The 288,358-nt window shown below is 34.7% G+C and overlaps 12 protein-coding genes and 3 long non-coding RNA genes across 18 annotated transcripts; 4 read left to right on the forward strand and 11 right to left on the reverse strand.

Moving 5' to 3' along the window:
• Positions 1 to 1,641: 1,641 nt before the first annotated feature.
• Positions 1,642 to 5,485, reverse strand: LOC125677433 (tripartite motif-containing protein 2-like). The gene is made up of 2 exons (XM_048915495.2): positions 5,404 to 5,485; positions 1,642 to 3,462 (listed from the first exon to the last, which is right to left on the reverse strand). The coding sequence occupies exon 2, from the start codon at positions 3,430 to 3,432 to the stop codon at positions 1,768 to 1,770; it is 1,665 nt and encodes a 554-aa protein (XP_048771452.2). The 5' UTR covers positions 3,433 to 3,462; positions 5,404 to 5,485; the 3' UTR covers positions 1,642 to 1,767.
• A 14,458-nt stretch (positions 5,486 to 19,943) lies between these two features.
• Positions 19,944 to 27,241, reverse strand: LOC125677351 (ras-related and estrogen-regulated growth inhibitor-like). Its single transcript, XM_048915359.2, has 4 exons — positions 26,599 to 27,241; positions 22,904 to 22,960; positions 22,019 to 22,092; positions 19,944 to 20,698 (listed from the first exon to the last, which is right to left on the reverse strand). Exons 1-4 carry the CDS (start codon positions 26,696 to 26,698, stop codon positions 20,213 to 20,215), a joined length of 717 nt encoding a protein of 238 aa, XP_048771316.2. The 5' UTR covers positions 26,699 to 27,241; the 3' UTR covers positions 19,944 to 20,212.
• A 24,172-nt stretch (positions 27,242 to 51,413) lies between these two features.
• Positions 51,414 to 65,898, reverse strand: LOC125676882 (ras-related and estrogen-regulated growth inhibitor-like). The gene is made up of 6 exons (XM_048914758.2): positions 65,366 to 65,898; positions 65,002 to 65,158; positions 59,333 to 59,389; positions 53,755 to 53,828; positions 52,375 to 52,582; positions 51,414 to 51,705 (listed from the first exon to the last, which is right to left on the reverse strand). Exons 2-6 carry the CDS (start codon positions 65,132 to 65,134, stop codon positions 51,524 to 51,526), a joined length of 654 nt encoding a protein of 217 aa, XP_048770715.1. The 5' UTR covers positions 65,135 to 65,158; positions 65,366 to 65,898; the 3' UTR covers positions 51,414 to 51,523.
• Positions 65,899 to 74,523: 8,625 nt separating this feature from the next.
• LOC130052547 (uncharacterized) lies at positions 74,524 to 140,084 on the forward strand. Its single transcript, XR_008800887.1, has 2 exons — positions 74,524 to 74,728; positions 139,222 to 140,084. It is a non-coding gene; the product is annotated as an uncharacterized LOC130052547 (long non-coding RNA).
• Positions 80,833 to 90,772, reverse strand: LOC125675988 (glutathione S-transferase 3-like). 4 transcript variants are annotated; one of them, XM_048913859.2, is made up of 7 exons: positions 90,754 to 90,772; positions 88,009 to 88,120; positions 87,451 to 87,502; positions 86,266 to 86,398; positions 84,971 to 85,106; positions 82,743 to 82,877; positions 80,833 to 81,528 (listed from the first exon to the last, which is right to left on the reverse strand). In XM_048913859.2, the coding sequence occupies exons 2-7, from the start codon at positions 88,084 to 88,086 to the stop codon at positions 81,406 to 81,408; spliced, it is 657 nt and encodes a 218-aa protein (XP_048769816.1). In that variant the 5' UTR covers positions 88,087 to 88,120; positions 90,754 to 90,772; the 3' UTR covers positions 80,833 to 81,405. The 4 variants fall into 4 exon arrangements, with proteins under 4 accessions (XP_048769816.1, XP_048778040.1, XP_048769812.1 ...); XM_048922083.2 differs by lacking the exon at positions 90,754 to 90,772 and adding an exon at positions 89,581 to 89,597; XM_048913855.2 differs by lacking the exon at positions 90,754 to 90,772 and adding an exon at positions 89,419 to 89,437.
• LOC125675273 (uncharacterized) lies at positions 93,920 to 98,094 on the reverse strand. The gene is made up of 4 exons (XM_048912796.2): positions 97,950 to 98,094; positions 96,346 to 96,426; positions 95,930 to 96,031; positions 93,920 to 94,110 (listed from the first exon to the last, which is right to left on the reverse strand). Exons 1-4 carry the CDS (start codon positions 97,989 to 97,991, stop codon positions 93,985 to 93,987), a joined length of 351 nt encoding a protein of 116 aa, XP_048768753.1. The 5' UTR covers positions 97,992 to 98,094; the 3' UTR covers positions 93,920 to 93,984.
• LOC125677131 (uncharacterized) lies at positions 102,922 to 123,582 on the reverse strand. Its single transcript, XM_048915104.2, has 5 exons — positions 123,066 to 123,582; positions 121,311 to 121,429; positions 118,610 to 118,720; positions 116,178 to 116,234; positions 102,922 to 103,274 (listed from the first exon to the last, which is right to left on the reverse strand). Exons 1-5 carry the CDS (start codon positions 123,145 to 123,147, stop codon positions 103,212 to 103,214), a joined length of 432 nt encoding a protein of 143 aa, XP_048771061.1. The 5' UTR covers positions 123,148 to 123,582; the 3' UTR covers positions 102,922 to 103,211.
• On the forward strand, positions 137,805 to 140,084 carry LOC125677679 (pyroglutamylated RF-amide peptide receptor-like). The gene has a single exon (XM_048915797.2). The coding sequence runs from the start codon at positions 138,067 to 138,069 to the stop codon at positions 139,039 to 139,041; it is 975 nt and encodes a 324-aa protein (XP_048771754.2). The 5' UTR covers positions 137,805 to 138,066; the 3' UTR covers positions 139,042 to 140,084.
• An 11,868-nt stretch (positions 140,085 to 151,952) lies between these two features.
• On the forward strand, positions 151,953 to 158,213 carry LOC125676648 (uncharacterized). Its single transcript, XM_048914479.2, has 5 exons — positions 151,953 to 152,595; positions 153,917 to 153,988; positions 154,304 to 154,324; positions 155,578 to 155,678; positions 157,495 to 158,213. The coding sequence occupies exons 1-5, from the start codon at positions 152,486 to 152,488 to the stop codon at positions 158,211 to 158,213; spliced, it is 1,023 nt and encodes a 340-aa protein (XP_048770436.2). The 5' UTR covers positions 151,953 to 152,485.
• Positions 158,214 to 163,491: 5,278 nt separating this feature from the next.
• Positions 163,492 to 175,569, reverse strand: LOC125681839 (uncharacterized). Its single transcript, XM_048922091.2, has 3 exons — positions 174,587 to 175,569; positions 165,208 to 165,378; positions 163,492 to 164,562 (listed from the first exon to the last, which is right to left on the reverse strand). The coding sequence occupies exons 1-3, from the start codon at positions 174,641 to 174,643 to the stop codon at positions 164,377 to 164,379; spliced, it is 414 nt and encodes a 137-aa protein (XP_048778048.1). The 5' UTR covers positions 174,644 to 175,569; the 3' UTR covers positions 163,492 to 164,376.
• Positions 175,570 to 180,270: 4,701 nt separating this feature from the next.
• On the forward strand, positions 180,271 to 180,991 carry LOC130052548 (uncharacterized). Its single transcript, XR_008800888.1, has 2 exons — positions 180,271 to 180,651; positions 180,939 to 180,991. It is a non-coding gene; the product is annotated as an uncharacterized LOC130052548 (long non-coding RNA).
• Positions 180,992 to 189,707: 8,716 nt separating this feature from the next.
• On the reverse strand, positions 189,708 to 190,740 carry LOC125676646 (interleukin 17-like protein). The gene is made up of 2 exons (XM_056160797.1): positions 190,726 to 190,740; positions 189,708 to 190,259 (listed from the first exon to the last, which is right to left on the reverse strand). The coding sequence occupies exons 1-2, from the start codon at positions 190,738 to 190,740 to the stop codon at positions 189,708 to 189,710; spliced, it is 567 nt and encodes a 188-aa protein (XP_056016772.1).
• Positions 190,741 to 246,158: 55,418 nt separating this feature from the next.
• Positions 246,159 to 250,561, reverse strand: LOC125681827 (toll-like receptor 4). The gene has a single exon (XM_056157730.1). The coding sequence runs from the start codon at positions 248,903 to 248,905 to the stop codon at positions 246,299 to 246,301; it is 2,607 nt and encodes an 868-aa protein (XP_056013705.1). The 5' UTR covers positions 248,906 to 250,561; the 3' UTR covers positions 246,159 to 246,298.
• A 691-nt stretch (positions 250,562 to 251,252) lies between these two features.
• LOC125673942 (uncharacterized) lies at positions 251,253 to 254,238 on the reverse strand. Its single transcript, XR_007369850.2, has 2 exons — positions 253,571 to 254,238; positions 251,253 to 252,873 (listed from the first exon to the last, which is right to left on the reverse strand). It is a non-coding gene; the product is annotated as an uncharacterized LOC125673942 (long non-coding RNA).
• A 28,796-nt stretch (positions 254,239 to 283,034) lies between these two features.
• LOC130052549 (toll-like receptor 4) lies at positions 283,035 to 285,933 on the reverse strand. Its single transcript, XM_056157731.1, has one exon. The coding sequence runs from the start codon at positions 285,370 to 285,372 to the stop codon at positions 283,252 to 283,254; it is 2,121 nt and encodes a 706-aa protein (XP_056013706.1). The 5' UTR covers positions 285,373 to 285,933; the 3' UTR covers positions 283,035 to 283,251.
• Positions 285,934 to 288,358: the final 2,425 nt, after the last annotated feature.

A 288,358-nucleotide genomic window follows, 5' to 3' on the forward strand; every position in this document is an offset into this window, starting at 1 on the left:
GAACTGTAATTAACATATCTGTAATTAACACAGAACTGTAATTAACATATCTGTAATTAACACAGAACTGTAATTAACACAGAACTGTAATTAACACAGAACTGTAATTAACACATCTGTAATTAACACAGAACTGTAATTAACACAGAACTGTAATTAACACATCTGTAATTAACACAGAACTGTAATTAACACATCTGTAATTAACACAGAACTGTAATTAACATATCTGTAATTAACACAGAACTGTAATTAACACAGAGCTGTAATTAACATATTTGTAATTAACACAGAACTGTAATTAACATATCTGTAATTAACACAGAACTGTAATTAACACATCTGTAATTAACACAGAACAGTAATTAACACATCTGTAATTAACACAGAACTGTAATTAACATATCTGTAATTAACACAGAACTGTAATTAACATATCTGTAATTAACACAGAACTGTAATTAACACGGAACTGTAATTAACACACATTTATTGTATCTGTAATTAACACACAGTTATTGTATCTGTAATTAACACACAGTTATTGTAATTAACATAGTTATTGTATCTGTAATTAACATACAGTTATTGTATCTGTAATTAACATACAGTTATTGTATCTGTAATTAACACACAGTTATTGTAATTAACATACAGTTATTGTATCTGTAATTAACATACAGTTATTGTATCTGTAATTAACATATAGTTATTGTATCTGTAATTAACACACAGTTATTGTATCTGTAATTAACATACAGTTATTGTATCTGTAATTAACACACAGTTATTGTGTCTGTAATTAACATACAGTTATTGTATCTGTAATTAACATACAGTTATTGTAATTAACATACAGTTATTGTATCTGTAATTAACACACAGTTATTGTGTCTGTAATTAACATACAGTTATTGTGTCTGTAATTAACATACAGTTATTGTAATTAACATACAGTTATTGTATCTGTAATTAACATACAGTTATTGTATCTGTAATTAACATACAGTTATTGTATCTGTAATTAACACACAGTTATTGTAATTAACATACAGTTATTGTGTCTGTAATTAACATACAGTTATTGTATCTGTAATTAACACACAGTTATTGTATCTGTAATTAACATACAGTTATTGTATCTGTAATTAACACACAGTTATTGTAATTAACATACAGTTATTGTATCTGTAATTAACACACAGTTATTGTGTCTGTAATTAACATACAGTTATTGTATCTGTAATTAACACACAGTTATTGTAACTGTAATTAACATACAGTTATTGTAACTGTAATTAACATACAGTTATTGTATCTGTAATTAACATACAGTTATTGTAACTGTAATTAACATACAGTTATTGTAACTGTAATTAACATACATTTATTGTAACTGTAATTAACATACAGTTATTGTATCTGTAATTAACATACAGTTATTGTATCTGTAATTAACACACAGTTATTGTATCTGTAATTAACACACAGTTATTGTGTCTGTAATTAACATACAGTTATTGTGTCTGTAATTAACATACAGTTATTGTAACTGTACTTAACACGGAACTGTAATTAACATATCTGTAATTAACACACAGTTATTGTATCTGATATCCAAACATAGACACTCAATCACAGTTGTCAAGGTAACGGGAAATTGTCCGTTTAGTGTTTATATCAGTAATGAACAAGGTGTTTAAAGTGGTAATCAACAGTGTTGATAGATGTAAGTAACACAGTGTTGGGATTTAGTTGGCATTCTGTTCATAGATATTGAATTTTCTTTACTTTAGCGGTGTTCCACTCAGCCACAAAGAGGTTGTCTCTGGTGTCCACACATAAACCGTATGGACGGCGTAAACCACAGTCCTGAAGGTAACGGAGGAACTGTCCGTCCTTATCTAGGATGTGTATACGATGGTTTCTATAGTCTACTGTCAGGATGTGACTCTGGCTGTCTGTAGTAATGCCGACTGGATCAAATGATTTCTTGGTATTTGAAGGATGACCAGTGTATCTAAATCGGAGTTTTCCTGACTGATTGACCACCACTACTGTTTTACCTTCATAGTCAGCGACACAGATATCCAGGTTCCTGTTCTCGCTGATGTATTTAATGTCACCAGATGAATAGAGAGGTCTACCGTGACCATCAAATTGAATGCTTTGTGTCTCTGTGGAGCCAGAGTAACGCGCAACTTTGGATTGTTTGTAATCATCACTGATCATGGTAACCAGGAGATCACCATAGGAGGAACTGCAGATATAAAGTGGTAACCACCCCCGTAGTCTGATCACGGTCTGAATCTGTGTATTCTTCACTAGATTTACAGTTCTTTTATCAGGATCAGTATAAACAAGATCTCTTTCCCGTGTCACCGTTATATCCCGTGGCTCGTTTCCTGACTTGGTTTTTATGGATGTCAGTAGTTGACTCTGGAGGTTGAGGAGCTTCATGATTTTCTTATCCCCACGTGTCCAGACGTATTCGTCACTGAGACAGCTAACACTGGATAGATATTCATACCCAGTGTCTATGGTGGCGGCGAGTCGCGGTTCATCAAGCAGTGCTTTGGCGGAAGCAGACGATACAGCTTCTGGTGTCTTCTTTGTGTACCCTTGTTCTTCTGTCTTAATGGATAATGATGGCAGAGAACCAAACATCTCACGGAGCTTTTCTTTGTTTAATTTTTGAGGAGGAATACTTGGTGATGTAACTTTTATTTTAGGAGGTAATCTTTTAAACTCGGCATTTTTACATTTGTACGTATACATTAGGGAGACATCATTGGAGTCCAGTATTTTCCTCAGGTCCTGAATCATCTGTCTGAGTTCGGTAATTCTGAGTGTGATTTCATCTTGGTTTTTATCTAAGACAGCCATATGTTTGTTTTTCATCTCCGTAATGACAGATTTCCGTTGGTTAACGATGGTGGCGATCTCCCGTTGCAAGACTTCTCCTTGTTGTTCGGCAGCTATTATCAGTTTACCGCAATTCGTCTCTAACTCCGCTTTCTCAGTTTGGACATCGGAGGCCATTTCTTCATGTCGGGGATAAAGTCTGGTCTCCAGTTCCTCTAAATCGTATTGTAAACTTTCTGTTTTGGTGCTGAGTTTTTCCAGAACATCTGATATATCGTGACCTTTGTGTTTACCTGAGGTGACGCAGGTAGAACAGACTGGAATGTCACATTTCTCACAGAAAATTTCACAGTGTTTTTCGGCGTGGTCTGAACATTTTGGGTAGTTAGGGGTAGACTTCCTGTGTTTAAAGGATACGATGTTGTGTGTAGTGGACGAATCGGAGAGGTGTTTTCCTACACAGTTAGTACATAGGTTTATATGACAAAGTTCACAATGACTCTGTAGGGGGACAGTTACACAGAGGTCACACAGTAGGACTTCTTGGGCACTACGCCGTGGGTGCATTTTGGGTGTCAGCTTCACACGAGTTATTCACTGTCAATAAAAGAAATAAGCGTTATTTTATTTTTTTGGACTTGAAATAATCTTTTTAAATGCATCACATAATGTGAATTCCTATGCATGTTACGAGTAATTGGTTACAACAATCTACAAGCATGACAAAACCACGATGTAGAACCAGGGTAATTATTGATTGATTGTATATTGTTTAACGTCCCTTTCGAGAATTTTTCACTCATGATGTCACCTTTGCCGGTGCATGGTTGCACAATTTAGGCCTATGCTCGACGCTTACTGCCTTTGAGTAGGGAGGGATCTTTATCGTGCCACATCTGCTGCGACACGGGGCCTCGGTTTTTGCGGATTTATCCGAAGGACCGACCCATTTAGTCGCCTCTTACGACAAGCAAGGGGTACCGAGGACCTATTCTAAACCGGATCACCACGGGAATCAGGATAATTCAAATGAATGATTATGAATGTGTAATATATAAGTGGTACTATATAAATTGCACGCACATACAAACCACTCGTACAGATGCATACATTCGCACTAAACATTAATTTCTACGATCACTTTAAGTACCTCAAATAAATATTACATACATGTACCCTCTACCCTCACACCCCCCCCCCCCTCTCCATTCATTCGCAATTATTTGAAATCCTGTATTAGATAATCTTCAACAATGATTTTGGTTCAATTATATTTTGACGAATTTGGTGACACGGCAATGTGCATATAATTTTGTCTCACCTCTAAAAGTCGAAGATGGCTTCCGTGTTAATTCTTTCTACCTTCAGTCTAGTCATGTGTTTTAAATACCTGTACCAGGTGAGATCTACCCCGTGTACACTATCTAAACGTATTCTCTTTAACCAAGTTCATAATATTGCTGCAGCATTCCAAGGAAAAGCTGTTTCGTATTTTATAACATCCCTGTATAAAAATATTGTAACTGTTACGATCTACCTCCCCATGTTTTTGTTGTTTTTTTTTAAATTAGGTGATTTATGAAATTTAATCTATAGGCGATGCATTTCGTGCTATTTATTTTATGATGACAAGCGCACACCACGCACTCAGGAGGAATAACACACCTGAAAAAATTGATATAGATGAAAAGTGGAGGATATTATTTTGAAATTAAAACTTTCAATTACTTTATTTAGTTAAAAGATGCACTTTTTAGCAGAATTAGAATTGAAAATCCCTTTTGGAATCGACTCGTAAACTAACTGAGGTGCCCAGCTAAGCAATCAAATCTTAAAAGGAAAAGATAAGGAACAGTGATTAATCTCATAACTCCTATAAAGAATACAAAATTAAGAGTAGACAAACATGGACTCCTGGATATACCAGGGGTGCTACCCTAACCAACAAAATTAAGAGTAGACAAACATGGACTCCTGGATATACCAGGGGTGCTACCCTAACCATGGGAGCAAGTGCTTCAGAGGAATAAGCATCCTGAAGACCGGTAAAACCCGCCGTGAGCCCTATATCTTGATCAGGTCAACGGAGATATCCGTAGTCAAAATCAGTGTGCCAAGAACGGCCTGAGAATCGGTATGAAACACGTCAGACAGCATTTGAGTCAATGATAGGTTGTGTTGGCAAGCTAGATCGATATAATGACCATAGATTTTGCGAAATACTGACTTTAAACTCTACGAGACTGTTGAAAATCATGCAACATCAACTTGTTTATCAGAAGTCTGCCTCTATTCAAAACTTATCATCCCCAGAACATGTTCATGCTTACCGAATCAATTGAGAGGCATAGAAACCATATACTATACAAATATTTAAAGAGGAAGTCAGCAATTATGACGATTATTAGTTAAATCCTTAAAGCAGATTTATTTCAGTAATCATTTTAATCATCCAAAGAAATCTTTTTAATACAATTAAATCAATTTTGTGGCTCTACAATGTATATACATGTATATATATATACAATTTTGTCTCACCTTTAAGAATCCAACATGGTCTCCGTGTTCTTTCGACCTTCAGTATAGTCCTATGATTTGATTACCTGTACTTGGTGCGTGCGTGAGATCTACCGCATGTGCACTACCTAAATATATGTTATCGCTTTAACCGAGATCAATAAATCACTACATGCAACTTTTGATATAAGGATCGATATGTCCTCATTTGATTTAAATTCAGGCTATTTTATAAAACACTATTTATACATGTCAGACACTTACAAGGAGAATTTAAAATCATGTGCATGGGAGGGGTTGTTGTAAAGAAATGCAGCTAAAAAAACGCAACGTAATTTCTGAGGAGAGGGGGCCCCATCCGGAGAGAAAGTTGATTTCGCACTTGTTATAATCTTTATAAGAGCCAATGATTTAAGTGCCTATATCTCAACTACCGTTCACCGCTTCTATAAGGAAGGGTAACCAGTCAACGAATCGAAATTGCATGTAAAATAATAACGGGAAAAGTGGAGAGGGGTAGGTCCCCAGAATTTGTTGCTACCTGCTTGCATCCACCACAACTGCAACTTTAAAAATGTCTGTTGTTTAATGTTTTCACAGCACGGACACGCCCACGAATTTGAAATTTTCCTGACGGACAGCTGAAACTGGAGTACATTACAGACAAAGCATTTGAGGTCTCAAACAGCCAAAACTGGACAACTCTTCTGCAAAATAAAGAAACTGATGAACACACAACAGAATAAGTTTTTCAAACTCGAAATGAATAAACTTGTAGATAACATTAATGTCCCACAATTATAAAACTGAATTGAAAAAAAAATGAAGAAAAAGAATCAAACAATGCTTGGGTAGTAGAATGGATCAACTTTTCTTCTAAACATCCCACTTCAGACACCATTTTGTCTCAAAATGACCTAGTGTTTAAGATTTATAGTTATCCAAACTCCATTACCCGGTACTTTACATTTAAATAGAAAATATATATGTATATCAATAAAATTGGTTTTCCGTGTAGACGTACCACGTCAGTGCCATTTTCCTTAGAATGCCCTTAACGTTTCTGAATTACTAGTAGTACTATCGTTTCAAACTGCTGTGGAGACTTACTCCCTTTTTCCAGTGACGTAATCACTCTAGACTGCTGTGTGGAATCAGTCCCTCTCTCCAGTGACGTCATCACTCTAGACTGCTGTGGGGATTCAGTCCCTCTCTCCAGTGACGTCATCACTCTAGACTGCTGTGGGGATTCAGTCCCTCTTCCCAGTGATGCCATCACTCTAGACTGTTGTGGAGACTTATTCCCTCTCTCCAGTGATGCCATCACTCTAGACTGCTGTGGGGACTCAGTCCCTCTTTCCGCTGACGTCATCACTCTAGACTGCTGTGGAGACTCTATTTCCACTGACGTCATCACTCTAGACTGCTGTGGAGATTTAGTACCTCTCTCCAGTGACGTCATCACTCTAGACTGCTGTGGAGACTTAGTCCCTCTCTCCAGTGACGTCATCACTCTAGACTGCTGTGGAGACTTAGTCTCTCTCTCCAGTGATGCCATCACTCTAGACTGCTGTGGAGACTTAGTCCCTCTCTCCAGTGACGTCATCACTCTAGACTGCTGTGGAGACTTAGTCCCTCTCTCCAGTGACGTCATCACTCTAGACTGCTGTGGAGACTTAGTACCTCTCTCCAGTGACGTCATCACTCTAGGCTGCTGTGGAGACTTAGTACCTCTCTCCAGTGACGAGGAGGTTCACTCGTCTTGTGCTCAAGACTACACCTACAAGTGGATATGTAACCGGTATCCTGCGCCGTAACATCCACACTAACTACAGGATGAAGACGTCAAAAACGTAGGAAAATACAAATATACTTATGCAAATGCTAGGTTGAGATCCCCTCACTGGTGTGCCATGACTACTGGGACCAAAATCAGAGAAATTTGAAGATGTCCTTCTCCTTGGACTGTCGTGTCCAAACTGAAACACGGACTGAGCTATATTCCAAAGGTCCTGTGACTTGAGGCATATAAAAAGGGTTTATATGTACCAGGCGAAAAACGGATGATCACCACAGGTGAATACAAATTGCAGACTTGTTATTAGAAATATTTATAGCGATGTAGAATTTTAATGTGACACGATAATATTTAGTACAGAAGATGAACCCTCCAACAGACTGAACATATTCTCTTCCCACAATATATGGACCCATTATTTTCAGTGTTACTGTTAACAAATCGGAATGTGTTGATGTCCCGTTATTTCCAGTGTCACTGTTAACAAATCGGAATGTGTTATTTCCAGTGTCACTGTAAACAAATCGTTTTTATATTCCTATGAAGGAGAATTTATTCAAAAACTTTTACATGAGAAGAAAAAATCTCTTGCTGTAACCTTCAATTCTACATTTAGATATTTCGACAATGTATCCTCTATTAACAATAATAATTTTCATTCATATGTCGATTCAATATATCACCGGCAGTGGTGACGTCTCCATATGAGTGAAATATTCAATATACAATAAACAATATTCAATCAATCAATCAGTCGATTCAATGTATCACAGTAAACTCGAAATAAAAGACACCACAGAGTCGTCCACTTCTGCTTTATAGATATATTATTGAAAGTAGATATTAACGTCAAACTAAGAACTAAACTTTATGACAAACGGGATGATTTCAATTTCTCCATCGTCAACAACCCATATTTATGTACCGGTAGCAATATTCCAATATCACCTGCATATGGTGTTTACATCTCTCAACTGATTCGATATGCAAGAGCTTGTTCTGTGTATGATTAGTTTTTGAATCGAAGCAGGCTACTGACATACAAGTTGATGGTGCAGAGGTTCCTACAATCTCGTTTAAAATCAGGATTTTGCCAATTCTATCGTCGTTATAACAATTTACTTTTCCAATACAACCTATCATTGGGAAAAATGCTGTCTGACGTGTTTCATGCGGATTGCTAGACCGTTCTTGGCACACTGATTTGGACTACGGATAACTCCGTTTACCTGATCAGGATATAGGACTCACGGCGGGTGTAACCAGTCGACAGGGGATGCCTACTCCTCCTAGGCACGTGATCCCACCTCTGGTATATCCAGGGGTCCTTATTTCCCCAACTCTCTATTTTGCATTGCTTATAGTAGTTATGAGATTGATCACTGTTCGTTATCTTCACCTTTCATTTGACATGCACCGATAAGTGATCATCTTATACAGATGTGCTGGGTACCATCTTTGATCTTGAACTTTATGCTCACACAACTTTTGAACCTTTTTGGGTGAATTCCCCAAGCCAATATGTCGTGTTCCTAGTTTGTGACGTTGAAATGCCATAGATATTTAGTTAAGTATAATATACTTATACATGTGCATTTTGTTTTACCATACTTTAAGATTCAGAATAAGCTTAAGACACTGCTGTACGTATATACCCCCACCCCCAACCCCACCCAGGTTGAAATTTGTGGACGAGTCGACTCAGAGGCCCATAAGGCCTTTTATTCCTAATGATTCGTGTCGTTTTCTCTTAAGATATAATTAAACTGAGCGTTGTTTCTTACAAAAACCCAATCTCATTAAAATCATAACAATAACGGAGCAGATCAAAGATCTGGTTTTGATCAGATTGACGTCAACCGCAATTATCGTCATGACGTTGACATTTATGAACGTCTTGGATAGCAAGAACACTACTTCAAATGCTTTATAGCTCAGGGGTCTAATGTCTTTTACCATCTCAGTTAAATGGGTCAGGGTATATCCGATCCTAATCGGAATAGACAAAAAATCTATAAACGAAAGGAACATGTTGTGCAGTTTTAAACGGGAAATTAAGAATTAAACCACAATTTGTTAAACACAAAGAAAATGAGTCAATCATTTGTGCATTTAATACAGCTGGGACTATCATTTATTTCATTTAATATTTTGCTTTAAAAGAAATTTCATTCAACAAGTCAACTTCTCCAGCTGCCCCCACCCCATTTAAAAAACAACTCAAAATACTTATGTTGTACGGAGTTCAATGAGTACGGAAACAGTTTAGCGTTCCATTATTTCTAGCGAAGTTTTCAGTTATTGAAAATCTTATGATCGATTTTAGTTCTTTGTGATTATATTCACCATACCACTTTGTAGCATATGATTATACATATAATTTCCTGATGTATATATATTGTGACATGTAAACATTCATTTTCAAATACTTTTTTGTTTTCAAAACAGACGATAATACTCATTATTTCAGGGTAAAGTTTCAAACCATTCTAAATTTTATTTCTCTTACTTTGATAAAAGGTATTCAGGAATAAAATATTATATCTCAATAATTTACATCAATCTTGAAATATTTTCATAAAGTCAGTAAAACTATCTACATGTGCGATTAGCCATGATTTATTTGTAATACCTCGGTACGCAATATTGCCAAAAATGTGCGAATTGTGGCACAATCTATGCGCGAAGAAAATGAATGTGAGCTCTTACCTACACATATCTCAGCAATAGTTTTTCATTTAATGTTTCATCAATTCTTTATTTACAAAATCCGCTTGATGTACATTGCACAGATCTTGCATATTTGATCGATATTTACAAATCATGTCGTACACTTTCACTCATGTGAAAACACACATTAAAAGGAATGTGAGTGAAATTGATATAGTGTCTCTTTCCCTTAAATGTCGTTTTTATATTTAAAAAACTTGAAATTTTAGGAATATAAAGTTGAAAGAAAGAGTAATTCCCCTTTGCCAGGCGGCGGATTCTTTTCTGCACTTTTAGTTTTGTACCCCTGATTAAGAAATTGTATATAATTTGTCGAAATAACCAAGTGTATACAAAGGAACTATTTGACGATGGTAGCTGAGGCTACTTCCTGATGTGCACTCAGGCTGTTTTCATTCATGTGAAAAACGTGTTTAAAAGAAAATATCGTGAAGGATTTTGAGACAGGTATCATAGAACATTTCCGACTGTGCTATTTAGCAAACTGATTTTTAATTATTCTTATGCCTACATAGTAGGCCTAATATATAGTGGGGGGAAATGATTTACTATTAATGGGTCAGTTTTTAATCAACATTAGTGGGTCGATTTTCAAAATTAGAAATGATAAACAATGTAAGACTGATTTCTTTAAAAAAGAAATTGGCCACAGCAGCGGGCCAGAACGAAACATGCATGAATTATTTCTTTTGAAGATAGTTTATCTCTAGTTTAATCCTTTATGTGGTCTTATCGGATTTTCTCCTGAAAGATGGAAAAAGTGAAGAAAATCACTCATATTCCGGATTCCGGAAAGGTTTGAAGACTACACACCATAATTATATGTAAGAAACCTAGATCCGCCGATATGCTTGCATATTTCATCAACTTCATGTATATCCATGATTTTTATTGATAACCATTCTTCATTTTTTAAGTGTTTTACAGGACCTAGTTATGATAACAAACGCGCCTAGCTCTGTCATCATCTTTCATCTTCCTCATACTTATATAACGTTCACTTCATGCAGTTTATTCTGGATATCAGTTTCAGGACTGAAATATTACAGACTTGGATTTGTCAAAAAAAATCTCAAATTTAAGTTTCAGTTTTCTTTTATTTGAGCAGTCAAAATTTGAATAAAACCTCAGATTTTTGACCAAATTTTAACTTGTTTTTGCCCGACAAATTCAGGCCTGATATGAGTTACATTTTATATACATGTAATGGTATTCAATGTTAGTATCTTTCAAAAATATAAAGAGGTAAATAAAAAACAATACAAACAAAGGAAATAGAAGGAAGAGAACTAAGGAAAATCGGTTTGTGAAAATTTTGCCTAACATGAGTGAAATCGTCAACCATTCATAAAAATTCACGTGCACTCGTGCCGCCTAATGCTTACATATGTAATGTTTACACTTCCAATGTGTTTACCTTCGATAGCATGGTACATGTGTAGCATTTTCCTTATGAATGTGAACAATGTGCGAATGAATCTTGCAAAATATAATTGCGACTATTTGAACGGCTGGGGATATTCCGGCAGAAATGAAAGTAAAATGTAAATATAAAAAAAAAATCATTTTTGACAATACCAGAGAGTATGAACAGCAACGTTAAACGCGCTTCATGAAGTAGGCTGGCGTAAAACATCGCCTTTCATACATACCCTCATATATTTACAAAAATGAAATCTATTTCTAAATTATATTCCTATTAAATGTATCTTATTTAGCGTTTCACGGATTACTAAGTGAATAATTTGAAACTGAAATACACACATGAAGGTAATAAGTACAACAGAGCATTGTTGTATAAGAAATGTCCCCTCATCAGCTGAAATAATTATGACGTATTACCGACAGAGAGATTTCTGTGTACACAAAATGTAATTATTCGCACTCCTGCTCTGATCCATTCCTAAACTATGTAAGAAATGATGGCAAGAAAACTATGACAGCCATTCTACAGCAATTAGAAATGTACAACTATTCCGGAAATTGATGTTTCGAAATGTCAGCCAGCTGTGTGTTTTTGCAACATACGAGTCACACAAACAATCCCTCGTGCTAGCCGTCTGTATAACTGTTTTGTGTCGGTAAAGTCAATTACTTGTTTGACATCGTATTCTCTGAATGAAATAAACAAATTTTGAAAAGTTAAACAAGCTTAAAGTGTATGTACAATATGCAGTCCTCGTGCGCGGATGAAAGTCAATATCCTTCATGGAAAGGCATGTTGAGGACAGAATCAATGTCTGCCGTGATCATCATACAATGTACACGTACAATATGTATTCAGAAGATGCATTACAAACCAAAATGAATTCTGCATTACGCTATCTGTTAGATTACATTTTTAAATCATTCGATAGTCCTGCTCCGTCCAAGTTTTATCCCAATTTAAAAAGAAAGAAAGAAAATTTAGCTCTGGAAAAAACCTGCTGTGAAGTGTATGTTAATTTTACGACATCGTGGGAAAATTCGGACTTAAAAGGGGGTTGGTTATTCAGGGTAGGATCGCCACAAAGACCATACCGTCTAAATGATCAGATAATTCACCCCTTATGCAATGCTTTTGGGAAGATAATTGAATAAAGATTTTAAGTAAATAGCTAAGAGATGTCTACCAGGTGCTAAATCGCTTCACAATGATCAATATTGAGATTTATGTAAAATCCTCAAATATCCGCGAGATGTACAAAGCGCTGTATAAGAGACATGCACGTATTCTTATAAAATCAAGGTCACTCCAGGTTTTGTATAAGTAATTTACTTTTAAACCATGAAGATTTACTGAAAATAACTATTAATTGCTGAGAATTCGCGGTTTTATCTTCATGGTCTATTGAACCCCTTCGGTTGGGTAATTAATTACACATATGATGAAGTGTCTGAATTAAAATGAGAAGTCAAAGATAAACATGTAGGTATTCTCAATTAAAGTTCTGAAGCCAATTCTGATAACTTTGTATGGACATTAAAATGACTTGCTTCCGAACCAGTCTCCATGGTAACTTATAAACAGAACATTAGTATACGTAAATGTTATGTACATTCCTTTGAACTCACTAGTTGTTGATCAAAAACAGACAATACGTTAAGAAGCTTGACCTATCTCTTAATTATTCATCTAACATGTCGTCATACCCTCATGTTTAGAAGAAACAGCTGCACATGTAAGTGCTTAAGACTTCAATGACAAGCATTTTAGGCCACCTGCTTGGTCTGACCAGAAGCAATTATGGAATAAAGAATTTCACAGTACAGCTACTTACATTGACCAAATGTACGATATTTTTTTCAAATCCATACGTGATTAAGCCGCAAGACTAAGGTACCCTGTCTTATAAATGTTTAATGAGTTTGACACATCGTACATTGTCTTTTTAGTAAACAAATCGAACTCGGCTATGGTAAAAATAGCAACATTACAAACTGAATTAAGTTAAGTTGATAAAATCATTTGTTTTCAGAGCTTTCCTGTATATGAACCACCCTGTAATCGCTTGACCTCTTTCCACATATTGATTTTAAAAAAAACGATCTAGGTGTATCATATCAATAAATACTCTACAGTAAGGACACTTTCAAACACGGCCGAATTTTGTCCCCAAAATTTTTAAAAATTTGAACTCTTCAAAAGGAGATAGGAAATGTGTGTGTAGAAATGATTTTAAGCATGTTTACCAAATGAACTAATTCCTCAAGAGATGTTCACCTCTGAACGTCCGACTTCTGAGGAACGTGCAAAAATGACAGATCAATAAAATGCAAACAAACAAAGACATCTCAATAAACACGTCAGGTGCGTACTCAAACAAATAAATCCGTTGTCAAACACGTCGTGTTGTATGCCAGAAGTCAACGACAGTTGAACATAGTGGCAATCTGTAGTCTAATGGCGGATCCAGATCTCCACCCTTAAGACTTTCATAACATAATATTAGGAAAAATTCACTGTTAAATTTCAGAATACACTGACATGATATGCACTCCATTGAATAAAAGAAAATGTTAGACCCGCCTACAATCAAAGCCACGAAGTCGCTTACCGAAATTCATTATAAGGTATGAACTGCGATGCTTCCTGTTGCCATCCTTCATAAACTGAAGATTATAACCTCTCATATATTTAGAATAGAAGTCCATTCCTTATACTTTTATTTCTATAAAAACTCCTAGCCAGTAAAGCTTGAAACACTGTAACTCTGACGGTAAGGTGTGCATCATTACAATTGGTAAGGTGTCAAAGGCAAAGACAATGGAAATGTAATTAATTATAATGTCCGGTAATTACAATATAAAACAAAACAATCATTTCCCAGTATTCAGAAACCCAACATACAATGGTATTGTTGATAAAAGTCACGATATTTGATTTTTAAAAAATACAATTAGCAATGAGACTGCGTATACATGTTTTAATGTTGTAATTATTATCCATAAAATATAAATGCAAGCAATTATAATTAGCTCTACATGATAATATTAAACGTGCACGTTCTGTAGAACTTCTGCATACGGTGTCTATGTTCTGTTGTTTTGGGGGCGGACATAAGTCGCCCAGTCACTGAACTCCCTCACAGAAAAATTGGTCACATTATCACCATTTACCGCCACAAACAAGATAAACGATCAGTAATTCTCCTTGTTAATTTGCAGGTGCAATATCCAGCCAATTTTCAATTCACCATAGATGGCGCTGTTTCATTATCTATGTATTTCCGGTGCATGTTACATATATTTATCTCCCGTTATATACACGCAACATCACCATCCGTACCTCGGCAAGTTTCTCATCCTATTGGGGGTGGCTTTAATTGTCAACAAATTCGATGGGGGGGGGGTGTAATTAAAATATGTTGATTATCAGGTGTATATACGCAGTAAAAAGTATATTTAAAAATATCAAATATAAATTTTCATCATTTCTTGTTTTTGTCGATTATCATATAAGACATTTAAGCCCCTGTCTGATGTGTACATGTCTGTAAAGCCATGCGAAGCTTCGCCTTAACTTTCGTCATCTTCTTGCCACATTTCATGACCTCATGCGGATCCAACAGTTTCTAATCTTGTTAAAATGGATTTGTTTGTGTTATGTCCCGTCGAAAAATTTTCACTCATATTGAGACTACACCTTTTCAAACTTACAGCTTCACCGAGGTACATTTGGTACATAGCTTTTATTACTTTTTCTGAAAAATCCACTGAATAGTACAATTTGTAGTTTGATTTTTTTTTTGCATTTGTTTTACAACCTTGCCATTTAGTGATTAATTAAATGTTATGGACTCGTGAATTTCAGAAGCTTAAGAGAATTTTATTTCATGGGAACGAATTTCATTACGCGGAAACGAATGGCTGTGTTCTTTGTTGATTTTTTTTTCTTCTCTGCATTGATGACAACGCAATTCTACACTGTACCACAGTCAGCAGACGATATATAAAGATTGCTTTATGCATCCCCCCTCCTCCCTCATTTTCAATACTGCAAACAGTTTATACATCGAAAACAAAATATTTCAATTTCCTCTCTAAGGGGCACATGTTAAAAAGAACATACCGATATGAATTAGGACAAACTTGAGTTGCAATATATATATATATATATATATATATATATATATATATATACGTGACATTTTAATTGAATTCTCTTGGATTATCGTACCGGTGTCTAAGTTTGGGTGAAATAAATTAATTAATGACTTCAACCTCTAGTACCGGTTTCTGAGTTGAGGTGAAATAGATTAATTAATGACTTCAACCTCTAGTGCCGGTGTTTGAGTGAAATAAATGAATTAATGATGGCGGTAAGCAGGGGGTGGCGTTTTCATAGGATTTTACATAAAAAGGAAAAACGGGACTTTGAAAAGTCTGACCATATGCAGGGGTGTTATCATAACGAGAGAGGGTGATATAGTGGGGGTGGTTGGGGTGGTTACTATATTTAAACCATATCATTTTTTTTTATCTCTGTATCCGAGATGGCACTTTGATCAATCACTTTTAAAAAAGGACTAGACACGATGACGATCATTATCGACCTTGAAATTTACACATTCTTCGTTTTCTCGGAAATTTGAGATATAAATATTGAAATACCCGGTACTCTGTAACTCTATCACTATTGACATTTTCGGTGAATATGTAGCATATCTCTATGAAGCGCCAAATTAACATAAACTCAAATAATTGAAGATCTCTTCAATTATTTGAAGATATTATCAATTCATTTGATGCGCGTAACAATTTAATTAAAGATCTCTTCAAATAATTAATGATATCTTCAATTCTGAAGTATTGAGCGCATTAATTGAATTGATGAGAGCATTAATTCTTCAGCTGATTTGATGCGCGCTTTAATTGAATTAATGATCTCTTCAAATGAATTAATGATATCAACAATTGAATTGATGCGCGCTACAATTCAATTGAAGAGAGCAATAATTGATATAATGCGCGCATTAAATCAATTGATGAGGGCAATAATTGAATTGATGCGCGCATTAATTCATTTGATGAGAGCAATAATTGATTTAATGCTCGCATTAATTCAATTATTGCTCTCTTCAATTGAATTAATGATATATTTAATTCATTTGAAGAGAGCAATAATTCTTTTAGAGAGAGCAACTATGTAATTAAAGATAACTTCAATTCAACATATCCACAATTGAATAAATGATATCTTTAATTGAATTGTTGCTCTCTTTAAAAGAATTGATGCGCGCATTAATTCCTTATATAAAAGCATTGTAAATGATTTAAAGATATCTTCAATTGAATTAAAGAGATCATCAAATTCTTTATACCGAGCTCTAAATTAATTATTGCGAGCAATATTTCTACTAAATTGATGCTCTCATCAAATGAATTGAAGAGAGCAATAATTGAATTAATGCGCGCATCAAATCTATTATTGCTCTCATTAATTGAATTAATGCGCGTATCAATTGAATTGAAGAGAGCAATAATTGAATTAATGCGCGCATTAAATCAATTATTGCTCTCATTAATTCAATTGATGCGCGCATTAACTCAATTGATGAGAGCAATAATTGAATTGAAGCGCGCATTAATTCATTTGATGAGAGCAATAACTGATTTAATGCGCGCATTAATTCAATTAAAGAGAGCAATAATTGAATTGATGATATCTTCAAATAATTGAAGACATCTTCAATTATTTGAGTTTATGTTAATTTGGCGCTCCATATATCTCAGGTAGTCAATATATAGCATATCTCAGGTAAGAATATATAACATTCCTCAGGTGGTGAATATATATGTATAGCATATCTCAGGTAGTGAATATATAGCATTTCTCAGGTAGTGAATATATGGCATATCTCAGGTAGTGAATATATAACATTCCACAGGTAGTGAATATATACAATGTAACATTTTTCAGATAGTGAATATATAACATTTCTCAGGTAATGAATATATATAGTATTCCTCAGGTAGTGAATATATAGTATTTCTCGGGTAGTCAATATGTAGTATTTCTCGGGTAGTCAATATCTAGTATTGCTCAGGTAGTCAATATGTAGTATTTCTCGGGTAGTCAATATCTAGTATTTCCCGGGTAGTCAATATGTAGTATTTCTCGGGTAGTCAATATGAAGTATTTCTCAGGTAGTCAATATGTAGTATTTCTCGGGTAGCTAAAGCATCGTAATCAACTCTTACAGCCAGCTTATGTGAGTATTATGCTCGATGTGTTCGATAGATATTAACGGCAAACTAACAACTCAACTTTATGACAAACGGGATGATTTCAGCTTCTCCATCGTCAACTTCCCATATTTATGTGACAATATTCCATTATCACCTGCAAATGGTGTTTATACCTCAACTTATTTGATACGCAAGAGCTTGTTCAGCGTTTGATCAGTTTTTAAATCTAAGCAGGTTACTGACAAAGAAATCGATGTTACAGGGGTTTCAATAGTCTCATTTAAAGTCAACATTTCGCAAATTTTATGGTCGTTATAACGATCTAAATTGCCAATGCATCCTGTCTTTGAGTCAAATGCTGTCTGACGCGTTTCATTCCAATTGTTACCGGTCGCGGTTCAGTGGTAAAGCGTTCACTTTGTAACCGGGAGGATGTGAGTTTGAGCCCCGCTCAAACCTAAGACGTAAATATAGGTAGTGATTGTTCCTTCGCCAAACGCTCGGCATTTAGAAGTGAGAATCAAGGGTCTTAAGGACATGACCTTAAAATTGTAGGTCCGGTGTCACGGCAGGCGTTGTCATGATAAAGAGACCCTGAGCGCTAATTTGCGGTAGCTCACCTACAGATGATGATGTCTCAATATGAATGGAGAATTCTCTGCTAGACGTAACAAACAACCACAGTATAATTATTTGTCCAGCTGAATGAAAATAGTTAGAAATTCACGTATTTGTAACGATTCATTGCACTGAAATTATATTCATCTAACTCACCAACTTCTAGGAAAATGAATTCATGCAATTCAAAATGACAGCCAGAATAGGGTCTGTAAATTAACTTAGTTCTTTGATAAACAAATTGACTCGTTTTTTGTGCTTGTCGCAAGACTTCCGCTGCATCCTTCCATCTAAGCATTGGCCACAAGAAACAGATATCACTGTGATTAAGGGGATGTTTATTTGTAACTTTTCCTTTTCAATATCCGATCCCCATTCATTGCAAGTAGACAAATGCCAGAACATGAATGAGCAGACGTACGGATGTCGTCATAAAAAATTCACGTCTGCTTGGCAGTCAGAACAATAATCCTTCTCTGTCATTTTATTAATAGATCATACAATAAACCTTACTGTGTGCAGCTGGGAGAGCTGATGCATCCACGGGTATATTAGTTATAAAAAGATCTGCAATGTATAATTTTTTATGCACATCTGATATCTTAACTTAAACATGTCTATTTCACAGCTACAGACAAGTTTAGTGCAATGTACCAACATTTAATGCTGTCATGTTTTTGCCTAATGGTTTTTCTGCACATCAAGATTTATCATTTACCCAACGCCATGAAACGTTCTTCCCCTACGTTTTAACATTCTCTTCAAGCATGTTCTAATCAGTATTAGATAATGGTTATATTCATTTGTGTCAGAGTTGTAGCAGAATCTATGCTAATTCATCATATTGTCTGCCTCACTGAGATGTACCGTGCTGACAGTCATCATAAGTACAAGTTACTTATATTATGGAAGGTTGCCCTGTCATATTTATCTTAATATTCTTTGGGTGTGAATCTGGGAACGACGCGAACGTGGCCAACACGACCATTAGTGCACCATCGACAGAGCTTCTCTCCTTCAGCGAAGTGGCTTACTAATCTCTAATTGAAGGTCTCACCTCAATACCAAACGCTCGGTCAGGTGGTCAGAATAACAGCAATATTTGAACTAGTTCTTGTATAATATTTGGCGTTGAGAATTAATCATCAAACAAATGACTAATGCTAGTCGTAGGTGAGAGGATAATGCTTTTTATAAATGTTACAGTCGTATGGACAGTTAGACGATATTTAGTAAACTAGTGATTGTTGATAGCAGTTCCTACAAAAACGACCCTGTACATTTTTATTGCTGTGCATTTGTTTGTTATTTCATACTGTACGTCAAACTTAAGCACTGTATCGTTCATGGAAATAAACAATGCAATATTGATTGGGCAATCCTTCCAAAAATGTTCTATTTTACCCACTAACCCGATGCACATTTGGTAACATCTGTCAGGAGTTTTACACATGTATGTTGCCCCCCCCCCCCATATTTGATTCTTGCTTTAGTAAATATAACTTTATACTGCTTTTTGAAGCGTTTCTTTTATGTTGGCTTCCATCCGTGCACGCACTTTGACACCCCTCATCCAGTCACCTTAACATTTTGTACGTGTTTATCATATTATCATTTTGGGCAGGTTTTGAAAGTTTCAACATTTATTTCTATTTCTGATACCTTATCTCTCTTGCAAGGCATCTTTTAACATTCAACGTATAATAGATATGATAAATATCCGAGAGCGAAGAGAGAATGGAAATCTGTTTTCACGATTTAATATGTGGAACATCCTCAATAACATTGAAAGTAAAACAAACAACAGAAATGTACCAATGAACAAGTAGTCACGTATTGCTTCTTTCGTTTGGAATACATAAAACCACCTGCATAAAATAAATTTCCTAACATTAATTATTAGTTATGAAATATCACAGATACGCTTTTTATTACGCGGTTCATCATAGACGTCTTGCAAACACTTCATGCACCCATCAGTGCGTGTTACACATACTATCAGAATGGTCGTAATTAGCTCACAGTAAAGATAGCTTTTCGTCGTCTGTTCAAAGAAGACGGGTCAAAAGTCTCTTCCGGTTTATCTTCGTTTATAAAGGCTGGTAACGACAACTGTTTGCAGAGCTGTTGACGACATTTGCGCGGTTTCCGGCACATGAGATAAATGTCTTCGAATATATTGGAAACGGAGTCCACGTTTTCCCTGACAGAAATTTCATAGAAAGATAAACAGCCAAGCTCTAGAGATCGTTGAAATCCTTCATCCTGTGTCACCATCCTGTCATGAATTCTGTCAATCTGATTGGCCACTAGAACCACTGGTGTTGACATCATAACAGAATCTGGTGACGTAACACTTTTGCGTTGTTTCTTGCTATAGGAATTGATGAGGAATTTCAGCCTACTCACTTCACTAAAGCTACACCGGTCCGTCACAGAATACATAAGGATATAAGCCTCCGCCCATTTGATATGATCTTCTAAACGACATTTCTCCTCCTAAAACATGAGATAATAATTATGTATATATTAGTTTTCTACCGTATAGTATCTATGATTACCATATTGGATTCCCTTCCTTTGATTGTGGGATTTTTTAAAAATTGATTTTTGTAATTTGAATTGCAAATTCGCTCGCATAAAAATAATTTATCAGGGCATGTTGGCATGCATCGTAGCGTGTTGTATAGTCTTGGAATACGACATGGACCAAACCGAGATTTTTTGCGTCACTATGTATATTATTTCACTCATCCAAATCATGCTTACTTGCACGTAGCAGTTGCTGAATAAAAATGATTTTAGGCTCATTAATCTGATTTTTAAATGAGTGGATCCAGGCAATGTTCAATGGGAATGGTTGTAACCCAAGACCGCCTCCCCCTTTCCTTTGGATCCGCCCATGATCAAAGAAGTTTCTTTCCTCTAATCAAACAACAATAGTAAATGATACTGAGCTATGCTGCAAAAGCTACTTAGGATGATTATTATTTCTTTACATTTATTGTTGCATAAAATCATGTTTCTGACAAATTTGCTTTCCGTGGGGATCCGGGTTAGAATAGGTTTCCAGTACCCCTTGCTTGTCGTAAGAGGCGACTAAATGGGGCGGTCCTCCGGACGAGACCGCAGAAACCGAGGTCTCGTGTCACAGCAGGTGTGGCACGATAAAGATCCCTCCCTGCTCAATGGGCATAAGCGCCGAGCATAGGCCTATTGCAGCCCTTCACCGGCAATGGTGACGTCTCCATATTCATGAGTGAAATATTTCTCTCGAGGGATGTTAAACAATATTCAATTAATCAATCAATCAATCCGGATTTTATGTAACATCACAGAACGACGTGAGCTTGGGTGTACACGAGAAATGGAGAATTACATGTCCTTGCGGTTGCATTCGAATCTACACCATTTTAACCAAAACTTTCAAGTTCGATAGGTATGGTTTAATTTTTTTTTTTTTATCAACGTTCGATGGTTTCCTTTTAAACATGTATATACGTGTTAATGTACCTGTTGGGAGAGTTCCGCTATTCATAATAATTACTTCAGCAGTGTCAGTTAAACTTTTCCTAGTATTTTCCTTGTACTTGATATTGTACATTGTATTTGAAGGTAGTTACATGTATATAACCGTGATTTGTTATTCAAAGATTGTTTTGAAAGTTATTAAAAGTTTAAGCTTTATTTTACGACGATTACAAGACGGTTTTACAACGTATTGGTGCGGTGTCATTGATATATCCATTAATAGTTTTATAGATAATTAAGTCACACGGATAATGGAAAAAAGTACATTCCTAGACGTGACCTATTTACCTGTGCGGCAGTATCCAATAGTTCGAGAGTCACAGTGTCACCATCTATGCATCGTGAACAGGCGTAAACTTTTTCTGCAAAGAAAAGATTAATTCACCGTAAAACATGATTACCCAGTCTTTTCAAATCATAGCGAACCTCGGCGTTTATTTTATTAATCAAAGTATCGCGCATGTTTGTGTTTGAGAGATAAGCGGATGAATACCCAGATGGCTGCTTCGACTCTTTTTCATTCTGTTACCAGGTGAATAATTTCGTCATTTTATCGTAGACTAAAAGACTATACCGAGAATCATATTCCATTGTTCTAGAAAGTTTCAGTACAATAGACAAAAGGTCAGAGAACTCGGAAAATCTTTATAAATTGGCAAAATATTTACAATATCATGGCGAATGTTTTATGAATATGGGCATTTGAGAGTTAGGATTTTTCAAGCATTTAATGGCGCGACATATTGTCTGAGCTTCACAATTAAACTTGAAAGGCGAAATTGGACACATGAACTGAAGACCCTTGTATAATTTCATAACTTTGAAATGTGGGTAAAAATTTTATTCCCCCACTGTAAAATTTATAACGTCGTTTCTTGAGAGCATGTATTTACATAAAGTACAGTTGGCGATTCTCACTTATTGTTAGAAACAAATTCATCAGACTATTTAATGTCCTCTGATATATATTTATTAGTATCTTATACAGAAATTTTCGGTTTATGGCGCAACTTCTTCTGTCCATGAACCAGGCGCTGTATCTCCGTGTTCTTACACCGTTGCGTCATTTGATAAAAAATTTAAACTGTTAATCAAAAGGAAAAACTTCCAATGGCCTTGATTCTGCAGTCCCCCTTAAAAAAAACCAAAACTAGCGTGCATGCCTTCACCTACCTAAATCTGGATCGTATTCCCCTATGAACCGCCGGGTGATGAAACGCACTGTAAGGGCTGCAACAGAATGATACAAAATTAATCAAGCATCAAGGCTTCAAAATATGAGTACATTTTCATTTTTTTTTGGGGGGGGGGGGGTATCATCTATCTGAGAACACAGCTGCATATTCCATGACTTCTCTGTATTCATGTACATGTAAAATGTAACTCCATTGATGAAACCTCTTGAGTCATTTCTCAGAAGGACTTTTATTTTTACTCTTATCTAAGGAAAACAAATGGAAGGGTGAATTTTGGGTTATATATCATTTTCACCTCGGTAAAGAAAAGATAAAACCTGGTTTCAGTCAGCGTGACCTTGTAAATATGGTTTCAGTCAGTGACATGACCTTGTGAATAGGGTTTCAGCCAGCGACATGACCTTGTAAATATGGTTTTAGTTAGCTACAACACCTCGTAAATATGGTTTCGGTCAGTGACATAACATTGTAAATATGGTTTCAGTCAGCGTGGCCTTGTAAATATGGTTTCAGTCAGCGACATGACCTTGTAAATATGGTTTCAGTCAGTAACGTGACCTGGTCAACATGGTATCAGTCAGCGTCGTGACCTTGTGAATGTGATTGCAGCCAGAGTGACCTTATAAATATGACTTCAGTAAGCTTGGCCTTGCAAATATGCAAACACGATATTTTCCGTAAAAATGATTTTACTGAGTGGAGCGCAACACACTCCCATCACCCATTTCAGTGAATAGATAGCGGTGTATAATTGTAGGATGGACGTTTTTAACATTGATAATCTCATTATCTACAGGGACTTGAACAGTACAACTGAAATGTACTTTTAGTAGGCCCTAACAGAAGCTGTCAGACGGACGATAGGAACCAGTGGTTGATGCAGGTTTAGCGACTCAACCTCTTGAAGACGCTCCCTTTCAATAGGAGCCTTATCAAAACGTAGCCATCTTTCTTATCTACGGTCTATAATGTAATTTATTTATTCCATCAGAATTTACGAGAACCTATCCGACATGATAAGTATTTAAGCAGTGAAAGCTATACAGAATCCTTAAACAAAATAGGTTATTTCTATTGTTGAAAGAACCCTTGCTGTTTCATTTTGTGTGTGGGCTGTTATTTTAACGCTGAGCGATTCCGTTATCGCTTTCTGTTCGTATCAATAACAAAACTCTCCCTATATCATACAAATTTGCCAACATCTTACAAATCCAAAAGCAAATACTCTTTCTTCTACTACAAGTGTAGCGATTGTTTTATTTCAGATGTTCGATTCGGCGTGTCCCTTTTATTCGTATGAACGATTCTGCTTCGTGTAAATAGAGTCTTTATGAGAAAACGGACTTGCTGTTTAGATCTTTGTAGGAAAAAAATCAACTTTTCAAACAGCCATTTAAGGCTTGAAATAAGTTAATGATGTCAGCAATTTTTGGAATTGCCTGGTATAGTATCTTGTGACTTTTGTATACATTGTAATGATCGCTATGTATGAAATGCTCCGTGTGGAACATAAACGAAGTGAATTGTGTAGATGATATTAATGCCACTGGTTGTATAAACTTGACCATGCATAATGTGTGTAATAATTTTAGCATAAACATGTGTGCAAGACAAGCAAAAGGCAAAAATGAAATATCTTAGAAAAAATTTATATGCTCAACGTCCATGACAAATAAGCACCTATTTTCAATCCTTCCTTTTAAAAAAAAAAAAACGAAGACATTTCGGTATGCGGTTTTTTTTGTTTGTTTTTTTTTTCCAAATTCCGCCGCTTATAAATAAAATCAAGTGCAAAAAGTAAAGATTTGATAATGAGATTAAAACACCTTATACAGAATTTGCTTACTACAAACAGGATTATGGGAGATTAGCACGATTAATTAGTCTTAATAGGGACCGCTTTTGTGTCTCCTCGGCTCTTTAACTTGACCGAGATTATCATCCATGTACACAAAATTTACATAACGCAACATTTGGTCCCGATTACACACGGATTGCTGTTGTATATAACCTAAAACGTGTTTTGCTCGCAAAGTAAATAATCAAATAGCATGTTCTTTGCTTCATTGCTTTTAACCACATGTGTTAAGCCATTTAAAAAAGCATTACAGTGTAAATACCTTTATTCTGTTGGAAATTTGGTTATATAAGAAATTAATCTGGAAATGACTCGTAATGATAGAATTTTCCTTGTGTTTACTCCTAACATTTCTTTAAAATGATTCAAAACAGGTCTGTATGCACAGGATGATGACGAAATCGTTGCTGTTTAGAGGAAGAGAGGGGAAAAAAGACACGATTCTCTGGTATTAATTTCACGTACTTTTCACTTGTTCTAATTTATTCCATGGGTGGAAAATTACAAGCTTTTAAGGTTGTGAAATAAATGAAAAAGGAATCATAGTTGTAAAATAAACATTTTAAATGTAGTGCACTTCTTCGCTAAACGAGTCGGGTCATTGCAATATTTTACACAAACACGTCCACGGACAGAGAAACATTTTCATTCCATAATATAATGGCTTTTCGTATGACTTCTCCCTCAATTAAATACGTCGTCATTGCTTTCATAGATATAGGTTTTACCTGTCATGTACGTCACACAAACGCGCCATAAACCAAATTACAACACACATCATTTCTTTGTTTTGATCTTTCAGTTTGTTTGTTTATTTACATTTTATGATCATGAACAATATTCATAAAAAAAAGTATATTACAAGAAGAAAAAACAAATGTTTCAGTATAGATTAAGTATACTTATCGGAAACCTGCATTGCTAAAGAAATTGATGCACGCACAATTTTTCAGGTAGTTTTAACTTTAGTGAAGATAACGATAACAGACTGCAATGTATTCACCAAACACTGTTACTTTCTCCAATGAAGTGTAAAGACATATTTCGTGCAATTCATTTGTATTGGAATTTCAAACATCCGTGTAGGAAGAGACGGTATATTAACACGCTAAAATAAAACGAATGTTAGCTTAAACTTAATCAAAACTATCTTTTGATCGGAATGAGAACATGGCCATTCAATATTATTTTTGTTGATGAAAACAAAACAGAAAGTAATTTGTTTTTACTGTTTTACGACAACCGACCACGCTCGTCTGTATTCGCATGTTCCCGACTGATGTCAATTTCTCATTATATTTACAAACAATGCTTAAGTGTTTGTTGATTGCATATTTCTAAAGATATTCATATCTGAAATGCTATCATATGACACTGGTGATATTGTTAACAGATGAATCGATTTAACAGCAAAAAGAAGAAAAAATCTGTGGTTGATATCTTTTTAAAAAGGGTCTTTGAAGTGTAAATCAATAATCTTGTGTAATCTGTAACTCCGAATAAACAGTATTGCTTTGTAAAAGATAGTCCTGATTACTACATGTAAATATCAATCACACAATGTGATAATGTCGTATGAAATGTCTGCGTTGGTAACATGCAAGCCAAAAGTTCGTGAATATAGATTTATTTATTTATTTCGTTCACTGCTAATCTAAGAACATCGTTAAAGTTAATGAAATGCATTTAACAAATTGAGTTTAAAGTTTGGCTACCCACCGAAGCATAATCATCAAGATGAAAGTGCAACCTTTAAATATTATATTCGAAAATATATTGCAAAAACTTTTGAAAAGTGTAAACCCTGGACTTACCCGATTTCCCGACCCCATTTTGACCAAGGATAGCAATCCGCAATGGTTTCTGTTTCGAAGACACTGATATTTTTCGTCGAGGTACCGACATAGTTCTCATATTTTACCAAATATCCTTTCCACAAATCAAAAACACCATATAAGTCTCAATAGTCCAATACCCAATTCCGATTAATGTACTGGCACACAAAAAAGTCGAGGTTTCAACAGTCTTTAGTATACCGGTCTATTGACGGAGAAATCACTTCGCTTTAGATGGGTCAAACTGCACTGCTCCTATTGGTCAGCTGAAAATTAAAAGTCCCTGCCTCCGCAAATTAATTTTTATAGCTATGGACTTTGCATAAGAGAAAAATACTTGGTCAATAAACTACACGTAGGTCACTTATAAGCACCATTTATAAGTAGTTTGTAAACAAACTTTGTGCCACCGAATCCTCACCGTGGTTCACACTATCATAGCGCTCTTAGCGAACTGTTTGCGCTGGTATTCTCGCGGTCGCATTAATAGAGAATGACAACGCACCGAGCGTCTAGAGCAGCGTGAAATCGTGCTCCCGTGAATTACACGTAGTAAGTAGAAATTGATGCGTTTCATGGAAAATTATCTGTTATCTCAAAATTCATTGAGCATCTCTTTTCAACGTAATCCCACAAGGAGATTAGACCTAGCATGTCAATTAAAAAGATGTATTAAAACTTATTGACTTACTTACAAATGTACTACGATCTACTACAGTCTGGGGGAAATCCGCTTAGATGAACCCGATCCCGAGCTTAATCTATTTTTCTTTTTCAGTGTGTTTATTATCATATGTTTAATTACTCAATGACCTAGACCATAACCCCACTTTGAGTACATTGTAACCATTTAAAATGCGTCAACAAATCCTATTACGATATGATGGTCACTACAGATAGTTTTATTTGAACTCCCACAAAGGTCGTGTCCATACTCATCTCTGGTCGGTGCAAGAAGTGACCAAATGCGAATACTAGTAGTATTCAATAAGTTTACGAAGTTTAGACCTCATGAACTTTAAAGCGAATGCATTGTATGTCATATTCTCATCTACTGAAATTTTCATTACGGTAGCTTTTAGGGTAATTGTAACTAGGGGGGGGGGGGGAAACGTAATTTAGGTTTTCTGCAGCTTTTAGAGTAAGTGTAACTGCATGGAAAAAGCGGGATTTAGGACCGACATTGCTGAGTGATCATTTTCTAAGAATAGTTGGAAAGAGCTCTACGGGATGAAAATTCTTGGAAGCCATTTTACTGGCAATTTAACACAATACATGTAAGAACGAATTTCATTTCATCGTATTCAAAACTTATTTCATTCTTAAAAACAAATAATTTACAGACGCCTGCACAACTGTTGATAATTAATGAAAATAACGAAAACATTATAGGTATATTAAATGAGACAATACGCGGAAGTTCGTTGACTCGTCATCAAACGTAATTCGCAGGTAGTTGTATCATCTGTGCGGGTCATCAACACATTACACACGCGGTAACGTATATTCATCAATGAAACATTTCTGAGCTCCTGGGGAGTTACACAGATTTCAATATAGGTTAATACAAATGATGATATAATTAATGTAGGTCACGAGTGAACACAATAACTGTTAGCAGATGACTGGCACGGGCTACAACAGCGTGGCGGGAAACTGACAGGAAGTGAGAACGAGGAAACGGCTCTGTAGATTAACCTAAGGGTGATACTAGAAGTCATTTGAGGAGATGTCGTAGATTGTGAAAATGCTGGTTATAGACGAATTAAGTTAGAAAAGATTTACCGTCCATTTGTAAACACGTGCGAATTTAATTTTGAAAAATACTGCGACGCATCACACCGGGATACGTCATGAAAGCGTAGCTAGCGTTGCGGTTCATAACCTCATGTATTTTCAGCACATTCATGAGGAAACGGCCATCATTACAATTTGTAAAGATATCAAAGGCAAAAACATAAATTGGAAATTCAAATATATACAGATATTGCACCATGCTTCCGCCCTCTGCGTGTGATTTCGTCTGCGAATGCTTGATGATACACGATGAAGTCGGTACAAATTATGTGAAATATTATTTGAAATTTTACGGATACGGATTTGATGTCAAACTGTGCTTATAGAATAATGATGTAAATAAATCACCTATTCAGATCTGAAATAGATTGTCGTGAAATAATGCCTTTCCAAATGTTTTATCATTGAATCCTAGCACAGCTTGATTAGGAAAATTTGCGAACTCTAAAATGATAAAACTATGATTTGTAGCAATGTAATAGGACACCATATTCAACACTAATAAATAAATCGAGAGATAAAACAGACGAAGCAATCTGTGGTGCAGCAGCACGTGGTGAAATGTAAACAAAAGCACGCGTGGAAAAAGGATCGTGGAAGATATGATACACATGTTGCCTACGGTATTTTAGGAGAAATATACCTTTAAGAGAATAAAAGGAAAAGTACATTGTGATTTGTGAAGCTAAACATTTAAGTCATAAAACATTTAGCATGTTTTAATCATATGAAGATAGGGAATTATATTTTATTTTCGGATTGGGTACACATACATGGACTTGAATGTATTTAAGTCTCGACTTATGGTGCCAAAAATCAGAACAAAAAAATAAGATAAAATAAAAAGTCGACACCACCAACTCGGCTAGGCTACAGCACATCTCTGGAATGACCTTCCAGATGACATCAAAAAGTCTTAAAACTCATTTTTATAAATTAGCTTTATAGATTCTAACATGTATAAAACTGTGACTGTTTTAATTATCAAACACCAAACAAAAATGAATAAATAAATGAATTAAAAAACAAAACAAAAACCTTTAGCTATCGATCTTAATCATATAGTGTTTTATTTTGATAATTTTACAGATATACATGAAAGATCTTATGTCATACTGTCATTTAATTTCATTTAATTGTTATATTGTTGCATTCCTCTTCTTACCCTTGTAGAGTGAATTTTTTTTTTTATATAAGGTGCTATATGAATTTCATTATCATCAATTAAAGTTCTCTACAAACTGCAATTCAATTTTGCTATTCTAGCATACAAAACCGTGTACGACTTACGCGTTCTTAATGATTAAAGAATTATTTCTGAATATTCACATTTCGAATGTTTTTGCCTTTGATATCTTTACAAATTGTAATGATATCCGGTAAATATCGTGCATCTACTTTAACGGTTGGAAGATCAGACAAATATAAGAAATAAACTTCAGTTTTGAAAATACATGAGGGTATGAACGGCAACGCTTCACGTCGGCGTACTTTGGCGTTTTCATAAAAGTAGACCGACGTGAAGTGTCACAGTCCATACCCTCATGTATTTTCAAAACTGAAATTTACTTGTTAATACGTCTGTCTCACGTGCATCTACAACAACAACACTGCTTGGTAGGTCATCTGAGGTACATGTACCCACAAACGGATCCTTGAAACAGATATAGCCGACCACGTTTTCACTTCCTTGTGAGTTAAAACACTAAAACAAAGGAATCGTACAACTCTGATTTAAAATGAGGTGTTTTAGGTATAATGCAATCAATCAATACGTAATCAATCACTATGCACTTTTGAAAAGCTTCAGACATCTCATCTCGTCCCTATTTCTAGTATAATTCAGACAAAATTAGATGATAAAAAATTTAAATATGTTTTCTACTTGATCCAGAACATCTTTATTCGTTATAGAATCTTTGAACAAGTACCAGCGAATGTCATAATGGCGCATTTCACTCAGCATTTTCTGTCTCTGGTAGCATCTCTTTACACGTGCATGAGATTATTGTCAGACGGATGAGATTAATCGAGCGATAAATCGGAACTTTTTCATGTGTTATTATTATCAGGCAAGATTAAGAAGCATGGACTATTAGTTGGACTCGACTCTTACGTGAAATTAACTCAGGGGCGGACCTGGAGAAAGTATTCAGGGGGTGGGGGTGTTGCGAACCAAGTTTGTAACTGTTCTGCCCAAAGGGATGGGCGGGTTTGAATACCCCAAAATTGCAAAAATGACTTTTTGAGGGGGTGTAACCTCCTATCCTCCCTATAGATTCGCCACTGCAATTTATTGCAATTATCTGCGAGTGTACATCAACTATATTGTTTTAAAATTTTCTGAAGCTTAAATTTTCACCTGTTTCCACTTTGCAGCTTTGAAGAAACCCTAGAAAGCATAGGGTGCCACACCGTGGCGAGTGAATTCAGTGACTTCACGTGAAACGGAGAGGAAAATGGTCAAAGGTCGTCACACACGTGCAAGATATAATTGTGATATACTGGTCCGAGAATGGACTCATATAAAAGTAAAAAATTGCTGCTATTAAATCAATGGACATAACCTTTTCCCTATACATGTATATCTCTATATTTTTCTCTTAATTTTTCATTTACCAATAAATTTTTTTTTGCGGGAACACGTGAGAGCGGATATCGACAAAATGATTTGGAAACGTGACGGACGCGGTCTGATTATGTTGTCGGTATTGGTTTAATTAGTAAACACGATTATCAGTTCTAATGCTAATATTTTGTACAGGAAGATTGAAGAACTACCGATATCTTCTGCAGTTGCTATTCAAATTTCTAAAGATAATGCGCCAGATACGCACACTCGGCAACGTTTGGTTGTTAAGGTAAACAAAGAAGCGCAGATGGACGGCTCTCAAAACTTATGTAACTTTTAATCGTAGTGATAAAGAGAGATATATGAATACGAATGAAATTAGAGTGTGTAAGCTTATCCATGCAGTATACGAATTTCATGGCATCAGTAATATACACTTCGATATCACGAAACCTTAGATAAAGTAGTATTGGACACGCGAGGGGTGGGGCTCTTTACTAAGAGAAAATGAAATTCATGTTGTAAACTGTCGAAAATGCGAAATTGTACAAAACATCTACACTGGCTATTCAAAGTGCAACTGCAGCTATATGTTCTTTCACGAAGAATTTTTAAGTGTAATTTTACAAATCTGCATCACATTACCACATTAGCCAGTTATTACACGGAACCTGGTTCTACAGAGTCTTCAAAGAAAATGTGTTAACAAAGCATAGGGGGATCGTAGTATGCCTCCGTTTTATTTGGTTGTAGTGCTATAATTTACAGCTAGAGATCGAGGTCACTAATTGACGAAATTGGTGCCATTGCTCGGAAGTTAAGCGGGCTTTCTGACATACATAGATGCGTTTATTGATGTAATGATTCAGGTGGATCAACTAATAAACAAAATGTCGGCAGGGCATTAAACGATAAGTAGCTCTCTAGTCTGTCATTGACTTGTAGTGTAACGTATCACAGAGACCTGTCGTTTTACCCCCATTCGAATTCAGTATCACGTGATACAAAGTCATGTACATGTAATAAATTGCCCCAGCTTTATTTCAATGGTGTTTCGGTTCGTTTCGTTTTATATCGGGATGAAAAGAAACCACGATAGAACGACAATTTACCTCTCTCAAACCCAAAATAACGAAGAGACGACTTGGCTATCTGGCGTCGTTTTGTTAGTCTGCCGTTTCTCCTGATTTTGAGATTTTTTTTAAATTTTCATCCTTGTGATTTTTGACATCTTCATCATTTTGTCTTTCCATCCACGGAATAAAACTACAAGACACATATAGGACAGCTGCAGAAATGTGGATCTTTGAGATTTTTTTTATATGCCGGAGAGCTACAGATCCACCCTTACTTGTATAAAACCTTTGATGTACGGCGCAGTTTTTCCTGTGCATGGATGAAATCATATATATATATATATATATATATATATATATATATATATATCGTGGTATATTTGCATCACCATCTCAAAATTTTAATTTAAAAAAATCTAACATATTTTCTTACAACACTTATGTCAAAACGTGCCTTTAAACATTCATTTAAGCCGCATGCCAACCGAAAACTCGCAGCTTCAAATACCTTCATTTGTTAGCAATGCTAGATTGCCAGCCAAATCAAATCCACTCATACGATTTAAAAAAAAAATTGTCTGTATATACTTAGTATTAGAAGTAAAACATTTTTTTTTTAAAAACCCAATAATTTGCAGAATAAAAATCAATACATTACACTTATGTTTTGTGGGGAATGGTACTCTAATTTTCCATGCAATAGTAACTGTTTTGACCATAGTTTATTGAATAAATCCAAAGGATTGCGAACGAGTTTTAACAGCTTACTAGCTCCTCTCGTAATAATATACAAAAGCGTCACGGCATATCAAATAGTGCAATGTGAAAGAAATAGGTGATATGTATAATAATGGGTGTAGTGTAAAACTTATACGGTACCAATTTTGATGCACCAGATGCGAATTTCGACAAATAATGTCTCTTCAGTGATGCTCAACCGAAATGTTTGAAATCCGAAATAACTATGAAGTTTTAGAGCTAAATATAGCCAAAAACAGCGTACCAAAAAAGCTAATTCAATCCACAAGTTTCGTCTATAAATGTGTGAACAGCAGCAATAACATTTATACCAGGTTTGTGTCAATATTGACCAAATAAAGCACGAGAAGGCGATTAAAAAGACTGTGTCTAGCTGGAGTGTAATTTTACAAGCAAAAAAGAAAAAGGTGTGCATCGTCGTGGTAGTTTGTCACCCACATAAAGAAGAAGAAAATTTATAATATTGCGTTTATGTAGATCAAAGTTAAGCAAACAGTAAAGAGGTCCTGGACAAAGAACAAATTCTTAATTCAATACTGAAGGTTTTTTTGTTTATTTTACGTCTAACTACTGAACGTAAGACCATTCAGTCGATATATCGGGTACTACAGGCATCTAACGCATTCAGAATGGAATGCACGTGCTGCATTTTGTATCTTAACGGTCAGAAACTCTCTACAATATAGGGAAAAGAAACTTTCATAACAATTAGATACGTGATTTAAAAAGAAAAGAACAAACATTTGATAAAGAACCCACACTGCTATTGTAGGAGCAAATTAAAGTGAATCGCCGAATACATGTAGGAAAAACTATTGGTATAGCTGGCAGCGTAAAGTGCAAACCGGCGAACTCAAAATCTCTACCTGATTAAAGATTGGGTAATCTAATTGATTTAGGAAGATGCATCTTTGAGTGCAATTTACTTCTTGAAGTTCATTTTTGTTGATAACACTTAAGGCGAGCGCTGTGATAATGAAGTTTATGAAGTCATCTGAGAGGCTGTCGTCGTGAAAGCGCTTTCCGGATTTTTGTAACCTTTCCTTTATTCATTCATTTATATATTTTTAGATAATGATTATTAAGGGCAATTCGCTTTTGGATCGCTAATCATAACTTTGTCTATCTTTATAAATCTTCGTTTCTTCGTTTTTGTTTCGTTTTGTTTCATTGTTTTGCGCCCATGAGATAATTTTTTCACATAGTGACGTCAAAAGCTGTAGGAGAGGCGCCAGGAATTTATAAATTAATGGCGGTTACCAATAAGATACGGGGAGACTACTGTAGGTGGTGACCACCAGGTATTAAGTGGTGCCGCAAGTTCAAGTGGCGACCGCCAATTAAATCCGTATCATTTATAAAGAAGGTGTTGCACAGAAGCGGTAACTCTTCCTGATCGGAGCTTTGTGCTTATGCCTGTGTCACATTACTAGCGGGTACCGGGCGAGGTATAGGTATCGGTGGGGGACCTGTCAAGATCTAACACCGTAGGGACACATTTCCAAGTCTGCCGGGTGATTAGCTCTCCTCATATACCGCCCGCACCTCGGGCGGGACAAGGAAGGCAGCCGTATGTTTACCGGGCGGGGAGCGTATGGAATGATGGTGTTGGTGGCCGCCCGATATCCGTAAGGTTATCGGTAGGTAACCGGGAGGGGTACGTCCGGTACCCATACGGACATCGTACGGACTAGGTACCCCCGTGCGGTCACCGCTCGGACACCTGAGGGGTATCGGATGAAGCCCGGACGATGTCCGTTCTGAGAACATCCAGGTATCGTTCGGTGACCTTTGCCTTTTCATGCGTGTTAAGTGCAATTAAGGCAATTGCAAACTGGTGTATATATACCTATCGTCATCGTCATCATCTCCAACATCATCATCGACGCTGTTGCCATCAACATCGACATGGCCAATCCTCCGAGGCATCTGAGACTGCCGTTCCTACGTCTACAACTCGCTGAAGCACGTGAGCGTTATCTTACGATGGGGTTGACATCGCCAGGATTTAACTCCGCGCTAAAAGCTGCCGGTGGGGTATACGGGCCCTGAATGGCGTGTTCTCACCGCATGGTCCCCGGCCGGACACTTTTCAGATTTTGGCATTCTCAGGCCGCTCAGAACCCGCTACCTAGTCGGATACCTAATCGCAGTGTAATGTGACACAGGTATTAGTATTTAAACACCAGTGACGTAGAACTTACCTTCATTCCTATTTAAACTCTTATTACGTATTTGCCATTTACACACCTGTGGGATTCCCCAGTACTAAGGGCACGCCTAAAATATTTTATGTGTCCGTACATAGTTTAAACATAATTTTGGAAATCGTGATAATTAAATTCTTTTAATTTTTGTGAGTATTAAACGCACTGTATAGGGTTACGAGTGTATCAAATATTTAATATTCTATAATACTACAGTTTAAAAGCTCTTATACACGTATACATTATTTTCTACAACCATCTGTACAAATATGGGAAGTTTCATACGCATTAATAAAGTTTAACAAAGTTCCAAGCACATGCACCTGAAAACATTGATTACCATAGCAATTTTCTACTGGAATACATAGTGTCTTATCCAGTCAAACTGCTTAACAGTTATTTACCTGGTTTGACATTTTTCTTTCAAAGCTTTTAAAAAACCTAAGAATTTTCGTTAACGGCCTTGACTTTTAAAACACAGATATCACATGCTGTGTTCGGCGTGTTTGTTGCGACTCCCATTCACAAACTAAACAGTGTCTAGGTTGGAATTTTATTCCAAACTCGGCACATTGTAAGTGTGTTTCAATTAAGAAAAAAACTTAGATGGAAAATATAATATTAAACAAAATGTGTTTTTGAAACACAAATGCCCCCGATAATGGCCAATTCCGAAGATAACCAAGGTCACAAGGACAAATATCTTGGTACCAGTAGAAAGATCTTGTCACAAGAGATGCTCATGTACAATATGAAAGCTCTAATATTTACCATTTAGAAGTTAGGACCAATTTAAAAAAAGAATTGAAAGTAGGTCAAATGTCAAGGTCAAAAGGTTTAGTACCAACGGAAAGGTCTTGTCACAAGGAATACTCATATGAAATATCAAAGCTCTATCTCTTACTGTTCAAAAGTTATTAGCAAGGTTAAAGTTTCAGACAGAATGACAGACAGGACAAAAACAATATGCCTCCCGATCTTCGATCTCGGGGGCATAAAAAAATATTGTGTCCGTGAGGGATTCGAACCTGGTCGTTAAAAATGTGATTGTCTTTACATCTTAAAGTCTACGACCTTTTTTTTCTCTTTTATTAAGTTTACGACCTTATTCACTGAACCAAGCAGAAGAACTTGAGTAGAAATGGAAAATTAACGTACAAGTGAAGTATAATATCAGTGAAATCGTTTGGATTTTTTTGTTTTAATTTACAAGAAAATGCCCTCGTGAAACAGAATTTCAAAGCGACAGTATTTTAGTGGAAAACCCGAAGAACATGTTCATGCTAAATTCATTTTGTTTCACAGAGGCAGTTTTTCTGCAATTCGGGGATTCACCTCTATTTTAACGCTAAAAATCATAGAAATCGCTTATTGCTTGATTTAAACTCAAATTTTTTTTTTGGCTAATTCTTGTTCATACACGTCTTTTAAACTTATTTTAAAAATGTTTGAATCAAGACATAAGTTCCAATAGATTTTATCATATATACTACTCAAAATGTGATAAGGATCATAGATATTTTTCTGTTTAAAAAATTAATAAATGCAATAACTGGCAATATTGTGTCCAAGTGAAATCAAAAACGTCTTCAACAAACTTGCACGTGCATTTCATGCCATGGGAAATGCGTTTCTCATCAAAGTTTATGCTTTTGCTACCATTGCACGATTTTCACTCAGGCATCGGTGTCTGATTCTTTCTAAAATTTCAAACTCACTTGAGTGTTTACACTACGTTTATCAACACAATGCCCCCTCAACATGTAAGGCGTCGCCTGACGACAGAACAACTGGACAGATGTATTGGAATGCTTGACGCTGGCTATTCACAACGTAACGTTGCAAATGCACTAAACGTCAGCCAGAGCGTTGTAAACAGGGCCTGGAACCGACAGCAAACTTTTGGTACAGCAGCACACCGACATCAGGGTGGTGGTCAGAGGTCGACAACCCAACGCCAAGACCATTTTGTGGCTCTTCAGGCACGACGCCATCCCTTCTGGACAGCAACCAGCCTACGTAACGACCTCCTGAACACCTCGGGGGTGAATGTGTCCACTCAGACGATACGAAATCGGCTTCACAATGCAGGTCTCAACTCGAGAAGGGCATGTGTTCGAGTCCCTCTGACTGTTCGACACCGGCGGGAGCGATTGGACTGGGCTGAAGATCATGTCACTTGGACACAGAACGATTGGGTTCAAGTTCTGTTCACCGATGAGTCCAGGTATTGTTTGGACTTTACAGACAGGAGGCACCGAGTGTGGCGACGACAACGTGAACGTTTCCATGATGTCAACATCAGTGAACATGACCGTTATGGTGGTGGTTCCATTATGGTCTGGGGTGGATTCAGCAGGGATGGAAGAACAGATCTTCATGTCCTGGAAAGAGGAGCAATGGCGGGGGTGCGGTACCGGGATGAGATCCTCGATGTTTACGTCAGATCCTACGCTGGTGCTGTTGGCCCCGAGTTCATCCTGATGGATGATAACGCCTGTCCTCATCGCGCCAGGGTGGTGGAGCAGTACCTTTAGCAGGGGACGGACTGGCCAGCGCGCTCACCGGACTTGAACCCGATTGAGCATGTATGGAACATGCTGCAGGTTGCCCTTTCACGCCGTAGAGCACAACCCACGACTTTGGCAGAGCTCAGAAACGCCCTCGTGGAAGAGTGGAACAACTTTCCCATTGGAAACATCCGGGTGCTTATTGACAGCATGGCTCGACGTTGTCAAGCCGTCATTGATGCAAGGGGAGGCCATACCTGGTATTGACACTTCATCGACTAAGTGTAATGATGGACTATCCCCAAAAACAGTGTAATTCTTTTTCTGGTTTGCTCTCAACTTTTTGTAATGAAATGCCTTTTGGTGTTGTTATCAGATTTCAAGCATTCCGTATTGATAAAAGTTCATGCCGTTCATGAATTTTCATTCATAACCTGAGAAAACACGTTTCTGAGTCAAGTTTATGTCTTTTGTTATGTTAGTGGTAAATTACACACATATAACCTAGTGATCCTTACCACATTTTGAGTAGTATATATTTGAACATCTTTATTTCATCGATATTTCACGCTACACTTTTAGGGAAATTAACATGAGACGTGCAACACCTTCTTTACCATGACACATACCGGCTCTGTAGAGACATGCATACATTCAAAATATCAAAGGTAAAAAAAAATCGTTAAAGATATTCATCAAATTATCATATCTACAATTCCAATGTTTTTGCCTTTGATATCTCAGCAAATTGTAGTGATAGCCATTTCCTTATGAATACACTGCGATTGTGAACAATGCATGCATGGATCTTGATGAGTGTAACTTATGACTATTTTAGCGCCTGGAATTTCAAAAGAGATGAAAGTAGAATGCAAAGATAAAAATGAATTTCGTTCTTATGTCATGGCGCTGTCCGTGTATCCAATCTGATTAAAATCAGACCCTTGATCCGCTCCCTTTTCTTCATCTTTTTTTTTTTTCTTGGCGACAAGATGAAGAAAGAGGAGCGGATCGAGGATCTGATTTTAATCCCTGTATCTGCCCGTCATTGTGTCCGTGCCACAACGTTTTCGGATTCTTTTCGTAATGAGTGTATGTACGGTGTTGAAATTAGGTCACAATTTCTTTCTCAAGAATTGTAAGAGTGAGTTTGCATTTTAGCTGGATTAGTGCACCGTGACCCAATTTAAGGTTAAAAGTAGATCAAACACTTCCGTTACGGATACAGATATTGCCCTGATTAGTCTCAAGCTTTCTCTCGGAGGAATACAAGTTCAGTTTGCATTTCAGCTGGAATGGTGCACCGTAACCTACTTTAGAGCTAGAAGTAGGTCAAATAGTTTCCTGGACTTTTTCTCATTATGTATACAGATATTGCACTGAAACTTATCTCATCACTGCCCGACGGGCGCATGAAAAACCGTTTGCCATGCTTTTGTTGAAAACATATAAACGCTTCACGCCGGCCGGTGTAACATTAAATAGTGACCCCATTGATAAACGATCCCAGGGGTCATTTCTTAACAATAAAAGTTAACCCCGATCAAAATTTAACGTTAAATTTTAAATATGTTACATACGTAATGTAAATTTTTAAAATGGATTGTCAGAGAGAGAGAGAGAATTATGTCCCAGTCAAATAAAAGGACAAGACGCATTAATGGCCAAAATTTGCCTAATGTCGAAGCACTTTATTTTACCATCATTCTGATCAACTGCGATTAGTGTCACTAATTTCAGCCATATTTAGATTGATTTTCATATGTTCTCTGAATTTTGGGGCAAAATATTAAAAAACAACAAACAAACAAATCACAGACTTCCGGAAACAATGAATAACTTTTGAATTAAACAAGAAATAACAAAACAAACAATTCCATATTTTAGAATTCATTATATAAGATTACACTGAACATTTATGACCAAATAACCATGTTTAAAATCCTCATTTAGGGGGAAAACGACTGATTTTTGCACCAAAAACCCCCACAGATTTCTGACAACAATGAATAACTTGTATTAAAAAAGAAATGACAAAACAAAGAATTGCATATTTTATAATTCATTACACATGATTACACCGAAAAAAAACTTCACTGAAAAAAATACCTAGTTAATTTAACTAGGATGCCTCGTAAAGACTTGCTCATGACTAGTAAGTAATGTATTTACTAAGCAAGATAGTGATGTAACTAGAAATATGACGTCGTAAGCATCGTGACCCGTGTTGCCCGCGAAAACTGCAGCAAGGTCTACTCTGCGAGACGCCATTTTTATTGGGATGCTGGATAGGGAACATTGACTTAAAAGGTTTGTCATTGAACTTATGACTGTTTTTTTTTTTTTTTATTCTTGATGTTTATTTATTAGAAATCCTAAACACAGCTTGATATTTTTTAATATGCAACTTAATACATTTAAACACACTGTTCTGTTTTTGTTTATTTAGATGCTGATGACTGTTTGGCAATCCTGTGTAAAGAAAAGTTTGAGAAATCCTGATTACAGGTTCAAGAAATTCCACAGAAGATACATCCCCCATCGTAATCAAGATTGACCAGAAGATCATGTCGACTTTTAACTTCAGATTAAATTTCTTGATGTTATCTTCTGTATTCAATTTTTTGAAGGATTAACGGCGATTTTACTTGTCCTATCAGTTAAATTACTAGAATGCTAGTAATTTTGGCAATGCAATACATTAATGGAAAATTAGTAAATCTACTGAATGCATACTAATATTTACTATTGACTGAAGTAATATTTTACTGTCTGATTAGTTAAATTACTAGTTAACAAATAGTAAACTTACTTAACACCTAGTAAAAACTACTTTTAAAGTAGTGATTGTATGGACAGTAGTTTTACTAGTTTGCTTAGTGTATTTTACTAGTTATTTTTTTCAGTGTTATGACCAATGAATATATGTTAGAATTCCCCATGTTGGGGAAAAAACAACTGATTTTAACACAAAAATCACATATTTCTTGGCAATGTTTGGTTTCTTTGATGGAAAAATAATGATGTTATTATTTACACAACATTGGTTGAAAATAACGAAAGTATCCGATGATGCAAGAGTAACGTCTTCTTTAATGCTAATGATATGAAATTGAATGGAACAGGAAACCCTTTGCCGAAATTGTAAAAATCATGACCCCAGGGTATCGTTTTAGTTCCAGGGTGGGGCCAAAATGGCCATAGTGATTAAATGTCTCTATCATTTGAAGGGCTCCTTTAATTTTGTTGATAAAAGCTAAATGTATATATACATGTATATGGGATAACAAATGGATATACCAAAATGTTGAACCCCAGAGTTCTGACTCTAGGACAAGTCCTAAATAATATAACATACAAGTGTATTGTATTTTGCATCACCGGATACCTTCGTTATTTCCAACCAATGAAAATTGTCCTTACTTTAATAGAAGAAACATTTTACTTATTTGAGGTAATTTTTCAATGTTGCAATATGACGCCACCACTTGTCCGAGATGTGAACTGTACAGAAAACATTTTGTATATACATTGAGGTGTTTTTTATCAATGTTGAAGTTTGACCCCACCAGAATTGATCTTTTGAAGATAACATGTCTAAGGGCCATTTTTAACAAGGGTAAACATTTCACGCTGGGGGGGGGGGGGGGGGGGGTTAATTAACGATCTGGGTCAATTTTCAACGTTTTTACAGTATATCGACTAGCATGTCGGCGGTGCGAAGCGTTGCAGCTCATACCGTTATGAATTTTCAAAAATGAAATTTATATCTGTAACACACCACAACAGACAGAGAGAGAGAGAGAGAGAGAGAGAGAGAGAGAGAGAGAGAGATTTACGACATACAGATCACTGAAGTATGATTTCGTGTCCAGTGTACTGCACGTGATAATTTTTTGTACAGTGCAGTCATAATGTGATAGGGGTCTACCATGCGTGTCCGTTATGGTGTTATTTGTATCTATGTGAAGCAAACACCGGTATGTTACGGTTAGTAGCAATAATTCGAACATCGACCACCACAATATAAGTAATATATCTATATGTACGGCGTGATATAAACAACATTAATCGTTATCATTTCAGTAGCTACAAAGGCAATGCTAATGTTTTTAAATATGTTCAGGAATTTATGCATTTTGAGAACTAAAAGATTTTGAAGCATACAATTTTTCGTTTTATTTTATTTGGTCATTATTTGTTTGTTTGTTTGTTTGTTTTTCATTTCTTTTGTTTCTCTTTTCTTAGTCCACATTACCTCTTCCTCCTTTATTTATTGCATTTAATAATATAACATCTTTTCCATCATTTTGTAAAATCGAACATGTACATGTATCTAATTACATGGTGGTCATAATTTGAAATAATCTTTCTTTGTTTTATATTTTAGATTTTGAATACAGGATTATATTGTTTGGAGAGCGTTTTCAAGAAAAAAACATTATTTCAAATAAAACGAGGATGTGAAAGGGTCTACACCAAAGACCTTATCTTTACAATGTATCCATACGCACAGGGCGTGTTAGCCTAAGGAACTTAAAACAAAGTTCAGCTCTTAAAATTGAAGTATTGTGCGTGTTTGATATATTTGTCGAGCATGATGAGAATTATGACTGCAAGATATATTGATGAAGTCTTCCCCATATCGCTCCGGGGGGGGGGGGGGGGGGGGGGGGGGGGGGGGGAATCAGAACATGACGCTCCTAAAAATTCCATATGAAACAGGAAATGGGAACTTCAAAATTGTTCCAATTACTTTTCGCCAAGTTTGTAACACAAGATTAAAAAGTTATGATTAAAAGGATACAAATCAAGTAGATGATATCAATTTAAGAAATAAATTTCATTTTTGAAAATAGATAAAGGCATGGACTACGGCGCTTCACGCCAGCACGATGCGCGCTTCATGAAAAGTAGGCTGGCGTGAAGAGTTGTCGTTCGTATCCTCATGTATTTTCAAAAATGAAATCATTTCTTTTTTTATTAATTATTTGTTGGGTTTTTTGTTGTTGTTTTTTGTTTTTGTTTGTTTGTTTGTTGTTTGTTTGTTTGTTTTTGTTTGTTTGGTGTTTTTGTTTTTTGGTTTGTTTTTTTTTTGTATTTACATTTTACTTTCCTTTCTTCCGGAATATCCCCTGTCGTTAAAATAGTGTTGCTATAATTATCAAGATGCATACGCACATTGTTCATGTTCACGTGGAAATGACTATCATTTCAACTGGTAAAGATACACTGGAAATGTACATAATACGAATGGATAACTGTTTACGTATGTCCAATGTTTTACACAAACAGGTGTAGAATAATTATCTTTACTTCAGGTGCAACGTCCTATAGGCGGTGATCAATACTCCGTCAACATTGGTTGAGTACACCCACATGCACGTGTAGCAATATATAACTGATTAATAAAGAGCTTGGGAGGAAAGTGTCATCGCCATCTTTACAGTTCATGGCCGATTATTGAAGGAAAGTCCATTAGTCACTGATCAGAAATCCTTCCCCCCGATTCTTCATGTATTTTCTGTAGTGTCCGCATGTTACACCATGTTTGTCTGTAGCCATATACTACCGTGTAAATTTTTTGGAATTCCCTGTGCAAGTTTGATACAAATTGATATTGAATCATTTCTGAATCACGCTTGTTGAACTCTGTTCTCGCTAGAAACGAAAGAATGTTGGTTTCATAGGAGTCGCTGTTTATTATGGGATTAAAATTTAACATTATAACGCACATACGTGTACTTTATGTAACACAGTAGGATTAAAATCAAACAAATGTGCATGTCAATACAATTGCTATTGTGGTGGCTTAGAATTTTTTTTCACTGGCATGAATTTATGAAGGAAAGTTATCTCTATCAAAACGCTTTTTATTTAGCGTTTCAAAAATTATTATTTTCATTCTTAAATCACATCGAAAAATTCTTTACATGTTTAGTAGAGATTTCCATGAATTTTTCTCCCTCGATATTTAACATACTTTCTCTTAATAATGTGATAATTATATGCTGTAATCACGAGATCTTTCCTCTGAGATAATGTTCCCACTATTAAGTGATAAAAAACGGGAAATATTTTATTACATGTATGTATATAAACCCTGAAATGAGGAATATAGAGCTTTATTGTATTGAGAACCATTTCTGCGCATGAAAGAATTTTTGATCCATAATGAAATCACAGCAACCTGCAGTAGATCTCTAAACGTTATAAAATCCCCGGACTTAAAGCAATTATGTTGACAGCCACGTCAACAAGTGAAAAAAGGTCTGAAATTATATCTTCAAATAAGTAATATATACCTTCATTTGCCTCGTTTATCAGACAGCATTTTCAGATTGATGAGACACTCTCGATAATTTAAAATGTATGCGATCCCCGGCACGAAGTTTGCACTTAAATTGATGCAGCGGTTTCGCACGTTGACGGTGAAGAATGAGTTACAGAGAGTTACTGTGTCGCGGGGGGTGATTACAGCTGTGGAATTTTAAAAATTGAAACTTAAATGTCCACATTTTTGTTTTTTCTAAAAATCAGTTTTCCATGTCTTCTTTTTTTATTGCTGAAGTAACATAAGAAATTATCAGTTTGATTTGGGAAACTGATAACGACCGTGTAAATGAACAAGGCGACGTGTATTTGTTACACGCCGCGTTCACCTCTTACGTCATTCAGTCTTCCGAAATACGAATCATTCAAATTTTAATCTCGGAGTTAACAAACACCGCGGGGTTGTTTTCACTGGCCTCTAACATCTTTTCTTTTACTTTCCATCGACCTTGAGAGCTGATGTTGGAAATATCTATTCGACGTGGATATTGCAACAAGTTGGTGATAGTTTATCATGAAATGATGATGCAAATAGATATGAATAACGACTAGTCCCATTCAATATAGGATTAAACATTCTTTTTGAAGAATTTATCGATATGTAAACTCCGGACATTTTACTCACAAACTGAATAAAAGTGCAAAGCACTTTTATGTTTAAGTTTGTGAGTAAAATGTCCGGAGTTTACACATCGATAAATTCTTCAAAAGAATGTTTGATTCTTATAATTCCAATTTATTCACCTTATTAACAATTGGAAAAATTTGAATAGTTTCCCCGCACTATGTTATTTGTTTTCAGGCGTGTATGAATACATCGCATTCTCGGATTTGTTGATGTGTAAACTCTTGTTCAGCTTTATTTTTGTCCAATCGAAACAATTGTAATAAATAACATTGGAATTATCATTCTGTAAAACACGTCATTTTTAGAAATAAATTTCAGTTTTGAAAATAAATGATGGTATGAACTGTAATGCTTCTTGAAAAGTATGCTGACGTGTAGTGTTGTACTTCATACTCTCACGTATTTTTAGAAGTGAAGTTTTAATTTTAATACTTATATTTTAATCTCTTTTATGTCGGATATCCCAAGTAAAAAGACGAACTAGACTATAATATTTATTAAGCTCCAATGGCTATCATTACAATGAGTAGAAATATCAAAGGCGAAAACATTGAAAATGTAAAGCACAGGAAATGGGTTATTAAAGAGGTTGTACATAGCTAGATTTCATTTCAAAGTTTATAAAACCTTTATTTAAAAAGTTATTCATATGAACGCCGTTTTGTATGGACCGCAATAATTTGTAACAATTCTAGTTTCAGCGATGGATCACCCCGTCAACATCTTGCACAGCTTTTTGTATCTACATACTGCTACTAAATTTTGAACTGAGAGGAATACCTACTACGTGTACACGTTTATCCTTTACTGGCTTTAAATAGTGCTTATTTTGTAAACGATGCTCTGGAAAACACGCCATCATCACTCAGCCGCTGCCATCGTTATAAAATTCTTCCGCTGTATGGATTTTCAGAATATTGCACAATGAATATATTTTAAGATCTTGTCAAATATACGATCAAATCAAGAAATGGTTTTCTATTTCTCGTTTATCTTCTAAAACGCAATTTTAACGCGAAGAACAATATTTTGTTAAACCAAGACAAGTTGTCTTTCTTTACGCAACAGAATACACGTTGTTATAACAACTGTTATACTACGTGTACTTCACGATCTCCTATCCTGGTGACTACTGTTAGAATACATCATCTTGCCTGATAGTTTGTGTGTTTGTTGGATCGTCCTTGTCAGAAAAGGTGAAAGGTCATCGAACTGTCAAGTCGATCCAAAATGGGCTCCGAGAAAAATCTTCATTTTACCAGTTCCTAATCAAAGTGAGTATTCAGCTGACTTCTTCATGATCCTGAATGTCTTTATGCATGTGACTCGACAGACAAAAAATTAATCTTTTTATCACTACAATGGTATATATGCGAACAGTTCACTCGTAAAAGTATGTATAGTGCTAACAAACGCCTAACCAGTGTTAAACCTAACAAACGCCTAACCAATGTTCAACCTAACAAACGCCTAACCAGTGTTAAACCTAACAAACGCCTAACCAATGTTCAACCTAACAAACGCCTAACCAGTGTTAAACCTAACAAACGCCTAACCAGTGTTAAACCTAACAAACGCCTAACCAGTGTTAAACCTAACAAACACCTAACGAGTGTTAAACCTAACAAACGCCTAAGCAGTCTTAAACCTAACAAACGCCTAACCAGTGTTAAACCTAACAAACGCCTAACCAATGTTCAACCTAACAAACGCCTAACCAGTGTTAAACCTAACAAACGCCTAACCAGTGTTAAACCTAACAAACACTTAACCAATGTTAAACCTAACAAACGCCTACTCGATGTTAAATCAAACGAACGCCTATACCTGGTGTAAAACCTACCGAACGAATAACTACCGCCCACCCGGTGTTAAAACTAACGAACATATACCCGGTGTTAAACCTAACGAACACCTACTGGTTGTTAAACCTAACGAACACCTACTAGTTGTTAAACATAGCGAACGCCTACCCAGTGTTTTACCTAACGAACGTCTCATTAACGCCTTCCTGGTGTTACACCTAACGAACGCCGATCCGGTGTTAAACATTTGAAAGTGTTCGATGTTTATAGGAGAGAGTGTTCGTAGGTTTCTTAATCATATCTGTATTAGATACAACCATACGCCATGAAGAAAATACCCGTCAATTTGACGAGAGTCAAATACCTATCATTGTCTATTTAACCTTTTAACACATGTGGACTCTAAACATTCAAATATTGAACTAAACTACCATTGAATCGAAAATGGGTTTATCATAGAACATTCAGGGAACACTAAATTCCACGAAATTTTACTTCAACAAGTTAAAAAAGAAGACTTCAAGTAAAAAACAATACAAAAAAGTTCCAAAACTCGGAAGCGAACATGAATTCGTTAAGGAATTTTTTGACGTCTCGAAAGAAGAAGCAGCTTCGAATTAGAATGAAAAGTTTACCGATTCTTAATTGCAGACTGTAAAATAAATGAGTGCCGATTTGAAGAATCCGGTGATTGCTCTCAAGGCGTGGTCCATAAGGGACACTCTGAATACCGTAGGAGGAATGGGACGTGGTTTATGACGGTCAATCCAATAATCGCCAGAATATCGGAGGAGGAATGGGGTGTAGTCTATGAGGGACAGTCTAATAAAAGAAAGCAAATGTGAGTAAGCTCACATGCCCCACGCACCAACATTGCTTGACAATGCCTCACATACTGAATGGTAATGATATGCATTACTGCACGAACTGGGCAGACGGGCTTGAAATTCTAAGTTCAAAAGGGGCATAACTCCCAGAAAAATTATTGAATAAGAATGTTCTGGGAATTTGCACATCTACACAATGTCTCCTTATTAACTACAAAGTTTCAGGAAATTCTTTTTAGCGGTCTCAGAGGAGTTGCACTGACTAGAACAGGACAGACGGTGACAATCTAACAGATGCTGGAATGTCAGAGAAGAAATGGGGCGTGGTCTGTGAGTGACAATCTAATAGTTGCTGGAATGCCAGAGAAGAAATGGGGCGTGGTCTGTGAGTGACAATCTAATAGTTGCCGGAATGCCAGAGAAGAAATGGGGCGTGGTCTGTGAGTGACAATCTAATAGTTGCCGGAATGCCAGAGAAGAAAGGAGTAAAGAGTGAACACGTGGTGTAAGTGGGAGTTCGCGTAACGAATTGATGGGCTGAGTTCAATACAGATTCAATGACGTCATGGATGACCTCATGGTTAAAAAAGATAGATTTTTATAAAAAGAACAAACTTGGCAACCTTTAAGAAAGTTAGCTCCTGAGCTTTTGAGTACAACTGCACAGGATGCTACAACTGATTCAATATTGATCCCATTGGTGCAAACATATTACACATTTATTGCTGAACCTTTTCAAGTTGAAAAAATTTGTGTCAATTCAAATTTTGAAAGGGTTTGGCAGGAACTATATTTAATAAAAAAGTTCTAATTCTGCTTGATATTACAGTTTCTGTTTCATCCAATGCATCGTCTATTTTTATACTCCTATACATGCATTTCAGTTTTCTGATTTATGATACAGGTAGTTGAGACATGGAACTAGTTCAACTGTTTTAATTTATTAACTTGGTTGATATATTTTTCCAAACAGATCAACGATTCTTAAAAGTTTTAATTAATCTAGTCGAGATTTTGTACAAAAATTCAATATTTTCGCCAATAATTCAAAAATTTGATCTCCAACCCCCACATTTTTAGTTGCATTTTAAATTGTAAGACCATACCTTGAAAACTGTGTAAAATTTTACAAATTAACATTACTCCTAATATATCCTTTTAAACTATCAATTTTGATATCATGAAGTTTTTCGTATATCAAGTGCAAAAAGGTAATTATTCACTTCCATTACTAGTATCCATTATTTTTATCTGTAGTGTTAAACGACATGGTTATGTATCTATTTTATGTAATGATTGATTTGTGTTGCTTATGTTGTGTTGACACCAACAGAAAAATCAAGTTTAATTGAATAGATACTAAGTGTAAAAAGGTCATGTTTAGAGCACTATTGCTCAATAACAAGCGTTGCAACCCCAGTTTTTCTTTTTAATTCCCTAATTCTCTTTCAAAGTAGAAATCAATAATACACTTCTCAAAAAATTGACATTACTCCAAATCTCAGGTGATCTAGATTTCTATTAGTTTTTAATTCTAAAATTTTATAAACGATCACTTGAGGTCGACATTTCAAAATATTTCAATCTCATAAATCATAGAAAGAATACAAAATTAGAGAAGGGCAAACTCGGACCCCAGTACACACCAGTGTGGGATCAGGTGCCTATCAGAAGTAAGCATCCCCTGTTGACCGGTCATACCCTCCGTGAGATCTACATCTTGATCAGGCGCACATTTTACATTCTTGTGCGGAAATTCAGCTCAGCATTAAACCAGCATCGGATACTTATATTGTATAGCTGTTGTAAGTTAGTGATTTGTTATTGAAATATTTTTCTCCCAATTATTGAAATTTGTTTTTTAAATTAAGCCCTATATCTTCATCAGGTAAACGGAGTTATCCGTAGTCAAAATCAGTGTGCCAAGAACTGTCTAACAATCGGTATGAAACACGTCAGACAGCATTGACCCAATATATAATATATATCTTCGTGGTTGATTTCTGCTGAGTTTATTTAGAGTTATTCTAACCCATAAGAAAGTGAAACACGTCACTCGCAGCATTCAATCTTATGACCGGTTGTATTTGTAAATTAGATCGAAATATCTGACAGGTAGTATCACCTTATTCTCAATAGCTCTCCGGGATTTGAAAATTCGTCATATGCAGAATATGTCCTTCACGTTTCTAATCAGTTAAAGACATGGACACCATATGATACCTACAGAGCCCCTATTGCTGCTCCCCCCGAAACAAAGGAGAAACTTTAAGCATATTGTGTCACAACATATGCCAGAAGTGACGTAAATCAAATGTAGGTCTAATAATTTAAAGAAAATTTCGTAAATTTGAAATCACAAAACTTTTCTCAAAACGTATGACGTTTCAACACTTTACACGACCATTCCTTATGATAAATTAAAGACTAGACATTTTGACATTATAGACACTTGTCAGTTGCTTCTTCAACAAAAATGGAAAACGGAAACATTCTTATCAAGTGATCAGTCATCCAAAAACTTTCTTTCTTAAACACCACTCTGATTCTACCCACAAGTACTCTGAAGTTGATATAAAAAATGCTGCAGTTCCTCATTGACAATATTTTCGTGGTCTTTGGTGATCGGGTCTTCTAACAGTCTGTTGAAATTACCATGGGCACAAATTGTATTCCGTTGTTAGCTGACCTGTTTAGATATTTTTATAAGGCACAAGTTATTCAAAAGTTTCTACATGAGAAGAAAAAATCTCATGCTGCAGACATCAAATCGACATTTAGATATATCAACAATGTTTTATCTATCAGCAATAACCATCCAATATTCCATTGAACTAGAAGTAAAAGATACTATTGAGTTTTCCACATCCATCTGTTTCATACTGAGAGACTTTATTGAAAATAGATGTTACCGGCAATCTAACAATTCTATGTTATGGGAAACCAGATTATTTCAGTCTCTCCATCGTCAACTTCCGATATTTATGTAGCAATATTCCATTATCATCTGTATATGGTGTTTATGTCTTTCAACTGAGTCGATACGCAAGAGGTTGTTCTGCGTATGGTCAGTTTTTAAATCAAGGCAAGCTACTGACAAACAAGTTGATGTTACAGGGATTTGAGTAGTCTCGTTTAAAAGCAGTATCTTGCAAATCCAATGGCCATTATAGCAATCTAGTTTGCTGATACAACCTGCGAAATACTATCTGACATTCTTCATGGCAATTGTTAGGCCGTTCTTTAAAAACATAATTTTGGCTACGGATTACTTCGTTTACCTGATCAAGATGTGGAGATCACAGCAGTGACAGAATATACTTCTCTTAGGCACCTGGTCTCACTTCTGGTATATCCAGGGTTTTGTGTTTGCCCAACTCTTAATTCTGTGGTACGTCATTTTAGTGATTGCGAAAAGGAGATCTTAAGATAATTTTTCCTGTTTTATTTCTACATGTAATTCATTGGAGAGAAACCCACATCTACTGATGATCTCAGAATACCTTATGTAAGCTGTATGTATACAAAATAGACAACATACAGATAGACCTGGTCAAAAAGTTTACCGAAGATCCTGAAAATGTGTCGGTGTGCATTTTACCGTTAATTAGAACTAACAGTGCGACATTTGACTTCCGACACAACAAAGTCCGGACTATTTGCTACCCTTTATGATAAACATTTAGGGGAAAATCAAAATGCATATTGTAGGATTGTTAAACAGCATGTCATGGTCCAAGGTTGGGCTCACACATCCTTGTAGAATAATAGATATAATACTTCGAAGACAAAAACATCTACAGGATAATGACAGGATTTCAACTTCTACAAAAATCTTATCATAATCTGATGGGATAAAAATCCATAGGATAATTTATCCAATAACCTTTTACTTACATGGGAGAAATCATCCTTTGCGTGTGCTATATGGGGTGGTAAGTCCAATGCACTGTTAGATAGGACTAATCCCATTCAATATTGGTTTGGTGGGATAAATAATTCTTATTGTTAGTAGGAGAAATTATCCCATCCCATATCATTTTCATGACCATACATGGATGACTGAACTACGGCGTTTATCAAGGAATAAAATAAACAAAAATAAAATATGAAAAAGTATATATTGCATATTGGCGGACCTCATTGTAAACGTACAAGGATTTTGCAAGAGTGCAGAACTTCCCTTACTTCAAATATAAGTATTATAAATTTCCATAATAAACATTTGCAGGTTTCAATCACAATAAAACCAGACTAAGGTAAATGCTGAAAGAAACACAAACCGTAAAATATTTATTGAAAACTAAAATGCATTAACAACATACAAATGAAACACAATAACAACTTAAACACGTCACTCAGATTCCAAACACATGAAAGACAAAGTTGATCAAGTCGACACTTTTTCTCTTCCAAACGCTCCAAAGACCCTATCAAAGAAGGTCCGGGAACGCCTTTTGAACTCTACGACCTCACGTGACAATATAAGGAAAGCATCCGTTACTGTGTCAACGTCCTCGGAAGCGGATACTTCAAGGAAAGGACATCCTATTTCGTTTGCTAAACGCTGACCTAAAACAGACATGATCTCTATTATTCTAGATATGTAAGGTGAAAATAACGAACAGTGATCAATCTCCTAACTCCTATAAGCGATGCATAATAGATAGTTCGGCAAACACAGACCCCTGGACACACCAGAGGTGGGATCAGGTACCTAGGAGGAATAAGCATCCTCTGTCGACCGGTCACACCCGCCGTGAGCCCTATATCCTGATCAGGTAAACCGAATTATCCGTAGTCAAAATCAGTGTGCCAAGAACGGCCTAACAATCGGTATGAAACACGTCAGACAGCATTTGACCCAATGATAGGCTGTATCATATCAAGATATGTGTAATTGTTTTATAAGGAATAAATGCCTATTTTGTTTGTATGAATTTGTAAGGTATTTTGGATCTCCATAATACACACAAAATACTTTCATTTACATTATGTACTTTGACTCAAGTTGTTTCTATTTTTAAATATAGGCTCTTGGGTTTAACTATTGGATCGCTTGCACGTTTCATGTTATATCGAAAATTATAAAAATGAAAATTGTAAAGTCAAATGTTAATTCCTAAATAAACCATTGATAAATGCAAATATCGATTATCAAGAAGTTTCCAGTTTCCTTTGATAGTATCAGCCAAATTCATTCACATGTTATTAAAGAGAGGTGTACGAGAGATGTCCAACCTTCCTCTGGCGTGACTTTCCTCATATGAGCCAGGTCACATTTATTTCCTAAAAGAACCATTGGAATGCTTGCGCCTTTTCTATTTTCGTCAATTCGTCTCCTTATTTCCTGTATAATATCAAATGTCTGCTTGTTCACCACCGAGTAAACGACCAGAACACCATCCGCCCATCTCAATACGTCATCACGAGCCCCGCAATCATCATTCTGAAACAATAAACATATATATGGTGACATACTGTCATCACTTGTCAGATTATTATGTTGACTTGTCAGATTATTATGTCAACTTGTCAGATGATTTTGTCCAATTATCAAAAGGTTTTTTTTTTTTTAATGATAACTGTAAAAATGCTTCCATGCTCAAGCTAATAATGATCTTTTTGTTGACTTGTCAGATATTAAAATGAAAAGCAAATGCCATTAAATGGCATTAGCATGTAATAGAATAACAGATAATGAGAAAATGTGAACAAGGGTTTTTCCGACAGGCCGGCATAATTAACTGACATAAACTGATGAACCGAAACAATTATCTGACAAGTCGACATAACTTTCTAAAAAGTCGACATGATTATCTGACAAGTGATGGCAGAAATATGCCACCATAGACATCTATCGGCTGATAATTAGAGTTGATTGAAACGAGTGATTATGTAGATAGGTAACAACAACAGATAAATAAAGACAAACATTTCAATGTGATAAAACTCAAATGTGTAAAGCGCTTTCAACATATACCTCAAATACATTTCTCGAATTATCCTAAACTAATTAGAACACTTCAATGTAATGTAACGTTGCCTTTCAGTAAAGTATTGAGTGAGACATTGCGAACCAAAATATGTTATTCATCGAAAGCTTCGCTCAACTCCAAACATCGCAATCACATTTATTCTGATCATATTCAGTGTATCGTGGTCACACTACAGCGTGCTGTGTAGCAGATCTCTGCGAACAGACGAAGGGCTTAAATACTGGAAAACTGGCTTTTACATTATTCTCCTGAGGAGATTTAGAGGAATTGCAGAGAACGTTCTTTATCAATCGCTTTATCTGTGTTTTCATGCCAAAGAATCTAAACAATACACGGCTGTAAAGAAATAAGTTCTTTGGGAGATAAAAGTATACAGGGAATAGATTGCTTCAGATAAAGATCAACATGATATTAGTTAGAATTTACTCAGGAACATATTTCAACATTAATGTCTGGGGGAAATGCAGATACGACTTTTAAGTATCAAAATAAGATTAAAAATAGTCAAGACAAATCCTAGAATAAAGACTTTCCATCAACAGCGACAGTGATTACACATTTACAGTATTCACAATTAATATTTCCTCCAGCATGTTAAAGAAAGAAAGGTGAAACTTTGTACCTCCGATATAGTATCCAAAACCTCGAACGTGATTGCTTCTCCGTCTATCGTAGTCGTGTACTTGTATTTGGATTCTAGGGAAAAAGCGAAATAAGTCATATTACTCAGTACAAATAATTACGTTACTAACAAATAAGTCAAATTACTCAGTACAAATAATTACGGTACTAACAAATAAGTCAAATTACTCAGTACAAATAATTACGATATTAACAAATATGTCACATTACTCAATACAAATAATTACGATATTAACAAATAAGTCACATATACTGAGTAAAATAATTACGTTACTAACAGATAAGTCCTATTACTCAGTACAAATAATTACGTTACCAACAAATAAGTCGCATTACAAAGTACAAATAATTACGTTGCCAACAAATAAGTCAAATTACTCAGTACAAAAAATTACGTTACTAACAATTAAGTCAAATAGTTATGTTACTACATGTAACTAATAAGTCATCTTACTCAGTAAAATAATTACGCCACTACCAACCTACTGCTGTGAATGTGACCGACACATCAGATGTTTGTTGTTTTTTTTCCTGAAACGTGTGTATGATTTCATTATTGAAGTAGTTTTTGTGTGTGAATTCACAGGTGCCAAATCTTCACATATTGCATTGTAAACGGGCTACCGAACATGAGGAGAAGGAGGAGAGAAAGAACAAGAGTTATTTAATGCATATACTGCCCCTGGTAATTCCTGTACACAAAATGATTGCTGGTGTCTGATTGTAAGCATTAATTTGGAAATACAAAAACTTCATACTCTGATTAGCTATAATTAAAGTATTTCCTCAACGGAATTCATTCATAGAAGGACAACGCATGTGAACTTGTATATTTCTATTTTAAATGAGATATTTTGAATAATTACACGGGTTGATGTGATTCATCTCAGTGAACCCGAAATAAAAGACACCACAGAGTCATCCATATCCACTTCATACTTAGACATTTTATTAAATATCTTTGTTAACGGTAAACTAACAACTCAACTTTATGACAAACGGGGATGACTTCATCGTCAACTTCCCATTTCTATGTAGCAATTACACATGATCATGTAAGAGCTTGTTCTGCATATGCTCAATTTATGAATCGCGGCAGACTACTGACAAATAATTGACTTTACAGGAGTTTCAACAGTCTCGTTTAAAGACAGCATTTCGCAAATTTTAAGGTCGTTATAACGATCTACTTTCCAAATACAACATGTTCGATCGAATGATGTCTGACGTGTTTCGTACAAGTAGTATAACTGTTCTTTACATACTAATTTTGACTACGGATTACTCCGTTTACCTGATAAGATAAAGGACACATGGCGGTTGTGATTAGTCAACAGGGGATGCGTACTCATCTTAGTCACCTGATCCTACCTCTGGTGAGTCCAAGGGTCCGTGTTTGCACTACTCTTAATCAATATTTACTTTGTGACATATTGGTGTCACCAATATTTCACAAAGTAAATTATATACATATGCACAAAGAATTAATAAAAGTTCTATAAATATATCGATATTTAACTATAGGCTGTATCCGACACTGATTATATTTGATTATTCTGAATAGCTATAATGATGTATTTTGTGACGTCAAAATGCATAAACTACTTTAGATATTTTTTGTGACATCAATAACTTGGTATTTTTTGATTGGGATAAATACATTTTCTTAATGTAATTATTCTTGCAGGACAGTCTGATTAAAACCATTCCGCCAGTCAGGAATAGTAGAAGGAGAAGGGGCGTGTCTTTTCAATTAGTAGGCTTGTGTGGATTCACTTTGCCTTTTCGTCTACTTTGCTCACAATTTTCTGATCACATGATAATTTCTTTGATGCGTTTCTATACTTTGGATAAAGCCTTTGATACCATTAACGTGATTTCACTATGTACATGTGTATTTTTCAGTTTCATCCTTTCACACAACTTACAATTTCGATGTGCAAGCGAATGCTAAGATATGAAAATAGACATGTTTTACATACATTATTCGATGCGCTACTGGTATTTTTATGTAATAATCAGAACAATTTCACCGTGCACATTGCACTTAAACGATCAATTACATAGATAATCATTTCTAAAACGCACTCAATATGCAGAGCTCTACCCATCTGCATCATATAATCCGGCAAAGTGGTTTGTCTAATTACAACGATCATGCCATACCTCTGAAAGAAAATGCATTGCTTAGGAGAACAGCATTCAATAAGTTCAAACACTTCATAAACTAGCATTCATAGTGTGAAATAGCTATTACGAGTCACGTGAGCACTTTTCCGGAACACTTTACCCTACACGTATTATATATGTATGTCAACCTAATGTCTGAACTATTTAACAAACGTTACGATGCTTTGCGAATCGTTCTTATTTTTGGTGTAATAGAAACCATATACAGTCTCGATTTCGAGATCGTATTACATTCAAATGGAACATCTGTTGTGAAATTTGTAAACACATCACGATAAGCGATGTTCTCTGTATTCATAGAGGATCCAAGGTATACCATTTCCTAATGCCAGCACCCACAGGGACTCTCAGTGACCTCTACATCGAGACAAACCCATCACTCTGTCTTAATTTGATAAGCGCTTAATGTATTTTGTTATTGCTTCTGCCTCACTGTATGCCACAAATGATATTATGTTTGTAAACGGGATATTAAAAATGTCAACACGACATGAATGAGATAACGAATAGTGATCAACCTCACGAATCAAATAAAAGATACAGAATTAAGGCAAACACAGACCCCCGGACATACCAGGATAGGGTGTTTAGGGGAAGAAAGCACCCCCTATTGACCGGTCACACCCACCGTGAGCCCTATATCTATATGTAACGTAATCAAAACCAACTGCGAGTGTGTATAACATGACAGATTTAAAATACGAGTAGGTGTCACACGATACCTTATAATGTGAACATGTGTAATATAATAAGCTCATACCTGTAATGTGAACATATGTAATATGATCAGCTCATAATGTGAACATGTGTAATATAATAAGCTCATACCTGTAATGTGAACATGTGTAATATGATCAGCTCATAATGTGAACATGTGTAATATAATAAGCTCATACCTGTAATGTGAACATGTGTAATATGATCAGCTCATGATGTGAACATATTTAATATGATCAGCTCATAATGTGAACATGTGTAATATAATAAGCTCATACCTGTAATGTGAACATGTGTAATATGATCAGCTCATGATGTGAACACATGTAATATGATCAGCTCATAATGTGAACATGTGTAATATGATCAGCACATAATGTGAACATGTGTAATATAATAAGCTCATACCTGTAATGTGAACATGTGTAATATGATCAGCTCATGATGTGAACATATCTAATATGATCAGCTCATAATGTGAACATGTGTAATATGATCAGCACATAATGTGAACATGTGTAATATGATCAGCTCATAATGTGAACATATGTAACATGTAATATGATAAGCACATAATGTGAACATGTGTAATATGATCAGCACATAATGTGAACATGTGTAATATGATAAACACATAATGTGAACATGTGTAATATGATCAGCACATAATGTGAACATGTGTAATATAATTAGCACATAATGTGAACATGTGTAACATATGTAATATGATAAGCACATAATGTGAACATGTGTAATGTGATTAGCTCATGATGTGAACATGTGTAATATAATCAGCTCATGATGTGACCTGTGTAATATGATCAAATCATAATGCAAACATGTGTAATATGATAAGCACATAATGTGAACATGTGTAATATGATTAGCTCATAATGTGAACACGTGTAATAAAATCAGCTCATGATGTGAACCTGTGTAATATGATCAAATCATAATGCAAACATATATAATATGATAAGCACATAATGTGAACATGTGTAGTATGATCAGCACATAATGTGAACATGTGTAATATGATCAGCTCATGATGTGAACATGTGTAATATAATCAGCTCATGATGTGAACCTGTGTAATATGATCAAATCATAATGCAAACATGTATAATATGATAAGCACATAATGTGAACATGTGTAATATGATTAGCTCATAATGTGAACACGTGTAATATAATCAGCTCATGATTTGAACATGTGTAATATGATTAGCTCATAATGTGAACATGTGTAATATGATTAGCTCATAATGTGAACATGTGTAGTATGATCAGCACATAATGTGAACATGTGTAATATGATCAGCTCATGATTTGAACATGTGTAATATGATCAGATCATAATGCAAACATGTGTAGTATGATCAGCACATAATGTGAACATGTGTAATATGATCAGCTCATGATGTGAACACGTGTAATATAATCAGCTCAAGATGCGAACCTGTGTAATATGATCAGCTCATAGTGAGAACATTTAAAACACAATCAACACTTGATGTGAAGATATGAACAAGTGAAGAGATAATGAACATAGATCAATCTCAAAAATCTTATAAAGTACACACAAGTAAGAGCTGGGTAATTACGGAACTCCGGGTATAGCATAGATAGCATCAGATGCCTTAAAGGAGAACGCATTCCCTGTTGACCGGTCGCTTTGTCGTGAGCCGTATATCTTGATCAGGTAAACGGAGTAATCCGTAGTCATCTTCTGAATATACATTGTAAAGAATGGGCTAATAATTGATATGAAAGACGTGATACAGCATTCTACCTAATGACATGTTGTACATTGTATTTGCAAATAAAATAATTTGTGATCAGTCGACAGGGGATTCTTAGTCCTCATAGGTATCTGGTCACACCTCTGGTATATCCAGGGGTCCGTATTTGTCCTTCTCTAAATTTTGTATCATTTACACAATTCATGGGATTGATCACTGTTCATTGTCTTAAGTTGTTCATCATAATAACGAGTCAACGACAATAGAACGTTCGAAATGCTGACTTTAAAAGAGACTGCCGAAACTCCTGTAACATCAACTTATTTGTCAGAACCTTTCTCGATTTAAGAATGTATCATACACAGAGCATGTTCCACATATCGAATCACTTGAGAGACATAAACACCTATGAAGGTGTTAATGAAATATTGTTATATAAATATGGAATGCTTGCGATGGAGAAACTGAAGTTATCTGTTTGTCATAAAGTTGAGTTGTTAGTCTACCGTTAGCATCCATGTTCAATAAAATATCCAAATATGAAGCAGATATGAAAGACGCTGTGGTATTTTTTATTTTGAGTTGAATTGGGATATATCGAACCAATGTAAGAATTGTTAATGAGATAACACGTCGTCGTATGAGTTACACGATCAACACGCAATAGGATATCTCTTAAATTTAGTATAAAACACATACTCGCAAAACATAACCTCATTAGTGCCCAACGTCGTCAAACTTTGTAAAGTGAGCACACAAGCTTAACTGTAACGACCATCTACACAGCCGTCAATAAAACAAGGGCTATAGGTTCCACAAGTATCCGTCCGCAATGATGTGGTGGTTGGAAGACAATATAGGGTTCAGTCAGATGGTCAGATGAATGTAACATACACAACAAACACTTACCGACAGTCTGGTCATACTCTCCAATAAACCTCTTGGTCAGGAACCGCACAGACAGTGCTAAAAAACAATAAAGAATGGTCTCAACTTGACCACAAATAAATACTGGATACTGTAAACCAACTTCTATTCGCTTGCAAAAGCTTTCCTTGAGATTCGCGAGAATCTCGTCGCTGTCAACATTTTTCGTCGCCTTTCATATTTGTTTTAAAAGATAATTCCAGTCACAAAAATTAGCTCGCCGCTAACTAGTTTATCACTGGTAAATCGCGAAATAAAGTCGTCGCGAATAAAAGCTGGATTACAGTACGCTGCTATTTCTACTCTTTTATGATTTCAATCTCCTTTTTTTTTGCATACAAGATGTATATATAGAATATGAAAAAAGCTGGTTGTAGTTAAGGTGGAGTCTCATAACGGGTATTTCATGGATAAGGGTGCATTGCTCTGTCTCGTTTTCTGTTCATTACCAAACAATCCTTTTTTTCTTTTGTTGTTGTTGATAGTTCAGTTTATTTCACTCAAATCATGGAAATGGTACCTGGTGACACGATAATCGTTCTAATAATAGTGTGTCACGTCGATTGATCGAGCATGCAAATTTTACTCATTAATTGGCTGTATGGTTTCAATAAAAGTGAGGTTGAGTGACCACACTTTGCCATTCTTTCAATGTGATTGGTCACGTATTTATGAGAAGCCTTGCTCAAAATGTTGCATTCATTTTTATTCCCTCCTCCAAAGTATTGATTTACAACACAATACTTCTTTTCGTCAGAAACTCAGGAATCGTCAATATCTGTTTTATGAACACCGTGAGGTCACTTATTACGTCGTGGAAAATTTCTGTGGCTTGACATGTTCATGAAAGTTGTCTCGGTTATCCAGACGTTTGTTTATACTCCCCACAAACGTCTGGACTCTCTCTCTCTCTCTCTCTCTCTCTCTCTCTCTCTCTCTCTCTCTCTCTCTCTCTCTATATATATATATATAAACACCCCTGTTAAATGGCGCTGATCTAGTAGTCAAAAGGGGATATTTTAGAAAGAAAAGGTGATTGCAACAGTGCTTGTTAAGAATTGTATGTTTCTTGTATGAACTTAATTACTAGTAAACGATACTTTATCAGGAATAATTGAAAATATTTTACGCTAAATAAGGATCAAACATGTACCAGGTTTCATATTCAACTTGCATAATAGTCTCGCAAGAAAAAATGTTCTAAACACCGAATCTGTTTTTAAGGGAAGATTTATGTTTCAATTCTCTATGCATTCATTCATACTTTACGATAAGCCTCGCTTTGGGTTCAGAAAATACTGAACAGAATCCACACGTTTTCTGCGAGTATTGACAAGCGTCTGAATTACCAAGACTATCCCGAAAGGAGGTCCCATGTGATTCCAGTAATGTTCATTAATATATAAGTTTGAATATAAGTTCATGTTCATATCTATACATGTTCTAGAGAAGAACAAAATTTAGATCCAACGAAAAAATCCTATGTTACTGTGACGACCAATACTCTCACTCTTTCAAAACTTCGCTACATCTGTGATAATGATACAGCGAAAAGAAATATCAGATTCATCTCACGTGTTCCGTCTTATACTGATGTATTTTGATTTTGACACAATATGCCTGCTTTAGTGATTAAAATGACACTCCAACAAGATAAAGTCGTCACATTCATCTTGGCAGCTTTCATAAAGATATAAATCACACAAATCGCAACAAAAATATATCTATTTAACTTCATTTCTTGCTGAAGCACGATTTACATTATTTGAAGAGAAACAGAAATATAGCAGGTTACGGATATTTCTCAGCTAGTATTAGCAGATTAGAAATGAATGACATCTACATGTAGATGTGCCTGTATTAATTGAATGAGAGTGCTGGCCACATTCATGATGTCTGCGGATCATATACCCAGCATGCAGTTGTACAAACACCTGAAGTTAATTTGCTGAGGTGCCTTTTACGAATACAGCATTAAATAGGATTGTAGGTGACGCTCACTGGGGACTTTATTTGAATGTTTGCAATGTCCTAAGTGAAGAAATATTTTATATAAAGCACAGAAAGTTTCTCTATGTTTGGATACGCACTTCCGCCTCTACCAGGGGTTGAACTCAAAACCTGCGGAACCAAATCTCTCTCTCTCTCTCTCTCTCTCTCTCTCTCTCTCTCTCTCTCTCTCTCTCTATATACATATATATATACATGTACATATATATCATATAGATATATAATAATTAAGAATTTCTAAAAAGATAAAGAGTATCAACACCAGTAAAATCAGCATCCTTGTGTGTGCGTGTGTTAAATCAAACGTCTATACGAAAAAAGAATGGTAAATTATTGATGAAACTTAAGATCAATCTTGCGATTGATGCATACTGAATTTGACAGAAATCTGGCAAAAAATATACCTCTGATTCAGACAATATGAAAGAGCACATGGTATCAATGCTTCGTTCTTGCTCTATACATCTCTTACACTGTGTAAGTCTGAGGTCGGGCGTTTTGCGGTTATCAATTATGACATAACTGTTGCAGAAAGGGCACACCAAGCGTCATAACAGAGGTAGCTGTCAGAATGAATGTTCTCGTGCTCAGGTTGTGTGAAGGACGAAAGTCGAGTTGGTAATATCTTTTGCCTTTTTGTTGAACACACAACTTGTTTGTTTTGTCCTCTTGAGAAAAGTTTAAGAATTTGTTTCGTTTTTAAAAGAGTCAATAATCGATACAGATATATCATTATCCAGTGTATTGTGCGGTGGATATCTTTACCAATTGTAGTGATAGCCATCTCCTGTGCGTATGAATCTTAATAAATATAATACGACTAGTTCAACGGCTGGGAATTCCGACAGAAATGAAAGTAAAATATAACTATGAAAAATAAATTTCATATTTGAAAAATACACGAGATTAACTGCAATGCGTCACGCAAGCATATTTTTCATTACGCGCGTTATGCAGGTATCTCATTTCATTTATTCGCTTAAACTATTCACATGAGGTACATAACTTTGATTGTGTAATTATATAAACAATATTTCCATGTGTATAAATATATGAATAATACATGCATATATAGGTTCATTTGCACAAAATAGAGGTGGGGGCATAATGCATACAAAGAGATTCGGACATTTAATGACTATACATGTTAGGGAGGACAGCTGACTAATTCCTGAATTTTAGAAATAAATCTTATTAATTTATGTCTTATGTAAACATAAAGTGTATAAGTAAATGTTTTTCGTATCCTGTTACTGTACATTGCAGCAATGCTACAACCATTCCCTAAATAACTTCTGTGTATGAGCAACCTATCTTATAAAAACAAACACTCTTCATAAAATTCAGGTGAGATCAGATTGATTTTTACCTTGACTATGCCCGTGTATATTCTTCGATTTTAAGGAAAACATTTCGCGTTACAATTTAGTGTAGATTACGCATGCGTACTGTACTGTGAAGTAGTGGATAAAAACGTAATATACATGTACTACTACACCAAGTCTTCTTTACCTTATTTCAAATCCCTTTCTTACATATAGTTCATCACCTTACAAATTAGCTTTAGCTTTTAATCATGATTTTAAACAAAACCCATACATACCCTCCTTATATCTTGAAGGCCCTCCTTATTTCTTGCACATCCTTCTTATTTCTTGCATACCCTCCTTAACTCTTGCACACTCTCCTTAATTAACTCTTACACACCCTTCTTATTTATTGCACACCCTCAGTTCTTAACTCTTACACACTCTCCTTAACTCTTGCACACTCTCCTTAACTCTTGCACACTCTCCTTAACTCTTACACACTTTCCTTAACTCTTACACACTTCCCTTAACTCTTGCACACTCTCCTTAACTCTTGCACACTCTCCTTAACTCTTGCACACTCTCCTTAACTCTTACACACCCTCATTAACATTTACACTATCGAACTCTCGTTAACTCTTAACATACTAACCTCGACTCTTACACACCCTCCTTGACTCTTATGCTTAATTCTGACACACTCTCATTAACACTTACACACTCTCCTAAACTCTTACACACTAGCATTAATTCTTATAAACTCTCCTTAAGGAGGTACTCTACATCGTCATAATAGCTGACTTCCTTTAAAAACATGGAGGAAAAAATCAATAGGAGCAATATTTGACTTTTGCTTTTCAATTTAAATACAACAGAAAGATGTTTTTTGAAAAGTTTTTGAGGAACAATCCGCTATTGAAAGAAACAGATGGGATATTACTGTTTATCTTTTAACATGGTTTTATTGTAAAATGTTAAACCAGATCTGAAACTGTGATATTCATTGTGATGACTGTGTAAATTGTATGTTGATCAATAAAAGATAAAAAAAAAAAAAAAAGCATACCGACTGCTAAACTGCAGGTCGCAGGTTCAAGTCCAGCAGGGCTTTTAAATTTTGTTCAGATTACCTTATACTAAAACGGTATTTTTTGACAAAATAAGGTAGATTTGAAAAATTTCAACTTCAAAATATTGTTGTACATATCCTCCACTTTTCATCTACATCAAATTTCTCTGGTGTAGCATACCTCCTTAAACCACGCTATATGATATGTGGTACTTCACCTACACCTGGTGACGTCACAGTATGAGTGAAAAATTCTCGAGGGGACGCAAAACCTTAATAATGTAAAACTTATACGGTACCAATTATGTGTTAGTTAGGTAATATACATTGTACATGTACGCGCGTATTTGTGGTATATTTTGTATTGCTGAAAAGGTAAAATGTATTTCTTTTGCAATAACTTTTATATTTATGATTCTCATAAATCAAGATGAAATTTAATTCAAACAAGCACTTTCTTTTGCTATAAAACACGATTATAGGGTCATAAAAACGTTCTACGTTTCTTTAACTTAAGCTTAAGCAAAGTGCACTAATAAAATTTCAATAAAACAACATGGGGCAATGAAGGTTGATTAATGACGTAAATATATGAAAAGGAGGTCATTTTCGCGCACATGCTTATCGAAAGTAAATCAGCGGGTGTAATTAAAATAAGCAGTGCACTTCATGCAAACTCATTACATGACTTTCTTCAGCTTCGCCGGATCTTAATGAACGAATAATACTGGCTGGTAAGTAATGTAAAGCATTTCGTGACTGGGGCTTACATGAAGTCTAGAAAAGGATTCCTGTGTTGGCGTAGAATAAAGCTTGTCCAGCTGTTCTTTTCAGTATTGCTTAACATATGTTTAAAACTGTTATCTCTTTGACACGAAAACATCTGCAGGGCTATTGATCAAATGTTACAATAGAATTCACGATCCGATCAGAGGGGCATCTTACGTTTAATTGGCATATCGTAGCTACATTACTGTACATTGGACTTCAAAATTTTAAAAATAATTTTTAATATCGTTTTGTGATTTTCAAAAAACAGTAAAAAAAAAAATCCAATCCGTTTCCTGACTGCTGCAATTGCTAAAAATAACTCTGACCACTGCACACACGATATTTGATTTGATATACCGTTTTTCATCAATAATTATTTCATATTTTATGAATAGTTTTATCGTATATCATATCTCAGTCGTTTTATATGCGTGGGCCCACTATCGAATAGGAATGATCTACACAGCAATATATTTTAACGATAGCCTTACCACTTTTGCCGACTCCGTCCGTTCCAATGACCGCCACCTTGGTCTCTCCAAATGACGACTTCTTCCGGCGGAGGTATGGACGTAAGGTGTTTCCGGAAACACTGGGCTCTGTCAAACCACTTCCGGGATTCATGTTACATCATTTCCAACTGGAAAACTATTTCAAGATTTTTTTTTAAATTAATCGATTTTAAGAGTTTTGTTATAATATCCATTAATGATCGATAATTGATTTCATGATGAGAACTACAGTAAATCATGAAGGGTAAGGAAGTTCAACCTTTATTGACTGAAAGTTTCGTCCGACCTCGAAAAGCATGCAGGTAATTTATTAAGTTGAGCGTTAACAATGAAAAAGCCTTACTTGTTGAAATTAAGAATATTTCCCAAAAGCCTTTTATCACATTAAAACGTGTTTCACATGCCCAGCAGCATCTTATCACCACTAAATTTTCTCACATATAGGACCGGAGGAATCGGACATTTCTGCTAATTCCAAGTGAACGTTCATCAGAGTTTGTTCTCCCTAGCGATTCTCGGCAGTTATAAATAACGGCTTTCGTACATCTCCCCCATATGCTGAAGACAGAGAAAACAGATATACGCTATCCCCTTCAGATGCCTTCCTTGTTTACCGCAACTAAGCAACCGCAGGGGGTCAGGCTCCTCGCGTCTTGTGTATTTTGCTACTGGTGAAACACTTTATCGGGGTACGCGATCATGTTTGGGGGTTATTTCTGCTTCATTTGCCGCGGGATGGGTAAAGATGTTCAAAGTTGTTGTTCTTGAGGATAAGATTTATCATACAAAGCTATTGATGAATGACGGCATGTGTTTGTCTTGATGTGCAGGTTTAGGGGAAAAACATATATGGAGTGATCTTTTTAAGAACTCTCTCTCTCTCTCTCTCTCTCTCTCTCTCTCTCTCTCGAGAGAGAGAGAGAGAGAGAGAGAGAGAGAGAGAGAGCTTTACTGACTTTTAGTTAAGATATTTAATATCTGTGTACACACGTTTAGAATATACAATATCTTAATCAAATAAAGACAGTTCTCATTGTTAAGTATATTTTTCTTATTTCATGTTTTGGGAATTCCAAGCAGTTTCCCATTTCTGATTGTTTTTAAACAATTACAAAAACATGGTTTCCCTCTTACAGCAGCGGTAAATATTTGCACGGCATTGATGGGCCAAGACCTAACATATTTCATTCATAGATTGGCTCTAATGTTGCAGATAATCTCTGACAGATTACTTCCGGTTCCCCAGGGAGATAAAGGTGAAGATGATATTTCAAGAATCCCCGGCTGTTAAAGATTTAATGAGTTACGATTGAATCGGATATCATGTATCGTAAAACTAATGCCATAGTGTTGAAATTCAGTAAGTGCTGAGTTCATATAATGTAATAATGGGGGGAAAAACACCTCGACCTTTTTTGATATTTACACGTTGACAAGCAGTTTGCGCTTTGTAGTATTCGTGTCAGAACATATGTAAAATGGAATGCTTTTTCATAATATATAATCAATTATCTTACATTTCATGATATTTTTCAAATTTTTATAATCCATTAGAATGGTAAGGAGGAAGCGCACTCACATCTGTCAGTACATGTGGTGCGGGACTGAACGGGGTCACGCCCACTCCGATCTCTGAACCCTTTTACAATGACCGGGGTTATACTTCTCTCTCCCCTCCCACCCATCTCCAGAGGAATGTTGGCATATTGATTTTACAAAATATGTAACAAAATATTTCCTAAGAGAATTCTTTAGATAATTTTGTATACTTTTTACTAACATGTAGACATATGCAGAATCATCTGTTGTACATCAGACATTCATGATGTTCACAAACTTAAAACTACCAGAAAGTTATATAATCAATTTTACAAAGTGTATATGTACTTTCCTATGAACCAAGTATTAAAGAACTCTCCTATGGACCAAGTATTAAATAGCTCTCATATAAACCAAGCATTAAAGAATTCTCCTGTGTACTAAGTATTAAAGAATTCTCCTATGTACCAAGTATTAAAGAACTCTCCTACGTACCAAATATTGAAGAGCTCTTTATGTATCAATTATTAAAGGACTCTCCTATGAACCAAGTATTAAAGAGCTCTCTTATGAATCAAGTATTAAATAACTATTCTATGTACTAAGTGTTAAAGAACTCTCCTATGAACCAAGTATTAAAGAGTTCTCCAAGGTACCAAGTATTGAAGAGCTCTCTGTGTATCAAGTATCGAAGAGCTCTTTATGGATCAAGTATTGAATAGCTCTCTATGTATCAAGTATTGAAGAGCTCTCTATGTATCAAGTATTAAAGAGCTCTTTGTGTATCAAGTATTGAAGAGCTCTATATTTATCAAGATTTGAAGAGCTCTCTATGTAAGTATTGAGGAGTTCTCCTATGGACTTTTATGTAGATCTTCATATTTCTTTATTGTAAATGCATGGGTTGAACTTTATTAAACAGTGTATGAGGAATATTTGATTGATAATTTGACGAGCAAGTGAAAATATTAAATAGTGATCAATCTCATAATTGCTATTATACAAAATTAGCAGTTGGTCAGAACATGGAACCCTGGACACACTGGTAATGGGATGAGGTGCTTAGGAGGAATCCTCTGTTGACCCATCACACCCGCCGTGAGCCCTGTATATGCAGATATGTGTGGCCTTGTGGTTTCTAAGAAGATTTACCCTGCATGCACATCCGCCACATAAAACGTAAATCCCCTACGCTTGCCCGCTGTAGACTCAAGGGCACGGAATCAACAAACTTGACCCTTCCATTATGTAAACAAGCTTTCATGCAAATTGGCTCTGGTTTTGTAATTAGTGCTTCGTAGGATGTTATACACATTTTCCCTATATTTCACTAGATCTAATTGTATCCCGGGGGAAAGGCGATTTTCCCTCAATAAAACAAGATTGCATGTCCCCTGTGTGTTTTGTGCAAAGAGTAGTTGACATTTGTTTAGAAGAAAATGGAAAATGTGAGAAGTTTGCAGACAGACGACAGATAAGAAATGCTCGCTTGAGCTTGTACACATGGAGATGAAAATTCCCTGGAAAGATATGTATGCATAAATATAAATATTGCGTTATTTCACATTAACGAAAAGTTAAATTATTATATTAATGAACAGGGGAAAAAACTAACAGTGTAAAAATACGAAATGTCGACTTGTAACACATACAAATATAAATCTGAAACTAGTATTTACTGTAGCGTTATAAAATGAACAAATGCAGCAAGAAATAAGATAATAACAAATGACTATTTGTAATTTACCATAATGCAGTACACTGTATCTGCAGATAGCATATCATGATGGCGTTTTCATGAGTTTTATGGGACCATCCAAAAAGTTCAGCATTGATTGAAGGCGAGTTCTCTTGTCGTGTTAAATATTCTAAAGAATGGAGATCTAATTAAAGACCAGCATTTTCGCTTCTACGCAACGTCTTCAACAGTCACGACTGTATTCCGCCGGGGTTTATCTCACTTAGAGTGTCGCCACGTGGTGTGTAATTAAATACCTTGAATGTTTGAATAAAAAGTAGAACATTTATAATCAGATATTTTTGGACGAGCGTGTGGTTGTTTGATTGTTTTTTTTGTTTTTGTTTGTTTGTTTTTTCATTTCATTTCACTTTATTCAGGTATGAAATATCACAGAATGTCATGGTTATAAATTTAAAATAACAAATTGAAACCTGGAATAATCTGTAGCACTATGCAGTTATAACAGTTAAAGAATGAGTAACTGTATAATAACCTAAGGATAACCCATTCGTTGTACGACCTATCGAAAAAACAAATCACTCAGAACAGTGCGACATTTAACTCTGGACACGACAAAAGTCCGGAGTTTCGCCAACCCTTTTATTAAGGATACAAATAAACCCTTCACAAAAAAAGATGGGATTTTATGTTCACAAGACATGCACCAACATTTACACTTGCACCTATTGTAGTTTTTAAGATATTTCACCTGAAATCAAAAAATCCCATGGGATTTTGGAGGGATTTTTAATCCCACTTGGGGGATTTTCACTCCCACCAAAAATCCTATGGGAGAAAAAATATAATTTCTCCCATAGGATTTTAACTCCCATATTTAAACTTAATATGGGATATAATGTCCCATAGGAGGAAATGTCCCATAATGAACATGAAATGGCAGTAAATATCCTATTTGAGCATGAATGGGAATAGATATCCCAAATAAAACACAGGATGGGATTTTTATTCCATGAATATAACAATAAAACAGAAAATTGTATCTTAAAAAGTGTTGTTTGTCATGATTCTTAAAATGTACTTAAAAGCCAAGGCATGGCATTAATTTTTAAATATATATAGTAATTATAAACTCTTATGTGTAGGCCTATGTGTTTGTGAATAAATGTCTAAAAAACATGAGAGATAATAAAAGATATTAGAGCTCTGCATTACTAAACTTTTCCCCATGCAATTTTAATTGTATACATATAACCCTTGCACAAAAATATCCATATAAAATTGGACGGGACTATATTATTGCAACAAGCAGACAAGAACACCATGATATACTCATTCACACACGGGCACTGTAAGTTAATGTAAATATATAGTATGTGCATGTATAAATATATATACATGCACATACTACATGTATCTATTTACATCAACTTCCATTGCCCGTGCATTCACATGCAGTTGCTCACATTCACAACCCTTCATATGTCGTCAGGTACTAAAATATGTTCACAGGAACCGGTAATTTTGTCTGTATTAATAATAGTGTGGGTATATACCATATACCGTACCATCCCCTAATCAGCTGCTATTGGGGGGGGGGGGGGAAACCTACAAGGGCTGATACTTCACTCAAAACTTCGTTTCAAAATAGTTCTTAAAATTATCGTCACCCACCATCCTTGTGGTTTTATAAAGGGTAGCAGTATTATTACTACAGATTAAATTACCAGTTCCTGTGATATGTTGTTGAATTACGGAATAGGCCTAGCTTACAACTTGTTTACATATTCTAAAATTAGTGTTAAGTGCTTACGGTGAAACATGAACTCTGCTAGGTGATGCTAAGTTGTTTAGTGAACCGAATCAGACATCTCAAATAAGATTCTCGATTATTTAACAACACAAGAATCGTTTTACAAAATGCATGCTTCGGTCCATCTTTCCTTCCCTTGTACAATCGTATTCATTCTCAAGTCGAAGTACTTTCTCCGATTGCTACCTTTACCTAAAGCGTCGAAAAGACTTTGACAGGCGTGTCCGAATAAACGGTTAACAGACGTCTCGACTCTAGGGAAGTTCGGCTCTAAGTGTTCTAAACATCTCGAGCGATTTTATAGTGATAAACTTATATGATTTTCGACATTTGTGTATCAATGTTTTATTAATATTGTAGACTTTTTTTTACTCATAAAGCAAAGCAATGTTATCGCAAATTTTTAGGTCTACTTACAAATGTATTAACCCCGAGATCCGCCACTAATTAGTTACACAAGTTGTGTGGATACAACAGTCTTCACTTATCATTTTAATTTCATTGGATGATAAAATAGATGACGTTAATATTTTGAATACCTTGTATACGCAAAAGAATTTAACTATACGATGTTTATTTTTCAAATAAGAACTTCAGTGGCGAATGGGCGGATCCCCCGTCCCATTCCCATCCCTCACGCATAGTACTAATTATTTCCCCAGCCACTTAATGACCAGATATACACGACTATTGAATGTAAAGCACTGTTCAGTCATTGTGTACTCCCAATTAATTAACAATCTACCCTCGTAAATCATAATCGTTACGCTTCGTTGGACATGAAACCTTAAATCAATCCATTGACACTACTTAGTCAACGATTTTATATTGTGATACATTTCTATGATTTCGGACATTTATATATCAGGATTATCTGATTTATTTATCAGTGTTCAAAAAGCAAAGTACATGTACCGTTACAACGATTTTATACCTACTTCTTATAATACCCCCCTGGATACGCCACTAGCTAAATTAATTCTGGTGATGCCTATAACAGCGGTACATGTACTCACCTATCATTCTAACTTATTGAAAGTTAATATAAATGTAGATATAATCTAATGTAAACATTTTGAATACTTTATATATATATATATATATATATATATATATATATATATATATAAAGGCATGCCTTCATCATATGATGTTATGTTTATTAACTTTAGTGGTAGATAACCGAGAACGACACTCCACCCCTACTTCGCACAATTCAATTTCTAATATTGACAAGCGGCCCATTTTGACCAGATAGACATTACCCTTGAACGTAAAACACTGGTCAGTCATTGTGTATTTCTAATTAAAAAACTTCATCATTGAATACAGCCACTGACACTAGTCGTGAGTTGATTTTGTACGTGATAAATTCCTATGATCTTTACTCGTGTGTTTCATTGCTTATTTGGAGTTTTTATTTGTTTGGTTTTTCCCCCTTCTTCTTCTTCTTCTTCAAGAGCAAAGTATTGATATTGCAGTTTAACCCCCTGGAACCGCCAGTTATTAGGTAGACGTATTGTGTTGATCTACTAATTAGGTAAATGAAGTCAATGGATATCTGCGGTAATATTTAGCGTTATTCACTTAATATTAGCTTCCTAACTATATTGAAAGTTGAAATAAACAACGTTAACATTTCGAATACTTTAAATATCTAGGATACATAATCATACGAGGATTATTTTTTAATATTTTGAAATTAGAAAAACAACTTTAGAGGCGGAGGAGAGGAAGCCATCCCTCTTCCTGCAGGATTTATGGTCCAAAATTGACAAAAGGCTCGTTTTGACCAGGTAGAAATGGCACTTTCAAACGGAAAATATTGGTCAGTCATTGTGTACTTCCAATTAAAAAAACTACTCCCATTGTAACTCTACTTAGTCCCTGGTATTCTACAATGTACAATTTGAATATTTCATATTTGTATGGTATAAACAGTCACACGATGTTTAGTTAGGAAATTTAAAAAAATGTAGTGGGGACACTGGTCAGTCATTGTGTATTCCCAATTAACAAACTACCCTTTTAAATCCTACTCGTTACGGTTCGTCAGACACGACAACATCTTGTATGTATGGGTGTACTTGTTTATTGTAATTAAGGTCTGCTTCGCAATGAAAACCTGTTATCATTGACAATTAATTGTTATTCCACTTAGTCATCGATTTTTTATGTGATACATTTCTATGATCACGGACATTTATATATATATCAGGGTTGTCTTGTCAGGGTTTATTTATCATTATTCCAAAAGCAAAGTACTGTTATCACGATTTTATGCCTACTTCTTACCCCTCTGGATCCGCCACTAGCTAGATAATTTTGGTGATGCCTATAACAGCGGTACTCATTTATCATTGTAACATTATTGGAAGTTAAAATACAAGTAGATATAATGTTAACATTTTGAATACTTTACATATATACATGTTAAGGAATTCATCATATGATGTTTATTAACTTTAGTGGTGGATGACCGAGAGCGAACATCCCCCTCTCCCTCGCACAGTTCAATTTCTAGAATTGACAAGTGGCCCATGTTTACCCTTGAACGTAAAGCACTGGTCAGTCATTGTGTAATTCCAATTAACGAACTTCACCATTGAGTTCTGGCCGTTACGCTTCGTCAGACACTAACCCACTAATACTACCTAGATACTGATTTTGTACGTGATAAATTCCTGTGATCTTTACTAGTATGTTTCATTGTTTATTTGGAGTTTCTATCTGTTTGGGTTTTCTATTTTTTCTTTCTTCAAAAGTAAAGTATTCATATTGCAATTTAACTCCCTGGACCCGCCACTTTTTAAAAGTAAACATATAAATATAATTGTGTTGATCTATAATAATCAGGTAAATGAAGTCAATGGATATCTGCGGTAATATTCAGCGTTATTCACTTAGCTTCCTAACTATATTGAAAGTTGAAATAGACAACGTTAACATTTTGAATAATTTGAATATTTAGAATAGATAATCGTGCGGTGTTTATTTATGAATATTTTGAAATTTAAAAAAACCCAAAACTTTAGCGGCGGAGGAGCAGAAGCCACCCCTCCTCCTGCAGGATTTATGGTCCAAAATTGACAAAAGGCTCGTTTTGACCAGATAGAAATGGCACTTGAACGGAAAATACTGTTCAATCACTCTACTTAGTCCCTGATATTCTATACAATGTACAATTTGAATACTTCATATATGTACAGGAAATAATCACACGATGTTTAGTTCGGATATAAAAAAAATATAGTGGCCCAACTGGTCAGTCATTGTGTATTCCCAATTAACAAACTATCCTTTTAAATCCTAGTCGTTACGCTTCGTCGGACACGACAACATAACACATTGACCCTAACCGAACAAGTCTTGTAGTTAAGGTCTTCTGCTCCCAAATGGAAACCTGAATAAGATATCATTAAGGTCTTCCGTTTCCAACGGAAGATTTCGTTGTTCTTGACACTACTTAAATAAAAACAAAAATAGTGGTCCCACTAGTCAGTCATTTTGTATTCCCAATTAACAATCTACCCTATTATATTCTACACGTTACGCTTCGTCAGACACGAGATCATAAGCCATTGACCCTAACCTATCTAGTCTAGTATAAATGGGTTTTTTGTTTACTGTAATTCAGGTCCTCCGCTTCCAACTGAAGACCTCATTGTTATCTCTGTTATCATTATGGTCTTCCGCTTCCAAAGAAAGATTTCGTTGTTATTTTTGACACTACCTAGAGACATAATTTCGAACATTTATGTATCGATGATTTGTTGTTTGTTGTAATTTTTTGGTGGAAGCTTTACTGGAGTTGAAATAGTTACGGTTGATATTGGAAATAGATTTTACAATGAAGAACTAATACTGTCTTCATTACTAGGAAAACTTTAGTAGCGGACTGATCAAAGCACCCACCCTTTCCCCAACCCCTCGACCAGCCATCACGTATAGTTCATTTTCCAAAATATATAGATGCAACACTTGATCGTAAAATAGTGATAAATCAATGCATATTCCTAATCAACAAAATACATTTAAAAGTGCGACATTTAACTCTGGACACGATATAAGTGTGGAGTTTTTTGTCTATGACAACCACATATTTTCTTCAATAAAAACACTGAAATTTCACTCTGTCATTAAATGTACGTATACGACGCGATCTAATCAAGCCGGCATAGAGGCGCCCCATGCGAAAATTACCCTTATCAAATGTTACGTACTTCGGAGTTTTATTGAGCTTAATCCTAAATATTGCACATCTAGATAATTTTCCAAAAATATATGAAACTTTTTACTTGTATCAAAATTCTTTCTGTTTTATATCTTCTAAATTTTATCACAGAGTTAACTAACAGTCTCACTTGCGGAATTAAGGTAGCAGGGGACAGTTTCCCACTATAGGCCATTTGAAGTGATATTACATGTGTAAAAATGTATACAATAATTTTAGGATGCATGTCAAATGTAGCTGAGTGCTTAGTAAAAATGTTGATATACAACATGTAGGTGTCACCATGATTCCTAGCATATAGATGGGTGCAAATACGAAACTAAGACACGTGGTCAGTTGCTGAAGAAATTCCGGTGAAAACATGCAGGGTCTAGCAAAAGGTCTGTAGCTGTGAGGGAAGGTGGATGGCCCCATATGAGAGGTAGATTTTTGAGAAGGACAGATAGGGTTCTTGATTGTGCACAGTGTCTAAATCCCCATGGTTGGTACTGTGATGGTGTGGGGGTGGTGCGGATTAGCCCAAATGAGGGAAAATCAAAGCAAAAAAGAGGAACCTGCTCAGAGCATGTTTTGTGCACCAGCACCAGTATTTATAGATTACATGTAATTTAGGGTCATAATTTATTAACTACACTAATATGAAATACAAGTATTGACATAAAAGGGAAATATGATTTTTCATTAGTCTGTCATAATCTGACTTTGGTGTATACCCCCTATCCACAAGTTTCAAAACCAAAGAAACTGTCCCCTGCCACCTCACAATGCAATGTCACCAGCTATAGTTGAAGTATCACAAATTTAGACCTACGCTTAGCGCTCAGGGCCTCAGCAGTGAGGGATCTTTGACGTGCCAATGCCTGCCGCGATACTGGGCGTCTGTATGCAAAATAAAGTACTGTCGAGACAAAGAACTGACGTCACAACAATGTTTTAACTATGTTTACGTTTTAGGTTTGAGGCGGCCTTGGGGGTGGGGGGATCGTGATAAAGCAAGACCTCCTCCGGTTACAAAGCAAACGCTCTAAGTAAAAGTGTAGTACTGAACTACATGCACCGCAGCCGGCGGAAAAACGGCCGGGTGAATATGATTTTTCCATACCAGGGAATATATGATTTCGATCTCTCATAAATAGAAGTGGCAAATCAGACGAAAATGGTAGATCTAGTACAATAACGAATACACTGAACTAGACACTGTATAATTCATTCAGTCAACCATGAAACTAAGTCCCATGGGGATTCGGTACCTTTTGCTTGTCGTAAGAAGTGACTAAATGGGGCAGCCCTTCGGATGAGACCACAAAAACCGAAGCAGGAGTGGCACAATAAAAATTCCTCACTGCTCAACGGCCGTAAGCGCCGAGCATAGGCCTAAGTTTTGCAGCCCTTCACCGACGATGGCGATGTCTCCATATGAGTGAAAAATTCTCGAGTGGGAGATGAAACAATATATAACCAACCAACCTACACTATAAGTTAAAGCGCTGTAGAGAAAAGGCCAAAAACTACTGTAACATTTGACAAAAGGTCCCATAAATCGCGTAAACAGGAGGTCATTGTGAGGGAACTTACATATGTATACTTCATCTGTAAACATTTATCACCGAACCAAATTACATCTTCTTAACAAAGCCAGAGAGCTAAGTTATGACAGACGGAAGGAGCGACAGATGGACGGAGTGCAAACTAGTAGTTTTCTACATCCGCCGGCAGGTGACTAACAGAGCTTTTAATGAAAACAAAAAGACGTGTATGAATATTTTAAGGAACACTTCTAGTATACCGGTCCCCAAAATATGGCGCTAAAATGTGTGCCGCCGAAGGCGGTTTAGTATATATATACGATCGCGTTAGCGATCAGTAAAATCGCTAAAACGCAAAAAAAATCACAAAAATAAGCCCAAATTCGAATTCCTTGTTAAAAATGAAGTTTAAAAAACTGTTTTTTAAATCAGTTTTTTAAGTCCGAAATGAAAAATAATGCAAGAAGACCTACATTTCTTGTTGTAAAATAAATGGAATCTGTTGTTGAGCAAAATGGTCACGTGCGCTTTGTATACGTAATTCTCATGAATATTCGTATGATACGACGTCACTGGTATTGATGTAAACAAACTGAACAGCTGATTTGCGATGAAATGCCCTTAAAACTGAAAGAATTTTTTTTTGATTTGTGCTGATGTAAGAGAGTTGATTCACTGGTTACCCGGTAATAGGATTATCTGTTTTGATAAATCTGGACGGCAAAATCTGTGGCAGCTGTGACAACGGGAAATTTGGATTAAGAAAGGATTCGTCATATTCAAGCGACGGATTTGTATGGAGATGTTCTAACAAAACCTGCAACAAAAAAATTTCCATCAGGACTGGTAGCTGGTTCGAAAAGCACAAATTAACGCTGGAAAAAGTTCTGTTAATAACATATTTCTGGGTATACAAAGCTAGTGAAAGTTTCGTGAGACACGAACTTGAAATTGCAAGTCAAACTGTTGTTGATTGGTATAATTATTCCAGAGAAGTGTGTACCTGCATTTTAGAGAAGAATTCAGAAAAAATAGGAGGAGTGGGAAAATTTGTTGAAATTGACGAAAGTAAATTTGGTAAAAGAAAATTTCACAAGGGACGGAGAGTTGACAGTGTCTGGGTTTTTGGTGGGATTGAAAGGGAGACGAAAAGGTGCTTTTTTGTTTTACAACAGTGGCAGATCGAACACGAGAAACTCTGCTTGAAATAATAAAAGCCAGCATACAGTCCGGTACAACTATAATTAGCGATTGCTGGAAAGCTTATGATATTCTTGATAAAGAAGGGTTCGAACATTTAAAAGTAAATCATTCTGTAAACTTTGTAGATCCCGATACAGGGGCACACACCAATACTATAGAATCTACTTGGCGTGCATTAAAAAAGTCATTACCGGTCAGCGGCACAGTTAAATCTCTGTACGATACTTAATTTAGTCAGTACTGCATCCGAAAAAAATATCTTACAGACTGCCAAGATCCATTCCTTAAATTTCTAGAACTCATTAAATCTGTATATGACCCCTCGATACTCGTACCCAACCTTCATCAAAGCCAAAGGAACCCTTAATTGCCAAACAACGACTAGTTCTTCAACCCCTCGATCTGATTAATGCAAACAACAGCTTAGATGATTTTATGTTGTAAGGTAAGAATTTTTTAAAAACTATATTTGACTTGTCGGGGGCTGCCGCCCCCAAGCCCCCGCTTAGTATTCTCAAACGCCGTTGGCCTTTTATTTTTATCGCACGATTTTCATTGCTCAGCATCTGAGGCGAAAATGCAAATGGCGGTGTGTTTACATTCCGCTTAGCAACGGCAAGGGAAATAACTGTTCATGCACAGTCGCGTGCTTCTGGGGACCGGTATACTAGAAACTTCCCTATTTTAAATTGCAAGATATATAGAGGATATCTATATTGCGTGTTTTGATATTTGATTTATCCAACTCGTTGATATGGTGTATTTATTCGCGAGGCTTGCCGAGCGAATAAATACACCATATCAACGAGTTGGATAAACCAAACATCATAATACGCAATTATAGATGTTCTATTTATCTCATGCGTCTTCTTTTCACTTAATTTTGAGATGATCCCCAGTATGGTAGAAACAGCTGATTGAATCCGTGGCTCAGACGTCGTGCTTAATCTGTCTACCTTACGGCGGGGGAAAATAGTGCGCTTATACCATACAAAAGGGCATTTTTATAAAAAAAAACCATGGATGAAAATTGTTTTAGAAGGGATTATAGTTTATAATTAATAATGGTTTTGCCATTCCAACAAAAGTAACAACTATTGACCGGGTATAATTTATTTTTTGACGTAGGCCTGACCTTCCGATAAAAGTTTGATGTCGTCGTCGTTTTGAAATAAACGTAATAACGAATTAACGATCGATGAAAGTAATATTTTAATGCAGCGTTATTAGAATGTTCAACAGTTTACAATGAAAAGTAGAAGTGTTTGTGCATTTGGAGTTTATTTACGTAGTTTCTTTGGATCTGAGGGCGAGAGGAAATCCTGAGGCACTTTTAATAGGCCTAGCCTAGTAAGTAAAGCTGTTGAGATTTGTTACATTTAATATGCTCCAGAAAAAAGAGACTATGCTTATGAATACTTGGTACCGCAGCATGTCGAAGTACTTTCGATTAGGCTTGTCCAGTAGACGGTCGATTCCTTGTCGATGATAATAGTGTGCACATATTTTTGTTTTCTGATGGTAATTTTTGATTAGTAACAGACCGAGTTGGCATTTTCGTGGCCGGTAACTTGCATTATATTTCAGTGGGGGCAACATCTTTTAATTTTGCTATAAAAGGAATTCTAAATAGATACAGAATAATAAGTTTTAAGCTTTATTCCATGCATGGATATGCATAAACACAAAAAATATGTCATCCAAGCGGGGACAGTGTCAAAAGTAGTTCGGACCGGAAGTGCTTTATCAAATGGGTGCTTTATCTCACTTTCAATATACACCACACGTATGAGATAGATATGTGCATCAACAAATTCCTCTTGAGGATAATTATACACATAATATATTATAACATTGAAGATAAGTGTGAACATTGTTAATTAAGTACAACTTTTAAAAAACACCTTTAAAACATACATGGAGAGGGTTAACATAAAATCCTGCTGCGCTATCCCATTCAATATTGAATAAGATAATGGTTTAATAACAACAACAACCCCTTCCAGAATAAACAAGATCCTGGAATAACATCGATAACATTGTCTGAAAGTCAACTCTATAATCATCATAAACCTCATCAAGTTCAGCACAAAACAACAAGGAACGAACCTTCCAGAAATTTATTTTTGCAAACATTTATTCAATTGTGTGATGGTACATTTACCATTGACCAATTTCAATGGCTAAGCACACTGAAAACAAATCTAATAAATATGCTATAACTTGCATTTGGCATGGGAAAACGCTAAGCCTTCTTTAACAATCCAAGTAAATTAAACATTGATCTTTTTAGCAAACTCTTTATTGATCAAAATATTACAAATGACTATAATTGTATATATATATATATATATATATATATATATATATATATATATATACATGTAAAATCAGCCGAACAAAAATATCCTATCGTGCATGTTTATCATTTCTGTTGTGTTTTGTTTGTTGTAATAGGTCTACAAAATACATGTAGATGTACAATAAACAAGATGCGTTTGTGAAACATTGATGCCCCTGTATGACAGCAAAGTAAGTCTGGTACCGTACCCAAAGAAAGGTCTTGTTACTAGGAATGCACATGTGAAATATGAAAACTCTATCACTAACCATTCAAAGTTTATGACCATTTTCTACTCTAAAAATTAGGTCAAACTCCAAGGTGACAGTCACAAGGTCAAAAAGTTTATTACTAAAAGAAAGGTCTTGTCACAAGGAATATACATGTGCAATATGAAAACTCTATCACTAACCATTCAAAGTTTATGACCATTTTCTACTCTAAGAATTAGGTCAAATTCCAAGGTGACAGTCACAAGGTCAAAATGTTTATTACTAAAAGAAAGGTATTGTCACAAGGAATACAAAACCCTATCACCATTCATTCAAAAGTTCTGGCCAAGGTTAACGTTTTTGCAAACAAACAGATGGACAGAATGAAAAAAAAAATGCTCCCAAATATCCGATTTCTGGGGCATAAAAATATTGGTCTCTGTTTTCAAGCCTATTGATACAGTAAAATGCTAGAAAATGCAAAGAGGTGATTGATCAGACGGTTTCTATGACATACATTATACCTGTGCATGTATGTAGCTCATGATTTCCCTGACCAACACACACAATTTATTTTGGCACCAAGGTGTTGGCTATCCTACAGAACTCCACGCTATCATCAATCACCATGGCTGATTATGTAATCTTAATGCATTTTTCTTCTTCACTTTTCATTTTCAGAAAGACATGTGGTAATACGGAACTTTCGGGATGTGTTGGAACGACCGATTATATTTGACGTTTATACATGTACATCACGGTCACGTGATAATAACCAATTGTAGGGCAAAGTTGACATAGATATAAATGGTGTTTCGCTAGCAGAAGGTCAGTAAAGAGCTATACGCTGTCCTATGCTGACGATCCAAGTCACTATTGGCGCTTAGTACCTGGGTGTAAATTAGATGGAAGGGAAAAGGCGCATTTAGACGCATATCATTGGATGCAAGACATGAAGTTTTACCGATATCCTAAATATATTCCCTATGTTTATTTCCTTCGCCAACTCACATAATTTAATCAAATGCATTTTCCTTCAAAATGGTTGTAGTGATTTCTTTCTTTCAAAGGTAGCATTTAAATGCAAGAATTTAATAACAAATTAAGTATCCATGCTTAATTACGTAGTTGTTATTGTAATCCGGAAGTGATTACGTTCAACGCGCGATAAAAGTCAGAGTGAATCCGTATCTCGAAAGTCCCGTATTGATATTGTTTTTCGCTATGAAACACAAAGCTCAGGTGTATATAGTCACTGTTTATTGAATGATACTATCAATGAAGTATGTGAAAATGGTGTTCGATTACGCCCGTTTGTTCTTCAGTTTCTAAAGCATAGCGTGGGTAATATATTGAACTCTATCCTCGTTTTAAAGAAATTCTTCATTTTCTGACGTCATACTAACGGTTACAGTCAGTTCTATATCCATTTATTTATCTCAGAGAGACACAAGTTTATACATAATGCAGTATTTTTTTTTTAGACTTTCGAATCTTATATCATCTATTGTCATCTATTTCTGTGATAGGACGTAGAATACCCAGATAACGCCATTGGTGGAAGCGAAGATTGGGTGCGATTTCTGACGTTTCAATAGACAGTACCTTTAATTAACAAAAATATACCTACTCGTTATGAAAATCAATAAAATCAATAAATGAATCAATCATAATGATTTTAATTGCAATAAGGATGACTAACGTAGGAAGGTTTCTGAAATATAGAATTAGGTGTCTATGATAATTGTCGATAGCGATATACCCTGACTTCGTATTTCACTGGGATTGGCTTTTAACATATATTCCATCTACAACATCATGTTCTGTTCAGGACTAATTTAACTTCTGCAATATACTGGTCATCGTTCTTTCTTTTCCTGAATGGACTTTTCAAAAAGTTCGCCATTGAGGGAATAGAAATCAGCCGTTGGTAGTATTTCTGCAAGAAAAAAAATATAAACATGGAACGGTGAATATAAACATTGATCAATCTCGTAACTTCCATAACGAATACAGAATTAGGGGTAGGGCTAATACAGACCCCTGGGTACCTAAGAGGAGTAAGCATCCCCTGTTCACCTGTCACATCAGCCGTGAGTCCTACATTTCGAACGGGTAAACGGAGTAATTCGTAGTCAAAATCAGTGTGTAAAGAATGACCTCAATTGGTATGCAAAATGTCAGATAGAATTTTACACAATGACAGGTTGCATTGGTATATTAGATCGGTATAACGACTTCAAAATGTGCAACATGCCGACTTTAAACGAGATAATTGAAACTCCTGTAACATCAGTTTATTTGTCATTAGTCTGCCTTTATTTAAACATGTCAAAGAACTCATTACACAATTTTAAAAATCAACTTCCGATATGTACTTTGTGCTTACTCACCCCTTTCCAACTTTTAAAACTTTGTATCAGTCAAGCCGAAAGCCTACTTCAAAGAGGAGGCGAATTTTATTGATATGTGGTGACTTTCACGGGGCCTAAGATACCATTTTTAATTATTATGATTAAAGATCTCGGTTATATAATCTGTTTCGTTTCGGCATGTTTTGTTTCGTTTCGGCATGTTTTGTTTCGTTTCGATAGGTTTCGTTTTGTTTCATTTCCATTTCGGTTCGCACTTTACAGGCACCCGATTTTATGTAACAATAAATGTAAAGAAATAATAATGTTCTGAAGTACTTTTATAAATATCCTAACTTAAGATGTCCCTAATATATCGATAAACTACACCCTATGACGTCCTAATGTGATCTTAGGCTATTCCAAACTTTTTTCTTTTCTTCTTCCTCTTAGAATAGAAAAGAAAAGAAGATATGACTGTCATATCTTAGGATTAACCTTAGGACATATCTTAGGATTAATCTTAGGACATATCTTAGGATTAATCTTAGGACATATCTTAGGATTAACCTTAGGACATATCTTAGGATTAACCTTAGGTCATATCTTAGGATTAACCTTATGACATATCTTAGGATTAACCTTAGGACATATCTTAGGATTAACCTTAGGTCATATCATAGGATTAACCTTATGACATATCTTAGGATTAACCTTAGGTCATATCTTAGGAATAACCTTAGGACATATCTTAGTCAAGGTTCATGAACATGCCTACAGTGTATGTAAATATCATAGTCACCTGTACTTCCACGTAGTCATCGAAGAAATGTTCACCTCCGTATTCTATACACATCAGAAGGACCTCCAGGAAGCCTACATCAGCCAGCGTCAGCGAGTTCCCTACCAAGAATCCGGTTCCATTTTCCTTTAACCTCTGTTGTAAAAGTAGAAAAATCGTTATACTCTCCTGGGTACATTTCTAGGAAGGAATACAGAAAATAAAGTTTTGCGTAGTAGGTTCCTTTGGGGGTTGTACCCCCCCCCCCCCCCCCCCCCCCCGTTAAACACTTTTAACAAAAACGGATCATATTTTACCATAGTGGGGCCTTGACACACACACCCACCTCTTATTGGGCGGAAAAGGTATAAACATGGGTCGTAACCACCCCATCCCCCTTTGTAAATTTTCTGGATCCGCCCCTGTTGTATAGGGTTACAATTTTGTGTTTGAAAGAAATGGTAGTATTTGTTTAGTACTGTAATGTTTCATGCTTGGAAAGAATTCAATTTCGTACATTGGAAATAGAAAAATAAACACCATAAAAATGTTGAATTCTACAATAGCTGGAAAAAAAGACTTGCTTTTCCCTCGGAATCAGATATAGTCATTAAACAATTGGACTTTATAGGAGGCGAATGTAGGTACTTACGCAGACTACAATCACTAAAACAAAGTACTACATGTACTATAAGGAAGTCACAACATTATGTGTAATAGGAGATTCATAGTACTATACACATTCTAGGAGAGTCCAGTGACTGAATGTACTGTAGGATAGTCAAGTGACTGAATGTACTTTAGGATAGTCAAGTGACTGAATGTACTTTAGGATAGTCAAGTGACTGAATGTACTTTAAGAGAGTCAAGTGACTGAATGTACTTTAGGAGAGTCAAGGTACTTGTACTGAAATGTAATACAGGACAGTCAAGGTTGACTCTGTACTAAATTCACTATAGAATATTGAAGTGATGTACTGTAGGAGAGTTGAGGTACATGTACTATAGAGAGTCATAGTACCACGTGTACCACAGGAAAGTCCAGGTACTACACATATGATAGAAGTGTCATGTGCTATATAGGAGAGCGAAAGTAAAGCATGTAATAAAAGGTAGTCAATGAAAAAGTACTAGATTTATTTTAGGAGAACCATGATACTACGTGTAGGGGTAGTATTGGAGTGTCAAGTATTAAATGTAGTTTAGAGAAGTGAAGGTACTATAGGAAAGTCAAGATAGTGCATGTACTAAAGGAGAATATGTATGTACTACGTGTACTATAAGTGTTAGACATCTCATAGGAGAGCTAAAGTACTAATTGTAAATTCAAACGTACTACACATACTGTAGGAGAATAAAAAGTATTACACATACTGTAGGAGAATAAAAAGTACTACACATACTGTAGGCGAATAAAAAGTATTACACATTCTGTGGGAGAATAAAAAGTACTACAAATACTGTGGGAGAATAAAAAGTACTACACATACTGTGGGAGAAAAAAAAGTACTACACCTACTCTGGGAAAATAAAAAGTACTACACATAATGTGGGAGAATAAAAAGTACTACACATATTGTGGGAGAATAAAAAATACTACACATACTGTGGGAGAATAAAAAGTACTACACATACTGTGGGAGAATAAAAAGTACTACACATACTGTACTATTACAGGAATCAAAGTACTATACTCATTCATACATATGTACGGTAGGACAGTCAGCGTACCACATAGGTCACTGTAAGAGAGTACGCCTTATCAATTACTTTCGTTGGAGACATAAAATTGTCACGGAGAGGTGATGATGAACTACATTCATAAACTTTAATTTATGAGGGTAGATAAAAGATTTACTACACAAACACGGCTGTATATTGGTTTTTAAATCCTTTTGGCAAACACTACTTAAATTCAAAGTAAAATGCAGTAACTAAATCACTGTATGAGGTGGCACATTTTGCAAAAGTGATGTTTCGTTGAATTTCTTAACAATTTACGTATCAGTAGCAATATGGATGGATGGATAGAATAAATACATGTACATAGATAGATAGATGAAAGACAGACAGACAGACAGATAGATAGATAGATAGATAGATAGATAGATAGATATATATATAGATAGATAGATAGATAGATACATTGTAGATAGATAGATAGATAGATAGACTCCACCACTACATGCTGTGGCCTTGGTTGAATATGGAAGGTTTAGTCATTGTACATGTAGGAAGTAAAGTGTTACCTTTTCCAGCGCAGGGAAATATTTGCTGTCTCCAGCGGCTTTGGCGTCCGCTATAACTTGTTCTTCGGTTTTCAAAAATTTCAAAGTTAAAAATATATACTGGAAATCTCTTGAGGCATCATAGTACATGTCAATCCTGTGAATAAATATGCCAGGAATTAATTAATCAATCTTTCAAATATATGACAGAAGATGGAAGTTTATAAAACTACAGTCCTTCTGTATATTAGATAATTCAGACTATGAAAATATACTTCCACTCCCCCCTCCCCCCCCCCCAAATCATTTCAAAAAATTCACGACTTAACACTTAAAGTATGCAATACCAACAACAGTACATTTGTTGTTTTATTGAAAAAAATATTATTAACGGTCACTCGTTCAAGAACAATAAACAAATCCCCTGCATATTTATACAAAAAAGAATTTTTGTTTTTAAAAATGGTTCATGAAGTTGTTTGAAGTAGAATTTAGGTGAACTGGCTGTGGATAAACCTCTGTTTCTGGTAAGTATTCAGAAATTATTTTATAAGCAAACACTAGAGAGAAAAGGGCACTTGCAAACTTTGAAGAATATCCCCTATAAATCTACAATCAAACAAAGGTGTGTGGTTAAATTAGCATATATCTGCATAAAAAGATTGTGAAGTTAAATTTCAAACTTATAGGTAGAATCTGGGACTGACTGAGATGACGTTTTATTACCGATGGACTTATTAAAACATAAATAAGAGATCTTGTTTAAAACAAAGTTTTGTATGAAATTCAATTGTTCATAGGAAATATTTTACGCAGGTACTTCGGTTCCTCGCCTAACTATATAAATGTAAATATGTAGTTAAGGAATGAATCGTTTAAACAATATAAAGTATGTTGAGGCAGTTTGCGCATTATAAACCACAAACCTGTTTTTATAAAATATTGTAAACTGTCCTAACTTACTTTAGGCCTATATCGTATAAAATGAATATAAATTACTTACATTTCTTATAATTTATTTTAAAAAACGGATTGGATGTAATTTGATAAACAGTCATGAATAAAGCATCATTTTTGTTGTTGATGCGGAGTAATATTGTCATGGCAACAGAATGAAACAATTCATGAATGACTTCATTTCACAATAATAACTGCATTGTGACATAAATCCTACGACATCATATGGCGCGATTTCACAACTTTGTTTAAACCATATAAAGAATGTCGACGAAGTAGAATTTAAATCGCGTTGAACAGGTAAAATCAAATTATTCTGTAATACAATCTATGATAATGAAGTAAAACAAAATAGCTACATTGCTGCCATCTTGTCGTCTGCGCTGTAAAGCCCGCCTTTTCTCGCCACGTAGCGAACAATAGCACCCGTCTGTACCAATTCCATGTCATCAATCCTCAGTAGCGGCACTTGCTTGAATGAAAGGGCACCATCTATAAAAAAGGAAAAAGAAAGAAATATTAACAATAATATTTAGAGCACAAAATTCATAATTACATTTTACAAATTGACAATATTTGTCAATAGAATATTGACAAAAATTACATCATTATTGCTGGAAAAGGTGAAGGTAACGAACAGTTATCAATCTCATACACTAACTTTCTAGAGAGTCCGCGCTGAGTTTACATCATTGGATTGTGACGTCAATGTTTTGACTGTAACGGATCTGGAAATTTTCACCCCTCTAGAAATCACTGTCAACCGAGGTGTAGCCGAGGTTGACAATGGTTTTCTCGGGGTGAAAATTTTCAATGTTACCCTCAACTACATGCAATATTTATAAATACTTGCCATTTAATGTTCCGCGGTCATCGTGAGAGGGGACTTTTTGAATATTTTCAAATTTGTGAAAATTTAGAGGGGAAAAATCAAAGTATTGAATGTATTGAGTAAATCTGTGCGTGATAATTTTGACGCAAGAAAAATGCTTTTACTTTGGCAACATTAGCGGGGTGTAATATCTGTAATTTTACCAATTATTCCAAATGTGCGATCTATTACAAACTTGATTAAGTTATTACGACTGTCTGAAGTATTTCCGAGATTTTATCTCGTTATTACGACTGTCTGAAGTATTTCCCATATTTTACCCCGTTATTACGACTGTCTGAAGTATTTCCGAGATTTTATCTCGTTATTACGACTGCCTGAAGTACTTCCAAGATTTCATCTCGTTATATTGATTTTTTATCTCATTACGACGTTTGATAGTCGTAAAATTTTACAAGTGATTCTCTCTCTCTCGTTATTACGACTTATTATCTTGTATTTACATTTTTTTTTACACCACTAGGCTTTCATAGAATTAGGTATTCTCCGTAAATGACTTTTTTTATCCCACGCGATCTACATAACTCGTACTGCAACGGGAAATTACAAACAGTGTGTGGCTGTAATTATATAGATATTTTATGTACTTTTAACAACTGATGTGTGAAATAAATTCAATGATGCAGAGAATTATGTACGTGTATAAATTTACCTTCTAACAAGTTCTCAAACTGTTTTCTCTCCGTTAAAAAACTCTCTGTAAACTGATAATAAAAAAGAAGATATTAGGACATATTGTTTTAACACGACATACTAATTTGAATTTATGTAATTCTAAATTAATTACATGTCCTCAATGAGTTAAAACCATAATTATAATTAATTCACCAATTATTACAAGAGAAGTGTACATTTCAATGTTGATACTGCACATGCCTATGTAGTAATGAATTAAAGATCCTGTTTATATGATTAATGAGATGAAAAATATTCTGAAGATTAATATACAATGTATTTAGTAAAATTATTTCTCTGTTTCAAGTCAATCACATGTACTTGAATCGCAAAAACCAAGTTAAAGAATATCCATGGCATATCGACAGTGATCGAAGTTAACGTTGTAGATGTAAATAAAATAATGTATACATTGTATTCTTTCCTAGGTAGAATGTGTCCATGTCTTAAAGAATGTGACATTTAAAAGAAACAGCTTTAATACACACCCCTCTCACCCTACCCCCCAACAAAAAGAAAACAATGTCAAACATACCGGTATTTCTGAGGCAGCCAGCATCATACGCACAATCTCTCCCCGACCACGTCCATTAAAGTACACGAGATGCGCCATACTTGTAAATTTCTGGTCACTTTGCAAAGACGGCCTGAAAAAAAACAACAACGAAGGAATTTTAGTCATAAGCGACACTAAATAATCCGCCGGCCAAAGCACACACATAAATCTTTCGTACACATGCACAGCGAGTGGTGAGGGTAATGTTTAGGTGTATTTTTAGATGGGGAAAAGCATGTCGATACATAAATATTTACACATCATACATGTCAAAATATGCAGTATTATAGAAACACTGACGAATGCCTCCACGATATCAAGAACAAATAAATTGCACACCTGGTATCAAATACCCCCGCTTTGTTTAAAATGTCGTGGGATTTCAAATGTTACTTGTAAATATGTACAACACCTGTTGAAATAACGTTGTTTTTCCTTATTTCCGTATTTCAATGGTTCATATATCAAAACAAATTGTTCGCTATTATAAGTTTATTACAGAATGCGTGGATAAACATCTATACCCAAGTAATTATACGTACATAGATATCGTGAACATTACTTGCGTGTTTAAAATACTTTTGATATTTACACGCATGCTAACGGGGCCTTTAATACACGGTCATGTTGGTCCAATATATATATATATATATATATATATATATATATATATATATAAGGTGACCGATCGCGGGGATCATTATGACGCAATTCCTACCTCTTAATGTCTTACCTGTTCTGTAAATAACAGCAAAGGAAAAATTTACGATACAATGTCAATCCATATTGTGGCAGTTTAAATGACCTAATGTTTACACCCATCCTTTATCAACTAGAAAGATCTCATTAATTGCCAAACGACTTATACCCGCTATATAATTACGACGTGAGACCCAGCAAAGTCATTTAATTCAGTTCAAGGTTTAACGAATCATAAGCTGATTAAGGATTTGAAATCTCGGACGGTCTACGGCTCTCGAGCTAAGGAAATCATATGCATTGTCAGAATAGTCGGCGCTAAAAAGTAATTCAAAAGACGGACCATGGTTAAGGCAGATGGGATTTAAAACATGTAATTATATTGATTTAAATAATCATTTTTGAAGCAAAAATCGGTGATACACATGTACATATATTACGATTCCAGATAAGTACATGTATATAAGTATGTACAACTTAGTAATGTTAAACGTTATCAGTTTATCTATAGGTCCTCTGCACTATATAGTCCGCTCAGTATATTGTCATTTTAAACTAGAATAGGCACGATACGGTCGTTTATTTGCCAGTTTCAGATGATACCATTTTCAAATATTCTAGAAAAATGTAGCTAAAGGTTTAAATACACATTCATTACGTAATTCTAATATAAAAACCGATATACTCTACCCCTGTGTAGTGTTTTGTAGTACACACACTCTAATCTCCCACACTGTTTACAATTTACTCTACCCCTGTGTAGTGTTTTGTAGTACACACACTCTAATCCCCTGTGTAGCGTTTTGTAGTACACACACTCTAATCTCCCACACTGTTTACAATTTACTCTACCCCTGTGTAGTGTTTTGTAGTACACACACTCTAATCCCCCACACTGTTTACAATTTACTCTACCCCTGTGTAGTGTTTTGTAGTACACACACTCTAATCCCCCACACTGTTTACAATTTGAAGTGATGACCTAGATCTGAGATCATGGAAATGCAAGTCGAAGAAACTGAAAGTATGCGAACTACTGCAAATTATCAGTTTCTTACCAGTCCAGATTGAGTAGGTAAATATATTTTAGAATTTAGGATATCGTAAGCTATATGTGTAAATATGAAGTTAATTGATTGAAACGAAACACATGTTGTTTGTCTAACTATAGTTCATGAAATGCAACAAGTTCGAAGTGTGACATATGCTACGATAATAAAAGTTAAGATGAAAAACAGCAAGTGTACAACGAATGGGAAGAGAGAGAGAATGTTTCGTTTGGTATGGGTGTGTCATGTCCATTTTTTCTCTCTCTCATGGCCATCGATGCAATAAAAAATGTTGTGATATTGTATGACTACTTTTTGGCCATGTTCAGTTTGTGAAGAGAACATTACTAGAAGCGGCTATAAGATAATTATATGACGGCTGCCAGAAACCGGCTTCCATACTATATTCATTACACACACACAAATTAAATATCCACACTTTTTATGGCTTCCTTCATTAAGTTTGCACAATGACTTGCACAGGTCTTACAAAGTCGATAGTGTTTGTCATAAAAGAATTGAAATTGTAGTGCAATGCTCTATTTCATCGCGCTGTCTATTTGCGATTTCTTTGTAATCTTAAACGAATTCTAACCTTCGGTGTATAAAAAAACAGTTAAGAATTATACTTTGAAGATCGGTATAGTAATAGTAAGTAAATATATCGGCAAATTTCAACTTGCAACCTCTATCTTGATTTTTTTTTTCTTCAAATTAACAATATAATTTTTTAAAATTTTTTTTTTTTCAAATTTAGGGCACTTAATCTCAGCGAGATTCGTCGAGGTTGGATATTTGGACTGACGCCTCTACCGAATCTCAGACCAGTGTCACACAAAGTGAATCTGAAAATCTTGCCTGGACTTCGGCCGCTTTTTGCGATTAAAATGGATTAAACTGAATTCCGTGCCCGCTTTAACTTTCCGCCTTAGACATCCTATTAACTCCATATCACAATGAAATATGCATTTCTTACCTTTACATGGTGTAAATCCCACAGTAAATAAATGGCCTCCATTTCATTTTTACCTTCTCAACACGGAAGAGTTCCGATATATATTTCATGATAGTTCGTACTCCGACTGGAGATACAGAATTCACTGATTGACAATTACTTTATACAAAGCATTTAAGCATAAAAATTAAAAGCAATAAAAAGAAAACTGTGTAATATTAACCAATCTATTTGAATGCGTCCTAAATTATCGGAACTTTTCATTGTTGAGAAGGTAGATATGAAATGGTGGCCATTTGCAACGGCTTAAAAAATAGCCAACATTATTTTCTGTGGAATTTACTGTGGAATTTACACTATGTAATGATAATAAATGCATAATTCATTGTGATAAGGTTTAACCCATTTTAATCGCAAAAAGCGGCCGAAGTTCAGGTATGATTTCCCGAATCACTTTGTGTGACACTGGTCTGAGATTCGGATGAAGCGTCAATCCAAATATCCAGCCTCGACGAATCTCGCTGAGATTATAAGGCACTAACTTCACGAGTTTCCTAAAAGTTTATAATTTAAATGATATTATATTCATCTGATTTCCGGACTCCACCATTTAATCAATTTATCAATAGAGGAAGGTTATGAGATAGAAATCAATATATCAACATGGTTAAATGGTGGAGTCCGGAAATGAGATGAATATGATATGATTTAAATTATAAACTGTTGCGTTGTACGATGAACTATATCACTGTGCACTATCTGTATAGTATCTTGTGGAATTACTCTCAAGGCTTTGTCGATCCATGCTACAAACAAACTTAAAAATGATGAAAATGAATTCTAGATGTACAATTTTTTAAAGTGAAAAGAGTATAATTTACCACGTGTGGAATATACATGTAGTTTATTTCCATGATTTATTTAGTGGGGAAAATCTTATAGTCTCGGATTATAATGGGGTGGGGAGTATTTTCCAAGTCTCTTCCTTATATCAAAGGGATTTTTTATTTGTATGTATTACAACGATATACAAGTAGGTATGTGGAGACGCTATGTATCAATAATTTGATAAAACAGACTACAGGAACCTCATAGAAATGTCTAGTGCTTAATTTCTGAAGTGTCAGGGTTCACACGTTATCTTAAACTGAAATTTACGGTGGAATAAATTCATAATTTCATTGGATGTATGATGGGCACCGATTGGTGTAGTGTTCACCCTCCCTGAAGATTTGGACAGGAATTAAAGCACGAGGATGTTTTTATCTTTACAACTGCTGTCAAATGAAAATATGTATATGTGTAAAGTTCCTTGTCAAATGATTATCTATCATTTATCTTTGGTATTTTATATATGTAAGTCTCCAATTCTAAATATTTAGTTTGTGTGACAATAATTTTGATATTTTATTGTGACCTTGAAAAATCGCCTCACTGCTGTTCTACGGCGCACACTATACATCGTTTGTCTTGTTTTGTTTTGAACATATTTTATTGATGAAATCTGTTCAAAACAAAACAAAACAAACATCGTTTGTAAACAGCACGAACTGGTGTATTTGCTACATGTATATAACCAATGATACAATTGTACATTTATTGAATAGATTTAAAACTTCTGGCCTAATTTATTAATGATATGGTACCTGTAAGAATGCAGGAATTTATACCTTACTACATGCATGTATATAATTAATAGTTCAGTTGGTAACCCATATATACATGGACATTTGCTTATACATGTAAGTAGAACATACTGGTGTTTTTAAAAAAAATAAAGCGTCACGTGATAATAAGCCGACATCAATGGAGTTATCGAGGTTGGTCGGTCGCAGTCAACATCTGGTGTTTAACCTTAACATGTTGCTGTCCTTTAGAAAAGGATTGTACAACACGTGGGCCATAGACATGTTTCTATCAAACGCTGGGGCTGTTCCGATATACATGTATGAGCTTAATGGATATGAAACATTTGTTGCTTTGGCCTTTATCCTCAGAATTAAGAGTAATCCCTGAATTTGATCTGGATCTTAGACCGAGTTCAAACTCAAGGACACAAACTGGTCCACGATATAAGAACTAAAGTTAGAGTTGCATATCTTAATGCAATGATATAAATCTGGCAACAGAATACCTTAATTCAATGCTATAAATCTGGCAACAAAATACCTTGATCCAAGGATATAAATCTGGCAACAGAATATTGATTCTCACAAGCTTGATTGTCGTATCTCAGTGCAACTTCACAAATGATATGAGCAACAATATATTACCTTCTTTGTTGAGCGTTGTTAAGGTGAACGTGTTGCCATGTAACTATGTACAAATGAATAAGACTCGATATCATTTATTGTTTTTATCATCAATGCTAAAACAAACAAACGGAACATTTTGTTTTAAATTTCGCATAACAATTGTTTATCATATACATGTATTGCTACTTCCGATAAAACGTATTTTTGCATGTGCAATCTCTCTCTCTCTCTCTCTCTCTCTCTCTCTCTCTCTCTCTCTCTCTGATGTGTGCCACAGTCCTTGCGGAGGAACATGACGCTGATATATCCAACGATAAGATCTATACCAACCAAATACAGTAAAGCATGATTATAGCGAACATGCTTATAACGTACACATACAGCGAAGAGATTTTCCTTCCCTGCTGCTTTAGAAATATGATTATGAATTCATCTGACATTCCGAATTACGTTGATAACGCATCAAAATTGTTTGACACTTCGCTATAAGCTTGCTTGACTGTATTCTCAAACTTTCGTTACAGATCAAATATTACGTTTCGTGATTTTCTGATTTATAATCGCACTCATAACGGAGGCGATACGCCTTTATCAGTATCATGGAAACCATGTACTACTAGTCTATTCTGTATATTCAAGACAGACCTCGAGATTATAAAGTTAGATACCTGCAGTCTAATTTGTCTCATCCGAAAAACCGCTCTATTTATTCACCTCTTACCACAAGCAAGGGGTACTGAGGACTTTTTTCTAACCCATATCCCTACGGAAATCCTTTGTGGTACTTCACCTATTGCTGGTGGCGTCTCCATATGAGTGAACAATTCTCGACGGGACGTAAAACAAACAAGCAACCAACCAATCAAAATCTACACCATTTTTGTGTGTGTTTTGTTGATTTTGCGACATATAGCCAGGTCACCAATACTACATAAAGGTTTATAAGTTTTATTTCTTTTCAATGCACGTGTAGGTTAGATACATGTACACTGTGACGTCAGTTTATCTTCAGTACTGGTGCATGTCCGCAGAAGTGGTGCAATCCGTGACTCAGAAGGTTTAGATCTTGCGCTGTGAATGCTACAGTTGTCGCGGGGGTGTCGACAAGATCTATCATGGTTTTCTACGAAAAGAAGGTTTAAATATCTTTCGTTGTTTCCAGTGTATTTAAGACGAATGCAATATCATAAATCTAATACATTTAATATGCAAAATATTTATCGCTGAAATTATGTTTGAATCTGCATTCATTTATAAAGGGATGAGGCAATGCCAATTAGATTTCTTCAAATACAAAATTATACTAAACAATGAATTCAAACTTTACACAATGTTAAAATGTTCTTAATTTCAGCAGGTTGTAGACGGCACGAGACTGTGATGAATTTATCTGTCAGTAATTTTATGCCATAAAAGTCTCAAATAATCTGGCATTACGTAATAAACAAATGTGGTTGAAGTGTTTTCTACAATAACACGTTCTTTTTGAAGACGTATTCAACAATTGATTTTTTTTCTAATTAATTCTTCTTGTTGAAATAAATCTACAGTGAATGCCAACTTCAGCATGTTGTTAAGAAACGAATTTTTTCATTTTTGAAAATACATGAGTGTATGAACTACAACGTAAACTCCACACGGGCGTACTTCATGAAACTCTAACTACACATGTAACTTCAACAAGTACTTCATGAAACTCTAACTACACATGTAACTTCAACAAGTACTTCATGAAACTCTAACTACACATGTAACTTCAACAAGTACTTCATGAAACGCTAACTACACATGTAACTTCAACAAGTACTTCATGGAACGCTAACTACACATGTAACTTCAACAAGTACTTCATGAAACTCTAACTACACATGTAACTTCAACAAGTACTTCATAAAACTCTAACTACACATGTAACTTCAACAAGTACTTCATGAAACGCTAACTACACATGTAACTTCAACAAGTACTTCATGAAACTCTAACTACACATGTAACTTCAACAAGTACTTCATGAAACTCTAACTACACATGTAACTTCAACAAGTACTTCATGAAACTCTAACTACACATGTAACTTCAACAAGTACTTCATGAAACTCTAACTACACATGTAACTTCAACAAGTACTTCATGAAACTCTAACTACACATGTAACTTCAACAAGTACTTCATGAAACGCTAACTACACATGTAACTTCAACAAGTAGGCCGGCGTGAAGCGTCGCAGTCCACACACGTGTATTTTAAAAAAAAAATGAAAGTTTATTTATATATATATATAATTATTTACACTTTACTTTCATCTCTGAAGGAATACAAGTATCAACACTTCGCGAAAGTTACGTCCCTTGTCCGCCATCTCTCGGATAAAAATCGTATATCCCTACGTTGGCCTTTGTAATTTTCCTATCTGTAGCTTTGACATCTGTTATTTTTCCATCAATTGCAGTCAACTACAATAATGTCCCAGATTGGGGCAACCCATTAACTTGTATGAAAACTTGGTAATTGGCTAAAATTCAAAGTAATAACATCTTACATGTACATTTGGTAAGGTAAAGATGGAAAACTTGGTTTTTCACCGATTGACCTTTGGCTGACCCCACAAAGGGACGTAACTCGCGGCGAAGTGTTGATACGTGTATTTCCATCTATTTAAACAGGAGTACTATATTCATAATTATCAAAATTCATACGCGCATTGTTTACAACTACCTTACATTCAAGAGGAAATGGCTATCGTTATAATTTGTAAAGAGATCAAAGGCAACAGCATTGTAAACGTGATTATCCAATAATGCAGTGTGGTCTACATTCGACGTTATGTCTTGCAAGCCAGAGGAGAAAGAACACACTCTACTCCAGCATGCTCGAGCTCTGTGAATAGATTGAAACTAGTACTGTTATTGGTACATGTAAGTAAAGTATAAAACTTAACTTGCCTCGATAGCATGAAGACCCGTTGACGTATGGACGCTCTGTTGTTCAGCCCCAGACAGGACGTAGAGGTAGCAGTGATGGTTGGCTTTTAACGCCACGATATGCTACATTTGTATGAAGTCATGTGTAACAGTTTTAACGTGCAGAAATATGCTAGCAATAGATATACTGATTGATTAAAATATATGAAGGTCTTCAATTGTTTTTTTTTTATTATTGCTATTGCATTGTTATCGACTTATAAAAATAATTGATATTTCGAATATACAATTGTTTACATATATATATAAAGCAGTGCGTTAACAATTAGAATTTGTGTTCATTGAAAAACTAATATTTGACTTCTGGTGATGATGTTGGCGTGACGGCGTGTTGTTGCTACCTTGTGAGATACCCCCTCATCAGGTTAGATATTTACCGTTGTGTGATCGTAATGGAACGCAAAACCTTCCTCTATGACATTATGATGAGGATGTCTCGTGGTATGTGCTGCAAAAACCTGCAGTTAAAACGAAAGTGAAGTGTTACGTTGTATGTGTAGTTATATGTGAAGATCCGTTCAATTCTTTATGTCTCATCACACACTGTATGACTAAATTAATTTGCTGGTGATGAGATATTTCTAAGTTTCAGACAATGTTAGCTTGCAATACCTAGTCCATTTTAGAAAGACTACTTTTCATAGAATAATAGGATCTGTATCGAAACGATCCGCATGCAAGATAACATTATTGCAAGATAAGATGTAAACAAAGATGGCTGACTAGTAATCGTCAGTCAAACTCCAGAATTTCATCTATTAATCATCAATTTGTTTTTGTAATGTTTCTGTCTTTGATTTACAGTTAAGGACCGGTAAATATTAATATTCACAATTTGAAATATTTCGCTAGCATTGATCGATGTAAATGGATGAACGTTGAAAACATTACACGTGTGTACCTATGACATTACAAACATTCATATCAGTGACAGCAATGCTCCAGTTTCTAACCTCACGAGTATAATACATAAATCATCAAAATAACCAACTGAAATATAGTTTATCAACATAATAAATGTATACTATCTAGATAGTTTAATATACTGATTTAAAATATGGATGACAAAGAAAATAGCATTTCTTCTTAGCAAAAGTAATATCACAAGGTTCGCACCTCATTAGGGTTTACGTTAATGGACATTAAAGCCGATTTGGACAAAGTATATGAAGATCAAGCACATTCATATGCATCTGCTTCGGTGCACATTTCGTTTTCTATCAGGCATAACGTCACTAGATAGGCGTTCCTTTCTCAGGTTGGTCATAATCAGCATATACATGTAGTGGAAAAGGCGTTGTTGAGAAAAATTGCCCTTGTAACACACTTTCGCGCCAACACAACTTTACACAACGTGCCGTCGTGATGTCTTAGAATATACCGTTGCTCTAAAACAATTTAGCACATCTCGCTAAACTACTTTAATCAACTCATCGTCACACTGTCATTGCATTATAATTGTGTACAGTTGTATTGGCGAGACGGACAGCGAGACTGAGATTGCGTAAAGTTATGTGTCAGCGCAACAAAGTGGTCTGTGACCACGCGTTCTGTAAAGCTGTATTAGTGCAAAGTCGTGATCTGTTATAATACAACGGCACATTGTCAAGTTTCGATAGCGCGACAGCGTGTTGTGTGACCATTTGCACATTTTCCCACGGCTCCATCACAGTTTGTAAAATGGCTCCTTGTCGCGACCCGGTTTCGAAATCATAACATCACATAATAATGTTGATAGTGCTACCGTTTGAGCGAAAGTTGCTACATATATGAGTAAAGTACATTGCCGAACTAGTAGTGTAAAGTACATGTGCTATACCGAAATAATAGTGTTATAAAGAACTATACCAAAACTAGTAGCGTGATAAAGTACTATACGTGGGTTTTGATACCTAGTGCACGACCCAGAGGAGTGTTAAAACCTTATCGTTTCTAGAGAGTTTACTTGCGTGTACACACTATAAACATTGTTTGAACTTACCGTGGAAAAAAGACCCAAAACGAAGCACGACCAAAGCATCATAATGGAATGTCCGATAGAAGTGTCCCAGTGAAACAACCTTCTTCGTGATTTTCCTATCGATACCTGGTTCTAGGTGCTTTTACAGATAACCTTTCGTAATGTTATCAAGAGAAATGAAAAGCCAGGTTATATTTAGAACAATCAGAAGAATTTGTCTAATTAATGGTGGAGGGACAGCAGACATAGTGGTCTCAGTTTAAAAAGGTTATTTTTCGTTTTTAGCTCACCTGAACCAAAGGCTAGTGAGATTTTGGGGTCAAAATTTGTCCGGCATCTGTTGTTGTCGTTAACTTTTTCACATTTGCATCTTCTTCTCTGGAACCACCAAGCCAGTTTCAATTAAACGTGGCGTAAGTTATCCTTGAGTAAAGGGAATTTGCTTTTTTAAGAATAAAGGATCGTTTCCCTTTCAAAAGGGGGAAATCACGAAAGGGCAAATATAGGGTGGTGTAATCTAAAAAAAAAGCCATTGAGCGAGAAAAATGTAAATTTTCATGAGAGCTCATTGACATAGTGCAAATTAAAATCTTTTAGATCATGGTACTAGGGGTAGAGGGGTACATGTGTACCACAAATTAAAATCTGTTAGATCATGGTCCTAGGGGTAGAGGGGCACATGTGTACCACAAATTAAAATCTGTTAGATCATGGTCCTAGGGGTAGAGGGGTACATGTGTACTACAAATTAAAATCTGTTAGATCATGGTCCTAGGGGTAGAGAGGTACCACAACAGGGGATCAAAGGTTTGCATGGAAATATATAGGTAAACACTTCTACAAATCTTCATCTGAACAACAGCAGGGTCATGGTTAGTCATTCAATCATCCCCAGGTAATACGGGTTCATTTTTTGTTCAAATCATGACTTCCGGTAGGACGGGGCTACAATAGGGGACCAAAGTTTTGTATGGGAAGATATAGGAAAACATCTTCAGAAATTTCTCAAGAAAAGCAAGATCCGATCTAATTAAAAAGTAGACCCTTTGTTCTGTTCATCTACAAAGTAAGGTTATGGTTTGTCATGTCAGTATCCAAGCATCTTCAGGAATTAAGTTCAAATTCAAGTTTGTTCAATTCAGGAGCTGCGGGAAAAGGGTTGGGCCACATAATGAAATGAAAGGGGGGATATATAGAGATAATTAATTAAAACAGATTCTTTTCAAGAGTAGCAGGGTCACACTAAATCTTTTCAAAATACAAGCGTTCCTCATCTGTGTGGATTCAAGTTTTTGTCATGCCCCTGTGACTGTAGTCGGGGGTGGGGGTATATTGTTTTTGTCCAGTGTGCCTGTTTGTCCAAAACTTTAACCTTGCTCATAATGGTAATTGATTAGGCTGCAATATTCCATGTGTAAATTTCTTGTGACAAAACCTTAAACGTTTGGTACCAAAGTTGTTGACCTTGTAACCTTGACCTTGGAGTTTGACCTGCTTTTAAGAAAACTTAACCTACGTAATATCTCCTGCACTATTTAAGAAATAGGAAATATTCATATCTAGTGATCAGTCATTCCAAAACGTTGTTAAACACCACGCTGATTCCACGCACAAGTGATCTGAAGTTGAAATAAACATAATATGCTAGAGTTCCTCATTGACAATATCTTCGTGGTCTTTGGTGATCAGGTCTTCCAACAGTCTGTTGGAATTCCCATGAGCACGAATTGTGCTCCTTTTTAGCTGACCTGTTTTTATATTCATATGAAGCAGAATTTATTCAAAAACTTCTACGTGAGAAGAAAAAATATCTTCAATTCGACATTTAGATATATCGATGCTTACTCCTCCTAGGCACCTGATCCCACCTCTGGTGTGTCCAGGGGTCCGTATTTGCCCAACTTTCTATTTTGTATTGCTTATGGGAGTTATGAGATTGATCACTGGTCGTTATCTTCACCTTTCATTTAAGGTAAGACTTTCATAATTTGAATATGAAGTCCATATACATAGATCTTATTTTGGAAACTATGATATTTGACTTTGTGATCTTCATATTGGAGTTTGAACCCAATTTTAAAAATTCGACTTTAAAAACATAACTTTTGAATGATGTGCATTAGTGTCTCTCATATTTCACATTTGAATTTTTGTGACAAACCTTTCCCTTCGCACCAATATGTTTAATCTTGTTCCTTCTTACTTTTAATCAAATATAACCGAAGTAAGATCTACTGAATTTTTAAGTTAGGGCTTTCATATTCTGTATCACGGCTAAGCCGTGATCCATTTGAGCTAGGTTTGGGCCATACTATATGGTAGACATTAAGATTAAAACAAAAAAACTTTTAAAAATCACATCAACTGAACAATAGTAGTGTTATCGTGACACAGGTGAGCGATGTGGACCTTGGGTCTCTTGTTTATTTCGTTATTTTCATACATGTATGATATATAAGTATATTTATAGCATCATGATATTGAACATCGCACTTAAACTGTTTTAATTAAGAACATACACATGTAGGATATCCCGTAAATGTTATAGAATTTTGTAGAACTATTCGTACATGTATAGGTTTTATCATTACTAGACACCCATATTTACCACACAATCCCTCATGAAATCACCTCTGTTTGCATTATTCACAAATCTTTACTTGAAAAGTCAACGGAAAAATACCCCCAAATCCTTTAAACGCGTCTTTTATTGGCACATTCCGTGAATCAATCATTGATTGGCATAGTTGTTTGTTCTAATAATAGCCAATTCCACGTCAACTCAACGAACTTCTACCTCATTTAATGTGTCCAATATCTTGGGTATACTAGTTGTCGTTTAAAGTGAGGTCTTCGCTCACGATCTGATGAGCAACACTGTGTGTTCCTTGTATCTATTAATGCAATTATTGTTAGGTCGTTCTTGATACACTGATTTTGACTACGGATAACTCCGTTTACCTGATCAAGATATAGGGCTCACGGCGGGTGTGACCGGTCAGCAGGGGATGCTTACTCCTCCTAGGCACCTGATCTCACCTTTAGTGTGTCGAGGGAACCGTGGCTGCCCTACTCTTGGTTTTGTATTCTTTATAAGAATTATCAATTGATCACTGCTCGATATTTTCACTTTGATACTTGTACTTAACTTAGGGACGTCGCTGATCAGCGTCAATTTCCCCGAGAACGTAAATCAAGGACTCAGATTGATCTCTATAAATTAGTGATGAATAATTAAAAGTAAGGGATCTGGTTTCACAAAAGAGGTTCGTCGGGAATTAGTCCGAATATTCATTTTCATCACAAAAAAGTTAAAATGAAACTAAAGATGAGCTCATCTCATTGCTATGACCCGATAGTTAATGAAATTCATCAATAAAACATTCTTCTATTACAACCCACATGACAACCTTGTATTTTCCTTTGGGATCAATGAGACATTTACATTTTACATGATTCATTCGGAGTCAAAATTTACAAAGCAAAATTGGCTGATGTCTGGGGCTGTGCAGTGTAATAATCTCGAGTTTCTCATAAACGATTGGCATTTATATAATATTTATATATCTGAATAGTCTAAACATCTGATATTATATTTTTAAAGATATATTCATGATTTACTATCACGTTCGTGTGGGCGAACAAATCCCCACAATACTACTGTAAAATACCATTGTGACTTTTGCAACCGGAAGGTCAGGTGTTCGAATATCGACCCCGACACCGCTGTCACACCAAAGACGTTTAATATTGGTAACAAGTTGCTGTCCTTTAAAAAAAACTACAATACGTGACAAAGGCATGTGTTTCTAACAAAAAAAAAAAATAATATTCTAAGTTGAAATAAAATGTGTTTTAAAAGGTTTTTTTCTTCAAAACTTGAAACATGCCAATATTTCATTATATCTACATTTGTAATGTAATTTTACCAATTGAAATGATAGCCATTTCCTCATGAATGAAAGGTGAAGATGCACCAGAATGTGAGCATTGTGCATATCAATCTTGTTAATTACTGTACGAGTATATTAAGGGCTAATAATACTCTGAAATAAATAAAAGTAAAATGAAACGCTAACGCGACTTGACGGTAAAGGCCGAGCGATGTTCCGATTGGCTCCAGTACGATTGTTCACGCGCAAGCAGATTTTTCCCATGACATCCGGTTTAATCTCGCAGGTATATTTTCTTGGTGGATCTCAGGGTCCATGCAAAGACTGTTCCTTCGCCAATCGGCCGGTATTAAAAAAAATGTCACATTCAGGTTGTTCGGAAGTGACGTTAGATTTGTGTGACGATAGACACATGATGACTAAACTACACTGCCACGGTCGTAACCACCAAAATTAGGTCAACAGGAGAAAACAGATGGGGGATCTTAATTGTGGCATTTCACTAGAGCTGCTGACGTTTCCACATTTAGATGAAAAAGTGAAGAAAAAATTGATCAATTTTAAAAAAAAATCTTATAAAGCTAACAAAATTAAGACAAGAGCAAACACGGGCCCCTTGGTCATACCAGAGGTGGAATCAGGTGGGTAAGAGGTGTAAGCATCCCCTGATGACTGATTACTTCCGTGGTATTTATAACGACAAAACAAGACTGTTGAGACCCATGTAAAATCAACTTATTCGTAATTAGCCTGCTTAGATCTAAACATGGGTCATACGGGGTCAGAACAAGCTCTCGTGTACATGCATGTACATGCATGGAATTAGTTGACAGGGATTAACACCACAAGCGGGATATGATGGAATATTGCTACATAAAAGTTGACAATGGAGAAGCGGAAGTTATTCCTTTTGTCATAAAGTTGAGTAGTTTGCTGTTAACGCTAATACGCTTCACGAAGTACCTGTATGCAGGTGTAAAATGTCGAAGCTTATACCTTCATGTTTATTTCAAAAATAAAATTCCTTTCTTGAGAATCCATCGATGTTGGTGCATTTTTATAAGAAGTCTCCATCAAAGACATTATGAAAAAAAATGAGATATTATCACAGATGATATGAGATTGTAGGAATAATTGTGATTACAGTAGCTATTAATACTATCTTATGAACAAGCTCTCTATATGTTCATGACCTCACAATTGCCATTTTAGTAACTGTGGGACTGTAGCGCTACACACACAAATGAAACGTTGAGCAATTTGCATCTATTGATATGAAAATAGTATAGAAATTTACAAATCTTAAAGTAAATCCGTCAAAACAACATGTATTCAAACGTGTATCACTATCTTTGATTGTCCTTGAGTTAAACATAGACTGTACATCTTCTTATGATAATGGTCGCCGATGAAGATTCTTCGCAAAGCTGTCCATCCGCAACACTTTGAGTAACTGAAAGAAATACCATAATAGTTTCTATATATTGCAATTGAAAGGTCAATTTTTTGTATCGAAATTAGAATTAGCATAATCGTTTATCACGTCGTTTCAGGATTGTTATATGAAGTTTTAAATCGAATGCCAATGAAGATGGTTCAGACACCCCCCCCCCCTCTCTTTCCCCTTCGAACTAAGTACTCTAAATTGGGTTGTTGTGAATACGAAAATTGCAACATGTCTTATATTTAATAAATATAATGGGCAAAGGTACCCAGAAAAACAAAGAGAAATTCGGGTACTTATTACCAAATATACTTGCTTCCAGTATTCTAATCCTACATGTAATGACAATTCGTTCCTAAATAATTCCCTTGACAATCCAAAACAACTGTATTTCTACTTCATTATGTATGAAATAACATACATATAATGCTTTTTATAAAGTTGAATCAAAGAATCTTCTTTAAACTTTCTCCAAGATCTAAAGAAGTAAAAAACCAAGTCAGATCACTAGTTATACCAAAGTAAGTGATCTAATATTAACAATACCAAAATGCAAAATTTAAAATAAAATAGTTGATCAAAATAAATTTTTTTTATATTCCACTCCTCTACCATACACTGCAATACTTGTATTAATTGTGGAGGAGCGGAGTGTACAGGCCTGGTCTAATTTCAGATTGAAAATACCCATATATATATATATATATATATATATATATATATATGCAATTGTATACAATTTCTTACGAAGGAGTACAGTACGAGTGTGAAGTAAATGAACTCAGCACCTCCAGATGATTAAATTCAATGAACTCAGCACCTCCAGATGATTAAATTTAATGAACTCAGCACCTCCAGATGATTAAATTTAATGAACTCAGCACCTCCAGATGATTAAATTTAATGAACTCAGCACCTCCAGATGATTAAATTTAATGAACTCAGCACCTTCAGATGATTAAACTTAATGAACTCAGCACCTTCAGATGATTAAACTTGAAGGAAGGAACGTGCCTGACTGCAATACTCTGCACTTAAACAAGCAGGACCGGGGGACTAGTAAGTGACTGAAACTATAGAAGGGGCGAGATCAAAAGTTCAATGTCTGACAGAAAAGTAAATTCACTTAGTTTTCACCAAGACCCCCCCCCCCCCCCCCCCCAATAGATATGATGAATGTTGAAAGTAATTAATTAACATGTTGATTGGTTGATTGTATATTGTTTAACGTCCTTCTCGAGAAATTTTCACTAATATGGAGACGTCACCATTGCCGATGAGGGGCTGCAAAATTTAGGTTTATGCTCGGCGCTTACGGCCTTTCAGCAGGGAGGGATCTTTATTGTACCACACCTGCTGTGACACGGGACCTCGGTTTTTGCGGTCTCATCCAAAGGACCGCCCCATTTTGTCGCATCTTACGTCAAGCAAGGGGTACTGAGGACCTATTCTAACCCGGATCCCCACGGGGTGAATTAACATGCAAAGACATACCAGTATGCATGATACTCTGTATATCTTGTCTACTGTTTATTCACAAATGAAAGTGTACATCAAAACTATTAAATGCTTATCAAAATGTAATACTATTATGTAGATTTTAATAGTCACTCGGTGGGTTTTTTTCTTTTTCCACTAAAGTGTAATCGATGTCGGATGAAAGAAAATTACGGGAGCTTTTACTACCCGACTCCCCCAACTATTTGAATTAAATTTTTTATCCGATATTGATCTTTTGATCTCTCCCCTAAATAAAATGAATAAGCAATCTACAAAAAATTATGATTTTTTTTCTTCAAATTATGTTAAATTCTTAAAACATATTTTGAAAAGGCATCTTTTTTTTTAAGGTAAATGCATTTAACTACAATAAATACCATGAAACAAGCTTATAAGGAATTCATGCATATTTCGAAGTGATATTTATTCCCCAATGATAGGAAGATAAGGAAAAAAAATATTGGATATAACGAAATTTGGTTATAACGAACTGTTTTTCGCTGGCCCCGAAGGTTCACTATAACCGTGCTTTACTGTATAATGATACACATATTATAACCCTTTATCAAAAATCAAAGACAGATTATGAGAGTTAATTTGATAGAGGAATCTTAATCATGAATGGTTAATCTTTTTAACATAGGGTATGTTGTGTTCTTAAGTTGTGAATATTGAGTTCAACAGGTATTTACAACATATTTCATTAGATATACTGGTTTATTGTGGGGTTAAGAATAACAAATTCGGATAGAAAGAGATAATTACGGATCACAGAATCAGGACCAACTGCTCAATGTTAAACTAAAACGATAGCAATGCGTAAAAAGTACAGAGGACAATCACTTCAATTTCCAAATGGAAAGACAGAATTATTGTTCCCACGGGAAGATTATCATTGAGTAAACTGACACAGTGGAGAAAAAATACGTTGGATAGAATTTCAAATTCTTTAATGAAAAATAAAATACTCATTCATCTGTTTTACATTTTGTTGAAACGGCATGGAATTAATACGTTGGGTATTTTATGAATGCTTCAAGAATTGGTGGTGTGAAATATAAGAATGTTTTCCGAATCTGTTAAATATTCCAATTTCTTTGAGCATTTATCATTTAACAATTACTTATCCATAGAATACGTAATCCTATCTACAATAGAGAAACAATCCATTGTTCTCTTGCACACTGTATAACAGTTGCGGATCTAGAGGGGTTGAATTTTTCAACAAAAAAGGTTAATTTTAATTGGTCAATCTATTTTTAACCAATTTTAACCAACCAATGTTAAAAAGTCAATCTTAAATTAATTGCTTTAAATTAAGCGCTTAAGGGGGAGGGGCACAAATGAATTCATGCTGATGGATTATAAATTTTTATCATAGAAATTTACAAATCTGGACGTTAAAAGAACATCGATTTACTCAAACAGTCGCAAGAATTCTATGATCATTGATATTGATATTGTAAACATGCATAAATAACACCATCTTCTTTAATGATTCACGTTGAAACGAAGAATTGATAAAATGATATGCAGCATTTCAGAAGTTGTGAGCATTCGCACGAGAATGGAATCGTACAGAAGCCACAAACAGGATCTCTGTAGGGAAGTCCTTCATGAAAAAGTGAGGATAAGGAACAGTGATCAATCTCATAATTCTAGAAAAATAGTACAAAATTCCTCCGTGATCCCTACATCTTGATCAACTAAACGAAGTAATCTTGATAAGTTGAACAGAGTAATCCGTAGTCAAAATCAAGAACGACCTAATGCAAATAATTCTATTTCCCCAATCCTGCTCACCTTTAATGGATTTCACGGTATGTTTAAAATATAGATAGCAAGATAGAGTGTATAGAAGACCGTTATTTAATGAATGTAGAATGAGACTGAATACCGTAGTTGTAATAATGAATGTAGAATGACACTGAATACCGTAGTTGTACTAATGAATGTAGAATGAGACTGAATACCGTAGTTGTAATAATGAATGTAGAATGACACTGAATACCGTAGTGTAATAATGAATGTAGAATGACACTGAATACCGTAGTGTAATAATGAATGTAGAATGACACTGAATACCGTAGTGTAATAATGCATGTAGAATGAGACTGAATACCGTAGTGTAATAATGAATGTAGAATGACACTGAATACCGTAGTGTAATAATGCATGTAGAATGACACTGAATACCGTAGTGTAATAATGCATGTAGAATGAGACTGAATACCGTAGTGTAATAATGAATGTAGAATGACACTGAATACCGTAGTGTAATAATGAATGTAGAATGACACTGAATACCGTAGTGTAATAATGCATGTAGAATGAGACTGAATACCGTAGTGTAATAATGAATGTAGAATGACACTGAATACCGTAGTGTAATAATGCATGTAGAATGACACTGAATACCGTAGTGTAATAATGCATGTAGAATGAGACTGAATACCGTAGTTGTAATAATGAATGTAGAAATAGACTGAATACCGTAGTTGTAATAATGAATGTAGAAATAGACTGAATACCGTAGTTGAAATAATGAATGTAGAATGAGACTCAATACCGTAGTTGTAATAGTGAATGTAGAATGAGACTGAATACAGTAGTTGTAATAATGAATGTAGAATGAAACTGAATACCGTAGTTGTAATAATGAATGTAGAATGAGACTGAATACCGTAGTTGTAATAATGAATGTAGATTGAGACTGAATACCGTAGTTGTAATAATGAATGTAGAATGACACTGTATTAATGAATGTAGAATGACACTGAATACCGTAGTTGTAATAATGAATGTAGAATGACACTGAATACCATAGATGTAATAATGAATGTAGAATGACACTGAATACCGTAGTTGTAATAATGAATGTAGAATGACACTGAATACTGTAGTTGTAATAATGAATGTAGAATAGGACTGAATACCGTAGTTGTAATAATGAATGTAGAATGACACTGAATACTGTAGTGTAATAATGAATGTAGAATGACACTGAATACCGTAGTGTTATAATGAATGTAGAATGACACTGAATACCGTAGTTGTAATAATGAATGTAGAATGAGACTGAATACCGTAGTTGTAATAATGAATGTAGAATGACACTGAATACCGTAGTTGTAATAATGAATGTAGAATGACACTGAATACTGTAGTTGTAATAATGAATGTAGAATGACACTGAATACCATAGATGTAATAATGAATGTAGAATGACACTGAATACCGTAGTTGTAATAATGAATGTAGAATGACACTGAATACTGTAATTGTAATAATGAATGTAGAATAGGACTGAATACCGTAGTTGTAATAATGAATGTAGAATGACACTGAAAACTGTAGTGTAATAATGAATGTAGAATGACACTGAATACCTTAGTGTTATAATGAATGTAGAATGACACTGAATACCGTAGTTGTAATAATGAATGTAGAATGAGACTGAATACCGTAGTTGTAATAATGAATGTAGAATGAAACTGAATACCGTAGTGTAATAATGAATGTAGGATGACACTGAATACCGTAGTTGTAATAATGAATGTAGAATGAGTCTCACTACCGTAGTGTATTAATGAATGTAGAATGAGTCTGAATACCGTAGTTGTAATAATGAATGTAGAATGAGTCTGAATACCGTAGTTGTAATAATGAATGTAGAATGACACTGAATACCGTAGTTGTAATAATGAATGTAGAATGAGACTCACTACCGTAGTGTATTAATGAATGTAGAATGACACTGAATACCGTAGTGAGTTAATGAATGTAGAATGAGACTGAATACCGTAGTGTATTAATGAATGTATAATGAGACTGAATACCGTAGTGTAATAATGAATGTAGAATAAGACTGAATACCGTAGTGTATTAATGAATGTAGAATGAGACTGAATACCGTAGTTGTAATAATGAATGTAGAATGACACTGAATACCGTAGTTGTAATAATGAATGTAGAATGAAACTGAATACCGTAGTTGTAATAATGAATGTAGAATGAGACTGAATACCGTAATGTATTAATGAATGTAGAATGAGACTGAATACCGTAATGTAATAATGAATGTAGAATGACACTGAATACCGAAGTGTAATAATGGATGTAGAATGAGACTGAATACCGTAGTGTAATAATGGATGTAAAATGAGACTGACTACCGTAGTTGTAATAATGAATGTAGAATAAGACTGAATACCATAGTTGTAATAATGAATGTAGAATGACACTGAATACCGTAGTTGTAATAATGAATGTAGAATGACCCTGAATACAGTAGTTGTAATAATGAATGTAGAATGACACTGAATACCGTAGTTGTAATAATGAATGTAGAATGACACTGAATACCGTAGTGTAATACTGAATGTAGAATGAGACTGAATACCGTAGTTGTAATAATGAATGTAGAATGACAATGAATATCGTAATGTAATAATGAATGTAGAATGAGATTCAATACCGTAGTTCTGATAATGAATGTAGAATGAGACTGAATACCGTAGTTGTAATAATGAATGTAGAATGACACTGAATACCGTAGTTGTAATAATGAATATAGAATGACACTGAATACTGTAGTTGTAATAATGAATGTAGAATGACAATGAATACCGTAGTGTAATAATGAATGTAGAATGACACTGAATACCGTAGTTGTAATAATGAATGTAGAATGACAATGAATACCGTAGTGTAATAATGAATGTAGAATGACACTGAATACCGTAGTTGTAATAATGAATGTAGAATGACAATGAATACCGTAGTGTAATAATGAATGTAGAATGACACTGAATACCGTAGTGTAATAATGAATGTAGAATGACACTGAATACCGTAGTTGTAATAATGAATGTAGAATGACACTGAATATCGTAATGTAATAATGAATGTAGAATGACAATGAATATCGTAGTTGTAATAATGAATGTAGAATGACACTGAATACCGTAGTTGTAATAATGAATGTAGAATGACATTGAATACCGTAGTGTAATAATGAATGTAGAATGACACTGAATACCGTAGTGTTATAATGAATGTAGAATGACACTGAATACCGTAGTGTAATAATGAATGTAGAATAAGACTGAATACCGTAGTGTAATAATGAATGTAGAATGACACTGAATACCATAGTGTAATAATGAATGTAGAATGACAATGAATACCGTAGTGTTATAATGAATGTAGAATGAGACTGAATACCGTAGTGTAATAATGAATGTAGAATGACACTGAATACCGTTGTGTAATAATGAATGTAGAATGACACTGAATACCGTAGTTGTAATAATGAATGTAGAATGACACTGAATACCGTAGTGTAATAATGAATGTAGAATGACACTGAATACCGTAGTGTAATAATGAATGTAGAATAAGACTGAATACCGTAATGTAATAATGAATGTAGACTGAGACTGAATACCGTAATGTAATAATGAATGTAGAATGAGACTGAATAACGTAATGTAATAATGAATGTAGACTGAGACTGAATACCGTAATGTAATAATGAATGTAGAATGACACTGAATACCGTAAAGTAATAAAGAATGTAGATAGACACTGAATACCGTTGTGTAATACCGAGCGAAGCTCGGACGGGCCGAATGCCTGTCCGCGAAGCAAGGCTCTAAAGGTAACACGTATGTAAAAGAAAAAAGTCAAAATCAGCAAAAGAAAAAGAGATAATCTCTATATACGTTCACTGAAATTTTCGTGATCCATATGGGCGCCGCCATTTATTTTTTCATTACCTGCTTCAACAGTTATTCGTGTTTTATTTTGAATGCCAATAATAGAAGACTCTGACGTGCAATTCGTAATTTAAACACTCAGTTTGTTCAAAGTGAATAGTATAATTATCATTGTAACAGGTTTTAGCAAATAAATACATATAAAACCGTAATACGACTAAATAGATGAACGAGTTCATGAGTTTCTTTGAATAAGAATATACGATAAAATTACGGTTACTTTTTTTTCACCACAATTTTGAATCCATTGGTTAATTTTGTTTAGTTTTAACCGCCTTTTCATTGCATACGGAATGTATTATTGTTGTTTATGATTGTTTGCTTTGAAAACGAAAAAGTCGAGCTAAATGTGACGTCACGATGCACTGTTTACGTCGTCTTGCGTTTTATTTCCCGCGTTCAATGAATAGGCGGATCCCGTAAAACTGTTGTCCCCATATAAACCCCTTTAATACTGAGATGTTACTGCGTGTTTAGCGCAATGAAAATTTCATTCAAAATATATATTTTTAAATGAATCATAATCTATTGTACTTAACGGAATTATGATTACCACTTGGGACACTCCAATGACCAGTACATTCTTCGCTCGGTCCAACGGTCACACCGTATACATATTAATGAATGTAGAATGACACTGAATACCGTAGTGTAATAATGAATGTAGAATGAGACTGAATACCGTAGTGTAATAATGAATGTAAAATGACACTGAATACCGTAGTGTAATACTGAATGTAGAATGACACTGAATACCGTAGTGTAATAATGAATGTAGAATGACACTGAATACCGTAGTTGTAATAATGAATGTAGAATGAGACTGAATACCGTAGTTGTAATAATGAATGTAGAATGACACTGAATACAGTAGTTGTAATAATGAATGTAGAATGACACTGAATACCGTAGTTGTAATAATGAATGTAGAATGACACTGAATACCGTAGTGTAATAATGAATGTAGATTAAGACTGAATACCGTAGTGTATTAATGAATGTAGAATGAGACTCACTACCGTAGTGTATTAATGAATGTAGAATGACACTGAATATCGTAGTTGTAATAATGAATGTGGAATGAGACTGAATACCGTAGTTGTAATAATGAATGTAGAATGAGACTGAATACCATAGTGTAATAATGAATGTAGAATGACACTGAATACCGTAGTGTAATAATGAATGTAGAATGACACTGAATATCGTAGTGTAATAATGAATATAGAATGAGACTGAATACCGTAGTTGTAATAATGAATGTAATATGAAACTGAATACCGTAGTGTAATAATGAATATAGAATGACACTGAATACCGTAGTTGTAATAATGAATGTAGAATGAGACTGAACACCGTAGTTGTAATAATGAATGTAGAATGACTGTAAATACCGTAGTGTAATAATAAATATAGAATGACACTGAATACCGTAGTGTAATAATGAATATAAAATGAGACTGAATACCGTAGTTATAATAATGAATATAGAATGAGACTGAATACCGTAGTTGTAATAATGAATGTAGAATGACACTGAATACCGTAGTTGTAATACTGAATGTAGAATGACACTGAATACCGTAGTGTAATAATAAATGTAGAATGACACCGAATACCGTAGTTGTAATAATGAACGTAGAATGACACTCAATACCGTAGTTATAATAATGAATGTAGAATGAGACTGAATACCGTAGTGTAATAATGAATGTAGAATAACACTGAATACCGTAGTTGTAATAATGAATGTAGAATGAGACTGAATACCGTAGTGTAATAATGAATGTAGAATGAGACTGAATACCGTAGTGTAATAATGAATGTAGAATGACACTGAATATCGTAGTGTAATAATGAATATAGAATGAGACTGAATACCGTAGTTGTAATAATGAATGTAATATGAAACTGAATACCGTAGTGTAATAATGAATATATAATGACACTGAATACCGTAGTTGTAATAATGAATGTAGAATGAGATTGAACACCGTAGTTGTAATAATGAATGTAGAATGACTGTAAATACCGTAGTGTAATAATAAATATAGAATGACACTGAATACCGTAGTGTAATAATGAATATAAAATGAGACTGAATACCGTAGTTATAATAATGAATATAGAATGAGACTGAATACCGTAGTTGTAATAATGAATGTAGAATGACACTGAATACCATAGTTGTAATACTGAATGTAGAATGAGACTGAATACCGTAGTGTAATAATAAATGTAGAATGACACCGAATACCGTAGTTGTAATAATGAATGTAGAATGACACTCAATACCGTAGTTATAATAATGAATGTAGAATGAGACTGAATACCGTAGTTGTAATACTGAATGTAGAATGAGACTGAATACCATAGTGTAATAATGAATGTAGAATGACACTGAATACCGTAGTGTAATAATGAATGTAGAATGACACTGAATATCGTAGTGTAATAATGAATATAGAATGAGACTGAATACCGTAGTTGTAATAATGAATGTAATATGAAACTGAATACCGTAGTGTAATAATGAATATAGAATGACACTGAATACCGTAGTTGTAATAATGAATGTAGAATGAGACTGAACACCGTAGTTGTAATAATGAATGTAGAATGACTGTAAATACCGTAGTGTAATAATAAATATAGAATGACACTGAATACCGTAGTGTAATAATGAATATAAAATGAGACTGAATACCGTAGTTATAATAATGAATATAGAATGAGACTGAATACCGTAGTTGTAATAATGAATGTAGAATGACACTGAATACCATAGTTGTAATACTGAATGTAGAATGAGACTGAATACCGTAGTGTAATAATAAATGTAGAATGACACCGAATACCGTAGTTGTAATAATGAATGTAGAATGACACTCAATACCGTAGTTATAATAATGAATGTAGAATGAGACTGAATACCGTAGTTGTAATACTGAATGTAGAATGAGACTGAATACCATAGTGTAATAATGAATGTAGAATGACACTGAATACCGTAGTGTAATAATGAATGTAGAATGACACTGAATATCGTAGTGTAATAATGAATATAGAATGAGACTGAATACCGTAGTTGTAATAATGAATGTAATATGAAACTGAATACCGTAGTGTAATAATGAATATAGAATGACACTGAATACCGTAGTTGTAATAATGAATGTAGAATGAGACTGAACACCGTAGTTGTAATAATGAATGTAGAATGACTGTAAATACCGTAGTGTAATAATAAATATAGAATGACACTGAATACCGTAGTGTAATAATGAATATAAAATGAGACTGAATACCGTAGTTATAATAATGAATATAGAATGAGACTGAATACCGTAGTTGTAATAATGAATGTAGAATGACACTGAATACCGTAGTTGTAATACTGAATGTAGAATGACACTGAATACCGTAGTGTAATAATAAATGTAGAATGACACCGAATACCGTAGTTGTAATAATGAACGTAGAATGACACTCAATACCGTAGTTATAATAATGAATGTAGAATGAGACTGAATACCGTAGTGTAATAATGAATGTAGAATAACACTGAATACCGTAGTTGTAATAATGAATGTAGAATGAGACTGAATACCGTAGTGTAATAATGAATGTAGAATGAGACTGAATACCGTAGTGTAATAATGAATGTAGAATGACACTGAATATCGTAGTGTAATAATGAATATAGAATGAGACTGAATACCGTAGTTGTAATAATGAATGTAATATGAAACTGAATACCGTAGTGTAATAATGAATATATAATGACACTGAATACCGTAGTTGTAATAATGAATGTAGAATGAGACTGAACACCGTAGTTGTAATAATGAATGTAGAATGACTGTAAATACCGTAGTGTAATAATAAATATAGAATGACACTGAATACCGTAGTGTAATAATGAATATAAAATGAGACTGAATACCGTAGTTATAATAATGAATATAGAATGAGACTGAATACCGTAGTTGTAATAATGAATGTAGAATGACACTGAATACCATAGTTGTAATACTGAATGTAGAATGAGACTGAATACCGTAGTGTAATAATAAATGTAGAATGACACCGAATACCGTAGTTGTAATAATGAATGTAGAATGACACTCAATACCGTAGTTATAATAATGAATGTAGAATGAGACTGAATACCGTAGTTGTAATACTGAATGTAGAATGAAACTGAATACCGTAGTGTAATAATGAATGTAGAATAACACTGAATACCGTAGTTGTAATAATGAATGTAGAATGAGACTCACTACCGTAGTGTAATAATGAATGTAGAATGACACTGAATACCGTAGCTGTAATAATGAATGTAGAATGACACTGAATACCGTAGTGTAATAATGAATGTAGAATGACACTGAATACCGTAGCTGTAATAATGAATGTAGAATGACACTGAATACCTTAGTGTAATAATGAATGTAGAATGACACTGAATACCGTAGTTGTAATAATGAATGTAGAATGAGACTGAATACCGTAGTTTTAATAATGAATGTAGAATGAGACTGAATACCGTAGTGTAATAATGAATGTAGAATGAGACTGAATACCGTAGTTTTAATAATGAATGTAGAATGAGACTGAATACCGTAGTTGTAATAATGAATGTAGAATGAGACTGAATACCGTAGTTGTAATAATGAATGTAGAATGAGACTGAATACCGTAGTGTAATAGTGAATGTAGAATGACACTGAATACCGTAGTGTAATACTGAATGTAGAATGACACTGAATACCGTAGTGTAATAATGAATGTAGAATGACACTGAATACTGTAGTTGTAATAATGAATGTAGAATGACACTGAATACCGTAGTGTAATAATGAATGTAGAATGACACTGAATACCGTAGTGTAATAGTGAATGTAGAATGACACTGAATACCGTAGTGTAATAATGAATGTAGAATGAGACTGAATACCGTAGTGTAATAATGAATGTAGAATGATACTGAATACCGTAGTGTAATAATGAATGTAGAATGAGACTGAATACCGTAGTGTAATAATGAATGTAGAATGACACTGAATACCGTAGCTGTAATAATGAATGTAGAATGACACTGAATACCGTAGTGTAATAATGAATGTAGAATGAGACTGAATACCGTAGTTGTAATAATGAATGTAGAATGAGACTGAATACCGTAGTTTTAATAATGAATGTAGAATGAGACTGAATACCGTAGTGTAATAATGAATGTAGAATGAGACTGAATACCGTAGTTTTAATAATGAATGTAGAATGAGACTGAATACCGTAGTTGTAATAATGAATGTAGAATGAGACTGAATACCGTAGTGTAATAATGAATGTAGAATGACACTGAATACCGTAGTGTAATAATGAATGTAGAATGACACTGAATACCGTAGTGTAATAATGAATGTAGAATGAGACTGAATACCGTAGTGTATTAATGAATGTAGAATGAGACTGAATACCGTAGTGTAATAGTGAATGTAAAATGACACTGAATACCGTAGTGTAATAATGAATGCAGAATGACATTGAATACCGTAGTTGTAATAATGAATGTAGAATGAGTCTGAATATCGTAGTGTAATAATATATGTAGAATGAGACTCAATACCGTAGCTGCACGAGAGTTCGACCACTGCCTTTGGTTTTTTCTGTTCATTTTTCCTCTCTGAAAATGAAATGTTTGAAAACGTTATTTTCATTTCAAGAAATAATGGCGGGTGGTATAATGTTACTGCTACGTAGAGCTACAATCGGCAATTCTCGGATGATTCCGCTACACTTCATACAATGTGAAGAATACAAGGATATTATTTGGTGTGAAGCGTGCAGAAATCTTCTGAGAATTGGCGATTGGTACGATGTGAAGCTTAGCGGAATCATCCGAGGATCGGCTAGCGGAAAAAATAAAAACAAAGACCGAATGGGTAATCCTTCAACAACTCTGACAAAGAGGTGATCACTAATCTGCAAAAGTATGCTTTTCTTTAGAAAACAAATAGCAATTAATTATGCATATGAAATGAAGTTATACAATTTCCAAGAAATTTCTAACGCTAACGGCCGTGGTTCGCTTTGTAACCGGGAAGTCATGAGTTCGAGTCCTGCTTGTGCCATGACCTCTTCAAACTTAAGACATATCCAGTGTAAATTAAATGTGGATTTAAAAAAAATTCTGAAGAGCTTTAAGTACATCTGAAATGACAAAACTTTTCTCAAATCAACATCAATACGAATGACTTTTCAACACTTTACACAACCATTCCTCGCCACGAATTAAAGACTAGATTTCTAAACATTATAGAGAGTTGTTTCCTCAATAAAAATGGAAAAGATAAATATTCATATCTTGTGATCTGTCATTCAAAATAATGATACTTTGTCAAATACCACTGTGATTCTACGCACAAGTACTCTGAAGTTGATATAAAAAAGATGCTGGATTTTTCACAACATCTTCGTAGTCTTTAGTGATATGGCCATCCAACAGTATTTTCCAATTCCCATGGCCGCGAATTGTTCCTTTATTAGCTGACGTGATTTTGTATTCTTACGAGACATATTTTTCTTCAAAACCTACCCATGAAGAAAAATCATTATATGCACCCAGGGGTGCATGAGCCGAGTTGCATGGGATACATTGTAAAGTCAGGAATGATGTGGCATATTTATAATTGTGAAAAACTAATTTCAGTTTTAAACTTTTCGAGTTACTGTCCAGAAACCATATTTGTCTGAAGTTTTCAATCTATTTTCGGTCAATGTGACCTTTGACCTTTTTCTCCAAAATCAATAGGGGCATTGCTTTGCTAGTATCCAACAATATATCCAAGTTTCATTTGATTCAAATTATAAATTTTCAAGTTATCCTCCAGAAACCAAATTGTTTTTGGAATTTTAAATCTATTTTCGGTCACTGTGACCTTGACCTTTGACATATTTTCTCCAAAATCAATAGGGGTCTTTCTTACCTGGTACATAACAATATCGTTAAGTATCATTTGATTCAGATTTAAATTTCCTGAGTTATCATCCGGAAACCAAATATTTCTGAAATTTTCATTCTATATTCGACCACTGTGACCTTGACCTTTGACCTTTTTCTCCAAAACCAACAGGGGTCTTCCTTACTTGGTACCCAACAATATATCAATGTTTCATTTGATTCAGGTTTAAACTGTCTGAGTTATCATCCGGAAACCAAATTTTTCTGAAATTTTCATTCTATTTTCGGTCACTGTGACCTTGACCTTTGACCATTTTTCTCTAACATCAATAGGGGGTCTTCCTTACCTGGTACCCAACAATATATCAAAGTTTCATTTGATTAGGTTGTAAACTTTTTGAGTTATCATCCGGAAACCAATTGTTGACGCCCAACCGCCCAACCGCCCGCCTGCCCGCATCACCAAACCAATAGCCGAGTTCAACTTCGTTGCAACTCGGCTAAAAACTCTCTTGCTGTTGTCATCAACTCAACATTTGGATATATCAACGACATTTTATCTATTAACAGTAATTATTTTTCATTCATATGCCAATTCGATATATCCCAGTGAACTCAAAAGAAAAGGCACCATAAAATCTTCCACATATGCTTCATACTTAGATATTTTATTGAACATAGATGTACCAGTACAACCTGCCATTGGGAAAAATGCTGTCTGACATGTTTCACGCCAATTAAGCCCGTTCTTTGCACACGAATTTTGACTACAGATTACTCCGTTTACTCGATCGAGATAAAGGTTGAATTGATTGTATATTGTTTAACTTCCCGCTCGAGAATATTTCACTCATATGGAGACGTTCGATAGATCAGGTAATGGGGAGTTTTCCATTACATTATAATGTAAGGATACCTCCAACCACCCTTAAAGCATTGAAGCATGACATTGACTTTGTGTTTTACAATAGTTTGGTTTTCTAATGTGATAAAATCGCTTGATATTGATATACTTTTCTACAAAGAAAGAGAAATTCTAATACCGGACTAGTGTCGTCCAATTGCAAAAATGAACAAATGACCGAATAGTCTCTTACTTTTGTTTCCATAGTTTCACTCCGTTTACAAGGTCCTGAACAATACGGATCTTCCATTGGCTCTTGTAACTTTGACTCCAAATATTTGAGCTCTAAGTAGATTTCGTGAATCTGATGGTATGAAAATGATTTGTATTTGACAACAGGAACAGGAGTTCACACAGTCAATTCATATACATGTAATTATAAGTCTACAGATACAGCTAAATAATGTATAATTATAGCATTTATTTAAACCAAATTCTCTTGGATGAAAAAAGGAAAAAGGCCAGATTGGGAGATTTGGGTTTCGTACGTAAGTCCATACTACAACGAACAGACCCCCCACCCTAATAATTCTTCCAAAGTCATCAGGATGCATGCATAGCAGACACAATGTATAACCAGCAGGTTATGTGATTTTTTCTGCAATGATTATAACCTTCATCACCCGATGAAACAGCAAAGAAAGACATTTTATTGTTTATATTTATATTTTTATGTATTTTTAAAAATACAAACTAGATTTAAGTACTAAAATATCACATGGTTGACTCATTCGTTACGTTAAATGGAACAGACAATGCACCCTTTGACCTTGATGACACTCCATATTTGGTAATGGTTACACAAACAGGTGTTACTAAAAACCTGGATCGAACTAGCTTGCAACAAACATGCATTCATTGTCGCAGATGAAAGCAATGCCAATTTTAAAAGAAACATAAGAGAAAAGATTTAGTAACTGTAAAGATAACAACATTAAGACCTGGTTTGCAAGCACTAAAGCAATGAATGGTCATCTACCGTTTACAACAATTCCACGAAAATTACGTACATACTGTAGTCTCCTTATTTTACGCGAGGATTTGATATGGAAAAATACATGTAACTAGCAGACGTCAAATCGCATGAAACATGAATTCACGTGAAGTCAAGAGTTTTAGCAACGGTAATATAAAAGAAAGTAATTTTATTATTATCTACATTTGGAAATCTAAACTAATCAATTGATAAACAGATGAAAGTTGCGCCTGCGTTTTTCGTAATGTGCAATATGATGAATTATATTAAAGAGGCACATACACTGTGAATGCATTTGGTATAAAGTAAAAACAAACTCCTCTAAGAAATTTTAATGAAAACGTCATTATTGATTGAATCTAGTAAGGAAAAGAACAAAAGGAATAGAAAAAAATATATATGGTGTTTTGTTTTTTTTTCTCAAAGGACAAACAGCTCACAAAACATAATGCATCTGAAACCGAGTCATAATAATTTGATAGTATCTCTTCATTTCTATAGTAATATGCAAATTATAGCATTCGTTATGACTTAAGCATATCCAGTTTCCATATAGCCGAATAATCTTCCGATATAATGTCACTAAATGTTAAACACAACACGTACAACGCACATGTAATATGTTCGTGGTTTTGCAATATGTAAGAAAGGTTGAAATCTGTAATTTGAAAACAATCTATTGGCTAAATTTTCAGCAATATAAGGATAGCATTACCTGTTACAATACACTCAGTATTAAATTCCGTCATTAAGGACAGTAATATTATGGAGACGGTGTCACGACGCACCTACTGGGTATGCACCGTTATGTAGACATTATGTCATACAACTACTGCCATACGTCACCTAGGTCACGAGAGAGAGAGAGAGAGAGAGAGAGAGAGAGAGAGAGAGAGAGAGAGAGAGAGAGAGAATGTTACATTGTATTGAAATTACAAATCATTAGTGAAAAATGAAGATTAAAGAAATGCAGAAAATACATTAAGATGATTGTTTTATTTTTGTGGGGAAAGAGAGTTGATGGTAAAATATCAATTAACGAGGAAATCTAATACTCCATTTAACATTTGCATCTGAGTTCCGGTAAGCACAAAATGGTTCTTTTTTACCCACGCTTATTAAATCATCTGAATAAGAACACATTTACTATAATTTATCGAAGAGAAACGGGTGTGGATCTAGAGGGGCGTTTGGTGAACAACCCACTACTTATCATTTTGGTCTTAGTTTTGACGAATCCATTCTTTGCATTGTATTCCACATTCGTATCTTTGAACACGGTCTATTGGTTGCATTCGAGACTGTGAGACCAATCAGCTAGCGGTTTACATTTCAGTCTACAAGAAGGAACCCTGTCCCTCGCGTGGTACCCTGTGTGCAGCGCAACGGAATCATCCGAGGATTGCCGATTGCTCTGTATAACACAACGAAAGGTGACTAATTTACCTTTCAAATGCAGAATCTTGGGACAACAGTTAGTAAAAAAAATCACCTCTTTCATGTTAGATGATTGTCAGAAAATGACAGAACGGCGTCTGTATGTCTGGTGTCTTCTAATAAAATTAGTTTCAATGAGTTTTGCGATGTGTGACGTGTTTATTGACTTGTTTGGTCCCGCAGTCTCGAACGGAGCCATTTCATTGGATGAATTACTTTGTTTTACGAAATTGTGTACCGGTAATGTTAAGTGCAAGCAGCAAAGGCTATCAAGGGTTCGTATGCGAAAAGCAAACATTTGACGTTGACTTGAAGCGACAATTGAGGCTCGAACTCGTGACCTTGGGTCACAGAGCGAACGCTCAAACCACTGAACCAACAAGATCAGTTATAAAACATGTAAAAATAAGTGAAACGTACAACAAGGAAAAATGTGACGAGCATTTTCAAGTTACCAAACAATATTTTTAAAACCACTTACCATGCAAAAGACCACTGTTCCCAGGTTTTCGCCGACTAGGTGAGCTTTTTGTAAATGGATACTGCGGTAAAATTCTGGACGTTCTGGCAGAGAATGGTTGACATAGGATATCGAGGTATCTGCACAAAGCACGGTGTATTTGATTAATACCTGCACAGGTACCACAGTGACGGTGTCAAGTAATATATAATTTAAGAAATAAATTTCACGCCGGCATATTTCATGAGGGGCGTTAACGCTTCGTGAAAAATATGTCGATGTGAAGCCTCGCAGTACATACTCTCATGTATTTTCAAAATTGATTTTTTTTTTTCATATTTACATTCCACTTTTCTTTCTGTCGCAATCTCTATCTTTCCCTTTGAGGAAGTTAGCTCCTGAGCTTTTGAGAACAACTGCGCAAGATGCTACAACTAAGTATTTACTGGTTCAATACTGATCCCATTGGTGCACACACATTACACATCTATTACTGAACCCTATCCAGATGGAAAAAAAATGTGCCAGTTCAAATTTTGATAGGGTTTTGCAGGGATTATATTTTGTGACGAAAGGATTGATTAATCAAAAAGTTCTAAATCTGCATGATATTACAGTTTCTGTTTCATCTAATATATCTTCTATCTTTATACTCCTATACGTGTAATTCAGTTTTATGATTTATGATACATTTATTTGAGACTTCAAACTAGATCCAAAGTTGCAATTTATTAATTTGGTTGATATATTCTTTTCAAACAGAACACCAATTCTTAATAAAGTTTACATTAATTTACTCGAAATTTTATATAAAAAAAATTCAGTATTTTCAGACAAGACCTTAAAAATTATATGAAGTTTTAGAAATTGACAATATCCCTAATATGTCTTTTTAAACTCTCAAATTTGATATCGTTAATTTTTTTGTATCATAAATGCAAAAAGGTCATTATTCCTTTCCATTACTTGTATTAAGCTTTTTTCCCTCTGTATTGTTAGAAGGCGTGGTTATGTAGCTATTCTACGTAGTGAATGATTGGTATTGCTTATATCGTGTTGACACCAGACAAATCAAGTTTAATTAAATAAATTTTAACTGTACCTCAATAACAAGCATTGCGACCCCAGTTTTTTTTCTTTTCAATTTCCTAATTCTCCTTCAACGTAGAAATTGAAAATATACTTCCCAAAAAATTGACATTACTCCAAATGTCAGGCGCGAACCTCTTTAAGTAGACGTACTATATTTATCAAGATTCATACGCGCATTGTTCACAACTGCAGCGCATTTATGAAGAAAAGGCTATCATTACCATTGGTAAAGACACATAGGAAATGTAGATGTAATGTAATATGTGTTTTTTCTCCAACTGACACCGTCAGTTAAGAGAAACTCTCTTTAAGAGAAAACCTAGCATTGAAGCCCATTGATTTTAATTACAATCTTCTTACAATACATGCATTTTTATAGAAGTTGCTTTAAAAAGTTTGTTTTCCTGACCAGAATGAATACAACATCTACACTTATATGTACATATTAACATCATCGAAACTATTGACAAAATTACTAAATAGCAGTGATCTTAAAGAAAACTGAGCTCACAATATTAAAAAACAAACACCGATTACTGTTGATAAAAATAACGTATACGTACCAAATGAGATACTATTATCATTTGCAGGTATTTGATAAAGTTGAAGCAAGTATTCGAGAAATATGAAACATTGGATAGTTGTAGATATTTGCATTAAGTAATTTCATAAATCAATACGTACTACAATCATCAATTTGAACAACAATGCTGTACCGAGCTCCACAAAGTGACAACAACAGTCCTAATACAATCTCCAACTGCATTGTATTTCTTCTGAATAAATTTGTACATCTACCAAAATCCCACCTCTTTATATATACTAGGCTTACTTGTTGTTAAGAGAGTTAAAGATTAAAAGCTTTTTGATTGGTTGAATTCATTTCACTACTTTGACATTACGATATCAAATTTTCCTGAATTTGTCAAGCCTTAGCTTCTAATGCAAGATGTAAAAAAAAAAAAATATGAATTCGACTGCTTTTCCAGCTACAATTACAACAGTATTGCTAATGTAATATACACGTCCATTACCGACGATTCAATGGAGGAAGCCAAACTCTATACCAATGCATATGTGATTCATAAAAGCTATTAACAAAAAAAAAAAAAAAGTTTTAGAAATAAAAAAGAAGAAAAATAGCACAAACAATTATTTCTAATCTTGAAATGAACTTTGACTTTTGTTACACGGGTCCACTATGGTGGGGTATTGCGGTGGGATCTCAGTAGTTTCTTTTTTTTTTTAGGAAGCTAAACATCTGCCAGAATAGTTATAAGTTCGCATACGATGTTTCAAATTCATGTTGATTCTGTAGGTTAAGATGTATCTGATGACAGATGACTCCGGTTACCTGATCGGGATGTGGGGCTCACGGTGGGTGGGGTCGGTAGGCGGTGATGTTTTCTCCTCCTGGGCACCTGATCCCATCTGTGGTGTGTCCTGGGATCCGTGTTTGCCGAACACTCTATTTTGTATTGCTTATAGGAGTTATGAGATTGATCACTGTTCGTTATCTTCTCCTTTCATCTGGAGGTTCTGTCGGTTAAGATTTATCTGGAGGTTCACGGCGTCGAAACATGGCCGACAGAAAATAATTTCTGGAACTTTGCTTGTATTATTGGATTTTCCTTAAGAGGTAGGCTGTCCAATTTTTTGCGAGGTGTATTTTCAAGTATATGATTTGATATTTTGAGTAAAAACATTAAAGAGGGATTTGGATACTTTTTTTAATGTTGTAGATGTGGGTGATTTGACTTTTGACCAGCTGATTTTGCACGTGCTTGACAATGTAAAGAAACTTTCACGCCTTGCTAGATGAGTGTATATTTTTAGTATTAAAATGCTCACTAAGAATAGTACTACATTATGTGAAAGTAAAGCGTCTGAGAAGTTTACTTTAAGGGAGCAGGGACAGGTCAAAGGTGAATAATTTCTGTAAAATTGATAGAGTGGTGTAATCTTACAGGTGTGTCAAGGTGAAAGTAGTGCATTATCTAGCTCCGCCATACGCGCGTGATACATCAACATATGAGCATTAAAAACAAAACAAGATAATACGCATCTTGTTCATGACAGATGAATTTAATTCCTTCCAACATTCTTACATATTGAAAGCTACGGTGGAACTTTTCCATACAGCTAGGACTTCTGAAAGTGCAACTATGCGAACAGTCGTATCCGACCTTGCGTGGGATGTGGGATTTTTCAAAATTGAATATGATCAAATTACGCATTGCGCTCTAGACTCTAATGTCACCACCATTTGCAAAGCTGTTTAATGTTTTGTGATAAAGATTCCTTTCTGTATTAACAGATGTTCATTAGACCATAAATAATTACCTTTATTCCCAGATATATCCTCCAACGTTCTTTCCACTCAAATCTATAATTACATAATTTCAAGACAGACGGTAAAGGATGAAGGCATTAGATACGAATAATAAAGTTTAGTTAAATTCAGAATTAAATTTTCAAGGCTTTAACTATCGACTCGTCTAGAGTAATACCAACGCCGTGGAATTGACTCTTCCAATATGGCGAACGTCATGCACTGAAATGTGATCGGCTTGGAAATCAATCCTTCTCAGTCAATGAGGATGCATGCCTACTAGACAATTCATTTCTCCAACTGATGATGGAAATTGATGAATTTCAAGTCTCAATGGGCATTATGAAATGAATTAAAAACACGTCCAGATGGTTAATGGTACATGTACATGTAGGTCATTGGTTTTTAAGTCACAGGTCGGCTCTATAAAATGTTACAAGTTCAGTTGATCCAATGGTGCCATGTGCCAATATACTGACACTGTCGACTACATCAGATAATACATGTAAAGCTTGAATTTTTTAAATATGTTTTTCCGTTCAGTAAACGTATCTCGGTTTTGTCTATGTCCATAGTTATGGCCAAGGTTAAAGCAATACAAGCTGCAACTGATGGCATTATTTCAACTATCCAATTATATAAATGTACCAAATATCACCCATCAGTATAACTGATATAATCCCCAAGATCTGAAGAAAAAATCAGCAAACTAGGGAATACATTGTTTGAGAACACACCTACAATGAGCATTGCGTATAAACCGCCATTGTGCCTTGCGCAAGGACATGGGAACGATGATTGCCGAACACAATAGGATTGCTGAGACTGACATCATATATGAAGACGGTAATTGTCTTGAGTAACTTTGTTTGTTTTAATCATTTCATGAATGACAAGAAGTACTATAAGTGTAAGAAAATAATAATTACTCAAATGAAATTTTGATACTGAATTTTCTGTAAAATTGGCATGTTAAATTGTTTACAAATCTGACACGTGCTCGGTGTCTCTCTTTCCCTTTTTCCGAACTGGTGACCTTGGGGGTCCATGCACATCGGCGATTACGAGCAGGAATTACTGACAGGATGACAATTATTTATGAATCGACATTTTCTGCTAATTTGATGGTTTTATTGTTTCAGATTCACTCATCATCTGTAAAGCTATATATATTATATCGCAAATATGTTTAATATTTGTTCTTTTATTTCTCAATTTATTTACCGTCAATTATAGTTTGTATTGCTTTAAAGTTGCTAACCGAAATACACAATATTAATGGGTAGATAGATACAGATATATGATTATGACTTTCAGTGTTTGGTAAGATGGAATATCGATTTCAAGGACACTAAATTCGAAGAATTGATTGTATTGCTGAAGTAAGGCAGCGAACACAATAGCAGACAATATGAAATATGACACACCTGAAGACACCTTATATATAGAGGAGCTTGAGGACTATCATGACGACAGGTTACGGAAAATAGATACACTGAAATTTCACTACATGATGCAAGTGTAGTTTAGAATCAAACTGAGGCACTGCCGATGTCGTACCTACAAACTGTATATGTACATGAAAGATGGTTGGCTAGAGACAATACATTTCTTAATCAACGTCTTAAAGAAAAAACAATGCCTGATCGCTGATCAAAAATAGGTGGGTTAAAACCTCTCTCACTAAATATGAATTTGATGCACAGTCAAAGCCAGAGAAAACATACATGTAGTAAAAAGCGTTTGGTTTCAATATCTACTCTGCGTCTGTTCTGTGTCTGCTAGAGTTGATGCATAGACAAGTCAAAGCAAATGCAGAGCAGACGCAAAACAGACGAGGATCAGACGCAGAAGGCTGACACGGCACACGGCTGATCCTGGATAGTAAACTGTATTCCCCGGCCAGTGTAAACATTGTCCGTCTGACGGTAGTAAACTGTAAACCCCGGCCAGTGTAAACATTGTCCGTCTGTCGGTAGTAAACTGTATACCCCGGCCAGTGTAAACATTGTCCGTCTGACGATAGTAAACTGTATACCCCGGCCAGTGTAAACATTGTCCGTCTGACGATAGTAAACTGTATACCCCGGCCAGTGTAAACATTGTCCGTCTGTCGGTAGTAAACTGAATACCCCGGCCAGTGTAAACATTGTCCGTCTGACGGTGTCGATTTAACGAATCTGAAATGTACCGAAACATGTGCAAACCTGATTCATCCAAACTCTGCATCACAGCAAATTATCTCCTATACAAACCGGACCCCCCCCCCAAAAAAAAAAAATCACCAATTCTACAATAATCAAAATTCCGCCTAGCTTCCAAAATATGTAGATATCACAGAGAAAGATACATGTGCGCAGAATTTCAGCATCCTTATACGTACGATTTGATGGTCATCCGTATTTTGTCTGCGTTCCAACTTACATGACTGTACATGTAATTGCTGTGGTGTAGTGATGCTGTGGCGTACTTGATTATCAGTATAGGGAAGTGTTCTTAGGTACTGTCGCCATGTTCCTGACATAACATGTAAGTATATTATACGGAACTCATAGACACTTTTGTATTATCCTTATACTGCTTATCTACGAAAGCTTATCTAAATCAACGTACAACTGTTTCACCAGCGAATGGACAAATACACATACAGATAGATCAATACAACGTTTGGACGTTCAGTGGTATATCCATCTCATAACATATATGTAATATACATATGTACACAGACACTCGACTTAATACTATAACAATAAAAAAAAATATCTTCCTATAAACAAAATATTCACAGGGTAACAGGAAAACGAAGATGGAGGCGTGATATACCTTGTTCATATTTTGTTGTGTACTACTTGCACTCAAATTGACACCTGCGACCTAGATTGTTCTAGAGCCGCATGCTATGGTTAGCAGAAAGCTGACGTAATGGTTGCATCATTGTCTTTCAAGATTGTACTAGAAAATTCAGTACTATCATAAATACACTGGAATTCTTCTGATTAAAAAAAGCTCTGGTTAGACACTTTCTATGCATTTGGATTTTTTTTTTATTATATTGGGACCTCGGATTTGGGAATTACTATTTTTGTGTGTGTGTAGATGCTGTTCGGGTGAATTGTTCAACTATAGTAAGTTGGTATTTTGCTACTGTTACAATTTTCTTTCAATTATTAATTGTAAACAAATATTATGAATTGTTTAATTGCCTTGTGTTTGTAAATTCTGCTGCACTGTATTAAGGGTTTGTTCTGACCAATAACCCTTTTTTTTTAAATTATAGATATTCAAAACGTTGAGTGCCTGTGTACACATACTATCATATGCAGTTACTTGACCACTCACCCGCAAATTCCTTCTGCAGAGTTTCAGTAGCACTTTAGATAACTGGTGAACGCGAAATCTCTCTAGATCTGAAAGGTCGACTTTCAGGAAGAACATTAAAAGAAAGATAACCCTTGATGGAAATCATTGGTAATTACTGGTTTAATAATTAGAAATACAATGACACGGTTACCCAACCATGAAGCTTAGACTTGGGGTGTACCAAGTTATTTGATACATGCAAACATATTTTGTTCCAGGTGTGAAACATGTACTAAATATTGTCAGAAATTCGCATACATGTTGTTTTAATATAAATTTTAACGGTGAATACTTATCAGTGAGTTCTACTTTTTGAACAAACAATCGCAGGTAAAAACGAGAAAGACAATCCTGCATTAAAACATGTTTTCCTTTAAGAGTTGTCTCTGATTGCAAATACTGGAGTCGCCATTGGGTGCATATTTTAACAGAAAGCTATTTAACCTCTAATTTTAAAAATAAACCAAAATTGTCACCCCACGGAAAGAATCCGCTATACGGTACTTCATCATCCCCAATCTACATCGTATAACGTGTAATTATTTACCTGCATGTAATACGTATAATTATTTACCTGCATGTAATGTGTATAATTATTTACCTGCATGTAATGTGTATAATTATCTACTTATATGCCATGTGTATAATTATCTACTTATATATAAGGTGTATAGTTATCTACCTGAATGTTAAGTGTATAATTATTTACCTGAATGTTATGTGTATAATGATCTACTTGTATGTTATGTGTATAATTATCTAACTGAATGTTATGTGTATAATTATCTATCTGTATGTATTGTGTATAATTATCTACCTGAATGTTATGTGTATAATGACCTACCTGAATGTTATGTGTATATTTATCTACCTGAATGTTATGTGTATAATTATCTACCTGTATGTATTGTGTATAATTATCTACCTGAATGTTATGTGTATAATTATCTACCTGAATGTTAGGTGTATAATTATCTACCTGAATGTTAGGTGTATAATTATCTACCTGAATGTTATGTGTATAATTATCTACCTGAATGTTATGTGTATAATTATCTACCTGAATGTTATGTGTATAATTATCTACCTGTATTTTAGGTGTATAATTATCTACCTGAATGTTATGTGTATAATTATCTACCTGTATGTATTGTGTATAATAATCTACCTGTATATTATATGTATAATTATCTACCTGAATGTTATGTGTATAATTATCTAACTGAATGTTATGTGTATAAATATCTACCTATATGTATTGTGTATAATTATCTACCTGAATGTTATGTGTATAATTATCTACCTGAATGTTATGTGTATAATTATCTACCTGAATGTTAGGTGTATGATTATCTACCTGAATGTTAGGTGTATAATTATCTAACTGAATGCTATGTGTATAATTATCTACCTGAATGTTATGTGTATAATTATCTAACTGAATGTTAGATGTATACTTATCTACCTGAATGTTATGTGTATAATTATCTAACTGAATGTTATGTGTATAATTATCTACCTGTATGCACTGTATGTGATTATCAATGTCTATATAATATGTAGAATTATATATATGTGAGTAATATGTTTAATTATGTACCTAAATGGGGTATATTCAATACCTGTATGCAATATTTTCTAAATATTTACCTATATGTAATATGCATTATAATCTACCTGTAATATGTATGGTTATATACCTACATGTATATGTAATATGTAATATGTATAATTATCTACCTGTATGTAATATTTATAATTATCTACCTATATGTAAAATGCATAATTATCTACCTGTTTGTAATATGTATAATTATCTACCTATATATGATATGCATAATTATCTACCTATATGTAATATGCATAATTATCTACCTGTATGCACTGTGTATAATCATTTACCTGTATGTACTGTGTATAATTATCTGCCTGTATGTATTATGTATAATTATCTACCTGTATGTATTATGTATAATTATCTACCTGTATGTATTATGTATAATTATCTACCTGTATGCAATGTGTATAATTATCTACCTGTATGTAATATGCATAATTATCTACCTGTATGTAATATGTATAATTATCTACCTGTATGTATTGTGTATAATTATCTACCTGTATGTACTGTGTATAATTATCTGCCTGTATGTATTGTGTATAATTATCTACCTGTATGTATTATGTATAAATATCTACCTGTATGCAATGTGTATAATTATCTACCTGTATGTAATATGCATAATTATCTACCTGTATGTATTATGTATAATTATCTACCTGTATGTATTGTGTATAATTATCTACCTGTATGCACTGTGTATAATTATCTACCTGTATGTAGTATGTATAATTCTCTGTCTGTATGTATTGTGTATAATTATCTACCTGTATGCACTGTGTATAATTATCTACCTGTATGTATTGTGTATAATTATCTACCTGCATGTAGTATGTATAATTCTCTGTCTGTATGTACTGTGTATAATTATCTACCTGTATGCACTATGTATAATTATCTACCTATATGTATTTTGTATGATTATCTACCTGCATGTGTATAGCAATCTGGCTCCATGTACTGCTGCATTTTTCATTGATTGGAAATTATTTGGATTTGGATTTTTGTGTAATTTTAGATCTTTGAAACAAGACAGAGATTTGAACATACGCAATCTGTTATGTACATTATATTCAAATAAAAAACTTACATTTCAACAAAAAAAGTCAACAATTTTATTATTATCATCATTATCATCATCATCAACAACAAGGTAATGTGCTTCTCAAACATGTGAACTAAACAAACTTTTTATACAGTAACATTTACACCTTCTGTGTGGCTCTTTGAGAGGCGACCACATATGCACAAAGACTCCCTATAATATATATATATATATATATATATATATATATATATATGACCACAGAAACTGATGAAAAACTTTGTAATATTTACTTATATGATTTTATACTCGTAATTTATAATCATTACATTCTACTTAATGCAACGTTATACATTAGTTCTTGTCCTATATATATAAAACATGTATACTGACAAGGGGGCTCAATATCTAAAATTTAGAATCGGACTTGACTTTCCCAAATGATTGGATTGCATGTACATATTTAAACAAATGAGCCTTTTTGTCGGTAAGTGGTTTTTCATATATATACACCACAATATTGCCATCTTTAAAACAACACATAGTTTTAAAGTTTATGAACAATGTTTTTTGTCACTTTTGTATTTTGCTCTTTCTTATTTACTATTTGCTCTTTCTTACTCTGGCTGAATTTCCTTAAAAAATTTGAGTCATGGTAGATGTATTTTAAATGTCAATGGATGAGATAAAATTTGTGTCAGTAAATTGTCAAGGTTTATGTAGTCAAGAAAAAAGGAGAGATGTCTTGAAATTATTAAAAACAAAAAAGTATGATATATATTGTTTACAAGATACCCATTTTGTTGAAGATCTTCATAATATTGTAAAACAAGAATGGGGTTATGACAAATGTTTTTTCAGTTCATTTGCAACAAATGCAAGAGGTACTGCAATTCTTTTTAATAATTCATTTAATTTTACTTAACATAGAGAAAAAAAGATATCAATGGTAATTTTATTATATTAGATGTGGCAATTGAAGATAAAAGATTAACATTGGTGAATTTATATGGGCCAAATAGAGATTCACCGGATTTTTTAAAAAAATGTTGTAGAAAAAGCAAAGGATTTTGAAAATGACGATTACATTTTTTGTGGTGACTTTAATTTTGTTATGAATCCAAAGTTAGACTGTAAGCATTACAAAGAAAATACTATAAACAATCCTAATGCGAGGAGAACTATGATAAAAGCCATGGAGGAGTTAGATATTTTAGACATTTTTAGAGAATTGCATCCAGAAAGGCAGCGATACACATGGAGACATAAGAATCCTACAAAGTTAGCGAGGTTAGACTATTTTTTAGTGTCAACTTCCTTGTTTAATAGTGTCCATGATGGTTATGTTGAAGCAAGTTACAGGTCAGATCACTCTATGGTAACTTTTTCTATTAAACTACAAGAATTCAAAAAAGGAAAGGGCTTATGGAAGTTTAATAACTTTCTTTTATATAATAAAGAATTTGTTGAACAAGTGAAAAAGACAATTAGTAACACGAAACAGCAGTACGCGATTCCAGTGTATACATTTGATAATATTAATAATATACCTGACAAAGAAATTTGCTTCAAGATTAATGATCAATTATTCTTGGAAATTCTTTAAATGGAAATAAGAGGGCAATCTATATCCTTCTCCTCATATCTTAAAAAAAGTAAAACCCAAAGAGAGGTGGAATTATCAGAAACTATACAACAGTTAGAAGAACAAGAAGGTGTTATAGATACACAGGATCTTGAAAATGCAAAGAAAGAACTAGAAACTATTCGATTAGAGAAATTAAAAGGGGCTATGATTAGATCAAAGGCCAAATGGATTGAAGAAGGTGAAAAACCTAGTACCTATTTCTGTAATTTGGAGAAAAGAAATTATGTTAATAAAATAATTCATAGAATCGAGAATAATGATGGTCATACTATTACCAGTCAAGAAGAAATATTAGAAGTGGTATGTGATTATTATGAAGAATTATTCAAGAATAAAAATACTGATGGGGATTAAAAGGCATGGGAGAATGATAATATGTTTAAGGAAGTCCGAAAACTGTCTTTTGAAGAAAGCCAAATATTAGAGGGGGAATCACGTATAGTGAAGCCACTGACACTTTGAAAAGGAATGAATAATGACATTAGCCCTGGTAGTGATGGTTTTACAACTGAATTTCTCAAGTTTGTTTGGAAAGATTTAGGTCAATTTGTCTTACGATCTTTGAATCATGCATTTGTAAATGGTGAATTATCTATTACTCAAAGACAGGGTGTTATCGTCTGCCTTCCAAAGCCAAACAAGCCTAAACAATATTTGAAGAACTGGAGGCCTATTACATTATTAAATACAGTCTATAAACTTGGGTCAGGATGTATAGCCAATAGAATAAAAAGAGTTTTACCTAAGTTGATAAATGGGGATCAAAGTGGTTTCATACCAGGGAAAAATATATCAGAAAATACCAGGATGATATATGATATTATGCATTACACTCAAGTCAAAAATATTCCAGGTATGATCCTGCTTATTGATTTTGAAAAAGCATTTGACACAGTGTCTTGGGATTATTTATTTAATATTTAGAGTATTATGCTTTTTTAATTTTGGAGAGGGCATTCAAAAATGGGTAAAGTTATTTTACACAAATATTATGACAACAATAAACCAAGGTGGGAATTTATCAAGATGGTTTTTGAATAGGAGAGGTTGTAGACAAGGAGACCCAATATCCCTTTATTTATTTTTACTATGTTCAGAAATTCTAGCGATCAAAATACGAAGTAACAAACAAATTCAGGGTATACACATTAATAATGAAATGTTTCTTATAACACAATTAGCAGATGACACTTCTATTTTCCTTGACGGTTCAAAAATGTCATTGGAAATAACACCACAAGAGCTTCAGGATTTCAAACTTCTGTCGGGTCTTGCAGTTAATTATTCAAAGAGTCAAGTTATATTGATCGGTAGCAAAAGGTTTTGTGGGGAAAAGATAGTGAACAACACGGAGTTGGTTTGGGGAAGTAAGACATTTCAAGTCCTGGGAATTGAATATGATATTGATTTGGAACAAATGGTTAAAACAAATTATAACAAAATGGTCTTGTCTATCCAACTTTAATTAAATCAATGGAAAAGAAGAAATTTAACACCAATAGGACGAATAACGGTTGTTAAGTCCTTAGCAATTTCCAAAATAGTACATTTATTCATTTCTTTACCAACTCCTACGAAAGACATCATAGAAAAGTTAAATAAATTATTTTTTTGATTTTGTATGGAAAAGCCCTGTGGCTAAGATTTAAAAAAAAGTAGTTACTCAAGAATACATAGATGGGGGTTTAAAAATGGTAGATATTGAAAACTTTGATGCAAGTATGAAAATTTCATGGATCAAAAAACTGTTACAAACTACAAGTACACCAAAGTGGCAGAAGATTTTAGGAGCAAGCATAGATATTTACAAAATAATTAAATTAGGACCAAACTTTACATTAAAAAACATTAAAACCTTTAACAATCATTTCTGGATGGATGTTTTTAAATCCTGAAAAAAACTCTGCATATGTTTTGATAAAAACAATGCTACTAAAGAAATGTGTAAAAGTGTAATATGGTATAATGACAATATACAAGTAGATAAAAAACCTATTTTTTTAAAATCATGGTATGAAAAAGAATTTTTTTTTGGTAAACTCATTGATAAATGAGAATGGAACATTTTTATCATGCGATCAATTTACAAATATTTATGTTGGGGTGCATACAAACTTTTTAGAATTTTTTAGTGTATTACAAGCAGTTAAGAAACATTGTAAAAATGTTGCTCTTAATCATTTGAGCAAAGAAGATGAACCTATTATGCCATTACATATTTTACCATTTGCCTTTGCTAATGCTGGAAATAAGAAAATATATAAGATTTTCAATTATAGTGGTGAAACACCAACAGGTCAAAAGAAATGGAACAAAAAAATTTACAATTACAGACCAGGAATGGAAAACAATTAATCTAAATGTTTTTAAATTTACAAATGATAGAAAAATACAGTGGTTACAATATAGAATAAACCAAAGAATATTAAGTACAAATACTTTCTTGAAAAAAAAAATAAAATAATCAATCATGACATGTGCAGTTTTTGTGTTAGAGAAAAAGAAACACCAGAACATATTCTATATGAGTGTGAAAAAGTGCAGAATTTTTTATGTATTGTTTATAATTGGTTTTTTGAATCTTTTACATTTGATATTGTCACAGATAAGAAAGCATTTTTACTTGGCTGTTCAGAGAATGAATTGATTAATATCATAAATTTTCATTTGAAACATTATATATATTATTCTCGATGTAAAGAAAGTCCACTGCTTTTAGTAAAACTTAAGAATATCTGGATAAATGTATATCATATTGAAAGACACATAGCTCTTAAGAAGAGTTGTATAGAACTATTTGAGGAAAAATGGAAATTGTTTAAAAAACTGAATGAATGATTTTATATTACATTGTGTATAAGAATATTATAGGCATATATGCTACATTACATCAGCATAATTTGTGCATGAATATATATTTCTACTGATTTTGATACCAAAATGTTAAGACTTTTAGATTGTGCACAGGGTAAACAAAACAACATCACCTATGTTGGCAATTATTTCCCATTATTTTATGTATTTGTTCAGCAGCCAGAGTAACTTTTCCCTCTATCTTCTTACTCTTTACTTCTATCTTTGGTATGAAAGCCTATCATTAGTATGAAAGTGAGTGTTTGTGTAAATAACATTGAGTCCCCATACCCGCTGGTCAGGTTGGGATGTAGGGGCAGTTGTAAAAATCCTGACTAAAAGAATTGAATAAATGTGTTGAACCAAAAAAAAAAAAAAAGGCGCAGATAACGAACAGTGATCAAGCAATATGAAACTGAAAGTTGGGCAAACACGGACCCCTGGATATACCAGAGGTGGGATCAAGTGCCTAGGAGGAGTAAGCATCCCCTGTCGACCGGTCACTCCCGCCGTGAGCCCTATATCTTGATCTGGTAAACAGAGTTATCCGTAGTCAAAATCAATGTGTCAAGAACGGCCTAACCATTGGTATGAAACAAGTCAGACTGACCATCATTAAATTTTGCTCGTCCAGTAAATGTCAGTCGGTTGGATCCCCTCCTGACAATAATTCCTAGATCCGTTCGTGTAGCTTAAAAAACAGAAAACACTGATGGGTTAATAAATGTTCACGAAAATGAAAATGCAAAATGAATTATTGTAAATCTGAAGCGGTAATTTATATTGTGAATTCGAACAGAACAAATCTGTGTTGACAGAAACAAGAAAACAAAAACCAGACCGAATAATGGAATGAATAAAAACAGAATTCAGAAGATGACAAGTAAGATACCATGATACGAGGAAACTAGACAAACCGGGCACCTGTAACACGTTAAGCAAGTCAAGTATATAGAATGTGTGTTGGGCGGTAGCAAGCGATTTTATGAATGTTGAATAGGTGTATGTGTAGGTAATGAAAGTTTGATAATAAAACGTTGCAATACAATATGCGCAAAATAGCTCACAGAGGCGCATTGTATAAGTGTCTACTTATTGGTCAATTTGTTAAATTTTAAATTGAACATGTTCTAAACAGATTGGTTAATCAAAGGGATCAAATTGATATTAGGATTCGGTTAAACGTTTATAATGCGGTAGGGCATGTTCCAAACATATTATGATAAGAGCAGACTCTAATTCAAATCACACGAACTGAAATTCAGTTCAATTGGGTTTCTGTATGAAATGTAAAGATAGCGAACAATGTTCAATCTCATAACTCCTGTACAAAATTAGAAGTAGGACAAACTCGGATCCCTAGACACAACAGAGGTGGGGAAAGGTGTCTCAGAGCCGCAAGCATTCCCTGTTGATTGGTCATTACCGCTGTGAGTCCTATACCTTGATCAGGTAAACGGAGTAATCCGAAGTCAAAGTTAATATAACTATATTTGTAAATTAGAACGTTGTAACAAATATATCATTTATGAAATGCTGACTTTAAACGAGACTGTCGAAACCCCTGAAATATCACCTTATTTGTCAGTAACCTTTCTCGATTCAAAAGCTGATCATAGGCAGTCGCCATACATATACGTATCTATCTTTTCTTTCTCCTTAGGTGCATTCGGGTCAAGTAAAGTGTGCTCACAAATGACAACAATAATTTAGCTCAGATAAAATGTATGTACTTTTTCTGAAGGTACCTGTAATTACTGCAAAATGTTCTGTATGAAACGAGGTTATACCAGAGTGAAGTAAAGGATTGTCGCATCTTGTCTAGAAATCGATAAACCTGTGGCCAGACACGGGAAGTGATTGTAGTGGAGTCCGTGATCTCTGATTTAACGGATAAAAATAGAAAGTACATGTACACTGTAGATCCGTTTATCGGAATTTAGGTAGCAATCGAGAGGAAGAACTTTCAGTGACGGATCTAGGGGGGGGGGGGGGGGGGGTACTCGTTCTGGAACATCCCGTCTCCCTTACGGCGGAATATTTTAAAACAAAAATGGTTTTTAAATACCATTTTGACCTCTTTATCTACACCTTTGTAGCGGAAAAGGGACAAACATGAGTTACAACTTCCATCACACCCTTCCTTTTAACAATTTCTGGATCCACGCCTGGTTTTTACTTTAATTCTTACCATTTCACTGACTGTATATTATTAAACTTTTTTTAAATAATGTAAACTCTCTCTGATTATATGTATTTAGTGATTTGTTCATTTTACCAACAACAAAAAAACAAAAACAAAAACAAAATCCCTTTTCATTTATACACGTTAAGAGGCTCCCTGTCCTATGATTGCAGTTTGAGAAATAAATTCACCAGAAGTGAATTTACAGAAAATATTCTATCAAATGTGAGCAGACAATCTTTCTTTTGTTCTTGTAATAAAATATCGCCGACGGAGCAGAATGAATCAGATTTATCAAAGTCTGGGATATGTAGTGTGTATACGACATTGCCGCATGCATTATTTCCATTTTTATAAGATCGGGGTCGTTATCTAAATTAGATATGACAAACAGCATGCGCATAACGGTCACCGAGAATCGAGATATGCACAATACTGAATGCTGGGTAATGTCGTGCATTCCAAGTTGTAACGAAGACTGTGTCAATAGAAGTATTGTCGTGCATGGTGGACATTAAGTACTAAGTGAGAAAATATTCCGATTTAGCAGTTCCGTTATTTCGTTTAAGCTTTATTATGTCGGCTTAAAGTACATTTGTGAAGTACCAATATGTTTGAATGCAAGAGTAAGGACTTGTAGGATGAGAGCCCGCAGCGGAACCGGAAATGATACACTGCTAGATGGCTTGAAAGGCTGTACTCATCAGGAAGTCGCTGTTCTGACCATAGCCGTGCTGATACTGGTTCTGGGAGTGTTTGGAAATATTGTGACATTCTTCAAAATAGTACTCAAAAGAAAGTTACGGAAACCAGTTCAAATTTCAATCGCGTGTTTGTCTGTTGCGGATTTCTGCAGTTTGTGCATGCAGTTTATTAGGATACCTATTGCACCGTGCAGCAACACGCCCCGTGTAGTAAGTGTGCAACAATTTGTACTCAATATTACAGCAGTGGCGATAAATTCTTCAACCATGCATATCATTCTATTGACCGCCATTCGTTACGGTCTGATCGTTCATCCGTTTCAGATGATATCTCGGCTGACTTCCTCCAAAGTGATAGCCTGTTCCTGTGTTTCTTGGGTCATCAGCATCGTTTTGGGAATTTTGTACGGAATATACAACCGGAAGTACTACAATCACGAAATAGAACAGGGTACAGACACCATTGTACAACTGTCAATCGGACTGTACGTTCTGTTGGTACCATTGACTTTTTTCTTGATTTTCTGGATCATGGAATTACGCGCCATGAAGAAATCTCTCCTTCCTCAACGGACGTTAAAATCTATTAAAGGTGTTTCTCGGATGATAACGATGATTCTAATTCTTTATGCTGTATTCATGTCTCCGTACGTGATAGCAGACATCTGTCGCTATCTGCATCACCACCACGACATTGCCCTTCCACAACACGTCATTTTACGTCTGTATACCGCGGCACAGATCACAATACTGATGAACTACGCAGTGAACCCTTTTATTTACTTTTTGTACTTTAGAATTGTTTTTCAGGTGAAGGCTTGGTCGTGCAGGGCCCAAAGCAGATTATCCATTTTAAGGACACGTGAATATCATGAGAAACAAAACACCACTGTACGAGTTAATCAAGAATGATCAATAGTGATATGGTAGCAGGGGACAGTTTCGCACTATAGGCCCGGTCAACTTTTTCAAAAAATGGAATTACCCCGTATTTGAAGTGATATTACATGTGTAAAAATGTATACAATAATTTTAGGATGCATGTCAAATGTAGCTGAGTGCTTAGTAAAAATGTTGATATACAACATGTAGGTGTCACCATGATTCCTAGCATATAGATGGGTGCAAATACGAAACTAAGACACGTGGTCACTTGCTGAAGAAATTCCGGTGAAAACATGCAGGGTCTAGCAAAAGGTCTGTAGCTGTGAGGGAAGGTGGATGGCCCCATATGAGAGGTAGATTTTTGAGAAGGGCAGATAGGGTTCTTGATTGTGCACAGTGTCTAAATCCCCATGTTTGGTACTGTGATGGTGTGGGGGTGGTGCGGATTAGCCCAAATGAGGGAAAAGCAAAGCAAAAAAGGGGAACCTGCTCAGAGCATGTTTTGTGCACCAGCACCAGTATTTATAGATTGCATGTAATTTAGGGTCGTAATTTATTAACTACACTAATATGAAATACAAGTATTGACATAAAAGGGAAATATGAATTTTCATTAGTCTGTCATAATCTGACTTTGGTGTATACCCCCTATCCACAAGTTTCAAAACCAAAGAAACTGTCCCCTGCCACCTATCCATCCTTATTTATTGCAGGTAAATTGTACCCACATGTACAATGTAAGTACATTAAATGGCGGACGATATAAGAATGACCAGTTTTTATCCATAGTTTCGAATTCCTCAATTGTTTTTGTTTACCCTCAGTTTAACTAGTAAGTGAGTTAATGGTAGTTTATTCTGTGGGAGACAATATTGACCAGATTGTATTATGTGTAGTAGTATTTTAATAGACCACGTGAATCTGTTTTATTGTAAGAGGTCAGTAGATTGTTGTATGGTGGAAACTTTGGGGATAAAACAGTTTTTATAAAGTTTGCTTTTTTGTGCCAGTTCTTTATGAATAGCGCGGTCTGTTTTTGTTGTACAAGATTCATAAAATATCTGTAAGTCTGTTGTGTTTGTGCTAGTTCTGTTAATCACTGAGTTGAAAATTCTTGGATATATGTTAGTTACTTGTAAGTATACACGTGTTGCATCACAAATGCATAACATTTGTAGTTTTATTAAATAAAAATTCCATATATTATAATGTTACATATGCGATTTTTGCACGATGTCTTCGGTGATATGAATTATCAGTGTCCGTACAGTAAAGTGTAAATAGACTTAGAATTTTCAAATTGATGTAATCTATAAAATATTGCTTTTTATAAGTCAACGGAATCCATTCATGTTCAGGTGCTACATCAAACAGGTTCGAACCTGAGGTTTATAGCTTTGTCAATTCCATTGGTAGAAGTATATTTATAATATTTACATTGAAGGAAAAATACAAAAATAAGAAAGAAAACAATCGGGGGGGGGGGGTCAGGTGTCATTTTATTTGTTGTTGGATTACAGTGTATATCAAACTTGACCTCTACTTTTGATTTATTTGCATCATCTCGTTTTGTCTGGTGGAATCAACACAACAAAACGACAAAAATAATCATTATATTACACTGATAAATACTCGTGCCTTCTATCAATATACTATAGGGAAAAAGCTTATTGCATGTCAAATTGGAGTGGCTATTTGCACTTGAAAATGTGGACAATTTCCTCATGTAAAATTAAAAAGTTTAAAAGAACGTACCGGTACCGTCGTGATATGTCGAGGTATTACAATGGCTAGCTTCTAACCAGTTATCTTTTGATTTTAAGTAGGAAAACATAGGTTTCCTTTTATTTGTTTCTTATTACAAGACAACTGTATAGAACCCACGCCTCGATATATCAGAATAGGTCGCAATCATTATGCATTTTTCTGAAATATCGTGATACATCGTGATATTTTATTACTTTCGCGATACAGTTCTACCAAATATATCATACATTCAGTACTTCAACCTATCCAATAGAAATTGTTATGTCAAGTCAAATATTTAAAGGAAAATGAAAAGGATTACTTATATTGGCGTAAGGACTTTTTTATTTTGAAAAAAAAACTACATATATTAATCTGCACAATTTTACATGTCGTATATTGTCAGTATATATATATACCCCTAATGTTCAGACCAATAAAACGAGATTAATATTGAACTAGTACCGACTAGAACTAGTACCGACACAGATGCATGCTGAGCTGTTGTGTTCAAAGGCTGAGGAGTTAATTTCCTTAACTATAATAAAATATGTCAATGAAATATTTGACTAGCACTTCATGGAATGTTTGCCAACATGAAGCACCGCAATCCATATCTTCATGTATATTTACATATATTTTCATTTCTTTCGGGTCGGGATTCCCAATCGTTAAAATAGACGAACTATATTGATTAAGATTCATACGCGCATCGTTTACAACTGCTATGCATTCATGAGGAAAATTGAAAAAAGAAACATTGGAAATGTACATACATGTATCTAGATATAAACTTCAGGGAGAAATAGTTTTACTAGTTGATTTGAACATATTTTATTGTCTAGATACGTATACACAAACATGTATATTGCGATATAAAGTACGTGAGCGGATCAAATGATCTAATCTTATTTATATTGGGAACACTCTGTACTGGGGCGCTTTTTCAATAGGGAAAAATTGGGCACGAGTTATTTTTTCTTCATATGGGAAATTGTATGCCAACCTCCTTTTTTTCTGGGGTGAAATCTGACCAGGCTAGTTTTTCCGGGGACAAAGACTTTGCCGTGATACAGTTTACGCTGTACAACAGGGACGACTTCCATACAGCAACTATAACATTATCCGGAAAAGTTGTAAGATATAGCAGTGTTTAATTACAACGAATTCCAATTGGGATTGTGAATCCAGAAAGTGTGGTTACACATGGTATTGATATTGAATTATTACCATGGTTGAATTCCGCCTGGTATACCGGTATCTAAATGCGCCATGGTATACATATACACTGTTTTGGGAAAAAAATCACATAACTTGAATTGGAAGCTGATGAAACATAATAAAAAGAAGATATTGCTTCGAAGAAGACGTCATGTCATTTTCAGCATCATGAAAATGTATAAAAAGTTACTAACCCTGACAACATTTCTTAGGATATAGATAATGACCATTTACATAGAATATAAAACCTTTTTCAGTATCAAATAGTCTTTTATCATACCCGGTGAATAAAATTCTTCAAAATGATATACATATGTATTTCTATCATGCACAAAGTTTAATTGAATAAAGGTATTTGCAAAAATATATGACGTCACATGATGGTAGAGCTACCTTAATTCGATACCCAGCTATTTGTACCTCTCATAATCACATTTATTATATAGTTAATAAATATTTTGTTATAAAATCTGCGTAAAATATAAATAATGTTGGCGTTCAATATCCTGAGAATTTATTGAACGCTAACTTTGCATTGCGTAAATTGTGTGCACCCGAAACATTCCGAGTATGAGCGTTCAATATTGACCTTACCGTAACGACGTAAACAATCCAAAATGGCAGACGACGGTCCTCCGAATCTGACAGATACGGTATTTGATATCGTATTTGATAGAAACAAATATTCATTTTATTTACTTAAACAAAATGTTTTACTGTACATAAAATATGATGTCTCCATTCACAATATCAGTTTGCTTCATGCATCAATGACGGGTTTAAAGGACATATCGCATGTTTTTAAACATTTTAATTTTTTCAGCAAAATTAATTCATTTCATGCCTAAAACTACTGTACATGTATTTTAAATGAAACAGTTTGCGTACTTTTCGAGTTTGAAAGCAATGAAATTCAAATCTTGCGATATGCATATTTTCTTCGATATTTTACGCGCCATTATCTGTGACGTCATATGCGACCTCGAGCGAGAAGATTTGAAAACAGTTGAAAGCCATTTCATAAACAGATTAGATTTAATTGACAAACAAACAATTATCACATTAATAGCTTGTAAATAACACTGCATTCGGGTGTTTTGTGCTATTTAAGGGTGTACTTGCTGTCAGTAGAGAGGATTTGGACTGTGTTTTTTTTCATTTTTCGAAGGAAGGTATGAGGGACAAGACGTGAATATATTTTGGCAGCACAACGACTTTGCCATAAAAACTCCCAGTAGAATTTGTCCCTGTACTTTTTCAAACAAACACTTGGACAAAGACGTAGATAAACTGCGAGAAAATGGTTCTGAACAGTTAATATTGCACACTTTCACCTGGAATGCCAATATTGAAGAATTCTCGTCTATTTTAGAGCATTTTTGAATGAAAAGGGATATGATTTAACAACTAAATACTTTAGCTATATGATAAAAGGGTTACTGGACTTATATTGGTGAATATTGCAACCTCGTGCATTTTAAAACAGCCAACTCGTACCAATACAAGTTCAAAAACCTTATATTATTATATAGCTAAAAAATAGTCTATTATAAAGTCTACGTAAAATCTAGAGGATGTTAGCGTTCAATATCCTGAGAATTTATTGAACGCTAACTTTGCATTACGTAAATTGTATGCGCCCGAAACATCCGAGTATGAGCGTTCAATATTGGCGTTACCGTAACGACGTAAACAAGCCAAAATGGCAGACGACGGTCCTCGAATCTGACAGAGCCGGTATTTGATATTTACTAAAGCAAAATGTTTTACTGTACATAAATTATGATGTCCCCATTTACAAAATCAGTTTGCTTCATGCATCAATCACCCAAAGTCAATAAAATCGTGTAATTGAGGGTTTCAAAATCATAGTTTATCGACCATTCAAAATATATATGGTAACATGCGTTTATTAATGGTAAATATCTGTTGAACACTCACCTCAAATTGTTTCAAGTTAAGTATGACAGATGTTTTTTTTACAGTAGGTCAAAGTATGGTATATTTTTCGAGATTTTTCTCACATGTAACCTTCGTTACCGAGTCCTTGACATGATAATATGTATTTCCATGTATTATTCCATAACTTGTATTGGAATTGACCGAACATATATTTTTCTACTTTGCGAAAGACAATAAATACAGGTTTTCAAAGAAAATATTTAATCAACACAACAAGAAATTATCTGCTGTAAAAGTCAGCAATAAGATTTTAAGAGCGCAAAATAAACGACTAGATATCACTTTCAATATCTTTGAAATGGCACAAAATAAAATTGATTAACAAATATTCTCGAACAGTTCAATATGTATGAAACATGAAAACAAAAGACTAGCAATAGATAAAGAACGATAGCTTTTTTGTATGTAAATGAAGTAGCGCTATAATTATGCAACGTATGTTTCAACACTTACACAACAGTACATCCATGAAAATATTATGCCAAAACGATGTCATCATCAGTTATTCTTTACGATTGATGTTGCAAAATCATAACGATATCACTTATTCAATGGAAATACCAATCATAATAGAAATATAACGTAGACAAGCAAAAAAAATTACCAAATGTGTCTTTTCTTCTGAATTTGTTAATTTGCAATAAATATGCGATTAAAACAAAAGTAAAAGATTGATGTTTCGCTATATAAATGCTCATGATTCTTATAGAAATAACAGACACATGTTTTGAAACCTGGATTGCTCTTTGTTATAATACACGATGAAAGTAACGTATGTTTCTTATTTTTCCTTTCATTACTATAAACACATCATTTCTATTCAAAAAATGGAAAGAATCATATTTACCCATTTCTACCAATCTGTTTACAATAATAATATATAAAAAATGTTTAATTTCCCAACATTTTGATTAAATGTATACCGAATCTTATGTTTTTGTTGCTTATTTTGGAATACCTTTCCATAGAAACTGTCAGTGGACATACGCTATTGTACTGGTGTCCCTTATGAATAGATGACCCGCATTGGATTCCAAGTCACAAGGTCAAAGGTCATACAAAATTACTCAAACGACTAGTTGCTTATACGTATTTTGAGAGACAAAACTTACATGTATCATTATGGTAGCCTTTGACCGGTAGTTAAACCTTTATTTTCACTGTCTATACAGACATTCTACCTTTTCAGTATTGCCACAAGGGGAGCATATAATATTATTTCTAAAACATTTTTTCATGGTTGTTCTTATGTTTTAATACATTTTTTTTTCATGGTAGTTATTCTGTACTTCTGCTCTCACAAGCGCCATTTCTGAAAAAATAAATAAAAAATTATAAACAAGTAGAATAATATTACGTAACGGAATTTCTGGTAACATACGTTACACTCAGATAAAATATTTTTGAATGATTTCTCTATAAAATTGCATAGGACAATCATTAGAGATTAATCCCTTCATTTCTAAGATATATTATGAAAAGATGCTGAATTTTAGCAAATTGATAAATGTAGAGTTGCATAGTTACATGCATCATAAATAGGACAGTAGCAGAGAAAAACATGGCCTGTATTTCTTGCAGAGGATATCTGTATATGCTATTGAATACGGGAACAATAACACATTTGTTTCTTCATAACATAGTTGATATTCAACAAACATATCATTAATGATGATATTTTGTCAATATTTAGTTCAATATTTGATGTCTAATCAAGCATTTAATTAAGTAGCATACGTTACTTTGAGTAACGTATGTTACCAGCATTCTACTCAATGTAATTCTTACACCAGAGGAATTTCGAGATATTTGGAATACGATATACATTCTTTGATATCAGAAGAACAAATTCAGACCAAAACATTCCATCTGCTTAATCAATATTGTACATCAAACATTTCAGTTGTTGTAACAGTACTTACCGTAAGAGAAAATTAATCCTAATTCTCAAAGTTTAACACGTATTGACTTTCAAACTCAAATGTTCATAGTAGACGTTCATGTCGTATACCATATCATGCAGATAGCAAAAACACGCGGGAAATTGTTCTATCATTCCCTTTAATTAATTTCTCGGTAACGAATGTTACATCACGAATGTTACATCTTGACACGTTTGTCAAATTTCAGACCAACCAATGACTTCTGCAAAAGAAATGTTTATATTTTCATTCTCTGTACACTACGAGATTTTCATAAAAGGGGCAACATTTGCTCTGCAAATACGTTTTCATAAAAAGTTTGTTGTATCGTACATGTATGTTACATTTCTAAAATCAGAATGCAAAATTTTGAGAATAATGATGACTTCTTCTCAATGCCACATCCAAATATCGCTTGATGAATATTTTCCCGCAGTTTTTGAATATTTTAGCGCCAAAATAGATCAAAAACATAAAGATAATACGAAATCTTTGTCCATACATTGGGTGTTTAATTGACCCTATGATCACATAATATAATCTGGCGACATGGAGTAATATATACACCACTGCTTAAAATCATACGCAAAAGGTGTTAAACTTTTATTGAATGAAAATGTAGGAAATACAAATGATATTAACGCAAAGAAAATTAAAAAACACTCTCTCAGATTTTTATATTTGCTTGTTCAATTTTAAAAATTGAGTCGGCGACAGTCACGTATGTTACAAAATTAGGGTATCTACGCTTCCTACCAAGTTTATAAGTAAAGGGGAAATAAAAAGTATACCATGCCTAGGGAGGCTATGGGTCCATGAAAGTATAGCACACAAAATATATGATTTGATATAGCTTATTTTCTAATAAAGTGCCGGCGACATCGATTGCACGCTTTTATTGACTTTGAGTGTAATGACGGGTTAAATATTGAACAGTTTAGAAATGTATGCTGATATTGCACACCACCTTAGATGCCAATATTGATGAATTATCGTCTATTTTGGAGTATTTTGAGTGAAAAGGGATACAATTTAACTACTAAATACTTTAGCTATATAATAAAAGTTATTGAACTTACATACATAAGTAGGTGAATATTGGCACTCGTTGGCTGTCAAAATGCACTCGCAAGCTCGTGCATTTTGACAGCCAACTCGTGCCAATATTCACCTATATAAGTTCAATAACCCTATAATACATGAACGATGCAATATAGGACGACGTAAAATTATCAAAATAATATGCCGTCTCTGTACCTTGATTATCTTAGTGGTAATGAAAGAATCTATTTTTGTAGGGAAACTTTTTTCTATACAATGTGGATTTTGTTCATAAAACACTAATCCAATCGCACCGAAATTAACTATCCTCATGGTACAGTGTTGTTTTTGGGATATATATTAAATGAAAAGGGAAAAATAATGAACGGTGACCAATCTCTTAACTTCTTAACTCTTAGAAGGAATGCAATACGAAATTAAGAGTTGGGCAAACACGGGTCCCTGGATATACCAGAAGTGGGATCAGGTGCGTAGGAGTAGACCAGTCACACTCACCGTGGGCCCCATATCTTGATCAGGCAAACGGAGTAATTCATAGTCAAAAATAGTGTGTAAAGAACGGCCTAACAATCGGTATGAAACATGTCAGACATCATTTGGCCCAATGACAGTTTGTATTGGCAAACTAGGTCATAAAATTTGCAAAATGCAACTCGCCTGCACATTCCTATGCATGTATGTACAAGATTTAAGCCACGCCTCTTATACTCAATTTCTTGCATAAATATAAACACTGACTGAAGACCTTGGATCCTATTGGTTTTCAAGATTAAAGGTCAAGGTCACCGAACGAGGAATTTTGAAATTTTTAATTTGAATGACATTTAGTTACGTGTAATATTCTGTTTTATTTTTTATTAAACTTCCATGAATGCATCATTCCATTACGACCTGGATTCCCATTGGCTTTGAAGGAAAAAATGTAAAAGGTCGTACAAATGCAATCAAGGTCATTGGAGATGATATTCATAATGGCTTCAAAAGCTTTGATCTCAAACGCATTTGCAAGGATGCAAGCTGTTTTAGTTCAAGTTCTCTGTTCTTGCAGGCATTTGTGGTTAAATATAAAAAGTCAAGATCAATGAATCGAATATTTAATCTCATTCAGGGTTAGACTCCGTCGCGATAGCTCTGGTGTAGCGTTCGCTTTGTAACCAGGATGTTGTGAGTTCGAGCCCTGCTCGTGCCATGGCCACGTCAAACCTAAGACGTAGTAAGTATAGATAATGTTTTATCCTTCGCCAAAACTCGACATTTAAAAGTTAGAAGCATGAGTCTTTTGGATATGACCATAAAAACGGAGGTTCCGTCTCGCACTAGGCGTTGGCACGTTATTTAAAGAACCCTCATCGTCACAGTCGTAACCGCTATTCAAATATAATATTCAAGGTTACTGAAACGTTGGTCTCATTCCAATAACAATTTTAAGAAGGGATAACGTTCCAATGGCTGATTTTTTTTTAATTTTTTTTTTTGAGACATGAATGAAAATATACATATAAACAATACTTATATTGCCTTTGAAATCTACTATTACCTACCTACAGGTAGCTCAATGAGTTGATGCATAGACTGCTGGGCTCGAGTCCAGCAGAGGTTTTAAATCTTTTTTCGGATTACTTTCTACTATAACATAATTTAAAGAAAAATAAATAAATACAGCGAATGTGAAAGTTTTCAATTCAAAATATTGCTGTACATGTCCTCCACTTTTCAATCATATTAGATTTCTCTGGTGTGTTATTCCTCCTTAAGACTTCCATTTTGCAATGTTTTATGGACTTCTCCATACGAAATTATATCGTAAAACGTGTAGCTGAGGTTTAACAACTTCTCGTTGTTCATATTAGATAATTCAAGCACTTGTTCCCCCAATTCATGAAAAGCATTTAGAAGCATCTTCTCAACAATATAAACACCCAGATCATTGAACACGCTATCTGGATTGCGGAATCATTTTTCCCCTGACAGCTGTCAAAAATGTCTTGGAACTGAACGGCATTCTGTGGTGAGCTTGGGCGATTGCTTTGTAGGTTGGGATACTTAAGCCGTGCTTCGACATCATAAAAATAAACATATTAATTAAAACAACCGTTCACGAATGGATGTATAATTGGTGCAACGAACGTTTCCGAAAAATTTCATTGTAATTACGCGTGCATCGCATACCGTGAAAACGATTTTTCTGACGGTTTTTGGGACGTGGAAGACTCCTATCTCGAATCTTGCGAACTCTGGCGAATTACTATGTGATAAAATACGACGACATGGGGTGAAAAATTGTTTTATTGCCAATTAAAATCTGTGTGACTGGTGAGTGTACTTTCAAATTCACAAAAACGCTTCCGGTAATGCCGTTGGGATACGTATTGAACATGTATCGTTATGTTCCTGAATAGCTAGGGTGAGATTTATCGCAACGTTGTGATAGGGAATATCTGTTTGTGCTGTGAGGTATTATTTTCGTAAGTGGGGAATTATAATTGATAAATGAAATGTAACAGTGGCGTGGAGAAAAATATGGAATAGAACGTAAATATTCAAAAGAATATCGACTTAAAATGCAACCAGGGACCAATGTGACATCACTTCCTGTTGATGACCAGGCCACAACCGATCTTCTTTGCAAGGGATGGGATATCGTTGTGTTGTTGATCACCACTTTAATCTTACTTTTTGGATTTACTGGGAATTTAGTTACAGCTACAAAAGTGATTTTGGACAAACGTTTACATAAACCGGTCCCCGTCTGCATATCGTGCCTCGCCATTGCTGACCTGCTGACGCTGAGCTTTCAGTATGCTCGCGTGCCTCTTTCCCACTGTCGTATAGAGGTCAGTATTCCGACCCGCGAGGCTCTTCTGACTATCACCGCCATAATGGTCCACTCTTCAGCCATGCATATAATCCTCCTGTCTTTGGTTCGGTACGGACTGATTGTACACCCCTTTGCCATGAAATATTGGCTCACTTCCGGTAAAGTGGTCATCGCCTCTTTGTCGTTTTGGCTCCTTAGTCTGCTTATTGGACTTTTATACGGATTTTACAATCGACAGTATTACAAAGGAGAGATTGACGACAATACGGATTCCATCGTTCAGCTAGCGATCGCTTTGTATATTTTGATCGTGCCTATTTGCTTTTTCGTGACTTTATACGCTGCAGAGATGAATGTTATGAGGAAATCACTTATTCCAGAGAAAACCATTTACATCAAGAAAATTTCAAAGATGATAAGCTTGATCATGGTTTCGTACATCGCTTTCCTGGCACCGTATGTAATTGCCGATTGTTTAAGGCTGCTATACATGAAACAGATCTTATCGATAGACAAAGAAAATTTCGAGACTATGAAAAATGTGATGTTCAATATTGCTCGGGTTTTTATACTGTTAAATTATTCGATAAACCCGTTCGTGTATTTCCTGTTTATACGTTGATAAACTGTAGTAATTTGTCTACAATGTGATATTCGTCAAGGCATTGGAAACTTACACGAGTCCGGTTGTCGTTCTATTTCGCGTTAGCTAATACTTCGGGTTGTTGTGTATATCTATGAACAGAAGCGTTTTATTTTAGATGGCGATCAATAGATAAATTGCCTGAACGAATGTTACATCTCACGGTGTGTTATGTTCCTATCATGCAATAAAAATGTCCACGTGATCAGAAATTTATCCTTTAGATCAGATAATCCACATCTCTGTTTAATCGAGTTCATATCCTAATAAAATATTGGATCGGCAACGGGAGCAAACTTGGACACTAGAGGTCGCCTTGAACATAGTATTTATTAAAACAGAGATTTGTGTATGAATGAATACTGAGTATTGAGATGTATATTACAGAGAAGTCAGTCTTGTATCGACACATTACAATAAAAACATCGTTATTAAATCTTCATTTTGTAGTTTGTACGCAGCACTAAGAGTATACATGTTTGAAAATTTGCAAAATTAAAAACAAATTACCAAGTTGATAGTGGGGGGGGGGGGGTGTCAATTTTTATAATTGCTGTCGATTTCTGTTTTAAATTGAACATTCGTATTACGTTGTACCTATGTTCATACTTTGGAAGCGTTTTCTATTAGCAGATCTAGAATCATGTAAAAAATTCGGAAGTTTTTCACATTGCCTTCACTGTTATATAGAAGTCAGGTTTGTCGCATGTAAAAATTCATGTTACTACGTAGAACGTACTTCGCATCGAGTTTGAACAGAAAATGTACAGTAAGATCATCGTTCTTATACGTTACACAGTACATAGTAAACATTTATCGAAGAAACTTTCAATAAAATTACCATAAACGAAATTAAACGAAGAGAGAGAGAGAGAGAGAGAGAGAGAGAGAGAGAGAGAGAGAGAAAGTTATGTGGTATAATTCTAGTAGGTAGGTCTATATATTTTATTTCTGGTGACTGATGGCACTTTACTGACACATAGGCAATTACTTGTAAATTTTACATGACGTCACAATGCTTTCTGTTGTTTACATGACGTCACAGTAAGAAGTGACAATGGATCACTGACGTCACAATCAAAGCAAAATGAATCCATCACGGTAAGTACACACTTGCTTTAATTCTGAAATGTAAGATAGAATAAATCTTTGTTGAGATCCAGATACGTGCGCAGAGATCAAATCATATATAAAAATACTGAAAGGGAATACTTTTATTTCCATTGCAGTTATAAAATTTTATCAGACAAGTATATTTTCAATATGTTTTTAAGCACACTATGACATGGTATATGTAGTTTTTAAGAAATGAATTTCCTCTGGTCGGGTACCCCGCAGCTTTTGGTTGTAATTAATTCATTTAATGATTCCTAAGAATTCGGTCACCACCTAGAGATTATAAATACACATTTTATGCCCTGTTCGTTAAATTACAGGAGCGTGGTCTATTCTGATGCGGGTTTACAAACTGTACATCTGTGGGTTAATGCTCCCATTTCTACCGTATTTATGTAAATGTGTTTCTTTTTTAAAATGTCCAAAATTAATGTAATGCGTACTGAATTGGGGATTGAAGTTATTTTTAATATATTTAAATACAAAAAACGTGTGTAGTGTTTTGAGGATTCAAGATTATTTTGTGAATCTACAGTATAGTGGTCTTGAGGTGATACGGGGAGTTGAGTTCAGACAAGTTAAAACTCCAAACATATATATAAATGTACATATAAATGCCTTTTAAAAATCTTTTCCCTTCCGCGTAAATTTTTTTCTACTAACTGATTTTGTTTCGATGGCAATTAACATATCTTAATTAAAGTATGATTTCACAATCGTCTTGAAGAGGTGGTCGTCAGTATAGTCAAATCTGGAAGAAAGGAAAAAAACAACCCACGATTCTTTTCATCTCCAGCGGCCTGATATCTTTGACATTTGCGTCTATTTGTTTTGTTTTTTTTGTTGTTGTTGCATGTGATATGGAAATATTACCTGATTGTATTATCAAATATTCAAAATATCTACATGTACAGGTTTAATTTTCAATCAAATTGATTGAAAGAGAGTGATTGAGAGAGAAAGTTTCCTAAATTGAATTGTATGTTTGATAGAAGTTTGGTTGGTGCGGAGTTTTACCGGAATTCTCCCCTGGGTGGGGAGGTGACGGAAAGCGCCACAGATCTGAAGAGGAGCGACGGACCGTCTAGATTGTAAGTACCGGTAGTCTGGAATTACAGAATCTAAAATTGTGTATATATATATATATATAAGTACCAGTAGTCTGGAATTCAAAAATCTAAAACTGTATATAATATATATATATATATGTATATATATATATATATATATATATATATATATATATATATATATATATATATATATTCAATTAATCTTATTAGAATGATAAGATATCGTTTAAATCATGAAGTTATTTTATTTTTCTAATTTGGAATATTTGTTTACTTTTACGAAATGGTGGTCTTTTTTGCCTGAAGTTTATTACTAAACTGTCGTCTTAAGTTTATTAGCGGTAGTATCATATCACCTACCCAATCTGCCCAATCGATCCGCTCCTTTTTATATTGTCGCTACGACAGTATTGGATAAAGGAGCGGATCGAGGAGCTGATTTTAATCAAATTGATTACCTGCTGTACTTTTGGGGTTATAGTTTTTTTTTATGGATGAAAATATAAAAATCAAATTGAACTCTCGTAAGCATTATAACAAACTAGGATTTTTTCCCCAAAGATTTCAATTTGTTGTTTGTTCGTTTAGGGTTTTTATAATCAATAACAAATGCTAGTTGAAATCACAAATCAATGTATTTATAATTAGTATAACGTATTTACGGGGGTCTATATTGAGAGTTCGCGTTATATTCTCTCTATCTTACTTCTCTATTTCTCTCCCACACACTCTGTCTTTCATAATAAAGATCTTCAGCTGTTTAGTATACTAAATGAACACATGACCTTGATATAATGAAAGCACTTGTAGTTAGGGTTATTTAGCGATACTTGCCCCCGCTAAATGTTGTAATTAAATGTGGGCAATCAATGTTAATGTTGTGAAAGTAATTAAAAACCATGCTTCTAATAAGTGTTAAATGCTTTGAACTTTACTTTTTCTATGGATTCATAGAGTTTTGATAAAATACTTTGTGTTGACCTACACACGTATACGGAGACTTGAGAATAAGAAATTAAAGACAACTTTGAGTCGTTTATGAGTCTAGATGCAGAGGGAAAACGATCGAATGGTAAACTTCTAGTCGCGGCTACTTTTTACCATCATCACTAAATGCATAGCCTTGTCGATAGAGATCACTGGAATTCACTCGTTAAAAAAAATCTTGATTCTCAATAACAGGTTCGTGAAGATCTTTGTTTCGGTCTGCGTTAATTAGTGTAGGGGGGAGATTAGTGTATCGGAAACCATTTGGCTAGCGAAGTTGTCTGTTAAAATCATTATTGTAATCATCATTTTCATCATCATTAACACAGAATTCTGTTTTTTAAATTTTCAGTCGACAGAATTTTGATTGCTGTCATCAGGTTCCGTTGGAGGGTTGTTCACAAGAGAAATGGGCTGGCCACATGTAAGTCAAGCAAAGGGGGGGACAATTCATGTGCATTTTATGTTCTCCCATAAATGCGCATATGTTTGAGATTATAACCAGTGGCGGATCTAGGGGAGGTTACGGGGGTTCACCTGTCTGGTTGAATGCTTTACTAAAGGTTATTTTGTTGTCATTTCGTGGTCTTTAAATCCTTGGAATGTACCCCCCCCCCCCCCCCACACACACACACTTTTGAAAAATTCTGGATCCGCCCCTGTATAACTATCATTTAGTATAGGAAAGGAAAGGAAAAGCAATGGACATTTGTACTGAATCTCTCCACTTCTATTTTAGGACACCAAATGTGGATCTCAGGTCAGTATGTGTGTACAATGTCATTAATAAAATCTTTAAGCTAGTGTCACATCCATGCACGTCTTTTTAGGAGGAGTGGGGGAAAGCAATTCCGCTCGTTAGTAAAGGCAAACAATGCCGTTCATTATAGGACTGTCTTGCAGACAGTGATCAAAAGAGTTTGAAAAGTTGAGAATTTTGCAATATTTTTCCCATAGAAAAAATGGACACCCCCCCCCCCGAAACATTCGTTTGAAGACTTGTTTGATGAAAATTATGTCGAAATAAAAATCATTAGAATACCAACCAAAATAAAATTGAAAAAAAAAAAAACACGTCGCTTCCGTAGTTTTACTTTATTTTTCTCTCTGACGCACAAAGCGAACCGCTTGAGTTTATGTTTTAAAACCACATAAACATGCTTGTTTAACTAAACTTTAAAGGATACGTATGCAGCAATGATCATCAAATGATGATGTTGCTTTAAAGTCGCGTAATCTTTTGAAATATTGGGTAAAAGGTGATTTCCAAAATATGTTAAGAAACTATAAACATTTACTAGTTTATTGATATGGGGGTTCTGTGGTATGCATTCTACGTAGTTTTTTGTTTGTTTGCTTTTTAACCATAGAAAGATATTCATTGTCTTTTGTATAATAAAAGTTTTGCCAGAAACGATAAGATTTTTTTCACAGCAATTTAATTTGAAATAATTACAATTTGGTGACTTAAACTCATACAATGACGTGTGAATATTTGAACAAATTCCGTACACCCGGTAAATATTTACCATTTCCCGTTCTGGCTGAGAAGTCTCAAGAGAAAAAAGCAAGTGTAGGTTAGAATAACAAAAAATAATGATGATGACAATGATGATGATGATAAATTAAATTTTAAAAAATGTAAGATAAAGAAAAATCTAAAGAGGGTCAAAGCCATGACAGAATTATCACGGAGAAGTGTCCTAATTGATATTTACGACTAAAAAAAAAAAAAACTAAGAATGACGGCAGGGTATATTAGAATGTTCTGCAGTAAACTAACAGTGTTTTGGATTAGAATCTCAGTTTCGGATATAGCGAATATAAATGTTGATGACAAAACTTTTCTGTAAATGAGATGAAAATGATGCATCCGTTGTTAGAATGTCCCTCATTAAAATGCCCGGGGAATGGAGTCGCAGTAATTAGTGAATAATAATTGATTTTAACGCGCAATAAGTAACGCAGAGTAACAAACATCCTCTCACTAGGTTTGTATTTTTTTTTATGTAGTGTGATCGGCGACACGAAAACTTACCGCACAAGCAGCAAGGAACGGGAGATAACGCCTGCAGTGTTACGCCTAGATGTCGCACCACGCCGAGACGACAGAGGTTACCCCGCTTTGTTTAAATCATGCATTGATTGTATGCCATTCGCATTTTTCTTTATTTTAGATTTTTTGTTATTTTAGCAACTACTCAGTTCTATAGGACTGGACATTCATCATATATACTTAACATACATTGTAGGTTACATGTATCCCGTGTTGATTTCATTTACTGCATGATCAATTCGTTCAGTGGTGAGAATCGACGAAAGTATTTTATACTTTTTGTTTCGAAAATTCAAGATTATCTTCATTCCTCATATCTAATTGCGGCTCTTATAACAGAATTCACTCAACAGGAACTTTGTCAAGACATTATAAGTTTTGATGTAACTCAATATTTACATTTAGAATGTTCTTGCCTTCGATATCTTTCCAAATTGTATTGATTGCCATTTCCTCATGTAGTACGTCTATTTCAACGGTTGGGAATTTCAGCAGAAATGGAAGTAGACTGTAAATATAAAAGATATAATTTTGATTTTTGACTATACATGAGGATATGAACTGAGACGCCACACCCCGGCACGCTTCATAAGGCGCGTTATCCCTCGCAAAAGAGTAGCGGAAGAATGTTGCATACATAACTTGTTCGTTGAATTTTGGTCGTTCAATTTTTGTCAGACTTGTCCGATTTTTGCCAGACTTACATTTACAAGGTTATATTCACGTGTGTAATTTGCCCACATTCAATGAAAAATGATTTCGCCCATATTTCCATTCGCCTGAAGTAGTGAATGAAATGTACATTCTCACAGTTTCCAAATTAAACGAAATAATTGATTACATATTCAACGTTCTCAAGATTTCAATTATTCAATTCTTTCTTTCTTTTTTACCAATTGTAATGGCAGCTATTTCCTCCTGTATGCGATACAGTTGTGACAAATGTGCCTATTAATCTATAAATGTACATGAAGTATGTCTATTATAACGATAAGGAATTCCGAAAGAAATGAAAGTATAATGAATATATATATATATAATAAATTTCATATTTTGAAAATACATGCTAACGTGCTTCATGAAGTATGCTGTGATAAAACGTCGCAGATCATGCTCTCATGTATCTTAAAAAATGAAATTCATTTCTAAAGTAACTTCCCGCGTGCGTTTGTTTTATTGATTATGATATCAATAAAATTTCTCCTTATCCAATATCAATATATTCTATAAACAGAAATGCACTACTCACTCAAACCTCCTTGAACGGAGTAGGGAGCGGTCATTGTGTCGGCACATGTCAGAGTCGGTATATGTGACTCGCATCCTGCACAATTTGTTATCATTGACATTACACAGAAAACAAAGCGATAGAAGAATCATGACTTTTGTTAAGTTATTGTAATGTCTAAGAATTCAATAATTGCACAAATACACAAACTCCCCTCTAAAATCCTCATTTTCTGGGCTCCCGGCTGCAATCACGATTTGCCATAATGTGTAAGAAATCTAGACAACAAATGACACATTACGTAAAAGTGTATATTAAGGGGAACTGTTTTCTCAATCTTCCATTTTTCATGTTGATTCAAACCAGAAATTAATCAAATTGGTCACTTTTATTAAATTTTCAAAGTTACGAATTTCTGCTCCTTGAGACATTCGGTTGTTTTATCGAATAGCTCAGTCAGTGCTGGAATGAAATATTATCGCATGCGAAAATGATATTTCCCCATGTCTTTTAATTTGATTTTCAAAGACATGATCGGAGCTTTTTGTCTGGAAAACTCTTAAAATCCAAGCATTGTATCGATTACAAATTGAAAGATAAGGAAAATTGGACCGACTTGAGTTTCATATGGATTTTTCATTTTCAGGGAATTTCAATTTTGAACAACAAACCAGAGAAACAAGTGATCAATTGCGTAGAAAATCATGCTGCACTTCTCGGCACAGTATATTTCATCACGAAAATCACGGTGCAGATAATCTCGCAAATTCTCGTTCATTGTGTGAGGCGCGAAAACCAAAAAGGGTGAGATTTGCTGACGATATAGGGTACAATTTAGAAACCAAGCCTACATCTAGACAGGATTACGAAATCATCACTAATCCGGAAAACTGGCCTATATTTGAAAACGAGGCAGACTGTGAAGGTCCTGAAGTATTTTGCACATATTTTGGAAACAGAGATAATGCTACGTCTGCAGTGCCTAGCTATAATTATAAATCTACTTTGCCCAGTCCTTCCATTAGAATGCACGATAACAACCAGGGCATAGACAGGAACCAGAATCACCACGTTCCTCAAGACTCCATCTTTAGTAATTATCATTCCCCAATACAAGAAGGGTTTGCAACAGCCGAAAAAGATGTCACTTCTTGTGCCGTCAGAAAACACTCGCATTCTATGATTGCCACAAAAGTTATGTCGGGTATGAAAATCATAAAAGGGGAAATGAAACAAATGGTTGCAAAATTCCCGAGGATTCCGAAAACTCTTTCTATGTCGCACCTGAGTGACGTCCGCCGCACTATCAACGGTACATCAAACATGAGCGAAAATTCCGGAAAATCGGATCTGCAGAAAAGGTAAGACTTTTCTGAAAAATGGTTTCATCTATATATAAAATACGTTGTACACAAATATTACAAATAATGAATTACAGGGCAATCGCTGCAGACATAACACACACGCACTTACGTGCACACAATTAAAAGAAATATTTCCCCCCAAACAAAAAATAACACAGTACTTGTAGTCGTACATATATGTACCTGTATATACTGGGAAATTAACACAATGGTTTTAATTTCACAATATTCGCGATTTATCATTTTCCCGCGAAATCAAACACATGGTGAATAATGCATTAAAATATTTCAATACTTTCGTAATTAAAATTCTAGAAGTAGATTCTCCTATAACATAAAATTAAGAGTACGGCGATTGTGCTCTTGTAACAAATTACAGTATGCATACGTCACAAGTATTTTTTGAATACTTTTTGAAGAAAATTAACATAGCAGTTGTCATAGAAAACAAGACACAAATCAGTATGAATTGAAATGGCAATATAAAATTTTCCAGCAAATAAAGTAATCATCGTGTCGAGTATAAAATATAATTGCACAATTACTGATACACAAATAATTTCGTTTCTTTTATGGTGTCAAGCAAAAAGTAGCAACAACCCGAGTGATATTTAGAAAATGAATCATTTCATTCGTCCATAAAACGCACTGACATTCTGATGAAAGTCCCCGAATGATTTTAACGTTCTGCTCGTAAGATCGTGTTATTCTTCATGAGAGTTACTCACAAGACAATTCCCTATATCCCCAAAGCGGTACTGTCTGTCAACCAAATGGCCGATTTATTCTTCAAACGGCATACATACGTAGCAGTAATTAATATTTCAAATGATCGGAAAGAAACTTATTTCTAGAAATGGAAAATTGATACATGTCTAAAGGGAAATCACTGTAAAAGAAAAATCTATAAAAATTAGATTCCCCAGTGCATTGATACACCTCAGAAGCGCTCTTCGCTTACACTTGCCGAGAGAAATCAAATTGTCTTCTCTTGCTTTATTTAACAGTGCCTAAAAACCTCCATTATGTACGATCTGCGCTTGAATTATGATGTTGTGAAACGAAATCTCAATGGTCTTTTTATCTTGTTAGATTTTCAAACATTGTCACCATCGCTAGACAAATCACTTCGTCAGTTGCTAATGTGGTTACGCAGAACTCACCAATGTTCCATATAGGCCTCTGTTAGATATTAAAGCACGTGACCTTATGAAGGGTGACAGTCTTGGTTATTTGGACTGCAATGCCTCCTGGGAACGGTGTGCGTGTTAATGGAGAAATCTTATGTGTGAACATTATTTTACAGCGCTTGATCATCTTCATTGTTAATAAGTTAGGAAATCAATATGAATTGTTCCGAATCGTTTCAAATTCTTAGGAAAACTATTTCAGTTTATGGGCTGTTAGATCAGAAAACACCAATATAATATTCAGAACTGTACGTATGTTTGCCTTTACACGTGCCGCCAGTTTATGTGCTCGCGGTAAATTACCGGTAGACACAGCTGGTGTGACCGGTGAACAGAGGGTATGACCTCCGGGAGATCCAGGGTCTGTGTTTGTCCTTCTCGTAAGGTTGTATTCCTCATAGGTCGCTGTTCGTTACTTGTTCATTTTTGTAAAATGAGGTCAGAATATGTAAGAGAGGAATATTTCGATTTTGTACTTCAAAGAAATGATCATGGGCATAACGAAATGGAGGGAACATTACATCTGTAAGGATGTCAGGACATTACTGTTGTAAAGATTGGGGTATAACATTGTCAGGATATTACATCTGTAAAGGTTAGGGGTCATATTGCCAGAATATTACATTTTAACATTTTAGGAGTCATATTGTCAGAATATTACATCTGTGACAGTTAGGGGTCATATTGTCAGGATATTACATCTGTAAAGGTTAGGGGTCATATTGTCAGGATATTACATTTGTAAAGGTTAGGGGTCATATTGTCAGTATATTACATTTTAAAATTCTAGGAGTCATATTGTCAGAATATTGCATCTGTGACAGTTAGGGGTCATATTGTCAGTATATTACATTTTTGAAGGTTAGGGGTCATATTACCAGGATATTACATTTTAACATTTTAGGAGTCATATTGTCAGAATATTGCATCTGTGACAGTTAGGGGTCATATTGTCAGTATATTACATTTGTGAAGGTTAGGGGTCATATTACCAGGATATTACATTTTAACATTTTAGGAGTCATATTGTCAGAATATTACATCTGTGACAGTTAGGGATCATATTGTCAGGATATTACATTTGTAAAGGTTAGGGGTCATATTGTCAGGATATTACATTTGTAAAGGTTAGGGGTCATATTGTCAGGCTATTACATTTGTAAAGGTTAGGGGTCATATTACCAGGATATTACATTTTAACATTTTAGGAGTCATATTGTCAGAATATTACATCTGTGACAGTTAGGGGTCATATTGTCAGGATATTACATCTGTAAAGGTTAGGGGTCATATTGTCAGAATATTACATCTGTGACAGTTAGGGGTCATATTGTCAGGATATTACATCTGTAAAGGTTAGGGGTCATATTGTCAGGATATTACATTTGTAAAGGTTAGGGGTCATATTGTCAGGCTATTACATTTGTAAAGGTTAGGGGTCATATTGTCAGGATATTACATTTGTAAAGGTTAGGGGTCATATTGTCAGGCTATTACATCTGTAAAGGTTAGGGGTCATATTACCAGGATATTACATCTGTAAAGGTTAGGGGTCATATTACCAGGCTATTACATCTGTAAAGGTTAGGGGTCATATTATCAGGTTATTACATCTGTAAAGGTTAGGGGTCATATTGTCAGTATATTACATTTTAAAATTCTAGGAGTCATATTGTCAGAATATTACATCTGTGACAGTTAGGGGTCATATTGTCAGTATATTACATTTGTGAAGGTTAGGGGTCATATTACCAGGATATTACATCTGTAAAGTTTAGGGGTCATATTGTCAGGTTATTACATTTTTAAAGGTTAGGGACATTTAATTTCAGCAATCTCAATGCCCTCGCTAATAATGCCAAAATTAAGCCATCGCTAAATTTTTTACTTAAACGCTGTTACAACTGTAAATGTTAATGGGCAACATCATCAGGAAATAACAACTATTAAGGTTAGGATGTAACATTATCTGAATATTGACTGAGGTGTAATGTGGTATAAGCTTTTGAGACTATCCATGTCTTCTTCTCGCTGTATTTACCCTTTTCAAATATTGACCGGATACACTGTGAAGAAAAGCTGTTTTTTCTTCTTCTTTTCTGCAATATCTTTGAATTCTGCAATATCTTTGAAAGAAAGAATATTAATCAAAGTTCTGCAAAAACGACATTCGTCTGTGCATTTTTTCTGAAACAGCGTACAGTTAGTGAATCACCATGATCAATTAAAAAGTTATTAATTAATTTCAGATACATGGAAGGTCCCCCTGAACCAGGCGTGAGGAACCACACACAGTGATCACGAGTGTCTCAGCGGCGGCAATTCTACTTACAAAAAATATAGAATATGTAATACCGAGTTTAGATAAAGCTGCATGAATTCTTTATTTCGTTGCATTTTTTGTCACTGGTCCAAAGCCTGATTGATAGTAACTGTTTTAAAGTGATCTGCTGAGAAACTATTTGTTTCGGATATCAGCTTCAATATGCGAGTAAGAGAAATAACGAGTTGTATTACATCATGTGATTAGGTGTAGTCGTCACGCTTTTCCCATAATTCAATTTGACCATAAAGAGTATTACTTTTACATCAGCCTTATACACAAACTTAATGCAATATACTGACGAAAACAAGATGGCTGATCTTTTGATTCTTATGGATTTTAGAAGGGCTTCCAATGCTATGGTATGGGGATCTAAATTACGAGCAAAGGCGGGTGTTGAAATTCGTTGACACTGGTGACTCAACAAAATAAGGTTGTGATAATTCACCCACCATATCATACATTTACATATGTAACGCATGATCGGAAAGATGAAATGGAAATCCAGACTATACAATCTCTATTGTTGCCTGTCCTTTATGTTTTGTTGTTGTTTTCCCCCATTGTTCTCGACGTGACCTTCAAAGAGGCCGTCTTTTCAAGTTCATTTATTCACCTACACCATCCATCAGTGGTACATGAGGTACAATAAATAATAAAAGATAATGGTAAGTCATCTTAATGAATCTTTTCCAACAAAGGATTTTTTGGACGTTTTGAAACAGGTCGGTCTTTTCCGATGATTTAAGTTGTTTTGGACGTACAATTAACTTTAAAAGATTAGTCTTGTTCTTTTTCTTGAGGAGTCAAGGTCATATGCGGTAGTGTAAGTAATTTGTTCTGAACGTGGAATTTTTTAACCTTGGACAATTTGGCTTCGAACTTGGAACGTTCGAATATGCGCATTGAGAGTGTTAGGTGCATGGTTCAAGATATTGAAAGAAACACAAAACGTCATGGTTTTTTTTAATTCTTCTTTCACAGGTCATATAATTGATACTTTGTCTCCAGGGCAGAGTTTTTAACCTCTTTATTCTGTGTGCTGATGTACTTGCACATGTGATTAGATTTAGGGATTTAAAAAAATATTTACATTCCGCCATGATTCTGAATTGTGTTGTAGGAAAGTAACATCAGTGTGACATCACAATGGAGAAATGGAATTCATGTCGACATCACAATGCCACAGCACACGACACTTACACATAATATTTATATCCCTGTACCAGCTTCCGTTAGTGACGTATTGTATAATTAATCATTGAATTGTATTTAGTTAAACTTCTTGATGTCAATTCAAAGAAATACATGTACGAAGGTATTTTTGAGACGGGCTATATTTTGTGGCGAATGGATGCTTTTCATTAAAAAGATATAAATTTGCAATCAATGATACAAATGACAGAGCCTTAGAACTTTCTCTAACTATATTAAATCCATTGATGTGGTTGGTGCATTTTTATTTCGAACAGCAAGCAGATTGTTAAAATCGCTCGCATTGATTAATCCGCTAGTCTGTGTGAAGTTTGTTTTTGGCTAATGGTTCAGGCAGTTCATCTATTACATTCCCCTGATTTATGTGCTTTGTTAAATTTTTGACATTTTGGGGATTAACGAAACTAACGATATTTTTCAAAATGATCATTTAACAGTAATTAATTTAATTATTCTTTTAAATGACTATTTGTATATGACAAATGTTTGTTTAATTAAAGTATGAAAGAGTTATTACATAATTTTCAATCCATCCATATCAAACTCCTTAAGCTTCATATATATATTGTTGAAGGTATGGCGAGTTTTTGTAATGGTTGATTTACAATGTTTGTAACAGACAAACATTGTTTTATGTGAATAAATCACAAGTAAATTTTAGGTGCAAAAAGGTCAAGCTAAACACATCACCATAGACAATAAGTAATATAGGTCCATTCTCTTCTATTGTTTTCATGATAATCTATCAATTCAAGAAACGAGAAAATATATATTACAAAAATGAGAGACATTACAACACAGCTGAAAGAAAACTGACTGACGAATTTCATCATCTGTCTATCCACCTAGAGATTTAATGCATGTAGATCTACCATCAACACCTTCACGGCCACGAGTTACAAACGAACCTACGACTAAGACCAATATCTGTTATTTTATTCTTAACGTTGGTTAAATTGTGAATAAGAAGAATTTACTCGTGTAATTTTTGTATATAAGTAATCTTACATTTAGTTATCTGACTTAACGAGTTTTATAACTATGCAACGGTTATAGTCTTAGTTGTAAATTCCTTTGTAGAACTGCAAAGAAAAAAAAAGTCAAAGAATAAGAATAATTCAAGTAAGTATTGAGATAATGAGGTCACACATGCTCTCTCTTATCTCTCTCTCTCTCTCTCCCGCATTACTAACACAGAATTTTCTTGATTTCAGTACATACATGTACATATAAGTAATTCACCACACCATACAATCAAGTCATACATGTATATAGACAATCAAAAGAACATATTGATAAAAGAAATGCCTCACACATTCTCACAAAAACTAAGTTATCATAACCATTTGCTGTATTTAACAAGGATGTGGGAAGCAGCAACGTTGAAAACGAGGGAGATCAGACCCGGAAGGTGGAGGCTGTGTTTCGCAGACATCCTAGTTAATTCCTTGGTAACGTTTGATACATGTTATAAGTAAGGCTGTGTTATTGTTGTTAAATTTCAACTGAAATTTAAGTCCATTGCAACACCTCTTTGGTTTGTACTCAACCTCACCATTGTCTGTTCCGGGTTGCACCTTCTCATTCTCCTCAAAGCACCTTTTTGAAATTTCAGTCTTTGGCTGTAAAGAGTGTAAAGAGAGCTTTGTGTGAGAAGAATAAACTCTAAATGGACTCAATGATATGTAAATATAAAGCTTGTTAAACAGTGTTATCCTCAATGTGAAAATCTCGTTATGGGGGTCCTAATGACATGTAAGTCTAAGAATGTCCTTCAGTCGATGTTAAACTGAATACAGTAAACCATGGTTATAGCGAACCTCCAAGGCCAACAAAAACAGTTCGTTATAACCAAACTTCATTATACAGTAAAACATGGTTATAGTGAACCTCCAAGGCCAACAAAAACAGTTCGTTATAACCAAACTTCATTATACAGTAACACATGGTTATAGCGAACCTCCAAGGCCAACAAAAACAGTTCGTTATAACCAAACTTCATTATACAGTAAAACATTGTTATAGCGAACCTCCAGGGCCAACAAAACAGTTCATTATATTCAATATATTTTAGCGATTGTTCTCCCATAAGGGAATACGATATCAAATGTTCTCTGTGATCGACTGAAACTCAAAATCTTGACATACGTTATGTTTAGACCCCTCTCTCTGCCTGAGACACAGAACTTGATTTAAAGATGTCGAAATCGCCATGTATTGTAGAGATCGTCAATTCGATTACCTATAAAACAACTGATTTTACTTACCATACATCTAAATACATATCCAAACGCGTGATTGACAGGATACACAGCTACGTCTTCTAACGATTTACAACATTGAAAGGAAGAGCAAGGAATTGTGGGTGGTGCAGCGTAGGCAAGAGTACCATTGCAGCAAGGACCTTCTGTTAATTGTGGCTGCGTTACATCCCAAACCTGCAGAAAGTTAATATAGAATAAATAACGTTCTCAGATTCCTTACTTTCATGTGTTTCATAATATATACCATCATACTTCTGAAAAAATTTCACCTTTAACCTAAAAGCTATAGAGAAGGGAATGTTTAATTAATATATGTTTTCACTACTCATTATTGGGCTCAAGATTTAAGGAAGGTACTGCTATAAACCTCAAATGAATCGATAACGTGGACCATTGAATGTTATTTCCATACTGTCAACATTACATTTTCAGTGGCGGATCCACAAACTTTTTAATGGGGAATACGACCCAAGTTTGTACCTTTTTCGCCCAAGAAAGGGGGATTGAAGACCCCAAAATGGCAAGACACGACCTGCTTTATAAACAAAAAATTCAACTGGGGGTGGGGGGGGGGGGTGCAACTTTCGCAACACTCCCCTAGATCCGCCAATGTGTATTCATGAACATGTGTATATGTTACAAAACGGCAGTTCGTAAATATGCGGACACTTCAGATTTCCTATGGTATTTACTTTGTTGTCTATCATTTGAAATTTCTTTCCCAATTCAATTTTTTCCTGTGTTTTTAAACAAAACCTACACATCTAACATTTCTTATTTTGTCTTTTAAAAAGTATCCGTTGAATAATCAATAAACATGAACTGAATACTACACTGATAACAACCTACAAACGTAACCATATTGAGGACAACCTATCCAAGGACGACCTGTCAAAGTTTATTTCAAACCTACATGTATCGACGTTCATTTCAAACTATATCTTAAAGACGAACTGTCAATTATTGACTTCAATCTGTCCTAAAGTCGATATGTAAGCATTGACGGGAAATTATGTGAACGACAATTTTTAATGTTGTCATCAAACTATCTTATGGAGGACGAACCAGTAAAACTTGACGTCAAACTATCGGAAGAACGACCAGTCATTATCGACTTCAGACTATGATCTTAAGGACGACCTGCAAATATTGACTTAAAATATCTTAACGACGACCTGTAGACATGGATTCATTCTACTTCATATAATGAAGAAGGGACACGCATAACTCTTACTTTCAGGATTCCAGTCTTTTGTTTTTGGTGTATATCAAATACCTTAAACAAAAGTTATCGTCATATTTACACTTATGACCTTTAGTCAGAGTTTACTTTGCATGATTTAAGAAAACTACTGCAGCATAATAGCTTGAAATAAACTGTCTTTAAAAGGGGATTAGCAAAGAAACTTGTGAAATTGGAATTATAAATGAAAGACAGATGGTTATTTGTTGGCCATTTCCCTGTAACGGAACGTCGACATTAGTCATTAATTTAGCTGTTCTACTAAGATTGGAAGTCACAGGGGAGGGAATTTGACTGATGGGGACTCGCAATATTTGGCTGATCGCGCTAATGACGCAGAATTCTCAGACAATCGGTGTCAGTTCTTTGTTAAAATAATTTGTGAAAATGTCACAATGTGGGTTGTTTTGATAAAATACCGCATCTATTTTTTTTCTTCACTTTCTCACTTTGTTACTGGATCCCGTAATAATTGCTCTGAGATCGATACAATTCGAGGTAATCATTGTACTTAATAATGCAAATTATGTTTTAATATTTGTTCGGGAAAGCAAGATTTTGCATCTGATTCAATTAAATTCCGAATTTAAGATTGAATTTCGTTTGTAAATGTCCTTCAAATGTACCCTTTATATTAGTAACAGATAATTAAGACAATTAGTGAGAAAAGCTTCGCACGCCATGTATCGGAAATGTTTGGATCAACTCTCGCTGCCAACTGAAATTCATATCGGTAGTCGTAGTCATATACATACATCTAAAACTGACTACAATTCTGACTAAATCACACGCTATATCTCTGAAAATTTCCATGTTAAAGATGTGTTACAAATATATCACACATAATCACTTTAATCTTGATCCAAAGTATGACTATACCTGCACAATGGAACAATGAGGGAATATGTTATTGCATATCTGATTTTAATTTTGTTAAGCGATATTCAAGAAAGGTTTGAAGTTTTCTTTCATGTATTTTGTGTATTTCATTATTTCTCACTTGACCATTTATCTTATCCATTTCTTTCAGGAGCTTGTAAGATTTCATTCATTATCTGCTCATTATAGAAAAACTCACGGACTTTAACGGGAAACCATATCTAGAGGATCCTGCTAATTATATTTTGGGTCTACATTTGGCTTTTAACCATATCCGTTTCTTGAGTTCATGGGCTGGCGTCCACTTTTGTAACATTTCCGTTCAAGGATCCCTGACACTTTGTTTCATTTGACACGGTGTCTCGAATTCGCAGTGGACGAATTCTGGATATTATTTGAAATGCATAGTATAGTTAGGGTTCTTGCGTCCGTACTATGACGCCACGATCCACTTTATGTCGGAAAGCGCGAATCTCCATCTCCCCATAAATATGTCACTGACTACTTGTTAAGAAAGAGTAGACCCACCTTTGGCATAGGTTGAATAGCATAGGCTACATTACGTTACAAACAGACTGACCTGAAAATCGTCATTTCCGGTTCCGGGATAGAGGGAGTAACAATTTGATAGCGACTATTGAATATGCATGTATTTAGGAAGTGTCAGTGTTCCTAGAGTTAGATGACGAGTTCCCAACGATTCTATCTAGTACTAGGCGAAGTAAAGAGGGATTTTATGTGAGAAAAGTTAGCTTAAATACACTGTACACAATACATAGGGAGAAATGTACTGTTGAACGAAACATAACCTTAGCTTCAAATACCGCTGTTCGTCATAGCCTTATGTATTTCGATGGAGACCTCGCAAGGTATCTTTCCCCTCAGTGAACGATCTGTATTGTTTTCATTGATCACAGTTAATTAAATCGCCACATCTAAGAGCATGTTAACATTTTTTTTTATCTAAAGAAGCTATAACAGAAATGACAACGAACATCTGAAAGCCACAGTAATATTGTTATTTGTCCAGCGTACTCGTAAATTTGTCGCATTACGTAATAATGGGTTTCTTTCAGGATCAGAGGAAGTCTTGTCCATAATGAAATAAAATCCCATGTTTTTGGCAAAATTAATTTTTATTATCATGTTATGAAGAACAACCATTGACTTTAATTCTGATTTACGAATGCGAAGCAAATGTAGGAAGAAAGGCTGATTGCTTGTTTATGAGGTACAGTGGATTTATGAGTTTCAATCTTCTACCAAATCTCACGACCCGTATCGAAAGCAAACGCTCGTTAAACGGTATTCAGAGAAATTAAAATCACTGAGCATATTTCAGGACGCAATCGATTCGGAATCTGTGTTTGACATTTGAGAGCATTATGACCAAAACGCCTGTCACATTGCAAGAATTTAGCTTTTTATGGCCAAAGTAATGTTACAGAGTCTTTTTTTATTTTCCCATCTTGCATTCGAAAATCAGATAAATTCTTGTAATCCAACGAAATGGTGTATCAAGACTTGCTGTTTGTAAACAGACAAAGTGAGGAAATAAAACTATCTAAATGCCCTTCATGGATGAGAAATGACAGAATCCAAAATGGAGTTTACAGCCAATCATTGTTGTGAAAATGTTTGCACTGTGCGTAGAATTCATGTATTTTCAGAATTAAGCAGCTACCCAACAAAGTCTCAAAAACCAAAGAAAATATGTGATTTATTCTGTTAAAAGCTGATAAAACTATTTCGAATTTTGATCTATCTATCTATCTATCTATCTATCAAAAGGTGAACATAACGAACAGTAATCAATCTCATAACTCCTATACGCGATACAAAATAGATAGTTGGGTAAACATGGACTCCTGAACATACCAGAGGACATATGAATGAAAATGATTATTGGTAATAAGACATCGTCGATGTAACTAAATGTCGAGTTGAAGACCATAACGAGAGCATTTTTTTTTTCTCATATAGAAACTTTTGAATAAATTCTGACTCGTAAGAATATAAATACAGGTCAGCTAATAAAGGAGCACAATTCTTGACCATGGGAATTCCAACAGACCGTTTGAAGACCTGATCATGAAAGACCTCGAATCTACGTAGCAGTACATGCGTACACATATGTACAATGTACCACCCTCCTTATACTTACTTGTGTATTTACATTCCTACCTATTAGAGCATAGTCCCGTTAGGATCTGGGTTAGAATAGGTCCTTAGTACCCCTTGCTTTTCGTAAGAGGCGACTAAATGGGGCGGTCCTTCGGATGAGGCCGCAAAAACCGAGGCCCTGTGTCACAGCAGGTGTGGCACGATAAAGATCCCTCCCTATTCATAGGTCGTAAGTGCCGCGTATACGTCTAAATTTTCAGTCCTTCAACGGCAGTGGTGACGTCTCCATATGAGTGAAATATTCTCGAGTGGGAAGTTCAACAATATACAATCAATCAATCAATATTAAAACACATATCAGTCTTAGGGGCGTTCAGCACAACTTAGTACTTAACACGGAATTCGGTGCAGAATGCGTAACTAAAGATATTGTCCATGAAGCTAGATTACTAAAAATATCTAATTAGTAGCTTACTTGTGTCTTCCTCAGAATATATTAGCACAGACCAGAGAGCTACAGATACACCCCTTATAAAAACCGTTGATTTACGGCGCATGTATTTTGCGCAAGATTTAGGTCTTACATGCATATTGCTGTAGTCTTACATCGCCCTCTCAAAATTTTGTTATGAAAAGTTCTAACATATTTCCCCATTTCCCTTGTATCCAACTATACCTTTAATCATTAACTAATAGAAGATTCATACCAACCGAAAACTCACAGCTTCAAATGATTTCGTCTGTTGGCGTAGCCATGTTAGATAGAAAGTTAATCTTAACCTGGTTCAATTCCCTATTCATCCTATTTTTGAAACAACATTACCTTTGTGAAATAATATCTCCACAAATATAGTTAGTTAGATCATGTCACTTATGTTGAAACCTTTAGATAAACAGTAGTGAATTAGATTCACGGCTCGCATTAGTCTGGTCTCCACCCTCGCCTTTCTGTTTAAATTACACTTCGCTATTGAAACTGTAGTGGCGGGAAGGGAATCAGGCCTGAAGGTTATATACAACTTCACCGTACTCATACTCAAAATCAGCCATGTTTGTTTTGAGTACAACTCTGAAAAAGCTTCGAAACATACTCGAAATAATTAAAGAGTTGGGTAGACATGAATCCCCCCACATACCAGAGGTGTTATCAAGTGCCTAAGAGGAGTAAGCATCCCCTGGCGACAGCATGACCCAATGGCAGGTTGTATTGGCAAACTAGATCATTATAACGACCATAAAATTTGCGAAATGCTGATTTTAAACGAGACTATTGAAACCCCTGTACCATCAACTTGTTTGGGAGTAGCTTGCATCGGTTTAAAAACTGGTCATCCGCAGTACAAGCTCTTGCGTATCGAATCATTTGAGTGGTATAAACACCATATGCAAGTGATAATGGAATATTGCTATATAAATATGAGAAGTTGACGATGGAGAAGCTGATATCATCCCGTTTGTCATAAAGTTGAGTTGTTACTTTGCCGTTAACATCTACTTTCAATAATATATCTTAGTATTAAGCAGAAGTGGACGACTCTGTGGTGTCTTTTATTTCGAGTTCACACGGATATATCGAGTTGACATATATGAACTCTTTGGAAATGTTCTTAAAGATTGAAAATATGTTCAGTTGTCACATCATGAACGAGAAAATGAAATTATTGCACATAACTTCTAATTCTGTTTATCCGACATAGGTTTGGTATGTCATTTTATGACTTTAAAAACCCAGCATGCACATGCATTTTATATCAAATATCACGTCATGTCTGCTTTAAAGAGTAGATGATGCATATGAAAACATCAATTATTTTCCTCTTCAGAGTGAAAATGATAGTCCTTTATTGGAGTCCAGCACTTGTTATATGTTTAGTGTACATGTTTACTATCTTCAAGGAACTGATATCGATCAAAAACAGATACCTGACAGTTAAAAAAACCCACATTATTTATAGGAATCTAATTTCCATTACGAATGCGAAAGTCATCTCAGAGAAGGTGAACATTAATATCATATTCCATAGACACCACTAATTGTGAATTATTAGAGAGAATTTAGAAAGCATCACTAAGGGATTTCCATGCTGACGTTTGATCATTACTACCGAGACTGCAAGGTGGCTGTCTGAATTTTAAATAATACTTTTAGAATCAAAACATCCTCAGAATTACAATTGTGTACTATTACTGTTAATCAAATAGTAACTTATCTTTTATGTTGCTTAGTATTAATGAAATGATAACTTTTTTTGTGTGTGTGGTTTTTTCGTTTTTTTTTTTTTTTTTTTTTTTTTTTTTGGACAATTTCTGTTGTTTACTTTTAATCAAATCATTACATATTTTTGCAAGTTCTGTTGCTCACTGTTACAATGTAATAAGAAATTAACGTAATTATTACATACATGCATACCGTAGTTTATTCTTAATCAAATATTAATATTGTTTTAACAATTGCTATCGCTTACTGTTAATCCAGAATTTATTAATCAAATAATAATCAGTATTACAATTGCCGTTCTTTACTTTCAATCGATATTAACATTTTTATACTTACTGATGTTTAACCAAATACTAACTCATCTTTTTTGAATAACTGTTGTTTACTGTGTATGAAATACTAATATATCTTTACAAAATATTGATGTTGTTTACCTTTATCAAATAAGGATAAATCTGTTCTATTACAGTTGTATATTGTTAATGAAATAAAATCTTCTTTTTTTTTATATAAATACTGCTGTTTATGGGCAGTCAATAGTAGGATGTTTTCACGATTGCTGTCGTTGAACGTTAATCAAACACTACCGTATTTTTACTCTTACTGTTGTTTAATCCATTGCTGTTGTTTACTATAAATAGAATTTCAATATATCTTTACAATCACTATAATACATTATATATTATCAATTAAATTCGGGAAAATTTGCAATACTATATACATAACAGAATAATTTTGCAACACGTTACATATATGCATCTTCCTTTTTGAAAAAAAGTATAACTAAGAGATTCAAGCAGGACAAGAAAAAAACATACACCCATATAAATCACCGCCAATCACGGGGGGTGGGGGTGGGGGTGATAATACAATAATAAAAATAATCAGTCTATCACTGAGTTAGATACTGTCTTGCGTGTTTCATGTCAATCATTAGGCTGTTTTATATACTGATTTTGACAATGTATCTATTCCGTTTACTTGAATAAGATATAGGACTCACGGCGGGTGTGACCGGTCGACAGGGGATGCTTACTTCTCCCAGACACCTGATTCCACTTCTGGTATGTTTAGGGAGTACGTGTTTGTCCTTTTAATATTGTATTCTGGGATTTATGAGGTTGATCACTGTTCGTAATATTCACTTGTTTTTATACATCGTGGCTTTGGTAAAATATACACGTACTATCGTGATTTCTTTACGACTGGGCGCAAATCTAAGGCGTGATTATTGATAGACCAGAAAAACCGTAAAATCCCCCACCCTCCGAATCCCCTACCCTCATTTCTGTAAAGCGTAAACAATAATCTTGATGAAAGTTAATTAAAATCGATTGAATATACGTTCATCAATTAGACGTAGCTACCAATTCACTTGTCTTGTTAATGTTGCTCAAAGTCAAGAAATCTCATCAGTCACTAGACCTCACACCTTGATCTCCGACATTTGGATGTTCTACATGATTCTAGAGTTACTCCCATTATCTGTTTTTAACTTTGATAAAAGTTCCCAAGAAAGATAGTGAACATGATATCTATTTTTCTGTAATTTGACTGCGAACGAAAAAAGAAACTATACAAAACAATGGTGCACTGCGCGGCAGTGACATCGAAAAATCTACGCAGTATCGCTGTTCTTATTTCACAATTCGAATTTAAACAGCGTTTCTGTACTTGTGCGGAGTAGTATTTCTAAATGAAATTGATCACAAGGATTCCCAGACAATGAAATACATAATTTATCTAATTTTCTCTCCTTTGGCTCCAAAATAAAAAACAAAAACGAAGCTTTAATCCAGAACCACTGGCAGATCTAAGAAATTCAACCAAAGGAGGGGTGCAATCCCCGTATCCCCCCTCTAGATCCGCCACTATGTAAAATTTCGACTAAATACATTTGATACCAGTCTGACTGAACCCTCCCCTTGCACTCGTCAGGAACAGGGGAGTGTTTTAATCAGTCAGTCTTAGTATTGTCTTTTTGAAATCAACCATGGTGTAATTTCATATTATTTCACACATTATTCATTTTAAGGAAAATGGTCTTCTGCAAGATAAATATTTGAATTAAAATGAAAGATAAATTACTTTAAATATTCCTTGCTCTTTTATATATAACAGATGTATAAAAACAAGTATGACATGCGCGGAACATACCTACATGTACATGTATATAAAGAAAAAGCGCGTTACTATACAGATGAAATATGGGATTTCTGGGACGGGAACCAATTTTAAATATTTTCCTTATAAATGTAAATTTTTCTCTGAAAAACAGTGTTTGTTGTTGGACATAATTTGTTTAAAAATAAAACTAATTTTTATTTTTATTTGTTTTGAACTTGTATTAGTTCTTGCTGCAGATTGTAGTTACACTGTGCATATGTGTACGTATAATGATAAAATATATCTCCAATTTCTTGTAAAGTACAATAAATACAAACTACGTCCGCTCTAGACGCCGAAGCTTGCTCTATAGAAAAAGTGAAGATAACGAACAGTGATTAATCTCATAAATTTTATACAAAACAATAAGATCAAAAGAAGAACAAACACGGAACATTGAACATACCAGAGGTGAGAAAGAATCTCCTGTAGACCGGTCACGGTATAGAATAGCTTACATGTATGTAGAGAGCATGCACGGAAATTTAATGTTGAGGAATTAAAGATATTTCACCTGTGAATGTATAAATTAAATGTATGTCCCTTTACCTGAAGAGCCGAACTACATAGCGAAAGCGCTAAGTGTAATTAATTAAATGTGGATCATGTGTACTTAGTCATCGTTGGATATATATATATATATATATATATATATATATATATATATACATTATATATATATATATATATATATATATATATATATATATATATCTACACATGCCTTGATCAGTGATTGGGTCCATACTTACCGATAGAGCGACATCGATACAGATAGCAATGTCCAGCAATAAGGATAACATATCCATCTCTCTACAAAGTCGCCAATCTCCCCAGCATTAACTCAAACTCTGTAAATTATCACAATGACCAATGCATTCAGATAAATCATGCGATATGTCCTCTATTCTTCAAAGTATTTATGCAGTGTGCAAAAGATTCCTCTTGGAATTTTCAATTGTCAAAACGCTGAGGCTGTTTTGTAATTGGCATTGAAATCCTTTAAGAATTTTCCGTTTTTCTCGTTTGTTTGGTAAGTCAGAGAAATCACAGACCATAACTTGCCGTTCCGATAAATACACTCCATTCTAGTCATTTTAATGAATCCGTCTGATTAACAGTTTAGCAACGGAAGTCTTATTCAATATCTGTCTACATATCAGAGGAAATAATTCACTTTTGCGTCTAATGGTCTAATGCCTGGGACTTGTCATCAGTGTAGCGCAGTGCCGTGGTTTGTCCGTATATCACTAGGTAGATCTTGTGAGATTACTCTTTAGAATTAAGGAGAATCGCCACTTTTTTATGAATTCGATCTTTGTACTGGTATAAGAAATTTCCTGGGGGAAAAAGTTTTTGTTCTGAATTCCCGAGCACTTTTTAATCTCACGAATGGAATTTAGTGAGAAATGTTGTATGCCTGTTCAAACCCTGGTAGAGGAACTTCTGGCTTATTTCCCCCTTTATCCTATTTATTCATCGATGTTTAAAAGTTCACTGAAGTCGCACCAATGTTCCTTTCTATTAAAAACTTACCAGGTTTAACTTATTTACCAGAAAAAAAGGTCGCATCATTCATAGTTTGTAGCATCTCGCGCATTCTCATTCTAATAAGTCTATCAGAAATATCATAGCGACATTCGGTCTCGTAAAACCGCCTCCATTGTGGTGCTACACCATGCAGCGTAATGAGATCTCTTATAAAATTACGATATCTGATAATGTAGGCTACAGCTGCGAAACCCTAACAGAACCTCTTGTTCCAAGGGCAAATACTGGAAGCTGGAATTTACAAAAGGAAAAACCTTTCTAAGATAATCAATAGGAACCCGGTGTTAATAGTGCCCAATGAAGGACATGAAAGAGATGCAAAATTGTCCCGAGATTGGTTTATTGCAGTCATTTGTATTAAGCTGTTACACGATAGAATCTTCTTCGGAATAATTATCAGAAACTTGTAGACAAAACATTGCTTTTTATTGTTATGGGTACTATGGTTAATTGAAGTCATCGCTGTGTCGTACTCGCTAACGATACCTACTCAAGAGATATTTTCCGATGACGGAACACCATATATATCTTTTATAAACTTTGAATATATTGAATGCAACATAGCTAACGGGCAAATATATTTATTATGAAATTTAACAATGTTCGATCGGGAAATCTTAGTGCTGCTAAGGATTGTTAAATTTCAAGCATGTAACAATACGTTCTGTAAGCTTTTTGTGTGACAACACAGCGGTTCCTGTCAATGAAATGCATGCAACAATACGTTCTGTAAGCTTTTTGTGTGACAACACAGCGGTTCCTGTCAATGAAATGCATGCAACAATACGTTCTGTAAGCTTTTTATGTGACAACACAGCGGTTCTTATCAATGCAATGCATGTGTAAGTGTTTACTAGAGGAATAAAAAGGTATGTCGCAATAGGATTCCAATGACGCTACTATAGGTCATAAAGAGTGCAGGCATGCGGCAAACTTATCGGAATCATTCAAAACAAAATACATGTAAGAAATTTAGTGATTTTCGGAAGATATATGATTATTTCTTATCAGATGAAACATTTGGCAATCGGACAGAGCAAGCTATTAAATCTGACGCCAGTTTCTGTGACTTCCACAGCCGCACCATGCCCTGACATCTGTAAGATCTAATCATATAAAACGCTTTGGAGAAGAAAAAGATATATACGAAAATAACATTGTGATTGAGTGCGAAGATACATGGACTTGTTTTATTTTTCACCATCTGAGAGGACGATTTCTAATAAATCGCCAGGTTTTGTTACTTTATAAGTTGTAATCCCGAGAGGTTTATTAGATATTAATGAAATAATAAAATTTCTAGACAAGGTATCATTCTATTGAATTACTGTACATCGTAAATGTGCGTATTTATCTTCGTTATGGTAGATTGGACACAATGCTCGCAATAAACTGGTATCTCACTTTCATTTTACAACAATCGCTCATCGTTTAAAATTGCATAACAGAACGTGGCACTGACTCACGCGTGATAATTTCGATCAATGAAAATGCAAGTTTGGAGTGAGATTTTCTGGCATTGGGCGTTATTATAAAATTGTAGTAAACTCCAATTAAGCATGCATAAATTTATTCAGGGTTATTGTTTAATTAAAAAGTTGGGATTGAATTCAAGGAAGAAAATACATAGCCATAACGACTGACTTCCTTTAGAAACTGGAATGAAAACATAAATGTCAGCAATACATGCATATATATATATATATATATATATATATATATATATATATATATATATATTCCTTTTAGATCTAATCGCCTAGCTGGGTAGATCAATAGGTCGACATGTCGACTGTTGCCGCAGATTGAGGATAACTACATGCAATTAAGGTGAAATGCATTTGAATTTGTTCAATTTCAAAATATTATTGTACATACCCTCCACTTTCCATCAATATAGAATGTCCGTGTTGTGCTATTCTCCTGGAATTCATCGGACTAATTGAAACAATTTCTTCTTTATACCATCAATTTAATGTACCAAAGGCTGTTATAAAAATGATACATGTTTTCATAACTTTGTGTGTCATCTACATAAAAAGCCGATAATATATGTATACGCCCCATGCCCATCCAAGCTTTAATTGAAATAACGAATTTACAATGTACCTCCATCACAGAAAACCGATATCTTGAAAATTGCTTTTGAAAGATGAAGGTACAAAATTAGTAATAGTATGGGTATTTGAGAATGCAATATAATAAATTCAACTTCGGGGCTAGAGCAAATAAATTTCAATCAATAAAAAATTAGTTTATCGAAGCCAAAAGGAACCTACGTCTCATCCAAACATCTGAAAAATGCCTAGTCCTCGTCAAAAGGCGTTGACGAGCTTATATGATACAGTGTACCGTTCCTCAACGGTCCGTTGCATTCCAACGGAATCCGCTCTATATTAACAGACAAACAGACCGATGAAAATCAACGGGAAATAGTTCCATTAACTATGAATGTTAAGTTCATAAAACATATTAAAATCATATAAGTTTAATTCATTCGTAACTGTATAATCAATTAATTACCTAAAATTCATTCTTCTCTCTATCCAACAAATGCAAGAATATTTTGGCGGATCAAAGAAGTATTTTAAAACAAAATGCATTGCGGCATTATTGTGATAAAATTAACTGTTTGTAGCTTACAATATGTGATGTTTACAAGAAACAGTTAAGATAACAATAGAAACGTAACAGGAATAAGATATCGAGTAGATTGTACATATATAACAACATATGTACAAGTATTTCAACAAAAGATATAGTGATTGATTAATTGTATATTGTTTAACGTCCCTCTCCAGAATACTTCACTCATATGGAAACGTCACCATTAACGGTGAAGAGCTGCAAAATTTAGGCCGATGCTCGGTGCTCACGGCCTTTGAGCAGGCCACACCTGCTGTGACACACAGGGGCCTTGGTTTTTACGGTCTCATCCGAAGGACCGCTCCATTTAGTAGCCTCTTATGACAAGCAAGGGGTACTGAAGACCTATTCTAACCCGGATCCCCGAAACTTCAGGAGGTTTAACATACTTCACACGTGTTTGTCTACTTTCACTTTGCCTACGTAACGCAACAGTGCGAATAGTAGCACGCATCATGTGATAAAATTGCTAAAAATATCAATCCTCCATCAGAGATAAGTTCACTCATTAGAGGCTGTACTCTCCTCATGAATGTGAACAATGTGCGTATAAATTTTGAAAAATGTAGTACGACTGGGAATATTCCAAAAGATGTGAAAGTAAAATGTAGAATACAGAAAATCAATTTCACAATTTTGAAAATACATGAGGATATGAACAGCAACACTTTACGCCAGCACACTTCATAAAGCACTTCATGAAATATGCTAGTGTGACGTGTCGTAGCTCATGTTCTCGTGTTTTCAAAAATGAAATATATTTCTTTAATGAATATTTGAAAACAGAAGAAAACAATGAATATCGCGTGCATTTCATTGAAAGCCAATATTTGGTGTTTTTTTTTTTCTTTTTCTTTTTTTTTTCATCAAGTATAAACCAGAGCGAAATTGACGCCAGATGAAATTAAGACACAGTGTATTTAAACACAGCATAATATGCTGCCCCGAAGTAGTGAGTTTAGGTCTTTGGTGAAAGAAAATCTGTGTAATTATATGATGTCGGCCAACAGTTGTCGCGCTCTAACAACCCGACTTAATGAACTTCGTGACTAGGCTTAAAGATCGTGTATTAAAGGACAAGCCTGGGGAATTAAGACTTCTTTGGAGTAAATAACCACTTACATATGGTCCCTATATAATCAGGGTTTACGGATTCTGTGCACTCTTAATGAAGATCTGCGTGCATCGCTATATTTTGGTATGGCTAACGAAAATCACAAACAGGAGTGTGTACATTATCAATGTACGAAACAGTAACACGTGTACATTACATGTACATATGATTTGCTGAAAATACTATTTTTTGAAATATATTGTTGTATTCTCAGTAAATTATCATTTTCAAAATGGTTTCCTTGACAGAGATATTTTGAGGTTAGAATTACACTCCAGAAGTTGCGGAGGACAGTATCTTTACTTATTGGTTGTCATTGATTCGATTTCTTCAATTCCATGCCTATACCCTGAAAACGAATACCATATGGATTAGTCAAACAATAAAGTGCGGTTTTGTTGTCATCATTCTGTATATGAAGGTTACCTGTCGCCTAAACTTAATGGATCGGCGTTAGCTTCACAACCGGGGGGCCATAAGTTCGAATCTCGATCCCGTCGCCATTTTGAACGTAAGACGTTTGACATACGCAGTAACTATTCTTGCTTTAGAAGGTTTGGTCATAGTTCTTTCAAACCTGACATTAAGAATAGGCTCTGTGTAGTGGTAGTCGTATTAAGAATGCTTACTGTTACTGCTTGAGTGCCATTACTAACTCGGAATTCGCGGCATTTCACCCACAGCTTGTGAAGTCTCCATCACGGAGGGTGTTAATTTCTGTGGAAACGACGGGGTTATTTATATTCAGTCTTTCCTATCCCCCTCATTTCTGTCCAAGCCTTCATAAAGTATGTGGGAAATCAGTCGCGCTTCGGTTTGAATTTATTTCAGGTTATATTTGATGTGAGTCGTTCGAAAACCTACATAAATCAAATCATGAATGTTTTTTTTTTTTTTTTTTTTTTTTTTTTTTTTTGCAAGGGAATACAATTAAAACCATTCAATTCCACACTAAAGCAACAATAAACGTCGTCATTTCAAACACTACACCCTTTCGCTGTCAAATTCGCCTCCATGATAAATAATGGGTGTGACCGATCGACAGGGTGCTTACTCCTCCTAGGCACCTGATCCCACGTCTGGTGTGTCCAGGGTCTGTATTTGCCCAACTATCTATTTGTAGCCGTGTGAAAATTTTGTAAATAACTTTTAAGTTTTATGATTAAAAAGAATTGAATTTGCAATTGATAAGATTGTATAATAAAGTTCTACTAGAAACTTATGCCAAAACAATGGCAAGCAGCTTTGATTTTATTTAATTTCCAATTTGATGTAATTAGTATTTTCCCGCCAAAAGTTTGGTGAGCATTTGGCGCCTCTTATAGTCATGTGACTTTAGACCAGGGTTGGATTTTTTCATATTGTCCAGTGGGTTTGAAGTGTACAGACGTTTGAGTTTTAGTTATAGTTGGAGTTATTTCGCCATCGTGTTGCACCAAAGAAGCTTTGAAATATAGTTTACAGCTTTACATTTGATAAATATCAAGCCTAAAGTCCATAACTTTGGTAAGTTATACTATTTAGACTGTTTAAGCAATATAAAAGTCATCTAAAGCAATAATATAAATATTTTGTTTTTAATCTTATTTTTCTCACTTATTAAATATAAATAAGTTCGGTGGATCACTTTTATAAATTGTGATTAAAGTGCTTGAATATCATTTGATATAACTTTATGCTAAGTTTCAAATGATACAATATATGTATATATAACATGTATAAAATGTATATATGTATTTGACGTGATGTACATTTTCATGTCATTTTGATATGCGGCTTTCTGTTTGTTACAGGGCATTTCAGTTTATTCTATTTGAATGAAATATAAACACGAACTTTTAACAAGGATTTACGCTGTTGTTGTATTTCTATCAACGCATCGTTAGTTACATATTTTGTATTGCTAATAGGAGTTATGAGATTGATCCCTGTTCGTTATATTAATCTTTCATGAATAAAGAATGAGACGTCAAACAAACAAACAAACAAACATGCATACGTTCCAATGGCGATAATAGCAACACAATTTCATTATTTGTATTCAGCTGACCTAGTTTTATATTCTTATGAGGCAGAATTTATTCAAAAGCTCTACATGAAAAGAACTCTCTATTTCTGTGACCCTCAATTTCATATTCATATCGACGAGATTTTTCAGTTGATAATACCGATTTTCATTTATATGTCGATTTGATATATCGCAGTGGATTCTAAATAAAAGACACCACAAGGCCTTTGAAATTGCTTTAGATTTAGATATTTTATTGTCAGCTGTATGACAAATGAAATGACTTCAGCATCTCCATCGTCAACTTCCCATATACATGTAGCAATATCCCATTATAACTTACATATGGTGTTTATGTCCCTCGATTGATTCAATGCGCGAGAGTCTATTCTGTGCGTGATCAATGTTTAAAATTAAAGCTGGCTGATGACAAATAAGCGGATGTTATAGAGTTTTCAAATCATGGTTCACAAATTTTATGGTCGACATAAAGATCGGATTTGCAAAAACAACCTGTCATAAACTCAAACACTGTCTGTCGTGTCTCATGCCAATTGTTAAGCCATTCATTACAAACTGAATTTTACTAAGGATTACCCCGTTTATCTTATCAAGAAGGCTTGCGGCGTGTGTGACTGATCAACAGGGAATGCTTCCCTCCCCTGGGCACCTGGTGTCACCTTTAGTATACCTAGGGTTCCGTGTTTCCCTACCTCCTTTTTATTTTCTTTATAGGATTTATGAGATTGATCACAGTTTTCTTTGCGTTTTCATCAGTAGCACCGACAGCACGTGTAGAATGCGTTATCCAATCTATTATATTTACGCATAGTGGTAACACTGAATGGAACAACAAAGAAGGGTTGTCATAGACTGTCTTTTCGATGCCTATATGATTTTCAGAAAGTCAAATCAAATCATATTGATGAAACCGCCTCAACTTATTCAACTGTTTTATTGCTAAGCTTGATGATAACATTCTTAGTACTAACAAGAAAGCATATTTTTATGCCCCCCCCCCCTTTTTTCAAAGGAGAGGGGCATATTGGTTTGCACCTGTCGGTCGGTCGGTCGGTAGACCACATGTTGTCCGCTCAATATCTTGAGAACCATTCACTTGATGATAATGATATTTCATATGTGGGTTGATTAGGAGTAGAAGAGGACCCCTGTTGTTTTTCAGGTCAAAAGGTCAGGGGTCAGTCTACTCTGGATATAGGAATATAATGTCCGCTCAATATCTTGAGAACCCTTTGCTTGAAAGACATCAAACTTGGCACACTAGTACATCCTAAGGAGTAAATGACCCCTATTGATTTTGAGGTCATATGGTCAAAGGCTAAGGGTCAAACTGGGCCTAGGAATATACTGACCATTCAATGTCTAGAAAATCCTTTGCTTGACAGACATCAAACTTGGTACACCAGTACATCTTCAGAAGAAGATGACCCCTATTGATTTTGACGTCACATGGTCGAAGGTCAAGGGTCAAACTGGACATAGGAATATACTGTCCGTTCAATATCTTGAGAACCCTTTGCTTGACAAACATCAAACTTGGTACATTGGTACATCTTCAGAAGAAGATGACCCATATTGATTTTGAGGTCACTTGTGTAAAGGTCAAGGGTTATCCTGGACATTGGAATATACTGTCCACTCAATATCTTGAGAACCCTTTTACTTGACAGACATCAAACATAGTACACTGGTACATCTTCAGGAGAAGATGACCCATATTGATTTTGAAGTCAAAAGTCAATAGTTGAACTGGACATAATAATATATTGTCTCCTATATTTTAAGAATTATTGGCTTGATTAACACCATACTTGGTACACTGGTACAGCATAAGGAGTAGATGACCCCTATTGATTTTTAGGTCACATGGTCAATTCACTCTTGACATAGGAAGATATTTTCTGCTCAATATTTTGAATTGATGATACTACTATCAATTAAATGATGTGTGTGTATAACCCTTTTCAATTTTGCACCATGGGGGGCATATGTGTTTACAAACATCTCTTGTTATACTAACTATAAAATTGGAATTCATAATTGTCAATTTTCACACAGCAGGGGTCAGTGCTTGTCCTATTCTTTCAGTCATATTCTTTATGAAATTTGTGAGATTAATCACTAGTACTGTTAGATGTTATAAACTTCACATATGAATACGTCACAGGACACACACAATTCTATTGGAGCAACATACATTGTATTAACTTCTATAGCTACCAACAAAAGTTAAGGTAAAATCGCTACTACAGCTACTCCAATAGAATTGTATGTGGTAGGGGCGGGTACCTACGAGGATTCATCATCCCCTGTTCACCAATCACACCCGTCTTGAAAAATTTCTTTTTGGATTATGCACTGTGAATTCCCCATGAATAAAACATGTAGAAATGGGATTTGACATATGCAAAGAATTGACATAATGCAATAATATTACAGTGGCTAAAACAAACTTCTTTACAATCTCTGACAGACAAATCTAAACACAATGAAACAATTACGTGTTTGATTCTCTTGTATGAAAGATGAACATAACAAACAGTGATCAAACTCCTATATACAATTCAAAATAGAGAGTTGGGCAAACACGGACCCCTGGACACACCACAGGTGGGATCAGGGGCCTAGGAGGAGTTCACAAGCATTCCCTGTCGACCGGTCACACCCACCGTGAGCCCTATATCTTGATCATGTAAACGGAGTTATCGGTAGTCAACATGAATGTGCCAAGAATGGCATAACAATCGGCATGAAGCACGGCAGACACCATTTGACCCAATGATAGGTTGTATTGACGAACTAGATCGTTATAACGACCATTGAGTTTGCAAAATGCTGACTTCAATCGAGACTGTTGAAACTCCTTTACCTTAAATTATTTGTGTTCATGATAAACGAAGACCAAATACTTAATTATGAAAAGATTCAAATCTCAACAGGGGTCTATGTGATTAGCTTCCTACAAGTAACATAGCTATGTCACCAAATGAAATAGTTTGAAGCTGTTAGTTTTCGGGTCACATGTGACTTTAATAATGGATGTTTAAATGTGTGTTTGGACACAAGTATAATGGTTTTATAATATATTTAGTATTTTTTGTAGAAAATATTTGAGACGATGGTATAATATACAGCGATTTAAGGCCCTTACCGTACGCTGAGTTTTCTAAACCGTAATTCCAATGATTTTATAATGTATTTCTCTGATGTGTCCCGATATTTTCACAGAGAGCCACAGATACGTGTATGCAGCTAGCGTCTCTACATGGTAAATCAGACTCGGTATTATCCAGTTTGTTTTGGCCATTCTGCTGAGTAAATCGAACACGACATTATCCAGTTTGTTTTGGCCTTTCTGCTGAGTAAATCGAACACGACATTATCCAGTTTGTTTTGGCCTTTCGGCCGAGTAAATCGAACACGACATTATCCAGTTTGTTTTGGCCTTTCTGCTGAGTAAATCGAACACGACAATATCCAGTTTGTTTTGGCCTTTCTGCTGAGTAAATCGAACACGACATTATCCAGTTTGTTTTGGCCTTTCGGCCGAGTAAATCGAACACGACATTATCCAGTTTGTTTTGGCCTTTCGGCAGAGTAAATCGAACACGACATTATCCAGTTTGTTTTGGCCTTTCGGCTGAGTAAATCGAACACGACATTATCCAGTTTGGTTTGGCCTTTCGGCTGAGTAAATCGAACACGACATTATCCAGTTTGGTTTGGCGTCTATATAGGGTAAAATCGAACTCGACACTATACATTTTGTTTTGGCCTCTCTGTCGGATAAATCTAACTCAACATTATGAAAGGCAAATATAGCGAACAGTGATCAATCTCATAATTCCTATAAAAGATGGGCAAACACAGACCCCTGGATATACCAGAGGTGGAATCAGGTACCTAGGAGGAATAAGTATCTCTTGTCGACCGGTCACACCCGCCCTGAGCCCTATATCCTGATCAGGTAAACGGAGTTATTCGTAGTCAAATTCAGTGTGCCAAGAACGGCCTGACAATCGGTATTAAACACGTCAGACAGCATTTGACCCAATGATAGATTGTATTAATAAGCTAGATCGTTATAAGTTATTATATATAGTAAGCTAGATCGTTATAACGACCATAGAATTTACGAAATGCTGACTTTAAACGAGACTGTTGGAACACCTGCACCATCAACTTGTTTGTCAGTAGCTTACCTCAATTTAAAAAAACAAAACTGGCTATACGCAGAACAAGCTCTTGCGTATCGAATCAGTTGAGATATATAAACACCATATGCAGGTGATAATGGAATATTGCTACATAAATATGGGAAGTTGACGATGGAGAAGCTTAAATCATATCGTTTGTCATACAGTTGAGTTGTCGGTTAATGAAAGAATTACAAAATTTTGCAGAAGGAATTAGTTAGTTAGTTATGTTTCAAGAAATTACCCAAATTTTCCAAATCACAAATTACCCACTGAAACCGGACGCTGAAAAAACACATGAATATCACGATATGATAGAGTTTGAACTTAGTTTTTACAAAGCTAACGAGGAATCAGTCTTTTTCTACAATCATTTACATGTATTGGGGTTTTGTTACATTGAAATAAATACGTTTAGACGTTTTTAAATCAATAAGAAATTAAGCTCGTCAGCTTAACAATTGCACCATGTTCAAGCTCTATCATATCGTGATATTCACGTGTTTTTCTCTCTAAGAATAAGTGACTGACGTCATGCAAATAATGTTAAAACAATACTAGCTGTCATTTTGGTAACGACAATTTTTGTTGTAAAATTGTAATTTACTATTTCAATGACGGAAAAAATAATGTTCTTAAGCTTTTATTATTGATGTCTGTGTTAGAAAACCTATCCAGAGGCTCTGAATGATAAAAGATTACTGTATTGTCTTCCCGCACAAAAATTGATTTTTGTATAATTCTACATGTATATATTCAAAAGAATCTTTATTTTATAAAATCTTATACTTAGTTTACATTTATTCAGTGATTATGGTTTATAGTTACGCACACATAATGACATATTTTCACAGCAAAATAAAATTTCCAGATTTAGAGGTAACATTACTTGATATAGAACTCTACGAACAAAGGACAAAACTAAAGTCAGTCTTTTAATCTAAACAAGTACATGTATCGTTGTTACTATAAAATTTTAGTGTACCAATATGACGCTAATAAAAATAAAGGTAGACAGCTTGTGAATTCCGTAAATACAATTTAATATTTCGCTTTATCTGTGTACAGTTTTTATTTAGAACAAATTGGTAGGAAATTGTAAAAGAAAAACAAATATACCCTGGGTCGATCTTATAGGTCATATATTAATTGTATTTTTAGCACTATGTGGGTTTTTTTTTTATTGTCAGAAATAATTTGGCATATAATACGTTGTGGGTTAGAAAATCTAGATTTAGCGCAATTGATAGAAATGATAAGGGGTGTATTTTTATCGTATCCTGAATGTGCATAAAAGTCCAATATGGGGAATTTAAACCTTTTAAACCCTATCAATTTCAATTGATTAAACCTGGAAAAACTATTGCCAAAATATAAGTTATAGTAATCATTTATTTTTTCATAAAAAGTTCCCAGAGTAATTATGTCAGGGGGAAGTGCTGTGGTCATCGTGTTCCTCGTTGACAGAGATTAGTACGCGGTAGTTGGATATAGACAGTTTCGTGTAGTTGGCGCGGCCCGGTTGTTTGACAGTAACGCAAATAGTTTTATCTAATCATCTTTAAAGCACCGGAACACGTTTTAGAAATCAGATTACGGTTCTTTTCAAAAGATATTGTAACATTTTTGACACGTGAAGTATCGATGTCTTTATAGATTTTAACGGTCAACAAATGATTTTCTCTATTTGCCAATCGCTCGTAGTCCAATTGAATATGAACACATTAACTTTAGTTTAAAAAAAGCCCCCCCCCCCAAACCCCCCCCCCAAAAAAAAAACCCACCCCAGCCAAAAACAAAAACAAAACAAAACAAAAAAACCCCAGCAACTATCGAAGCTCGGGTTGATATAAACTGTACATGTATATTTCTGGTTGCAATTTTTAATGCAAAAATAAAACTCCTAAAGTTTGAGTAACTTGTAAAATTTCTATGATGTCCAAACTCTGAGATATATTACCCCTCTCTATATACATGCAACTATACCAAATTTCACCCACTTTATAGACAAAATTAAGCGTATATATGATAGCGTGTATTCACTTTACTCACAATGTATATAAACATAACATCAATGTCCATTTTCATTATTTCTGAAAAATAGTTTGCTTTTAGCAAGTGTCGGTTAAGTTTTAAACTAAGTATTTGCGTTGTCCATACATGTAAACTGTACATTACACGTTAGGAACGCAGTCCACTTCCCGTCGTTATGAAATTCAACCATATTTTATAATTAAACAAACAATTATATACATTTCATTATGGTTACCGAATAACGAAGCATTGCTTTGCTATTCTTTATGTATGTGTTGTATGTAGAAAGAAAAAAAACTACGGCTGGGGGAGGCGCAGAAAAATCCCCGGAATTTTTACATCTTTTTTGTTTGGTTCTGAATTTTGTCGTCTTGTCCCTTTTCAATGTGAAAATATGTGAAATATCGCGCTGTAGCTATTTCGTTCTGACGTCTTTTCATTCCAAAATACCGAGAAGACGACACAGTATAAATGAACCACCATATACATGTATAATAGATGACAAGCTTGGGTAGGTACATATGTATTCAATAGAGGAAGTCACTCCGTTACTTTAGGAATCTTAACTCTGTGGATTGTTAATTCTGGTAGCAATAAAGAAGTGAAGATAACGAATAGTTATTAATCTCATAAATTCTACAAATAATACATAACTAAGACTATAGGACCAACAGCGAGCTCTGGATATACCAGAGGTGGAATCAGGTGCCTAGGAGGAGTAAGTATCCCCTGTTAACAAGTCACATCCGCGGTGAGTCCACTTGCTACTTGTAAAAACATGATGAACATGGCCATTACATTCATCTTTATAGAAGTAAAATTAGTAAATTTCACCAAGTGGAATCTTATTTTTACCTTCCATTTCTCAGTAATGTGTAAGACAATGAGTATAAATTTCGTAGTTATATATATAGAGAAGCGATATATAACACAACTTTGAACATCACATGGAAGTTTCAAGTTCCTTAAACTTTAGAAACACAATGTGTACTACTTACATCACGAATAAGTCAAGGAATATATATCAACCTATACATCGATCTGTTGTTTGTAGCAAGTGTCCTTGAGCAGGTACACGGAATAATACGCAGTCAAAATCAGTATCTAAAGTACGGCCTATCATTTCAGACAGCATTCGACGGAACAACAGTTTGTATTTGTAAATTACTGTCACCGGTAACCGAATCTCGCTTTAGTATGAACACTCTTCACTACTGTTGCATATAATGAATAAATATTTATCAAAATTAAATCAATGTACAAATATAGAAATATACTCATTTCGTTTGAATAGGGTTCCTGGCACAGCGATGTCCAACTGACCTACGGTCCTGGCCACACTCGTCTACATGGCTGACAGTAAGAGCTGATAATAACAAACACATGTTTAAAATTCTGACAACACGAATAAAGAAATACAAAATACACGGTCTCAAACACGAACAACAAAATACGGCCTCCTATATCCTAGTAACTATGATCACAATATACTGATCACAAAATACTGTCATTATTATGAGGATATAACACAATGCACACATGGCCTTTATTACATACTGTATGATACGAGATAATCACTCGAACACTCTCAAATACTAGTAAATAGCGATATACATATACACAATATTGTACCTGTACTTTAAATAAAAAGTGAAGATAATCTCATAGTTCTTTCACGAAATTCATTATCATATTTAGTAGACTAATGCTTATATTTTTCAATGGCGCACTTCAAAATACATTTTAAAAGTTAATTTTTTAAAAACTTTTTTCATGTTGACAAGACATTTGAGTCATACTTAATCGATGCAGATCGTTCAATGACGGATGTCTTTAATTAGGTATTCCCCTATTAGATTCTTCATTATACTTGTGATCAATCTAATTTAAATCAGATCCTAGGATACGCTCACAATCGCTACGAGATGCAGAGTATACGGCGCGGATTTAAGAAGTCTGATTTTAATTAAATTGACTCGTGGTGGAAGTTTCATATTTCTTTCCCAAATCAAAATAATGTTTAATTCTTAATCAATCTGCAAAACATCTACACCTATTTATTTATCAATGATAAGCGGTGTAGAATGCTCCTTTTCCTGAATTTGTGTCAAAAGTAAACGAAGAAACATTTACAAATGAATTTATTTTGCACAATACAAAATATAAGAGTCGCTTTCATAACATGATGCGAAATATTAGTGAAAATGTTTGAAATATTCAAATAAATCAATCAAAAATAAATAAAACAAGTCTATGAGGAAAGTATTGCACAATGCCAAAATGGGAAATCGAAGAGCTCTTTTTTAACTCGGCATAGTTGGGAACGGCGGACGAAATATATTTGGATTTCTAATGCACGTACATCCTGCAGTGATCTTTTCCAGCTTGTTTTCATACGTGTATCTCCGAGTTGTAACGTCACATCCGGTTCGTCGTAGAACGTGTACGTAGTAGTATATGGGTTGGCAACGTGTACATCCGGGAGCGTTGTTCAGATCACAACAGGTGCGCGCGCTTCGCTTGCAGCAGGAAAAGCTACACTGTGCTTCTATGATTGTCTTTGGTCGTCTATTTGGATCAACGTTTTTGACAAAGTGCCAAGGGCATGTTGATTTCACAGAGCAGCTACGTGTTTCGGTATTTCGATGATTTGAAATGTTTTCGCGGGTTATATCTACAAAAGAATCTTCAACGCTATTAAGTCCCCTCAAAATCATGCCTTCCTGTCCAGGTAAAATGGCGATTGATTCATTTAGTACGTCGGTAATCAATGGTGGTAGTTGGGCTGGCTCTCTGCAAACTATTGGATTGGTTCGCGCGAAAGATATAGCAAGAAATAGGGTGATAACCTGAAACTACACAATTACAAATAACTGTAATTTTAATGACATCACATTTATTTGTTTTTCGCTATAATAGCTCTAAAACTTCATTGTTATTTCGGATTTCAAACATTTCGGTTGAGCATCACTGAAGAGACATTATTTGTCGAAATGCGCATGTGGTGCATCAAAATTGGTACCGTATAAGTTTTACATTTACCTTACTTTTAAAGTGTAGATTAGATATGCAAGTAAATTCAATTTCAATGGTAAAGAAATTATATTTTATTTATTTCTGAAGTGCAGTTTCCATATAAAATGTACAGGTGAATACATTCTTGAATTTTATTTTTATTTTAATGGAAATTCATTTGCCATATTTCTCTAAAGTGCAGATCAAATATTTGCAGATATATACATGCATTTGAGGAATTCTTGAATAATAACAAACGGTTTCTAAAATGATAACAAAGTGAATTAATCAAACCTCGAATTTTACCTCTAGTCGATGCATTTCAACCTGTGAGAGTGTAAAAGACAAGGATTATATGACTGCGCGTCTCATATATATACTAATTCCATAAAGGAAGAAAGACAGGGTGATATCTACTTAATACGAGGGGGAAGTCCGATTGCCAAATATCGCATAACGTTTTAATTGACCACTGCTTAAATAGATGCACATTTAAAAGGTTTTTATTCCTGTTTAAAGAAAGTGTTTATTTATTCTACCGGTAAAACCGACAACGCTAGTGGTTACCTCAAAAATATTTTGGTGACATCGATTATTTAAAGATTATTTTTCGCAATGGTGATAGGTCGTGTGAGTGTGTTTATCTGCTGAATGCAGATCCTTTACGGAAACGTATTCATTTAGAATTTTGAAGCATCCGTCAAGTTTTATCTATAATAAGAATGGTCTTTCAAAAAATAGAACCTGTTTGTAAGAAGAGTACAAAAGAATAATAAATGATAAATGTTTTCGATATGAGTATATTTGATATTTTGAATTTCAGTTTACATGTTTCGTTCATCAATTTAATTATTGTCATTTGAACTTGTAGGATCAGAATTTTGTCAAGTTTTCTTGAGATATACTTTTTGGTGATGTTTTCTGTATACAATAAACTTTATATCAAATGTCAATTGCCGAAGTTCAAAATACAAAGGATAAAGATACTTTGACCCACCCCCCACCCAAAGTTAATGGATCTGTGGTGTATGATTGTCGGTTTTTATGTCTTGGTCAGTTCAATATCTAACTACAATTTAAAATTCAAGATATTCTTTGAGTGGTAAACGCACTCGCTTTGTAACCAGGGGGTAGGTCGTGAGTTTGAGCCCCGCTTGTGTCATGGTTTCTACAGTATGCCATTCAATACGTCATTAATGAAACAATATTACGTATTGTGTTTATCATTGTCTGTCTTCAGAAATTTGTCGGACTGCTAAACACCATAGAATAGCCTTCTACGGGCTTTTAGTTAACAAACCGACAAATTTCTAAAGACAGTCAGTAACAAACTGTAGGAGTGTTTTGTTTGATATGTGGATATATATAAGAAAGATATACATTTGAAACGGCGTTCCAGACCACATAGCGAAATTTAGATTGTAATCACGTGATGCGTTTTATCCAATGATAGAACGTCATTCTAGTTCGAGGCGACAATTATTGTTCCGCAAAACAAAGGGAACATTCATGTTTAATTGTTTCATCACTGTAAAATTAAAAAAAGATAGAAATCAGATTCACATCAAGCCATTCCATTGTTTAACGAGGTGACTGTTGCCAATTGACAAAGAAGAAACTTTTTATGAATTGCCTAATAACACGTCATAATGGCCAAATTCCTTTCAAACCATGAATGAAAAAAAATATATTGATCCTTTAAGTTTAATTGCCTTGTCGGTTAGCTCAGTGGGAAAGGGAATAAAAATAAAAAAAATAGAAAAACAAATCCCATGAGACAGATGATCTGTACATAGTGCGTTGGAATTTTGCAAGGATTTTGCTTTCAACTAAAACTGCATTTTTGCAATAGATGAATTAAATCTTAAAAAGTTTTCAATTTTAGAAATATCATTCTACACTTCCTCAAAGTTTTATCATAATTTCAATTCTCAAAATTCTTGTATAAAGTCTGATGTTGTATTATATGTATTTATTCATTTCTTATCCATTTCATCCATATCGACGAGAAAAAAATATTATTGAACACTAATATTATTTTGGAGGATGGTACATTTTAGCTATCATATTTTTGTGAGATTTCCTTCATGCGGTGCATAAGTACATGTTTTATTCATGCTAAAACATCAGACGAATATAGAAATTTCAAAAGGTTAGCAAATCCATTTTTAGATCAAACAAGTAGAATATATTGAGTTGTGAAAAAGAAAGTTCTTTTATGAAAATTCTGAACAAAACTTCATCTATGACAACATTTAAAAGAAGGTTAAGCGAGCTGTAATGTATTGTTTATTGGTTTTAAATATTACGGCTCATCCGCATAATCTATCTATTAAGCGTTAGAGGGAGGGGAAAATAATCCATAAACTATCGTTAATTTCAATTTTAGGAACAAATTCATTTTTAATCAAAATTACGAAAGTAAGCCCAAAGTTGTGCCAGTTTTGTCACAGAGAGGAGGAAACAATAGATCACATAGTGCGGAAATGCGATTATGTTCAACTAATTCTAGACGAATTTCATCATTACCTAGACTATTAAACAAAGTTTCAAACAGTATATACCTAATACTCCTTTGTTTTGGGTATCCTAGAGGGGGATAGGACTATTCAAAATACCATCTCTTGTTAAGTATTCGTTTTACAATATCCTACCTAAAACCTTATCATGAAACCCCAAAATCAATTTCTTTACAAAAAAAAAGTGATAACGAGAATTCTTATACCCAGTGGAATGCATACATGGAAACTTATTCTTCACAATCTCTCTCTCTCTCTCTCTCTCTCTCTCTCTCTCTCTCTCTCTCGCTGGTGATTAATTACATTTTTAATAGTCTAGAGATTTGTGTGAAATGAAATAATTGCTATTGCTATGAAAATCTCACAATATAGTACCAGTAACAAACGGCTACATAAACAACGGGTGACTGATAGATTTTATATTGTTTAATTCTCGAGAATATTTTACTCATATGGAGACGCCACCATTACCGGTGAAGGGATGCGAAATTTAGGCCTATGCTCGGCGCTTCCGGCCATTGAGCAGTGAGGGTTCTTTAACGCGCCATACCTACTGTGACACGGGGCATCCGTTTTTTAAGGTCATTTCCGAGGACCTGTGACATTCACACCTGATGCCGAGCGTTCGGTGATGGAACTGTCACGACCTGTTTTAATGACGTAGGTCTATCGCGGTAAACAACAGGTGAGGACCGATCATCACACGTCCCTGCTTCCCCTTTGGTGCGTATTGCCCGTGATGTTGAATGTGAAATTATGCTGGTAAAATTATTGATACTTTGTGGAATGCTTCCTGAACAATTAAATCAAATAAAGGTGTTGGAGAATCTGAATTCGTTTAAATATTTGATTTAGAAATTCATCCATTTCCAGTTGACATAAATCACACCCCCCCCCCCCCTTCCTGTAGGATTTTATCATACTCTGACAAAGATAAAAATGAATAACCAATGGATCGTAATTGATATGCTCATTTTGTCTTAATACCCAAGTACATTCCAGTATATTTTATCTATACCAATTGTTAGGTACTAAACACTATTGATTACCCAATTTGACTTGATCAATATAAGATCCACGGCCAGTGTGACCGACTAAGATACCGAACAGTGTTCAATCTCATAACTCATATCAGGAATACAAACTTGGGAGTTAAGCTAACACGGGGAATTGGCTATACAAGAGGTGGGATCAGATGTCTAGAAGGAGTAAGCATTGCCTGTTTACCGGTCACACCCGCTGTGAACCATATGTCTCGATCAGGTAAACGGAGTAATCCACAGTCAAAATCAGTGTGCCAAAAACGGCTTAACAATCGGTATGAAACACGTCAGACAGATAGGTTGTATTGGCAAACTATATCGTTATGACGACCATACGATTGTGAAATGCTGACTTTATTCGAGACTGTTGAAACCCCTGTAACATTAATTTGTTTGTCAGTAGCCTGACTCGATTGAAAAACTTACCATACGCAGAACAAGCTCTTGCGTACCAAATCAGTTGAGAGATGTAAACACTATATGCAGGTGATAATGGCATATGGCTAGATAAGTATGGGAAGTTGACGATAGATAGATTGATTGATTGTTTTGATGTTTCCGCCACACTCAACAATTTCTCAGTTATCTGGTGGCGCTCGGTTTTTATTAGTGGAAGAGAGAACCCAGATACAATGTACCTGGGATGAGATCACCGATCTTCCGAAAGTAAACTGGGAAACATTCTCACTTACCGGCGCGAACGGGATTCGAACCCGCGCCGACAGAGGTGAGAGGCTGTGTGATTTGGAGGGCAATGCTCTAACCACTCGGCCACGGAGGCCCCCTTGACGACAGAGAATCTGAAATCATATCGTTTGTCATAAAGTTGATTTGTTAGTTTGCTATTAACATCTATGTTTGATAAGATATCTAAGTGCAAAGCAGATGTGGAAGACTCTGTGGTGTCTTTTATTTCGAGTTAACTGTGGTATATCGAATCAACATATGAATGAAAATTTTTAGTGTGAATTAGATAATGTGTGAATAGATAAAACATCGTCGATATATCTAAATGTCGAATTGAAAGCCACAGCAAGGTATCTTTTTCGTCTCATGTAAATGTTTTTCCATAAATTCTGCCTCGTAAAAATATTAAAACATCAGCTAATAAAGGAGCCTAATTCGTGCCCATGGGAATTCCAAAAGACCGTTGGAAGACCAAAGACTACGAAGATATTGTTAATTAAGAAGTACAGCTACTGTCATTAAAACCTTGCTTATTCCAAAATTGAATCATTTGTTTATATCACTTCCTACTCCAAAGAAAGAAACAATTTCTTATTTATACAAAATTATTTTTGAATTCCTATGGAAATCTAGTGTAGATAAAGTTAAGAGGTCTGTGATAACACAAGACTATTTATCAGGTGGTATCAAGATGGTTGATATAAGCAACTTTATTACATCATTGAAATGCTCTTGGATTAAAAGGCTTACTAGGTCCAACTGTCAGAAACCATGGATGAATATTTTTTGCCATGTATGGAAATGATATTTTAAAGAAATTATATGACTTTGGAGATAGTTTTATTGTGGAACAATTATGTGTTAAAAGCAATGTTTTTTGGAAGGATGTTTTTAAAGCTTGGTTTTTTTTATTTGAAGACTATTCAAAATCTTCCAAATATTAAAAATAATTTTCATAATATTCCAGTGTGGTACAATTCTAATATTAGAATTGCGGGAAAACCTGTGTTTTATGAGAAATGGTATGAAAAGGGGATTAAAGCTGTTCAAGATTTTTTTTTATACTGATTGTAACTTCCATACCATAGAAAAATTTCAGTGTTTATACAATCTTCAAGAAGTATGTGTAATGAAATACAATAGCATTATTACTGCAATTTCAAAATATTTAAAATGTCTGTCAATTGATAGACACTCAACCAAACAAAATGTTAATCCATGTATGCCTATATTTTTTGAACCAGTTTTATTACATGAAAGATGTTCTAATATTATTTACAATATTTTAAATGCAAAAGAAGATATCCCAACTTCTATGGGCAAGTGGAAAACTGAACTATCTTCATATGGAGTAGATGATATTTCAGTGCAAGATGTGTTTAAAATTTGTTTCAAAACATCTAGTGATTCTTCTGTTCAGTGGCTACAGTTTAGAATTTTACATAGAATTCTTCCTGTTGGTTATTATTTGAAAAACATTAGTGTTAAAACAAATGATCTATGTAGATTTTGTACAAGTAATATTGAAACAATAACACATATTTTTACTTCGTGTAATAAGACCCAAACATTGTGGAGTGAGTTAAGTCTTCATATATATAGAAAAAATTCAGAAAGAATTGGTTTTAATGTGTCAAATATAATATTTGGTGAAATTCCACTGTCTTTAAATAATAAAGCTATAAACTTTATAATTCTATATGCTAAACAATACATATTTATCTGTTTAATGCAGAATAAAGAACCAAATCTTGTTGGATTACTATGTCACTTAAAGTTTAAATATCATGTAGAGAAATATGCTGCAATTCAAACATTTAAAATACATAACTTTGATAAAATATGGATGAAGTGGGAAAATATTTTTGCAATTGATTACTTATTACTACATGTACTTGTCATTATTTTTAGTACATGTATTATTGTTATTATTATTACTTTCACTATTGTACAGCAAGTAACCTAAACCACAGGGAGATTGAAGCATGTATGCATGTATGAAAGGTATGTTTGTGTAAGTGTCTGATGTATTGTATGTGACCAAAAAAATAAATAAATTATAAAAAAAAAAAAAAAAAAAAAAAAAAGAAGAAGTACAGCATCTTTTTTATATCAACGTTGGAGTACTTGTGCTAATAATCAGAATGATGTTTAACAAAGTATTTCTTTAATGATATGGGTATTTGTCTTTCCCATTGTTGTTGAAGAAGCAACTTTCTAGGATGTCGAAAGTCTAGCCTCTGATTTATCCTGATCTACATGTATGCATTTCTCCTAAAGGACACTGGGTCCTACCTCTGGAAGTCTAGCGGCCCGTGTTTAAATCTTCTCTTAATTTTTTTTTTAATTTTCAATAGGATTTATGAGATTGATTACTGTTTGTTATCTTTAATTTTTCATTTGTCAAGTACCATGATCACAAATACAACACTGTAGAGTTGAAATAATTAATTGTCAGAAATTAATTTTATTTATTTTAACTCTACATCTGATAATGTTATGAAAGTTTAACGTGTATGTAGGTAAAACTCATTATTTTCCCTTTCAGGAACAATATATAGAATTATTTTACGTAAAGGTGATTGTAGACAGGAAAACAGGTTTTAACCTAAAAATTAAACTAAAACTTTCCAAGATTATTACCGTAACTGACATGATACAATATAATTAACACATTGTAATACAAACCTGATTGCATCATCAATTGTTTCACTTCTGCCTATTCTTAATGGATATCTTTAAAAAACAAAAGGTGATCCGGGGAACTTTTGCAAATTTCATTTAATTTCAGATATCTTAAATTCCCTTTGAAACATGATAGTAGAAGAATGTCTGGAAAACAAAACATCAAAGAAAGCGATCATATCTTGAACCAGTTCCTGCTACACAGAGAATTGATGAAGGACATTGATTGTTTTAAGAAATTCCCTTCCTTTTTCGGTGAAAGCTTTTCATTCAAACAATTGAAGAAAGGACAGAACAGATGAATGGAGGATTTCTAATAGGATTGAGAGCTTTGGAAAGGTTTATATAGAGTGCACACATATCATACACTAGAGTATCATTCAGGTGGTTACAAGGCTATAGTCATGCTTTCTAAGGTAATTTAACATTTCATTGTTTCGAAGAAATGAAAAAAAAAAACTGTCTTCTCTAATCGTGCGGAAACAAGAAACTACTCAAGAATGATAAAATGAATATCTTTGAACCATCATCATACATCAAATGTAATTTTAGCTATTTTTTTTTTTTCATTTAATATATGTAAACCAAATTTTCGTTGTAGGTTTTATTTCCGTTCTTGTTAATAACCGCAAACATAAAACCATCTGACTTGATTGACAATCACTTTGGAATAGCTACACTTGAGAGGTCTTTTTCCCTAAGTAGACTTCATGGGTCATTAAGAGAGGAAACTCGGTACGTAGTGGACTCCTTACGGCTTAATCACGTCCTCAATATCACAGAAAACGACCTTCAATTGGAGGCGCTGATAGGTTATGAACACTACTCGGTTTTAAGTTCTTGTCCGTGGAAATACGTGATAACACGTGATGACAATCGAATACCATCAAGCTTGATAGAAGCGAGATGCATCGATATCAACTGCCGGAGCGTGGACGAAAATAATGACGTCGGGTGCAGGACAACATGTAATTGTCAGGAGATATACCGATTTGTCAAAGTGAGGAGAAGAAAGGTATCACGTGATCGTAGGTCTGAGTACAACAGAGTCTGGGAAAGATTGGCTGTTGGCTGTGCTTGCACATGTGACTTTCACTGATCAATGCAATAAATTTATGTTCATCTACATGTACCTTATCATAGTTTGATCGTGACTTTCGTACACGCATATATGCTTGTATATATATATATATATATATATATATATATATAGAGAGAGAGAGAGAGAGAGAGAGAGAGAGAGAGAGAGAGAGAGATTAGTTATGCTGCTTTATCAATTAGTATGATTAAAGTTTTACAATACCGTAATTTGTTTAAATATGCTTTGTGACGAAACTATTGTATTTCAACATTACTTCAATGATATTTTGAGTTAGTTGGTAACATGCTTTTGAATGATTTGGAATCAGATCAAACAAACAGTGTGTAACTCGTTGATAAGTAGATAAAAGAGCACGAAATTTCTCCAATAAAAGGATTTTTGAGTAGTAAGATTTCTTATGTTTAGTTTTATTATGTTAAAATGTGCGGCTATTTAAAACTTTGACAGAAATTAGGCTATATTAAACTCTTTACTGGTTAAATGTCACCAGCTTTTTTGTATGATATCTAGGATTATTATATTATTGAAATATACCGAGCTGTTTGATCCAACAAACTGGAAATTATAGAACGTTATGTTCACCTTAACATGCCTTCAACGTGAATATAACATTACGACATTACGACCCCTGGGTATAGGCCTCTGCTGGTGAACTGTTAGTCCCCGAGGGTGTCTAAAGACCAGTAGCTAAGTACTTCGTTACTAGCTTGAAAATACGGATGTATATTTAATTGCTGTGATAAAATTTAGAAATTCATTTCAAAATTAAGGATCATATCCCTCATGCATAGCTCGTATCCTTAGACGAATTTAACTCCAGTTTTTTGGCACTCTGTTTTTCCCTAAAATAGCTCTTACAAGTTTATTGTTATTTCGGATTTCAAACATTTCGGTTGAGCATCCTCGAAGAGACATTATATGTCGAAATGCGCATCTGTTGCATTAAAATTGGTACCGTATAAGTTTTACATTTGATGTTTCCAACATCGCACCAAAAATAAATTTGGAATTTCCAAATTGATATGAATCATTTGGTATTAATGAGAATGTTGTGCTTTTAATAACTTTCAAATAGCTCTTACAATCTAGCTGTAAGCAAAGATGGTCGATCAGGTATCACTGGTTTGCTTTAAGGACGAATACTACATCAGACAAAGCTGAATTGGATGAAAAATGGAGGATATATACAATACTATTTTGAAATTAATTTATTTGATGATTAAGTTGTTCGATCATATCACACACAAAATCCAGCGTATTTAATCATGTTCAACCAAGTTTCGCAAATTAAACGTAAGCAATGATGGCCAATATGGTTTCATATTCTATAGTTACGAAATTCGATGTTTGGCATTATCAATCGTATAATCATTGAGGGTAATATCTTTACCCCATTTTTAGATAGTTTCCGGGATGATTGATTTTGTATAAGATACACATCAAGTATTTTGATTATTCTGTCGTTATAACAAATGGTCGTGATATATGGTTTATTCATACACAGATTCAGTATATTCATCTCATCGAATAGAGCACAACCCTCGTCAGGCTATATAATTGCAGTTATGAACTTGACTACACTCGTAGGTCTATATTAGTTTTGTTTACATTGCTAACACACATCCTATGGCCATTATAGTTTGCAAATACAGGCTAGCACATGGTCGATTGCTCTTGACTTGAACATAGATGTTAAATGAAAACAAACAACTCAACTTTATGACAAAGTGGATGACTTCCCACATTTATGTAGCAATATTACATCATCATCTGCAAATAGTGTTTATGTCTCCTAACCGACTCGATACAAAGGAGCGTATTGTGCGTATGGTAATCTTTTTTTTATAAATCGAAGCAGTCTACTGACAAATAAGTTAATGCTACAGGAGTTTCATCAGCATTAAAGTCAGTAGTTTGCAAATTCTACGATCTAATTTACAAATATAACATGTCATTAGGTCTATGCTGTTTGACCAAATGTTTGACCAAATGTTGGACCGTTCTTTCTATACTGATTTAGACTACGGATTATTCCTTTTACCTGATCAAGATATAGTGCTGACAGCAGTTGTGGCCAGTCAACAGGGGATGTACACCCAAATAAAAGATCGCCATGTTTCATTAAGAGATATGTTTGATAATCCTTTTTCTGACTAAATACGTCCCATCTCTATATAGTCTGTAAAAATACCGTAAAACAGGTAACATATTGATCAATAGTAAAACATGTGACATATTGACCAATAGTAAAACATATAGCATATTGACCAACAGGGAAACATATAACACATTGACCAATAGTAAAACATGTAACATTGACCAATAGTAAAAACAGGTAACATATTGACCAATAGTAAAACAGGTAGCATATTGACCAATAGTAGAATATGTACATTGTAACATATTGACCAATAGTAAAACATGTAACATATTGACTAATAATCTATTTTTCTATAGTAAAACTTGACAAAAAATTAACATGTAAATCGTCTAGCGTTGTCTACGGAATTGAATATAACCTTTGTGGACTGATATATGTCGGGGAAACTAAGGAATCACTAAATTAAAGAATATCGGAACACAGATATCATATTGATATTGGTTGATCGATTATATATTATTTAACATCCTACTCGAGATGTTTTCACTAATATGGAGACGTCACCACTACCGGTGAAGGGCTACAAAATTTAGGCCTATGCTCGGCAGTCACGGCCTTTGAGCAGGGAGGGTTCTTTATCGTGCAACACCTGCTATGACATGGGGCCTCGGTTTCTGCGATCTCATCCAAAGGACTGTCCCATTTAGTTGCATCTTACTACAGGCAAGGGTTATTGATGACCTATTCTAACCCGGGTTCCCGGAGGTGATCAGTTTCTGAATAAACATTTCAAATTTCTATCTTGCCCATGAGGGTCAGAATTCTAGGGGGAAAAAACTACCATATATACTAACAGCTCAACTTTAAGTATCCCTTTTCGCAGACAGCGAGAAGATCACTGGATCAAGATACTCTGAACTGCGGAACGATCACATGATAAAATGAGAAACTGGTTCACCTGGAAATAACATGAATGTGAATGTGATGGACCTTTTTCCCAATACAAAAGACGGAAATGTAAGGTCATTCATATACACGATGTCTCATTTGATTCACTACCTTACCAGGGACAGTTACCCCCCCCCCCCCCCCCCCCCCCCCCAGGCACCCAATCCTACCTTTGTTATGTCCAGGAACCTGTGTTTGCTCTTCTTTTTAAATTATGACATAGATCACTGTTTGTTCTCTACACATGTTCATACATAAATATGTATTTCTATGTTTTTATTATATTTCTAATTTCGTGGGGATCCGGATTAGAATAGGTCCTCAGTGCCCCTTGCTTGTCGTAAGAGGCGACTAAATGGGGCGGTCCTTCGGATGAGACCGCAAAATCCGAGGTCCTACAGGTATGTCACAGCAGATGTGCCACGATATGCGTCTAATATAGGCCTACATTTCGCAGCCCTTTACCGGGAATGGTGTCATCTCCATATGAGTGAAAATTTTCAAGAGGGAGAGAGGGACGTTAAACAATATAAAATCAATCAATTATATTTCTATGATTAATTTTTACCTTATTTTATTTAAGTTTAACCACCTCTGTGTCTCTGTCTCTCTCTCTGTGTCTTTGTTTCTGCCCCCCCCCCCCCCCCCCTTCTCTCTCTCGGAATTTTCCTGTAACATATCTTTATGGTTCACTTCCATACAATTTGTCAGCACATACCAATATCTCATTTGACACGCTAGATATATCGTTTAGGGCCCCAAAGCATCATCGATGTCAATAAAAACATCTATGTATCCACACATGTACATACCAAACCTACAAGTAAGATCCTCTGTTGACGTATCTGCAGAGAGAGAGAGAGAGAGAGAGAGAGAGAGAGAGAGAGAGAGAGAGAGAAAGAGAGAGAATTATTGCCTGGTATCATTATCAAAACACCTTACTTGGGTAGCTGCGGATGTCAACCACCTGATATTTATTGTTAAAAGTTTGGTTGACAAGCGGCTTGTCGTTGTCCAGGATACAGGTAAAATTTGGGGGTGTTAACTTAAAATTGGGTCTTTAAACTTCCACCCAAAGTCAATAAAAACGTGCAATTGAGGGTTTCAAAATCATAGTTTATCGACCATTCAATATATATATGGTAACATGCGTTTATTAATGGTAAATATCTGTTGAACACTCACCTCAAATTGTTTCAAGTTAAGTATGACAGATTTTTTTTTACAGTCGGTCAAAGTATGGCATATTTTTCGAGATTTTTCTCACGTGTAACCTTCGTTACTGAGTCCTTGACATCATGATATGTAAGATAAACAATAATTTTCCATGTATTATTCCATAACTTGTATTGGAATTGACTGAGCATATATTTTTCTAATTTTCGAAAGACAATAAATACAGGTTTTCAAAGAAAATATTTAATCAACACAACAAGAAATTATCTGCTGTAAAAGTCAGCAATAAGATTTTAAGAGCGCAAAATAAACGACTAGATGTCACTTTCAATATCTTTGAAATGGCAAAAAATAAAATTGATTAACAAATATTCTCGAACAGTTCAATATGTATGAAACATGAAAACAAAAGACTAGCAATAGAGATAGAACGATAGCTTTTTTGTATGTAAATGAAGTAGCGCTATAATTATGTAACGTATGTTTCAACACTTACACAACAGTACATCCATGAAAATAGTATGCCAAAACGATGTCACCATCAGTTATTCTTTACGATTGATGTTGCAAAATCATAACGACATCACTTAATTCAATGGAAATACCAATTTTAATAGAAATATAACGTAGACAAGCAAAATATTTTACCAAATGTGTCTTTTCTTCTGAATTTATTAATTTGCAATAAATGTGCGATTAAAACAAAAGTGATAGATTGATGTTTCGCTATATAAATGCCCATGATTCTTATAGAAATAACAGACACATATTTTGAAACTTGGATTGCTCTTTGTTATAATAAACAATGAAAGTAACGTATGTTTCTTATTTTTCCTTTCATTACTATAAACACATCATTTCTATTCAAAAAATGGAAAGAATCATATGTACCCATTTCTAACAATCTGTTTACAATAATAATATAAAGAAAATGTTTAATTTCCCAACATTTTGATTAAATGTATACCGAATCTTATGTTTTTGTTGCTTATTTTGGAATACCTTTCCATAGAAACTGTCAGTATAATCCACCACGCGGAGTTATGAATGAATATTTAACGTGAACCTTAAGACATAGATGTCCCCTATTAATTTTGAGGTCAAAAGGACAACGGTTAAACTACTCTGGACATACGCTATTGTCCGTTGAGAAATCTTTCCTTGATAGACATCAAACTTGAAACCTGGTGCCCCTTATGAATAGATGACCCCCATTGGATTCCAAGTCACAAGGTCAAAGGTCATACAAAATTACTCAAATGACCAGTTGCTTATAAGTATTTTGAGAGACAAAACTTACATGTATCATTATGGTAGCCTTTGACCGGTAGTTAAACCTTTCTTTTCACTGTCTATACAGACATTCTACCTTTTCAGTATTGCCACAAGGGGAGGATATAATATTATTTCTAAAACATTTTTTCATGGTTCTTATGTTTTAACACATTTTTTCATGGTAGTTATTCTGTACTTCTACTCTCACAAGCGCCATTTCTGAAAAAATATAAATAAATAAAAAATTAAAAACAAGTAGAATAATATTACGTAACGGAATTTCTGGTAACATATGTTACACTCAGATAAAATATTTTTGAATGATTTCTCTATAAGATTGCATAGAACAATCATCAGAGATTAGTCCCTTCATTTCTAAAATATATTATGAAAAGATGCTGAATTCTAGCAAATTGATAAATGTAGAGTTGCATAGTTACATGTATCATAAATAGGACAGTAGCAGAGGAAAATATGGCCTGTATTTCTTGCAGAGGATATCTGTATATGCTAGTGAATACGGTAACAATAACACATTTGTTTTTTCATAACATAGTTGATATTCAACAAACATATCATTAATGATGATATTTTGTCAATATGTAGTTCAATATTTGATGTCTAATCAAGCATTTCATTAAGTAGCATACGTTACTTTGAGTTACGTAAGTTACCAGCATTCTACTCAATGTAACTCTTACACCAGAAGAATTTCGAGATATTTGGAATACGATATACATTCTTTGATATCAGAAGAACAAATTCAGACCAAAACATTCCATCTGCTTAATCAATATTGCATATCAAACATTGCAGTTGTTGTAACAGTACTTACCGTAAGAGAAAATTAATCCTAATTCTCAAAGTTTAACACGTATTGACTTTCAAACTCAAATGTTCATAGTAGACGTTCATGTCGTATACAACACCATGCAGAGAGAGAGAGCAAAAATACGCCGGAAATTGTTCTATCATTCCCTTTAATTAATTTCTCGGTAACGAATGTTACATCACGAATGTTACATCTTGACACGTTTGTCAAATTTCAGACCAACCAATGACTTCTGCAAAAGAAATGTTTATATTTTCATTCTCTGTACACTACGAGATTTTCATAAAAGGGGTAACATTTGCTCTGCAAATACGTTTTCATAAAGTTTATTTTATCGTATGTTACATTTCTAAAATCAGAATGCAAAATTTTGAGAATATGATGACTTCTTCTCAATGCCACATCCAAATATCGCTTGATGAATATTTTTCCACAGTTTTTGAATATTTTAACGCCAAAATAGATCAAAAACATAAAGATAATACGAAATCTGTGTCCATACATTGGGTGTTTAATTGACCCTATGATCACATAATATAATCTGGCGACATGGAGTAATATATACACCACTGCTTAAAATCATACGCAAAAGTTGTTTAACTTTTATTGAATGAAAATTTAGGAAATACAAATGATATTAACGCAAAGAAAATTTAAAAACACGCTCTCAGATTTTTATATTTGCTTGTTCAATTTTAAAAATTGAGTCGGCGACAGTCACGTACGTTACAAAATTAGGGTATCTACGCTGCCTACCAAGTTTATAAGTAAAGGGGAAATAAAAAGTATACCATGCCTAGGGAGGCTATGGGTTCATGAATGTATAGCACACAAAATATATGATTTGGTATAGCTTATTTTCTAATAAAGTGCCGGCGACATCGATTGCACGCTTTTATTGACTTTGAGTGTTCATTTATTCATCCTGATAAAGCAATTTCTTATCAAAACACTTATAAGCTAAACAACCTCGACAAATGATGTTTTAAGTCAAGTCCAAATGGTTGAAACCGAATACTACCCTTTAACATATATCATTCCTTTGAAGCCCATCGCTGTTCTGAAAGGCTCGTATAACAGTCCTTTAACATCGTACGGAAGTGTTCCGGTCAATGTATACCCCAATTATCGCTGGCGGGGCCGATTGTAGGTTATTGGTTTCGTGTAGCTTGCGTGACATGGCTATTTAACACTGATAGTATCACACACACCATTCATTGGTCGATCTTTACAGGTCCTCGTATAGCTTTTTATTCAAATGCTGACAATGATATTTTTAATGTCTATAACGAATACAGTCTCAATGTTTACACGGGCTTTTTTCTAAGTAGCAACTGATACCCATAAGCTCGCAAAATAGTGTTACCATCATTAATTATCAGGTTTTGTATGGATTTTATAAATTTAATGATTAAACTTCCGTTACAATATCGCACACAATACAGGGGAACATACATGAATTGGTCTAATTTTAGTAATTTTGGCTTCTGTGTGATTCTTTTGAAACTGTTTTAACGGTATCAAAATATGATATTTTTTCCAGTTTCTGTTAGTTTCCTGTGGAAGGCTGTCAATTTCGTGGAATTGCCTATTGTGTTCCTTACCCCCCCCCCCCCCCCCCCACACACACACACACACCACACACACAAAACAAGGGAACACGTTGTAATTCAAATGCAGAGATGTGTCATACTCAGAAAATAAAGAAAAGTTTCGAGGTTTATTTCCTGCTCTCTCCCGATAGAATCTGTAATTCTGTATACAATCGGTCTGCCGTTTATTGCGGTTCTGCTGGTTTCTGATTTGGACTAGTTTTAGTGGTTGGTTACAATATCCCTAAAATTACAATCAGCAATTTTGGGGATAGATGTGGTAAATCGACAAAAGATGTAGTTGGCACGTGAAAGGTGAAGACAACCAACAGTGATCAATCTCATAAATCCTACACGGAATACAAAATTAATCAAAATTGAAGAGTTTTCCAATTGTTATGCAATATATCATAAACCCTTGCGCATTATCGAAATGGTATATGTATCATACTTTCATTTAAAAATATTCCAATCTGGTTGGCCGAGAAATGGTTAAAAAAAAAGCATGATGGTTCCCTATGGAAGTAAAGGCCACGCCCTCCAGGATGCCAGTACTTAGCAACCGGAACATTACTTGGCAACCGGCGATATTATGAAAAGCAATATCATATGCATCAAACTGATGGGCGTGCGGTTTTCCGGATATTTTAGAAAACGTCATGTGCGCGTTTGAGTCAGGGCGGGTGTGACCGATCGACAGGGGATGCTTACTCCTCCTAGGCACCTGATCCCCCCTTCTGGTGTGTCCAGGGGTCCGTGTTTGCCCAACTATCTATTTCGGTTTGTTTATAGGAGTTATGAGATTGATAACTGTTCATTATCTTGCATTCTGTTGTGCGTTATCGAGTTATTTTGAATGAAATCGATAATCGGCAAGTATATTGACACCTAAATGTACCGTGTAACTATTACAGAAAAGTTACGATTTGAGATGATTTTGACATAGCCATGTTAGGTAGCAAGTAAATATGACCCCGATTCATTTTTATATTCATACTCTCTTTGAGGAAATAATGCTAATGTAAACTAAGAACTAAATCCGTGGCTTTCATTAGTCCGCCCCCATCCCCGCTATTCTGTTTTTACACTTCACAACTGAAAACGGAGTGTTGGGGCGTGGATCAGACTAGGCTTTCATACTATACCAGTATTAATTTTCAATGCTCAATACCATATATTATATGTCTAGAAGGTCTGTAGATTTTTCATTTTATATCAATTATTTGTGTTCATGATAAATGAAGACCGAATACTTAATTATGAAAAGATTCAAAAGATTCAAATCTCAACAGGAATCTATGTGATTAGCTTCCTACAAGTAACATAGCTATGTCACCAAATGAAATAGTTTGAAGCTGTTAGTTTTCGGGTCACATGTGACTTTAATAATGGATGTTTAAATGTGTGTTTGGACACAAGTATAATGGTTTTATAATATATTTAGTATTTTTTGTAGAAAATATTTGAGACGATGGTATAATATACAGCGATTTATGGCCCTTACCGTACACTGAGTTTTCTAAACCGTAATTCCAATGATTTTTATAATGTATCCCTCTGGTTTGTCTCGATATTTTCACAGAGAGCTACAAATATGTGTATGCAGCTAGCGTCTCTACATGGTAAATCAGACTCGATATTATCCAGTTTGTTTTGGCCTTTCTGCTGAGTAAATCGAACACGACATTATCTAGTTTGGTTTGGCCTTTCGGCCGAGTAAATCGAACACGACATTATCCAGTTTGGTTTGGCGTCTATATAGGGTAAACTCGAACTCGACGCTATACATTTTGTTTTGGTATCTCTGTCGTATAAATCGAACTCAGCATTATGAGAGGCGAAGATAACGAACAGTGATCAATCTCATAACTCCTATAAGAGTTGGGCAAACACAGACCCCTGGATATACCAGAGGTGCAACCAGATACCTAGGGAGAATAAGTACCCCCCTGTTGACCGGTCACACCCGCTCTGAGCCCTATATCCTGATCAGGTAAACGGAGTTATACGTAGTCAAAACCAGTGTTCCAAGAACGGCCTGACAATCGTGATGAAACACGTCAGATAGCATTTGACCCAATGATAGATTGTATTAGTAAGCTGAGTCGTTATACGTTATTATATATAGTAAGCTAGATCGTTATAACGACCATAGAATTTACGAAATGCTGACTTTAAACGAGACTGTTGGAACACCTGCACCATCAACTTGTTTGTCAGTAGCTTACCTCGATTTAAAAAAAAAAACCCTGACCTTACGCAGAAGAAGCTCTTGCGTATCGAATCAGTTGAGAGATACAAACACCATATGCAGGTGATAATGGAATACTGCTACATAAATATGGGAAGTTGACGATGGAGAAGCTGACATCTTCCGTTTGTTATAAAGTTGGGTTGTTAATTTGGCGTTATCCAGTTTGTATAGGCGAGTAAATCGAACAAGAAAATTTTCCAGTTTTCGGATTTACGATGTCAAATCGAATTTGCCATTTCTCAAGAATAACAGACAGATATGTACATGTATGTAGCAGCAGAGAAACTGTTAATGGGTTTATGTGATTCCGTTTGTTATAGACACTGGGTGTACTGTGGAACGTCTATAATGCGTTTAGAGGGTACATTTATCTGTTTACGACGGTTTACATGTTGATTTCACCAAACAGATTTGCTATCCCATGTTTTACAAATCACGCATTTTCCGCCATACTAAATTTCAACATCGCAAATAATAAATTTTAGGTTCAAATTGTAAATTTGACAAATTCAAAATAAACGTATTCAACAAAATAACAAAATAGTAATACATTAAAAATAGAAGAAGAAAAACCAACAACACCCCCCCCCCCCCAAGAAAATCCAGAAAAAAATGGCTTGTAAGCTATCTGATGGTTTTGAATGCTATATATTACAGTGTATAAGAAACATGGCGATATCCTTGAAAGGGGGAGGGGGGTGAATTATGTCTTCATTACTGAAATCCTATCGATTCTTCCTCTCAATATTCATAGCAAGCAGGCTATATGTCGGTGTTTATGGTCCATATCACGTGTTTATCACGTGCATGTAATGACATCACTCTATGTTTACATTTCCAATTGCCCTTTGATATCTACAAACATTTCATGAACGAAATTCATTTCTTACACACCTCTTATAAATTCGATATATAAGCACTCAATAGCGCAGCATCTTGACAACATATGCCTGTCTTAGCAGCTAAGACATTTCTAGTTGAATTATATACCAATGGAGGAAACGGTAAAGGAAATATTCAGGATATATCATATTTCTTATCTTATATTAGATTAACGGGTTTTTCAGTTCTTTGGAATGAAAAATCCGAATAGTGATATTCAATTTAAAGTAGTGAAATAAATGTTTTCCAAAATGATAACTTTGCGACTTAAATAGCAAGAAACGTGGAACCGGATCAGAAAGCAATCGTGCCAGTACATACGCCATGCCAACACTGAATATCAAAGGAAAGTCCGATCTCTTCAGGTTTTGGCATTTAAATTATCCATTACATGGAGAGAAAAAAAGCAACTTTTCTGAAATATTTTCTTATTTGGAAAAAATCCCCATTTTACCGGAAATACGATGACGACGGAGATTAAGTCGAATAGGGAAACAATTGATTTGTAATTAAATCTATGAATGGTGTTACTGGCAGTGAGGTGATTGATTGTTTTCAGAATCGTATTCAAGATTCCCACATAGACACTCAGTTCACACGATTATCCCATTACTGCCTTTATCAGGCTCCGAGTATCTTCAATGCAGGTTCCCTACATCAATGAGTTCGTTATTTAGAATTCTGCTGCAGACAAATTAAGAGGTTTATTTCTTTAAAAAAAAAAACGTACAATTTTTCAAAAAAATTATTTCCTACAACATCTGTAAATGTGTTTTCTAGAATCACCACCATGATTCCATAACTTATAAAGTACATGTATGCAACTAAAGTGAGACAACAAGATCCAGTTCCTACAATAGTATCTAGCAATTCTTAAGAGGGACATTAAACAATATTCAATCAATCTACATTGTAAGTGCCGAGGGTATGGCAAAGGAGCGATCGCTGCCTATGTTGCGACTTGGTAGGGCGTCCCGTGTGGATTCGGACTAGAATACATGTACGTCCTTAGTCTCCCTGGCTTATAGTAAGAGTCGACTATTTGGGGCGGTCCTTCGGATGAGACCGCGAAAACAGAGATCCCTTGTGACAGCAGGTGTGACACGATGAAATCACTCCCTGTTCAAAGGCAGTAACCGCTGAGCAAAGACCTATTTTTTTCCAGCCCTTCACCAACAATGGTGACTTTTCCGTTTGAGTGAAAGATTCTCGAGGGTCCCCCAATCAATCTTGGTACGAGCAGGATTTCAACTCATGACCTCCGGGTCACGAAGCGAACGCTGTACAACTGAACTACCACGACTGAACGCTGTACAACTGAACTACCACGACTGAACGCTGTACAACTGAACTACCACGACTGGTGAATGTGACGTTATGGATATCCTCTTTTTCTAAACGCTGCCTAAGATAGCCCATCCTCCTATCCTTGATGTATCGTAAAGATAAATACTAGATCAGCTTACACTAAACAGATGTACACTATACATAAAGAGTTCTACTAGAAAGATGTATACTGTACATATATAAATTTACTAGACTAATGTACACTATGCATAGAGAAATCTACTAGACAGATGTACACTATACATACATGTAGACAAATTTACTAGACAGATGTACACTATACATAGAGAAACCTACTAGACCTATGTACACCGTACATAAATAAATCTACTAGACTGATGTACACTGTACATAGAGAAATCTACTAGACAGATGTACACTATACATAGAGAAATCTACTAGACAGATATACACTATACATAGAGAAATATATTAGACAGGTGTACACTGTACATAAAGAAATCTACTACACAGATGTGCACTATACATAGAGAAATCTACTAGACAGATGTACACTATACATAGAAAAATCTACTAGACAATGTACATTATACATAGAGAAATCTATTAAACAGATGTACACTATGCATAGAGAAATCTACTAGACAGATGTACACTATACATAGAGAAATCTATTAGACAGATGTACACTATACATAGAGAAATCTACTAGACAGATGTACACTATACATAGAGAAATCTACTAGACAGATGTACACTATACATAGAGAAATCTACTAGACAGATGTACACTATACATAGAGAAATCTACTAGACAGATGTACACTATACATAGAGAAATCTACTAGATCTACTAGACAGATATACACTGTACATAGAGAAATCTACTAGATAAATGTGCACTGTACATAAAGAAATTTACTAGACAAATGTACGCTGTACATAAAGAAATATAATAGACATGCATACATTGTACAGAAAGAAATCTATTACACAGATGTATATTGAGAAATCTACTAAACAGATGTCCAATGTACATAGAGAAATTTACTAGACAGATGCACAGTGTACATAAAGAAATGTACTAGACAAATGTACATTGTACATAGAGAAATCTACTAAACAGGTATACAGTGTACATAGAGAAATGTACTAGACAAATGTACATTGTACATAGAGAAATCTACTAAACAAGTGTATGTAACGTTGTAGTGGAATATCCTGGAAACTGTCGTGGTGGGGGTTATCAACCTCACCCTTGTGATTGATAAGTTAAACGCGACATCGATACAGACATGTGTTTCAGCAGATTATGACAAAGGAGAAAGAAATAAATGACTGGAGATGATGATTTAATTTGGCGATAGTGAACAACGGGCCCAGCTATATACACTGGCAGGTAATAGAGTCTGTGATAAGGTGACGGAACCCGAGGAAAATATCAACGCTACCTGTTCAAAGAAAATGGATAAACTTAACAGAAAGTAGTTCTACATCTGTAAAAATACAATTACGAATTAAACATTAAAATATAAGTTTAATTCATTAGCACATATAGAAGTAATTTTTTTCATCTTTAAATCGCTATTTCCAAGTAACTGAACAGAAGAAAGGTGTAATAATCTGGTTTGGTGGATCCAATAAAATAAGCCGGAAGTATACCCACAATGCACCGCCAAGAGAGAAAAACATAAACAAGACAACCGGTGTAACCGTGGTGGCTGTCGCTGGTGACCAGGGTCGCTCTTAATAGAATATATAGGGAAAAGAACGACTCGGATCACCGGCTTCTGCTCATGCGTGGTATTTAACTCGAAGTGGTGCCCTACTGGTTTTAAATCCATAGTAATAATAAACCCCCTTCTCAGTTTTCTGTTTCGTATGCACATCATAACTTGAAAGATACAAATTAACTTGTATTATCCAACTCCAAAATTGATATTTTAATGCATAAGATTTCTGAATTATGTCTAAGATATTTAATAACGAATAAACAACTTGAAAACAATGGCTATTTATTCAAAGCATATTTACAAGAAACAGTACAATTTACAGCCGATAAATCCGTTTACGATTATTTTACAAATAAACTACCCCAAACTGCACATAATGTAAACATAGCTTGTTGCATAAGGTCGATTGATTTACAATTATAAGGGATCTACAGTTCTTAACAACATTCATGTTAAACATGAAAATAGATTAACACGTATTTCAACACGGAAACCCATATAGCAATACACCGACCAGAGCCATAGCCGATTCTGATACTGTTTGTAAACATATACAACAGAACCCTCGCCGATTCTGATACTGTTTGTAAACATATACAACAGAACCCTCGCCGATTCTGATACTGTTTGTAAACATATACATCGCATTATCGTCGATCATTATTCAGAACCAATGAATGATACTTTAAAGTGCTATGTATTATACACAAGGTGAAAGTTAGGGATCATTTCAAAAGTCAAAACATTACATGTGCATAAAGAAATTTATTGGACAGATGTACATAAAAGAAATGTATTGTAAAAATGTACATAAAGAGATTTTTTGAACAGGTAAAAATCTACTGAATTACTGTAATACTGATATATTTCATAACGAAAGAGTTCGTCTATGTAAAGACACATGTCTCTGGTCTATGCAGGGACGGATCCAGGAAGTTTTGAAGGGTGGGAGTTCCACCATTAATTTTGCTTTTCAAAAGGGGAGACCCCGGAACCCCACTCTGGATCCTCCAATGCTATTGTAGCATTTCATTAAATTGAGTTCTGCGGATACGTCTAACCTGAGTGCAGCCAACGGCCAAGGGAAAGAACTCCTCACGAATTTCAGTACAGCCCACTCTCTTTAAGACTTTGATGTACGTATAAACAGGCATGCACCTGTAATGATGACGATCAGTACTATTCACTCCATATTGACATGCGCACTTAGCCTCCCATAGCGTGTCAGGTACCCTATTCTGATCGATATTTCGTACGAAAGTCCATGGACAATTTGCAATTTCATTGGTAGGTAGGTAGTGCCTAGGGCTGGACTCCATTCCAAAGTGTTCACATCGTGTATGTTCGGTATATAGTCCAGTCTGGGCTGTGTATAGAGTCTCATTCAACACATCTTCTTCGCCTTTCGAAAATGAAAGTGAGATTGGATTGCTACAGAAAATTTCTAAACTTCCAACGTGATGAAAACCGAATATCACCTACAACGAATAATAAAAGTTAGGCGAGTGTGTGATTCAACGTGTAGATATCACATGACAAAAATATAAACATAAAAATGAAAATAAAGAGATTATACATTATATACAAGAATTATATGTAAAAGAATGCTATTGCTCTGACATATAAATCTTACTATTGACTAATACTATTGTGATACCATTAGAATAAGATGAAGTTGTTGGTTTTTGATTTTCAATTCCATCTTCTTTACTTGTGAGCAGTACTATTGTACCTATTTCATCGACAATATTTGATTCTTTTTTATATCAAATTGATTTCCGTCAAAAGTCCACAATTAATTATTATTCGTAGATTAATTACCAATTAGGTGTTTTTTCCCCCGATATCAAGGATTATCAATTGTTTCACGTAACTTCCGGTACGGAAGAAGAAGTTGAACCACGTGTTCTCTATTTAGGAACTAATATACACGTATATAACGGAAAATAGGTCAAATTCTGAAACAAATATCATCTTCAATTTGTAGATAACATATACACCCGTTCTGCGTCGATGTACTCTGAAAATTGAACTCGGGAAACGTTAGAGTGTAAAACAAAATCTGCTTGTACTTTTGTTCGTTCTGGGACTAGATAGGATACACATTTTTACGCATAAAATCGTAAGATTTGAATATGATCAATGTTCATATTTCTAATGTATTTTTTTCTTTGATATATTTCCAAATGGTAATTATATCCTAGTGAATGTTTTGTAGTTGTAAACTGTTGGCGTATGAATATCAATACCTTTAGTGTGTCTATTTTAACCGTTTGGGATTCAGACAAAATTGAAAGTAGAATGTAAATTCATGATACCCCCTCTCTCTTTCTCTCCCTCTCTCATTCTAATATCGTACTTTGTTTTATCGAAGAACGTGTGGAATTATCACATATAGCGATAGAATTATTACGGTATTTAACCTTTTAGTTCGTTTCTTGTTAAATCCGACTCTTGCGTGTTTGAATTGAACATACATGTACGATATTTTGTATGTGTGTAAAGAAAAAAAATATACTTCCAGAAGGTACAAGAATTGATAGCAGAATTAAGAAAAGAGACAAGCAAATTAAAAAATTAAAAAAAAAAAAAATTAAAAAAGTGAAATCAAATTAACTTTTCAGTATTTGCCAAAAACAAGAAATTCACAGAATGTTCTCGTTTTCTTTTATTCATTTATTTTTTTTTGGGGGGGGGGGGTCGAATATCAATCGGAAAGGATATGTGCTTGCAAAAGATTTAATGTGCTAAAAGTTCATTTATTTGATATTTAATGTACGCATACTACTATTCACGTGTCGAATGGTTTAACCTATGCTATATTTACAAATTTGAATGATAGCCATTTATTTCTGAAATGATTTCTCCAAAGCAGCGCGTGTGTACAGTCCAATGGTCACGGGTATGATGTACCAATTGAATAGAAATACGGAATAAACCAAATTAAGTAAGATTATAGTGCCTATTGACACAATCAATTATATTTGAATACTTTTCTTATTTTAAAATATATAGGAAAAGGTGATTAATGTCATACCTGTAATTCCTGTAAGATGATTCTATAATTAAATCCCGTTTAAATTTAGAAAGGTGTATGCAAACTGCAATCAAAGGTAGGTAAAAATCATTTGGCGACGAAAGAAATAGGAGATATCATGGTCATGGTTTGTTCTTAATCCTATAAATAGATAAAAACCTTTTTTTTCTTCAGATCAAGAAATGACAACTTTAATTGTTTCAATTATAAACTTCCGTCAACTCCTCGTTATTGTCATGGGAAAATTCTTCCTCGCCGTCGAAACTGATTCTTTTCTTTTTCTTTTGTATCTTGTATGGATATCCATTGAATAATTTCTCAAATGGCTGGGCTATTCTTATATCATAACCTTGTTCTCTGGAAGAATGCGGAAGTTCTGACATTTAAACTTTAAATACCCATTTTCATTCTGTGTTGAATTTTGACAATTACAAACAGCTATTGTTTGTAGATAAGACATGGCTAACGCAGAATTACAGGTCTAATTCAATGAATGGTGTTGTCCAATATAAAAACCCGAATCAAGGTGTAATTTCCTTATGCTGTGTAGTTATCACCGTACCATGTCCAATGTTTCGAAAATCAGTTACGGTGAAATACTTAGCAGCTTGTTATTATAAGATTAAACATCACCTCGGACATTTAGCTGAAGTTTGCTGCATGTGAAATTAATTGTTGTAGAAAATAACTAAAATCAAAGATATACATTTCATATCAGGTCAACAGAAACTTTGTAAAACATCAGTGTTCCTTAACTATTAGGTCTCAGCATTTCATTATTGTCACTTTTGGAATTTAGAAAATTAAAATACATGTTTAGCCTGTAGATACAGTCTTTTGCCCAGTTCCGAATCACTTTGAAATTATCATTAAAAAATACTTAATTAATGAAATGATTTTTACTTAGAAAGGTAAATCACGTTGAAAATCATTACTGAGGGATACAAAACTGTTGTAATTTTTATCCAACCCAGGTTTATTTCTTGCCGCACTTCTTTAATACATTAGGACTTCGACATCTTGGTCACTTACATGTACACGCTTGGAAAAAAATCGTGCTGGAGGGAAAAGTTGTCTGTAGCTAGAAAGTAACCAAGTTTTCTGCACAAAAAATAAATGCATTTAATTGATACATCTTTCAGCAAATGCATCAATAAATATTTCTTCTGTGAATGCATTATTGTAGTCGAGATGCCTTACCAAAGAGACACCATCTGTTTGTCCAATTCCGGATCAGTCGTGTCAACTACTGTCATACGCGACTTGTTGAACTTAGTTTTAAACTTTGAGCAATATCTCAGTTTATATTAAATGCACTGTTCAATTTTAGAAGTAGTGTCAGATATAATACGCACACATTTTTTTCATAAACACAATAAACTTTTTTTCTGATTATCAAAATGGATACTCCCCCCCCCCCCCCCCCCCCCCCCCGTAAATACATTTTAAAATGAGAAAATCGGGACAGTAAATATACTATGTATTGCATCTAGATTTACATCTTGAAATTGACATTTAAAAAGTATAGGCCTACTGTAGTCAATTCAATTTTAAGCATATCAATATACTTGTATGACTATTATTTTTTTTCTTCCCAACCCCGCCAACTCCACAAGAAAATGCCGACGGATTGTTATCCCGGGTAGATATAAATTTAGATCTTAACCACACTCAGAGAAAGATAATTATTAATGTCGATTAAGAGAATTTGGAATGCCGCAGTTTTGGCAATGTCAATGCCTAAATGTGAAGCTTTGAATATTGTTCAATATATATAACGTCAATAATGTAAAGATTAATTTAAACTAGTGTACTTTGATTTGATTTGATTTCTACAAAAAATAGGCATATATTAAGCAATATAAACATACACACGTACTGATTTAAAGTTTCGGACCGATTGGAAGTCGGATCGGTTCAGTGAAAGTTTGAATCGGCCTGCGGTTGTTTCAAACATCCCCGTGATTCGGAACTGGCAGTGTGATTCGGAACTGACCCATGTACACGGTTATGGAAAATGCAAAGGCCGGTGATATTTACCACGATTTTTAAATGATTGTTGTTATTTTTCATTTTAATAACTTCTGATCTTCTCACAAGACGATTAAAACCTACAGTATTTTCGTGAATTATACCGCTAGCAATCGTTAATGAAAATGTGATTCGGAACTAGGCAAACGACTGTACATACATGTATAAATGCATGTATTTATGTGCTTTATATGAAATATGTCGAATGCAATGTGTATCATGTATGATCCTCTTAAATGTACGTTAAATAACTATATCCCATTTCCATTCTCAATGAACGTGTAGCGTGTGACAGCATGGCGAGAATTCCATCGTCATCGAAAGCAAGTTTCTTGACCTGCCAAGATGGTCAAGCGGTCTAGCGCGCTGGTTACATGCTGCTACATGTAGGGGATTTGGTTCCGCAGGTCATGAGTTCAACCCCGGGTAGGGGCGGAAGTGGGTATCCAAATAAAGTGAAATTTTCTGTGCTTTATATATATATATATATATATATTATATATATATATATATATATATATATAAAGGATATCCCTTGAAAGCTTGAAAAGTAAATTTTATGGGGCACTTTAATGCAAGGATGTTGGAGCAAAGGGGTCATTATTATATATAGAAAGTAATATCGTAAAAGTGCGGCAAAGTCGAATTATATGAATTGTAAATGAATCATGAAAAATTCAAAATTCTAAACAAGGAAAAGAAATATGCAATAGTTTACGTACTCTTGAACTTCCGGCGAATTTTGATCGCTCAAACTTAAATGCCTAAAAACCATTTGTTTTAAGATTCCTAATGTAAAGTATATTCGTGTGGGTTTTTTCTGTTGTTTTTTTTGGGGGGGGGGGGGGGGGCAACACCAGTCAGCTTTTTGTGTGTTTGTTGATGTCTGTTTTTGACTTCCTAGTCCCTAATTAGACAATTGGACGAATTAACGTTCAGGAGTACTGAAACGTGAATAGCGAAATGAAATAGCATTGTTTTATTGTACTAGCTGTTTGTATAAAAGACTACGATCTTAAGGTAAGCGTAAGACGAATTTTAGTTATCTGGCCTCCAGTATGCAATGCAAGGTAAAAGTAATGTTTTAGTTTGAGAAGAAAATTATGTACTTAAAAACATAAAAACAATAAGTATAATTTACACGGTTTTCTGAATCTTAATGGTAAGGAATAAAAAACTAAAACATAAAGAAATAGAGAAAAGAAAACTAAAAAGGAAAAGAAAAAAGATTGATTGATTGGTCATATATTGTTTAACGCCCCAATCGAGAATTTTTCAATGATATGGAGACGTCACTATTGCTGGTGAAGGGATGCAAAATTTAGGCCAATGCTCGGCGCTCACGGCCTTTGAGAAGAGGGGGATCTTTATCGTGCCGCTCCTTCTGTGACTCGGGGCCTCAGTTTTTGCGATCTCATCCGATGGACCGCCCCATTTAGTCGTCTCTTGCGATAAGGCGTACTGGGGATCAATTTTAACCCGGATCCATGGGACAAAGAAAAAAAAAGAAACAAAGGCATTCCGCTGTGCATATGTATAATGTCCATAGTTGAAATTACGGAACTATATAAAGAAAACATATAATTCGTTATAATCTGATGCTTTGAATTTCTTATGGAAATGAAGTGGACTCATTTACAATGACGTATGGTCAGTTTATTTAATATATATTGCACAAACGTTTCTTCGGGTCACTTCTGAATACTTTAAATTATCAATACCATACATCCTATAAGATTTACAAAATGAAGACAATGTCAAATACGAACACCTGGACACACCAGAGGTGGGATCACTTGCCTGGGAGGAGTCAAAATTCCCATTCTGTTGACGTATTACCCTCACCCATATTTCAATTTAAAAAGTTTTCGTCAATGCTGATTGGTCACTGCTCGTTACCACCAACGTCCCATATTTTGATATTTCAGACCATAGCATGACCTTGATTTACAAACCTATCATATCGTAAATTTCCAATAAAAAACCCCAAACCTACGTCTTAAAATATTTTTTTCTTTAGTAGTTATCGCTAACAAGGATATTGAATAAATGTTGTTTCGTTGCTTTTGTTACCCTTTCTAATGAATTGTAATAAGTTTCGTCTACAAATTATGTTTAGGGGTAAAATCGGAAGTAAAGCTCTATACAGTATCTATCAATTTGTTTTAAGTAAAAGACCATTGACTTTGGGGTTTTCTAAATCAAAGACTAGGCTTTGGAAATATACAATATTAATAGTCATTAATGGACATATGATATTTTCCTGGTACAGGTGTGGATTGTTCTTCTGTTAAATGTAGCGGTAGGGGTTGTGTTCTCCAAGCATGATGAGTGTAAACCCAAGTCCCGTTATCGGGAGCTGCAAGACTCATTTAAAAAAGGACTGAAGATCGGAACAATGGACAAAAGTATCAGCAAGTCCAAAACCTTGATCAAGGGCCAAGAAAAAGATGTCGCGTTGGATCCTTTATTGATTTACAAACACTATTCTACGCTAAGTTCATGTCCATGGAAGTATGTTACATCAACAGACCGGAACCGGAAGCCGCAGAGTGTTATGGAGGCGCGGTGCATACACAAAATCTGTGTAGATACAACAGCAGCAGATCATTTATCAGGTTGTAAGGACGATTGTTACTGTAAGGAAGTTTATAAGTTTGTGAAGGTGAGCAGAAGAAAAGGAGGTAAACGGCAGATGAAAAAGAAACGATTTCGAAGAGTTTGGGAGAAAATATCGGTGGGATGCACATGTGCATGTTTAGATCGAGATTCGTGAAATCTTAATTATTTCATTTGTGTTTTAACATAATAACAATGCTCTCATAAATAACTCAGCTGTGTTGTAACAAAATAACATTGATTTCATGATTATTTCTGTTGGTTTTAACATATTATATGTGCAACGATCTCATATTAGTGTACATTATTTGTTTTGTAACACATTATCAATGGTTTCATAATTATTTTTGGTGTTTTGTACATATTACAATTCAATCATAATTAATTCTGTTGTTTTTGTACATATTATCTTGAAATCTTAATTAGTTTAGCTGTTTTTAGCATATTACAATGAAAACATAATTATTGCTGTTGTATTGTAATACACTACAACGGAATCGTACTCATTTCTGTTGTTTTGAAACGCATTAAGGCAGATAATTCATGTATATTATATATTACTGTATGTGTATTTGGCGCAGTCCAGACTGATGTACTATTTGGCATAAGCATTATTTAGTACTTTCTATGAATGTGATCATGGATCAATGGCGAATTTCATATTTTAGCACATCTATATATATTAGAGCTCTTGCTCCACAACCAAAGGCACTAAAATTTGAATCCCACTAAAATAAGTATGCGCAAAGTAGTTTACAAGTCAATGGAATTGAGTGGCAATGCATATGTGTACAAACCTTAAAATCAAAATTAATTACATTTCCAACGGTTTTCTCTTATACAGGGTCAACAGAGGTCACGACTGTGCGTATGAACATTTGTTAAAAGTAGGTTACAGATACTACTTTTACTAAGGCAATACACATCTAGGCTAGTCATCGCTCCCGCTTACTACAGAAGTCTAGGCCTATCAATAGATGAAATCAACATCACAAAATGTATTTATGATTTTATTTGTATTCCAAGCAGTGTACTTTTATTAATGATAGAACATTTCTGTAAATAGTGTATGTCTAACATTTCGTCTGCTACACCTTGGTCACCCTTATACAAACAATGGCTGAATATGGAAACTTTGATTTTGGTGATGCGGAATTGTACCTATATAATGTACTGCTAGACGATGAAAACCTATAACAAAAATTTATCGAGCAAACAGAAGCATTTAGTGAGCTCAATTTTGTCAACAATTCCAAATCCAAACCGTCCCTTTCCTTCGTGCACTTCCACATCCCCTGTGATGTCGAGAAAATTTATCTGCGTCCTCTGTCCTGTCTATAAATGATTTGCCTACACCTGACGACTGCCGCCCTGTTCTTCATGTTCCTCCACTTCAGTCCTCTGTTAACTTCGTAATATGTAAAACTTAAACGGTGCCAATTTTGATGCACCAGATGCGCATTTCGACAAAAAAATGTCTCTTCAGTGATGCTCAAGCCGAAAGTTTGGAAATTCGAAATTACAGAAAACTTGTGAGAGCTAAAAGGAAAACTAAAATGCCAAAAAACTGGAGCCAAATTCTTCCAAGGATCAGAGCTATGCACGAGGGAAATATCCTTAATTTTGAAATGAATTTCTTAATTTTATCCCAGCAATTAAATATACATCCGTATTTTCAAGCTAGTAACGAAGTACTTAGCTACTGGGCTGTAGAGACTCTCGGGGACCAACAATCCACCAGCAGAGGCCTCGACCCAGGAGTCATAATGTAAAACTTCTACGGTACCAATATCCACAAAATATATTTCAAAGTCGGTCTTCAACAACTGCGTCTTAAACTTTCAAAGGCGCATCAACACTGTGACGTTGCGCACCCCCAGTACGTTTTTATAATTTTTCTCTCTCTCCAAAATTACCAATTTAAACATAAGGAAAAGTTTTCAATCATATACTCTTGAGTTAATGTATATGTTTTTGTAGATATACTTGCTTTTCAGTGTCTTGATGATTAAAACAGTTCTTGAGTTTATGGAACTTTGTTTTGTGTTTTCATCATATTGAATGAAGTGTTATTTAGGTGTATGGAAACGTGTTGTTAACACAATTCAGCAATCGATCAAAAATGGAAATATAGGTAATAAGGTATCATATCTATCGGGATATAGATGCAGGTTGGTACGTATTTCAATCCCGATAAATATCTTAAAATGATTCCTTATTTCTTAAATATAGAGAAGTACCATGATCTTTAAGAAATGCTGTTTAAATGAAATCTATATTTTGGAATTTAATTAAACTGCTTGGTTTAGTTTTCCATTTAGTCTCAGGGGATGTCTCTCGGGGGGTGGGTGGGTGGGTGGGTGGGTGGGGGTGTCGTGGGGATATTTTGTGACAAATGCTACACACGGGTTATCAAATCCCAGCTTACTATGATTCGAATGTTGGTATGTAAAATCCAACTTTTTTCCATGATGTCATGAAAACGGAGATCACATTGAATAGTTTTATAATTATATTAATACCACTGGTACAGCACAAGTCCGAGTATTTTTATGTTCCGAAATACAAAATGTAGATTAACTGTTATAAAGTTAAGAGGGACTGATCATGCATGATATTGTTAACTTATCAATTAACAGTTTAAATTCAAATCAAAATTCAAATACAAAGTAACACTCGAGGCGTGCGTTTAGCAGTATACGCAATGCCCTGTTTGCTTATGCTAAACTGTCAGGGACCATGCCGTTGCATTTAGTTTGTGTAAAATTGAAGATAAGGAGCATTGATCAAACTCATTGATGCTATAAAGAATACAAAATTAAGAGTAGAAGAAGAGAATGGGCCCCTGGATATTTCAGAGATGGGATCGGGTGCCTAGGAGGAGTAAGCATCCCCTATCGATTGGTCACACCCGTTAAGAGCCCTGTATCTTGATCAAGTAAACGGAGTTATCCGTAGTCAATATCGGTGTGCCAGGAATGACGTAACAGTTGGTATGAAACACATGAGACAGCATTTGTCCCAATGATAGGTTGTATTGGTAAACTAAATCGTTATAACGACCATAGAATTTGCGAAATGTTGACTTAAGACTAGGCTGCTGATATCCCTGCACCATCAACTTGTTTGTCAGTAGCCTGCCTTGATTTAAAAAAAACCTGACCATACACAGAACAAGCTCTTACGTATCGAATCAGCTGAGATAAGTACATACCATATGCAGGTGATAATGGAATATTGCTACATAGATATGGGAAGTTGATACATCATGACTGTAGTTGTCTGGTGTTTAATACTTGATCCACTAGATAATTACATGTGGATAATTTGAGATCCATTTCGTCTAAGCATTATTCATTCATAATTGTCATGTTCATTTGGTTTCGCCTTTCCGTATTTGTATATACATGACTGTACACGTATTTGGCCATTCACTTTGTAGATATATTTGGTATTTAATTAATGAAGGAAGACGTCTTCTAGAGCTTCATTAGTTCATATTGTCCTGTTTTACATTTCAGGAATTGCTCTGTTGATTTGTGTATATGTTATGTACATATTTATGTATATATTTACTATATTGTAATAAGCTGAGATGGAATTCTTTAGGCTATACCGTATTCCAATGTTTACATGGTCGTGACCATCTACGAAGACCGCCATTATTTGGACGAAGATGCTCCGTTGCTGTTGTAGCACTTATGTCGTTAAGGGAATCGCTCGAACTCCCGTCGGTTAAGAGACAGATCTCATCCTGGACAGATCCGAGACGGACGTGTTTTAGCTGTCGGTAAGCTATCCCCCATATAAATTACTCCCAATCTCAGGGAGATGTGCCAATCCATCGCAACTTGTTTGTAAATCATCTTTAGTTTCATTTTCACTTTCGTTTTAACCATTTCCATTTTGGGTTACAGAATTCCCCATCTTGTCTTAAAATAGCACATCGTTTTGATTGTAAATATCATTTCTATGCTATTAAAATCTTTATAATGTTTGATAAAAAATTATACCGCCTTGTCTTATTTACTTGCAATTCACTCGCTACCAGAGTTTTATAACTAGATTCAATACCAGAATCGTATGCTACTTGCTACCAGAGTCTGAGATTTATTTATCCTGACGACCACGTTACATTTTAACCCATCATGACAATGAAGTGATAACGACCGTAGAATTTGCGAACCGCTTACTTTAAACGAGACTGTTGAATTCCCTGTACCATCAACTTGTTTGTCAGTCGATAAAATCATACAGAATTGTTTTGTAGCTCTCTTGTAAGTCGACAGTTGACATTCAAATTTTTGCTGACCATTAGAAATACCCTAGTTAATCATTATAAACATCAAAAATGGAAAAATGAAATTTGAACATTTTCAAGTCAAATGGTGTTCATGCGACCTCCTGACCCCAGGTCTGTCACGCTTTAAAACATTTGTGATACACCCCTGTATTTCATTCGATTTTTTATCTTTTGTTACATACTTGTTTCAGTTAGTATAGTTACGGTGCCAGCCCTGTCAATTTCAGTCCATTGTCGTAATAGGTCTGTTCCCTGTTGTGTGCAACTCTATATAGAAATACATATTTGAAATTCCAATAGTATTTCAAGTCCGATTATCAACACATTTTATAAACATGAACTTCGTAGAAACATATAGTAATATATTTGAATTTGACAAAGATCAAAATAGAAGGGGTCATAAAAAAATAACAAACACAATTTCATAAAGAATTTTGGTAGAAACTCGCACATGTCTCAACTTTGACAGATATGCCTGCTTGGGTATATATTGACAAACTAAATAAATTAAAGAAATTGTAAAATGAGAGGAAGGCTTTATAACATTAATTTAAAATAGTGCAACTAGTGAGAGCTAAGTATAATCAAATTAAAGAAAATACACTCCTAATATCTGACCATAGAATACCCATACACTGTACATGTTCGATACAGAAACATGCTATCCTCGTTACAGAACTGCTCAATCAAACATGCATGTTCCATAATTGTTTTAAAGAAGAAACTATTACATTTTGAAATATTGAATGCATTGTAACTAAGTATCAAACACATCTGGCCTCAAGATCATCAAATGAGAATATTCGTAAGTCTAAATTTCAAATTCAGCTAACTTTTGAAAAAAAATTCATATAAACAAATTGCATTTGAATTTTTTTTTATAAACTTGCAGTTGTTTTTAAACACCTGTGATGGATGAATCTTAAGATATTAATGATAAAAATTTTGACTTAAGTCTATTCTCAGTTTATGTTCAAATCAGATTCCATCAAACTGCATGATACAGAACAATACAATCATGGTGGATTATAAAATAGATCTACATGAACATTGTTAACACACCGTTCAGGTGCAATCTAATCCAATACTAATTAACCATCAACAAGCATATGGCGCACACAATACGCCCTAATGTCAACTAATATGTTGTAAGGATTTTTAATCTCATGAAACAATTGCCTCAATATAGAAAATTAATAAAATATAAAAAGTTGATAGCAATGGAATAAACAAGCATTACACAAGATAAGATAAGACCCCTGGGTTGAGGCCTCTGCTGGTGGACTGTTAGTCCCCGAGGGTCTCTACAGCCCAGTAGCTAAGTACTTCGTTACTAGCTTGAAAATACGGATGTATATTTAATTGCTGGGATAAAATTAAGAAATTCATTTCAAAAGGAAGGATTATATCTGCCTCATGCATATCTCTGATCCTTGGACGAATTTGGTTCCAGTTTTTGGCATTTTAGTTTTCCTTTTAGCTCTTACAAGTTGTTTTTTTTTGTCATTTCGAATTTCCACAATTTCGGCTTGAGCATCACTGAAGAGACATTATTTGTCGAAATGCGCATCTGGTACATCAAAATTGGTACCGGATAAGTTTTACATATACTACATACATTTACATACAGTCATTTACATAACAGGGTAAACATGACTCTTATGAAGAGTAAAAACAAATCTGCCATTCAATAAAAGGAGGAGATTTGACTTGGACAGCCTCTTTGACGTTTGAACTTAAGGCAAACGCATTATCTGCAGGTTTTCTCGCTACCTGGACTAGATATTACATGCCCTTAGGATTGTCTCCCTGTCGTATGACTTTCTTGATGTCATGAAATCCCTCAGTGTCAGAGGATGCCGTATAGATTGCTATTGTTCTGGGGTCAACGTAATTTTCATCACGATAGAGGAGTGGACGTTGGGTCACTTTCTTTGGACATTTTGGGGCTCTCTTGGAGTGAAGGTTAATCTGTAACTGCCCCTATTTTACAAGTTTGGTCCTCCATTGCTATTTTTCGCGCTGAACACACTGAAATAGTCTAATGGGGTTTATTACCATAGAAAGGCTTTCTTCACACGGTTAATGTGAACAATGCTGTCAAACACTTTGTTATTGGGTTTTTCTGTAGAACTGTATGTGCACTTTGAATATTACATTCAACAATAGGACTGGAAAAGTTATCTTTATTCCGCATTGTGTACATTGCTATACATTATGGATTTATGAATACTGAAGCCATAAACTAAAGAAAGTCCACAATTATAAAATCACAATTAATGATTTATCAGGTATTAACCCTATATGAAAATGTGAAGATAACAATCCAATCTCATAACTCCTATATGGAATACAAAATAGAAAGTTTGGCAGACATGGACCCCAGGATATACCAGATGTGGGATTAGGTACCCAGGAGGAGTAAGCATCCCCTGTCGATTAGTCACACCCGCCATGTGCAATGTATCTTGATAAGGGAAACGGAGTATATTAAACACATGTACATGTACGCGACAAAGGAATTACTTCAACTTTTGTAGCATTGCATACTATCAAATTCTACGAATAAGTCTAACCTGAGTGCAGTCAACAACCAAGGGAAAGAACTCCTCACGAATTGCAGTACAGCCCACTGTCTTTAAGACTTTGATATACGTATAAACAGGCATGCACCTGTAATGATGACAATCAGCAATATTCATTCCACATTGACATGCGCACTTAGCTTCCCATAACATGTCAGGTACCTTATTCTGATCGATATTTCGTACGAAAGTCTATGGACAATTTGGAATTTGATTGATAGGTACATGTAGGTAAAACCTAGGGTTGGACTTCATTCTAAAGTTGTCACATTGTGTATGTTCTGTATACACTCCTGTTTGGGCAGTGTATAGAGTCTCATTCATTACATCGTCGTCTTCGCCTTTTATAAAGGAAAGTGAGATTGGATTACTACTGTCAATATCTAAACACACATCCTGCTGGACACCACCTACACAGAATTCAAGTTTTTATTTCAATCTGTACATGTCAAATGGAAACAATACATTTCAGAAAATTAAAAAAGGGGTTATATATGAAAGTACAGTGTATATATATATATATATATATATATATATATATATATATGTGAAAAATCATATGTAAAAGAATGCTATTGCTCTGACATATGAATCTTACTATCGACCAATACTATTGTGATACCAATCTTACTATCGACCAATACTATTGTGATACCAATCTTACTATCGACTAATACTATTGTGACACCAATCTTACTATCGACTAATACTATTGTGATACCATTAGAATAAGATGAAGTTGTTGGTCTTTAATTTTCAATTCCATCTCCTTTGTTTGTGTACAGCAATATTGAACCTATTTCATCGACAATATTTGATTCTTTTTATATCAAATAGATTTTACCCAAACGTCCATTATCAATTATAATTCATAGATTAATTACTAATTCGCGGTTTTTCCCTCCGATATAAAAGATTATCAAATGCATCACGTAACTTCCTCGACGGAAGAATTTGAGCCACTCTGGGCAGATTTTGGACCTAATCAGTATATACTTTTTTACACATAAAATCTAAAGTTTTGAATATAATTCAATATTCATCTGTCTAATGTTTTTGATTTCCTTTGATATTGTAATGATATTCATTTCCTCATGAATGTGGTACTCCGACACAATTGGAAAGAAAATGTAAATATGTAAGAAATTAGTCTCTCTCTCCATGTAAGTTAACTGATGTAAAATATTCTGTTTTGCCATCCTTAATTATTTTCTATTGTCTTACTATAGCATTGGAGTACTTTACTTTGTTACCTCCAAGAGTGTTGTGTTTGGAATTTCCACTTTCAACGATAAAAGTATTACAGTAAAACCTTTTAATTCGTTTCTTGATAGCCATTCAAAACGACTCTCGCGTGTTTGAATTGAACACACGTGTAGGGTGTTTTGTATATGTCTAATGAAAAGGTACACGAATTGATTACAGACAAGCCAAGATTGAATAAAAAAGTAAAATCAAATCAATATTTATGTTTTTGTGTAAAACAAGAAATTCACAGAATGTTCTCTTTCTTTCTTTCTTTTCTTTCTTTCTTTCTTCATTTATTTATTGCTGAATATCGACCGTAAATGACAAATGCATGCAAACTTTTTAACATTCTAAGGTTCAATTGTGTACATGAGAAGGCCCAACAAATTTCTCTGATTTAAATGTGTTTGGAATCAAGCTTGATCTGTGTTTTGAATAAGTTAAATACATTCCAAGTATACTATCTCAACTTAAATCAAAGTTATTTCTAATTTTATAGCATTATTACGTCATGAATAAAAGTTTTCCCGCCTTTTTTCAAAACGAGTTTGATAACTGTTAAATTTGAACCAGATTATTGTTTAGGAAAAGGTGTGCCCATCCGTCGAGCAAAAAAAGCAATTAATATATATTGTGTATTAAGAGAAGACGAAAAATGTATTTGAATATGAATTTGCTCGACGCATGGGCTGTATGTTTTCTGAAAGGAAAACACCCTGAATTTATGAAATTTTTCATTGATTTTAGCATTTCTGTCAATTTTATGCCAACTTCACACTCCTGTCATACAACACAAAGCAATTTCGAATCAAATTAAACGTAGTTTTGATTTGTTTATATATTCCTTATTTGAATGCCAGATTTTGGAACCCCTGCAGAAATCATCTACATGTATTTTCTGGGCCAGATGACAGTAGAAACTGTACCTACTTTAATGTAGACATACTACTATTTACGATTCCAATGGTTTTCCCTGATATTTTTACAAATTGTAACGATAACGATCTGAAATACTTTCACCATAGTAAACGCATCTACAGTTCAAAGGTCACGGGCATGGTGTACCAATTTAGCAGAAATGCGAAATTTGCACATGCAATAAAATATTTTGAATATATAGCGCATATCGCACGTGCTCAATGAATTGCACTTCAATACAGTGTAATGTATTTACTTTGCCGTATATAGGAATTGATTCTAAGATTAAATACTGGTGAAATGTAGAAAGATCTGAGTGAACTGCAATCAAAGGCAAATCGTCGTAAAATCAGACGACGACGAAAGAAATAGAAGGTAACATGGTGGTGGTTTTTATTGATTCTATGAATGGATACAAACCAAATTCGTCAGATCAAGAAATATATATTTTAATTGTTTTAATTACAAACTTCCGCCATTTTCTCGACATTGTCAGTGGAAATATGATGGATAGCAATTCGTCCTCGCAGTTGAAACTGTTTTTCTTTTCTCTTTATTTAGCGTGTTTTATGGATATCCATTGACTGATTTCTCAAATGGCCACGACATCTTTTTATTAGAACATTTTTCCCTCTACGAATGTGGCGCTCACGACTTGTATCCTTTCAATACCGATTTTCATTCCGTGTTACATTTTAACAATTACAAAAGCTAATGTTAACAGATAAGAAGACATGGCAAAAGTATAACTACATATCTGATTCAATAAATTGTATTGTCCAGTATAAAAACCTGACAAAAGGTGCAGTTTCCTTATGCTGTGTACAAATAACCGTACCGTGTCTGTTTTTTTAAAATTCACATCATAAAATTAGTTAAAGTGAAATAATTATCAGCTCTGTAATATGAAATGAAACATTACATCAGACTTTTCTGCTTGTGAACTTAAATGTTCCAGAAAATAACTAAATTTCAAGATAGAAATTTCATATCAGGTCAAGAGAAAGTGATCCTTACCTATAAAATAACAGTATTTCATTATTTTCCCTTTTGGAATTTAGAAATAAAAATAAATTTTTAAGCATAAGCCATGAAAGCCCTGAGAGAATTTCCAATGGGGTCCTTCGTGATGCTCAGATATTGGCGCTAAAGGGTCATTATTATTTACAGAAAGTAATGGATATTAAAGAAAACATCAAATGCACTAAACAAGCAAAACAAATAGGTAATTATTTTAAGTACAGGTTGAATGCAGGTGGAGTTTGATCGCTCAACGACAAGTGCATAAAATCAATTGTTTTAAGATTCGATGTAAGGTATATTCGTGTTTTTCTTTTTACCAACAACAGTTTCAGTTTTTGTTTTGTTTTGGGGATTTTTCTTTGGGTTGTTTGTTTGTTTTTGACTTCTTAGACAAATGGACGAATTAAAGCTCAATAGAATTAAAATCTGAATAGCGAAATGAAATAGCATTGCTTTATTAAACTAGTTGTTTATATATATATATATATATATATATATATATATATATATAAAGGCAAGCACAAGACGACTTATATTTATTTAGCGAGCAGTATACAATCCTAGGTAAAAATATTTTAGTTTAAGAAGAAAAGTACGCACTTAAAACACATGATAAATAAAAATATTAACTATAAAGTACGCATTTTTCTAAATCTTCATGATAAGGATTGAAATAAAACTAAACATAAAATAGAAGAAGCTTATGTATCCCGTTTTACATGGGTAATGTCCACACTTAAAACTGTATATCAGTTTCGTTATAATCTGATGATACGTAATTCTGATTGCGACGTTTAGTTTTCTGGTGTATCCCAGTGTTAAACATAGGCGGAGCTCAAACTAGGGATGTTACGAAGTTGACTATAATATTGACTATAATTCACGTCTTGCAATGCATACAGTCACGCACATATAATCCCGCACGCATGGACATTTGTAACTTCCATATGAAATTGTAACAATATAAACATTTGCCTTAATTTGTATCAGAAACGGTTCATATTAAATTTACAATTATTAGTTAACAATTTCACATGTAAATAGTGCACATACCTCCTTGCGCCCATATATCGCACGCACAGCCGTGAGCACGCCAGAACACTTGTTTAATGTATTTCTCGCACATGTTACCTCTCAAAGTAGCACGGGACAGTTTCACACAACAGACCCAGTTAACTTTCTTTAAAAATGGAAATACCCCATAATTAAAGTCATATTGCATGTATAAAATGTATAGAATAATTTTAGGACACATGTCAAATGTAGCTGAGTGGATAATAATGTTGATATACAACATATACATGTAGGTGTCACCATGATTCCTAGCATATAGATGGATACAAATAAGAAACAAAGACAGATGGTCAGTTGCTGAAGAAATTCCGGTGAAAATATGCATGTTCCAGCAAAAGGGTTGTAGCTGAGAAGGAAGGTCGATGGCCCCATATGAAAGGTAGATTTTTTAGAAGGGCAGACAAGGTTCTTGATTGTGCGCAGTGTCTAAATCTCCTCGTTTGGTACTGTGGTGGTGGTGGTGGTGGTGGGGGGGGGGGGGGGGAGTGCGGATTACCCCAAATGAGAGAAAATCGAAGCAAGAAAGGAGCACCTGCTCAGAGCATGTTTTGTGCACGGCACCAATACGTATAGATAGGGTCATGATTTATCAACTACACACACACAAAAAAAAAAACCCCATAAACAAATAAAATAAAATAAAATACAAGTATTGACATAAAAGGGAAATATGACTTTTCATTAGTCTGACATAATATGTCTGATGTATACCCACTACCCACATATTTCGGAACAAAACCAAGCTGTACCCGGCCACCAACACCAACAGACGGGTTGCAGACTCATAGTTAATTCGTTCATGAAATATTTCACGGAAGTTATTACAAACTTATTACTGCAGTATTAATATGGCCATTGAGCAGGGAAGGGTCTTTGTCGTGTCACATTTGTTGTGACACGGGACCTCAGTTTTTGCGGTCTCATCCGAAAGACCGCCCCATTTAGTCGCATCTTACGACAAGCAAGGGGGCACTGAGGATTTATTGTAACCCGGATCCCCACGGGACCATTTTCCCCACCAACACAAAATCAATCGTACAGCATAATACTCTTAAAACAATTGTCTCTTTAGTAAACTACCATGGGGACTTCGTAAATATATTGAGTCAGCTGAATAAGTACTTTTTCATTGTATTTGTTACCCTTTTGAAATAATAGTAACAGTTTTCGTCTACAAATGATTTTTAAGATGAAATGAGTAATAAAGCTATTAACAATTTGTTTTAAGTTAAAGAGAACACCTTTATCTTTAAATTATCTATACAGAGAAAAAGGCAAACATAACCAGTTTGAACTTTATTGGCGAGTATTGACCGTGGCATAAAGAAAGAAATTGTGGGATGCCATTCAATAACAACTCATATGGGCAAATCCACACAAAATGCAACATCAATCAACAAGTTCAGAATTGACCAACCCGAATCAACCGCAAATGATTACTTAATCAGAGTATAAAAGGCGAAGATAGCGAACAGTGATCAATCGCATAATTCATATAAGCAATGCAAAACAGAGAGTTGGGCAAACACGGGCCCCTAGATATACCAGAGGTGGGATCGGGTGCCTAGGAGGAGTAGGCATCCCCCTATCGACCGGTAACACCCGCCGTGAGTCCTTTATCTTGATCAGGTAAACGGAGTTATCCGTAGTCAAAATCAGTGTGCCAAGAACGGCTTAACATGGAAAACTTCAGACAGCATTTGACCCAATGATAGGTTGTATTTGCAAACTAGATCGATATGTTAAATTAACCCAATATATAGCTGAATTATGCAATGCGTTATGGTAAAAGCACCCATTTTTACACCAAGTTTCACCAAATCACAGTAACAAATCACAGAACAGTTTCAAATTCTCTGGCAACACAATAGATATGGATCAATTTTAGAGTTGTGAAATCAGTTGGGAGTTGTGACAATAGTAATCATTTGACAACAGTCACAGTTTCACAAATTCAGTCACAGTGCAATTGCACAGAACAGTTTCAAATTTACTGGCAATACACCAATACATATGGACTCAGTTGATTCTTCCTGGAGGGATCTCAATCACTCGAAATAAAAACAGCATTAAGTCAATCTGCTATATTCCATTTCTTTTTAATAGACACAATATATCAGACACGTATAATAGATTGCGAAGGGGGGATCTTGGCAATTAATGAAAACTATTATAATGTATAACCCCCCCCCCCCCCCCCTTAAAATATATTTATTCTTTATAGAGTGGTGAATAAGAACAAAGAAGTATGCAACTCTTGAAATTTAAGACTTGGAGGATGAGCCCCACCCCCTTTCGTTTTAAGCAGTGGAAGCTCGGGGGGGGGGGGGGGGGTTGAAACAATTCAGTAATAGACTCATAAAACTTCCCTTTCTTTCCCCAATATGAAAGACAATCTAGGCGCCTGTTATGGTGTTTAAGAAAAACCGAGACTCTGCATGTCTTGCCTGTGAAAGTCTGTTTTTATTATCAAACTATGATTCAACAGGCGGACGCCAGATAGCATGATCCATGCGAGTCAACTATCTACTATATCAAAGCAGGCGACACATGAAATTATTTTAATAATAATCAATCACCTCTAAATATTTCAAACGAAATCAGCAAACGAAATTCTAACAATTTAGAAGGTAGAAAGATGATGGTGCATGACTGTGGATCTGTGAATTACCAGTTCCAGCCCAACCGGGTATTTTTTGATGATGCACTATATGTCATCTTAACAGATGAATACGCCTGAACAATTAAAAGTCACATATCAATTTCATGAAACCACGTTACTGTGCATGCGCTACAACCATACCGGATATGTAACTTGACAATCTACAACCACCCGTACTGTATATTGATTGCCTAATATTCTAAAAATCTGAATGTTGCTTCCTCCGTACTAACTCATGATTAATGAGGGCTCTGTAAACGCGGAGAGATCACTAAAACACGTGTTAACTGAACGACATTTAATTCATCTACACAAAAATCAGTTACATCACAATCGACACTGAAGATGTCACATGATACACAAAAATGATATACCTGTACAAAGAGGGATAACTCTATCTAATTTCGTAACATCTCCCCACTTAAATAAAGTACAATCCCATTAATAGTCAAATATTTCATGCCCTGAAATATAGAAACTCAAAATTTTCTGTTCCATTCAAAACACGAAAATGATTGTCACCAATTTGACAAACACCATCGTCAAGTAAAACAAACATAACTGTCAAGTTTAGCTGGTTTGCGGCTAATGCGTCCACTACGAGTGATCACTGGCCGGGACGTGTTACATTTTGCTGGTTGTTCTGCGACTTGAACCTTCTCTGGAGATTTCGGAACATTAGACTGCTGATTATATGCGATAGTTCTGTGGTTTCATGCGGTACACCTGTATCGGTCAGTTCATCTGGTACTACCGATGTGAATGAATCATCACTAGCAGGATTGTTACACCCGGTATACTGCAGATGTCTCCGGTTTCTGAGATACATGTAGTATCCTTTCGGCGTTTCAACAACATAAGATCAGTTGGCATCGAATAGATACTTTGTCCAAGTCCTGTGTGTTGGTAAGCGAAATGAAGGCCTTATGATCCGTCAATAAATTGAATGATTCTAGTCCAATTAGGTAACGCGAGAACTTTTAGGACTTCTGCTACTTAAAGCATTCTTTCTCGATCTGCGCGTACTTTAATTCCGCACTACTCAGTTTTCGCGAACAGAAAGCAATCGGTTTAAGATCGTTGCCTTCCTGTTTGAACAAAGCAGCTCCACGTCCATAACTACTCGCATCAGCACTCACGACAAGTGTGCCACAACTATTCAAATCCACACTCCATGCTTCCTCATCATCGTTACATGTAACGGATCCTAAAAATAAAGTATTATCTCACTGACGGACGTCGTGTACACTCGGACGGTTGCAGCATACCGCGACGTGATCGTATCCGTTACAACGACGACACTGTTTCCCTTTAGCGAAACACCTACCCAGGTTATGACGCAAGTTGCACTTATTACATTTATCCTGATTCTGTCCTCGACTGCCGCCATGACGTGGACCATGAGAATCGCGAGGCCCTCTGCTACGCTCTCAGTTCCTCACTGAAGCCCTTGGTTGGTTATGACCTTGAGCCTGTGCTCCTGTACCATTCCTCCGAACTGTTTCAACATGCGAATGTGACAAACTCTGATTTTTGATTTGTCACTTGACTATTTCTGACTGACGTGCCATCTCAACCCCCTTTTCTAACGTAAGATCTGCTCTCAGTTGTAACTTCTCCGACATATCCCTGTCTAGTATACCAAGTACTAAGTGATCTCTAATCTGTTCATTTGAATCTGAAAATCCACAGTTCTCTCCTATCTCGTGCAGGGATCGAACAAAAGTTTCAATACTTTCACCCGATTTCTGAGAACGCTGGTGAAATTTAGCCCTCTCTTGTATCTGTTTTCTTTTTGTGACGAAATATTCATCAGATTTCTCTAACAATTTGTCATAAACTTTCTCATCTCCCTCGTCAAACACAAACATTTTGAAAATATGTTCGGCTTCTTTCCCAAGAGCGTAAATTAAAGAACTTATCTGTATCTCGCTGTTCTCCTTGTGCAATTTCGCGCCGATCCTGAAACGTGCAAAGCGTTGCTTCCAATCCGTCCATTCTGATAGATTATTGAAATTGAAGTTTTCTGGTGAGTTGAATTTTGACATTGCGATCTTGACACTTCTTGCACCATGCTTCGTCCATACTAACTCATGATTAATGAGGGTTCTGTGAGCGCGGGGAGATCACTAATGCACGTGTTAACTGAACGACATTTAATTCATCTACACATGTAAATCAGTTGCATCACAATCTACACTAAATATGTCACATGATTCACAAAACTGATACACGTGTACAAAGAGGGATAACTCTAACTAATTTCGTAACAAATAAATAGATGATTAGTTTTATGATATCGATCAACTAGATTTTTTTAACAGATGCCATAATACAATGGCTACCACAAAAAGATACTTCTCAAATTATTTCTCCGACTGCTCTTGTTGAAGGCAGCATCAGAAAGGAGGCCGATCCCGATGTGATGCACATTTATACTTATTCATTATTGCTCCAATATCCAGTACCGGAATTTAATGCATGTATTTCTTGTAAAATAAAGGCATCCATTTTGTATGCAAAATAGGTGCTCGTATTAACAACAAAGTCCCCCTCTGCGTCTTTTAATAGATGATTTCTATGCAAAAATTTAAAAGACATACTTTGTGTATTCAAAAATTGTCATCTAGAATTGTTAAGTAGGGGTGGAATGCATGGGGTTGATTTTATGAGAATAGCAACATTGATTTATGAAACCAGCAGATAAAGCGCAATAACTCCAGATTCTTTGTCAACTAAAACCTTTTACTTTGAGCATATGCATATACATAGTTTATCATGCTGAATACTGAGAAAGGTGTGCTGGTATTTTTGGTTTATTGTTTCTGATATAGGTAACGATGTAAATAGAATCCTAGTAATGATGGGTATTTTCGTATCAGAATACATTGTGATATTCTAAACTGTATTACATTAGAATATCTAAAATGATAAAATAAGCTAGAAACAAGAACAGCTACTGATTTTGAACAATTGATGTTTCATTTGCAGTTAAGAGAAAAAACCTATTAGAAAGAAAATGAAAAACAAAATCATCTATAAAATGGTAAAATTTTGCTTGAAAACATATTCGTCGGAAAATTTAAGGACACAACGCATAAATGTTATCTTATGCTTTTAATGTACGTTTCATATGCACAATTGATTGTTCACATACTGTTCGTATATTGTTAGACAAAAATCGACGTAATATGCATCTAATTCAATAATATTCTATGATATTCAGTATACATTAGAGACCTTTATTCAATTATTTAATACATTATATTCATACACACTGATAATGATAAAGTCAATTCAGACATAATTGTCATCGAGATCGAGAACTTTATGTTTTTACGTAATGTTAAATGGTATAAGAAATATTGCATTCCTTATCATCGTTCTTACCGGGATAGCGGGTACCGCTTGTGTCTAAAGGAAAATGACTCGTACAAGAACTGCCACGCTTTCCCCCTTCAATCAACCGTAAGTTTCATGATGTCAAGAAAATTGATAATTGATATGTTTTAGTACTGTTTTCATTTTCTTCAATTTTTCATGCATAATGAAACTGACGGGAAATTGTGGATTTATTGTGACATTCATGAAAGGTGAAGATAATGGACAGTGATCAATCTGATAAATCGTATAATCAATAATAAATAGAGTTGGACAAACACGTCTTTCTGGCATTGTTATATTTGCCTCAATTCTAAACCTAAACAACTATTCGCATATTACGCAATCATTTTTGCTTGAAAAAATCATGAACACCTCTTCTGTCATGTTTCAATTGCCTGGCCGATGTTCACACTTTCTGAAAGAAGTCACAATTTGTTAATTCTACATGTGTAAATACCCGGACTAGCTGACCTATATTGTTCTTTTTGAAAGAAATACCTTGGAATGCGCATAGAATATACAAATCACACACAACTCGGTCTTTGAATCAACCAGACAATTCCGATAAACAATTTTGATGAAAATATTTTTATTGAAAAATGAAAGGTGATCAAACAAGTATAACAAGGCAAATTATTCCTATGTATAACAGAAAGAAAGAACCAACTACCGAGGGCAAAGATTTATCGTGTCTCCGGATGATAGTATATGTATCAAGGATGTTCAAATTGCTTTGACGGCTACGAATGTGTCGGATTTTGGTCTGTCTGATGGGTTTACAATCAATAGTTTGTTTTAATTTCTGTAAAAAAAAATTAACCGTTAAAAGTCCACCGTAGAGAAATTTTAGAATGTTTGCTCGAATTCCCAACAACAACCACATGTCCCAGATCCAACACCGAAATGACTTGCTTGTTTTGCACGGTCTTTAACTTATTAAGGGAATGATTTGAACGGTATTAACGTTTCTATGTCTGTGTTCGTGTACGGAATGCTTCTGGCACGAAACGATTTCCACGAAACGCTGAATTGTTTGCATGGAACGGTGAACGATTTCCACGGAACGGGGAACGGATTGTACGGAACGGTGAACGGTTTGCATGGAACGAAACGGAACTCTTTGGGGATATAATAACTCGCATCAGGGTCTGCAAATGCAACTTGTAGCTATAATGTGGTTCGAAGAGATTTAAACCAGTTTAAGGCCATTGGTATCACACTAATTGTGAGTACGATTAACTTAATTTACCTGATCAAGATAGATGGTTCACGTCAGACGTAGCAGGAGTGCTCACTCCTCCCAGGCATCTGATGTTTCCAGCCGAATGTATTTGCCATTTTTTCGGTATTTTTGATAGAACTATGCGATTAATCACTGTTTGGTATATTCACCTCTTCCGTAACATAAATATTATATTCATCACATTCAATGGATCACCTTGCATTCAGTGGAAAACGTTTTACTGCTATTATTTTATGCAATGAAACTTACTTCTAGGAATTGATAAGAAATGAATATGAGCTGAAGTAATTTGGAACATTATTCCCCCTTTCTAAACCACTTAAGAGCCTTTATCTGAAGCATCAAACTTTTCAATAATTATAGAGATGGATAAATACCCTCACCGGTTTTGCTAAAATTTGGCATATAGGGATAAATTTGGCATATAGGGATTATTTGATACCCTCTCGTAGAATTTGATACCAAAATTTGTAATTAAGGTACTGTTGCCATTGTAACAAGAACATCTTGAAAACAGTCCCAAAATGCTTTAAAATGCTCGATTTTGACTCATTTTTGATTAAACATAGACAAATTAATTTTACTGGTGTACAAATTTCTCTATTGCTTGCTTAACGATTAGCTTCAGCATAACAAGTACTTAAAAGAATATTAATAAATCAATATTGGATTACCTATTGTTCCTGAAGTTGAAAAATCAATGTTTTAGCATTTTGACTATATTTGATAAAGTAATCCATTTTAAGCCATTTTATGACATCATTAACAGGAAAACACAACAATATACATTAATGAAAGTAATTCATCCCTTTATGTGTAAAATATAAAAAGAAAAATAACCAATATCAAATTTCAGTAATTTATCGATATTATATCCTTAATCTATTTTTGGCATAAACAATGATAAATATAATGTATTCTCATGTTAGAAAATATTTCAGGTGCCATAGAAACCCTATTTCAGTATTTTATAACAAGGTTTTAATAAGTAAACTAGTATGATAATTTGTATCAGAAAGCATTATAGGTCTTCTAAATACCATGTGAGAGCGTAAACTATCTCATTGTCATATTATCTTTGAACATATAAATTGATGTAAAAAAAGGGTCTGCTTAAGCTTGCAATACTAATGATTAATTGTTTTGTTACCGCAACAGCCATTGTATAAGATATGCGATTCCGTTTAGTTTTGAAGAAAAATGTTAACTATAAAATTGATTTGTGTCAGAGAGCAGAAACGTGTGTGTCTATTATTATGTGAAAGTGCTCTGTCATAATTTCAATATTTGTTATAAAGTACCAATTTCATAATTTTCATGGATTAGTCATAAGTCCATGTAGGAAACATTTATAAAATATTGAAGTCAAATGGCATTGATAGAAAATTATCATACTTAAAATGAAAATTACACTTTATGAATGTGTTTGAATTACTTTGTATCGAATGTAATTTTGAATTTTCACAAGATAGAATAAAATTACTTATTCATCTAAAGGTGTTTCCTGTAAAAGCATTTATTTATATGACTCTGTTTAATCATTTAAGTTTAATCATTACAAAGGGAAAAATATGAAGAAAAATGTGCTGCTATGGAAACAATAGGGCCAACAACCACAATAATTGAAAACGATTCAATGTACTTCAGTAGATTGATTCTGTAATATCATAACTTTATCTTTGCATTCATTGGCTGGTTAAAATATACTAATTAAGAAAGAATTCAATTTGTAGTTTAGTTTCTGTAGAAAGCTACTAATGGAAACATGCTGTTGGTTATTTAGATCTCTTTTCATTTACATTAACTACAAGTATTTTACCTACTTATACTCAATTGAGTCAGTTTTGACCAGAGATAGTCCTAAAATCCTTTTATAAAAATGTTGGTAATCTGACTGTTTTTCTCTCTTTCCATGGAAACATTAGATAGGAACTTTAACAGCCACATGTAACTTAGTATATTAATGTTTGGTTATGCATGCTTCTAAACATTTTCTTGACACTGATTTTTATCAGCTACAACAACACAATCTACGGGGGTGGAGGAGTACTGTTGTTAAAACAGGTTTAGGTTTTGTATCAAAATTATAACATGATTTTATGTGCCATACATGTAGATGAATGACTTACATCGTATAAGATGCATGGTTTACGAAAATACTGCCCAATTCGGGGAGGGGGGGGGGGCTGTTATCTTGTTTTAAAAAAAAACGTGTGTCCATCTTGGTTATATCAAGGTGTCCTGTTTCTGTCAGACTTATCCTGATTGTTTTCTATTAGCATGGTTAGATTAAAACTTGTACATTTTTAATTGCAGTCTGTGATGCTCTCATTCAGTGCAGGAAATTAATTAAACAATGTTCAATCATATGTTCAAGTTTTATCTAAAAATGAGTTTGTAAACAATGACTAACACACGATATTTGTTTTTGCATATACCAGTATTTTTCAGTAAACTACATGTACAGTTGCATCTTTCAGTTGAGTACAGTTCCTTCCATGAAAAGGGATGATAAATTCAAAAACAGTTTATGAAATATTCTCCAACAGTCTCAGCCTCTGTGATTTTCTCAGTGGACACATTCCAGCTGAGGAATCTTTAAACAAGTTACTGCTATGTTGGATCCACTTGAATTTTAATGATCAACCCACAGTTGTGTTGATATATGATGATGTTGAGTCTTATACATTCTTCACTAAAACATTTCTGTCTTAATTTCATTTAGAAGATTCAATCTTCAATCCGCAACCCTGACAGTCAGAGCTAAAACGTATATCAAAAATAATAAATATTTCCTGCTGATTGATAAGTTTATAACATCAGATAAATCTTATTCACAAACACATATCGGCACAGGCATTTCTAATGTACAAGATTTTGCTAGAAGTTTCTATTCAACGATGAATTGCATGTCATTTGTTTGATGTCTAGTTATTTTACAAACAGGGGCAAAATGAATGATAATAATAAAGTACTCTCGGATCTGAAATGTTATGACAACAGCATTGGACACATTTAATGCCACCTATGCATTTCTTTTTCGGCTAATCTTCTCAGAAGTGTTAGCATACAACACAATGTACAGGTTCTCACTGTTGTAATCTTGATCGTAGCGTAAATCCACTGATTGAAAGCTACCCATCAAGGACATAAAGATCTCCGACAAACACTTAAGTATCAAATGAAAAATAATTGATTTAAAGACATAAACCAGCTCAAATATCCAAAACACCCTTCACAAATTTCTACTTTCACTTTGCAAAAGGGACGTAATTTGTCTTGATCATGAATATATTTGAAATACGCATTGCATTCAAGAGTCGAGGTAATCTAGATTTCGAAAAAAACTCGCATATGTTCGCAATAGCACACATTTTAAAAATCAATTTATTTTCTTAAATGAAATGAGACATTTTTTGATATGCTATTCTAATAGATGCAAGGTGAAGATAACGAACAGTGATCAATGCAAGGTGAAGATAACGAACAGTGATCAGTCTCATAATCCTACAAGCAATACAAAATAGATAGTTGGGCAAACACGGACCTCTGGACACACCAGAGGTGGGATCAGGTGCCTAGGAGGAGTAAGCATCCCCTGTTGACCGGTCACACCCGCCGTGAGCCCCATATCCTGATCAGGTAAACGGAGTTATCCGCAGTCAAAATCAGTGTGCTAAGAACGGCTTAACAATCGGTATGAAACACGTCAGACAGCATCTGACCCAATGCGAGGTTGTATTGACGAACTAGATCGTTATAACGACCATAGAATTTGCGAAATGCTGACTTCAATCGAGACTGTTGAAATCACTGTACCATCAACTTGTTTGTCAGTAGCTTACCTCGATTTAAAAACTGACTATACCCAGAACAAGCTCTTGCATATCGAATCAGTTGAGATATATAAACACCATATGCAGGTGATAGTGGAATATTGCTACATAAATGTGGGAAGTTGACGATGGAGAAGCTGAAATCATCCCGTTTGTCACACAGTTGAGTTGTCAGTTGGCCGTTAATGTCTACTTTCAATAAAGTATCTAAGTATGAAGCAAAAGTGGACGACTCTGTGGTGTCCTTTAATTTATTTCGAGCTCACAGGGATATATCAAATCGACATATGAATGAAAGCTATCATTGTTAATAGAGAAAACGTCATCGATATATCTAAAAGTCGAATTGAAGGTCACAGCGAGAGATTTTTTCTTCTCACGTAGATGTTTTTGAATAAATTCTGCTTCATATGAATATAAAAACAGGTCAGCTAAGAAAGGAGCACAATTCGTGCCCATGGGAATTCCAACAAACTGTTGGAAGACCTGATCACCAAAGACCACGAAGATATTGTCAATGAGGAACTCTAGCATATTTTTTATTTCAACTTCAGAGTACTTGTGCGTGGAATCAGAGTGGTGTTTAACAAAGTAAGTTTTTGAATGACTGATCACTAGATATGAATATTTCCGTTTTCCGTTTTTGTTGAAGAAGCAACTGTCTATGATGTCAAAATGTCTAGTCTTTAATTTATCGTGAGGAATGGTCGTGTATAGTGTTGAAAAGTCATGGGTTTTAATGCTATTAATTTGGGAAAAATTCTGTGATTTCAAGTTTACTAAAAGTTCTTTAGAAGTTTTTAGAATCCACATTTGATTAACACCACTTATGGCATATGTAGTCGCACAGTAAGTTTGAAGTTTCTCCTTCACAGCTGTTAACATTTTCGTGAGGAACAAAGATAGGGGCTTGGTAGAGCACTTACTGGATCCAGCAATGTATCTTTGTTTGTAAGGGTTTTTATGTAGTTTAGGAATCCAGTATAGGTACGGTAACTCATATTCATTCGACCCACTGACTGGAATATTAAATGTCTCTAAAACTGAAGCATGGTTTTGAAGAATTTCGTCTTTTGAAAGGGCATTTAGAGTATAAGTATGATTACCAAAAGTGGAATTAATGCCAAGTTCGTTTAAAATACAGTTGTAATAATGAGCCTTACAAACAAAGACAATGTTGTTACTAGCTTTGTCAGCTGGAACCAAAACATATTCCTCATGTAACCTATCTAATTCTTTTATCACTTCTGGTTTACTAAACACAGAAGGATAGATGGTACGTACTTTTGTTTTCATGTGTCTAATGCGGGATTTTAATATCCCTCATATGCTTTTAACCCTTTCTGACAATGTATCAAGTTCTTCTTTTTCATATTTAGCCCATCGTCTGGCATAATCTTCGACATAACTCATAATAGAGATGAAGTTCTGTCGCCAATTAAAAGACCGAGGTTCTCTGTATTTAAGACCTTTAAGATATAATAACTCCTACAAGCAATACAAAATAGATAGTTGGGCAAACACGGACCCCTGGACACACCAGAGGTGGGATCAGGTGCCTAGGAGGAGTAAGCATCCCCTGTTGACCGGTCACACCCGCCGTGAGCCCCATATCCTGATCAGGTAAACGGAGTTATCCGCAGTCAAAATCAGTGTGCCAAGAACGACTTAACAATCGGTATGAAACACGTCAGACAGCATACGATATACATATATCAGCGTAAAAATAATCCACCAGTGGTTGTGTTTCTGCACAAAATTGAAGCACTTTCCTCTCATTTTCAGTTGATTTTTTTTTTGTATTCGAAAACATATATTTCGTGTTAGGGAGTTCCAGCAAATGGATTTTATTTTTTAAAAATTGCATGCAACATAGCCTACTTAAACAGTAACGGGAAGTTAAATGAAAAATGGATATACACATTTTTAGAAGGAAAATGCAGCATTTACTGTGGCTCACGTCTTTGCACAAAATCGGATGTCTTGTTGCCCTGAAAACAGGAGTCGAAACACATTTTAAAGGTGTCATGATTAAAGGACTAAAGTATGTATCCTTTGTGTAAAATTTCGTCAAAATCTGTATCGGTCGTTTTCCACAAGTTTTGATGCTTACAGAGAACGGCTCTTAATAACTTACTTTTGCTTTTCTTACTTAAATTTAACCTATGCGAGTTATTATTCGCAAACTGTATACATAGTTACATCTAAGTTTGTAAATGTATGTACCATGAAAAGGCAAAGACAACAAATAACGATTGATCTCTTAACTCCCGCAAGAAATATAGAACCAAGAGTTGGGCAAATATGGACCCCGTATACACCAGAGGTGGGTCAAAGCACCCAGGAGGAACAAGCATCCCCCTTCGACAGGCCACACTACCAGTGAGCACCATATCATAATCAGACAAATGGAGCAATCCGTAGTCAAAATCTGGGTGCAACGAACGGTTAAACAATTGGCATGAAACACGTCGAACAGCATTTGACCTAATGCCAAGTTGTATTGGCAAACTAGATCGTTATAAAGACCACAACATGTGGAAAAAAGCTAACTATGAACAACTAATGAAAAATCCTGTCAGTTGCATTTCTTAATTCAAAATCTGACCATAAGCAAAACAAGCTCTTGCGCATTGAACCAGCTGACAAACACAACTAATAAATGCGAGCGACAATGAAATATCGCTACACAAACAAAGGAAGTTGACGATGGAGAAGCTGAAGTCATCCCGGCTGCCATAAAGTCGAACCTAGTTTGCTACCAACATCAATGTTCAATAAGATATCTAAATACGAAGCAAAAGTGAAAGATTATTGGGTATTTTTAATTTCAAGTTCATTAGAAAATATTGAATCGACATATGAATGACAATGACTATTGTTAATAGGTATAACATCGTCGATATATCTTAATATCGAGTTGAAAGCCATAGCAATAATTTTGTTTATCTCATGTAGAAGCTTTAAATTCTGCCTCGTAGGAATATTGAAATATGTCAGATGATGATAAAGGAGCACATTTAGTGCCCATGGCAATTCCAACAGGCTGTTGGAAAACATGATAACTAATGACTACGAAGATATTGTCGATGAGGAACTCCAGCAGGTGTTTAATATCAACTTCAGAGTACCTGTGCGTAGAATCAGAGTGATGTTTAACGAAGTAATGTTTTGAATTACTGATCACTAGATATGAATATTTGCTTTTTCCATTTCTGTTGAAGAAGCAATTGTGTATGTTATCAAGAACACCTAGTCTTTTATTTTTCGTGAGGAATGGTCGTGTAAAGTGTTGAAAAGTCATAGGTTTTGACGTTGTTGATTTGAGTAAAGCTTTGTGATTTTAGATTTACTTAAACTTCTTAAGAATTTTTCAAAATCCACATTTCATTTACACCACTTCTGGCATATGTTCACTACGTGATACAGGTATGTAAATATTTCAAAAACACTGTAAAGGAAATAATTTTGACAAATTTGAATTTTATTGAATGATAAAGATTTAGAAAGGTATATGAAAAGTATACATTTGAAAATACATATATTCATATTTGATTTGCAGTATAAGCAGCAATGAAATGATGAAAAACCAGGTTTCACTCTATGTAGGATATTTGGATTTTTCTACATCAAGCATTTTAATCCAAAGATAGCTTTAATATATACTCCATGCAAACATTCAAATAGTGACGGTGGCGAAAAATATATTTTAGATATGTCAATAAATGCTTGTTATTCTTTCTTGAAAATTCAAAACATTCAAAGAAACAAAGTACATTTTATAAATCCTCCTCTATAACGGTTTTTAGGGTTTCCCAGAAGTCGTCATATGCGCATGCCTCCTCGGGGTATTCATGGACACATTTGCACAGTTCCAGGTCAGTAATACATTTTGGAAGATGACCGTTGTAAACTTCGGGGAAGATAACCAACTGGACGAATTTTAAATTTTCTCTAGCTTCTATGGCCTCCATTCTTGCCATGTTCAATTCATAGTCTCGCCATTTCGATTTGAGATATCTTTTTGATATTAAGCAGATCACTCGCTTGCTGTCCTGAATCGCATCCATAATGACTTGACCTTTTGCTACTCCAGCAGGCTCATCTCGATCTCGGATGTAAAGTTGTATATTAGAATTATTTTCCACTCGAGGTATAAATTCCGTAAGCATGAAAGATAGCTCACTTCTTGAGTACGAAATCATTGCATCATATTTGTAATGAATTGAAGATGAAGAAAACTCATTTGAATACCTCCCTAATTTTTTGAAACGTTGCTTTGCTTTGAATACTACGTAACGAATTTTCCATTTATTTTTCTGTAGAGTTATTCCAACGACTGTACTGAAAATAAAAGCTAAAGTGACAGACGTCGCGATGTATATTACAAGATATGATTTACAAATTTCCTTCAAAGACACCAATGAATGAGCTGCATTTGTAAAATTAAACTTTTCAGAACTTGTCGAGGAGCATTCATAGTCTATAAAACGTGCGAAGTTTCTTCTATTACGCGTGATCCATGACAGGAAGTCTACATTATCACAGGAACATAGAAGCTTGTTTCCCGATAGATCTACAGTAAGGTTTGATGTTCGAAATAAAGTTTCAAATGAGCGTCGGTATCTTTCCTCAATTGTGGTAAATCTGTTTTGTGCGAGGTTCATATATTTGATTTCTCTCAAATGTTCGATGTTTACCCGCCATATCGATAGCAGGTTATTTTTTAGATTCAATGTCTTCAACTTTCGCATATTCTTAAACATTTGAACAGATAACGACATGATGCTGTCATGTGACAAATCAAGATTTTCTAGAGATATGAGATTTTCAAATGTTTTCCCTTCTTTATCACTCGATAAGCTTTGACCTATATTATTCTCTGATAAATTAAGAGATTTCAGACCAGTGCCATACTTAAGAAAATGTGGGGAGATGTAAAAACAGAAATTGTTGGACAGATCAAGAATTTGAATTCCCTCTGCGCCGTGTACAGGTCCATTCCATGAGTAGAAAAAGTTGTTCTGTACATAAATCTCACGTAAACTAGAACCATTTATTCCGAATTCGGGAATCTTCGTATAAAGCCGACTTGCATTTGCATATAATGTTTCTAAGAATCTAGGTAAATAAAATGTGAAAATACGCTTTCTTTCAGACTTTGAATCTGAATCTTGCATCGATGTTTCCCGTATTGTATAAAAGTCCTTGATCGTAACATGTGTTCGTTCTTCAAAGGGATTTGTACGAGTATAGTCATATTCGTCGGTTTTCTCCTTGCAGTCTTCAAATATGGATGATGGATATGGAGGAGGTCGTAACTGAACGCTTATGTTTAAAACACGAAGATTTGCAAGGAAAAAGTAGTCAATTATGTATCTCCCTTGGGTCAGCTTATTTTCTCCCATTGAAAATATTCGGATTGTTTTAGGAAAATTTCTGATCACACCTGGTTCTAATTGTTCGAGTCTATTCTTTTCAATGTGTATCTCGGTAAGATTGGTATTGTCTATGTTGATCAGATGATGTCTGAGGATTTTAGAGCCTGTTCCAGTCAAACACATAATACCATTGATATGTAAAATATCAATAGATGTCTGGTTAAGGTTATGTGTGATGTTCGGAAGTGAAGCAAATCCGAGTCTTTTGTTGTGGGAAACATCAAGATATTGAAGTAAAGGTAGAACTCCAAATGCACCTTCTTCAATGTCGATAATATTGCATGCTGAAACATCTACATATTTTAACTTAGGCGTGTTGTTAAACATGTCTTGAGGAATCCTTGTGAATGAACAATTTCCCGTAATTCCAGACAAATCAAGTTTGTATAAGTTTGCTAAATTGGAAAACCCCTTTCCAAAGGATATGTTCTTTGGTCCATCGATTTTTAAAATTTGCAATGATTTCAGCTCTGCAAATACTTCGTCATGCACTATGACGCTCGTACCTGGATGGGAATTTCCTTTCAGACTCAGTTCAGTTAAGGAATATAAGTCTGCAAACAGACCTTGATATAATTCGGATATGCTTATCTTATTTCCTTCCAGATTCAATGATTTCAGATTTCGTAATCCACGGAAAGGTTTGTTGCTTAGTGATTTTATTTTATTTCGCGACAGATCTATGTACGACACAGTCTCCGGAAAAGGATCGCTGATTTCTTCAATGTCATTATCGCTCAAATCAATCCAGGACACATTTTTTGGAAAATGTGGAATATTTTGAACATGTTTCTTTGAACAGTCTACTTTAATCTGGTGTTGAATATTTTCGCAAGTACAATTCACAACTCCAAAAACGCAAAGATGCCAGATATTTTCAGCAACAGCGTAACTTATCAATAAAAGAAAAATATATAACAAGTAATATCTGCAATAAAACTCCATGTTTTCAAATTATGCACAACATGATTAACCCACTTCCACTAAATACGTCAAACGCTTGACTATGAGCATGGCTTCTATTGACAAGACAATACTTTGGCATGAGTAGAACCATAATTGTCACCACCTTTTATGATCGACGTATTGCACATGTGCATGGAAAACCCATTAATTTACTTCCAACTTAAATGCATTCGTAAGAAGGATTCAGTTGCATTCGATATTGTACATGCGCATGAAAAACCCATTAATTTACTTCCAACTTAAATGCATTCGTGATAGGAATTCAGTTACATTCGATATGTTGAAAAACGCGCTCTCAAACTGTGTCAAGTTTAGTTCTTGTCTAGATTATCTGAATACCTCACGCCATCAGAACGATTTTCTTACTATTGACACGGGCATACTCTGTAATGATCGTTTAAAGGGATATTGTTTGTAATATAAGACGTAAAAATTACTTCCAAACTGTGATTAACATGCTGGAACGCGTTTTAAAATGTAGAAAAATAGATCTGACTAACTGAAAAATTCTTTCTTCGATCGAATTTAAGAAATATATGTAAGTTTTCTCTCCATCTTGAATTATTTAATTCCATATGTATAAAGTCTCCTTTTTAGTATTAAAACCTTTAAAAACTCTAAACACTTTCTAGAAATCTTTTTCGGTCGTGTTTATCTGTCATAGCAACGTAACGCAAGACTACATACATAAGAGTACTATGACGTCACAGTAAGTATTATACAATTGATAAGTAACATCAAAGTTGATATTGTGCGAAGAACATTTGAGAAAGGTAAGTCTAATAACAAAATGAACAATACTCACCCGACATCATGGACACATCCTAAAATATTACTATGCGCATTATTAAATATTTGGTATTTATGTAGCAAACTTTAAGAAATGTTTGTTCACAAAGCAGTTAACTTCTGGCCTAAATGAATACAAACACGAAATATTACAGCAAGTAGTTAATCTAAATACATTAATATTGTTAAAATCAATTATTATAACACGTTCTTTGCATACAAGACATTAATTATTAAAGACAAGAATGTTCCCTTTTGTTTATGCCGAATGGTACATAAGTATTCAATTTTTTTCCCCATAAAGAACATGACCCACAATATGCCATTTTTGGCCTACCAAATTTGGAAAAATTAAAGAACACTTTAGAATAAATCTAAGATTATATTTTTTATCCATAACATGAGCCAAGTTGTATTGCGCAATCGTTTCCTCACACCGGATGTTTAAAGCACTCAAGTAAATGCCCAAACCTACCGCAGTTTCACGTTTTCCGGGAAAATCGCATAAATTTGCCAACTTCAGTCTATAAATTCACATGGGCCGCATTACTCACGACTCAATTTTGTAAACTAAAATTAAAATGTAAAGTTAGATTAACACTTTCCATCAAAAAAATTAACTCGTAAGCAATGCGGCCATGTCGAAAAAAAAAAATAATAATAACAAAAGTGTCGTCTGGAAACGTCAGATTCCAAGGAAGTCAATACATACAACTAACACAGTTGATACGACTCAAAAAGAAACAGCAAAGAGGTGAGTTTTTATGTTCTTATATATTTTTTAAAATAAAAAAATCAATATCTAAACGAGTAAATATGAGAGTCATGGCCTATGGTAAAAAGGTACGGGGGGGGGGGGGGACCTATCGTGTATGTTTGATTCCGATGGCTTTAAAAGTACCGATTTCCCTACCTTTTGTTACTTTAAAAATGATATTGTTCAAAACAGAATGAATGTTCGAATAAAACGTACAGTACAAACTTATTCGGCCATACGGAATACCCTAGTTAGAATAATCTGTGTCTCGGGACAGGCCCTCACCACAATCGGTGCCGTAGGACATTATCATTTTAACGATAGAACATTCTCTCTAGGAATACCCCAGTAAACATTTCAATTACACAGGCCCAGCATGTACACATGTATTACGCATGGAGATGTGCGATATATATTCAGACAGTATGATCTATCGTATGAATTTGTCCATTGGTTCTCATAATTTTTACAAATTATGTAGATCTACGTTTAATTAATATAGGCTACAGTTCAAAGTTTCTTATAAAATATTAAGTCTGTCAATCATAACTGTAAAGTTGTAGCAACGTGTTACATTAACAAATGTCCGAATATTACAGCAATGTCAAACACGGCTGTAAGCTCTATCTATTTTACATTTGCACTTGAGAATTTGAACGCACAATATTCATAGATCGAACGGAGATAATATTACCGTTTTGTTTTCAATTTCAACTATTTAAGTTCGTAAATTCATAAGTCCCTTGTATATACGTGGAAAGACACCTACAAAAACACACAGAAAGTTTGTTTTTAATGAAGTAGATCAATTTAAATACATATCAAAATATATCTTGTTAAATAATATTTGACAAAACTTGTGTTGAAATGTAGAGTATTCTCTTAATTATGTTTACGTTTTTTCGATTGAAGGGCAATAACTCTAAATGGAAAACATAGTTTACTAGTGGAGGATCCTAGTTTTTTTTTCTTTCGTTTTGTTTTATATATACACACGAAAATCAAACGCTTTAATTGATTTTAGAATTTTTATTTTGTGCTATAGACAAAATTGATATTGAAAAGATATGTTTTAAATGTTAGGAAAAAAAAAAAATCTATAAAGGTGAAACGGCAACCCCCCCCCCCCCCCCCCCCCCCCCCCACCCCCGAAAATGTATTACAATACTACTGATAATTTTTCTATTATTTATATTATTTCATGGTTTTTGCACCAGTTTTCTTTTTGGATTAGGAAAATGGTTTACTTTTTCCTTAAAAAAGGACTTTGGAAGGGTCCATTAAACAGACCCAGGTTGGGAGATTTCAGGCTCTCATGGACTTAATTTCCGTGGAAACGAGGGGGTTATTTATATTCGGTCTTTCCTACCCCGGGATAGGAAAGACCGAATATAAATAACTTCCTCGTTTCCACAGAAATTTACATGGACTACATAATAGAAATAAATTAACCATGTATACATTGTTGTAAACCCCATACCCCCTCTATATGTCACACTGACATTAATCAACAAAACATTTGAAGATACACATTTTCAGTTTATTAGTGGGAAAAAAAATAATTCCAAGTTCTTGAATACAATTTATTAATTGATTCACCAAGCATTAATTAACAAGTTAATTGATTTATAATTAGATTTTAGGAAAAATAACCTAGGCTAATGGGTTTTAACATGAAGATAAGATTTTCATCCAACCCAAATTGTATATTTTAATTACATGTATATGACATAAATATTTCAGATATGCCAAGGAGTGGTCCCTAATTCTTTCTCTGTTTCAACTGTCCATGGAGAGTAAAACCAAAACACAGATCCAGGATTTCAAAGAAATATAGGTCAGTGATCACCACTCTGATAGGGAGGGCACCATCTGATCATGATTTTCTGTGCAATATATGCCAGAGTGTGTGTGTTGCTCCCATATTAAACAGAAGAATATCAAGTCGGTTAGGCAACAGATTCAAGACAGTCCAGCACCACCACCACCAGCAGCAGTTCTTCCAATTAGTCCCCCTTCTGTATCACTCCCATCCCCATGTACATCAAGAGGGCACACTTCATGCTGTATCTGCGAGTTACCAGGTCCAAAGTTAGTTGTAGTCCCAGTAGGAGTAAGGCATGAAATCTTCATTTCAAAAGAGGCCATCATTCCTGCCGGGGCTCGCTTCTGTACAAATCACCTACAACAAGACATAGAAGAACTTGAACCTATTGCTGACAACACCATGTTCAACAAAACAGGAGTGACATAATTAATCAAACAAGTTTTTGAGAGCTGAAGTTTTGAGAAAAGAGAAAATAAGGTTGGATTTTGACGACAGTGAAAGTCTAACAGTGAGCATCAGAATCTCCTGGGAACCCCTAAAGCTGCTTTTGAGGACTTGCTGACATATGTAAACCTGTAGAATATGGAAACTTGTGCTAGATAAAAGCTTTATAACCTTTCTACCAGTGATGTATTTATTAACAATTAAAAGGGTATTTGATTTTAGCAGAATAATTACTTATTATGAACTACTAGTATTATCATTATGATACTTAACTGGCAAATAACAAACAACAAACATGATTTGTAAATGTTACTTCCTGTATAGATCTACATGATACTTCTATTTTGGGAACATTATCAAAATAGGCCAATTTAGATTATTTCTCATTCTGTGGCATTTACAAGCATGTATACATTACATGTAAATGCAATATAATCCAAACAATTTAAAACTACAGAGCCTTAGGATATATTCTATTTCAAATATGTATCTAGATGTAATTCTATTCAAATCTATATTAATGCCTGGAAGATTTTTAGATCACAGCTCATGAATTACGTTCTGTCAGTCAATAATGTATTGCACAAACATTTAAAAAAAATTGTTGGTTAAAAGACCTCAGTATCTTTACATGATTAATACGTATAGGAATATACAATTATTGATCAAGATAAATACAGTAAAATTTATACAGTATCATTTCTCAAATCGTATTTTCAGAGTCAATAATATACTGACTCTGATCCCCTATATCGGTGTTGTGTTGTTATTATTCACGCTTTGAAATCTACATGTACATGTAACAAAAAGATCATTTGATACTTACTATTAGGTGTCTACAGTAATTTTCCTTTAATCAGGTTTCACAGCAAATGCTCGTTGAACGTGTAATTCCGAGTAAATTCGAATTGAACATGTTTTGACGAGACGCGGTGTCAACTTATTTCGTTACCATTGCTTTCGATACTCGGTCGTTTTAATACTAAAAAAAAAAAAAAATAAGAAAGAAAACAAAAAAAACCAAAACTATGGAATATGATATGAAACAGAATTGTTCCAATGATTCACTTCTTTCACCATGTAAATAAACTACATACTATATTTATTCTTCTTATTTCAGTATTTTAAAATTCAAGTAAAAATAATTTAAAAGTAAAGTTGAACAATCACGGCTTTGAACATCATTTCCAAAATATTTCTTATTTCTATTTCCCAAATTTGGTCAAAAATGCTTATTATGATCATTGAATAAGCCATTCTAGCTATTTGAGTGCATATAACTTGATAAATTCAGAGATTTATAGGTTCATGTACATTGTACATGGTCATTGGAGGTTTATTGTTGTGACGTGTATCCCGAAATGTTAATTTTTTAACATTAAATACCACAATATTCAACGTCATATTAACAAAAAAGTATAGAATATATGAAAAAAGAAAAACATTTCTAGAAAGCCTATATCCCGAAGATTATTATATACAGAAATTATCAATTTCCCAGGCTAGGCCATTTTTCATGGTTCGTGGGTCATGTTCTTTTCTCTAAAGCGACGTTAAATGTCATCTTTGTAAAGTTTTTTAATTGATATAATTATGGAATAATCGTCAATACTATGAGGATCTGTATAGAAATGAATACCAATCGTATTGACGATTATTCTATAATAGGGACGACAAATCAATGCAAGATACCTATCTATAAAAGATATACATTTTGAATGTGTTCACCAGAACAGTAAAATGAAAGGCAGATATATCGAACAGTGATCTAATTTGACGTTGGGTTTTTATCTTTAGGTGTAAATTGTACTTCTTTAGCCAAATTAAGAAAGATTGTATTGCTTATAGGAGTTACGAGATTGATCACTGTTTGTTATCTTCGCCTTGCATTATGTTCTGCAACAAAATCTGATTTTTGTAATCGAATGAAAAGAGAAGATAACGAACACTGATTAATCTCTGCCTAATTTTCTATGTCGTATTCCTTATAACAGTTATGCGATTGCTTACTGTTCGTTATCTACAGCTTTCTTTTATTTAACTGATCATGATATAGGGCTCACAACGGGTGTAACCCGTCAATAGGGATGGATTCCACATCTAGTATTTGCTCTATGCTAACTTGTGTATTCTCTTTGATATTTATAAGTTTGATCACTGTTTGTTATCGTTAGTTTTCCTCTTTATAATGACGTTGAAATTTACAAAAATGCTAGTTTTAATTGAAAATATTGGAAAGCCTGTAACATCCACGTCAGCAGTCTCCCTCTATTTAAAAAAATTATCAAATGCATAAACTGCTCTTGCATATTGAAAGCAATTGATAAACATAAGTTTTACGCAAACATTTGCTGTATACACATACAAGTTTAATTTTGTGAAAGAAAATCATCGTAAACTTTTATCAGTCTAATAATGTTGTTCCAGCTAGGGAAGCTTTGTGAATATGTACATGAGTGTTTGGCAATATGTTCTGGAAAAGAGGACAAACAGTGCAGTCATTTACCATTATACAGTATGGCTGTACATATATCTCATTCTTATAGTGCACCAATGAAGTATCGTTAGAACTTTTGTGGAAAGACATCACTGTATCCTGATTCTGAATATGATCTTATTTCTTTGTTATATTGTGCTTCAAGTTGTTTACATGAACCATTTAGGTCAAATCAAAGTAACAAACGAATAAATACACGTAACAGGAAAACCGGGGGATTTTCCTCCACAGCATATGTTAAGTCATCGTTTGCTTGACTGATTTCAAACCATTCTTTGGCTGCTGACCTCTTGTAACAATCAATTGGAACTAAGACGAGATACAGGCATGGCGTATCAAATTACTCTATCTTCAAAATATCCATTCCCTTCAATGTGTTTTTGTACATGCACATTGCATAATAATTTCTTAAAGGGATACGAAATATGATAGTAATTAGCATTGTCTATCCGAGCACCATACTTCCTTGTTATTCCAATTGAGAGATAATGAAAATCATGGAACAATGGCGCTTGTTGTGTTTGTATTCCCCCATTGATTTGAGTTTCATGGCCCCGGAACGTGAATGGACTCTATCAATCAACAATCTTCGAGTGAAATATATCTGCGGGTCTCCTAACCAAAGTACATTGTAATTAAGCCGAAATTCGCGTTTGAAATATTTGACCACCAGGTAAAAACAGATATCGACACTAAAATAAAATTCACGTAAAAAGGCAGTCTTAGAGATAAATTTTCATGTGAGGTGATTTATGAATACATGGTCGTTATATGATATGATATTCTTCAAGAAATGTATGGGTCATCGTACATAGTAATTTTTATTATCATTTTAGATATTTTTATGCAATACTAGATAAAACCCCGCGCAAGCACGGGGAATCACAAATAATATTGCATATAGGTAAGACTTTTTAATGCGTGTTTAAATTGTTGCGCACATGAATTGAATGTAAGATGTCTTTAATCCAAATGATTTCAAGAACAATTTTTGAATAATTTCGTACATTAGTTATGTTATATTCATTGATATTATATACTGTACATTGAATAAAACTTCAGTATTAGAAAGTTACTTGAGCTCCAAAATAAATGTTTCTTATGTAACATAACCGATCTGTCTTCGTATTGAAAATTTGATAATACTTTCACGTATGCACTTGTAATCCGTCATGCCGAATAGTTGAACAAAGACAAAATGAACAGTCGTTCATAATTTCAAAATTTGAGACTACACATTGCGAATGTGTTTATAGTTGGTAGCTTTTCTTCAGTACACGTCGTTTCTCCTGGTCAAACGCAATAATCGAAAATGTAATGAACTACACATCTATATGAATGACAAACATTGTCAGGTAGTGTATAAGTTAATTTCGGTAAAACAAAAATAACTTTAAAGTTATAAGGAGCAAACTTTTCAGGACATTCTCGATATATCAGACAGTTTTCGACTTATTGCTTACTTTCAATATCTGTGTCATCACAAAACATGTTCAACCTAAATAAAACATTTTGTGTCTGTTCATGTCATTGTACATATGAATGATTAATGATAAATTATTACAAAAAGTCAAAATAGTGACTTCTATAATCACAGAAAAATTGAACAAAAACGAAAATATCGGATGAATATCGCATTTAGAAAATTATCGATGAGTCAGATCGTTGGTCCTAGGAAGGAGTGTCCTTCATTGAATGAGATGAATATAAGTACTAGAATTATAAATCTTCAGAAAACGATAAATATCGGTCTAGTCAAAACTATCATAAGTATAATGAACACGTAACACACTTTTATGCTGATCATGATGTAAATAGTAACTTTTAGATTGCCGGAAAGACCTGAGAATGGTTGTAGACCTGTTCTGTCTATTTCGTTCTATAAATTTCCATAAGGCTGATTCAAGAAGGATTGAAGAAACAAACATGCATATATTATTTATTCAACAATTAGGAAAATTTATTTCTTCTGTAAAATCAAAATCAAGAATCGATAAACAACGGATTTACCATGCATCGTATTATCTTTTGAAAGTTGTCATTAGAAAGCTTAGATGTGCCACTTTACTCTCATTTTTGCTATTTCGGGCTAGTTTATCGAAAACGAGAGTATGTTTTTAATAAATTTTACGATATCTATTAATCCAGTAAGATTCTATTATAGCTTATGGACTTCACCTCACATATGAAACAATATTAAAGGTGCAAGCAATAACTCTGGAGCAAGCGTTTCAAAGGTTATTGGTAAAATGTTAATCTATAAGAATGTTGTAAATCTTAAAAATATTTTCATGCATGATTTTGTATTTTCCCCTTTATGGTAATCGTCATATATTCTTTGATAATAAAGGAGCACCCTCCGTTATGGAAATGTACATTAGAGGCAGGCTACTGACAAATACGTTGATGTTATAAGGCTTTCAACATTTCCTTTCAAATCATCATTTCACAAATACTATGATCGTTATAACGGTCTAAGTTATCATTTATACCCGTCCTTAGGTCCAATGCTGTTTAATTTGTGTCATTTCAATTGTTAGGCTGTTTTTTAAATGCGACTTTTGACTACGGATTACTCCTAATTAATATATGTGGTTCGTGAGAATGTGATAGACAAACTCTTCCTAGGCACTAGATCCCACCTCTGATGTGTCTAGGGGTCCGTGTTAATGGAAATCATGAGATTGACCATTGTTCGGATTTTAGTCTTGTCCCGAATGATATAAATACATAGCAAAATGGCTCAAATCCAATGTACCTACATATGATATAATCTTTATAACTCGGTGGGTGCGTAACAAAATGTCGTCTCGAGGAACGAGTGAACAACTGTTGATCGGCCCAATTGACGAATACGACATGCCCCATTTTGTTCGGTGGAAACATTTATTAACAAGCTAAAAACAAGAAATGAGTAATTTACAATGTAACGTTACTACATTTAGTGTAGTTTTAGTGGGTTTTTTGTGTATATTTAGCCATCTTATATAAACCTTTTCATTTGTTCCGAAAACTTGACTTGTTCTTGTCGTGAGTCACTTTAGTGTATGTTTGTTTTCAGTTGATCCCGGTGTAAAATATAACAATTTACTCTGTTCCACTGAGAATCTTGAATACGCCAAATGTACTCCATACAGAATATAGACTGTTCTGTATTATTATGGATACTGTTCATCACAGGAACCATAAACCACCACGGGTTATGAATCACCGATCCAAATCATGCCGACAGTACCTCAAACTCACATTTAGTAACTATGGAATAGATGCCGTCAATATAAGCAAACTTCTTCGTCATAAAAAAAGTACGGTCTTGTATTCCAACATATTTCAAGTTCAACTCTACACCTTGCATTTCCCACAAAAATAGTTTTGTTATTGCGTCGAAATGTTTTAATTACAAACTTTTCAGTGCCTAGATATAGACCATCTTAAATCTAATCCACCAACGTGTTCTTTGTCTTCTTTCAATTATAGTCCAGCTGTACATATTACTACGGATGTTTATATAGTTGAAAATAAGGACCTGAAATCACTTATTTCAATAGGTCCAAAATTCGGAGAATCTTGATCTTTCAATTGGCGATAGAACTTTATCTCTTATGAATTTTGTCGAAGATTACGCAAGACAATGGACTGAATATGGAAAAGAACTTAATACCTCGTCAAAATGGATTAAAAGTATCAGAGGAATATTAAAATCCTGTATTAGACGCGTCAAAACAAAAGTTCATGCCGCCTATCCTTCTATGTTTAGTAAACCAGAAGTGATCAAAGAATTAGATATGTTATATGAGGAATATGTCTCGGTTCAAACTGATATGGCTTGTAACAACATTCCCTTTCTCTGTAAGGCTCATTATCACATCTGTATTTTAAATGAACTTGGCATTAATCCCACATCTGATAACCATACTTATACTCCAACTGCCATTTCAAAGATGGAATTCTTCAAAACCATGCTACAGTTTTAGACACATTTGATATCCTAGTTCATGGGATGGAAGAAATGAATGACCGTACCTATATTGGATTCCTAAACTTCACAAAAACCCTTACAAAGAAAGATACATCGCTGGATCGAGTAAATGTTCTACAAAGCTCATATCTTTGTTCTTCATGAAAATACTAAAAGCTGTGAAGGAGAAACCTCAGACGTATTATATTAAAACATGGGCCTGAAGTGGTATCAATGAAATGTGGATTCTAAAAAAGTCTAAATAACTTTTAGTACACTTGAAATAGCAAAGCTTTTCTCAAATCAACAATATCAAGACGTACGACTTTTCAACACAGTACATGACAATTTCTCATGATAAATTAAAGACTATACTTTTTGACATTATTGATAGTTGTGTCTTTAACAAAAATGGAAAACGGAAATATGCATACAGTTTGTGACTACTGATCAATCATCAAAAACACTTTGTTGAACACCACTTTGATTCCACACACAAGAACTCTGAAGTTGAAACTAGAAATATACTGGAGTTCCTCATAGACAACATCTTCGTAGACGTTAGTGATCAGGTATTCCAACAGTCTGTTGGAATTCCCATTGGCATGCTATGTGCTCCTTTGTTAGCTGACATATTTTTATATTCTTATGAAACAGAAGCTATTCACTAACTTCTACATGAGAACAAAAAATATTTTGTTGTGGTCTTCAATGCGACATTTAGATATATCAAGGACGTTTTATCTATTACCAATAATAATTTTCATTCCTATGTCGATTAGATATATCCCAGTGAACTCGAAATAAGAGTGTCGTCCATATCTGCTTCGTACTTGAATATCTGATTGAAAATAAATATCAACGACAGACTAACAACTCAACTTTATGACAAACGAAATGATTTCACCTTCCCCATCGTTAACTCTCCTTATTTATGTAACAATATTCCATCATCACTTGCTCCCGTGGGGACCCAGGTTAGAATACATCCTCAGTACCCCTTGTTTGCCGTAAGAGGCGACTAAATGAGGCGGTTCTTTGGATGAGACCATAAAACCCGAGACTCCACGTCACAGCATGTGTGGCACGATCACGATCCCTCCCTGCTCAAAGGCTATAAGCGCCGAGCATAGCTCTAAATTTTGCAGCCCTTCACCGGCAATGGTGACGTCTCCATATGAGTGATAATATCCTCGAGAGGGACGTTAAACAATATGCAACCAACCAACCATCATCACTTGTATATGCGTTTATATATCTCAAGCTGTTCGATACGCAAGAACTTGTTGTGCGTATGATATGCTTTTAAATCGAATTATCCTTTAACAATAAATTTTACAATTGTTGATTATAAATATTTGTTACAAATCAGATGAATTGTTGATACGAAGGCAAGCCAAGAAGTAACCAGCATATACCAAGTCCGATTGACCTAGACGGTCACGATTTTCATGCTTTGTTTCAATGCATGTTTTATACCTGGGTAGAAAATTGCAGGCGTATCGAGTCATTCTTTGATAAGATATTGAATGTAGAACATGACTAATGTTGCAAAGGCATGGTTTTCATCTAAAGTTACGTACCGTGCTATAATTCTGCACTTGTCTTATGCACCACCTTATCCCCAAGTTAAATTCTGGGTAGGGGAATTCAAAGGTCTTTAGAAGATGAAGTCAGATCTGGACGCCCACTGGATTCCACCGTCGAAGAAATGTGTAAGAAAGTTTGGGATTTGGTATACTCTGATAGGCGAATTCAGGTGGAGGAAATAGCGCAGGCATTAGGCATTTCATGTTGTAGCGATTGAACAATCTTACATGATCGTTTAGATATGCACAAGGTAACAGCCCGTTTGGTCCCCAAATCCTTTAGAGATGAGCCAATGGCAACCAGAGCATCCGTATGCAGCGCCTTGTTGAAGCATTTTGGGTCAAAAGATGATTTTCGTTTGCGTCTGGTGACAGTAAATGAGACTTGGGTCCGTTATCACTAGCCAGAGTATAAAGCTCAGAGTCGTCAGTGGGTACGACCTTGGAGATCTGATTGAACAAAAAATGCATTACATCTATATACACTGATAATAATAAATTAGGTCGGCTAATTCAGAACGTATTTAGGACCTTGTGATATTCTATATTGCTAGAACAATTTATCTTGAAAATACTGCATTTTTTTTTATCATCGTCCTTACCGGGATAGCAGGTACATTTGGTATCGAGACAGGCTACTGTTGTTACAGGGACTTCGACAGTTCCGTCTAAAGTAAGCAATTAGAAAATGCTATAACTATGCATTATAACGATATACTTCGCGAGTAAAACCTATCAATGGATCAAATTATATCGTTATAACGACGATATATATAATTTGCGAATTGGTGATTTTAATTCAGTATGTTATAACTCTTGTAACACGAAACAATTCTTTAGTAGCATGCTTCCATTTGACAACTGATCATACTCAGCACAAGCTCTTGCGTATCGAATCAGTTTATCAACATAAACACCATATGCAACGAGGGGTACTGAGGACCTTTTCTAATACGGATGCCCACGGGATGGTTACATGAACAATATGTTTGATTCCAGTTGACAAACCTTGTAACAATATTGTTTTTGTAAGATTCGTTATTACAACTGCATCTTATACGAACGCGGTATTAATAGGTCATCAGTACCCTTTGCGTCTCTTAAGAGACGACTGAATAGGGCGGGTCTTTGAATGAGACCACAGAAGCCAACTCCCATTGTCACAGCAGTGTGGGACGATAAAGATCTCTCCCTGCTCAATGGTCATAAGCGCCGAGCATAGACCTCAATTTTGCAGCCTTTCAATGGCAACTGTAACGTCTCCATATGAGTGAAATGTTCTCGAGTAGGACGTTAAACTATATACAACCAACCAACTAACCTCATTTAACATATTCAATTATCTTATTACTCCTAGTTTACTACACACAGAAGGGGGACTGCGTGGCGTAGTAGTTAGATCATCGCGTTCAAAATCACACTGCCTCTCACCTCTGCTCAGCGCTGGATCGAATCCCGCTCGCGCCGTTAAGTGAGAAAGTTTCCCAGTTTATTTGCGGAAGGTCGGTGGTCTCTTTCCAGGCACATTGTATCTGGGTTCTCTCTTCCACCAAGAAAAACCGGGCGCCACCATATAACTGAAAAATTGTTGAGTGTGGCGGAAAACATCAATCAATCAAATCAATCAAATACACACAGAAGGATAGATACATGTAATACGCACTTTTCTTTCGATGTGTCTCATACGTCATTTTCATATTCCTATTATATTTTTATCCATTCTGACAAGGTACCAAGTTCTTTTTCATATTCATCCCACAGTTTGGCATAATATTCGACAGAATTCGGGATGCTTACTGCTCCTCGGTACCTGATTCCACCTCTGTTTTGTTCTCAACTCTTAATTTTGTATTCATTAGCAGACCTGGGGTCAATTACTTTAAAATGTAATGCATTAAATTACAATTACATTGAAATGTTCACCATTATAATTACAATTACCATTACTTTCATTCATGTAAGTAATTAATTAAATTATAATTACTTTGCTAAAGTAATGAACTACATTACTCATTACAATGGGGAAAAAAATACAAAGAAAATTTATGAACACAATTTATTTGAAGTTAACTTTGAAATCAGAGTGATTGTCAATCGCACTATGACTATGTATCAATATCTGCCCTAAACAAATACTTTGCTGTTTATTCAAATACATATAGTAATATCGCATATTTTATTTCCAAAGAGGTCTAAATTATGGGGTTAGTAACCCCCTAATTTAGACCTCTTTGCAAATATATGATGTTGATATGTAATTCAAATGTAATTGAAAAGTAATGGTCATTACTGGCATTTTTATGAAAGTAATGCATTACATTACAATTACTTGTAATTCAAAAATGAGTGCATTACATATTACACCCCATTGCTTTACAAAAAATGTAATGATTACAATGCATTACCATTACACATTACCGTTACTCCAGGTCTGTTTATTAGAGGTGTTATGGGATTGATTACTGTTCGTTATCTTAGGCTTTTATGAGAGAAAAAATATGTCATCAATTGAAAGGCCTTTTCTGAATTTACGACCTTTAAAAGTAAGTGATTTCATGTCCTAATTTTAAATATATCAACATCACCAATAATGACATGTTCAGCTGGATTATAGTTGAAAGAAGATGAATAACGAGAACACGTAGTTCGATTAAGCATAAGATGGTCTATATCTAGGCACTGTAAAGCTAGTTTGTAATTAAAAATTTAGATGTATACTTTTAAGAAGTACAGGATGTAGACTTGAAATTGAAATATACTGAAAATCTTTTATGCATAGCTATATCTAAGTTGTTAATTACATGTATCTTGATGGCCATGCAATACAGACTTTTAAACATTTAAAAAAGCACCTTGAAGATACATGTAATTATGGATTTAAATTTTATGACAATCTTGAATTGTAATCAACAATACAGATTTGGAAGAAACGTGAAAAACGTATGGACACTCATGCATTTATTTATATTTTAATTTGCAATACAAACTGAATTAAAATCATAAAAACAAACATTTGCCTATACTAGGATGTTTGGAGTTTCCTACATGAATTATTTCATTCCAACGATAGCTTTAACATATACTCTATGCAAACTTTCAAAGAGTGAAAGATGTAGAAAAAAATCTTTCATCAAAATTCAACGCATTCAACAAGTCAAAGTACATTTTAAAAATCTTCCTTGATGAGGGTTTTTATGGTTTTCCAGAAGTTTTCATGTGTGCATGTCACCTGGGGAAATTTCGTGAAACACTTGTTTAGAACTAAGTTAGTAAGATATTTTGGAAGACGGTCGGTGTAAACGTCGGGGAAAATGACCAAATGGACGAATTCCAATCTTCTATAGCTTCCATCCTTGCCATATTCAATTCATAATTTCGCCACGGCGATTCGAGATAGCTTTTTGATATTAAGCAGATCACTCGCCTGCTGTCCTGGATAGCATTCATAAGTTGTTCATCGCGGGGTACTCCTACGGGATCATCTCGATCTCGGATGTAAAGTTGAATATTAGAGTTGTTTTCCACTCGACGTATAAATTCCTCAAGAACGAAAGATAAATCTCTACCTGAATACGAAAACAACGCCTGCTATTTATAATAAATCAAAGGTGAATAAATCTCATTGGAATATCTCTTGACTATTCCGAAACGTTGCTTTGCTTTGAAAAGTTTGTAACGAATTTTCCATTTATTTTTCTGTAGAGTTATTACAATGATTGTACTGAAAATAAAAGCTAAAGTCACAGACGTAACGATGTATATACCGAGATATAATTTGCAAATTGCCTTCAAGGACAGCAATGACTGCTCTGAATTCGTAAAATCAAACACTTCAGAACTTGTCAAGGAGCATTTATAGTCTACAAAGTGGGCAAAATTTCTCCTATTACATGTGATCCAGGACAGAAAGTCTACATTATCACAGGAACATAGAATCTTGTTTCCAGATAAATCAACAGTAAGGTTTGATTTTCGAAATAATGTTTCAAATGAGCGTCGGTATCTTTCCTCAATTGTGGTAAATGTGTTTTGTGCGAGGTATATATATCTGATTTCTTTCAAATGCTCAATGTTTACCCGCCATATTGATAACAAATTATTTTTGAGATTCAATGTCTTCACCTTTCGCATATTCTTAAACATTTGAACAGATAACGACACGATGCTATCATGTGACAAATCAAGATTTTCTAGAGGTATGAGATTTTCAAATATTTTCCCTTCCTTATCTTTCGATAATTTTTCACCAATTAGTGATTATTGCTAGATAATAACCTTTATGTGGCTAAGTACATTGTGTTGTTAATATGTATCAGTTGTTCCCCGGTTAAATTAATTACATCATAAGCATCATATATTTATGGTTTGCAGCTTTGTGCTTAACCGACACTTATGTAATCTTCTTTTACACAGTTCTCTTTAAAACCTGACTTTACAGTCTTCTGGTTGGGCCTTAGCCAATCATTTCTATTCCCTTTGGTCAGCTGACCATTATTGATTTTTTCAACAAAGGTGACGCTAGGCTTTGTTCAACACAAAGCAATTTTCGGTCACCACGCTTTTATTTCACTTCAACACAAAGGAATTGTCATCGTTTTGTAGTTCACTTCCATTGCCCGCCATCCACCCCTTCATACCACCGCCGTTTTTGTTGGTGGATGCCCACCTTTTTTGTGGGCAGGCAGCTATTGGGTGGCATTTATACTGGGTTTTGCTTTGTGTATTATTGTTGTATTTGTCAGTAGGGGGTCAGCTTGCACATTATGATGCCAAATTGTTTGACATACAGGATATAATCTACTGACCCCCTAATAAGCTAAATAGTTTTCTACATTGTGTATAAATGCAGTATTGTTTGTAATTTTTTGGTGCTAGGGGGTCAGCTTCCATATTGTGATGATGATGGGTTTTCCATTTTTCTGTGTACTAGTCAACTGACCCCCTAAAAGGACTTTTAAACCACTACCATACTTAAGAAAATGTAGAGATATGTAAGAACAGAAGTTATTTGACAGGTCAAGGATTTGAATTCCCTCTTCGCCGTGCACAGGTCCATTCCATGAATAGAAAAAAATGTTCTGTAGATAGATCTCGCGTAAACTAGAGTTATTTATTCCGAATTCTGGAATCTTCATATGAAACTGACTTGCACTTGTTTCCAAGGCTTTAGGTAATGTAAATGTGAATAGTTGCTTTCTTTCAGATTTTGATATGAGAATCCTGCATCTACGCTTTCTGTGTTGTATCAACTTCCTTGATTGTAATTATTTTTTGTCCTTTAATGGGATTTGGAAGTGTATAATCACATTGATCGGTTTTCTCCTCACAGTCTTCAAATATCAATGTAGGATATGGAGCATTTCGTACCTGAACACTTACGTTCAGAACATGAAGATGTTCAAGACAAAAGTACTCAATGATATATCTCCCTTGGATCAGTTTATTTTCTCCGAGCGACAATATTCTTAGTGTTTTAGGAAAATGTCTACTCACACCTGGTTCTAATTGTTCAAGTCTGTTCTTTTCAATGTGTATCTCGGTAAGATTAGTATTGTCTATGTTGATCAGATGATGTCTGAGGATTTTAGAGCCTGTTCCAGTCAAACACATGATACCATTGATATGTAAAATATCAATAATTGTCTGGTTAAGGTTATGAGTGATATTCGGAAGTGAAGTAAATCCGAGTCTTTTGTTGTAGGACACATCAAGGTATTGTAGTAGAGGGAGAACTCCAAATGCACTTTTTCTACAAATTATATAATATTGCATGCTGAAACATCTTATATATCGTAACAAAGTCATGTTATTTACATGTCTTGAGGAATGCTTGTGAATTACCCTTTTTTCGGTAATCCCAGACAAATCAAGTTTGTATTGGTTTGTTAAATTGGAAAACCCCTTTTCACAAAAGATGTTTTTGGTCCATCAAATTTCAAAATCTGCAATGATTTCAGTTCTGCAAACACCTCGTCCCCCATTCTAGCATTTATGTCTGGATAGGAATCTTCAGGAGTTATGAGATTAAGCACTGTTCGTTTTCTTCCCTTTTAATCCATTTTAGATGAAAATACGAATGTGTATTTTGATTGCTGTGATAAAATTTAGAAATTCATTTCAAAATTAAGGATTTTCTCCCTCATGCATAGCTCTTATCCTTAGACGAATTTGATTACACTTTTTGGCACTCTGTTTTCCCCTAAAATAGCTCTAGCAAGTTCATCTTTATTTCGGATTTCAAACATTTCGGTTGAGCATCACTGAAGAGACATTATTTGTCGAAATGCGCATCCGGTGCATCAAAATTGGTACACAGTATACATTTTACATTATGACCCCTGGGTCGAGGCCTCTGCTGGTGGACTGTTAGTTCCTGAGGGTGTCTACAGCCCAGAAGATAAGTACTTCATTACTAGTTTGCAAATACGTATGTATATTTAATTGCTGTGATAAAATTTAGAAATTCATTTCAAAATTAAGGATTATCTCCCTCATGCATAGCTCTTATCCTTAGACGAATTTGACTCCATCATTATTTTGGCAATCTGTTTCCCCCTAAAATAACTCTTACAAGTTTATTATTTCGAATTTCAAACATTTCGGTTGAGCATCACTGAAGAGACATTATTTGCCGAAATGCGCATTTGGTGCATCAAAATTGGTATCGTATAAGTTTTACATATTGTCAGTTACGGAGGAGGTTGAAAGTAAAATAAAATGAAATAACATGTAATATCTCCAAAGGAACTCCATGTTTACAAATTTTGCACAAATCGATTATCCCACTTCCCTTGGATGCGTCAGTAGTTTGGCATAGGTATGATTTTAACTGACACTACGTTTTATTATCCTTGTTCTGTGCTTATGTATGGGAAACACAACAATTTACTTCCAACTAAAATACATTTGTAATAAGATATCTATTACATTCGATCTGCGCTGAAATACATTTCCACAAACCGTGTCAAGTATATATTTTGATTACATCATGAAAACACCTCGTGTAATCGGCATCAGAATCATTGACAAAGGCACACTTTGTAATAATCATTTAAAGGGGTATTGTCAACTAGAACGTAAGAAATAATTCCCACCTGTGATTAAAATTCTGGAATACGTTAAAATTGTAGAAAAATAGGAATGGGTGAAAAAATCTACCGCCGATCAATTTTCAAGTAAATTATATAAGTTTTCCCCTGAAGGAATGTTTTATTTCCATACAATGAGATATCTGTTACATGCAATCTGTGTTAACAACGCGTTCTCAAACTGTGTCAAGTTTATTTTTGTCTTTATTATCAGAACACCTCCCGCAATTGTCATGGTTTGTAATAATAGCTTAAAGGGGTATTGTCTGTCAACTAGGAAGTCAACAAAATTAAGCCCCTACTGTGATTAAAATGCTGGAATGTGTTAAAAATGTAAAAAAAAAAATAATAATAAATAAATAAAAAAATAAATAAAAAATAAATCTAAGTGGAAAAATCGACAACTGATCGAAAATTTCGTAAACATTCTCCCCGTAATGAATTATTTAATTCCATACAATAATGCTTCGGTCGTTGTTTAAATATGTAGGCAAAAGATACCGCAATGTCAAAATTACACTAACAGACTACAAGATATGACAGTGGTGATTTGTATTTATTGTAAAGCTCTTCTACTCATTTTAGTAACTGTCGGCAACTATGACTTTGGCAGCTAAATCAATGCAAGACACCTACGTGTATCGATAATAATGTATATTTTAGATGTTTGCCAGAGCACAAAACTATGTGAATATTTACATAAGTGCTTTGAAATATGCTCTAGAAATAGAGTAAAAACAGCACAAGTGGTAGATAACTTTTGTGGGGAAAAATCTCCGTATCCTGATTTTGATGTCTTTTCATTGTAATATTTTGCTTCAGGTTGTTATACATGAATTATTTAGGTCAAATCAAAGTAAGATGAATGGATAAATACACGTAATAGGAAAACCGGGGGATTTCCCTCCACCTCAAATGTGTAGGCATCGGGTGTTTGATTGGTTTCAAACCATTCTTTTGTTGTTTTGATAATTTGGTTCACCTCTTATAACAATCAATTGGAACCAGGAAGTGATACAAACATGACCTATTCATTTGCTTTATCTACAAAATACTGATTCTCTTCAAAGTCTTCGACAGTTTATGTATATGTACGCTAGATAACAATATCTATTTTGCAGGAATATTATTTTACACATTATGTACAAATTATCGTTAATTCACTTTTTTAAAATCATTAATTTTATGTTTCAACAGATGCAAATCAACGCTCTCACTCCAAACCAATGAAGCACTCTGATTCAATTATCAGGAAAAAATGTACTTACAGTCACTATGGTGAAAAGAGAAAAACATATGCATGTATAGCTCTAATGTATTCTACGTCGACGTGAATATCTTAAAGCGATGTTGGTTATTTGAATGAATTAGTAAATTATATGCGCCTCGCATAATTGTAAGAAAAGATGTATTAAAATCAACATATTTACAGACAGAATATATCTGGCGATATATTTTCCATCTCAGATTGTAACAATAGTTTAATACCTAATCTATATAATTAGATGTAAAGAGAGACAATGAAATCAATGAGAAGATACTAATAGCTTTTAAAAATATTTAAAAGTAAGATGTCGTCCATTTACGAGATCTATTAATGACATATTTCTCAAGAAATTACAAACAGATAAAGCCCAGAGATAGTGCCCTATAAAGGAACATTATGTCTATTATAGCAGGGATTGTAATATGTTGGTCATTATGACGTATATTGGTTGTTACAGGGATAAGAAATATAATGGTGATAAGCATTGTCTGTCTGGGTATCAGACTTCCTTGTTATTCCAATATATGAATCCATATGGAACAAAGAGACCATTTAAAACATGGAACAATATCGCTTGTTGTGTTTGTATTCCCCTATTGAATGGACTCTGTCAAAAAAAATCTTCGAGTGAAATATATAGAACTGTGGGTCTTCCCCGGGTCTTAACCAAAGTACATTGCAATTAAGCCGAAATGCATTTTTTTTCGTACGAAATATTCGACTCCCAGGTAAAAATGTCGACACTAAAATAAAACGTAAAGGAAGGGTTAGAGATAAATTTCCATGTGAGGTGATCTATGAATACATGGTCTTTATGCAATCTCTACCCAGAGTTGTCGTTCCTTGCTCTCACTTACACCTCTGTTAACGTCTCAAAATAAGCAATGTTATTCCACATGTAAATCCACTTTTTTACGGCTAATAAAACGAAGAACTATTTTATAAAATATCGGGAAAATGTAGGACAAGCAACTATTTGTAGATTTTTTTCCATTACTATATATTCTTCATGTACCTATGTATAGGCCTGGTGCAATAGAACTACCCAATATCCACGTTTCAACCCAAATCAATGTTTCTTGTGTCACAAAAAGACTTGACATCTGCTTAATATTTATTTATTTACGTATATTTTTGTAACTGAAGTCAAAACCATACTTTATTTGAGCATACATGCCATTTTACAAAAATCTTGTAAAACCCTTGAGACGTTGACAGAGGTGTAAGTGAGTGTAAGGAACGATAACTCTGGGTAGAGCTTGGGTCTTTATGTAGTAGAATAATTCTTCAAGAAATGAGTGGTCATCGTACATAGTATTTTCAGTATTATTTCAGAAATGTTCATGCAATTTTGCTATAAATCTGAAAACTATAATCGTGCATGATTTTATATTATTCCCCTTTATGGTAATCGTCATATATTCTTCGATGATAAGGGAAGCACGTTGCGTTGTTTACATGTACATCTAAGGACAGGCTAATGCCAAATACGTTGATGGTACAGGGGTTTCAACAGTCTCATTTAGAATCAACATTTCACAAATTCTATGGTCCTTATAACGATCTAATTCATATTCTTAGCCCCTTATTAGGTTCAATGCTGTCTAACGTTTATTATACCAATTGTTAGACCGTTCTTTAAATGCGATTTTCATTACGGATTACCTTTGATCGAAATATTATGGTTCATCGCGAATCTAGTCAATGACTTTTTTTAAAGAAGCAACTGTCTATAATGTCAGAAAGTCTAGACTTTAATTCATATTGATGAACGGTCGTGTATAGTGTTGAAAAGTCATGCGTATAAATAATATGAACACGCAGGAAAATGGCAGTGTTCCTGCATATAATACGAGTATACTCTTTATAACCTGGTGAAGGTGTAACAAAAGTGTCATCTCGCAAAACGAGTAATCGACCCATTGGACGAATAAAAAACACTGTTTAACAAGCCAAGAGCAACAGACATGTAATTCACAATGTAAAGTTTTTAAATTTAGTGTAGTTTTGGTGCTAGCGTTTTTTGTACGTCTTAACCCATCTAATTCAAACCTTTTCCCTTGTACCAAGAAAGGAACAGTGTGCTCCAAAAATGGCAATCTAATTGTTTGTGTCCGTTGCCATTTTTGTGATGTAATGTCATGATTAAGGAAGAATTGAAATAACTATATGTTGATGGCCCTCAATACATTTATAAAGGGAATTTTCGTGTTTCAAAATAAAAGATACAAGATTTAACTAATTAACATCGGTGTTTTTATGATTTAAATGCTACGCCGCGCATAAATTCGACACAACCCGTATATTACACCGAGTTTAAGTTTGGGGTTTCCTCATCATCTGACATTCTTATATGCATTTGGCTGCGCCCATACTACTACAGATCTGGAAATATATGGGCACAAATAGGTACACTTATATCATTTAGGCCGTGATTGTATATTGTTAAAAACTTTTTAATTTTGTATGGCGATAAATGTACCCCATATCGACGATATATTAAAAACAATAGCAAATATTTTCTAGATTCTGTCCATTATGGAAACCGGTTTGAATTCAATGACCAACCTGCAATAGTTCGTACTATACAAAAGACGATATCATGTGATTCGGATGCATTGTCCGTTGCTCTTGGAACATCAACACGCCTTCAACGTCATGTACTTTAAACAGCATGTATTCGATACATACATATAAAACACACACACACATAAATTTTATAAGACTTTGAGGGCAACCTTTTGTTTCTAAAGGCAATGTATTGCAATCCTTAATGACATTGTAAAAAACAAGAAGATTCTTTATCGTAGGCATGAGCAAAAAATATTGGTAGCATTTTCATTATCATTTTTGATTTGTGTAAATTGATCACAAAATAAGTCGGCGCATTAAAATGAAATATTAAATCGTATTTGAGTTGTTATGGCATCAACTCTTAATATGCCCGAATAGTTTAGAATGTGACAAGAAATGTTGGTTATAGGACCTATTTTTAATATAAATCTGGGAATTTTGTTTTGGATTACTTGCAGAATCTTCCACATCGCTTCATTCTTTGATATTTTATTGAACATAGATATTAACAGCAAACTAACAATTTAATTTTATGACAAACGTGGTGACTTCAGCTTCTCTATTGCTCACTTTCCATATTATTATTATTATTTTATTTATTTATTCATTTTCATATAGTTTCCATGCGCTGTACAATGTTTGTACTAATAATGAATTATAATAAACATGTGCCAATAAAATACCTGCAAGACCTATAAAGGATATGATAAAACAATAGACATAATTCAAATAAAACATGGTAGGAAGATGACAAAGTGTTTGACTTTGACTAGACAAGATACAATTGGCACAAAGGTATTCGTATATTAGATCAAAATTCAGATTGCAAGAGACTACATATGGAATCCTTGATATTGCACTGAATTTTACATTCACAGGGCATATTCACGCTTGAACAAGAGTGTTTTGGGGTTCTTGCGGAATGTTCCATGTGCTTCAAGCTCTCGAAGTTCCAAGGGCAGTTTATTCTACAATTGTGCACCTAGTGTTTTTATGGCTTTTGCACAGTATTTTTTATGATTTCTTCGCTACTAGCTCCCATTGGTTTGATGATAATATCACGTTCCTATGTGGCTGGTAAGCAGGTCATAGCTCTCTCATGTATGCAGGTGCTGAGAAAGAGCGTATTGATTTATGTATGGTTGTCAGCACTTCAAACACAACACGTTGCCTTACAGGTACCCAGTGTAGTTGTTGAAGTACCGGAGAAATATGTTGTCTGTTGCATGTTCTTGTGAGACAACGTTGTTCTGAGCCACTTGTAGTCGGTACAAGGGGGGCGATCGGTTATGCCAAGCAGGAGGGCATCGTGATAGTCAAGGTGGGATATCACTGTTGCATTGATGACTTTCGCACACGCTTCCTGGTTGAGATGGTGTTTCACCTTGGAGATTTTCCTGATGTTGAAGTACATCTTTCTTACCACAGAGCTGACTTGTATTTTCATTGATAAGATGACGTCTATATATATATATATATATATATATATATATATATATATATGTGTGTGTAGCAATATTCCATTATCTCCTTATATGGTGTTTATGTCTCTCGGTTGATTCGATAAGGAAGAGCTTGTTCTGGATATGATCAGTTTTTAAAGCGATTCAGACTACTGATATATAAATCGGTGTAAAGGGGTTAAAACAGTCTCTTTTAAAGTCAGCATTTCGCAAAGTCTACGGTCGTTATAACGATCTCACCGCGGGTGTGACTGGTTGACAGGGGATACGTAATCCCCTTAGGCATATTATCTCACATATGGTATGACCAGTTTTCCGTGTTTGTCCCTCTTAATTTTGGATAGATGAAAGTGATTATTTTTTGTTATCTTTACATTTTCATAGCAACTGTTAATTATGAAAGGTGAATATAACGAACAGTGATCAATCTCATAATTCCCACAAGCAAAACAAAGTAAATTATTCTTTACAAATTGATTTTGACAATGGATTACTATATTTACCTGATCAAGAAATAGAGCTCACGAGGGATGTGATCTGTCGACGGGAGATGATTCTTCCTCCTTGGCCCCCGATCTCGTAACTAGTATATCCATGTGTCCGTGTTTGCCCAACTCTTGATTATTATTATTTTATTCTTTGTTATCTGCACCTTTTTATTTAGGAAACAAAAAAGGACATTGTGTCGTTTTGTGCAGAAATATAATATTCACACGTCTGTATAACATATCATTTTCATCCTACCTTTTAAAGCGTTTATTTAAGAAATGAACAGCACTTTTGAGCTGTTCATTGTCAGTATGAACGGATTTTGATTTGAGGCAAATTTTGTGAATCGTGTTAGAGATTCCCAGAGAATTTGCCTCAAATCCAAATCCGTTTATATTGCTTCTACTTTGTTGCATAAAACGAACTCCTAGCCTCTGTCACAATCGTATTGTGGCGTACATCAAAACATGGACATGACGTCACACTTCGTCTCATCCTGCCTGTTATCGACATTGTACGGTGCACTGTATTTTGGAGCTAGGAGACCGCAAGATTGGGATGATAATCCACGTAAGTTCACAATCCTAATCCAAGGTATGACTTGCGAGATCTTTGTAACACATTTTGTATTTTAATAAATCATTACGCTCTCTCAGTCGCGTGCTTTATGCTAGTTCATAATCCGTTCATAGTCAATATGAACGGATTGTGTCGCGTGCCGAAATTGATTGGTTCATAGAGGAAAATGCGATTTGTAATATAAATATATGCAAGTAAAATGGTCTGGTTTAAAATAGAAAATACACCACAATTAAAGGCAGCATCTCTTTATATTGTTCATAAAGCTGGAATCAGAATTCGACGTATACCATTCATCTATGAAATCAGAAGCGGAATAACTCCTAAACCTGTGTGCCATGTGTACTAATCATAGCTTTATATGTGGGGTGTACGCACCAAATTATTCTATGCACCAATTTACAAAAGTTTAAGGGCAAAATGTTTAGATTTATGAAATCCAGGATAAGAGGTTTTAAAACGACTATATGTGGTAAGCTAGCTTGCAGGCCCCCTTCACAGCTGAAATTTAATCCTTAATCAAAGTTCATGAAATTCATACGAGTTCATTATTACAATTCATAATGTTTTATGTTCATTTCATTTTTTAAAAACTTTGTGCTTGTAGTGTAAAGAGGTCTTTTAAGTTACCTTGCTTTCAGAATAATACCAAAAAGCGTAATTTTGACATCTTTATTAACCATTTTAGATACCTGCAATTTCTTGAACAAGATCAATATTTACATACCGTAAATATATAAATATGTATGTAAAGTATTCATCCTGCTCAAAAAGTCTCAATACATAACTGGCGTAAAACCTTTTCGAGAAACGCGTATTTGCCCATAACTTTCGTGTCGACGTCATATCTTCCTGTAATGTACGTCACGCAGTGGTCGTTATGTATGATGATCAATGTATCGTTGTCTGTAACTCCGTCAGGGAAATATTATTAAAGGACTCACTATAACAACGCCTTGTGTTAGATTAAGGCGAAGATAAGGAACAGTGACCAATCTCATAACTCCAATAAACAATACAAAATAGAGAGTTGAGCAAACACGGACCCCTGGACACACCAGAGGTGGGATCAGGTGCCTAGGAAGTGTAAGCACCTCCAATCGACCGTTCACACCCGCCATGAGCCCTATATCTTGATCAGGTAAACGGAGTTATCCGTAATCAAAATCAGTGTGCCGAGAACAAACTAACAACCGGCACGAAACATGCGAGACATCTTTTAAAATTCTCAAAAAATGGGCATTGATTGATTGAATATTGTCGAGAATATTTCACTCATATAGCGACGTCACCATTGCCGGTGGAGGGCTGCAAAATGTAGGCCTATGCTCGGCGCTTATGGCCTTTGAGTAGGGAGGGATCATTATCGTGCCACACCTGCTGTGACACGGGGCCTCGGTTTTTGTGGTTTCATCCGAAGGACAACCCCCATTTAGTCGCCTCTTACGACAAACTAGGGGGTACTGAGGACCTATCCTAGCCCGTATTCCCACGGGATTTATAATGGCAGTGGATAGGCAAACTATTAAATCATTCAGTTCCTCAAAAGTATGTGTAGTCACTTGTATAAAATCAAAAATCACTAGTCTAGTATGGAACGCCATACCTGTAGGAAATAAGATTTCCAGTTACGGCAGTCGTTATGCTATTCAATTAAGATTAGATATAATGATAAGTAAAATTTAAAATTGTAACTATGAATCAAGGAACACATTTAAATTGACAATATATTATTGCAATATACACGTTCTTTATGATATATGTGCAAATCAACAAGCAATAGAAACTGATAATTGAAATAAAGAAACAATAAATAAAGATATAAGATATTTTTCTCATATAATTCATTCGAAGCATGACGGAAATCAGGCGATTCTTAAACCCCATCAGATTAATATTTGCAGATATAGCAATTTAGAATATTCCATTAAATCTGGGCAATTTATTTTTCGAGTATTAAGATTTAAATCCAATTCCTTCAAAGTAAATGTTATGCAGTGTATGTATTAGCTGTATCAATTCATGTGCATGCCTGTTTACAAGGTTTCACGGTTACAGAATTAGGGAACTAATGGAAGCTATGTCTCACGTGTCCTTAATTGAATTCATCTAAACAATTGCATTAATTCAATTGATATGTTTGTTAAAGATGTTACCATATATACCTTGTTAACTTATTTTATTTTGTATTTTGTATAAGGGTCGTCGTGTACATGTTGCAAGTTACTATGGTGACATATATGTGCTCATTGATCAGAATTTCTGCAACATCAAAGTATTACGCAATGTACAGCAACAGTAATGTAAACATCGATTTGTAAAAGCTTGTTTTCATGGCAACGCGATGTATGAACGATAATATTTAATTATTACTTAGGTATACATTTTTACTAAGATTATTTGTACAGTAATATTATATACAATGATTTATTGTCATGCTTTAAAGGCCATATGAAACAATTTCTAACAGTGGTATTTTATTTTATAAACATAAAGACAGGTATGAATGAAAGTCAAATAGCGTTTAATAAAAAAATATTGTCTTTGGATCGATAAGAAATAAAGCTGTACACTTGTGCATGGAATGAATTTGTTACCCGCTTATCGTTCTTGATTCGGTGTGTTCGTGACGTCACAACGACCCATCGATGTAAACAACGCAATGAAAATAGTGTAGGCCTACCGTTTTTGTTCAACGAAATATCTCACTTTATTTAATGGATATGGACTAATTACTGTTTTCTGACGAACTGTCCGATTTTGTGGTTCAACCATATCAGTTTAAACCAGTCAGGAATAATGCACGGGAAGCGAATAACATTTTTGAACAGAGGATGGTATTGAAGTCAATACTGCACAGGCTCCTGAAGTATGGCCACGACTAACCTACCCCCCCCCCCTTTTCTGCCTTTTTGCGGGGATAATTTCTCCTCCAAAATGTATGGACCCCTTGCTTATCCCATGCGAATTTCGATTTATGTAATCCTTTCACACTTTTGAAAGCTTTAGAGATTGGCCTTCTACCGGTAATAATAAAGCCGGTAGAATGCCAATCTCTAAATCTTACAAAAAGTGGGAGTCAAACGATTACATAAATCGAAATTGGGATGGGTTAGACAGGGAATCCACAGATTTTGGAGAAATTATCGCCTAAAAAATTCAGAATGGGGGTGGGGGGTGGTAGTACTGTCCATACATCAGATGCCTTTGGATTTCAACACTTCATGCCATCAGATCATACTGAAGTTTAAGAATCATTTTAAAAAATATTTAAAGTAATATGAACTGGTGTACATTTCATTTAAGATTCACCGTTATAAAAATAGTCTCAAAACTGTAATGGTAATTCCACCTTCCTTTTTATACGAATAATAGTCTAGTCAATCTAGCTCATATATGAGCAAAACCTCAAACTAATTGCAACAGAAATGAATTTTGATTATTCATGCAAGAAAACACATGCAAACAACATATTAAAAATCGGCTTTTGTATTTCCATGGGAAAATTGGAATTTTGGGGTAAAATTATGTGTTTTTTCATGAAAATCGCTAAAAACTGGAAATTGAAGAAAAGGTCCATTTCATGTAACATACAGTAAAAATAAGTTTCATATTTCAAATTTCAACCTGGAAATGTTTGATTAAAACTTTTGACAGCAGAATATATTGTAATTTTTGGGTGAAATCTTGCTTTTTTAAATATAATTGTTAAAGAAAACCCACATTTTTTCATACATTTGAGGCTACCAATAAAAATTGAGTTTAGGATTTATTTTAAAAACTGTTCAACAAGTAAGATATATATATATTATTGGCAATATATATATATATATATATATATATATATATATATATATATATATATATATAATACCATTTTAGTTAGGAAAACCTACCTTTTTCTAAAATAAAAATAGTGAAAAACTGGAAATGATAGGAAATGACTGTTTTACAGAAGATATAACATTGATCTTATAAATTTAAGAATAAAATGTCCAAATGCACAACTAAACTTTTCTGCACCAAAATTTTTTTTCCCTTTCCGAATCTTGGGCTGAAATCTTCATTTTCCAACAGAAATAGTTGAAAACTGGATTTTGGAAGAAAATACTTTTTCCTGTCCATTAGGCATATATATGAGTTACCACATGCAGATTTAGCGGGGTATACATTAAAATAAACTGTTAACACAGAACAAGTGCCCCTTAAAAACTGGTCTGTTAAAGATGATCTACATTTTTGCAGTTGCTCCCCTTACATCGGAAGTTGGAGGCGCGCTTACCATTCCGGTCCTACGTTTCACATAAATACATGTAGTATTTTAAAACAAACAGTGTATAGTAAAGCTTACGTTACCAAATTCTTTATTAAGCTGAGTTTTAACAGTTTGTACTACATCTATGACGAAACAAGGTTGAGTTTCTTCGATTTTATAAAGAAATCTTTAATACGTGCACTTCGTTATATTCTAGAGTTTGGGAAAGAGGGGGGGGGGGGGGGTATAGCTGTAATTGACGTTTAGTTCTATCCAAATTATTGTGCAATTAATACCGAGAATTTCAGAAGTAATCTGTTTTTAAAAACAATGGTCACCTAGAATTAAAAGCAAAATGAATCAGGCACGCAGCATCGTAAAAAAGGGGAGGGGGGTTAAGATAATTTCACAATATTGCCTGAAAATTGACAAGTAAATTTTAATCCAAAGTTATAAAAATCCTTGATGGTGTGTGTGTGTGTGTGTGTGTGTGTGTGTGTGTGTGTGTGTGTGTGTGTGTGTGGAGGGGGGGGGGGGGGCTAAGGTTGTTCTCTCAGTTCAATTTTACACTTCTACTGTGTACACTTCACGACAATGCTTTTTTTTTTTTTAAAGAGGAGGGAGGGCAACCAATCTGTCTAAAAATCGACCTCTGTACGTAAACATTTATCAACTTTGCATGTAATGATAAAAGGGGGTTGAGCCATTGTTGCTACGTGCCTGATAATTATATAAGTGATCATTTGAGTAATTTCAGTACAGTTCAGTCCATGTTTTTACAAGTGCAACGGCTAGTGTCACAATTCGCCTTGTATTTACAGCGAAAAACGTTCGAAAGTTTATCTGGCGTGACTTGTAATTTAGTTTTAACAGACACAAGAATTGCTGAATGCAGTGATAAGCCCCAGTTCGAAGGATCCAAATTAATCATTTCTTTAGTCCACTCTATGAAAAAACAATTCTTGCAGTGCTCCTCTTCTGCAGTTGTAGTTAGTAGTTAGTGGCAATGACTGAACTTATAAAAATGATATTGTGTTAGACAATACTTCACAAGCAAATCTCCTATAAGTGTCTCTATGGTATTCCATCGTACAAAGTCGATATGACATCGACACCAGAAGATATCTTTTTCTCTATGGAATCCTCATTTAGGAAGGTGAAGATAACGAACATTGATCCATCTCGTAACTCCTATAAGCAATACAAAATAGAGAGGTGGGCAAACAGGGACCCCTGGATATACCAGAAGTGGGATCAGGTGCCTATGAAGAGTAAGCGCCCCCTGTTGACCGTTACACCCGCAGTGAGCCCTATATCTTGATCAGGCAAACGGAGTTACCCTTATTCAATATCAGTGTGCCAGAAACGGCCTAACAATCGGTATGAAACAAGTCAGACAGATTTGACCCAATGATAGATTGTATTGGCAAAGTAGATTGTTATAACGACCATAGAATTTGCGAAATGCTGACTTTAAACGAGACAGTTTAAACCCCTGCACCATCAACTTGTTGGTCATTAGCCTGCCTCCATTTAAAAACTAATCATATACAGAATTTGTTCGTGATTTATCTACATTTTTACATTCCAGACCCGTTTCGATGCCGAACATTCTTGACATTGTGTCGCATCCTGTGAATGCATGTAGAAATGGCAAGGATTGACAAACTTCGTTTTCTAAAAAGACGCCTTATTCTAACGATATTCTTCACTTAGGGGCAAGATCAAAAGTTCAATGTCTCACAAAAAACTAAGTTCACATAGTTTTCACCAAGACCCCCCCCCCCCCTTTAAAACTTAATATGACAAATGTTGAAACTAATCGAATAACAAGAAAAGAAACGTACGATTATAAATAACACCCTGTATGCCTTTTCTACTGTTTATTCATAAATGAAGGTGTACATTAAATATATTAAATGTTCATTAATATGATAAATTATTATGTGGTATTGAACAGTCGCTTGTCTTTTTCTTTTTCCCACTAAAGTGTAATCGATGTCGGATGACAGAAATTTACGGGAGTTTTTATCCCCCCCCCCCTAACTAATTGAATTTAAATTTTCATCCGACATTGATCTCGTCCCTTAAGGCAGTTATGTTTATTTCAGAGTTCGTTGCTATTTCTGTGCTTTATATAAAGACATTTCAAATACAATGTGCATTTGGTATGATCCCCTAATATTTACGATAAGTAACTGTATCCCATTTCCATTCTCAATGATCGTGTGCCAGCGTGGCAAGAATGTCGTTGTCATCGAAAACAAGTTTTGTCTTGAATAGATGGCCGGGCGGTCTAGCTCGCTGGTCGCATGCTGCTAGGAGATGTGGTTCTGCAGGTCGTGAGCCCAAGACTAATTAGAAAGAGTAACTACTAGATTCTAAGATTGTTCATTTTATATCAAATCATGATACTAGGCGCAAGTGTTTACTTACATTGATTTTTATTATTTATATTATCAATGTTTTATTATCATTATTATTACCCATGAATGACTCCCCAAACCTGAATATGAAAAAGAAAAGCAAAATTACTTTACTTACTTAGTTTTATAAAAGTTTTAATACAAAACGCTTGCTCAAATGATGAAGATACAAAATAACTGAAACTTTTAACCCTAATGGCTTTCCACATTCTCTTTTTTAACAAACGTAATTCCCCCTTGTAAATTGACACTAATTCTTTAATATTTGATTTATAATTGATTAGTCATAACTTCTAAAGTAAATATTATGTTTCATAATTAAAATTAGTTCAGTAAAGTGTCAAACAAAATATTTTGAGGCTTTGTTCCGAAAGTTCCTCGGGAATGGAAGTCGGCAAAGAATATGAGATGCTGAGCAATATTGTATGTATATAGGTCTTAAAATCACCGTTTTAATACAACTGTTAAGCTGTTTAATCGCGTTTTTTATTACATGCACTTTAGATTGTCGTGTATAACTTTATTCCGATGACTGCCACAGTTAAATCACTCCCCTTTACGTGTGCGGCGTGCCGTAAACACCACAAAATATCGCTGGTTTACTAAAACATTTAAGTCTAAATTTGAAATATTTCCCATTGTCCGATTTTGTCCGATTTTTTGTATGTTGTTAATCACGCTTTTGTTTATTAAATTCCATCGAGTTTGTTTCTGTTGCAATTACTTTGAGGTGACTTGCTAGATTGACTAGACTATAACCACAGTATTGAAATAGTGCTAAAATATTATTGTAGATGTATGTCCTAAATGTTTCAAATGTATTATGGATGCCATATGTTGTACTAGCGCACGGTTCTTCATAATCAGCTAGTGTTTCCTCGTGTGCCCCAATTTAAGTATAAAATTGACAAATCGTTGGTTTTATTGAAGGGGGGGGGGGGGGGGGGGGCTTGTAGGCTATATTTTACAATCGTAAGTTATATATAAAAATTGCTCGCATTTAATTCTATAGCAGGTAAATTACTTTCTCACTTTACATCTTCACTGTTCAAATATTATTTCAATAAAAAAAATATAGCCTATTCATAATTTTTTTTAATAAGCATGTTCAGTTATCAGAACTGATGTAGTATATGGAGTATAAGTTATAATTTCTGAATTATACTTCATGACTTTCTTTTTGAATTTCAGAACGAAAGGTTTATATACAATTTCAATTCAACTAGATCTTATAATTGATAATAAGAAAATAAAAGTTACATATTTTTTGGGATACTAGTGTACGTGGAGCTGTATTACACGTACACGCCTAATAAACATGAAATTATACGAATATCATTGGCTGATAGAGTTTGTAATGTAGATAAAATATGAAAATAGAATATAATTTTAAGTAGTTTTATTCAAAGTTCACGTTCATTGATGGAATGTGGTTTTTCTGTGATTACAATGATAACCAACCTTTAATACATACTTCCAGTGTCTTCACTTTAACTATAAGCGGTTGACTTTAATTTTTATTTTTATTTGTCTGAGTCTTTGGAAAATAAAAAAATGATTGACACAGCGTCTGATTTTAAATTGATCCATTTGTGTCCACTTGTTTGGCTCCTGACGGATGTGGTGAAGTATCAGTGTTCATGGCAACAAATCCATCGCGTCGTAGATTTTGTACCCATATTTTTTTCTTCTAAATCTGGTATCCCTTGGGAAAAGGTACATATGCAACCTCCTCTACGACCTAATACGTGTATATGTAGATACAATTGAATGCAGCACACTTTGGCATTTTTCAAAGCTGTGCAGTTAATACTTCGTTATACCATGTTATAAGTCTATATCGTTGTTTACATCACAGTGGGTCTTTTTGACGTCATCAGCAAGGGAGATAAGCCGCGATCATCAAAGATCATTTTCGTGATCGAGTATATTTGATCAGCTGTTATGACGTTATAATGCATTGAATAAAAAAAATTAAAAATGAATTCTTCTTTCATAAACTTTGATTAATGAATTTCCATACATAACTCATTTTCTTCAGGATATCGTTTCATATGACCTTTAAAACTATATCCAGACTGGTCATTTAATATCAAAAACACATCTCAATGAGAACATTTATTAAGAAAAAGGTGAAAATAATACATCTTGATCAATCTCATATATTTAATAGAGAACATAAAATTGAGAGTAGGGAGAATTCGAACACCCCGGAAACATCAGATGTGGGATCAGGTGTTTAGGAAGAGAAAGTATTCCCTGTTAACCATTCTCACAAACTGATCGCTCGCTGTTCGTTATTTTCACCTTTTCATCTTACAATCAATATTCAGATTGCAATTCTTTTAAAATAAGTGATTTTAAGGTTTCCCAAAAGTCATCGTATGCGCATTCTTCATCAGGGAATTCAGTGACACTTTTATCTCTGACCAAGTCCAGGAGATATTTTGGAAGATGGCCGTTGTAAACCTCGGGGAAAAGGACTAAATGTACAAACTTCATATTCTCTCTAGTTTCTATGGCTTCCATTCTCGCCATATTTAATTCATATCCTCGCCACTTTGATTTGAGATACTTTTTGGATATCAAGCATATCACTCGTCTGCTGTCCTGAATAGCATCCATTATTGCTTGCCCTTTTTCTACTCCTGCAGGCTCGTCACGGTCACGAATGTACATTTTAATGTTAGAGTCATCTTCTATTCGAGGTATAAATTCCTGAAGAATGAAAGTCAACTCACTTCTAGAGTAAGAAAACATTGCATGATATTTGTAGTAGAGTGATGATGAATGAAACTCATTCGAGTATCCTCTGACTTTTCTAAAACGTTGTTTTACCTTAAAAATGAAATATCGGATCTTCCATTTATTCTTCAGCAGTACTACACCGATAAGTGTACTAGACACGAAGGCAATACTGACGGAAGTGACGATGCACACATCAAGATAAGACTTGCAAGTTTCCCTCAAATATAACAATGAACTTTCTGCATTTGAAAATGCAAATGCATTTGGGCTTGCAGAAGAACATTTGTATGACTGAAATTTTTTAAAATTCCTTCTATATTGCGTGATCCATGACAAAAAGTCTATATTTTCACACGAACATAAAAACTTGTTCCCAGAAAGATCCATAGTGAGGTTGGAATTTTGGAATGAGTCTAGAAGTGTTAAACGAATTTCTATTTCAATTGTAGTAAGTCTGTTTTGTGCAAGGCTTATGAATGTGATATTTCTCATATGGTCAATTTTTACATTCCATGCAGATAGCAGGTTATTTGTTAGATTTATTATTTGTAACCTCCGCATATTCTTGAACATAAGACTAGGTAACGATACGATATTATCACGTGACAAATCAATATTTTCTACTGAAATGACATTTTCAAATATCTTTCCTTCTTCGTCTTTAGATAAGCTTTGACCAATATCATTATTAGATAAATTCAGGACTTTTAACCCAGTGGCATATTTCAGAAATGTCTCTGAGATGTATGAACACAGATTGTCGGACAAATCAAGCACAGATATATGTTGCATGCCATGAATAGGTCCAATCCACGAGTAGAAGAAATTGCTTTGTCCATAAATCTCACGTAAGTTAGTCGAGTTTATTCCGAACTCTGGTATTGGTGTGTAAAGCCTACTGACGTTTGCATAGAATATTTCAAGAGATCTTGGGACATAAATTGTTATTAGAGTATCGTTAGGGAACTTTAAATTATGAATCATTCTATCTTTAATTACAGTTTTATCTTTCGTTCTTTCATCGTCTTCTTCCACGACTGAATGTAAACGTGATCCTACGCCGCATGCATCAGTTTTCTCTTCACAATCTTCAAATATTGACTTTGGATATGGACCTGGAGCAGGTCGTAATTGAACACTTATATTCAAAATTCGAAGCCTTTCAAGAAAAAAATAATCTATGATATACATTCCTTGAGTCAGTTTGTTTTCTCCAAGCGAAAGCTTTGTTAAAATTTTAGGCAAATTTAGGAGTGCCCCTGGCTCGAATTGTTCAAGTCTGTTCTTCTCAATATAGATCTCGGTAAGACTGGTATTCTTAATATTCATTAGATGATGTCTGAGGATTTTAGTACCTGTTCCAGTCCAACAATTGATGCCGTTTATATGTAGTATTTTAATTGCGCTTTTGTTCAGATTATGTGTAATATTCGGAAGTGAAGCAAAACCTAGTTGTTTGTTGTGAGAAACATCTAGTTTTTCAAGAAAAGGGAGGTTTCCAAATGCACCTTCATCAATGTCTTTGACATTGCATGCTGAAACGTCAAGATATTTCAGCCCAGGGATGTTGGTAAACATACCTTGATAAATCCTTTTGAATGAACAATTCCCTGTGATTCCAGACAAATCCAACGCCTGTAGTTTTCTTAAACTCCCAAAAGCTTTTCCGAACGTAATATTACTTGGTCCATCCATCTGTAAAATCTACAGTGACTGCAGTTCTGAAAACACCCTATCTCTGATTATCACCCCTTCTTTAGGAGGAGAATTTCCTTTTAGATTCAATGTTCTTAAAGAATACAGATCCTCAAACAATTCATTGTAGAACAATGTCAAATGTATTCTATTTCCTTCCAAGCTCAATGTCCTCAATTTTCGCAATCCACGGAAAGGCATGTTATAAAGTGTCCGTATCTTATTTCGTGATAGGTCGATGTGATGTGAGTTCTTAGGAAAACCACCTTCTATATTTTCAATATCATTATTACTTAAATCGATCCAGGACACATTTGCATAAAATTCTGGAACATGCTGAAGATCTCTATGTGAGCAATCAACTAACATTTGGTGATGCAGATTTCCACATGTACAATTGGCATGTTTGAATATGCAAACATGGTGCACATCTTTTGTCATCAAAACATCGTCGAATAATACAAGATGAGCAAGCACAAATACCACCTTTGAACACGAAGCCATAATCATGAAAATTGCGAGAGTGAATTAAAGTTCTTATGATAATCTATAGCATTGAAATCCGTCGTGCATTTTACTTCCTAGACATTAGTTTCGTATTTATACTTCTCCAGTGAACTTGAACATTTCAGGAAATCACACTTAAAACTCCTTCACTTATATTGAATTACTCGTAACTTGTATAACTCATAGATACACTTTTCGTGGATTTCTTAACTCGAACCACAACCATGTTACATAACGATATAAGTTAACAATTAATGTCGCTATGATTTGCATTTAACAGATTGATGTGAATCCGGTTACTGTAGTACTTCACATATTAAAGCAGCCATTTCCAGAGTACTCCATCAATGATATGTGTCTGTAATATAATGATGTAATAGCGTATGATTCACTGACACGTGACTCACTAATTTTCCACAGTGAGTCCGTAAATAACACGTATTTCTTAAGGATCCAGCTTAATGGATGTGTATCAGAACTGTCAATATTGACAATATTTTCACAAACGAAAAACCAGATATCAATTTTCTCCCTTACTCTATTTCATCTAATGTCATGAAAAGGTGAAGGTAAAGAATAGTAATCAATCTCATAATTCTTATATGGAATACAAAATAGAGAGTCGGGCAAACTCTGACCCCTGGATATACCAGAGGTGGGATCAGGTGGCTAGGAGGATGTAAAACATATATTTTGATACCAATTTTGATGCACCAGATGCGCATTTCGACAAATAACGTATGCCGTTTTATTCAGCATATGAGTTAATGTTTTGGGGGTATTTTTCAGAAAAGCGTACAAAACCTTTTAAATTTTTATGATATGACCAAAACAATTGTTTAGAATTGCCATGCATGTCATGGCTTCTTTTTGGATAGAATAGAGCAGTGTAGCATTAACAGGTCGAACCATCAAACTTCGTGAGTATTACCACTGTACCGAGTAGATAACGAGAATAAGAAAATACCAGCAACTTCAGGTGAAAGATTTCAGGAGTGTTATTGTGATTAGCATTGAGTTCCATGAATATATACTGATGTCAGGAGTGACGCTATGGTTTCTTCTCATTTTTCTGGAGTAGGCATGGAGGGTATTGAAGTGGTAAGTCAGTGACCCTAAAATAGGTCAGTAAGCTACCCTGAGTGACCCTGAAGTTCTCCGTGTATTTTATTCAACATTTTGAATTGATATGCATTTCTTATTTAACGAAGTTTTAAATGTCGTTAATAATTCATGTAGCAGTGTTCATGTTTCACTGTTGCCATCTTAGACGTGACGATGTAGGTAAACGTCGTTATTGTTGGTTGTTGATTTTTTATTTGGTCTAGATTAACATAACCTCCTCAATAAGATTAACCTTCTCTATATTCATTACAAACTCCGCCAACGCCGGTCCCAAGCCCGGGTGCAAAAGGAGGAGGGTTGTGCGTGAGGCTAGCTCCCTCACCACGTAAAAATAACCGTTGCTACAGAAACCGAAGCAGCTGATCACACTTGATGTTTTGAGCGGATGAATAGACCCTTTGCTACAGCAACATATGAAGAGAAATAGAATTTTGGCACGCTGTTTTGGCTATATTTAGCTCTAAAACTTCATAGTTATTTCGGATTTCAAAGATTTCGGTTGAGCATCACTGAGGAGACATCATTTGTCGAAATGCGCATCTGGTGCATCAAAATTGGTACCGTATCAGTTTTACATAGTGAAAGTCAGCAGGAAGCTATTTCTCCGAAATCATCTATATTGTCGCCAAAACGAATTTTACCTAAAGGAACTTGGAGAAGAACTGTAGAAGCAGAAATGAAAACAATTGGAACAACAATGAGAGAGGCGGAAAGAAAGGCACAAGACAGAGACAGATGGCGAACAGCTGTGGAAGCCTTATGCACTGACCAGTGTGAAGAGGACTGAGTAAGTAAGTATATTGATTACAATATATGAGTCAAGATATACATATGTACAGTATATATGATTCATTATCTTTGTGTCGGGCATATGAAACAAAAAAGAGCAATACTGTATTGATGCTTTTGCATATCTCATGACATAATGAAAAAATCTGGTGATATGCATACAGTAGCCTATTACACAGAGTGGTCATTTCATAACTGACTGACCCCCTGTTGGATTATCGATCTTGTTGTCGTGTCAAATCTAGGATGTTCAACAAAGTGATGGCGGTTCCCCCTGTCAAGCCCTGGACATTGGATGTCAACGACTCTAACATAATATGACTCATAAAACGGAGGTTCTATTTCACAGTCGGTATTGACACTATTCTGCTTTCTTCCTCAAGGTGATGTATTTAAAACTTCATTTACATCTGTATGGATTCTTTTACAAAACTCTTTAACTTTAAACAATGAATTTAAAACATGTGGTTTTGTTTTGTGCATTAAAAATGGAAAATTAAAGTGATAGAAACTTCAGATGTTTCAATTAAAATGCATGGATTTCTCTTGAAATGTCCCTAAAGTA

The sequence above is a fragment of the Ostrea edulis genome, chromosome 3 (genome assembly GCF_947568905.1).
Source record: "Ostrea edulis chromosome 3, xbOstEdul1.1, whole genome shotgun sequence".
Taxonomy (NCBI): Eukaryota; Metazoa; Mollusca; class Bivalvia; order Ostreida; family Ostreidae; genus Ostrea; species Ostrea edulis.

Bases quoted from the DNA above. Each gene is read 5' to 3' on its own strand.
- LOC130052549 (XM_056157731.1), bottom strand. From the start codon at position 285,372: ATGGATGGACCAAGTAATATTACGTTCGGAAAAGCTTTTGGGAGTTTA.
- LOC125677351 (XM_048915359.2), bottom strand. From the start codon at position 26,698: ATGAGAACTATGTCGGTACCTCGACGAAAAATATCAGTGTCTTCGAAA. The intron at 22,093-22,903 runs GTAGGTGAAGGC...TTTTCTTTGCAG, and splicing joins GGAATACGATCCAGATTTAG to AAAAAGTTTACGCCTGTTCA. The intron at 20,699-22,018 runs GTAAATAGGTCA...CTCATGTTTTAG, and splicing joins TATTGGATACTGCCGCACAG to GAGGAGAAATGTCGTTTAGA.
- LOC125676648 (XM_048914479.2), top strand. From the start codon at position 152,486: ATGTTTGATAGAAGTTTGGTTGGTGCGGAGTTTTACCGGAATTCTCCC. The intron at 152,596-153,916 runs GTAAGTACCGGT...TTAAATTTTCAG, and splicing joins AGCGACGGACCGTCTAGATT to TCGACAGAATTTTGATTGCT. The intron at 153,989-154,303 runs GTAAGTCAAGCA...CTTCTATTTTAG, and splicing joins GAGAAATGGGCTGGCCACAT to GACACCAAATGTGGATCTCA.
- LOC125677679 (XM_048915797.2), top strand. From the start codon at position 138,067: ATGAGAGCCCGCAGCGGAACCGGAAATGATACACTGCTAGATGGCTTG.
- LOC125677131 (XM_048915104.2), bottom strand. From the start codon at position 123,147: ATGCAGTTGGAGATTGTATTAGGACTGTTGTTGTCACTTTGTGGAGCT. The intron at 121,430-123,065 runs GTACGTATTGAT...TGCTTTGTGCAG, and splicing joins TGTTCAAATTGATGATTGTA to ATACCTCGATATCCTATGTC. The intron at 118,721-121,310 runs GTAAGTGGTTTT...TCATACCATCAG, and splicing joins GAACAGTGGTCTTTTGCATG to ATTCACGAAATCTACTTAGA.
- LOC125675988 (XM_048913854.2), bottom strand. From the start codon at position 88,851: ATGGGTGTAAACATTAGGTCATTTAAACTGCCACAATATGGATTGACA. The intron at 87,503-88,008 runs GTATGTTTGACA...TTTTATTATCAG, and splicing joins TGGCTGCCTCAGAAATACCG to TTTACAGAGAGTTTTTTAAC. The intron at 82,878-84,970 runs GTAACACTTTAC...CTTTTACAACAG, and splicing joins ATTTCCCTGCGCTGGAAAAG to AGGTTAAAGGAAAATGGAAC.
- LOC125677433 (XM_048915495.2), bottom strand. From the start codon at position 3,432: ATGCACCCACGGCGTAGTGCCCAAGAAGTCCTACTGTGTGACCTCTGT.
- LOC125675273 (XM_048912796.2), bottom strand. From the start codon at position 97,991: ATGATGCTTTGGTCGTGCTTCGTTTTGGGTCTTTTTTCCACG. The intron at 96,032-96,345 runs GTAAATATCTAA...ATACAAATGTAG, and splicing joins TCCATTACGATCACACAACG to CATATCGTGGCGTTAAAAGC. The intron at 94,111-95,929 runs GCAAGTTAAGTT...TTCTTTTCGTAG, and splicing joins CGGGTCTTCATGCTATCGAG to AAAACCATGATAGATCTTGT.
- LOC125681839 (XM_048922091.2), bottom strand. From the start codon at position 174,643: ATGGATATGTTATCCTTATTGCTGGACATTGCTATCTGTATCGATGTC. The intron at 165,379-174,586 runs GTAAGTATGGAC...AACTTTCTGCAG, and splicing joins GTATCGATGTCGCTCTATCG to GTTTGGGATGTAACGCAGCC. The intron at 164,563-165,207 runs GTAAGTAAAATC...CACTCTTTACAG, and splicing joins GATATGTATTTAGATGTATG to CCAAAGACTGAAATTTCAAA.
- LOC125681827 (XM_056157730.1), bottom strand. From the start codon at position 248,905: ATGGAGTTTTATTGCAGATATTACTTGTTATATATTTTTCTTTTATTG.
- LOC125676882 (XM_048914758.2), bottom strand. From the start codon at position 65,134: ATGAATCCCGGAAGTGGTTTGACAGAGCCCAGTGTTTCCGGAAACACC. The intron at 59,390-65,001 runs GTAAGGCTATCG...ATTGTTTTTTAG, and splicing joins GGACGGAGTCGGCAAAAGTG to CACTGTCTGTGCGGTTCCTG. The intron at 51,706-52,374 runs GTTGGACATCTC...TGTCTGTTTTAG, and splicing joins GAAAGTCACGCCAGAGGAAG to GTCAGCGTTTAGCAAACGAA.